Here is a 277,743-nt window from a genome sequence, read left to right as displayed (position 1 = left end):
GTAGTCCATTTCCTCAGATGGATTTGAAAAGGTCTATACAAGTGGAACCCTTGGAGAAACCTGACATGGATCATTCCAGAAATACCAAGGAATCTTTTTTTCTTGATATTGCAACTTTTTTTTTTAACATCTTTATTGGAGTATAATTGCTTTACAATGGTGTATTAGTTTCTGCTTTATAACAAAGCTCTACATATACATATATCCCCATATCTCCTCCCTCTGGCGTCTCCCTCCCACCCTCCCTATCCCACCCCTCTAGGTGGTCACAAAGCACCGAGCTGATCTCCCTGTGCTGTGTGGCTGCTTCCCACTAGCTAGCTATTTTACGTTTGGTAGTGTATATATGTCCATGCCACTCTCTCACTTCATCCCAGCTTACCCTTCCCCCTCCCCGTGTCCTCAAGTCCATTTGAAGAAGCTGATTTTTAAATTCCTCCTCCTTCCTGAATATGTTGTCCTTCATAATTTTGTTCCTACCAACCTCACTAAACCCTCCTCTTCCACTGCCCCAAATGCAAATGTCTCTGAAACACACAAAGCTATTTACTTATGCATCACATTCTCTCAGGTCTCTGCAGAAACTCTTTCTGGAATGTTCTTTGCCACTGCATATCCTTTTAAATTCAGTTCAGTTATCCCTTTTTTCCATGAATCCCACATTGAATCCTCTGGCTAAAGCTAATAATTTCTTTTTCGAGATTCCAATGGAAAGTTTTCCATGGATTTTTGCCATGTACTCTAGTGGTAAGATGTACAGATTTTATAATCAGTAAATCCTGGGTTCTGATCTCGGTTCCAGCTCTAGTTAACTGGGCAACTTACTTTGGAAGCTTCGGTTTCTTCATCTATACCTTGGGAGTAACAATGGTCCCTCCCTCATAGGACTGTTGTGAGGATTTAATGAGATAATACAGGCAAAGTGCTTAGCACCCAGCACAGGCATTAGCAAAGGTTTCAACAAATGTTAGCTATAATCATCATATTATAATACTAATCCACTCCTTAAGAACATAGCCTGTCTTAATTAGCTGTCTGATAAATACAGAGTCTGGCACATAAGTGCTTAAAAAAATTACTGTTGGAAAGCATATTGATTGAAAGACTCTTTCATTTCACATCCCTAAATGGGAGCTAAAAAATTGAGCTAGCCACCCATGTGGGGTCTAGAGATTGCCCTAAAATGTGGCTCTGGGACTCCAGAACAGGAAAACAAACTTCTTCCTCAGCAACCCCCAAATCATACCTCCTACTCTTTACTACTCCATTATTTAGTCGCCACTTAAATATCTAGTTAATTTTCTGCTCTTTAATTTCTCTGTTACTGTAAGTTCAAGCCTTCAGTATCTTCACACAATGTCCCAAATGAGGTATAGAGCATGGTGACTGACCAAGGTGGTCCTTTAGGGTGAGGCAAGGAAATACTAAAGCTTCTATTTATTTACATTTACTTAATTATTATTAAGATGTCAGATATACAAAAAAAAAAAAAAAGCATGTTTTACCCCTTGTAGATCCCATTCCCTTTCTTCTTCTTCCCATGGGTAACCACTAACCTGAATCTAGTGTTCATCATTCCCATGCATGTTGTTTCTTTTTCAACACAGGACTGTTTCTTTTTCATCTTTTTAATCCACTTGATGTGGTACCTAATTCAAACAGTATTTATGGAACAAATTAATAAGTATGATTTCTTGCATGGTCTTAAAAACAACATGGATAAAGAATATTAGACTAATTCCTCACTTTAAAAAAAATCTCCCTATATGACAAACGTAAATTATGGGGCATGAGTAAAAATTAAGGCAGACCACTGACCTGGAAAGATGAACCAACACAATGAACAGATTTGCTAGTAGCAAGTAAAAGGAGGGGTCCGACATCTTTGATTTTTTTTACCCTTTATGTCTGGTAATACTTTTAACCCTTATTTGGACTCAGTAATAGCAGAATAACAGTATAGCAGAAAAAGAAGCTTGTCATTTGTGTTTCCCCAAGCCACACCAACCTACAATAAAACTGTACGCTGACTCAGGTCTAATCCAAAGAACTGTAGGAGTATTTGCCCAAATTACTTCCTCTTAGTTCTCTGGGGGTACCACAGTGGTTCACGTGCATTCAGAAATGTTTACACTGCCGTGTTCCTCTGTCTTTTGACATTGGCCTTTACCACCTCTGCTGCTCTCTATCTCATCAGAACTCTCCCAGTGTTGTAGCTCTGGCATCTTTTCTGATGCTCCCCCATGGGATGTACGGCTCAGTGCTCGTGTCACCTGATTTTCCTCTTCCTATGACTTTAGATGCAGCCATTGCAGGTAGGTGTTGGATGATCCCCAGCCACTGTCCAAGGCTGTGTGCTGGGGTATTCAATTTTCTGCAGTTTTCTCCGGAGAGCTGCTTCCGATGGATAGAGCTGTAGCACACACTGGAAGTGCTCTGACCAGATTCCCTCGGATCACTTTGACTATTTCTGTACTTCAGTGCTTTTTTGCCTCCACTTCACAGAACTTTCAATTATTCTTTGGAGGACTGCTCTTGTGCTACTGTGGCTGCCGTGAAGCAGCTCTTAGCCAACGACTGTCAGATGACCGAGTATGAAAACCCAGCTCCCTAGCCTCAGGTCACAACAACTCTGAGGTGTAATTTACCTTCCAGATTCTCCTTGAGGGAGAAGGCCAACCTCTACTTGCCTCTTCCCCCTTTCCTGGGAGTGACTGAGGTATTATGGAAAGCTTTCCAATTAGGAACAGGAGAACAGCAATAGAATAGAAGTAAGGTTTTACACACGGGGGCACTTTGGGGCTCCAGATTGGGGATGGGAGGCCAATTATCAAACTTAGAGCACCTCATGAGGGTTGGGATACCCTTGAATATGAACCCCAAAATATTGATTTGGAAAGACTTTAATCGATTCTTGCCTCAGTAAGATTAGCCCTAGGAATACAGAATTAATTTTGCAGGTGACTTTAAATGTGGAGAGAAAGCCAGGAACTTACCTGACATGGGTCTGACACTGTGCATAACAGAGAGGTGGAGAAGAGAGAATTTTATACTGCGGGACATAATCCATGTCCTAAAGTAACTTATGTTCTGGTTGTGAAATGCTAGACTTCAATATATAAAAATATGAGTCTACAATGCAATGTGATGAGTTCAAAATAATTGGCATGGATGAGAAATGTTTTCCTATATGTATGAGATTAGATGTAAAACATATTAAAACAGTGGATGAAAGGAGGAAATAGAGACCACTTTTCTACTCTTTGTATTTCTTAATCTGCCACACTGCCTATCTCATGACTGAAGCGTGAATTTAAGGCATATTACAATGTTAAGCTATTAATACTTATTTTTAGTTTAAGTCAATACTTCCAGAAGAAATCTATATTCTAAAGATATATACATGTGGTTGCTTCTATGAGTTCATATACTAATCACTTCTTAGATGAGTTGGCTTATTTTAGAAAAGTTTCCTAATTTCACAATACTTGACATAGTAAGCCAAAGTAAGAGATTAATGTACAGCAGAACATATTAGAATAGACTGTTTTGAGTGGTATTGAAGAAAGGGATGTCTGCTTCTTGGGAGAGTAATTCCTTTTTATAAGAAAGCTTCATATTTTCAGCCTAATATTTCTGTATTTTAACTTATGGGACAAATAGTTGTATGATTTCTGCCAATTAGTGAAATCATTCTAAGCCTCAATTTTGTCATCTGTTAAAAGGGAAACAAAAGTAATACCTATGTCATTGTGTAGATTAAAATATGTGTAAGTGTTGTACACTTTTAAAACATATAAATCACTGCAATTTGTCATTCATAGTCTGATGGAAATTGAATTCTATTCATTCATATTCACTGTGACAAGCATAATGAATATATAAAATATTGCCATGTACATATATACAATGGAATATTACTCAGCCATAAAAAGAAACGAAATTGAGTTATTTGTAGTGAGGTGGATGGACCTAGAGTCTGTCATACAGAGTGAAGTAAGTCAGAAAGAGAAAAACAAATACCGTATGCTAACACATATTATGGAATCTAAAAAAAAAAAAAAGGTTCTTAAGAACCTAGGGGCAGGACAGGAATAAAGACGCAGACGCAGACGCAGACGTAGAGAATGGGCTTGAGGACATGGGGAGGGGGAAGGGTAAGCTGGGATGAAGTGAGAGAGTGGCATGGACTTATAAATGCTACCAAATGTAAAACAGATAGCTAGTGGGAAGCATCCACATAGCACAGGGAGATCAGCTCTGTGCTTTGTGACCACCTAGAGGGGTGGGATAGGAAGTGTGGAAGGGAGATGCAAGAGGGAGGTGATATGGGGATATATGTATATGTATAGCTGATTCACTTTGTTATAAAGCTGAAACTAACACACCATTGTAAAGCAATTATACTCCAATAAAGATGTTAATAAACAAAATATTGCCATGAATGTTTAACTTTTGATTTAAACGAAACATTAAAAAGATATTTCTCCCAGTTTGCTTTGACATTGTCCTACCTTATGTCATGGACAAAAAGGCCTTATGAAATATAAGAAAGAGTATTGGCTTAGAATACCCAGATTTTGGCCCGTTTTTTTTTTTTCACTTAAAAAAGTCACTTATCTTGGACGAGTCTCTTAACATCTTCATTCTATTCAAAGATTCATTGTGAAACTTGCATGAAATAATATATGAAAGGTGCTTTGTAAAATAAAAAGTGCTGGATGAATGTAAAGAATTATCATTAAAGTACATTATATCTTGTGATATCAGTAACCTATCATTCATCTTTCTTCTGGTTTTGTCTCTAGTGTACTCAAGTCCAATAATGCACGAGTCCTTAAAAAAATTTATTGTGCTTCTATTATATATCAGCACTTACTAGTTATTGGAGATGCAGCAAAATAGACATGGTCCCTGACTTCACAGAGCTTATTATTGAGAGGATCACCTCAGCATTCAACCCTCAGATTATAATAGGCATTTTTACCCTCAACATATCCAATTTCTTGAGGCACACTGTGCTCCAATCTGGACATGTGCCTCCCCTTTTCAGGGCCATAGGTAACATCTTGGTGTCTCTCTTTCTCATTCTCCTGGAGACTCCTTTAGTACTATGTGTTGAATCTGTTTGAGATCTCCTATTTTGTGTCAGATCTCCTATTTTCTGTATCCAATGATTTCCTCTTTTTTTCATTTATTGTTGTATTCGTAGAACATATTGTCCAGAAGCTTCCTGAGAAAAGGGATATAGAAGTATAGACTGCACATGAGGTAAAATTTTACAACTGTATATATCTGAAAACATCATTATTTGACCCTCACACTTGATTGATAGTTTGGTTGTGTATAGAATTCTAGATTGGAATTCATTTTCGTTCAAATTTTTTAAAGCATTTTTCCAGGGTCCGTAGATTTTTTTTTCTTTGGTTTATGACATTTTCTTTGTCCTCAGTGTTCTGAAATGTCAAAATAAAGCGACTTTTGTGGCTCTGTTTTCAATTATTTTAGTGGGCTCTGTGGGTCCTTCCAATCTGGAAAGTCATGTCCTTTAGTTCTGAGAAACTTTTAAAATTATTTCATTGATGATTTTCATTTTTCCACTTTCCCTGTACTTTCTTTCTGCAACTCCATTTATTTGTACATCACCTCCTGGATTGGTGCTCTATTTTTGTTTAATCTTTTCTTTTCCTGTATTTACATATCTTTTCTTTTTTGCCCTACTTTTCAAGTAACAGCCCCGACTAACCTGACTACCGAGTTTTTCCTTTCATTTGTTATCTGCTCATGTTAACTAGTTTAGTTTTATTTTAGGAATATCTGATTGGTATGATTTGTGATTCTCATCTTCTTTTGGTCAGAATCCCCAGAACGGACTCTTCTAATCTTCTGCCAGAAGAGGAAAGGCCTGGATAATAGTATTTTAGAAGCCAAGTAGAGGAGAAAGGCTGGGTGTTTCAGCATTCACCATCCAGATGTTCCTTTAATTCCCCTCAACTATGCTTGGTATCCAGCCGTCCAGAATCCCTTTACTTTACCCTCCCCAGAGGATAATTTTCCACACTTCTGCCAGGGTGGGGAAGCAGCACAGACTAGGGGAGGGGACCAAAGGATGTACCTGCTTCTTAAACAGCCTACAGCCGGTCCTTCTGATTTCAGGTCCCACTTCACTCCCATTTTCAGAAGGACTTGGTGCTATCAAGTCATGGACCCTTGAGGATCTTGTGGGTACAAATGAGGCTGATTCTTGGTTTTTGCCACCACCAGGATTTGTCTTTTTGAGGTCCTCAAATCTGCTACAATCCTCCATATACTTTCTAGCCTTAAAATTTCTGGGGCTTTTGTATCTTTTCCTTTTTTCCACATTGTTACATGTTTATTAATTAAAAAACAAATCCTTTTAGTGACGTTTTGTCAGGGAGGAAAAACTAGATAAATGTGTTAACTTTACGTATTAACTTTCCAATCCACTTACTATACTGTAACTGGAAAGAGAATCCTGTTTTGGTTTCAGGGGTGCAATATCTTATCACGTGAGGATATGATCCAGTTTTGCTTTTGTTTTCTTTTTTAGTTTTGCAAAACACTGTATTTTGCAAAATACAAATCTGTTAGAAGCAAGGTTTATACTCTCCATTTTACCATAGGTTCTGCTCCTCCCTCTTGTCATTTCACACATTATCTGTCCAGTCCCTGAGGTAGTAGAGTCCTTTGCCTCTGCCTTGTATGTTTTCGCATCTCTAGCTCACGTCTTACCACACTTCCCTCTTTCTCTCAGCTTCACCACACTGGCTTTCTCTTGGTTCTTTGTAAGCCCCACAATCACTCTTCCACTGGGCCTCTGCATGTGCAGCTCTGCTTGTAACCTCTTCTTTTTCCTCTTTAATGCTACTCTTCTTCAGATCTCTATTCAGTTGTTTCTTCTATCTTCTGACCTTCCCAACTAGGTCAAATCCCCACATCATAGGCTCTCCCAGCACCATGGAGCTGTTTTACGTTTCTTTGGATGCTATTTGGTTGGTGCCCACTTCCCACGACTAAATTATAAACTTCGTGGGATAGGATCTAGGTCTGTTTTGTTTCCTGTGGCATTCACAGTGCCGAGAACAGAACATGGCTCAAAGTAGGTACTTAATAATTATTGATTAAATGACTAAATAGAATTGATACCTTAAGGATAAATAGGACTGATAAGATGAGAACTGAGGAAAGAGTCCTCAGACCAATAAAACATATGATGGATATGTCTGTTGGACTTGAGGAAGTGAAAGACAAGGGCTGTGTCCAGAGCCATGTGAACTAGGGGAAGTGGTGCTGGGTGAAGCTGGAGGGATCAACAAGGGCCAGATCACAGGGGGCCTTTTAAGCAATGAAAAAACTTCTGGACTTTTTCTAAGGGCAATGAAAATTTTAGTAGGGGAGTTACATACTCCAGATACTATGTGGAGAATGGGTTGGAAATAGCAAAAGTGGACAAGGGGAAGCCAGTTAAAAGGTTATTGCCCAAGTCGAGGAAAGACCTGATGGCTTAGACAGGGGGAAAGTTACTAAAGATGGAGAGACATATCAAAGGATATTTTAGAGGGTACAACATTTGATGATGGATTGAATTTGGGGCGTGAAGAAAAGAGAATTGTCAAAAGTGACACTCAGCTTCCTGGTCTGACCAACTAGGTGAACATGGGTACCATTTACTAAGGTGGGAAAGATTGCTTAGCCTCGTGGCCCCCCACCCAGGTGTCTGAAAAAGCAAAAATAAAATAAAAAAATAAGCCAGAGGGGATGTGGTTGGAAGGTAAGTGACACTCACTAGTCTCCACTTCCCTGAGGGGTTTCTGGTTACACAAGGATTTTGCTCCCTCACAATCTCATTGGTTAACTACTCTCTGTGTCTCCAGTTCAAGCTTGCAAGAAGGAGAACCTGATTGGTAGTACCCGTCATCTTTTCTGGGTAAAAGAACTCATTCCATGTGGCCTCACTGTCTAGTCTTAGGAGCCTTATTCTGGCCAGATAGCTGGTGAAACATTATTTCTGGGTGTGCCTATGAAGTGTCTCTGGAAGAGATTAGCATTTGAATCAGTAGACTGAGTAAAGATCTCCCTTGCCAGTGCAGGGGGGCATCATCCAATCCATTGAGGGCCTGAATAGAACAAAAAAGGTGGAGGAAGGGCAAATTCACTCTCTCTGATTGAGCCAAGACATCCATCTTTAATTTTTTTTTTTTTTTTTTTTTTGCGGTACGCGGGCCTCTCACTGTTGTGGCCTCTCCCGTTGCGGAGCACAGGCTCCGAACGCGCAGGCTCAGCGGCCATGGCTCACGGGCCCAGCCGCTCCGCGGCATGTGGGATCTTCCCGGACCCGGGCACGAACCTGCGTCCCCTGCATCGGCAGGCGGACTCTCAACCACTGCGCCACCAGGGAAGCCCAAGACATCCATCTTTTTATGCCTGTGGACATTGGTGCTCCTGATCTTTGGGCATGCAGACTCAGACAGAGCCTTACACCATTGCCCCTCTTCCCCTTCTCAGGCATTTGGGCTGAATTATACCACCAGCTTTCCTGGTTCTCTGGCTTACATTTGGCAGATCAGCAAATCGTGGGACTTCTTGGCCTCCATAACCACAGGAACCAATTGGCATAATAAATAAATAAATAAATACATGTATATAGAATATATATATTCTATTGGTACGGTTTCTCTGGGAACCCTAATAGAGTCATATGTAAAAATTTCCATTCATTGATAAATGATAGCAGTGATTTTCATCTTGGATAATAATCAACTATACAATCCTTTTGTTTGTTTGTTTTTAATCACAGACAAGGCCTATTCTTCAAAGTGTAATAGCAATTCTTCTGGTTCCTAGTACTATTCTGTTAAAGTAATTCATAGGAGGAGTCTCCTGATTAAATCCAGTACTCACCGGAGGTAAAGGTAGCCCAAAGAATGTACAAAACTGCAAGGCACATTTTAATCAAGTTTAATCTTCTCTTGCCCCTAGCCATCCTATCCTAGAGCTAAAGAGAGCTCTTGAGTTTCACTTTTACTTCTCTGGAAGAGATGGTGATGAGTGCAAAAGAAAGAAAAAAGTACTTGAGTGCTTACATAATTTGAGATGTGTAAACCCTGGAATGTTCCAATCTTCTGCTTAAGCAAAATACTAAATTTATTTTTGTTAATTTTAGTGAAGAAACAAGAATATATTAAAAAGTTATGAAACTCATACTGATGCCAAACTAAACATTGTAAATCAAGGCAATAGCTCCACTGAGGTAAAGTGTCTTGCAGTTTGGATGTGCAGTGGGTACGGATCTGTGGACTAAGGTAGTGGTTTGTGCAGACAGGCTCAGATGAATTTACTGCAACTCAATTTTGTATGCAAATCAAGGAGGCAAACTCAGCAGATCTGAGATGGGAACAAAAGATTGTGATTCTACCCTTACAAGTCACAAAGGAGGTTACATTTCATAAAAATTATCCTGCATTTTACTGTGCTTATCTTCATATATAAAATCCTATTGTGAGGTAAACAGAGAATGTTGAGGAAGCTGAGATTCTATGTTCTTAGAACTTTTTTCTATATTTTTTGACTGCAAATTCAGAATTGTTTTTACTAGAGTCCAGAGCCTACTGGGAGATAAGAAAGGTCTTCTAAGGCTTTCTTTGGGTAGGAGGAGGCTGGAGCCTGGGGTGTGAGACACTGAGGGTACAGAGGGGAAAGAATATAGAGCAGAAAGAGGAAAAGGAAGAGTTCCCCGCCCCCCCACCCCCCCCACCCCCCCACCCCCCGTGGCTCATAGAAAAGGGACACTGCAGGGGAACCAGAATCTCCGTGGTTAAAGGAAGTCCAGTGCAGGCAGAAGCACCAGCAGCCTGAAAGATGTTTAACTCTAGCTTGACACAAATCCCGAAGACCGAAGACCTGGGAATCCATGCCCAAGCCTTGGGAGAGGTGTCTGTACACAAATCCAAGATGCAGAGTGAAGGGTGGGGGGGCATTGGCAGCAAGATGATGGCGAAAATGAAGAGTTGGTCGAGCATTGTATTTTAGAGCTTATCTTTAAAAAGTGTTTTCTCTAAGGGTGCTATAAAAGAAAATAAACAGTGGAATAAGATGGTAACTAGGGGAGACCTCTCAGGTGGCCAGGGACAACTTCTCTGAGGAATGGCATTTGAGCTGAGGCCTGATGGGTGAAAATGAGCCGGCCAAGTGCATGGGGATGGGTAGCAGGAAGAGGGAAAGAAACACAAAGGGAAGAAATGGGTCAGTTCTGGTTTATACTCTAATAGTACTAAGTAACTTTCCCTCATAGCTACTGAACAAGAGGAAGTGTGAATAGGTATAAGAGTATTGGAGACATGGGTAGAATTTAGTTTACATGGACCGAAACATGCAATAAATTCACTTGTGACATTTTCCTACTCAACATTCCATGATATTTTCTTATCCCTCATCTTGCTTGCTTTGTGCCAAACACACTTCTGACAAAACTTTGCTTTGTCTTATAAGGAGCCTTAGAAATGATCTAGACCAGGTGTTTCTGTAAGGCCAACTGGCCCGAGGCAGGGGAACACAATCAGATTCACAGGTTGCATCAGACCGAAATTCTCCGGACCACCCAGTTCCAGAAACTGCCCTGGAGACATTCCGGACCACCCAGTTCCAGGAACCGACCTGGGGACTTTGAACCCAGCCCAGCCTTCCCGCCTTTCGAGGGGCGGGACCAACGGTCCCCCAGGATACCCGAAAAGACCGCCAAATAAGGAATACCCTGCGCCCTCCCAGATTCACCACACCCCTTTCCCTTCTTCCCCTATAAAATCTTGCCCAACCCTCGCCCGGGTGCGACTTCTCTGGCCCCTTTCTCTCGGACCAGTGAATCTCGCCCTGGAGCGCTCCCTAATAAAGCTCACTTGAAGCTTTCCTCTGTTTCGTGGTGGTGCCGTTTGTTAAGATACAGTTTCCAAAGCTGACTGCAGTTCAGAATTACCTGGGGAATCCTGCTGAAAAGAGATTCTTCAGGTCCTGGGAGGAGTTCAGGCATCTGCATTTTGAAGCACCTCATGTGATTCTGATGCAGGTTTAGTACCCTAATCTTGACAGTAATTTCCAAATGGTCCAGCAAAACCTTGGTTCCAGGAGATGTTATCAGTGCTCTAAGAATAAAGGATTCTCTTGTCAAATAAGCTTGAAGAAACTTAGATTCTTCTCTTAGCATTTCACAAACCACCCTAGGATAAAGGCTCTGGGACATACTGAAGTGCCTAACAGCTAAACAATAGGATCGTATTAGATATTTCTTAGTTTCACCCAGAATAGTTCTTTGTAAACAAAAGTATGGACACCAACGATCTAGAAAAAGTCTTATTTAATTTCCACAAATATATGTTTATTATTACATTATAAATCTTATTAACTCTAACTGGGAAAATGCTCCTTCAGTTAGGAAAGCAGTCCCAAAGAAGGCATCTAGTCCTAGTTGCAGGTAGAGCTCTGACCAGCCTCACAGCCGGTCCTGAATGCCTTCCTTACACCTCTGCTCTTGTCCTTTTTTCAGGCTCTGTCTAAAACCTCTATGCTGTCTCTCAAATGTACACTTCTACATGTTTATAAAGCATCTCCACCTGGATGTCCTAGGCTTACTGTCTATGATTCTGACAACTAATTCCAAAAAGTGGGTTATTTTCTCCACACTACCAGGCTATTCTTCAGTGGCTGGGTGTCCCACCATTTAACTCTGACACTATCTACCCAGAGACTGCATCAGATGCCACAGGTTAAGGGCTTAGTCTCACAAGACTACTCCGACTTCAGATGCCAATTGCAACTACAAGTTTTCACCTGTGGTTCTGACTGACTGGCTATAAATTAGAGGTTCCCATGACCCTCTCCTCAGGTTCAATTAATTTGCCGAATAACTCAGGAAACCAGTTTACTCATTAGATTACCAATTCATTACAAAGGATATTAAAGGATACAAATATACAGCCACATGAAGAGAGACATAGGCTGAGGTCCCAAACGAAGGAGTTCTGTTCCTGTGGAGTTGGGGGCCGGCACCACAAGCTCCAAATCCTGTTCCTTTGGGCTTTTAATGGAGACTTCAGTACTTGGGCAAGACTGATTAAATCATTGGCCATTGGTGATAGAACTCAATCTCCAGCCCCTGTCCCCTCCTCAGAGGTGGGGCTGAAAGTTCCAAATGCTCCAGTCACAAGGTTGGTTGCCCTGGCAACAGCCTCCATTTGATTACCTAGGGGCTTTCTAATAGCAGCCTCATTAACGTAACAAAAGACACCTTTATCACTCTCCTCACTAAGGAAATTCCTGGGGTTTCAGGAGCTCTGTGCCTTGAACAGGGACAAAGACCAAGTATATATTTCTTACAATATTATAGTATCACAGTCTCCAAAACAGAAAACAAAATTCATGTTCCCTCCTAGTTGCTCAGTATGGTTTCTCTTCTCAAATTCCCCAGTGGTGGCAGAGACTACTACTGTCCTGAAGATGTAAATCTCAAAACCGTTGTAGTAGCCTTTGCTTCCTCACCTGTTGGAAATTCAAATTCTGCTGCCCATCATCCTTCAGTGCCTCAGTGTTATTTCTTCCTTCCCATTTTTACTGTTAATGACTGTGCTTTTTGTTCTCCTTACTTAATGCATAGATGATTTAAATAACCTCCTACTGGAATTTTCACTGCATGTTTTCTCCCCACCAAAATGGTGGTAAAATACCTTGTTCCCCTGCCAGGTTATTTAAAAATCTAGACTGTTCCTAATGACCTGTTGGATGAAGAAAGAACATTTAAAAATAAAATCCCTTAGTAAATAGTCCCACTTGCCAGACAAACTTCTCACGTCCCTTGCAACAAGCTGGACTCTGTTCATGTTCCGCTTGACTTGCTTTGTGACATTGCTATGTTTTCTTCCATTTCTCCAAAAGCCCTTCTTACTCTCAAGTGAAATTAGCTTAGACCAGTGGTTCTCAAATTTTAGTGCCTATCAGACTCACCTGGAGGCCTTGTTAAAACACATGTTCCTAGGCTCTACCTACCCCCAGACTTGCTGATTCAGTAGGAATCAATAATTTGCATTTCTAACAAGTACTCAGGAGATACTCTTGCTGCTGGCCAGGAACCACGCTTTGGGAATCATTGACTTGGACCAACGGCTCTCAGCCTTGGGTTCCACAATAGAATCATCTGGTATAGTGGATGTTGTGATGCTCTCTCTGTCCAGATCTCCCTTCCAGGACTAAGACCCTTGTTTCCCCCAGATACTGGGTGTGTTGGTACTGATGTGCTTCACAACTGAATTCTCCTATGAGAATTGTCCTTGTACATACTGTGTGTAACTGCTACCTAGATCAGGATTGAAAAATAACAAACATCTCTAGCTCCCTAGAGAGCTCTGCTGTGTCTCCTTCCAGTTTAGTCACCAAAAGATGATGTGGATTGCCATAAATTAGTTTTATCTGTTCTTAACATTTTAAATAGAATTATTCAGGATATACTCTTGTTTCTGGCTTCTTCCACTCAGCAAAATGTGAGATTCACCCATTTTGTTCTATGTATCAGTAGTTCATTCTTTTTTATTGTGTGTAGTATTCCACTGTATCAACGTACCCCAATTATTTATTCATTCTCTATTGAGGGACATTTGCACTGTTTCTAGTTATTAGGTATATTCATTGCTAATATCTTCACCCAGTCTGTGGTTTGTCTTTTCACTCTCCTTTCACTCTCTTTTAACAATCAGAAAATCTGAATTTTAATGAAGTCCAAATTATTCTTTCTTTTATGGTAATTTTTCAAGAGATGGTGACTTACTCATCTTTGTTTATACACCCCAGCACCCACTGCCTGACACAGGTGGTGCTCGATAAACACCTGATCATATTTGATGAGTTTAATCCATCTTTCCCAGATCATCTCAATTTCTAATCATCTCAATCATCTCTATTTTCTCTATGAAATCATTCTTCACCATCTTATTCCCAATAGCATTGTCTTTCTCAGAGTATTTTGCCCTGTAAGTGTTTCTCAATTGCTTTGTTTGTATCTTCACCCTAACCAGTTTGCAAAGCTGTTAATATAGAGAATGTTTAAGGGGAAACTTTATTTTCTCTTCTTCCTGTTTCTGTGAGGAGATTAGCCTCCAATCTCTGGAAGGAATAGTTTTGGCGTATTATTTCTGCCTCTTCTCTCCATTCTCTCATTTTCCCTCTCCCCTGTGCCCCTTCCCCTGAGAAGTAACTAATACACTTGGTGAGCTGGAGAGAGTTCAGTGGACATCTCACTCTGTGGACAGTTGGACAGTGAAAACCAGGTTTCCTTAATTTCTTCTCTTCCTCTAGTTGATACACACATTGGTAAGCATGCTAGGGCTCTGCTATGGCCTCTTCCTCTTTGTAGTTAGCCAACTAAACTTCTCCACCTGCAACTGGTTGGGGACGTTATATTCTTACGAACCTCTAGGTTCAGGGTGTCAAAGGCTCTCGTGACCCTTATTCAATAATTGAAATAAAACAATAAACTGAATTGATTGCTAACCATAGTAAAGGAGGCACAGTCTCTCCAAGCAGACTGCTGATAAAACTGCTGATGGCGTTTTATAGGGCAAGTGCAGAGTTCAGGGATTGGAGGCTTTGCAGACGTTTAGGAGTGAAGACATCACCTGCGGAAGCCTGGTTACTTGGATGTGGCTGCTGTTGATTGGCTGTTGCTGTGGTGTATTTATCGGGGGTGAGTCTGTGACTGGCTGACTTTTGAGTAAGGGACTGACACTGACTGGCTGGTTTGTAAAAGCCGTTTACCAAGGTGAGCTGTTGATGGGTTGAACAGGTTTTAAGCGGGTTCTGAGTGCCACCTATTGCCTTGGTATAAGACAAGCAGGGCCTTTCCCAGGGGTGTGGAAATTTGTTTTTATTTTCCCATTCAGCTTCACCAGTAATAAAATTGGTATTCTCCTTTTATCATCTTCAGGCTCCTGTGTACATTTTTTCAACTGGTTAGAAGCTGGAGAAAGGAAGACAGTGACTAGTACTCCCAAACCTCCCCAGACAGAGAGGAGTGGGGTCTGAAACAGGCCGCATTACAGCTGGACGGAACTTGAGAGTTCATTCCCTTTAGAAATCTTTCGAACATTTTAAACAATGCAACCACTTCTTCAAGAAGAAAACTTAGATGAAGCCTAATATAACCTGCGGGCTAGTGTCCACATCCCCTTTGTCTAGGACACAGTGGGAAAGCAGAAGTTTTGGTCTTACATCCCTGTTAAGATGGTTACACGGAAGCTATTCTTTGGTGTCTCTCCATCTTCTGTGTTGATTCTGGCCCTGCCTGCACCACAGCTCCCTTTGCTGCTGGTCACCTCCTGGAAGCTCTGGGCACTGGCCCTGGTGGGATGTGGTGCCCTCGCCTGGGCCCAGGTTGGAGAGGAGAATGTGGTGATGTTAACTGTTGATTCTACTGCGCTGTGCCTTCAGCCTCTGGAACACCATTGTGCCGGGTGGTCAGGTGTTCAGACTTCCAACACGGACAGGAGGAGTTAAAGAGCCTTTTCCGGAGTCCAGTGGGGAAAGCGCCATAAAGGCAAAACCTCTCTAAAGAGTTCCCTTGGGGCTTCCCTGGCGGTGCAGTGGTTGAGAATCTGCCTGCTAATTCAGGGGACACGGGTTCGAGCCCTGGTCTGGGAGGATCCCACATGCCGCGGAGCAACTAAGCCTGTGAGCCACTACCACTGAGCCTGCGTGTCTGGAGCCTGTGCTACTCAACAAGAGAGGCCGCGATAGTGAGAGGCCCGCGCACCGCGATGAAGAGTGGACCCCACTTGCCACAACTGGAGATAGCCCTCGCACAGAAACGAAGACCCAACACAGCAAAAATAAATAAATAAACTCCTACCCCCAACATCTTAAAAAAAAAAAAAAGAGTTCCCTTGAATTCCATTCCCACTTCCTTCCTGGCTCCCCTGCCCTCAGCAGTACCTCTCTACCTGAGCTGCTACCCTCCAACTAAGGAAATCCTCAGTGACTGTCAGGCATTGATCTCGACCCAGGGGAAGACTTTTCTCTGTGCAGCCTCAGCTCAGTATAACTGAATCATCTGGCCTTGTCCTGTGCTTCACATACTTCAATGTGCTTATAACTCACTCAGAATCTTGTGAAAATGCAGATTCTGATTCCTAGGTCTTGGGAGGGGCATGAGAGTTTGCATTTCTAACAAGCCCCGGGCTGATGCTGTTCCTGGTGATTTCCCACTCCAGTTTGAACAGGAAGGATCTCATAACATGCTAGGCAAGGGGTTCATCAGGACAGACAGGCAGGGCTGCCAACAAGACCAAGTTCCATGACACAGTCTCTGGGGATTTGGCCCTCCAAGGGGAATCTGGGCTGGGCTGGGGCTCTGTACATCTTGTCCTCTTTGTGACCTGTTGCTGTGGGCTGTAAGCCTCAGGGCTGCATTACGATATTAATGGGCTGCAGGTGTGATGGCCTTTGTGGATAGCTTCCTTCATAAAAAAATGTTAAAAATTACATTTTATGATTGTGTTGGTGCAAAGATGAATATCATCCAGGCTGAATTTGCTATAGAATGTAAAATGAGTAAACAGAAATCTCAATTAAATAGTGTTGGGAAACCAGAAGGGGGCGCTCTCACACCCTTGACATAGCTGAGTCCCACAGGAAGAAGAAAGACTCCTCTTCTTTCCTGGCAAGGACTCGGCCAATGAGAAGCAGGAGACTCTTTTTTTACTCTAGCCCTCCCAGCTTCCTCCTTCTCTCTATAAAAACACTTTCCTTCCCTTGCTTTGTGGAAACTTGCACGTTGCTTGCCATGGTTGCAGACCCTGAACTGCAATTCTCTGCTGATTCTGAATAAACCCATCTTTGCTGGAGAAATATCTGGCAGTCTGCTTGTGTAAGGTCAACAGTAATAATGAGCATATACTTTTCTTCTGATTTTAAAAGAAATGAAAATGAAAACATTTCGGTGGGGCCCTAAAAGTGTCACGGGCCCTCGGCACTGTGTCTACCGTGTAAGTCATCCCTTGTGGGCCTGCCTACTGGACCAACCACACACATCTGCCATGAGAAAGTACTTCTCAGACATGGAGCTGTCTAGATTCCCAAGAAGGATAAAAATATTTTCTAACTGTCTTAAATTTGTGAAGCATCTCCCTTTCTGTGGCACTACATTAATATCTGGCACAGGAGTTAATTCAGTTTGCTCATTCCCCTCCTTGCTGCTGTCCAAATTGTGCTCATTTGGATTTGTCATGAATTAAAGGAAAGGGTATAATACTTTAACGGCTGCGCTCTTAATTACAAAAAAAGGAGCTTTGAGGCTCTTGCTCTGGGAAGAACTTGATTACATTTTTAGACAAGGGCCTGTGGTTCTACTGGTGTTTTGTTCTTATGGTTACGATAATATATAAAACAGATGCAAGTAGAGCCACTTTGGCTGACATGGGGGCTGGGGTCTCACCTGCACAGCTTCTCCTCCATATACCGCCCCCCCACCCGCACTGCTCTGGGAGGCCTCTGACACCTCTGAGGAATACCACGACTCTGCAGAAGCCAAGTTGGGAGCCACCAGTTCAATCCACAGTCTTCACCACACTTTACCTGTAAGGAACCACAGGGCCAGAGTGTGGGACTGTGTCTTCTGTTTTTTGTTTTTTGTTTTTTTTTTTTGTGGTATGCAGGTCTCTTACTGTTGTGGCCTCCCCCGTTGAGGAACAGGCTCCAGATGCGCAGGCCCAGTGGCCATGGCTCATGGGCCCAGCCTCTCTGCGGCATGTGGGATCTTCCCGGACCGGGGCACGAACCCGTGTCCCCTGCATCAGCAGGCGGACTCTCAACCACTGCGCCACCAGGGAAGCCCATCTTCTGTTTTTTAAATCATAAACTTTGATGTGTTTCCAGGTATTAGAACTAGCCTGATTATTCTAGAATCACAATAGAATTAGCCTGCCTATTAGCTTGGAGACTTGCCTTCCTTCCAGACAGAGGAATGGTTAGTCACTTTGTTACTCTGAATGGTTTTGATCCCAGAACCACACCCTGATTTCCTGGAGAAAAAAAAAAGACCGGAATGGAATTGTCAAGGCAAACAATGCCCTGCTACCCAGGGAGAGATAATAATAGCACATAGGTACTTAGAACAACTCAGGTCAAGTCCAGTTCTAAACACTTGACTCGGGTTAACCCTACAGGCTTTTGATGGTGGTGCTATGAGGTGGGTGCCGTCTTCTTCATGATTAAGGCACAGGGAGTTTCAGTATATTGTCCAGGGTCCCTGGTTACTCAGTTGTGGAGTCAGGCCACGGACCCAGACCCTCTAGGGTCTGGTTCTTAAACCCTCTGTTATAGGGATAGCTCTGAAAGTTCCCATTCCAGTATTGACATTTTCTGCCTCAGAGAACAGATTTTTTTTCCCCTTTCTTTTTCACTCAGCTTCTGCTGCCTTTGCAAGAAATTGAGAAATCTTCAACATCCTTCCTTGTCTACTGATACTATATGTCTTACTCTCTCAAAATCCACCTGCAGACAAGAACTTCAGGTCATGATCCTAATTATTTCTTAGTTTTGTACTCACAGGGAGTGATTGTGATATAGAACAGCCTTGTGGGCTGAGGGTGGAGCTCCTGGGGGCTGCTATGGCCTCAGAGTGAGAGCCAGGGTTTTGCTGTCTCTGGTTCTTATAGTCCTTGCCATCTTGTCACCTCACAGCCTTCAACACCAAGACACACCCTCCATGTCTTGATGCTACATTGGCATCCCAGCACTGAACCCTCCCAACTTGACCAATAAGTCACGCTGCAGTTCTGCCCTGATAGCTGTGCAAGACAGAGGTCTTGTCACCACTGAAATTGATGCTTTCCCATCTCTGGGAGGCAGTTGAGTGTTCAGACGGAAGATAGTCTCTGGGACCAAACTGCTTAAATTCACTGATGGTCCTATTACATGCTTGGAGACACTGAGTAAGTGATTTAATTCACCCATGCCTCAGTCTTCTTATCATTGTAGCACCTACCCATTTAGCTGCTGTGCAGAGTGAGTGATACAACATACATAAAGCACTTAAATAAATGCCTGGTTCATAGTGACAGACTAATAAATAGCATTTATTGTGATGAGATGATTGGCAGTAGAAGACAAAATGATTCCTTGTTATCATATGAGCATTATTTCAAGACAAGAATTCTTTTTGTTTGTTTTGCGGTACGCTGGCCTCTCACTGCTGTGGCCTCTCCCGTTGCGGAGCACAGGCTCCGGACGCGCAGGCTCAGCGGCCATGGCTCACGGGCCCAGCCACTCTGCAGCATGTGGGATCTTCCCGGACCGGGGCACGAACCCGTGTGCCCTGCATCGGCAGGCGGACTCTCAACCACTGCGCCACCAGGGAAGCCCCAAGACAAGAATTCTTGAGCTGTCTTTCACTATCTTATTGGACCCCCTTCTGTTGTATAATCAAAGGAACACAGATCTCTCAGACTCAGAATAAAAGTCCTCATCCACATTTGTCCCTTACAGTTGGTGGGGACAAAGCAGAGGCCCAATTTTCAGCATTAGCTTCCTGGGAGTTGTCAAACTAATTCACCGCCTGACGCTGACTCCACTCTGTCTGTTAATCATGGTAGTTGGGGTAATATTACCCAATCACATCTGATTCACTGGTTTCACCTCTACCAGCAGAAAACCCACATATTACTCTATGGACACTCCTAACTCAGTGTTCAGTTTTCTTTCACATCCTACCTCATCACATTAGGTTCCTGACTTTGTCCTGTCTTGTCTGAGATTCGGTACCACTTCTAAATGATTCCCTTTTACAGCTTGGCCTTCCTGCCTTACCCATTTTTCTTTTCTTTAAGATATTTTTTTATTGTGAAAAATATCACACATAAACCAGTGTTGTGGTGGACACTGTGATGTGCTGCTTGGTCCCTTTCAGGACCTAGTCTGAAAGGACCTAGTCTCAGTTGCTAGAAGCATGGCCAGCAAAATGCCCTCAGTTTTCAGTCCCCCATGTGAATGGCCTCAGCTGAAGAGAGCTGCTTTGCTCAAGGTCAAGACCTTCTTCCAAGGGTGGCTTGCATCCAATGACTACTCAATGACTACTCAATAAAGACCTGTCCCCCACCACCAAATCACGATAACTTTGGAGGGCCATTCCCACTTCAGAACTCCCTAGACGGTTGGCTGAGACCTCCACTAAGACTGCATTGCAGATAACCTCTTTCCCATCCATCCTGCTTCTTTCAATTCCCTTCACCAGTTGTTTGTTCCAAGGACACTGCCAAATAAATCTCTTGCATGATAATCTCCATCTCAGCGGCTGCTTCCCAGGGATTCCAACTCGTGACATGTGTATAATGCTTTATACACATTTATAAAGCATTGTACACATGTTGCTTTCCAAACTGTACTCTTTGGAAGGAAGTCACAATGCTATGACTACACAGAGGGAGTGGGTAGTTATTTTCCACCTCGTTAAGGGAGGAGTAGTTATATAATTATTTGGAATTCTTCTGCATGAGAGATTTGTCTTTTCTCCCCCAGTTTCTTTATTGATTAAATCCATTGTTTATGTTAGTATCAATTTATGGATTAGAAAATACTTTGCCACTGCCAATGCCACTATATTTTATTGCTCAAATTGTTCCAGCTTTGTTCATTGGGAAGTCTTTCAGTTCACTCTCTTGTTCCTCCTTACTGTGTTCTGGTGTGTGTGTGTGTGTGTGTGTGTGTGTGTGTGTGTGTGTGTGTGTGTGTGTGTGTGTGTGTGTTAGCGCTTTCTTGCTTTCTATCACTACAAGATGTTCCAGGCTCATCTTGTGTACTTCCTGCCCCAGTCCTAGACTCAGCCATTTCTCCAAAGAGATCTAGCTCCTCTTTTTTTTTTTTTAATTTTTATTGAAGAATGTGTTGTATTGCATTCTTGTATTAGAAAACAAGACCTGGGAGCTGGGTGTGCAAATAGAGTTTTTTGATTACCACTTTTTCTATTTTATGTGGGCTGAGTCTAGAGTTAAGGGCTAGCTTTTCCTAGGGCAGTTAAGCTAAACCTGCTCATCACACACACAAAAACTGAATCCTGTGAAACAATATACCTACTGGGGTATCATATTGATTAGTTGTGCTTCTATCAGAATATAGGATGGCATGGATAGCAAGTGAAGTTGTAAAGAGTTTTGAATCCTGCAGTTCCTCTTCTTTCCATAGAAATAAATATTCCTATTGACTAGTGGTCTTCAGTGTTGGTTGTACATTACAATAACTTGGGAAGAGATACCTATCTCTGCCCTCAGAAATTCTGCTTTAATTGGCTTTAGGGGGAATAAGTATTTTTTAAATGTTCCCCAAGTGAGTACAATATGCAAATAGAACTGAAAACCACTGTTGTAAATCATGTGCCAATTATTTGGGTCAAAATGATTATGATTTTATTTTGTATAAAGTGTGTTTATTTTTAATGATTATTCTGTATTTATCAAGGTAAACTGAGATCAAGAAAGCATACATAACAGCCATGAAAATAATAAGGCATGTCTTTTCTCAGTTGCTTCTCTTCACTAAGAGGTTGCCTTGCCCAATGATCCTGAAAATGAACCAGTCATTTCCTCAGCGCGTCTATGCGCTCTTCCTTTCTTCAGCCTAATAGGCTTTCAGTTTGCCTCTTTTATTCTACAGTATGTTACTTTTAGCATTCTATGTTCAATTATGATCTCTCTTGTTCGAGATCAAGTGAATTACACATATTCAGACTGTCTGGTTTTTGTTTTTTCACTGAATTAGGAGTATATTTTAGTGATAACAGGGACACTGATCATCTCACATTCATCTGAAAAAAATCCCCAAAAGCCAAAAATCTCCTTCCTAGGCTGACTCCATAGGTGGTAAATGGTAACACTTGTCTCCGCTCTTTAATTTATGGCCTAAAGTTTCATTCACTTAACCCTACTCTCCTACAAATCAAACCACCCAACAAACTCTACAGATTAACTGGATGAATCATTTCCAGGCTGGTGGAGTCCTGTGATGATCCTCAGAATCACTGTGACAGAGGCCAGAAAGGTGACTAATGGTTAATTACTAGGTGAGTAGAGCCTTTCAGGAAGTAATGGACAATTTCATTACAGTGATGTTTCCTTTGACATTTTTGGCTTTAAGTATTTGGCATCAAAAGGAAAAGCATTACTAATTCAAGAAGAGAAACTGTCCTTGATGAAGAGCCTGAAGAACAAGTAACACTTTCAGAGACTTTCTACACCTGGAAAAATGTGTATGATATTTGTCCTAATGCATTCTGTTACATACTATGTCATTCAAATACCTCTAAAACTGTGGGCTTTGAAATCACAATGCCTGGGTGTAGATATTTGGCTCTATCACTTATTTTGGGCAAATTCCTTAATCTCCATGAGCCTCAGTTTACTGATCTGTAAAATGGGGGTAATAATATTAGGCTAAAATATGAAATTGTCATTTTTATAGGTTATAGGCAGTCAAATATCGGCAATTTCCTATGTTAAACTTGATAATTCCTAGTTCATAAGGTTCTTGAGAGGATTACTTGAGATAATGACAGTCAAATACTTGGAACATTCTTGATACTTAGCAGGTGCTCAATATATACCAGTCATGATTAATATACACTATTTTATTCTCTGCAAGTTTTGAACATGTAACATAACAATTTAGAAAAACTACTGTTATCATGATTAGACACATGGATGGTCAGTCCACTTCTTGCTAGTCATATATACCACGAGTTTAACTTAGTCCTTCCTGAAGTCAAGAGAACAATCAAATCAAGGCCTGGAATAGAGGTTAGAACAGCACAATGCTTCATGGCAGGATTTGAGGAGCACCAAAAGATTTCACTCACCAAAAAAGATCTCCCTGACCATCCCAACCATTTAAATATCCTCAACATTTATTCTTTTATACATCCACTAGCATTACATCCACTAGAGCCCACTTAAACAATTCAAATATCTTAATTACATAAACACATATACACACAAGAGATTAGTGAGAAATTCATCAAAAAACAGAGAGGATGAGGTAAAAATGAGAAGTGTGAAGGACCAAAGTCGAACTTTTCACTTGTCAAGATGGCATCAAGCCAGCTCTTGGCAGCGATAGCCTCAAAAGCTCTTCTGTCTTATGACAGTACCTTGAATTCATTGTATAAATAAATTTTTTGGAAAAGAAAGGAAGAAAAGAAGAAAGGACAAATAAAAAGCAAAGCAGGGCTTCCCTGGTGGCGCAGTGGTTGAGAGTCCACCTGCCGATGCAGGGGACACGGGTTCGTGCCCCGGTCCGGGAAGATCCCACATGCCGTGGAGCGGCTGGGCCGGTGAGCCATGGCCGCTGAGCCTGCACGTCTGGAGCCTGTGCTCCGCAACGGGAGAGGCCAGGCCACAACAGTGAGAGGCCCGCGAACCACAAAAAAAAAAAAAAAAGTAAAGCAAAAGATTGCATCTGAAATGAAATTTTTAGTAAGGGTTACAGAGTGGTATTTGATTCCATCCCTCTTGACTTTATGCAGCAAATAGTATTTGTGTACAGTGATTTTGAAAAAGTACAGTGATTTTGAAAAAGAAGCCATATATCAGTAAATGATATAGTTTTTTTCTATTCAAACAGAAAGGAAAAGTAGCCTTACTGACCGAATGAGGGCAGATTGATACACACTTTAAATGACTGATTTACAACAATTATCATCAGAATCTGCTATGTCCTTGATGACAAAAAATCAAACACTAACAAACATTTTCCTCTTCCAAAGAGAATGCAGGGCAGTACATAAATCTTGCAATAGAAAACTGTTTGGTTTACATGTTTGGAATCTACATGTCATTTTTTACTTTCTGAAAATCTGACAAACACAGCCAGCAGAATAATGAGAATAAATTTTTGCATGGGAGAAAATTTCCTAGGTGCTTTTAACAGGAATTTTATAAAGATTTTAAAAAGCTTTATTTGTACCTCTTCCCCTCTCCTTTCCATTTAGAGAAAATGGAAACACTAACATTATTATTTTAAACTTAGTATTCCTATTTTCACTCTTTCCCCACCTTTCTCCTTATTATTAGGCTCACTCATGACATTTTTGGCAAATTAAGTGTCTAAATTATTCCTTACAAATAAAGTGAAGTAAAAACAAATAGGAAACAGCTCATCTAATTGGGCAAAGAGCAAACTGGAGTTGTCTGGAGGAGAAGCATATCCTCAGAGGGCCATCTGTGCTCCCTCGTTTTTCTTCCCCTCTTAACTTGATTTTGCACAGTTTCCCTGCTTAACCAGGAGGTTTTCAACTGCCATATGACCTACAGCCAATACTGCAGTACTTATCTTTTCTTCCTATACATATAACTTGTCTTTATAACACAGCATCTTACCTGCACCCCATCTACCAGCTGCTTGTGGGTGAAGTTAGGTAAGAGCCTCCTGGAGTCTTCTGTGTCTTCAAGCAGCTAGGTTTCCTTGGATGCCATGACATCCTGTGCTCTGCCACTTAGTAGCTGCGTGACCTTGGGTGAGTAACTTAACATCCTTGTACTTCAGTTTTCCTTATCTATAAATAAGGATGATAAAGTACTTGTCTTATAGGGCTTTTGATGAGAAAATACTTGTTAAGCACTTTGTAAATGATGACAGAAATTATTATGATAATGATGACAATGAAGAAAATATTCCTGGACCACTTAAACAGATTTTCAACTATATCTCTTAATTTGTCTGGGTCCCAGGAGTGTCAGTGGAGAGAACCTGGCTCATGGCCATATTTGGTGTTTAGTCATATACAGAAATGTTTGATGTACTCATGGGAGGATGGGTTTAGGGAAACCAGATTAAAGGGAGGGCAATGGGATCTCTGAAATAAAAATCTTTATAAGGGAGTAGGGAGTTTGTCATGCTTAGGTCACTTGGGTCAAAGTCCGAGTTAGAAGGTAAAAGAAGGTTCCAAATACAATGTGTGGCTGCATGTGAACCTACCCTGGCCTAGCGTCAACCCGTCAGACTGCTATGTATGAAAGAATTATATCTTTAGGGGTCCAAAGAACTCTGCTGTAGAAATCCCTCCAAAGAGCTTAACAGGAAAGAGGGAAGAAATCATTAATTGGTCACTGCCTTCTGGGAGCTCACAATCAAGAATAGACATACATGTAAGGGAACTATAGATGGAGCAAAAGAAACATGAATGTATAAAGTATTGATCTATTTACATGATACGTAAATTAAAGGTAAAGGTACTTTAGAAATGGAGCCCATATGATGAGTGCCATAAGATTACCAAATGAATATTAGTTATGGTGAAAGACAGATGTCAGCTCTCATTTGGAAGCAATGAGCTTGAAACAAATTTATTTTAGAGCTTGGGACAATTTTATTTTAGGGCTTAACCTATTTTAGCTTATCAGTGGAGGCTGGATCAAGGGAAAGGATCCCAGGTCTTATGGGTTGAATTGTGTCCCTCAAAAAGATGTGTGGAACAGTGTTCACTGGAGCACTATTTACAATAGCCAGGACATGGAAGCAACCTAAGTGTCCAGTGACAGATGAATGGATAAAGAAGATGTAGCACATATATACAATGGAATATTACTCAGCCATAAAAAGAAATGAAATTGAGTTATTTGTAGTGAGGTGGATGGACCTAGAGTCTGTCATACAGAGCGTCAGAAAGAGAAAAACAAATACCGTATGCTAACAGATATATATGGAATCTAAAAAAAAAAAGGTTCTGATGAACCTAGGGGCAGGACAGGAATAAAGACACAGATGTAGAGAATGGACTTGAGGACACGGGGAGGGGGAGGGGTAAGCTGGGACGAAGTGAGAGAGTAGCACTGAAATATATGAACTACCAAATGTAAAACAGATAGCTAGTGGGAAGCAGCTGCATAGCACAGGGATGTCAGCTTGGTGCTTTGTGTCCCCCTAGAGGGGTGGGATAGGGAGGGTGGGAGGGAGGCATAAGAGAGAGGGGAAAAGGGGCTATATGTATACGTACAGCTGATTCACTTTGTTATACAACAGAAACTATCACAGCATTGTAAGCAATTATACTCCAATAAAAATGTTAAAAAGAAAAGTTAAAAAAAGAAAAGATATGTGGAAGTCCTAACCCCTAGCACCTATAAATGTGATTTGTCTGGAAATAAGGTCTTTGTAGATGTAATTAACTTAAGATAAAGTAATTAGGATGGGTACTAATCCAGTATGATTACTGTCTTGGAAGAAAAGGAAAACATCACATGAAGAGAGACACACAGGGTGAATGCCGTGTGATGATAGAGGCAGAGATTGGAGTGATGCAGCTATAAACCAAGGAACACCAGGGATTAACGGCCACCAGAAAGAGGCAAGAAAGGCTTCTACTCAGAGCCCTGGAGCACAGCCCTGCCGACACCTTGATTTTTGTACTTCTAGCATCCAGACTGTGGGAGAATAAATTTCTGTGGTTTTAAGCCACCCAGTTTATGGTACTTTGTCATGGTAGCCCTAGAAATGAATATACTCAGGTATGCTGTCGGCAGTAAGTACTGTCACCATCAATTTACCACTAAAGAGTGTTCTTTTTAGGCAGCTTAGTCATAGCTTTTTTAAAAGTCATTTTTAAAACCTTGAATGTGCCCTCATAAATAAATTTTCAGTTAATAGTTGCTCTTGATAACCATGTCAAAATCTATTCTGTGTATTTAGGTCTTCTGCCCATTTTTTAACTGGATTGTTTGTTTTTTTGATATTGCGCTCCATGAGCTGTTTGTATATTTTGGAGATTAATCCTTTGTCTGTTGTTTCATTTGCAAATGTTTTCTCCCATTCTGAGGGTTGTCTTTTTGTCTTGTTTGTGGTTTCCTTTGCTGTGCAAAAGCTTTTAAGTTTAATTAAGTCCCATTTGTTTATTTTTGTTTTTATTTCTGTTACTGTAGGAGGTGGGTCAAAAAAGATCTTGCTGTGATTTATGTCAAAGAGTGTTTTTCCTATGTTTTCCTTTAAGAGTTTTATAGTGTCTTGTCTTACATTTAGGTCTTTAATCCATTTGGAGTTTATTTTTGTGTATGGTGTTAGGTAGTGTTCTAATTTCATTCTTTTACATGTAGCTGTTCAGTTTTCCCAGCACCACTTATTGAAGAGGCTGTCTTTTCTCCATTGCATGTTCTTGCCTCCTTTGTCATAAATTAGGTGACTATATGTGCATCGGTTTATCTGTGGGAATTCTATCCTGTACTATTGATCTATATTTCTGTTTTTGTGACAGTACCATACTGTCTTGATTACTGTAGCTTTATGGTATAGTTTGAAGTCAGGGAGCCTGATTCCTCCAACTCTGTTTTTCTTTCTCAAGATTGCTTTGGCTATTCAGGGTCTTTTGTGTTTCCGTATGAATTGTAAAATTTTTTGTTCTAATTCTGTGAAGAATGCCATTGGTAGTTTGATAGGCATTGCATTGACTCTGTAGATTGCTTTGGGTTGTATAGTCATTTTCACAATATTGATTCTTCCAATCTAAGAATATGGTATATTTACCCATCTATTTATGTCATCTTTGATTTCTTTCATCAGTGTTTTATAGTTTTCTGAGTACAAATGGAAGACCTAAATAGACATTTCACCAAGGAAGACATACAGATGGCCAAGAGGCACATGAAAAGATGCTCAACCTCACTAATTATTAGAGAAATACAAATCAAAACTACAATGAGGTATCACCTCACGCCAGTCAGAATGGCCATTATCAAAAAATCTAGAAACAATAAATGCTGGAAAGGGTGGGGTGAAAAGGGCACCCTCCTGCACTGTTGGTGGGAATGTAAATTGATACAACCACTATGGAAAACAGTATGGAACCTCCTTAAAAAACTAATAATAGAACTATCATATGACCCAGCAATCCCACTACTGGGCATATACCCTGAGAAAACCATAATTCAAAAAGAGACATGTACCACTGTGTTCATTGCAGCACTATTTACAATAGCCAGGACATGGAACCAACCTAAATGTCCACTGACAGATGAATGGATAAAGAAGATGTGGCACATATACACAATGGAATATTACTCGGCCATAAAAAGAAAGAAAATTGAGTTATTTGTAGTGCGGTGAATGGACCTAGAGTCTGTCATACAGAGTGAAGTAAGTCAGAAACAGAAAAACAAATACCGTATGCTAACGCATATTATGGAATCTTAAAAAAAAAAAAAAAAAAGAGGTACTGATGAACCTAGTTGCAGGGCAAGAATAAAAACGTAGACATAGAGAATGGACTTGAGGATGCAGGGTGGAAGGGGGAAGCTGGGGCAAAGTGAGATTAGCATGGACATACACACACTACCGAATGTAAAATAGTTAGCTAGTGGGAAGCAGCAGCATAGCACAGGGAGATTAGCTCGGTGCTTTGCAATGACCTAGAGGGGTGGTATAGGGAGGGTGGGAGGGAGGCTCAAGAGGGAGGGGATATGGGGACATATATATGCATACGGCTGACTCACTTTTGTGTACAACAGAAACTAACACAGTATTGTGAAGCAACTGTACTCCAATAAAGATCTATTAAAATAAAATAAAATAAAAATAAAAACCATGGCAACAGCAAAAAATCTATTCTGTGTCTGGCAAAGAGACTCTATTTAAAAATTTTTTGCTGGTCAGCCTTTAGTCTCTCCGTTTACACTGCCATTTATTTCTACCTCAAGTGTGTTTGGTCTTCAGTTGCCCATTCTAATGTACCTGCCATTTTAATCTTCAGTCCGCTGCATGTTGGGTCTATTCCATCCTGGTGTAGTAAGTACAGGCAGTTCTGTGTTCATGTTGTTTCTTATGTTTCCATAAGCAAAACATTTCATTACTGTGGGTCTCCCTTCTAGTTCTGACATTTTAGAAGGAGTTCTTGATTTTTTAAGGTTTTCTCACACTTTTAATGAAAAAGCAAATGTAGGGTGGTCTCATTCAGTCAGGTCCCATGTAAGGCATTATAAATGAAACCTACTCCAAGCTAGGAACCCTATATTTGCTTTTAACCTTTGATGCTTTTGCAGGTCATTAACTTACGAGTTCTCACTTTGTCACTGCAAGATAAGCATAAAACAAAGACTGCTTTTCTTTGGAGACTGAGAATCATCTTGAGCCCCAGAGACTCTTAAGGCTTAATCTGTAAAAATTAATCAACAGAAACCTCAATTAAATACAGTTGGGAGACCAGAGGGGGTGCTCCCGTGCCCTGCAATGATAGTAAAGCCCTGCTGGTAGAAGAAAGACTCTTCTTCCCTGGAAAGACTCAGCCAATGAAACAGCACAGACTCTTGGTTTACTATAGTCCTCCCAGCTTCCTTTTCCCCTCTATAAAAGACTTCTTCCCTTACCCTGCAGGAACCTGCCTGTGGCTTGCCATGCCTGCAGACCCCAAATTGGGATTCTCTACTGATCCCAAATAAACTCCTCTTTGCTGAGAAATATCTGGCACTCTGTTTCAGGTCAACAAACCGTAACTCTTATCAGGGTGTCCTTTAGGAAGCCATTGCTCTGGTTCTTTCACATGCAAGTTTTCATCACATCTGCTATGTAAAAATTGAGGCCTGCTTTAGTCAAAAGTAGACTGAATTTTGCCTCCAGTTGTTCTTCCCTTTTCAGCCTTCCTTTTCTACCAGCAACTTCTTACCCCTTTTACCTCTTGAGAGCTGGTTTCTCTTTGAAAATCTGACAAACTAACACAGCCAACAGAGTAATCAGAATTAATTTTCACATGGGATAAATCTTCCTAGGTGATTTTTAACAAGGATTTTAATAAATATAATATGCTAACTTTAATGGTAGGAAGAACAGGCCTTAAGAGGTAGGGAAGATTATTTTCTGTTTTGTTTTGAGCAGGAGAGACCTCATGGTACAGTTTAGATGTACATCTTATATTAGGTTTTCAGATATTTTTAGAGGATAAAAGTAGAAAAAAGAGGCTTGTATTTATAGTGTGCTTTTCCAGTTAACACTGACTGTCCAGTGCAATGGTTCTAGCATTTTCAGGCTCCACCAAAAGAACATCAAGCATCTCCCTTCCTTTTGGTGTCTGCTCCGTTGCTCTGTATTTCCAAGGAATGTTAGAAGAATAGTCTAATAGTCGGTTCAGGAATTCCAAAACAACCCAGAGCTCGGTGTACTCGGTTCAGGAATTCCAAAACAACCCAGAGCTCTCATAATAAGCAGAGTGCTGGCTATTTTTTCAATCAAAGCAAGAATAAGATGCGTGCAAAATAAAAGATTTTGTTAGCTGGCCATTTTCAAAGTGGCAAACGGAGGGGAGAGGCACTGTGCTGACAAACAGTTCTCAAAACTGTGTGATTTCCAAGTCTTGGAGCTTCGATCAAAATTATTAAGCAGGTTTTCAGAATATATAATTTCTATTTTTCCATCATTCCTTTCTGGTAAATACTGAAGAGTAATAGTGTATGACATCTTTTATTGATGCTTTTTAAATGATGATTTGGAAACACAACTTATTTTTTATAATGCATGTTTGTTGGGTTGTTGAATGCATTTATTTTTAGCTTCTTCGCTTTTCTCTATCAGCAAATGTTTATTAGTGACATTTGATAGCATTCCAGGACGAGTGCTAGAGGTGCAAAGATAAAACATAGTTTCAGACCTCAAGGATTTCACAATACTGTATCAAGATAATAAATAATTATCATATTGCTTGAAAAGTAAAATAACAAAAGTATGTGTACGTTAAAGAGGCCACACAGGACAAAAGGACCAATGTGGATTTGGTAGACTGGAGAAGATTTTGCAGAAGAGGAGATCCTTGAGTTGGGTATTAAAGGCAGATCATGAGTTTAACATACAGATGAGAAGTGTATAGGCCGGTGGAAGGCATTTCCAGAAGGAGGAATAGTCTGTACCAGAGCAAAAAGGCGGAATTTGGAAGCCATTTGAAAGTCATTTTGGAATGGTTGGAGCACAGAAGCATCTGTGAACTGTGATGCACACAGAAGGCAGGGGCCCAATCGCAGAGGACCTTACTAAGGAATCTAAGAAAACGTGGAAATTCTGAAGGCTGTTATCTGAAATGTGTGTATTAGAAAAATTGGATATTGGATTTAAGAATGATGAAACTGGAGGAAGATAGAACAATTAGGAGACTATAATGTTAAGGTAAATAATGATGAGATCCTGAGGTTAGGCAGTAGACATGTGTGGGAGAAGACAAGATAGAAATAAGAGATGTTTAAGAGACAGAATTTAACAACTAGTTGGGCCTTGGGAAAGAGAAGAAAAGGCATTTAGGTAAAGCAGAAGGAATGGGTTAAGTAGCAAAAACTGAATCAAGAGAGGATGATATTCCATAATACCTGAATCTCAGCTTTGTTCATGGGTAGAGCAATAACAACTACTGTTCACTCATTCATTCACTCATTTGACGTATTTTTGGGAGTCTGTTGTATGTCAGCCTCTGTCTAGGTTCTAAGGGTATAGAGATGAATAAGGGAGATCTATCATTGCTTTCCTGGAGTCTATAATCTAGTGGAGGGGAGACAGATATAATACAGAAGGAAACATATAGATAAACAAGATAATTTCAAATGGCTATAAATAATAAAAGAAAATAAAGCAGGGTCATGTGATAGCGCATGACTGATGGGGTGAGTGCTATTTTGGACTGGGTGATCACGGAAGGTCTCTCTGAGAATGATGAGAAAGGACCAGACATGAAAAAATCTGAGGCAGAGAGTTCTAGGCAGAGAAAAAAACTAGGGCAAGACGCTGATGGGGAAACAAGCTTCGAGGAAAGAAGGAAGGCTGGTGAGGCGGGAGAGTAGTGTGCTACAGGGGGTGAGTGGAATGAGAGGGGTTGGAGAGGAAGCTGAGGCTCAATCATGTAAGCCTTCATGAACCATGGTAAACAACTCAGGCTTCATTTTAAGTGCAACAGAAATCCATTGAAAGATTTTAGACATGAAAGTGATGTGACATGATTTATTTATTTATAAAAATAAATTTATTTTATTTATTTGTTTTTGGCTGTGTTGGGTCTTTGTTGCTGCACGTGGGCTTTCTCTAGCTGTGGCAAGCAGGGGCTACTCTTCGTTGCGGTGCGCGGGCTTCTCACTGCCATGGCTTCTCTTGTTGCAGAGCATGGGCTCTAGGCGAGTGGGCTTCAGTAGTTGTGGCACGTGGGCTCAGTAGTTGTGGCCCGTGGGCTTAGTTGCTCTGTGGCATGTGGGATCTTCCCAGACCAGGGCTCAAACCCATGTCCCCTGCATTGGCAGGCAGATTCTTAACCACTGCGCCGCCAGGGAAGTCCCATGACATGATTTATGTTTTCAAAAGTTCATTCTGGATGCCATGGAAGAATGGATTGTAGTGGAATCTTGGAGACCATTTGAGCAGTAGTCCAGTAAAGCAGTGATGGGGTCTTGGGGTTTGGCAGCACAGATGAAACAGTTTGTGGATATATTTTGGAAATAGAGTTGATAGTGTGTGCTGGAAGGTAGGACTTTGGTAGAGTACCATTGGGTGGATGATAACACCATTTTACTAAGATGGCAGAAGACTTGAGGAGTGGGGGAGGTCAAGAGTTCTACTTTTTATCTGTTAAACTTGAGGTGCTTATCACATGAAGATGTCAAGGAGGTGCTGAATGTATTACTTTGGAGTTCAGGGGAAGATGGAAATTTGGGAGTGTATAGATGTATTTAAAACAATAGGAGTGGATAACATTACTTTGGAGAGAGTGAGGCCACAAAAGAAAAACGTTTCTAGGACTGAACCTGAGATATTGAGTTTGAGCTGGGAAAAGGATCCAGCAAAGAAGACTGAGAAGGAGCTTTCCATGATATATATAGGCAGGAAACCAGAATGGTATGGTGTCACTGAAGCCAAGAGAAGACAGTTAATCAATGAGGGAGAAGTGATCACCTGGGTCAAATGCTGCAGAGAAGGGGTGCAAAACTGAGGACAGATTTAACACCACTGATGATTTGACAAGAGGAGATCCAGTGGAATTGTAGGGATGGGAAACTTGATTGGAGTCAAGGAGAGAAACGAGGTATGAAAGTAGAGGTGGTGTCTTTCAAGACATTTTACGGTGCAGTGAAGGTAAAGGAATTTAATGTTGCCACTATTCGCTGAGCACCATCCTGTGCTAGGCATGTTTTGCATATATTATCCATAATTTTCACAACAACTCTACCAGGTAGGTATTTTAATTTTCATTGTTTAGATAATCAAGCAGAAGATGAAAAGAACAAGAAACCTTCTTAAAGCCACATAACTTGGTGATGAGAGAGGAGGAGTTCAAGCCCAGGTCCGTCTTGGTCCAAGTTCTATCTCATTCCAGTTCGTCATATCCCCACCAGAGTAGCAGATCACTCCATAGGCATAACTTTCCAGAACCTAAGAAATCCCTCCCAATTTCTGGCCCAAAATATTCTTCCTGAAAATTACAATGCTCCTGAAATTTCACTAATAGGGATTTTAAAAATCCATTCTTGATAGTTTTCAGACTTGTTATTGATTAAAATGTCAACAACCAAAGGAAAACTAATATGCAACAGCTTAATGTGGATTCCTATGGTTTTAAGTACTGTCAAGACATCCCAACTTTTTTTTCTTCAACCTAGAACTTTCCTTTGTGCTCTGGGTTCACACTTCCAACTTGACATTTGATTGCCTTACAGGCATTTAAAAATCAACGTATCCCAAATGGTAGTCTTGACTTCCAGAACCCCTCTTCCAATTCCCCACAACAGAGCAAGTAAATAGTGAGATAGTCCTTTCAGTTGTTTATTGCAGAAACCTCGTAGTCATCTTCTAATTCTCTTTCCTTATCCCTCTCATCAGATCCATCAGGTTATGCCGGTTCTGCCTTTAAGGGAGACCTTAAATCTGTCTTCCCTTGTCCATCTTCAGGATCCCACCTTTACTTCTACTACACCATCCAAGATGGGTCTCTCCTACTCTACCTTCTCAGTTATTGCTATTAATTTCCTTCTAGCACTTATGCTGTGCTCTTATCATTTGGTTTAATTTTTGTTTACTGGTTTATCTTTTGTTTATATCTCTCCTCTAGAATGTAAATTCCATAAGGACAGGGACTTCATTTCAATTACATTGTATTCCCATTGTTTATCATGATTAGCACAATGCTAGGCACATGGTAGATGCTCAACAAATATATTAGTACTTGAATGAAAAGATGGATGAATAAATAATTTCCATGTGGTTGGCAGGGACTCAAGGTTAGGAAATAGCCCCAGCCAACTGTGGTTGGAAAAAAAATGTGGCAAAACCCACGGCCATCAAATTCAGGCTCTCCAGTGGTTTTGAGGCACAGAAGCAAATGGGGTTGGCTCCCTGCCAGTGGCACACTTTCCTTCTCCCTCTCCTGAGTGAGCTGTGCATTACTCTTCTCTGACATGGCAGTAATACAAACAACAGCTTATTGTTTGGTAGTTCACAAAGCACATGCAGGTATGTTACTTTCATAACCTGCGAGATGGGGACTAGATTTTACAGATGCGAAGTTTGAAGAATAAGAGAATATGTCATAGAGTTGCTAAGAGCTGAAACCAGTGTTGGGCCTGCATCTCTGATTCTGGGTCTCCTATGCATTCCACATGCTACACTTATATTTTCTATCTACAGGACATCATCCCCACCTTCAAAGTACAGCAATCTTGCAAGGTCAATGCCAGGTGATCTTGCCTAACTATAAACCCTTCTGTTGAAAAGGGACACCTACTTTAGAATTTTACCTAGGATGCATCTTGCTCATTTCTAAAAACTAGGAAAGAAACCGAAAACTGTAATGATTTATAACTTACTGAGATTTTTACATACAATGATCTCAGTCCTCAAAATGACCTAGGGAAATAGGTAGAATAGGTTTATTATCCTCATGTTCCAGATAAGTTATCTGAATCTTAGGAAGGAAAGGGCTCAGGGTTACCCATTTACAGAACACTGATTAAAAGCATGGATTCTTGGAGGAACCCTGCCTGTTTGATTCCTAGTTCAACTATTTATTAGCTATGCAATCTTGGGCAGGTTCCATAACTCTCTGTGCCCAAGTTTCCTCATCTATAAAACAGGGATAATAATAGTATGTACCTCATCAGGTTATTGTGAGGATTATATCTGTTAATCCATGCAAAGCATTTTGTGTAGTGTCTGGCACATAGTAAGCTCTCAATAAACACTGGCTATTAAAAAGTAACTGAGCCAGGCCTTGGCCCTATTTGTCTGGCTCCAATTCTAGTGGTCTTCCTATCATTCAAGTTAGTCCGCATCTTAGAAAAACAAGTCGAAATAGATTTCTTTTGAAATGCTCTTTTCAGGAGCATCTGAGCCAAAGATGTCTTGTTTAGATTTTTACTTAACTCGTGACTGGATTGCGGAGTAGTGATAAGAACTTAATGTTGTTACATCTTATGAAATCACTGCATAGAATGTAATTTGGCAGAGGGTATGCTGAGGATCCTAATATAAACATAAAGAGTTGTTCTTTTTCATTTTAATTTTCTTCTCCAGATTTTCAGATCTGGAGCAAATGTGCCATGTCTTTTTGTAATGAAACATGCTCGGATTTACTGGGTGTCAAAAGAGAAAACTTCTCTTTCAACTTCAAATATTTAACACAATATTACAGGATGCCCCAACTATTTATTACTTTTCTGTGTGTTTAGGGCTGTATCCTAGAAGAATAAAAGGCTGGCACATTAGATTATACATTACATATGAGAATATTTTTTGCAGCATTGTTTCTAATACTAAACAAAACAAAACAAAAAACCTGGAAACAACCTGAATGCCCAGGAGGAAGGATATGATTAAGTGAATTTAGAAACACCCATTCTAAAGAATATTAGGCAATAAAAAAGACTGAGCTATGTACTAGAGGAATACCTGTGATATATTGCTAAGTGAAAATAAATCATGTTGCAGATTATGTACATAGAATGATCCTATTTTTGTTTAAAACCTCTAAAGTCAACATATATGTATATTTTTCAGTAAGTATGAGAAGCATGAAGATATGAAAGTGACAGTATCTATTGGAACAGGGTAGTACTGGAGAGGATTGCTAGAATCTGCAAGAATGCTACTTTTTAAAAAACTACATCTGACATTATTTTACACACAGGAAGCATACATTACTTATGTAATAAAAAGTCTAACAAGAACAAATTAAAAAAATGGTTTTCTTTAGCAGTGGCCAACTTACACATTCACTCTCCTGAAGCCCACTGAGGAAACATTGATTAGATGCCCAGAGGCACCCAGCGGTGAAGCTGTCTATCCTGTTCAGAAATCAAACCTCTGACCTTGGTCTCAATAGTACGAAGCTCCAAATGAATTAATACCCCCTGTTTATACATAATCATAGCAAATTGTAAAAATATACACTGCTACAGGATCACATCTGTCCTTAATTAAGCATGAGTTAATTATTTAATTGTTAGCCTCCCAATTCATAAAAGTTATGATACTTGAATTTCAGTATATTGTGAAGCTAGAACTATAAAATCTCAACCTCAGGTATAATAAATGTAATTGCCTTTTTTCCGCTGATTTACCGGTGTTCTTTAAAATTTGTGTTTGATGTCATTTAAGCCATATCTGCTATTGTCACAACCGACTATAGGTTTCAAATTAGTAAAGTCTTTGAAATATGACTCTGCTCAGTAGAAAGGAATCTGCAGCACTTGGCATAAAGATTATAATCTTTGGCCTTTCTGTGGCAAGATTTACAACTGTGACCTTAGGCTCTACACTCTTTTGGAGTGTAGTCACTTTAAGTTACCAGTGATGATTGCTTTGAGTTACTAGGTCAGTGTGAATTGCCTAATATAATGTCAGATTCGTGCTTGCCAAGGGCTGGGCAGTATTAGGGACATGAAACAAAGTGAATTTTAATGTCTGTAGAAGGCAGTGCTCTGATATACGAGCGGCATCAGTAACAGTGAATTTCCACGGCAGGAGACTTTTAACACCAGTTCTTAACCTCTTCCATGCTACTCATTCTTTAATTCATGAAATATTATGAGTTCACTTTTAATTAGGTGAAAAAGTCTGAAACTACCCAGTTAAAGAGATAAAAAGAAAGAGTTAAAAGCTAGCTCTATCTTAGAGCCAACCTTTTCCCAGTACGATAAAAAGAGAGAGTTGTATGAGGGATGATGCAAAGCTGCAAACAGTGCCCTCCAATTCCGTTAACGCACCACTACCTAGAAGTTGAACTTAAGCCTTGGTTCCGCCGCAGTTCTAAAATGAGTACTTTGTTTAAAATTCAGAACTATATCTGGATGACAAGCAATACAGGCGGTGGAAGAATTTGCTTTTTAGTAGTCAGAAGTTGCCTAGTTTTTAACGGGAAGTCGCGCACAGTATCTGAAACCAGACCTTTCTTTGATACACTGCACTTAAATATGTTACAAACACTAGATGGCACTCTAGGGTCACTTTTCTAGTGTCTTCCTCCAGTACCAAGTTCCTTCAACCTTAATTCCCTCCTTTAAAAAGAGCAAACATGCTATTTAAACAAAGGTCCCTGTAGTTCCTCTGTAGTTCTGTTTTTATATTTATAGTCATGTAATCAATATGTTGGAAGAGTAATTAATTTTTAACCTCAGTCCACGGGGAGATCAAATGTTAGTGGAGTTAATGGATGGAACAGACTTCATTATTCTAAAGTAACACTAATGATAAGGCAGGGAAGAAAGTGGAGGGTTGTAAACAATTGTGTCATCAAACACCATCATAAAGCAACAGTGCAATGTGAGCACTGGGTGCTGACCTATTGTCACTCTCCATCAGTGCAGCTGCAGTTTCCACTTTAGTTAACTAGACAAAATTGAAATCGTCTCCTAATAGAGCTTTTAAAATATTTCCTTTTCCAATCAATGCTGTTGGAGTTATTATTCCAAATAACAGTTCTGATTTTGTTGCCCCTCTGTTTTGAAAGCATTTTGTCATTCCCCATTCCCTAACACCTTAAGGTGATATGAAAGGCCTCTGATGATTTGAGTCCTCTGTGCTCCTGGAGCATACACCCTAGCTCCAGGAGAGCCATGTGAGCCTTCAGCCACAATATTTTTCCAGTGCTATGTGCCTGACTGCGTATTATGTTCTTCCAAGAGAGGTAACAACCCAGTGCCGCTTCTGTACTGCATCATATCTGTGGGCACAGAGGGTTCTGGATGGGCTCGTTCACAGGACAGGAGTGGGGTGGCACGGCCAGAGATGAGAGGCTGGAAGCCAAAAAGGACAACACCCACACTCTTTTATCCTGATTGTATCCTCCCATCACCCAAGCCCACCTTGGAATTTCCAAACACTTCCCAGAATCATGAGAGAATAAGAAAGATTGTTATGTTGCAGGCAGTGGAGGCTTTCAGTCAACCAGGCACCAAGGCCTATTATCAATAGACATATTATTATGTCTTTCCCAAATATTATTATGGTCAAATGAATCTCTCTTGTTCCTTAACCATTCTTGTACTTTGCTGACTTCTTTGCTGATATGACTCTCTCCATTTGGAATATCCTTTTCAGGTCTATCCATCTGGGCCTAATTCACATGCATCTTCTTTTACAAAATCTTCTTTAGCCCCTACACTGTTTCTTCTACACTGTTTAACCAAGTGCCTCATACAATGCTGACAGTCCACAATGTTGAATTTACTGAAATTAGATAGAATTAGATAGAATAAAACTGGATCAAAGGACCCAGGGTGGATGGCTGTGTCTTTTTCTTGGATTAATCATTAAAAGAGGATGATTAAATGGTTTATTCCATAAAAAACACTGGTTGATACTGGTCTTGTAGACACACTGTGTAAGAAACTATTAGTTGCCTATCAACATCCATTCTCCCCTTATTCCTTAACAGAATTCTGGTTTTTAGCTGGGCCATTGCTGTGAAAAAATAAAGGGCGACATTTCCCAGCCACCCCTTGCATCTAGCTGTAGCTCTAAGGCTACATTCTGGCTGAATTTAGCAGTAGAACAGTTTTGCAGGCCTTTCAGGGATGTTCTTAAAGAATGCTGATTCACATGGACATAGAGAACAGACTGGTGGTTGCCAAGGGGTAGGGGGTGGGGGAAGGATGGAGTGAAAGACTGGGGTTAGCAGATGTAAGCTTTTATATATAGAATGGATAAACAACAAGGTCCTACTGTATAGCACACAGAACTATATTCAATATCCTATGATAAACCATAATGGAAAAGAATATAAAAAAAGAATGTGTATATATATACGTGTGTATAACTGAATCACTTTGCTGTACAGCAGTAATTAACACAACATTGTATATCAACTATATTTCAATTAAAAAAAAGAATGCTGATTCTGAAACTCAGGAAGCCATTTGCACCACAAAGGAGACCTTGAGGATAGAAGCCATGCATGGGGATGGCAGAGCAGAAAGACTAGAGCCTGGGTCCCTGACAACATCTTGCAGCCTCCATCCCAGTCCTCCACTACCTGTCTCCCAACCTGTTTTGTGTAAAAGAAGGAAACTCTTTTCTCATTTAAGCCACATTGTTTTGGGATTTTCTGAACCTAATCCTGATGCACAGAATCTAGATTAATTGTGGACCATTACTTTTTTTGTTTTCGGGGATTTTCTCTAAGTATGATAATGATCGTATAAATTTATCATCTAAGTATGAGCAGGAGTTGAGGTGCTCAAAGTGAACAGGTAGAGGCAGGATGCACAATTTTCCGTTTCAAAATGAAAGAAGACAAGCTTGAATATAATTTGTTAATTATATCTGGATGGTGGGAGTGGGTGTGCAGGGAGAGGGTTAAACAAAATGGAAGAAATTAACAATTGTTGAGGGTCTTTACCAGCTAGTAGCAAAACATACATACTTTTATTTAATCTTTCCAGATGATAACTTTGCATTTTATGATGAGGTAACTCCTTCTCAAAGTCCCTGACCTCTAAACACTGTAGTGCCCTGAGGTTCCATCCTTGGCCCTCTCTAGCTTCCATCCCTAGATGATCTCATCTGGTTCCATAGCTTTATACCACCAAATGTTGATGTTTTTGCCTCTCCAGGCTTTAGACCTACATATTCAAATGTCTACTTGGCATTTCCACTTTTTTGTCTAAAAGGCATCTGAAACTGACTTTTCTGAAGTAGAACTCTTGATCTGACCTGTGACTCTCCCCGCTTTCTCTCTCAGTAAGAGGGGACACCATCCTTCCAGTTGCCTCAGCCAAAAATACAGGAATCATCTTTGATCATTCCCTTTCCCTCCTTACCCACATATAATTCATGAACACGGTGCATTCATTTTATCTTTAAAATGCATCTCGGACTTCCCTGGTGGAGCAGTGGTTAAGAATCCGCCTGCCAATGCAGGGGAAATGGGTTCGAGCCCTGGTCCAGGAAGATCCCACATGCCACGGAGCAACTAACCCCGTGCGCCACAACTACTGAGCCTGTGCTCTAGAGCCCACGAGCCACAACTACTGAAGCCCATGCACCTACAGCCCGTGCTCCGCAACAAGAGAAACCACTGCAATGAGAAGCCCGCGCACTGCAACGAAGAGTAGCCCCTGCTCACCGCAACTAGAGAAAGCCTGCGCAGCAACAAAGTCCCAACGCAGCCAAAAATAAATAATTTTATATTTAAAAAAATGCTTCTCAAATCTATCCGCTTAGCTCTACTTCCAATCCCTCTATCCAACTTCAAGCCTGCCCTTATCTCATGCCTGGCGTTATTCAATGGGCTTCTGCTTCTCTTGCATTGCTACAATCTATTTTCACTCTGCAGCCAGACTAATCTATTAAAAATAAATCATGTCCTCTCTTGCTTAACACCCCTCAGTAACTTCCCATTGCTGTTAGGATAGAAATCTAAGTGGTTCTTGCTTACATTTCTAACTCTGCCTCATACCATGCTTCCCCTTCAACATATTACTGCCGTGCAGGTTGGTTTCCGGGGCCTTCAACAGGCAAAGCCCTCTTCTTCTCCAGAAGCGGACTCTGTACAGGTGTCCTCCCTGCCTTGACTGCTCTGCACCAGCTGTTCACACTGTGGGCTCCTCTTCATCTTCAGGTCTTAGCTCATGTTTTGATTTCTTAGAGAGGCCTTTCCTGATCCCCCTGTGCCAAATAGTCATTTTAATCTTAATTTTATTATCCTATTTGTTCCTTTTGTAGCACTTATAACAATTTGAAATTAACTTTTGTATATCTATCTCTGTGCATTTATCTATCTATCTATCTATCCATCCATCACCTATCTATCTACCTATCTCTATCATCTTTCTTTCTCTCTACTTTGGGATAAAGGCCCTATGGGGGCCACAGTCTGTCTAGTATACCCTCTGCTGCATCTTTCCTTCTTAGGACAGTGTGTGTTACGTAGAAGGCTCTCAATAACATGTTAAAATGGAATAAGTGGACAACCATATTTGTTTACAGGCAAATGGTGAGTAGATGGCAGAGCTGGGATGGGAACCTGGTTCTTTCTTGCTTTCAACCCTTATTTATTCATTACAAGATCTTCCTATCAGCCAACCAGGACTCAAGAGTTCTTCTCTCTGGGCTTCCTTGGTGGCACAGTGGTTAAGAATCCACCTGCCAATGCAGAAGACATGAGTTCGAGCCCTGGCCCTGGAAGATCCCACGTGCTGCGGAGCAGCTGGGCTCATGTGCCACAACTACTGAGCCCATGTGCCACAACTACTGAAGCCTGCACGCCTAGAGCCCATGCTCCGCAACAAGAGAAGCTGCAACGGTGAGAAGCCCACACACCACAACGAAGAGTAGCCCCCACTCACTGCAACTAGAGAAAGCCCGTGCACAGCAACGAAGACCCAACACAGCCAAAAATAAATAAATAAATAAATTTATTAAAAAAAGAGTTCTTCTCTGAGCAAGACTATTTTATTAAAGCAAGGACTATTTTAGCTAAATATACTGAAGAACTGCAGTAATAATTTGGTTCACTGTGTTTACTCTATATGATTTTACCTAAATATCACAGGTGCTTTACTTTTATATTTTATTTGAATTATTTAAATAACTGCCTCAACTCTCATTTTTCTTTGCTATCATTTATTATTCTTTCTATGTATGAAGAACCATTTCCTTTTAAAAATAATGTTGTCCATACCCTTATGAACTGGTTAATTTTCTTTCCAACATTTTCTTTTGGGCTGTGTAGATATGACCTAACAGTCACCACAATAATGCTGTTATTTCAAAGGGTAAAGACCTTTTTTTCTTATAAAAAATTGAATGCAAAAAAAAAAAAACCCACCTCATATAGTGTGAGAATGCCTGTTTTTCTTGGTCATATTTCATTTCCTTAGCAAGACTATTTTCTTCTGCTTTCCATTGTCAGCAGACAAAAAAGATACAATTAAATCAAGGAAACCTGGCAGAGCCGATTTTGGAAAATAAAGTGAATTCATTTTCTGATTTGAACAAAGAGCAATTTATTATGTTGGAAAAACACTGCCGTGATGAGATTCAAACTCAATGTGTCTCATGTTAGCTCAGGACACCACTTCAGATCTGCATTTGTGTTTATCTTTGAGAAGGGGCAGTGATTTCACCCCAAACTTTAAACTCTGAAGAGGACGTAGAGTTGTTTAAGGGTCAGCAAGCAATTAGCACCCAGAACCTTTGAGCGGAGGCTGGGGCCAGATTTGCAGCCTTCTCCAGTCCTGAGCCGTTTGATTCTAGGTACAGATTTCTGTAAACAACTCCAGCCATTCTGTTGGAGCAAATGAAGCACTAGGGTTGGTTAGAGGGAATTTTATGAATCAGATGAGTTCTAAAATATATTTAAAATTAAAAATATATTTTAATGAATCTAATAACCATAATAATACCATGTATTTGTATAAAACATTATATCATTTAATATTAACAACCAGCATTGTGAGGTATAATTATCTTCATTCTTTATAGACAGGAAAAGTGCAACTTGAAAAATTAAGGGACGTTGAGAGTCACACAGATAGTAAAGTCAGCTGGGACTAGACTAGGACCCTGTTCCTAGTGTCACGCTGGTATTACTAAAAAGGATGAAGAAAACTAGCGTCTGTTTTCATAACTTTTTCCTTCACATATTTCTAGATTGTGCCAAACTTTGGACCTGTTTGATGGTAATTTTATTCTAGCACCTTCCACGTAGAATCTTTTTGTGGAGAAAGGCAGGTAATTAATAATAATAATGAAGATGATAGTAAAAATCAAGGTCCCTATAAATATTACTGCCACTTCATTAAACTTTTGAATGTATCATTTCATTTAATCCTCACACAATCTTATGAGGAAGCCACTGTTTGTATTTTCATTTTACAGATGTGGAACTGAGGCTTAGGGGGGTTAAACAACTAGTCCAAAATCACGTCACTAGTAAGTGGTGGAAATGATGAAAACTTAGAGTGTCTGATTCCAAAGTGTGTCCACCTAAGCTCTACGCTATAGCACTTCTATCCAGAATAAGGGGGTGGGGGTGGGGGCTTGCCAGGTCACTGGGCCCTGAATTATGACTGGATTAAGTCAGTAATATGATGTCAGCCGATTCAGGTTTCCACATGTGGCCCCTTATGAAACAGACGAAATTAGGCTGGGCATGCTCCTGCCAAAAGGACAGTTGGAGTGAAGCAAAGTAACCTGCTACAGTAAACAGCCCATCTCTGTGCTGTATGTTTACCACGTGTAAATACAGTTCCACTCAGTTAAAAGTTGTCAGCTGAAATTCTGAAATAACCCTCACAGAATGCTGCTTATCAGGAATGGGTGTTTTATTTTTATTACGTAAGCTGAAACCTTTATAACTTCCAAGGAGTCTAGTTTTGAATATTGCAAAAGAGAACTAGAATTTTAGAAAAATGTAATGTTTTGTTGATTTTTTTTTAGTATGTTGATTCTGCTTTGTTAAATGGAAATAAATAAGTAAATCTGTTCTTTAATTATTTTTATTAAGAGAAAAATCATTGAAATCTATTTAAATAAAGATTGAGAAAATATTTAGAGAACATCAGTTTGAAGGGACACCAAATTGTCAGCCAGCTAGGGAGTGGGGGGAGCATGGTCCAAATAGCTCAGTCTAGCCCTCTTTACTAAAATCAAAAGGGGGATTTCAGTGGAATTTCAAAGTCACAGAGGTTGAGAGACAGTTTCCTTGACTGGGGAGATTATGCTGAGTAGTAGTTTGGTCAGTAAAATGGAGGCTTGTGAAGGATGTTCTGAAGTGTCTGGCTTAGTTTTAGAACTAATGCAGGGTGTAAATTTCTGCAAGAATATACATGAAAGTGTTAACATCAGTTACACTTAGGGAGTGAGAATGGAGAGTGTGGGAGAGTGGTCAGAGGATATTTCCTGTCCATTTTGTATGTTTTTGTCCAACTAAAATTTTTTTTCCATGAGGATATATTTTGTAATAAAAATAAACAAAACAAAACGAGACATAGCAACATAAAGACTTGATGCAGGGAATGTCTAGGAATGGGCATAGGTTTTCAAGCAGGAAAATGACATAGTCAGATATATAATTTTGGCAGCTGGTTTTAGATTATAAGAGTCAGTATGGAGAGGGCAGAATAAGGAGGTCAGTTGTTAGAATAACCTTGGAATAAGATGTTGAGTAATGACTTCTAAGCCAACTATAATTTGGAGGCAATATTCTAAAGCCCACATGTGGAGGATCCACATTTTCTTCACATCAGAGTAGTTAAAATAAAATGATTCAAAGTAATCATAATTTAAAATTTGATATGCTTGCACTAGAGGGAGTTACATTTTTATTAAGAGCTTAAATCTCTGTCAGTATAACAATCCTTAAGCAAACATATCCTCAGAGTAAAAGTAGGAGAGAGATGTATGAAAAAAAAATATAAAGGATATATTACAACTGAATAGAAAAAATGAATAAGAGCAGCACATGACTCATTAACTTTTTTTTTCCCTGTGAATCAGGCAGGCTCGATGGTGGCAGCTCTGTTTTTTTACTTTGTCATTATAAGCATTCGTTTACTAAACTAACAGCATTTTATCAAGCAAGACTAATTCCTGAGAGCATTACCTTAGCCCATTAGCTTCCAGACAGTCATTAATTCCTATGACATGTCTTGGGATGAGATCATTATTATTATCATTATTGTTTTATCAATTAAGTTCATTTTCAGAAAAAGTACCTATGTAGTTTTAACAGTGGGTATTTTGTTTCTGAAACATGTTTTTATAGTATCTTTGTGATAGTGATTTCTTGCTTTACCCATGTGTTTCCATAGATCTTTTGGCTACCACTGAAGCTAGTTTAAATTCCTTACATTTAATTCTCATAATCTAACAAAAAATCAGAAACAGGTTTGCAAAAGTATCCTGATAGGATATTTGGGTTTCTCTGTATTTTTCTTTATTGGTACTTCTGAAGTAATCTCTAAAGGTGATCATGTGCCTAACTTCAGAAGTGTGGGACAGGATTTCACAAAGGCTCTGAATTTGGCATTTCTTGTTTACAAGAATTGTTGCCACTGATGAATATGGTGGTTGTTTAGTCACAGTTCTGTGGAAGGGAAGGCCCTGCTTGACTATAATGGAAAGAGCAGATGTCACCGTAACAGTGGCAAACATCAAAGTGATGGCTTGGGTTGGCAGACAGCAGTCTGTCCATTACCACTTTCCAACACTTCTAGAATTAGAGACAGAAAGAAAACTCATAAAACAACTGTGAAAAGTATAAACAACCAAGAAAGGTAAAGGAAAATGAGATGAAATATGGTGCTTAAAAATTCCAGGCTGCCCAATAAAAGCAGGAACTGATGTTACAGACTCCATGGACCATGATGGGGAACACAAATGGTTTGGGGAGTCAGTGAAAAACGGTTCTGACGTGTTTGGATGCCAAAGATTTTTAAAGTTGATCTCTTTTGGCTTGGTAAGATTTTATGCATTTTTGCCGTTCCAGCCCAGAGGTCTAAGGATTAGTGGACGTTTCTGCCAGCCTGGAACTCGAGTGGTGGAAAAATATGTACCCACGTGACAGTGAAAGAGTGAACACATAAAGACAAAAGGCTTCTTTTCAAGAAAAGGATAAAAATTAATTATCATTGTAATCTGGGACCAGTGCTTCAAAATAATGTTAAATTAGTAGTTTACTTAAATTAAAAATTTCCGTTTGTGTATCCTAAATATGGCCATTTTCATCTCAGAGTTGCTTCCTTAATGCTAACTAGTTTTTGTGGAATGCTTAACCAGGTAGGATTTAACTGCCCAGGAGAGTGGGACTTGAGCCCTATTCTAAATTGAGTTATATGGAGAACTAGCTCTTTGTTAAAAAAATAATAAAGGATTAGGAGCTATTTGGATGATTGATGCTACTTTTATATGGAAATAATGAACTAATTAATTCCTATCAGTTTTTTAAAAAAACCTATACCTTTAGTGATAAGAGGGAAAACACACTCATCAGAGTAGCTCAGAAGCATGCAATGGAAAAAAGGGTGAAGACAGAAGTACCTTCTGTTTCTAGCATTAGTTAAATATTTGCCTTGATGCCAACACAGTACTAGTTGGATGACAGGATAGTACGTTCTATTAATGATGGGCTTTTCATTATCGTAGATATGCTTTTGCAATTTTCCTAGATTTCTGCTCCAGGGTCACATGGTAAGTCAATAGTAGTTATAAACCTCTCAGCATTGTGATCAATACCTTTGGCTGACGTAATCTAGACCTCTGGTGTAATTTACAACAAAGGACAGTTTGGGCGAGCCTCTATTTTATTACTTTCAATTCACCAACTGAAATATTTCACTGGTTTATGACTGGAGTTATTTCCAAGTTTTGATAGATAGGGAATTGAGATAGTCCTGAAGAAAAATGTCAGGTATGAAGAAGAAAAACACTTTATGGAATTAAAAGCAATAAGCATTTCTTCCTTTGGGGCATAATGTCTGCATACCTTTCTCCTGAAATTGTCTAAAGCACCACAAGAGTGCATCCTACGTGTCTGCATAGTCAGCTATGTATGTCTAGTCATCCAGATGGATCATAATATTAACGAAGTATTCCTTATCTCCCAAACACTACTTTTCCTGAGTTTGAATAATCATTAACCACCCATTTGAGCAAAGCAAGGAACAGTAATACTCTCAGTGATACTCAGTAATTCTCAGTAATACTGAGAATTGGGATTCCTGTCCTTGTGCCTTCCCGCAACTTTCCTATAATTTAGACAGGTTGTTCTTTTCCATGTCTGTTGTGAATTCTAGGTCTGAAGGCTAAACAAGAAACAAGGAAACTAGTCATTGGAGAAGTGATTAAAGGACTAATAGAGAGTTTGGAGAAACAAGAAGGGATAGAGGTAGTCTTTGGGTGATCGGCACTAAGAGGAAAGGTGCCACCATCTTGTCATTGTTTTGTCATGCTTCTCAGCCCCCACCTGTACTGTCGTATCAATATTCAAGGACGAGGTAGAATCACAGCTTTATTTCCACTGTATAAAGCTGGTATGACGTGAGGGATGGGGTAAGAATTTGTATTTAAACATCTGTAAGGTTCCTTTCAGGCTTCATTTCCCTTTCATCAACTGCAGGCTACATTTACATGGGCTTTTACTGAAGATAATAATAATATCACAATTACTGAGCAACTATGGTATCCAGGTGACTATATAGACTATTTTTTAGTCCTCGTACAACTTTGTGCAGTAAGTAGGACTAACCTACATGACAGACAAAGAAACTTAGGTTGAGAGAGGTTCAGTATTTTGCTCAAGATAAGTCAGAGCTTGATCTATTTGCTTTACTAAGAAGCTTCACTTGGTATGTTTAAACTGTGATACCCGCCTTGATTTCAAACTATTTTACAAAGCTATAGTAATCAAAACAGTATGGTATTGGCATAAACCTGTCACATAGATCAATGGAACAGAACAGAAATCCCAGAAGTAAACCCACGCGTATATGGTTGGTTAATTTTCAACAGAGGCACCAAGGATATACATGGAGAAAGGATAGTCTTTTCAATCAGTGGTGCTGGGAAAACTGGACAGGCACATACAAAAGAATGAAACTGAACCACTATGTTACGCCATTCACAAAAATCAACCCAAAATGGATTAAAGACTTGAATGTAAGACCTGAAAACGTAGAACTCCTAGAAGAAAACATAGGTAGTAAGCTCCTTGACATAAGTCTTGGTAATAATTTTTTGAGTCTGGCACCAAAAGCAAAGGCACCAAAAGCAAAAATAAAAAGTGGGACTATATAAAACTTAAAAGCTTCTGCACAGCAAAGGAAACCACCAACAAAAGGGAAAGTCAAACTACTGAATAGGAGAAAATACCTGCAAATCATACATCTGATAATGAGTTATATCCAAAATATACAAAGAACTCATACAACTCAGTATCAAAATAACAATCCAGTTAAAAAGTAGGCAGATCTGAATATACATTTTTCCAAAGAAGACATATAGATGGTCAACAGGTACATGAAAAGATGCTCAACATCACCAATCATTAGAGAAATGCAAATCAAAACCACAATGACGTGTCAGCTCACACCTGTTAGGATGGCTATTATCAAAAAGACAAGGGGAAAAAAAAGGCAAGAGGTAACAAATAATGGTGAGGATGTGGAGAAAAAGGAACCCTTGTTCCCTACTGGGAATGTAAATTGGTGCAAACACTATGGAAAACAGTATGGGGGTTCCTCAAAAAGTAAAAAATTAGAACTACCATACAATCCAGCTATTCCACTTTCGGACATTTATGCGGAGAAAATGAAAATTCTAACTCAAAAAGATATATGCACTCCCATCTTAGCATTATTTACAACAGCCAAGACATGGAAACAATCTAAGTGTCCATTGGTGGATGAATGGATAAAGAAAATTATATGTATATATATAATTCAGCCATAAAAAAGAAGGAAATCTTGCCATTTGCCACAACATGGATGGACCTCAATGACATTATGCTAAGTAAAATAAGTCAGACAGAAAAAGACATATGATCTCACTTATATGTGGACTCTAAAAAAAAACCTCTAAATCCCAAAACCAAACCACAAATAAAACCCCAGAAAAAGAGCTCATAGATACGGAAAACAGATTGGTGGTAGCCAAAGGGGATGAGGGGGTGAGAGAAATAGGTCAAGGGGTCAAAAACTACAAACTTCCAATTATAAACTGTGAAGCCTCTTCTAGATGGTTTACAGATCTAAGAAAATGCACAGTTCTAATATTCACTAACTGTGTAATACTGTTTGTCTCTTCAATTAAATTCCTTGGAGGGGGAGAGACTGTTTATTTGTAAATCTCCATTACCTAGTACAATGCCTGACATACGCAGATGCTCACTACGTATTAGTGGAATTAAATTAAATACTAATTAATTTCTTTTACATAATGTTAACTTGTTTCCTGAACTAAACTGGGTAAATTAACAATGCAAGACGTCAGCAATTAAACAGTTAATGTGCTTGTACAGGTTTTGTATCCTTTCACCATATTTCTTTAAGGATGCAATCTCCTGTGTAGGTCAGAGAGAGCAAAAATATAATTGATGCCTACACTGTGGAGTGAAAAATCCTGTGGTAATTAAAAATACAGAGCATCAAGCAAAACTTTGTAAAGGGATATCTTTTTATCCCTCTCTCCCTAGAAAGATTCCCTTCCACCCCCCATGTCAGTGATTCACCAAACATCACGGGAGCTACCTGGGTAACTCTGTATCTGTGGTGGCTTAAAGTGATTGACTGAAGACAAGAAAATCCTGTTTCAGTAGAGCACTGTTTGACGACATGCTAAAAAAGTGACAGACACTTGGGATATAAAGATGACAAGTTCTTGTCCTTCTGGGCATGGGGTCTGATTGAACTTCCTATGGAAATGCATCTCTTGGAGGGGAAGGAGTTTGACTGGGTACAGGCGTTAAATTCTCTTTCACTAAAGAATCAGCCCCCACAAAGTAGTGCCTACTTTGTAGGCACTAGTTTAAACTCAGACCTTTTTTTAAAAAAAAATTTCAGACTGCCCCAAAGCTTAGATGACTGAAATTTCACCTTTGAATCCCTTTACCATTACAAGAATATTCATGGATATAACCTGAAGGTAGTTGCTCTAGTCCTTGGGGGCACCTGAAGAGTGGGAACCTGTGTAGATGAAAAGAGTAGTTTTAAGGGGGTAAGAAGGTCTCTCTCCTCCAACACCCAACTAGCTATCTCTGTGCCAACTGTGGGGTTGCAGCTCCATTGTCATGTCTTCTGGTCCAAGGATGCATCTTGCTGGAGAAGAGGATCAAGCTGAAGTAGGGGCCAGGTGCTCCAGCAGTTGAAAGGTTGTCAGGGAAATGTTAGGTAATTCAGCAGCGCAGGGGAAACCACCCTTAGAGAGACAGACTTCCTGAGAATCAAGGATGAAAATTCTTTTAGATGTCTATGCATTAACTTGACTAACACTCTCATAAATGGATGAGTTGGTATAGTCAGGTGAAATCAATCTTAGGCTTCCTCTGTCATTATGTAAATGGAGTAGGCAATCAGGCATGACTAGCAAAAACCAACTCAGTATACAAGATGATACATCACTTTAATTGTACGATTTATCAGAACAACAACTATTAACATACAAAGTACCATTCAGCTCAACTGCAGGTATAGGCAGTGACAAGTATCTAATTCTTCGAAGAATCACTTAACTCCCACAATCTGTCCAGACACATTAACCTAAGGACACGTTTATAAATAGCAAACATGATTTTCACATTGTAGCTTTCTCAAGCATATATACAGGTGTGCAGTCTTGTTGATGGGTTGATTACATAAGCGCTATTCTCGATGTATTCATTCTCTTACATCGGTGGAGACAGTTATTTCTTTCTGCAGAGTGGATTTTTTCTTCCTCACCATCATTTACAATATTCTGTGAATCAGTATTACTCTTTACACTTCTGAAATAGTAATATTTGAATTGAAGTATCACTGCAGTACAATTCCTTGTGTCTTCTGATAAGTTCCACCATTGTCAAAGAGCTTTTGGTTGTAATCACTCTCTCTCGCAACAAGAGCTCAACTCTACTATTGGGTTTTAGCATAACACAACCCTCTTTATAGCTTGCTGTGTTAACCCTTGGCTTCAAGTCCTGATGATGTAATGAGGGTGGGGTGTACTGGCAGTCAGTACATTTCCTTATCACTATTTACAGCCATTTAAAACCATGCTGTTATTAATCCAAGTCCGACATACCTTTTCTGAAATGTTCACAGTGCAGTATTTTTGTGGCCTAACAAAAGTTTTTTTACATCATTAAAAATAAACCTTTTTATAAAAATATAATACTTTAAATGTTTACATCGACAAAACCAGTTAGAGTATACTGTGCCACATGCATTATACAGTAGTAAGCACAAAATCTCACAGAACAAAACATCACAAAAGTCCCGACCAGAGTAACTGTTCATCCAGGTGAAATGGCCAGAACTTTCAATTGCCTTTTTTTTTCCCCTAAAATATGTTTTGCTTAACACAAAACATGTCCTAATGCAAAACTGGACTCCTCCTGATTTTATTGTCTCCAATTGTTTGTGGGGTGGAAGGCTGCCACCTGAGAAAGAGGCTAATATTCCCAGTCCATCGATTCTTTCTCGGCTCTACTTATGAGCCATGATTGGAACCAATAAAGTTTTAGTCAGACGTATTTTGCTTTAAAAACATGCTGAGTTACCTTTAAAAACATTTATCATCACAAATTACTTGTTTCATTTTCAGAGTCATCATTAAAAAAAAAAAAAAAAAACAGACAAAACTTCTAAATGTCCACATCCAGATCAGAAAGGCATCATTCTCAAACAGTTGATTTTTAAATGACAAATATTTCACTGTGACTAAGCTATTTTATGAAAGCCTTAACATTGTCTATGTACATATGTAAATATTCCTACTAATTTATAAACACATTTCATGTCCTGCTGTTTTGAAATGTTGACCGTGTTGTCTATGGATAGTTCTCCAATAAAAGGAATGTGTAGACAAAAATTTAAAAGGGAATGTTTACCTAATGGGCAAATGACAACACCAGTAATAAAAAAATGTGTTGTTCATACAACACATAAAAGTTATTTGAAACGCTTTAAGTCTAAATGAGTGGCCTGGTCGCAGGGCTGCCATGTCTTTCCTGGACATGACCACTTCTTTTGAATTTTCTGTGATCAAGAAGCCCTCAAAATGCATTGCTTCAGTTCCCCATATGAAATCAGGTGGGATCCCGATTTTTAAAAATTTCAACCCAGCATTCAGGTTTTGGCCTGAATGTGACAGGAGCGTCATCACAGTTGCAGGATTGCTGTTGGTCACTGGCCTGTGGGACCAAGCTTCTGGCTCCGATGCTTTGTCAGATGAGAAATTCCGTAGAATCCAGTCATTTTAAATAACAATATAAGGTCCTATAATAGTGCAATTTTGGCAAAAGCAAATAATACCTGGTGGCCTTTCAGTGGCCAGGCAGTGAAAAAAATATTGGACAAACTGTGGACTGTTGTTTGGACAGTTCAGTAATGCTTCTCAGAAGGGGGCTGGTGGTACAGGTGCCTCCATCCATCACGTATCCCCCTCGCCATCAACATTATCTTGTGATGACAACAGAGAAGGATATGGAGCGACACATTTGACATTCACGTATGTAGCGTTCACATGGACATAGTGTTCCCCAATGAAAGCAGAGAATATCGTTGATATCCTGGAGACCAGTTCAGAAAAGGATGGGCGCAGTTCAGCTTTAGGGTGCCAGCATTTCAGCATCACTTCATACCTGTTTCAGAAAGGAAACAATGCTGTAAGGACTCTGAAGGCAAGTATTTCTGTAAAAGAAAAGAACGTAAGAGCTACAGAAGATCCTGTTGGAATTCTTACTTACAAGGGATCTGGGCAGTACTCAGGTTGTAGGAGCCTTCTGCCTTGCAACAAATATACTGTTATATCAAAGGTGTTGACATCAGGATAAGGTGGTGCTCCTCTTGTCATCAGTTCCCAGAGGAGCACGCCAAAGGACCACTGGTCAAACAAGGGAAGGGAGAATCCAGGTGAGGGAAGGGTGACCACACAAATATGAAAGGTGATCAGCAGGTCTTCATAACTAAACTTGGTTTAGTGTATTTAATACTATTGCTGTTTTGGGCAAAATCTTCCTTAAAGGCAATCAGTAAGCTACATAATTATGACTCGTTTAAACCAGAATTGGATAAAGTTTAGATTACAAGTAAATGTAAAGTTTTCAAAGTCCACATGATGACTAACATTTCATCAGTAGTTTGTAGAGTGCATTTTCCAAGTTCTCTCTTACAGGGTCAAAGCATTAAAACATTTCTATCCTCCTTTTTTATAATAGCTTCACTACAATTTTAGATTATTAGTAAAAAAGAAAAGACAAGGCTTCCAAAATTTAAATGTGTGGGATTTCCAAATGAATGTAAGTACTCCTTAAGAAATGTAACCATATCTAAAAGTTAATGCTAAAAGAGAAGGTCTAAGTCAGTAAAAGTAAAAATCCATATTAAAAATCAGAAGTAATAAAACTGTTAGGCATCAAGGCTCTCAACTGAAAATGAATTTCAATAAAATATATTTTGAAAATGTTAAAGGAGGAAATTAATATAAAACAGCTGTAACAGTACTTTACAGGATGATCACAAGGCCACAGAGAGGTTGACTGATTTGCTAAAAATTCCCCAATAAATCTGAATTCACACAGGGATGAACATTTAAGAGTTCTTGACTCTTGGGTCTTGCTTGGTCTACTAAACTTCACTAAGTATGCAATTTCTTGATTTAGAGCACTCTCCTTGGAATAGATCAGGTCATACATATTATCTCGCCCTGGACGTGTGCCAAGGTGAGAATGACACAATGAGAGTAAGAGAGCACGTGTGGGTCACCGAGGACCAAGGAAATCAGTTCTCCCCTAGCAACACTTCCAGGACACTCACAGACCAAGAAGCACATGGCGGCAGGAATGAGGCACTGAGAAAAAAGAAGCTAGGAGGGCAAAGAGAATACAGATCAGACATGCAGGGCAGGAAAACATAACACTGAGAAGCAAGTGTAGCTTGTAACACTCAGCAAGAAGGAGAATAAAGCTTGTGTTTCTGAAAGAAAGAAACCAGGTAGACACTGTGGTTGCCGATACAAATCTCCATTAATGACTTTTTCCCTTTGCCCGAGTGTAAGAACCCTTTAAGGTCACTGACTTCCTTGATCCAAATAGAGAAAACAAACTCCTTCCCAGGTGGGCACTAGATAACTTTGCCCTTCAAAGTCAAAGTTTTCAACGCCTAAAAATCTTATGAGGCACTTCTGACAACTTCATTGTGTTAACCTTCAAGTTCCAGAATTTGCATTAGAATTTAAATCAATTTAACAAGTATCTACTGATCCTTGATGATGCACAAGTAGGTCACTGTTCAAGTTACTGGATAGGCCCCAAGGCTGATTTAACAGGGTTAAGAGTATTATGCAATTAACTGTCACATAGAACAATAAGATCTAATAACTGTGATACAGAGCAATTATAGAAAAGAGGTACAAATGTTGTGAAAAGGCAAAGGGATAATAGTGGGGTACTGAGAAAGGCTTTAGGAAGAAAGTGACAGTATAGCGGGTCTTGAGGAACAGGGAGAATATGTTAAATAGATACGTGTATTGTAAGGGCAGAAAGAGTGTTCTGGATGGAGGGAGTGGGCCCAGGGGTAAGAGTACTTGTGTGTTTTTTTGAACCATAAGGACAACAGGTCACTCTTGATGTGTGGAGTAGATGAAGGGACGACGGATAGATAAGGTTGAAAGGGGACCATGTTTTTGAATGTTGAATGTGGGTTAAACTGAAATAGATGGGATGTGACTGGGGTCGAGCTCCAGGAGATTGCATCTGTAAACACTCTGCTTTAGACAAATAGGGGAAGCCGATCCACAACATGGAGACCAGTTAGGAGCTTTCTGAACAGGAGTAGGTGAGGGCTGCTACTGTTTACTGGCAACACAGAACCTTATGAGACTGAACTCCTGAATTAGAGTGGTGGGAAAGAGTACGTGTCATCGAATGAGCCTGGCATGGGTGGGTGTCATGCCCTTTAAAAAAAAGATTGTCTTATTTAATCTTTATCAACAACCCTGTAATGTAATCAGTTTTGTAGATGTTTTAAGGATGAAGAAACCAAAGTTCTGAGAGGCTGATAACTGGTGTGTGATCAGGTTTCCCTAACCAACAGCCTAAGCTATAGGACGCCTGGAGGCAAATTTGCAAAAAAGGGGAAAGAGTTGGATAAGTTTATAAGGAATGATAGGGCTTGGACAATAACTGGGTATCAGAGGAGTGTTGGAGGAATCATGGGACAGAAGAGGTGAGAGGGAGGCAGTTTCCATGAACAGTCTGCATTCCAAACTCCCCATAACGGCTTGGACCGCCAGGCTCGTAGCGGGGAGGGGCAGTGAAGGAGGAGAATGATGCTGACCAAGAAGACAGAGGCTGATGGGGGCCAGGAGAGGGAAGGGGAGAGAGAGACAAAGGGAGGGGGTGGTGTACAATACCTGTGCGTTGAGAAAGATGGATACAACATTGTAAAGCAACTATACGCCAATAAAAATTAATCGAAAAAGAGGAAAAAAAAAGAATGATGGAAACAAGTCAGTTTAAGCTTCAAGACAGGAGAGCGCTGCCATTCTTGCTTATTGTGTGAATGGTCAAGTCTTTCTGAATATCTGAGCACCAGCAGTGAGCTCACCTGAAGAATCTCTGCCTCACTTTATCAAAGGTGATGCTCAAAGCAGTTATTAGAGGTGAGAGATTGTTATAAGCTATAAAAAGTGATAGAAAGGCACACTGCCAAGGCAATCAAGGAATAGACACAGCCAAATTTGAGCATTTGAGAATAGGTAAATTGAGATACAACACAATTTATAAAAAAGCACAACTGATTAAAAAAATGGATAAATTGATAATATTTAACAACTGGTAAACTGATAACATTTTCAATAAAATTTAAAACTTCTGCTCTTTGAAAGATACCATTAAAAAAATGAAAAGGCAAGCCAAAGACTAGAAAAATATATTGGTAAAAACACATATCTGATAACATGTACCTGTATCCAGAATATATAAAGAACTCTCAACTCAACAGTAAAATAACAAACAACCCAATTTAAAAAACACCAGAAAATAAATTCTGAAACTTAAAAAATGGGGAAAAGACTTGAGTAGACGTTTCACAAAAGGTGGAATAAGGATGGCAAATAAGCACATGAAGAGACGTTTAACATCATTAGTTATTTGGGAAATACAGATTAAAAAGAAAATTAGACGCCACTACAATCTATTAGAATGGCTAAAATCCCACATACTGAAAATGGTAAATGCTGGTGAGGATGCTGAACAACTAGAACTCTTATATATTATTGTTAGGGATATAAAATGATACTGGCACTGTGGAACAGTTGGCAGCTTCTCATAAAGTTAAACATACACTTAACTTACAACCCAGTAATCTTACTTCTAGATATCTACTCAAAAGAAGTAAAAATTATGTTCACACGAAAACTTTTAAGCAAATGTTACAGCAGTTATACTTATGTATAAGCAATTGCCTAAAACAGGAAAGAACGCAAATGTCCTTCAAGCAGTGAATGGATAAACACAATGTGGGACATCTGCACAATGGAATACTACTTAGGAATAAAAAGGAGTGAATTATTCTGCTATGGAAAAGAGTATTCAAAAAATTAAAAATAAAATTACCATATGATCCAGCAAGCCTACTTCTGGGTATATATATTCAGAGGAAATTAAATCAGTATCTAGAAAAGATATTTGCACACCCATGTTCACAGCAACATTATTCATAGTAGCCAAGAGACAGAAGCAATCTAAATGTCCATTGACAGATAAACGGATGAAGAAAATGTGGTATATACATACAATGGAGTATTATTTAGCCTTAAAAAAGGAAATCCTGTCATATGCTACAACATGGATGAAACTTGAGGACATTATACTAAGTGAAATAAACCAGTTACAAAAATACAAATACTGTATGATTTCACTTATAATGAGGTATCTAAAGTAGTCAAACTGTTAGAAACAGAAAGTAGAATGGTGGTTGCCAGAGAGGCTGGGGGGAGGGGGAAATATGGAGTTGTTCAGTGGATACAGCGTTTCAGTTTTGCAAGATGAAGTTCTAGAGATCAGTTGCACAGCAATATGCATATAGTTAACACTACTGTACTGTACCTTAAAAATGGTTAAGATGGTCAATTTTATGTTTTTGCCACAATGAAAAAAGGAATAACTACTGATACATTGATACTACTGATACCTCTCAAACACATTATGCTACGTGAAGGAGACAGACTCATATTTACTGTATGATTCCATTTATATGACATTCTAGAAAAGTTAAAACTATAGAGACAGAAAACAGACCAGTGGTTTCCAGGTCTTAGCATTAGGGCAGGGGTTGAATACAAAGAGGCACAGGAAATTTTCCGGGATGATGAAACTGTTTCATATCCTGGTCGTTGTGGTGGTGAATATACAACTGTATGCAATCTTTAAAACTTAAAGAACTGCACAATAAAAAGGGTGAAGAATTGGTATGTTGCACAATGGTGATACCATTAATAGAAATAAAGAAGTGAGGCACTGACAGTTGGCAGGAAAGAATTTGACTTTGAACATGGTAAATTTGTGTTGCTAATGAAAATATCTAGGAAGAGAGATTCAAAGGGGACCCTTGATGGGAATGGTTGAAATCGTTGAGAGAGGCTGACACCTGGGGACCAAAATCCTGGGGGAGAGTTGTGTGTAAGGCTGTGAGAGAAGAAAGAGAAGCTGTCAAGGTAAAGAAAACACAGCCTAAAAGCAGGAGGAAAACAAGATGGTACAGTGTCCCCCGAAACCAAAGAAGGAGGAAATTTCAAGAAGCGAGGAGTAGTTGACGATATTAAACACTGCAGAATGGTGAAGCAGGATGAAAAAGCCAGTTGGTTGAACAACTGAGAAGTCAGTATTGACTTTAATGGAAGCATTTGTACTAAGTGTGAGACACTGTGTAATACTGGGTATGAATAACTGCACATATAGAGACATTCCAATTTTGTCGGAAAGGGCTTCAAGAGTATTCAGACTTTAGCTGAACTCCATCTGGCATTTGCAAGACAGTACACCTTTCTACAAACAGGCAAGTTTTTGCTTGTAGGTCTCAACATACATAAGGTTTATTACATGCTTTTGGAAATGTTCCATGTCAACATTCAAAAGATTGTGCTGTCCTGGAAATGAAACTTTATGCAAATTTATCCATGCAATCAATAACCATTTTCCAAAGCAGCACTGTATGGATTACTCAGGTTCACCCTTTATGTAGTACAGTATAGTGGCTTTGAATAAGAGGGAGAAAGACATAGCACTTCGTATCTATAGAAGCCTGTGTAAATTTCTAGTCAAGTATCTGAGTGACAGCTGTTTTATAAGAAGTGCTAAACCTCCCTGCAGTGTGCGTGTATTTTTGTGGAGATAGTAGTGTGTGTACAGGGTTGTCAAAAAGCTCAGAATCCCAACTCTTGCCTTGAGCATCCAAAATTTCATCAGGCTTCTTTTGTTTTAATAACTTTGCTGAGGTATAATTTATATATCATAAAATGTGCCAATTGTAAGTGTACAGTCGAGGATGTTTAGCAAATTATATATAGTTGTGCAGCTATCATCACAATTCAGTTTTAGATCAATTACAACACCCCAGAAACTTCCCTCATGCCTGCTGGTAGTCAATCTTCGCTCCCACCTTCAGCCCCAGGCAACCGCTGATCTGTTTTCTGTCTCAATCTTTTGCCTCTTTCTAGAAATTTCACATAAATGGAATCATTCAACGTGTAATATTTTGGGTCTGCCTTCTTTAACTTGATACAATGTTTCTGAGGTTTATCCATGATGTAGCATGCATCAGTGGTTCCTCTATGTTACTGAATAGTATTATTCTGTTGTATAGATATACCATGTTTTATATACCCATTCGCCAGTTGATGGACATTAAAATCGCTCCTGGTTTTTGGACATTATGAATAACACTACTGTGAGCATTCATGTGCAAGTCTTTGTGTGGGCATATTTTTTCAAGTGCTTATTAGCTAGCTCTTCATACATCTCCGTGGTAAATATCTATGTAATCTTTTGCCTATTTTTAAAAAATGGGTTATTTTGTCTTCTTATTGAGTTGTAAGAGCTGGTTCTGGCTCTTACCAGTAGTCAAGTCTGGATGAAATGTATGTTCTTTGAGGATGAGTTAATTCTCCCTACCTTATGCCTTCACTTGCCACCATCATTAATGTGTCCTCAAGCCTACCTCTCTAGCACCTGCTTTTTTCATCTTTTTCAGAGTCTTTTAGGATCAGAATCCCAGGCATTAAGCTCTAGCATGGGCTATCACATCCTCTTACCAATCTTATCCACCCTGAAGTCCCATTCCTCCACCTTGTCCTGTGATACACCTGCTCATTGAAAAGACTCCCAGTCACCCTCAACTTATTCTCTAATGACTCCCCCACTTCCTCAGGAACTGAAACTCTGCTTTCACTTAAAGACCACAACATCTTTGAAACTCTTACCAATAGAGGCCACACCTCTCTTTCTTGCTGATTCACAGGGAGGAGGCAGATGACTTCCCGCCTCCTAACACTGCACTCAGATCCCGGTCCCCTATTATACCTTAAGAGCTGCCAACCCTTTCTCTTTTGCAATCTATGTCCTCCATTAACGTTATTTTCTCCCAATCTTGTTTGCTGATGTCACCAGTTAACACTTTTCCTGTTTTCAGTTGTTATCCTCAAGGACTGAGACATTAACATTTTTCTAACTCCACATATCATAGTCCTCTTGACTTATTAAAGGCAAATAGAATATTCCATCCACCACCCAGGCTCCTCAGCACACTCTGGACCAAATCACTTAGGTCACTCAGCTTCCAAGACCTTTCTTGTGCACTGAGTAGCAGTGGACTCTGCTGACCATATCCCATTACTTCTTGAAACTTTCTCTTCCTCTGAGTCTCCCACCTCTCTCCTTTTCTCCCTTACTTCATGTATGTAGGTTCCTCTGAATAATTGTATTTGGACTTTCAAAAGCCTATTTCCAGCCTTGTCCTCTGCTATGGATTGAACTGTGTCCCCCCTTTCCAAATTCATATGTTAAAACTCCAACTCCCATTGTGATGGTATTTGGAGGTGGAGCCTTTGGGAGATAATTAGGTTTAGATGAGGTCATGAGGATGGGCTTAGTGCCCTTACAAGAACAGACACCAGAGAGCTTACTCTTGCTCTCTCCCTAGCATGAGGCACAGTGAAAAGGTGGCCATGTGTTTTCCTCACCGGAAGCTGACCACACTGGCACCCTGATTTCCCACTTTTACCCTCTAGAACTGCGAAAAATAAATGTCCATTGTTTAAGCCACCCAGTCTGTAATACTTTGTTATGGCAGCCCTAGTTGACTAAGACAACTAAAGAGTTTGTACAAGCTGCAGATCCACATTTCCAACTGCCTGACAGACACTTCGCCTGTTTGTCCTACTCCCAAGTCAAACTCAATATGTTCAAGGTTCAATTGGTATTTTTCCTCCTAAACCGGCTTTTGCTCCTCTGTTTCACATACTTGTAATTGCACCAGTATATAACTTTGCTCAGCTTTGACTTTCATCAATTTCTTGCTAAATATTGTTGATTCTACCTCTGAGATGCCTTTCCTTCCAACTCTTTTCTGTTCTTACAATTTCTATATTATTTCAAATTCTACCTCTCACTTTGTCTTCCTGCATCTACTCCTCTCAAAACATCTTACAGAATGAAGAAAGGCTGTAGTGTAATCTGATTCACTTTAATGTTTCCACATGGCCAGAGAATAAATTCCAGACTCCCTAGTTTGCTTTCCAAGGATCTCTATGAACTACTATGAAAATATTTTTCTCAATTTAGTCTCACAAGTTCCCTTTGCGCCTTCTATTTTTGCTGAATCACTGCTGCTTACTGTTTCCTTAGAACTTTACAGATCTGTATACTTTCCTGCCCCTTTGCCTCACCTGGATTGGCATTTTTTCATTGTCCATCATTTCCATCCTCCTTTAAGGCCCATTTCAAGCACCACCTCCTCCACCAGGTGAAAGGGCAGTGTGGTAGATTTGGCTGCCCAGGTGAGTCTGCCCATGGTCTTGCCTACCCTCATAGCTCAGGTGCACGCCTTTAGCAGCTTGTTCTGTGACAGGAGGATGACCATTGCAGATAAAGGAGGGCACTTTTCTAGCTAGGCCCACACTGCTAGACGTGCCTCAGTTACAGCTTCTTCTGCCCTTGAGCTATGAGTGGCTGGACTAATCCCAGTCTACTTTGTGTGAGTTAGTGACGGACATGCCTTCCCATTCCTGCTGAGCAAAAGCTCCTGGAGGACAGGGTTCATATCTGGTTCAGCTCTGGGCTTCCCAAGGACTTAACATGCTATTCTTCTGGACAAATGTTTCCGAATAAATGAATGAATTTATGGAAACATACTATGGGTACCTGTTAGACAGTCAAGCCCGTTTTTACTTCTGAAGAAAACTGAAATTAGTGGTGCTGAAGGTATCTTTTTTTTTTTTAATTAACTTCCTGGGACTTCCCTGGTGGTGCGGTGGTTAAGAATCCCACTGCCAATGCAGGGGACACATGTTCGAGCCCTGGCCCGGGAAGATCCCACATGCCGCGGAGCAACTAAGCCTGTGCGCCACAACTACTGAGCCCACATGCCACAACTACTGAAGTCCGCGTGCCTAGAGCCCATGCTCCGCAACAAGAGAAGCCACCGCAATGAGAGGCCCATGCACCACACCGAAGAGAGGCCCCTGCTCACAGCAACTAGAGAAAGCCTGCGTGCAACAACGAAGACCCAACGCAGCCAAAAATAGAAATAAATAAATTAATTAATAAAAAATTAAGTTCCCATAAAACTACTAAAAAAGTTAGGTATGAAAGTAAAAGAGGAGGTTGGGGTGATCAATACATTACCACATCTGACTTGGTGGTAAATTTCTGAGTTTGCAGGCTCTCTAAAGCCATCCACTTCACCGGCAGTTTTGCACCTGTTTTGTTGTGTACGCTATAGTATTCCTTATCATACACGTCTCTGGCAAGGCCAAAATCAGCAACTTTGACAGTGAATTTTTCATCCAGCCTACAGAAAGAACAAAAATTATTACTGGTGGCTGAAATAGAATAATTTACAGTGATGCTGAACCTCTAAAGATTAGAATAAGGGACTTCAGTATTTGAAATCCATAACTTCTGAAGGGAGGGCTTCATCTGGCCTGTTTTGACTAACACTAAATTACAATGGAATTCTTGACATTTCCATTTTAAATTCAACAGACCAAGGAAAGAGATTATAAATGATGCGGCATAAGAAAATCTTTTTTGCTTTCATGTAGATCTGGAGAAGTAGTAAAATTGGCCACCCTCCCAGCTTTCCTTGGTTGCTAAATCGAGTATGCCAACTGACTACCCAAAGCAATCACTAATTTTCACTTGCCAGCTTATTAGCAATACTTAGTTTTATGGGGGAGATATGAGAGGGGACTGTTATTTTCCTTTTTCATTGTCAGTGGGCTAGGCTAGTACGTACAACTCTTATGTTCCGCCAGTGAGGTAACAGAGAAAAACGATACACAGTAAAGCATCTAGGAAAACAGCAAGGTTCAACAAAAATCAATTTCTTCTATCTGAGGCTATGTACCTTTTGTTTAAGCTGGCTTTTATGTTGTTACATTGACCAAAACCAAGGTAGGAAATTAATAGCACAGTTCTTTCATTCACACGTACCATGAGCCATGAATCAGTGCCATGTAAGGGAAAGCACAAATCAACTACAAACTGTTGACTGTTGTATTATACAGCCCAGGCAGACAGACACAAATAAAGTTCTTTGTATATTCATTCCCAAATACCATTTTTGGTAGGGTTTCTGCAGGCTGACTTCAAATCCACTCTTGGGAAGTTACAATACGTTGGTATTTGTGTTACCAGCCCTCTCCTTTTCACTGCAAAATGCTGAAGATCAAATTCTCCCTCCCAAAAACTAATGCAGTGTGAAACCACAACACTGGGGGCCATGGGTGGGAAGGAAAAAGAAAAGCAAGAGCACACAACAGCTGTTTAAGACCCCCTCTGGAGAATTCCTTTTAAATTCTGTTTGATAAAGCCTGAAAGCCCCACCTACATCCCCAGTGCTTACATATCGATTTAAAACTGTAACGGAACTAACGGACTTTTGCATGAGAAGAGAAAACATCCTCTCTAGCCTTGAACAGTGGAAAACAGATTCCTCCTTGTCACTTAATTTGGACTGCAGGCACAGAGATTCTTCTACTTACATACAGTTTCTTGCAGCCAAGTCTCTGTGGACAAACTTTTTGCTTGCAAGGTATTTCATGCCTTTGGCTACTTGAAGACCAAAGCCAATAAGATCTTTCACAGTGGGGTTCTGTAATCAAAGAGAATTGGAAACGCATAAACTAAGCATTTACTGTTCTAGCTATGAGCTCAGAATTATGAAATGTTTATAAGAATGACCTTGTTTCAAATAATAACTTGTGCCCTGTTGATAACAGCAATAATTTATTAAGTATCTGTTATTTGCAAAGTACCAGGCTAGATGTCTTTATAAACTCTGGCTAATCCTTATATACTCACGTCTGTGATATGGGCTCCATTTTCCAGATGGGGAACTGGAGGTGTTTTAAAATGTAGGTTTTATTATTATTTAGGTGTGGTAAGGCCAGCAGATGGGAACAACTGCCATCGAAAAGGCTGTTACTCACAACTCCCAAGAGAAGGAGGCATGCCATGTCATACAAGGCCACTCAGGGAAGCACCAGGGTTGGTTAATAAGGAGGCAGAGGGAGCAAGGGGAAAACACAAGCAAGAGTCTGTATTGTGGTTTCTGTGGGAAGGAATGGGTGAAGCAGGCTTAGAATTGGCTGGTTTGAATAATTTCAGTGGGCTCTGGGGTATAGGGACTGTCCCTAGTAGTCTGGTACCTGGTCTTGAAGTGATCAGGGCAGGTGGATAATGTCCCAGAGTGTGAGAGCACTTTAAAGGAGGTGGCTGGGGTATGGGCTCTGGAGTGGTTGGTTTGGTGATGAAAGGCATGCTCTTTGAAGGTGAGTTGTTTAATACCTCTGGGAATTTGCTAGTCCTGGGAGGGGCAGTCTCTCCAGGGTCAGCATGTCCCCACAAGTCAGAGCATCAGAAATACACGGTTAATACAAGGATGTTCCCAGAAAAATACATCACCCCAAACCACTCAGATGCTAAGTTGTGGAGTTAGGGTTTTAACCTAAATCTGTTAGACTCCAAAGCCCACACTGTAGTGAAATCAATCACATCAGAAGCCCTCCTACTGGTACTGAAGCACCAGTGGCCTGGACCCAACAGAGAACAGGAAATCTCATTCTCCATAAGCTCAACACACAAAATTGGATGGACAGAGTAATGCCTTTAGTACCTATGAGAACTGTACCTGAAATCACATAGATGTCACTGTGGCTGATAGCCCTACTGGTGCCTGGCCATCAGGAACAGGATATCTCTTCTTCAGCAGCCACTGTGGAGTTTGTGAACTTAAGAGGCAGACAGTGGGGACTCTGAAAGGAGGGCTACAGCCCTCCTTAATGCATACAGCATGTGGAGAGGCCATTTCCTGTGTTTTAGGCTTCTCTAAGACATATCTGTTAGTGGTTGTAATAAGTATAGACTCCTTGGACTATAAAAGGCCATGATACTGTATAATAGGAAATCTCTATCATGCTTTAACCCCGGGGGAATAATACCTAGAGAAGATGGCATATCCAACCAGATGAACTCATCAGGGTAATGGCAAGAGTTAGAGTGGAAAAGTGGGTATGGTAAGGCCAAAGCTCTGTGCTTTGTAAGGTAAATTCATCTTATTTGCAAAAATTCACTGCCAGGGAATATTTTATTCTTTTGACTGAATGCAAAATATTTCTTTACTGTCCTAGAGCTTATTTCCTCCGAGAACCTGACCTCATGTTTATGAAGCTGTTGATCAAGAGTAAAGTTACTCCGTAACTCCCAAAGAGGCCTGATCACAGGAGCCAAGATGCAGCCAGGGGCCATCTGTGACTTCAGTTCTGGAGACTCCTTCTTCCCTCCCTGGTCCTGGCCTGGCCATTGTTTGCTCAGCCTTTAGGAACCAGCATAAATGTCACTTAGAAAACCCTCATTTGCAAGCATCTAAGAACCTCTTTTGTAACCCTGAGCTCATTCATTCAACAAATATCTCCTGAGAGTCTATGTGCCAAACACTATTTTAGGTGTTACTGCTACAGCAGTGAACAAAATTAGCTACCCTCATGTGCTTGAATTCTAATGGGATGTGTGTGTATGTGTGTGTGTGTGTGTGTGTGTGTGTGTGTGTGTGTGTGTGTACATATATTATTTATTTATTGCCTAGTAGAGCACTGTTCAATAGAAATATAATACAAGCCACATATGTAATTAAAATTTTTCTAATAGTCACATTAAAAAATTAAAAAGAAACAAGCAAAATTAATTTTCACAATATATTTTCAACCCAGCACATCCCAAATATCATTTCAACATGTAATCAGTATAAACAGTTATTGATGAGATATTTTACTTTCTTTTTTTATACTAAATATTCAAAACCTGGGATGTATTCTATACTTACAGCACATCTCAGTTTGGACTAGCCACATTCACGTGTGGCTTGTGGCCACAGTATTGGATAACTCAGGCCTAGTGTATGATATGAGGGTAAGTGTGATGAAGAAAAACAAAGCAGCGGAGAGGAGCAAGAAAGAGGGCATGAGGGTGTGGTGGTCAGCTGCAACTTCAGACAGGTCAGGGAAGCTTCATTTTGAAGATGACATTACAGCAAAAAGCTGAAGTTGATGACTGAGATATGTGGATATTTTGGGGAAGAGTAGTCCAGGCAGAGAGAATAGCAAGTGCAAAGGTCCTGAGGTAGAAGAGTGGGTGGCAAGCTTGAAAAATAGTAAGAGACCCATTTATAATTAATTTTCGATGTATTTCTTCCTTCTAGGGTTAAAACTCCTTGAAAGCTGAGGCTCATTCTGGCTCTACGTCTCCTGTGTGGTACTTTTTCTGGCATATAGTAGGTACTCAAAGATGAGTACCTATCCAGCAGATGGTACAGCAAGGACGTTGCAGTGCAGGTAAGAATCACTGCCCCCAGGAGACCCTTCTAAATATCACTATCTTCCTACTAGGATAGAGGATTTTGAGGAACCAGCGAATTGAATTGGCCTCTGTCCATTTGAATGGTGCAAACATTTTATATGTGCTTCTTTGGCTAAAAGTTTTTAAAAAGGTTCAGAACAGGCACATTTTGGAAGACTCGCTGGCTTACAGCTAGTTCATGAATTAGTAAGTTTGGTAATATACTTACGTGAGTCTCATTTCTAATGAAATTTCGAAGATCCCCATGTTTCATGTATGGTAGGACCACCAGTGGAGACCCCTCACTTCGAAGGCAGATTCCCAAGAGCGAGAGAACATTGGGATGACTAAAATCTTTCATGATGATTCCCTCGGTCAGAAATTGGGAAACTTCTCCTATGTCAGTGATTCCTGAGAAAGCCAGCAGTGGAGACATTAACCTCATTACAGGGACAACGATTACTTTGTCAAGTTCAGAGAGGGAGAGCAATGGAATGTAAAACCATTGGGCTACATCTTGCCCTGATGCCTTATCATCAGAGTGTTTCTTTACAATACTTCTGAGTGAATGATGTCACCTGTGCTGCACTTTTTTTTTTTTTTAAATTTTATTTTTGGCTGCGTTGGGTCTTCATTGATGCGCGCGGGCTTTCTCTAGTTTTGGCGAGGAGGGGCTGCTCTTCATTGCGGTGCACAGCCTTCTCATTGCAATGACTTTTCTTGTTGCGGAGAATGGGCTCTAGGTGTGCGGGCTTCAGTAGTTGTGGCATGTGGGCTCAGTAGTTGTGGTGCACGGGCTTAGTTGCTCCACAGCATGTGGGATCTTCCCGGACCAGGGCTCGAACCTGTGTCCCCTGCATTGGCAGGTGGATTCTTAACCACTGCACCACCAGGGAAGTCCCTGTGCTACACCTTTAAGTCACCACCTGTACCTGTTTTTGTAAGAGTCTAGCAATCTGTTTGTCTCATGCAGAACCATAGTTTGTCTCTTACAGAAAAAGGAGACAGAAGCAGGCCAGTCCATTTCTGTAGTGATTGTCTAGGGCAGGGGTTGGCAAACTTTTCTGTAAAGGGCCAGATAGTAAATATTTTTGGCTTTGTAAGCCTTATGGTCTCTGTTGCAAATACTCAACTCTTGCCATTGCAGCGCAAAAGCAGCCACAGACAATAGTGGCTGAGTCTCAATAAACTTTATTTATGAAAACAGGCAGCAGGCCATAGTTTTCCAATCCCTGGAGTAGGAGGATTTGAAGACCAAACGTTGTCTATGGTATCTAAGTAGACTATTTTGTTATAATAGTTTCTAATCATTTCCAGATAGAGATCCCGAGGGCCTGACAATAGTCAGCACTAATAAAGAGTTAACAACCTTTAATTTATTAATCTGATTAGTATCAGTGTCAGTGATGATATTCTTCTACAAATGCAATGCATTCCAAGACCTGGAAGTCCATCTGGACCAAACAGAGATCAGCACACACCAGGGACAGAGAAAGATTTGTTGGCATTAGGACTGTTCTGAGTACAACTGGCAGGGGTACTCTTTAGTGAGGCAAACTTATTGACAATTATACTTAATCCATCACAGTTTGTAGTTAGATTTCATATAAACTGTCCCTTTAATTACCTTGTGGTTAGCCTTTCAAAAAAATGAACCATACAGAACACTGCTCAGCATGGAGATTTATGTTTAAAAAAGCTGAAATATTTCTGGCAATAATGTATCTTGTAAGAAAACCTTTCACGTGCGCATTGAATGCTTATTAATTCCAATATAAATCTGTAATATATCTTGTTAACATTTTTTCAGGCTGCCTCAAACTATGAGCAGAAATTTAGAAATGGGGGTAGAAAAGGCAAGCACACTGACCTGACATGTGAGACCTGTCAGCAAAGGTGGAGCCAGGAAAGCTCTAGTATGAGGAGTATATTGGGTTGTATAAGACAGTAATTTATGCCATAATTATGGCTCTGGGTCATTAATAAAGTCTTAGTTTATGTTTGGAAGCATTCCATGTTTCTTTTCTCTTTTTTTTTAAGCAAAGTTTAATAACATGCATACATGGGAGAGACCCAGGAAAACTGAGTAACTCCAGCATTCCCTGCTTCTTAAAAAGAGTATGCATTCCATTTTAAAAAGATTTTCTCAATAGCAGATAATATTAAAAAATATATGTCTAGCACTAAAAGAGGGTAAGTATCACTTGTTAAGGAAGTACATTTATGTGGAATACCTCATTCACCAAAAATGTGGATAAATGAGATATTACCACATTTACAATTTTTCAATTTTCTGCTGGCATATTTTTTTCCTGTTTTCTTATTTCATCTTTTATCTTTTTGATGGAAGTCATGGTTAAAAAATAATTATAGTAATGTCTCTGGGTAAAATGAGTCATTATTACTGTATGTGCCAACATGCTTCCCATAGTTTCCATAAATATCACTTGTAAAACAAATATTATAAGCCAAACATACTTAAATGATACTTAGGCTCATCCAAGAACCTCATTTCTCCTTCATTCTTACTTATGAGGGCTCTGAGGGATAATTTCTGAGGAAACATTTCAATAAGAATTTTTTAAAATAAATTTTTATATATATATATATATATATATATATATATATTTATTTTAAATTTTTGGCTGCGTTGGGTCTTCGTTGCTGCATGCGGGCTTTCTCTAGTTGTGGCCAGTGAGGACTGCTCTTCATTGCAGTGCGCGGGCTTCTCATTGCGGTGGCTTCTCTTGTTGCGGAGCATGGGCTCTAGGCGCACGGGCTTCAGTAATTGTGGCTGCAGGCTCTAGAGCACAGTCTCAGTAGTTGTGGCACACGGGCTTAGTTGCTCCGCGGCATGTGGGATCTTCCCGGACCAGGGCTTGAACCCGTGTCCCCTGCATTGGCAGGCAGATTCTTAGCCACTGCGCCACCAGGGAAGTCCCATCAATAAGAATTTAGATCAAACGAATTTTCAGGATTAGATCCATAATTCCAGCAGCTGCTGATTTTTCCACAAGGGAAAGTGTAAATCAACGTTTTATTATGAACTATTTATTAGTTTGCAAACCACGAAAGTGTACTCCACTGTTAAATAAAATATAACTTACTATTCAAGGATTTCACAGCACAGTGAATTTTCTTATCATCGTTGTCCAACAAAGTCCCATGATATACACACCCGAAATGTCCTACATGAAAGAGGGAACTTGGTTAGTGCCACATTACTTTTAATTGTACGATATTATTTATTAAGCTCTTCATGATCTTCATTTCTCTTTTTTTCCTACATGGAAAAAAAGTGCATTGTTTCTTATGCTTTTGATTAACAATACCACTATTTGTGTGTGTTTGTGAAATATGTATACGTAATTAATTTCACCCAAAGATACAAGCAATATGATTATTTAATACATGGCAAATATTTAGGTGATGTAACTGTTACTAAAGGTTAACATAATAAAATATTCAACCACAGTGGAACCACTGAAAACAGGAGTAACATCTGCCTCGTAAAAGAAACATTAGTTTTAAGGATCAAATAACATCTTTTAAATATGAAAAATGAAGTTTTACCCACATAAAGAAATACAATAAAATAAGCTCCCTATATTCCAATAAACTGAAATGAAATAAAAATGTCACCATTAGAAATAAGATTAGCATTACAGAATAAGGATTTCCCCCTTTAGTCACCAGTTAGTTTGTAATCCAGGTTGGCAGAAACTGAAAGGCAATCGCCCAAATGAAGCAAATTCACTCTGAGTCATTTCATCTAGTTCTCTGGTTTTAGCCACATCACTTTCCCAATGGTAGCCTTTCATCCAGTGGCAGTAATTTTCCCCAGAGGTGCCAAATGTCTGATAGCTGTGTAAGTCATTAAGTTGTCCAGCTGGCCAAGACCCCCTGAGTGCCTAGCATGTGAGTGTTGGGCATTAGTCTACTCTCTTGTAATGCAAAGATGACTAAATAAATGCTCTTGAGGGCTCACGTTCTACTGGGGAAAGCACATAAATAAATAATAGTTAATACTTATAGAATCATTCATGATTTTTACTTTATAAGAGAGATAATTGCCATTTTTAGCACCTTTCATGATAAAATACTAATTTTACAATATGTAGAATTAGAACATAATTAGTGAAGCCACACACTCTAAAACTGGTACAATTACTAGGATTTACAGGCTGGTAAAAGAACTATATATTACTCTGATGTGAAACACGTTTGTTAACAGCGAAGCTGCTACTTGGGAAGGGGAGCATGCTAAGGATTAAAATCTGGAGTATGCGATAGAGGAATGTGTTGATGCTTTCACAGGAAAATGGGAAGGCCTCGTGAACACAAAAGGCAAATTGTCCCATCAGCTTCTTCTGCATCATGCTGGCTGATGTCTCTGCTACCTCTTGCAGCGCACGCTGAATAAAGAGGGATCAGAGGCCATTCAGTATTAAAGGTAAAAGCTTTTTAGAAAAAAAGGGAAGAGTGGAGTTCATTTCCTGGCTTCCGGTTGGTTTCTTTTCCTGCTCAATATTTCCTCAAATACTGTACACGCTAGCTGTTATTTCTGCTCTGGCTGGCTTATTACAAATATTCATTCCTCTTTGTATAAAGAAATTGGAGTGCATTGTAGTGATGACGTATGTTGCTTCAGATCAAGGGAAGGCTATAAATTCCCTGTCTCCTGATGCTGTCCAGCAGTATACAAATTGCTATAAACCAGGACTTCATAGAGTTAGTCACTATTCTCAGGGTAGAGAAAGACTGGAAGGAGAGAGGAGTAAAAATATTGGAACTTAACAGAATGATTTTTAGAAGGAAGTAAAAGGCACGTTTCAAGAAATTATAGTTGTCATTATGAAAAAGGTGAGGGAGGAATGTGATTTATTTCTAATACGTTTGGGAGATTATCAAGTTGTCTCCATGCACAGGGACAAATCCCCATGGATGTGATTTGCAGGGCTGTATGTCTGCAGAACAGAAATCAAGTGCACTTGTTATCACTGTTCTGTCAGTTGCTTTCACCATTGTCTAATTCCTAATCTGCAAAGGCAGAAGATAAAATGCTTACTGGAAAATCGTGTTTAACAAAAAGTTGAGTGGAAATACTTACCTCTTCCTATGACTTCATTGAAATGCACAATCAGGCTGCTTGGCCCAATCACTACGTGCTGAACTGCCTGGACCAGCTCTGGATTTAGAGCACTGAGGTCAATGTGGACAGTATTTTGCAGTAATGGACTGGATATATCAGAGTCCCCACTAGTTAGGATGGGGGATAGGTCTGTCAGAGGATACTGCACTTGTCTGCATGACCCATTCTGAGATGAGTTAGGAAACTGGTCTGCAAGATAAAGCAAAATTATTAGAAACAATAGTGAAACCTCACTTAGTGGGGACTGTAACAGGGGCAGCAAACTGAATTAATAACAAAACCAAAGTTTAAATTTAAATTTAAAGAAATGATGGTTGTATCATTGAATGAGGCTAGGAAAAACCCTTACAAAGGAATTGGTTTAATAAAATTGGGAAAAGATACAGGTATGCGTGTGTGTGTTTAAAAAAAAAATTATTGATTCTCTTGTAAGAATATCAAGCAGTAACTTTGAAAGCTTGTTTTCCCTCTTCATTTCCTTAGACATTTCTCTTTTTAGGTATAGCAAAAACCCAAGCTTGAGATTTGTTTTTTAATATACTATATTCGTAAGAATGCAAAGCAGCAAAAATAGTAAGCAACTGCCTGGCCCCCACAAAAATCCAACTCAACTATAAGAAAATGAAAAAAGATGCCTTTTGAGAGACTAGTGTTTATTAATGGAATGAATTAGTATTGCTCAAAACCTATGTGGATTCCTGGTCAATGAAAAATATGTAAAGTGAAATATTATATATCTATATCTCTCTATATAAATATACACCCATACACACAAACGACTAGAAATATGCAATGGCTAAAATTTCAGAACTGAAAGTTTTTCACATTTGTGGTAAGTTCTCCATACTGTGGTGATGGCAGCAGATCTAGTGTTATCACTCTTTAGAGAAAGCAGATTAGAATTGGGTTAGTGTGCCATTCTCACTGCTTACTTGAGGACACTTGGAAAGGGATCAGATCAGCATTCCTTGTAAATTGATCTTTATAACCAAAACGGTAAGAGCCTCAAGCAAGGTTCCCTTTTTCTAGGTGAAACTTTTCCATTTCAGGGGTAGGGAATTATGGGGCTGAGAATACATTTCTTAATGCCAGATAAGGCAAAAAAGCCACCAGTTGCTTCGCCCTTTCCAAAGGGAATGCATACATGTCAAGGAGAGGGCATTATACTGGCAGCAACTGACTTGAAGACTAACTGGGTATTGAAATGTATTAGTATATAACACAGGGAGAGGGGAGAGGCTTATGAGGGGGTCCGCATTAGCACAAAAAGCTCCTTTGCAAAGGAGCAGGAAAATCAGAACTTAAGAGAGGATCATTAAAAAGAAAGTTGATGGTACCCTAAGTATTCCTAAGCCCACTTAAACATGTTTAGTATCTGCCACGTTGGAAGTTTGGTTAATACATCAATTTGGCCAGAGCAGTAAATTTCAACAGTGGTTCCAGAAAAGCTTTGGGACCACCTGTAGTTATAGTAATCACTAGCTGGAAATGAGACAGATGCAACCTTAAAAGAAGGATGTAGAACACCAGGGGAGTGCTTGAGATGTTGGATGGGTAAGGGAAGGAAGGCGCCTAGCTGGGTGTCTGTTCCTTTAATTCCAGAGTCAGGGTTTCCAAACCTTTCCTAGGGGATGGAAATGTGGATGAACCTCTCTAAACTCAGTTCCTTTGTCTTCACTTCTCAAACCTTTGCACCTAGAGATCAGGGTTCTAAATTTTCAGAGGTGCAGAGATTAAGGGAAACCCTTGATGAGGCACAGGAAAAAAATCCTCTGGCATAGAAATTGTACTGACCTTTGGGCTAAGTTCAAACATGCACACAAACCAATTTAAACCATCAGTGTGTGATTCTGGTCTGACACACAGAGAATTCTAGGTCTGCATGAAAGACTGATAAGGATGCTGTCCCCACCGCACACAGAGAGAGAAGCTCTGTAGGTGCCTCTTTATTAGGTGCTGGCTGTGCATTTCCTCATTATTCTATCTGGATAACTTTCTTTTGCCTATTTTATTTTTCCATATCTCCAAGGAGTAGGTTCAATGTAGGAAAGAGGATGAAACTCAAGTTTCTTAGCAATGATGACAGAGGTCTGGTGAGTAATGAGGTTGAAGGAAGATTAAATGTGCTTCTTTAAAAAAAATTACTTGCGAATTTTAAAGATCTCAAATTAGAGCCATTAAATGTGAATATAAAATAATAAACAGATCTAAATTTCAAAACTATAAACTGGATTTGATTTGTCCATGTTGTTAAGGGCTTGAATTCTTAAAGGTAAAGGGAGTCATGTGGGAAAAGACAATATTAACAGTGTCTATAGAACATCTCTATAGAACTAACATAAACTTGAAAAAGTAAGCGTCAGTAAGTGTTGAAAAAGTTAAAATGTTAAGTGACTCATTGCTCTTGTACTTGTTTTGATGAGCAACTTCTAAGTTCTGCAGTATCCTCAACTGTCTGTGACTCATTTTATTTATCCACTGGTAAATATTCAACCAGGAAAATGCTTGTACTTGACTCACGTCCTGTAACTTCTAAAGATAATGGAGCAGATACAATACAGACATTTTGCTTTTACCAGGAGATTTTAAATAAAACAATGTGAAATGCTCTGGCTAATCTGACAATTATTAGGTCTAATGTTTTGCAAAACAGATGATGTTAACCCTCCCTTTTAAATAGCATAATTGAAGGTTTTTATTGGATAAGACTCAAAATATATTCAAGTCCTGGGATGCTGTGGGTAAAAAGCTGAGTACTAACAGTTCATTGAGAATCCTTCAAAGGAGGGCTAAAAGTATAATTTAAATGTTTGAGGATCAACGGGTAAAAAAATGTAGCTGTACCAACTTCTATTTCAATAAATATACGTTTCCTATCTTAACTCTTCCTGGGTTGTTAAAGAGAGCTTCACAATTTTTTAGCATTGCACTCAGATGATAAACACCTTATCTTTGCTCAAATGATTTTAAAATGAACCTTTTTGTGAGAACAGAGCTTAAAGACTCTAAAAATCTCATATAACATGTAAATGAGTTCATTTTAAAATAAGAGCCGTGTAACTCTGTGTCAAATTAAATACTTCTTTGGCCAAAGAAGAGGTGAATACTTCTTTTATATTTTTATGAAAATATAAAGGCAAAACCAAAAATAAACAACAATGCCACACAACCCACTGAGGTATATGTATAGGTATTTCTCAGAACAATAAACTGAAGTATACCTTCTGGAAAAGTAGCTCGGTAGTCTACAGATTCATTTGAAACCATTTCTGTAGTTGGGCTTACACTTCGGGCACTTACAAGCCTATCCAAATGAGGAGTGTGTACTCTTGCATCATAGCGAACTAATTCACTGCCCAGATCTTAAAACAGAAAGAGAGAAAGAGCTCGTTAAAGACTTGGCTATCATGGATCCCAGTAGTCTTTGACCCAGTGACCAGAACTCATGGGTTTTATGGATTGCATAAGACCGCACACATGAATCTATGACAATTTTAAACTGTAACGACTGTATTCTTAAGGCAACTCCTTTAAAACAAACAATAACCAAAAAATGTACCTTTAATTTGCTTTCTCTTTTTCAGCCACAGGAAAAGCCCAAGTAATAATAAGAGTATTATTGATATTGAGACAACACCAACAATCAGTCCTGTGAAATTCTGATCTGGTTGAACTATCACTTTTCCAAGGACGGTTGAAGAAATTGCTTGCTTCCACTAAAAATGACAAATAAAAGTCAGAATTTAGTCATGATAGATACAAAATACACTACACAGTTGAATCACAGTCTCCCTGGGCTCAAAATACTACCTGGTTATTACCGTTCTAGAAGTAGCATAACTGCCTTCAGAGTATTAAGACATTCCTCAATTCTGTTTCAGTGTTCAAATAATTAGGGGCTACTAATCACTTAAGTACTTACATTATGCATAGCTGCTTGTACTTATAACTAGGTATTAGGGGGTAAAAAGATAAAAATCAGTCTCTGACCTTGAGGAACTGAAGTATGAAAGGGAGACAAACACAAAAATAAATGATTATAGTACGCTATGGTATGTACTGTAGAAGTATGAATATATAGTAAGAAAAAGAGACAACAGGACATTAATTCTGTCCTGGAGGGTAGGGTAGAGGACACAGGAGACTCCCCATAAGTAGTAATCATATTATTATTATGATGGGATAATAAAGTCTCAGAATATTTTTATTTCAGTTTTGATACATAGAAGTCTTTGACGTTCCTTCCAGCTCTAACATGGTATGATTTTTAGGATTTCTGGTCCTTTTAATTCCAAACTCTGATCTCATGATTCAGCCTTCTTTTTTTTTTTTTTTTAAATTAATTAATTAATTAATTTTAGTTTTTTTTGGCTGTGTTGGGTCTTAATTTCTGTGTGAGGGCTTTCTCTTGTTGCGGCCAGCAGGGGCTACTCTTCATCGCGGTGTGCGGGCCTCTCACTGTTGCGGCCTCTCTTGTTGCTGAGTATAGGCTCCTGACGCGCAGGCTCAGTAGTTGTGGCTCACGGGGCCAGTTGCTCCGCGGCATGTGGGATCTTCCCGGACCAGGGCTCGAACCCGTGTCCCCTGCATTGGCAGGCAGATTCTCAACCACTGCACCACCAGAGAAGCCCCAGCCTTCTTTGATTTTTAAATTTTTTCATACATTCCCATTTCATAACTTTTTGGAAAACTTCAGGAACCCTTTAAAAATCACACATTCTTGGGCTTCCCTGGTGGCGCAGTGGTTGAGAGTCCGCCTGCCGACGCAGGGGACGCAGGTTCATGCCCCGGTCCGGGAAGATCCCACGTGCCGCGGAGCGGCTGGGCCCGTGAGCCATGGCCGCTGAGCCTGCGCGTCCGGAGCCTGTGCTCCACAACGGGAGAGGCCACAACAGTGAGAGGCCCGCGTACCGCAAAAAAAAAAAAAAAAAAAAAAAAAAAAATCACACATTCTTGGATAAACAAAATGTGGTATATCTATACAGTGGAATATTATTCAGCCTTATGTGGTGTATCTATACAGTGGAATATTATTCAGCCTTAAAAAGAAATGAAGATCTGACACGTGCTACAACATGGATCAACCTTGAAAACTTGCTAAGTAGAATAAGCCAGACACAAAAGGACAAATATTATATGATTTCACTTATACGAAATGTCTAGAGTAGGCAAATTCATAAAGACAGAAAGTAGATTAGAGGTGACCAGGGGCTGGGGAAGAGGAGGGATTGTGACAGTACTATTGAATGGTTCCAGAGGTTCTGTTTAGGGTGATGAAAAAGTTTTGGAATTCGACAGTGGTGATGGTTGCACAACACTGTGAATGTAATTAATGCCACTGAGTTGTACACTAAAAAATGATTGAAACGGCAAATTTTATATGTATTTTACCATAATTTAAAAAATAATGTTATATACCTAAAACCATTGAACTGTATACTTTAAATGTATAAATTGTATGGTATGTGAATTAATCTCAATAAAGCTGTTAAAAAAAAAAGAATGAAAAAAAAATCACTCACTCCGGTTCCCAGTTATATGATTTAGCTGTTTACATGAAAGAAGTTACTATAAAATAGTTTAATTCTTATTTTACTTCATCCAGTGCATACATATTCTTTTACTTATGGGTCTCTGCATTTGAGATCACCGTAGCGGGCAGTAGTTTGTTGGCTCTGGCCTCTTGGAGTGGTGAGAGGTGGGGAAAGGGCCCTATTGAATGTGTCCTTATCCCTCCTGAGAATTACAGAAAATTTCGGCAAGAACGTGGCATGATGGAGAGGAGCGTGTCCAGTAAGGACTTTTGAGGTCTACCCTTTGAAGCTTGGGAAGGAGACAGTGCAACAAAAACCTCACTATTTCTAAAATAACAACTAAGAAGCAAGGCTGAGATGATGAGCTAAAGCCAACAGACAAATGAGCTTTAATGATTTATGTCAAGCCTGCAAGTGACATAATTATGCTGGCATCTTTATTTACATCATGAGAGGAAAGCAGGAATCCCACCTCTATATTTAGTTCGCTGTTCAATTTCAGCAGGTCATTGGGGACCGTACATAAAACGGCTTCAGAAAGTGACTGTATATTCTCACAGCTCTTATTTCCAACTTTTAACACTTCACCTTTAACTGCTTCAGGGTCAATATCGTTTCCCTGGAAGAGAAAAAGAAAAAGGAGCTTGTTAACACTTCACAGTTTTGCAGGAATGCAAACAATTGTGAAGGAATATAAATATACTGCAAACACAGGCCATGTTGTTTACCAAGGCACATGATTTTCTGACACTCATTTTTTTTTTTTTTTTTTTTGAGGTACGCGGGCCTCTCACTGTTGTGGCCTCTACCGTTGCGGAGCACAGGCTCCGAACTCGCAGGCTCAGCGGCCATGGCTCACGGGCCCAGCCGCTCCGCGGAATGCGGCATCTTCCCGGACCGGGGCACGAACCCGCGTCTCCTGCATCGGCAGGCGGACTCTCAACCACTGCGCCACCAGGGAAGCCCATGATTACATTATTTTGAACAATTATATAGTTACATGAAGGCGTTAAAAACATTGTTCAATTTGACATATTTAGTTAATTGAAGTCACCATTAGGTATTTAAAATATCACTGTTTTGCTGAAGAAACCAATAATTAGCCTTGGTAAAGAAGTGGCACAATTTCTCATATGAAGACTTAATGAGTATGGCTATTTATTTATTATTTTAAAAATTTATTTATTTTATTTTTATTATTTATTTTTTGGCATTGGGTCTTCGTTGCTGCACGTGGGCTTTCTCTAGTTGCGGCGAGGGGGGCTCTTCTTTGTTGCGGTGGGCGGGCTTCTCACTGCGGTGGCTTCTCTTGTTGCAGAGCACGGGCTCTAGGTGAACGGTTTTCAGTAGTTGTGGCTCGCGGGTTCTAGAGCGCAGGCTCCGTACTTGTGGCGCACGGGCTTAGTTGCTCCACGGCATGTGGGATCTTCCCGAACCAGGGCTTGAACCTGCGTCCCCTGCATTGGCAGGCAGATTCTTAGCCACTGCACCACCAGGGAAGTCCAAGTATGGTTATTTATTAAAAAGTCATTATTTTGAGGGGAGAGAGATATCAAAACTTATTAGCATTTTTCTTAGGGACAAAGAGCAGCCAGTAACAAATACAGTACTGCTCCTTTGTTTCCCACTTTGTTTTACATGACCTTTAACACTTGGCAAACTAGTTTTACATACATTGTCTCATATGGATCTCGATACATTGCTAGGTCAAATATTATTCTCGGAAAAGAAGCTGGAAGAAAATACTTCTTTCTAACATGAATTTGGAGTTAAAAAAAAATGGATATAGACAAACTCTAGCCTTACGATATTTCTAGAGGCAGTATGTGTACTCCATTGAACCAGGTCAGCCCCACAGGGCAAGTCAACGTAGAAGCACATAAATCTAATAAGTCACCTTGGGGCTTCAAATGACAACTTGTTGGTTAGGACTGAGGAGGGCTAAGGCATTGGCTCACATACTGGAGGAAATTCAGGGAATGACAAAGGAAAGAGATTAAAGAGCTGGAGGGCTTGATTTATGAGGGAATGACTAAAATGTATCTTGCTTGCTTAGATAATGATGAAGGCTGGGGGAAGGGATGAACATACTGCGTTTACATTTCCAATACTCCTTCTTTTAGGCTCAGGGCTCTCTAGGATGTTGCATAAAAGCTTATCTAAAACAAAAACAGGTCACAAAGCTGAACAACGAAACCCCTTTTCATTTGTGCCTACTAAGAAAGGCATAATAATTAGTGACTTACATAAGAAATTAATATCAGCTTTATATGTATAGTGATTATTTTATTTTTTTAAAATTTATCTTATTTATTTATTTTTGGCTGCGTCGGGTCTTTGTTGCTGCGCGAGGGCTTTCTCTAGTTGCAACGAGCGGGGGATACTCTTAGTTGCAGTGCACGTGCTTCTCATTGCGGTGGCTCCTCTTGTTGTGGAGCACGGGCTCTAGGCACGCAGGCTTCGGTAGTTGTGGCGCACAGGCTTTGTTGCTCCGCGGCATGTGGGATCTTCCCGGTCCAGGGCTCGAACCCGTGTCCCCTGCCTTGGCAGGCGGATTCTTAACCACTGCACCACCAGGGAAGCCCTGAATAGTGATTATTTACAAAATTTACAATCCAAGATATCAAAAAACTGATACTGGAAGCCCACTACTATATAACAGAGGGGACCAAATCAGGAAAAAAAAAAAGGTATAGGCTGGTTTTTGTCATTTAAAATAAACATAGCTTTATCGAGCTGTGGAAAAAAATGTTTATGTTTAGAAATTTTATTATTTACTTTTTATTATTTAATATTAGCTATTATTAAATAGTAGAACATATTTGCAAAATTGGATTAGTTCTTCAGTCATTAAAACAGTAATACATAGGTTTTTAAATAAAGCAAAATAAAAGGAGCTTTCTGGTCTTTAATCCCCTACACCCATAGAGCAATTTAGAGTTATAATTATCTCATTTTATCCTGCAAAGACACTTCCCTGAGGTAGGTATTATGGTCATTCCTGCTTTACACATTGAGAACTAAGGTTCAAGAAGGGACTTGGTCGTGAAGCAAATCAATTCCATTTAATACAAATCTACTTACCATCTACTACTGTGTGTTAGACAAAACTCTATAATATAAAGATGAGTAAGAGTTTCTTCCCCTCACTGTAATGTTTAAATGAATATATTTCTAAAGTGAAAAACTGTTACTCCTCTGTCATATCAGGATGTCCCTTGTCCATTTCCTCTGAACTCTGGCCAGGTATGACATGTTTCTATCTAGGACTCAGGCCTGGGAACCCATGTCTGAGCTGGTTACAGAGCAGAGCAGATAGGAGTGGAAGTGGGTAGGATTTGAAAAATAGCATTATAACAGGCAGGGTCTTGCAAGTTTTCATGACTCCAGGGGGCCACAATGTTGAGTCTGGGCAAGTCAGTTAAGGCCATGGAGGGGATGGTAGCAGGACTCAGCCAGGCCACGGTCCAGGGAGGCTGGCAATAGAAAGTCAGTGAGGTGGGGTGGTGGTGGAGGGACATTTCCACTTTATCCAGAGGATATGAGCCCCCTCAGCTTGGGAACTAGGCCAAAGAACCATCACAGAAAGCTTTAAAACTAACTCCACAAGACATTAACAGGCATTTGGGGAAAAAAGTTCCCAGGTCTTTTGAGGAAAGCTGGATGAACCAAAATTAAATTGGTTTCTTCATTGGCTACTTGGGGCACTGGGAAACCACAGGTGCTGTCTATGTGCCCTGGAATATGGGTTTTTTTTCCCCCACAGAATGCATATTAAAGTGTGTAGCACAGGGAAATACAGTTGACCCCTGAATAACGTGGGGGGTTAGGGGCACTGACCCCCGTGTAGTTGAAATTCCACGTATAACTTCACAGTCAGCCCTCTGTATCTGAGGTTCTGTAACCACAGATTCAACCAACCATGGATCACATAGGACTATAGTATGTATTTATTGAAAAAAATCTGCGTATAGTGGACCTGCACAGTTCAAACCTGTGTTGTTCAAGGGTCAACTGTACTAGTTTATGAGCACCATCAATAAGAATAGGTCTTGACACTGGACCAAATGACCTCTAAGAAAACAGCCCTTCATTTCTACCCTGTCTGGAGACAGAACTGGCCTCACGGTGGTTGTGAATGGGTTTGGGCCTACAATTGCAGGTATCTTAGTCAGAAGTGGGAGGAAGACAAAACTCTAGCTGGCTCTGGGCAGCAGGTAGACTGAGTTAGCTCAGAACTACTCTCCCTTCTAGATCCTTCTGATGCCCAGAAACTGACACAGGCCTCTAGCTGAGCTCTCAACCTTCGATCTTATGCTCCTAGTATCGTAGCCTGAGCCCCTGTTCCCTGACTTAGATGATCTTCCTGCTGCTTTTCCTGTTTTAACCAACTTCTCCAAACTGGACTTCTGAAGCATCTTTATTACCATGTATATCTATATGCTCCAGAATAAGATGAAGCCCCAGGGCAGTGTCAGGCAGTCCTAGTTCCAGCATTAAATACTGTGCTTCTCTAGTTTCCATAAAATATGATCATGAACAAAGAGTCATATAAGATAATTAGGAAAAAATTCAGGGTTTCTTTCAACAGAATTGACTTTTAGATATTTTTAGAGTTTAGAGCTATTTCACTTAAAGGATTGTACAGCTATCCATATACCGTATGATAGAAAATTTCTCTATTATGAAAGGTATTTTGGTATTCATGAAATGAAAGTTAATATGAAAGCCTTTGTAATGTAGTGGAAAGAAGACCAAATTTGGAATCAAGAAATTTGAGTGTGAGCCCTAGTTATGCTGTTTGCTCCCTAGATGACCCAAAACAAATTACCTAATCTTTCTAAACATCTGTTTACTTATCTACAAATGGGGATGATTATCACTGACCTCCCAACCTCTCAAGTCCACATGAGTCTCAAATGAAACAATATATGTCAAAGTACTGTGTTAACTAAAATTCCACACAAATGTGAGCTGTTGTTGACATGAACACCGTACCTTAATGTGTACTCCTAAAGAGATGTCTACTTCTTTTTTTTCCCATAGATTTGTTTATTTTTTACTTTTGGTGGCATTGGGTCTTCGTTGCTGTGCACAGGCTTTTCTCTAGTTGCGGTGAGGGGGGCTACTCTTTGTGGGGTGCGTGGGCTTCTCATTGCGGTGGCTTCTCTTGTTGTGGAGCATGGGCTCTAGGCGCAGGGGCTTCAGTAGTTGTGGCTCGCGGGCTCTAGGCGCAGGGGCTTCAGTAGTTGTGGCTCGCGGGCTCTAGAGCGCAGCCTCAGTAGTTGTGGTGCACAGGCTTAATTGCTCTGTGGAATGTGGGATCTTCCCGGACCAGGGCTCGAACCCGTGTCCTCTGCATTGGCAGGCAGGTTCTTAACCACTGCGCCACCAGGGAAGTCCCGAGATGTCTACTTCTGATGGCCACTGTCCACAGCTGGTGCCTAAGCCTTGGATATAAACTACCTCCCACATTAATGGGGTTTCTGATTCGTCCTGAGGAATGACTGATCCCCGATCTCTATTATGTTCTCTTGATCCAAACTTGGCTGACCCTCTTGGCCATGGTGTAATCATTACACCAACTATTGACTAAGCCAATTCTCACAACTAGGGCTGGAAACTATCGCAGTCTCTTTTTAGCCAAGGAATTCTTGTATGCATGGCTGCTTGAGGAGCACGAACTCTTCCTGGCAACAAGAAGTAAATCTCACTCTAAACACAATTCTCTCCATAGTGTTTTCACTGACGGAACGCAAACATACTTCACATTCATGTTTTGAATGGTAATTGAACAAGCACAACATGAAATAAAATGACACCCTTTCTTTTGATGAAAAACAGTTCACTGCTTGTCCAGAAGAGGCTTTTTCTTTTCTTTTCTCTTGCTTTATGTTTCTTTGTTTCTGCCCTCAGAGAGGCAGAGGTTTTAATGTGATCAACTTTAGAAACTGATAAAGGGTTAAATTGTTATCACACAAAGATTCTCTTATACTAGATTTCCTCTTACACATATGTAAAATGGAATATGGGAGAAGACTGAATCATGACACCAAAATAGTCCCCCAAAACTGTTCCTTTTTTCCCCAGATTGCCACTCTGTGACATGACAGGTGCTAGACCCTTGTTAGAGAAAAGAATCATTCTGTATATAGGCAAGAAAAGAAAGTCTCTTGTGTCTGTTTCCAGAGGCCTCTTGGGCCAGGTTGGGAACAGCATTGAAAGGCTGAGGATTATGTCAAATCATACTTTTCTTGGTCCAACAATTTTGTAGGACATTGAATAATGGGTATGTAATTTACAGAAAAAGGAGTTTTCTCCTCCATATAAGACTGCTTGAAAGGGTAGATAAAGAACCATTCTTCTCTAATCCTTCCATCATAGATACAGGAACAGAAAAATAGAGTTTATCTGGGTGTAAAAATATTTGCAAATAAACCTTTGTTTTCATCAAGAAAAATCAAATGGAATCTTTCAAATGGCAAACACAGTAATTGTTGAAAGCAAAAGGTCACACTAGATTAATTTTATTGGAAAAAAAAAGAAGTGATAAAAGCTCCTTCTCCCTTTCTAAAACTAATTAAAGAAGCAGATGAAAGAACTCTGCTATGGTAAACATGCTGTTCGTTGAAGCAGGCTTCCATTTAATTTCACGCTGGGCTTGCTTAATTATTGTACAAAACACAGTTGCGAGGTTAGTAAACTTGTATGAGTACGAATGTGTGCATGGGTTTGGCTGTAGATAAAATCTTGTTGAAAAAGCAGAAAAATTTTAGTAGAAACATATTCTTACTTAGATGGAGATGGTCTTTGGGAATTTATATTACATCTAAACAAGGACTATCGTATTACTTTGTGTTTGTTCATATTTGCATTCAGGCTATCTTTCAGGGGGAAAATTCTGCATGCCTAAAACATCATGTTGAAGCATAAATATTTTGTTGTTTCTAGAGACTGGGGCTACAGATAATTAAAGTTTTGATCATTTTGCCTCTTTTAGTACTATTTGAAGTAAAAGTGACTGAAGCAACATAAAAGAGTTGTATTCTAGTCTTCGTTTTGCCACGATTTGATCACTTGTCAAACCACTTAACCTCTCTGGGTTTTAGTATTCTTTGTTTGCAACAGGCTGGGTTAGAAAACATGATTTGCTATTGTCCAATCAAATTATATTTAGAAGCTAATATATTTCTGAGGTAGAGGAAATCCAGCTCCATTTATAAATCAGCTTAGAGATAACCACACCCAGATACAAAATTCCAAATTAGAAGGAAGTACAGAACTACAATTGATGCATTTACTTTCATGACTCTTACCTTTTATCTTATAATGAGCACATTTAGGTGTCCAGGGAAATATATAACGTTGGCAGAATAATACATCATAGGCAACTTTAATGGATTTGTGTCTCACATTTACTACTTTTTAATATATACACAAGAAAGAGTTTTTAAATGCTTCATTAAAAAGCAGTTCGTGATTATACATACCTTTTAGTCTTATGTCAAAAAGATTTGTTTCTCAGGGCTTAGATATTTGCCGATGTAGTAGAAGATAATGACCAAGTACAATTTTATTCACATAGCTATGAAGTCAATTAGGTGCAAGTTGATGATTTGAGAGATGATTTTAAGCATTTCTTACCTTAATTTCCAGTACATTTTTACTGCCTATTGAGATCATCACTGGCTTTTCAAAAGGCTTAAACACAGGATTATGTACATAAATGAGATCAAAGTATTTGGAATGGATCCCATCTAACATGAAAAAGGCTTTGGTTTTCAGGGGGAGTTGTAGGTTCAGCTGTTGTAGTGAAGGAGTTGTACAGCAGATTATCTCCGAATTAGAGCGATGCTGACATGCCTATAGTAAAACACAATTATCCACTGTAAACAGAACATAGCTTGACAACATCAATAGCAACTTTCACATTTCACTGTTTCAGACAATCAATTGAAAATGTACAATTTTGAAAAAAATCTACATTTAACTTCCTAATGTTGAAGAACACATTTCTGGAAACATGACAGATGTGATTCTCTAAACAACACTGTCTTTTTTTTTTTTTTTAACATCTTTATTGGAGTATAATTGCTCTACAATGGTGAGTTAGTTTCTGCTTTATAACAAAGTGAATCAGCTATATGTATACATATATCCCCATATCCCCTCCCTTTTGAGCCTCCCTCCTACCCTCCCTATCCCATCCCTCTAGGTGATCACAAAGCATCGAGCTGATCTCTCTGTGCTATGCAGCAGCTTCCCACGAGCTATCTATTTTACATTTGGTAGTGTATACAGGTCACCTTATTAGTGTGTTTTAAGCTATCAATTACTGAGTGCCAGGTCCTGTGCAAAACACTTTAGTACAAGGTTGGTCTCATTTGATTCTCACAATAATCCTATGAGGTAGGTGCTACGATTACACACATAATTACAGATGAAGAAACTGAGCTTTGCAAGCTGATGTCATCAGACCAGGTCACACAGCTCTGAGTGGCAAAGCAGGGAACATAAATCCTAGGCCACTGACCCTAAAATTCACATAACTCCCACACTGGATGGCTTCTGGCTCACTTTGTATTCTCTACTGATAAATCTTTTCCTATGCTATTTTACAAAGGCTCTGTTATTATTATTTCATGCCCTTTCATCTCTCATTTCAAATCTTCCTCTTTGTAATTCTGATTTATAGAAGTTTGGAAAATGTGGTTTCCTCTTGATTGTGCTTAGACCAAACCACCAACACAAAGTGGCACATTTAAGGTTAAATGTTTGCATTTTTTCCCCCAAGGAAAAGACAAACAAGCAACAACATCCCTCATATTTCCTTTTCTTTGACAAGTAGAGTTGGAGATAAAACAATTACTTATGCCCACAATAGAAAAAGGACTCAGGATATACATAAAAAGCACAAACAAAATTGGATATTTGATATTTTCTTTTAAAAATAATTTAAAAAATTATCCTACATTAAAAAATGTGTTCTATAAGCAGATAAAGAAAACTGATAAATAGATATAATATGAATAAAATATTACTTAGTTTTGTATCAAATCCATATTATAATGCTAAAAGCTATTCTATCATCTTGAAAGAAAGGAAATGAACAATTTTACTGCTATTACGGTAATTCTCTACGTAACAAGAAATTTGAAAACTATACAATAAACTGCTGGCTTCTGGGACATAATGCATATTAACAAATTAATATGCATTTTGTTAAGAAGGTGATTAGTATTTTTATTTTAAAATATTTGAGTTCGTTAGGCTTAAAAATTATTGTGGCTGGATTGGTATATCTAAGTCAAACCTGACTAAGAGTTTTTCTCTGTTAAATAATGAATGGGTTCAATTCATCATGGTCAGCTTCAAATTCTATAAGAAGCAGGGAACATGGAAGGAACACACGTCTCTTTAAGAGGTTTTTCACAAACAATAGTCAAACAGACCCACTGAATTTTTCATTTCTGTCCAATTTGAATGCATTGTTCTATTGTACTAATATGTTTGTGGCTAAAATAAGAGAAGTTTACATTTCCAGATATGTAAACAGATAAGATTTAAATCTTCTACCATTGTTTGAATCTTCCTTGGCACATCTAGGAGGTTTTAATAACTATTTGATTACAAATGAATGAATGATGCCATATGTCATCATAATGCTGGTGAGGAAGAAGGAAGAAAACTTAGCCATTATTTCAGTAACGCAGGCTCGGTGTGAATTAGATAAACTAATAAGTTCTCAGATTTCTACTTTAAAAAGTCACATGCCAACACCAAAGAGGGTTACTGTTATTTTTATAGGTTAATGAAAAATTGCTATGCCTGGCTGTGGAGAACCGATGTCCTTTAAATTAATAGCGGCGGTATTCTAACTTTGTTTGTGGCCATGTGCAGGGATTGGTTTCAAAGCTCTCTACTTCATACGGTGACTCCCTGGAGTACAATCTCTCAGAAATATTATAAAAATCTAATAATACTCTTTAGAGGTGATGCAATGTGGCTGATTGAGAAGGTCAAGAAAAATCTCATTTGAGATGACCTTATTGTTTGGTGATTTGGCTTGACATTTTTAGCCCCAAATTGGTTTTTGTAATTAAAGCACACTGTGGTCTTAGCCTTCACAAAATATTGGATGGGAATCTAAAAGGAAGTGCTGTAATTCAATCTATTGCCTCCCCAGTTAAGCCCCTGCTTGAGAGGGGGCACTTAGAACTTTCATTCTAAGTTGCGTGTACAAGTCCAACTAGATTATGGATATTTTATATCAAAGAAAAACAACAAAAATATGAAATCTTTGTAAATAACTCCAACCTTCCTAAGGTCTGAAGTAAAACTACCATTTTCATGTGATGTCCCAAAATTGTTAGAGCACAAAATAGGTCAATCACTTTTAAGGAGGAATTCAGTTAAATTCTGATTGACCTTGCAAATAAAAGAAAAAAGGTGGAGAAATACCAAACAACATACACAATCTAGGACATAAATATTCTAACGGTCTTTCTCATTATTTGATAACATGCTAACCAAGGCACAAGAGGAATGGTAAGAAGCAGGGATGTGTAAGAAAACACTGTACCACGTAGGAAGACAAGGATGCTGTGGCAAGATTAGAGGCTTTACCCAAGGGTTTTATTAGAGCAAAAGGGTTGATGTTCTATGGGATATTAAAAAAGGGGGGATAGGGAAATGCAATGGCCTGAATGATTGCATCCTCCCCAAATTCATATGTTGGAAGCCTAATCCCCAGTGTGACTGTATTTGGAGATGGGGCCTTTGGGAGGTAAGTAGGTCATGAGAGTGAAGTTCTCATGATGGAGTTAGTGCCCTCATAAGAAGAGACACAAGAGATCTTGCTGCCTCTTTCTTTCACCTCCATGTGGGGATACAATGAGAAGATAATCATCTGCAAACCAGGAAGCAGGCCCTCCCCAGACAGCCAGATCTGCTGGCACCCTGGTCTTGGACTTACCAGCCTTCAGAACTGTGAGAAATAAATGTTTGTTGTGTAAGCCACCCAGTCTATGGTATTTTTGTTATAGCAGCCTGAACTGACTAAGACAGGGAATGACGTGGTTTGCCCTTGTACTGACTGTCTTTAAAAAACACTGCCTCAAGTTGATAATCATTATTTGTGTCTAAATATTATGTGTGTGTGTGTGTGTGTGTGTGTGTGTTTTATAATGTTAGCCTGAGACTAGATAATTTTAGTTGTTGTATAAAAAATACTATTTGACCCATGCTGCAAGGAAGATAACTAGCAAACATTAAAGGCAAAACTGAAATGTCTCTGCTACCCTGAAAGCTGGTGGCAGAAGCAGAGATGCTGAGCTCTAAGCACAACTATCACTCAGAGGACTTACCACTGTAAAGTTCCTTCCTGCTTCGTGCACATTTATTACCATCCTCAGGATACTAACTGAATTCAGGTTTTTTCCAACACCTGTTATTGTGCTCCCACCACTGGCAAAATAAAATAGGAAAATAGCAATATTGAGAGGTTCTTTCTCTATCAAGTATTTTAAGAGAGAAATTAAATTAAATCACATGTACTGACTGCAAGTTATAGCCACAGCCAAAGTCAAATGAAAGTTCAGTGGTAGTTTTTCTTTGGCAATAACTTATTTAACTTGAAAATGTTTTAAAAGTTCATATTTCATAAGCTGAAGAAATGTATTTGTCTTTTTATTCACAAAATATGCAAAAGAAATATTTTTTCCTGTCTGAAAAAAATACAAAGGAAAAATGAACTTAACTGTTGTTGCTAGACTGATAGAATTAACAGAAACAAGGCAGACTGAATTGGGTCCAATGAGATATTGATTCAGAGGGAGTCTGGTATAGGGAAAAGCTGTGTGTAAAGTAGGCAGGGCAAAAATACACTGAAGAATGAAGAGAAAAAGGTGATTCCACTTTTAGGCACTAAGGTTAGTATAGAATTAAAATGTACATAATATAAGTGCATAAATATCAAAACTATGATGTCCAGCTAAACTGTTTTAATGAAATCTATTTAGAATAGGATAAAATGGCATGAACTAGCACTGATAAGGTCAAATTGTACTCAGAGCCTGAATGTAGTTTTCACTCCCGAATTGGAAAGGTAGCCTTCAAAAAAAATGCAACAGTATCAAATCCAGAGACAAAACTGTCTTCCTTTTGACTATTTGACAGCCAGTCATACTCATGTTCATTATTTTCTTATACCCATCAGAAGCTTTTACTTACCTAACAAAAGATTTGGTGGGATGTATTTCATAGACAATGGGGTCTTCCCGGTAAATGAAGCTGTTCATCTCTCGGTTGGCTAAGTCAATTTTCAATTTAATAGGAAACTCAGTTGGAGTGCTTTGGGCTGGGGTATAACATTCGAGAATACTATCTGAAACACTGAACAAAAAAATTAAGAAAATGGACCTTTGCTATTAGAGACACACATATATTAGAATTATATACATAAATCAAAAGGGTATCAGTCAGTGGCTCCTAAGTGGGAATTTTCTGATGTGGTCTAGAAAAAAACTCTTTCTAATCTAGAAATTGTAGTCAATTTACAATTGACTGGATCCCAAACTTAGGTCATCCTTGACTTAGAAATATTTGGGATTTTAAGCAATTTTAAAGTATCCTTTTGGCACTTGATTAAACTGAGCTCTCCCAAATCTAAGAAGCAGAAACATAACTTCCTAATCCAATCTCCCTCATGCTTCTCACTCCCCAAAGTGATCGGACCTAACTGTAAATCTTGATGGAAATGTTTATCTTAATTTATTGTCAATTACCAGAATCTCACAGTTTATAGCATAGGTGGGATACTAAGCATAACAATAAAGAAGGTGTATGGGAAGACAAAACTTAAAAGTGGAATTAATAAATCATAAGGGAAGGGTAGAAAAATCAGCAAAAAGGAGTAGATGGATTTGGGAAGAGAAAGTTTTGTAAGATGGAGAGTAAATAATAAACATCTTGATTTTTCGTCACAAAAGAAGAACAATCTTTTCTTGATTTGTTAGGTATACATATTAATCCGTCTTGACTGATGCAACAAAAAATAAACTACAACACCTTTTTAAAGTACATGTTTTTCCACCAATTGAAATGTGTCTAGAATTTCCACTGTTTAGGTGCTTTCCAGTTAATGTAAGTAAAGTGCCACCAGTTTTAGGACCATAACTTGGAGAAATACTTGTTATTATAGGATCCTGAATGAGAGATAGAAACAAAACAAAATAACTTGTTAATTTTATAACTCTAAGTAGATTAAGTAATAATTAAATATCCTAGTTCATGAGAAAATTAATGCCTAGACTTACCACATAGGAAAATGTACTATAATGTACGGTCCCTCGACTGTTTGAAATAACTATGGACATATTGAAATGTTCATTCATTGCAGGACCAACTGTGCATTTCAACCTGAAAAAACAAAGTTTTATATGTTATAAATCCAAAGGCATTTTCTGGGTTGGCTGTTTTATATTATGGGCCATTATCTCTAAACAGTGAGCTGACTACTCTAAATAGCAAGCAGAGTTTACAGGTAAGCATTAGAATTGAAAATTGCATAATTCTGTTTCTGTACTATTATGCTAAACTTTATACTGACTGTCTCGTATTATTCATACAGACAAAACAGGAAATGTTAAACCTCATCAATGCAGACCTCACCAATTGAAAAGTTCATTATAATATAATAATATACAATTATAGGCATAATGTTTGGCATACTTAAGATGGAGAGATGGTGCTTCAACAGCATATGAAACAATGGGCTGATTACAACTAAGCAGAATCTCTTCTTTAAATTATGTCAAAAGATAACATTTCGGGCTTCCCTGGTGGTGCAGTGGTTGAGAGTCCGCCTGCCGATGAAGGGGACACGGGTTCGTGCCCCGGTCTGGGAAGATCCCACATGCTGCGGAGCGGCTGGGCCCGTAGGCCGTGGCTGCTGAGCCTGCGTGTCTGGGGCCTGTGCTCCGCAACGGGAGAGGACACAACAGTGAGAGGCCCGCGTACCGCAAAAAAAAAAAAAAAAAAGATACATTTCTGGGTTACACGTGTTTATTTAAGTTACTTAAAAAATGATGAAATTGTGATAGGCTTTCCACAGAATTATTTTTGAATTAGTAATCTTATTATAATCCTAAAAAGTATAAATATAATTTGTTTTATTAAATAACTTTTTTAAAAAAAATTATTTTTTTATATAGCAGGTTCTTATTCGTTATCCATTTTATACATATTAGTGTATACATGTCAATCCCAATCTCCCAATTCATCCCACCACCACCACCTCCCCTGCCACTTTCCCCCGCTTGGTGTCCATACATTTGTTCTCTACATCTGTGTCTCTATTTCTGCCCTGCAAACAAAAGAGGATGAATTATGTTTCACTTTTACAGGCTCTAATTTACAATGCAATGAGCAAGAACTTACAAGGGGGATTTCTAGAATGAATTTGTTTTGCCATTAAGCTAAACAAGTGTGACATTATTTGATGTTTTGGCCTCTGTAAAATGAGTAGATTTAGATCTTTGTATAACCCTGAAAGGAATTCTACTAGGTATAAAATAACCACTTGAAAGAATAGGTTCAACTATAAAACTTTAAATGTTTGGTTGTTGTTACTACATAACTAAAAATTTCTGGGTTCTCTGTTCATTATGGGATTCAGATCTTATAGCAGTTACATGTAGAATACAGTAGAACAGGAACAGGTCTTGAATCATGAGAGCTGAGTTTGAAGGCCTGTTCAGCTCTTACCCTCTGGATTACCTCTGCTAATCTACACTCCACCTTTCTGAACATCTTTGTAAAATAGGGATAACATTGCTATTTCCCAAGATTTGGGAATTGTTATATGAGATACACTCCCTCCATTACAGTGCCAATAAATATCAGGTAAATATAAATTTAAACTTATCATAAACAACAAGTCTCAAAAGTGTGATTCAGCTGCTTCATTACATTTCTGAGGTTTAGAAAGTGAATTTAGAAGAGAGGGTCCATATTGAGTGGTTTCTGATTTTTATAGAAAAAGCTGTTTGAGACTCTCTTTATTTGAAGACTTTAAAGATGGAACGACCCCAAACAGTGCTATTCTTTCAAATCTACTCAATTTCTCAAGAGTTGTTACAAAAATACTTGAAAAACTCCCAGATGCTAGATTCTTCTTTTCTTCACCTGAGTAATGTCACCTTTCTTCTTCCGTAATCCTGGTGAGTAAACAGTTTTAAAAACAAAACAAATCCTCAAGGGGAGTGATGGGCCAAGACCCTTTTTAACTCAAGAGATAGACATTTGGGGAGAGTTTTACAAGATTCATTCAAAGACAAAACCCGTTTTCCAAGCACACCCTGGCTAAGCGATTTCATGTCCTTACATGTTTATCGTGCTCTCACTTAAGGTCAAGGTGCAGCTCTCATTTCCAAGGAGAACTTTGGTTTTCTTCAAGTCAAATTTATTATTCCTCTTGAATCCAAAGTCCCAGCCACATATGGTCAGCGTTGTCCCTCCTTCAAGGGGGGCACTAGTTGGGAAAACCTATGAGGACAATATAGAACTTAAAAAAACCCAGTATATTATTATCTTTCATAGGTGTGGAAAACAAAGAAACAAACAAACAAAATATGTATACTCAAAGAGTTTGAAATCCTTCCCTTCCCCCATTATCTAAAAAAAAATGAATTTTCACTATAGGAAAAAGGGTCACAAATTTCAGAGAATCTGGAACAAACATTAAAACTATCTGACAGGCTGATGAAGCAAGCTGTTTTCAGGAGATCCAGAGATGGGAAGGAGAGCAGATTCAGCCTGGGTGGGGATGAAGGGCCCTCTTGGGCATAGACACACTTTGGGCCTAGACTTTTACATGCTTATAACCCCTCCATGGGCCTTCAGATTGAACTCTGATCAAAACTCCTTTACAGGCCCTAGAAGCCAAGCCCTAATATATGCCTTGGTCTGTATGCCAGGTGGGTGTGTGCTACATTCATGTTGCTATGGTATTCCCCACCCAGAGGAGAAAGTCACACAGTAAAAATACCTCTTTCTGCACCCAGTGTTTTCATAGCTGCATTTATCAGCTATCGTAATATCAACCACATATATGATATTCAATACATATCTGCCATTCATTCATTCACTCACTATAAATCATCTACTGCAGGCCAGGTATCAACAAATGAATAAGTGAACCCATTCCTTTATACTTAATTCACATTTATTACTAATCTGTCACTTTTATTTTTTCTTTAAATATGGTCACTATTTGATATATACCAGCTGGTTAGTTGACAAACTAAATGATGTAATATTTAATATATTCAATATATTATTTCTATTAGAAGTACATAAAAACAGAATTGGAGAGCCCCACATGAGATCTGTATTGTAGCAATGTTTCTAATTATCTCCCTTGGCATCACCGTACATCTCATTTCTAGGACTGACTTTTTTTCCTCAGGCTCAGTATTAAATAAGTAATAGCTTCCTTTTATTATTGCAGGCTCATCTTTGGTGTATTAAAAGTAAAACCTGGGCCTCCTTGGTGGCGCAGTGGTTAAAGAATCCGCCTGCCAATGCAGGGGACACGGGTTCGAGCCCTGGTCCGGGAAGATCCCACATGCCGCAGAGCAACTAAGCCCGTGCTGCACAACTGCTGAGCCTGCGCTCTAGAGCCCGTGAGCCACAACTACTGAGCCCATGTGCCACAATTACTGAAGCCCACGCGCCTAGAGCCCGTGCTCCGCAACAAGAGAAGCCACTGCAGTGAGAAGTCCGCGCACCCCAACAAAGAGTAGCCCTGCTCGCGGCAACTACAGAAAGCCCGCACACAGCAACGAAGACCCAACACAGCCCAAAAAAAAAAAAGTAAAACTTGAATTCATTAATGAAAATTTGGCAACTGTGATATAAGATAGCATTAGGCTCTTATGAAGTCTATACAACAACTATTCTTAGGCTAAAACTATTAAAACAAAACAAGTTTCTATGTTGAAAATAAGCTTCTCCTCAGCAGCAGCTTTGTGACAATTGAGAAAGGAAATGCTCTTTTGGGGGGACATATTGTAAATTGTGCTGTAAAGTACAATGGTGGGAAAACACAGCACCGCTACAGAGGCAACTCAAAAGCCAGTAAAGGTATCTGCTAAAGACAAGTTAGTGAAAGTGTAAAAGTGATTCTTTTACAATTTAGAAGAGCTTTTAGCAAAATACAAATTTGCAAACATTCCCTTCCCTCCCAAGTAAATGACCACAAACCAAAGTCACACCCTTGTTGCCAAACCCCTTCAAAAGTCTTAGCTTAATGCCCTTACAATAGCTATTTTACCCATGAAATCCATTACACAGTTGTGCCTTTCATGAAAACTTACTTCGCCCCTGTCTAGCCAAATGAGAACTGCTAGAAAAAAAAATATCTGTTTATTATTATGTTAGAAATCCAGGAGGAGGAAAAAAAGACATCTAACCCTCCAGGACTCTCTTCAGCCTGAGGCAGTCACACAGCTGCTGTTTCCTCTTTTAATGAGGAGTCTTGCCCACTGAAAAGAGCCCAAGGCTGATGTTGGCCTGATCCCCCTGTCTGGATTCCCCCCTTTCTATGTAAAAATTGAAGTCTGTCACTCCACATTCATCATCACTTTCTACATATAAGGCAAAGCGATTGGGTGATGATTTCAGAAAGACACGGAGAGTTGTTTGGTTGGTGTGCTGGCAACAGAAAGAGATACTATAAAACCTCTGCTAGATCATCAGGATTTGAAAAGCCAGCTCTACTTAGCTTTCCTCTCCTGGCTGAAATATTAGAGGGGGGCATCTGAGCTTTTCTGCCTTAGCTTATGGGGTAACGTTCACTCTTCCAGGGGAAAAGGAAGGATGCAGTCTTGGACTACACACCCTTGGACAGAACCAACAATGCGCTGGCAAACTCTGAGTTATCCTGAGGGTAGAGAAACTCTGTGAGAAGGAAATGAGTGTCCGGCATAAAGCCACAGAGGCTGTGTCTGGATATGGTAGAGCTAGCCACAAAAGTAGCTACTGTCCTTTCACAGGTGAAAATGATTTAAATGATCATATTTTCAAAACCCATTAGGATATACATGAGAAAGTTAAAACAACACCACTACCACCAAAAACTTTGGAAAATTAAAATTTGTCTCTTCAGTAAATGTCACAAATATATTGGTGGCAGTATATTGCAGGCGTGAGATAAGATATCTCAGGTCCCTCATTAGATATCACTGTTGCTTCTTATCTGAGTCTTCTGAGCAATTAATAAACTGTTTTATTGTCTCACTGGGACTGAACTCTAATCCTACAAGAATGACAGTTTTATCCTAATAAATTCAGAATATATTGGAAAGTGCTCTTCCTTTTCTGAAGCATTTTTCATTGCTCTCTAAGTACAAGATCAGATAACATGTTTGAAACAAAATAATGGGCTTGCAATCCTGAAATATTTCATATGTGGAACTGCAAAGAATTTCAGCCACTGAACATCATGTACCTTGAAAAGCAGATTGACTTAACATTTATTGGAAAGTGAAACTCTACACATTAGCTGGGTTTTGTGCCTGCAGCGTTTAAGACAGATAAGAAAAAGATGAATAATCTGTCTTATTTTTTGCAGTAAGAATGCTAAATGTCATGCTCTAGTGCAGCATGAAATCTTCCTAACAACTATGAACCGAAAGGGATTTATGGACTCAGCTGCATTACGTTTTTTCTAACTGTAGTACCCAAGCCTCAGTGAATCGCGCAGGATGCAGTCCAACCTTTTAAAAATTTCCAGCTAGAGTGCTGGAGTTAGGGAAGGTGTGGGGTTGGGGTGGGATTCAAATATTATGGGAGATTCTCTGGTTCTAGAAAATTCTAAAATATTTACTGTTTTTAACCATTTTAATATAGCTTTCATTACTAATAAAAGGAAGTACATGGGTCAAAATTAAATGTTTCATTTGTACAAGTTCTTAACATGCTCTTTATTTAAAACATCAGCTTGGCTGTTTTTGAAATGAAATTGTGATTTAGTTGCACACACACACACACACACACACACACACACACACACTCCCCATATCTCTTTCATGGAATAGCTGGATTCAGAGGTCTGGTGTCTCAAATTGCCACGGCTACGTGTTTTAAAACGTATAAAACTGCATGTGGTTTTTAAAAGCATATTAAACACACAAAAAGTGCATAAATAATACAGTATAGATTTAAATTTGTTTTCTTAATATCTCCTAGTTTATTCTCGAGCTGATCAAGCTAAGTCTTAATAACTGTGTAACACCTAACATACAATGATTTGGTTTAAAACCCAGTCACCCGGTACAAATCTTTCCCCAAACCGTAGCTAAATGAAAACAGCCATGCTCTTGGGGGTGGTTCCTGTTCTGACTCGTACACTTTGTTTACTTGGGCTTGAACCAAGCGACCGACCAAGACCTTTAACTTGAATCTTTCACAGGAACCACTTAGTACTAAGTCCAACTGTTCCACATGCAGGCAGAGAAAATATACACTGGGTCCTCACCAGGGAAGTAGCTTCAAGCAAAATGTGTCTGGATCAAGAAAAAAATTTAAAAAAATTGCCATGAAGATTTTCATAGTGCCAAACACATGCTTAAGTAAATAAGGCAACAGAGAGTTAGAGAGTGTGGCTACAACGTCATGGCTGAAGTCCACTTCTAGAAGCTCAGTTCTCTAAGAGCAGGAGGCACTTCTGTCTTGTCTGGGACTGTATCTCCCCATTGTCTAGAAGAGTGTCAGCTGTGTGGTATGCACTCAATAAATGTTTTTGGAATGGATTAAATAATGAATTGGCTTACAGAGTATAGAGGTTACTGTAGTCATCAGCTGTGCTTTTACTTCTCTTCCAGGAACTTTGAGAGAAGGCACACAGTCACCCATTTGTCCACCATCCACTTGCTTCCCACCTTGCCCTGAGAGGTAACCTCTAGACTCATCAGTGATGAGACAGCCATCATCTATGTGTCAGACAGAACGAAACCTCCTGTTTTGCCTGCTCCAGCATGGCTGGGATCTCTAGCTTGCACGGTCCAGGTTAGGGTTCTGGATTATGCCATGAGTGGATCCCCGTGTGTGATGAAGGCTCATGCATGGGCACCTGGTAGATAAAGCAGCTGGTGAGGAATCAGAGAATGGGCAGGCCAGAAGGGAACAGCTCCCAGTGTGAGGAAATGGAGAGCAGTATTGCTCTCTAGCCACCACTCTTTTATTCACATAGCACTAAGGGAGAGCAACTGCCCAAGGAGAGTGTGAAGCAAGCACTTCAAGTGCAGGGCCTAGGGGCATGTGCCCAAACACCACTCTAAAGGAAAAACCTGGGGGGTAGGATTTCCCTGGTGGTCCAGTGGTTAAGACTCTGTGCTTCCAATGCAGGGGGCGTGGGTTTGCTCCGTGGTCAGGGAACTAATATCCCACGTGCCACGTGTTGCGGCGAAAAAGAAAAAGAAAAACGTGGAGGGAGATGGTGCTTGGGCTGATGGCTCACAGTTAAATGAATACATTAATTTTTGAATTTTTCCACCAATGGGATTTATGATTTCCAAAAAACACACATGACAGCTGACAGAGACTTCTACCTTGTAGATTGTAGGCAGACAGGTCTCTTGAGTCCATGTTCCACCAGGGCATTCCTCCAATCGCACACATTTATCATGGCACCAGCCACACTGCACAAAGGAAGGGGCGGAGAGGCACTGACTGCAGGACTGGAAATGTTCACAGCCCAAGCCATTCAGTGGGATCTTGGTGATCTGTGAAGACAAGTGATGGAAAGAGCTTCCAGAGGGTTTTTTTGTTTGCTTAATAAAAACTAAATACATCGAAGACACATATAAATATAATTTTACAGAGTCTGACAGGGATAGCACCTATGTGTGCTAATCGTAATAATGCTTACGTGATTAAAATAAAAAAAACAAATTTCTTCCTTCCTTCCACTGTTGGTGCATATGTGATAAAAGTTACCATTACTGTCCAGTGAACACAAGCATTACCATGCAATATTAGAGGTCCTATTTATTGGGACATTTTGCTCTGTCTGAGATGATTTTATTTTTATTATTTTATTAAAAAATTTTTATTGGCGTATAGTTGACTTACAATGTTGTGTTAGTTTCTGCTGTACAGCAAAGTGAATCAGTTATACATACACATATATCCACCCTTTGTTTGATTCTTTTCCCATATAGGTCATTACAGAGTATTGAGTAGAGTTCCCATGCTATATAGGTCTTTATTTTCTATTTTATATATAGTAGTGTGTATATGTAAATCCCAATCTCCCAATTTATCCCTCAAGAGTATAAATTAAGCTGCTGGAAAACACACTTGAAGCCCGGGGAAATTCTAAGTAGGTTTACATATCATTCTGGCATCAAAATGTACCTCCTCTCAGAGAAAAGGGATTACTGGCCAGTGTCAGATTCCAAGGTACACTTCAGGGTTTATCTGCCCGCACTAGAGTTCTGCCCTTAGGGCTGTAATTCTCATTCTGCGTGTTTGTTCTTCTCATTGAGAAATAGAGGACAAAAGGAGAAGTTCACATCATGAAGAGGACCTAACATAGGTCCAATCTTCCCCGAGTAAAAATTTAATTTGATTTCAGAAGATCTCTGGAATACTCAGGAAAGAACTTGATAGAAGAGAGGCGAATTCAGACGAAGAGAGAAGTTAAAAAGGACCAGATGACACTGGCTGTAAATATCCACTGAGGAGGAACCACATTCATGGAACCTCCCTGGGGAACAGGGCTTACCTTCTTCCCAGTGACAACGAGTGTATAGCCATTTTGGTTTAGCGGGTTCTCCACAATTGCTTCAGGAGACACAGGGTGGGAATCCAGGAGAAAATTCACGTGTGGGGTTAATGATCCTGATCGAGAAACCACAACCTGAGGAACAAACCAGAAAGCACCCTTAGTCCAATAAGCTCAGTTTAAATATACTGTCAGGGGAAAATGTGGACGATAATGGTAATACCAGATTAGACGAGCTCATGGGTGTTTGAACTATAGGCCCAACAGTTCATCTCACTGTAAATCAATATGACATCTTCTAATCTCCTGCCTTGAAGACAATTCATCTGCACCCCCAAGACAGAGTTTTGCCTATTATCTTTTAATGATTTCTAGGGAAGGAGATCTTCCAGTCAATCAGCCAGCACATGCAGACAAATCCTCATGATTGTATTGGGAACTGGAAGAGCCAAGCACAGAAGACCTCCTTTATGCTACAAGGATACTGGATTATTTTTTTAATGTAGTCTCCTGACTCACCCCACTGAGCAGCTTCCCTTGATGTAATGGAAAGGGTAGTGAATGGGAAGTCTGGAGACCTGGATTTGGTTCCAGCTTTGCTATTCTTAAGCCATATGTATAGATCTTTTGAGGTCAAAATAGGCCCTCAGCTAACTTAGAAATGGTGTGCTGTCATTTCTTACAGACCATTGTCCCATCATACTTTTTTACTTTGATTATAACTAAAGTTCTGCTTCTTGGCCTGGTGTTACAATAAGGCCTGATGGTTTTAACAATGCCTTGGAAATGAGGTTTGATGACTGGTGTGATTCTTGCTGTTAGGTATTTCTAATTTGGGATGGTTCTCAGTTATATAATTTCCATCTGCCCAGCTGCTAGAACCCAGTAATAATGAAGTCCAGGTATAAAATCAGATGACTATCTGAGATGAACACTCAGACTATAGGAGAGTTTAGGAGCACTCAGAGGGACTCTCATTCTTAAATAGGGCATAAGGTTGTATCTACAGGAGGGTACAGGAGGCTGAGCATAGCTCTGGGCTTGGAATTGACTTTGTGAAATTGCCTGACATCCAAATACCCTTTTACATTTCACTGAAAGTGCGTTTATTTGCCATGTGTTTGAAATCATGGGACAAACGTGGGCAGCTGTGAGATTCGGATTAAATAATAAATAACTACTCCTTCTACCTCAGCTTTCTTATCCATAAAACGGGAATGAACTGCGTAGTACTCTAACAAACACACAACATACAAATGTTTTGGGGAACCAGTAGTAAATTTTTTCTTCAGTATAATAAAGGAGTCAAGTTGCCTGAAACAATTTGGGAAGATTCCCAAAGTCCCTAATTTGCTCCCAGAGAGTGGACTGTTGATAGAGAAACCAACCACGCTCACACAGAACTATAAAAATTAAACACCATGACATTTTTTTTCTAACATTTGTTCTATCCCAAACACTCAACACTTTCAAAACAACTCCATTAAGCAGGGTGGCTATATTTGCACAGAAGTTAAGTGACGGATCGAAGGTCATTTGGTCAGAATGGGAAAGGATGGAAACTACTGTTATTCCTAAATTTAGGGCCAAATAGTTATTTGTGACTTTTGTAAGGAAGTAAAAAGAAGTTCAATTACCAGTCCTACCTCCCTTTGGGTGCTGGTTACAAGCAGACTATCAGAACACCATACTTCTGTCCCAAGTTATCCAGATTTCAGTTAACCAATTTTTCTATCTTGACGTACTTCTGGTGCTCACCACCTTTTGTTTTTCCTACCCCTCACTCCTCCCTGCCCCCCAGTTTTTTCATATTTCCCTGATTGTTGTCAATCACTTCAAACTGAAAAGGTGAAAAAAATTTTCATTTTCTCACACACAAGTAAAAACCAAAACAATACACCAGCCTCTCTTAATAACCTGACTCTGTTCTCTGCCTCATTCTGTGCTTTCTACTTCACTGGAGATCATTCATCCCTCTGAACCTGCCTATAGGTATTTGCATTTTGTTTCTGTCTCTCTTATACCTTCCATTCTATTCAGACCTGCTACATAACAGTCACCTCCTCCTACTGTTTTGTCTCCTATCTTCTTGCTCTCTTTAATATCATTTCCCCTATCTATAATAAGAAATCCCTTCTTAATTAATAGGTCATCATCTTTGACTTTATCAACTATCTTAAGCCCATCCAAATATTCATTTCCCAGAAAGGATTAACATTACTCTTTTCATAAAGGAGCTCTTTGCACCTCTGGAACTTGGATAGATTGATTTGGTGCATTACCAGTTAAGACTTTTTGTCTGAAGAACACCATATATGATGGTAACTGAGCCTTTAAATGGGTATTTTATTTACTCCTCACAATAATCCTACAGGGTAGGTACTATTGTTTTCCATAAAGAAAAGATGACAGAGAATCTCAGCTAGAAAGTACAAGAGTCAGGTTTCCAAGGAGCTTTATCTCATGCCAGAATCTGTTTGCTTGACCTCTTTTTAAACACTCAACTGATCTACTCTTGGAGCACCAGAGTAAATACCAATAAAAAACTTCAACTCTGAGCTCCCAAGAGCCACTTATGAGTCAAAGCATTAAAACAAATTTCACAATATATTTGCCTTGCCAAATACTCCTTGTTTCAGTAATCTTGGCTGCACAAGTTAAGTGTGCCTAAGGAGAAAGACTCCACATCTAACTAGTTTTTGACGGCACAGAGGAAATGTTATTAGTACAGCTGGCAAGCTCAACTTTTGATCATGAGCTAGGATAAGTGTGGCTTGTTATAGAAAAAGGAATGAACCAGAGAAGACAGGAAGGCTGTGTGGAAAAGTGAGACGACTGCTTGGAGTTTCAAGCAGAGGTCATATCACAGATGCAGATACATTTTTAGTTGATCATTAGCCCTTTCTCTGGAGGGATACCTATTGCTATTGTTTCTATCATTAATTCCTCACTTTCTCTTATTGCCAGAATTCTAAATGAGTGGGTAACCACTTTAACTCTCAAAATACTCCCGAAGCAATGTTTGCAAGAAGTTAGGAGTTCCTTTTGGTTGTCATGGAGATATTTCTAAGGACAGAACAGAATCCAGCATTTAAATTTAATTCTTATGATAAATCACCTGGCAGTCTTAGGACAATGAGCAAGAAATAGAAGACTGGCAACTATCTTTTGAGTTTCTACTGTGACAACTAATCTTTAGTGTTTAGTTCTCAAAACCATTTTCTTTAATGTTCTTGAAAATACAAGACTAGGGTGAGGGAGTAGGGAGGAATCTGAATTTACTTGACTGTGGTGGCTATGATCTCAAATTACTTGGGGGAGGACAGGGGAAGAAATATATGTAAAAATAAAATAAAACCTTGTGGCTAGGGCCCTAAATTCATGACCCTGAACAAAGTAATTCTATGTAATATATCTATAAATACATAAAGGCCAGACCTCTTCACCTCACAGACAGAGTTCTATTTTTTATTTTTATTTTTTGCATTACACGGGCCTCTCACTGTTGTAGCCTCTCCCGTTGCGGAGCACAGGCTCCGGATGCACAGGCTCCGCGGCCCTGGCTCACGGGCCCAGCCACTCCGTGGCATGTGGGATCTTCCCAGACCGGGGCACCAACCCGTGTCCCCTGCATTGGCAGGTGGACACTCAACCACTGCGCCACCAGGGAAGCCCCAGAGTTCTACTTTTGATTAAACTGTTATAGAATTTAATTTTCTTTAGGAAGGATGAATACAATTTAACATGAGATATTGTTTCTCACATAACGTGAGATACGTGGTTTTTCTCCTCATTTTTTTTAAAGTAGACAATTCAGTGGTTTTTAGCATATTCACAGATTTGTGCAACCATCTTCACAACTAATTTTGGAATATTTTCATTACCTCAGAAACCCCACACCCCTTAGCCATCATCCACCCTAGCCCGTCATACCCTCCAGTTCCTGGCAACCACTAATCTACTTTCTATCTCCCCAGATTTTCCTATTCTGGACATTTCATGTAAATGGAACCCTACAATATGTGGTCTTTTGTAACTGGCTTCTTTCACTTAATGTTTTCAAGGTTCATCCATGTTAGAGTATGTATCAGTACGTCATTCCTTTTTATTGCCAAATAATATTCCTTTGTATGAATATACTATATTTTATTTATCCATTTATCAGTTGATGGACATTGGGTTGTTTCTACTTTTTGGCTACTGTGAATAATGCTGCTAGGAACATCCAAGTCTAACTTTTGGTGAGAATATATATTTTCACTTCTGTTGGATATATACCTAGGAGTGGAATTGTTGGGTCTTAACGGTAACTCTATGTTTAACCTTTTGAGGAACCGCCAGACCATTTTCCATATGGGATGCATAATTCTACATTCCCATCAGCAATGTATGAGTGTTCCAATTTCTTCACATCCTTACTGACATTTGTTATTTTCTGTTTTCTTGATTATAGCCATCCTAGTAGGTGTGAAGTGGTACTTCATTGTGGTTTTGGTTTGTATTTATCTGCAAAATGTTTCCTTAAATTAAGTAAAAGACAAGTTTACTTCTGAAGGTTCACAGCCTTCCATCCATTCCTCCTGCCTGAGACTGACACTTGGGCATCACCTGCTCAGCCTCCCAACCAGTTCTCTGAAGAACATACCTCATGGTCAGACTGGACTTTTGTAAAACAGAGATCTAGAGAGGCTGGAGGTGGGGGAGGGGTAGAAGAAACAAAAATGGATTCTCACTAGGAGAAGCAGAGTGGGAGATGCAGCACATTCCCCAGTGAATTGAGAGAGGGAAAAAAAAAATGTAAGTGTAGGAGATGACACCATTAATAAACAAACTGGGTTATAACTAGATGTGAACTTACAGATCCAGGAAATGAGTCTGATTTCTCTCTAGTTTCTAGTACAGATCTGGCACATAGTAGGTCCAAAAGGCATATCTATTGCTTAAACATATGAATAGACTGAAATAATAAGCCTACGTAAGCCTTGATGAAGGGATGGTTTTTTTTTTAATGCTTCAGACATTTAGATAACCTTCAAGAGTTTGGTTTGCATTTTCAAGGTATGGTTTCTGATGCCTTTTGCAATGTACTGAATATTTGTGTCCCCCCCCCCCCAAGTTCCTATGTTGAAATCCTAATCCTCAGTGTGATGGTGTGAAGAGATGAGGCCTTTGGATGCTGCTTAGGTCGTGAGGGTGAAGCTCTCATGAATGAGGTAAGTGCCCTAAAAATGGGACCCCAGAGAGTTCTCGTGCCCTCTTTCCACCACGTGAGGACACAGTGAGAAGATGGCAATCTGTGGACCCGGAAGCAGGCCCTCATTAGACTCCAGATCTGCTGGCACCTTGATCTTGGAATTCTCAGCCTCCAGAACTGTGAGAAATAAATGTTTGTTTTTTTAAGCCACCTAGTCTATGGTAATTTGCTACAACAGCCCGAACTGACTAAAACACCAGCTATAGGTGTATATCTTAAGTATGTGAGAGAAATCGGTATTTGTTTAGAAAGAAATCAGATATAAAGAGTTTTGTTTCAACCAAGGTAAACATCTAATTTTCTGGAATTAAAAAAATGAAACATAAGAAGTGGAAATTGATGATTGGTGCTGACAACTCAAAATTAGAAGTAGTAAAACAAAGTACCAGGTGGCAAAAGTTGAATTAAATGAAACTTTGCTCTGTTCTTTCACTCTTTTTTTGGTAAGTGGGCACAAGAGCTTCTATACCAACCTGACACTATAAAGGCCAGGGTATGTACAAAAAGTAAAACAATTTTTTTAATGATTATAATACCGATGTGTATGTATGTTTCAACTTTTTGAAATGAGTCAGAGTGAGTCAAAATGAGTCAATACCAAACTGAGAACTTTGTAAAAAATTTCAAGCATCTAAAAACCAAATAAGCTAGTAAATTTGTAAAAATTAAAAAAAATCCAATACTTTCAAATCAGTATTCCAAATACAATGATTGTGGGATTCGCCAATCTATATATAGAGTATATCTGTCTGAATTTTGAAAAAACTACTGATAAATATATTTTCTGTTTTAAAATGTCTCTCCATTTTTTCAAATAAGCACCCAAACAAGAAATTCCAGTTATTCCCTGCTACCAAAAAACCCAAAACAAACAAAAGGTTAGCACTTTCCCATGGTTTCAAATATGTATGGTGTTTTAAGTTTCTATGCTATAAGAGTTTATAAGATATATATATTTCAAGACCATGCATTAATTCATTTTAGGAGACTATATACGAGCTGGGCTTAATTTTTTGTTATGGACATAACTCTGAAATTATTATTTACAACAGGTACTTTTTCTCCCAAAAGAAATTTCAGAACCCATGAAGTATATTTTCCTCTAAAGAAATATAGCAAAACTACCATTCTTTAGAGATGTAACTAAATCAATGATGTGCACCTTAAAAACAGGCAGATGATATTTTTATCTGAGCATTTTATAAAGGAGACGGGTAAGTTAGCAATCGCTGAAAAGGAATGTTCAAGTTCAAGCTTTGTTTGGCTGTGTCTCTGCAGGCTGCTCACAGCACTGATGAGTTGATGATCTGTGTCTACATAGTCTAAAATAGCAGTAATCCCAAATGAAATGTATGCTGCAGGCTTCGAGCACAAAGCACTGACATGCCATGATGGCAGCACAGGAACTGAAGAAATTTAGAGACAGGAGGTCAATAGATGAATCGATTCTTCTTACTAGAAGTGAGTAATTATTGTCAAGTTCACTGATTACTAACATAATCCTTTAAGTGATGGTCATAAGTAATGATCATGAGCTAACGATGTCTTTTTAGGTGGTCCCTACCTCTTGAAGTTTCTTGCTTAAGACCAACTAGTCCAGTTAAGAGGCACAAGAGAAAAGGGGTTATGGGTGGTAACAGCATCAAGGAATTGGGGAGAGGGGAAAGGGTGATGGGAGAAGAGCAAGGATAATGCCAAAGAACCTAATGAAATCTGTGACAGTGCTCAGGCAGTGGCCACTGTATATAGACAAGGCAGCTGCCCAGTGAATGTGGAGCTGAACTTGCAACAAGTCTTGAAAGTGCCTCCCCACTCCCACCCCACCCCCATCCACTTGCTCTCCCTGGCCTGACAGTCATGCACAAATATTTTAATAACGATGCTTGCATCTAGAGATTAAAGGCCTTATATAAGTGCTGTAAAAAAAAAATCAAGCAAGCATTGTTTTTGGATGTAGATTAGATGAGGAGCTCAGAAGGGGAGATGTGGGCAATCCCTGTGATTAGTCCTGTGATCTTCATGAGTATCCTGCTTCCCTCTCCCATGTAGCCCTGCACACTGTGCTCATGTTCCCCAGCCTTGTTCTTTTCTACATCCGCTCTGCCTCCAAAATTCATAAGAAGGCGTGTTCTTACTGTTTACTTATACTATCTCAAACATTGCTTATCATATTATTTTACTTCAGAGCATCCCAGAGCGATCACACAAATAAAAACTGTTTTTGAAATCTATATCTACACTGACATAGCTCTACAGATAGACTTGAATGTATGTACACATTAGTATATTTAGACATAGCTGCACCTGTGTAAGTTACACGTTTAAATGTTAAAAACATGTCAAAAATGTCTTCTCTTCCATACGTATAATATTGTTAGCTAAACAATATAATTCTTTCTAATCAAATAACCACTGTGAAATACCTGATTCACTTTGCACCCGACAGCTGGGGCTGAAGCTTGTATTCCCAGTCAGAGTTGAACATAAGCACAATAGGAAAGGCAGAAACAGCTGCAAACTCTTGGGAGAAAACATTTGCAAAGCAACTTTGCCTTTAGGCTTCAGGGTAGGAAGGAAGTAAAATCATTTTTCTATTCCTTTTCATGTATGGCAGCTGTCTTTGGGAAAATTATGTCCCTTCTATATTGTAACAGAAACTTCATAGTATTATTAAAACATGGGTTGTAGAAACTTAGGCTTGGCCACAGATTCAGCACTTCAGTGCAGTCAAAACATTTACAGAACTTGGCAGGTTACCGCTTGGATAGATTAAGCTGGATGGTCCCCAAATTTCTGCTGCACTCCTGACTCCGCCTCCACTTTATTTGCTGTAAACAAACTGGGTTTCAGTGATGTTGACTCTTTTATCCTTTAAATGGTTGAGGTTTATTTACATAAAATTTTACTAAGGAATTCTTCTGGGCAAGTGTCAGAGAAAGAGATCCTCTCTTTGTGGGTTTCAGTAGCCCTGTGTTTTTTATGTCTTTGTTTTCTCTACTCTTCGTGTCAGATACATGTTTTTATTTCCCCTACTGAAATTTCAGTTCCTCAGAGGCAGGTTCTGTGTCACTGCTTCCTTTGCTGCACTTACTTGCCTAGTAAAGCAAAGTTAGTACCTTCTTGATACATATTTGATGAATTAAGAGCCACCTGGTTTAAAAAAAAAATCAAGGATATCAGTGCTTTTCATAAAATAAATATCTACTCATATACTTATTTTCATCTTTGGTGTTATGGATGCAAAGGTGTACTATGGCTTCTTTTATGAAAATGCTGGGAGACAAGAATAAAACATTTGTTACATTTTTAATAGAAGTGTTAAAGCATTTCTAGTATAATGAGACTGATGTATATAACATATCACTTGGGTTGTGAAATCTGTCACACAGTAGAATTTACTTAGCTATTAAAGCAATCTATCTAAAAATGGAATTCTTTAGAATCTGGAAATAGGCCAGGAACCTTATGATGTGAAAAAGTGTCAGACCTAAAGTGGCTGTAGAAAGTTTATTAATATGGAACTGGATTGGTGAGGTATTAGACAATTAAGAAAAAAAGAAAAGCAGAAAAAAGATAAAGGGAAGCAAATCAACATAGTGAACACAATAGGAATTCAGTAGAGGAATTCAGTCATTCTCCTTTAGATTTTTCTTGGAATTCTACAGAATAACATCAACGTGAACTAAAAACACATATAAACATCACATAACAAACACATTTTACAAGGATAATAGGTACGATCATATTTCAAATATGTTAGAGTGCTTGTCTGTGTGGGAGGAGACTGGGCATCTCTCCTTCACATTTTGAGGAGTTAAGGACAGCATTGAATGTTCTGAAGTGGGTGAATAAGAACACTGGGCTGGGGGAGTGGGAGCAAAAGTGTAGTTAATTGTGAAGCAATAGGAGGAGGGGAGACCAAGTGTGGGATTATTTAGATAACAGGATCTACAATATATGATTCATTTTGAGGTGGGAAAGTTGTATTTACACGTTTCATGATTTTGAAAAAATTCCACCATGCCCACTAGTAGAAGAAAAACATTTGATCAGTACCCAGACTGCTATAAGACAGTGTATATTTGTTAAAGAATACAGATAGAGAATGTACAGATGGGCAAGTCATAGGAAAACATCATCGTCCTCAATTCGTTTACTAAAAGTCATTGCCGGACTGGGCTGTTAATTATGTCAGATGATTATGAAATAAACATCCTTCTTTAAAAGAAATTTCTAGTCTTTGTGGAAAGTCAACATTTCCAATAGATACCATCGTCACTGTGCCTTAACCAAGAATCTACTAATGAACTCATGTTGAAAGCACTACCAATAACTATTAAAGCAGCAAAACAGACCCAACACGAGAGCATTTTAATTTCTGCAAAGTGCTAGGCTTCTTGTATCTAGGGGACACGATAACTGCAAGTCTGAAATGTGAACTTTTACTGTATGGAAATACTGTTGCTATCCATTAAAGGTATTTCTTAACAAAATCCGGATCTTTTTTTCCCAGTGTTTGCACTTTTTTGTGTCTGACCCCATCATTTTGCAGAATCAGGAGAACTGGAGTTACAATGGGATTTTGATGATAACGTCCCTTCCTAACTCTTGCCAATATTTCTCAATGATGTGAATGTTTCTTCTCATGGAGACGCACGGTTCACACAATAGCTCTCTTTTGATCCGTAGCTTCCCTTGAAATAGGAAAACATCGCCTGGAAGCGCTTTAATTGTTTCATTTTATTTTCCAATCATGTGATAGAAATCATGAATGGAAAAAAAAAACCCAAACCATTCCAGGCAAGAAAATTAAAGCAACCACATTTAAACTGAAAGCTTTAAGAATTTAACAACGGAAAATAGGCCTTACACTTCATAAAAAGTGGACCAAGCTTCATTGTTTTGCTTTCAGTCTATGCCTCTAGCTTCCACTGTGATTCTCACTTACAGTATTTGCAAACACCTTACTGTAAAAAGAGAAGGAAATTAACTGCATAACGCCGGATAAAACAGACACAGACACTCTCAGAAAGTATGTACCTGCATGAATCGACCCTCTGACGTTCCAAGATTAGCGATGGTGAGGTCTCCTTTAATAAAGGTGGATATAGATGTTAAGAGGACTTGGTTGAACTGGCCCATGAATAAGTCAACGCGCTGCAAAGCTGTGGTAAACTCTGTTCGGTATTCATCACTGCGCACTTCGCAGCCCGATGAATTTCTCAAAAGTGTCTGGAATAAAATATGGTCATAGAATTAATGTGAGTCCAGATGTGAGCAAGCTATTAAGAAACCTTTTTGGTGTGTCTTTTTAGAGCTTGGAGGGAATGGCAAGGATAATAGACAGTTTGCAAATAGACAAATAGTCCCAGAGAGGCAGAAACAATTCTAGTGACCTAAATGACTCTAGTACCAGTAGGTGCTGCTGTGAATATACAGACTCTAAAACCAGGGGCAAATCTTTCCCTCACAGTTTGTATCATGGTTTGATATGTACGTACATAAAAATGGAACTTAGCTGGTGCTAGTAAAAGAAAAACAAAACTATGAATGTTTCAGGCCTGGACATGAAGGTAATGCTTCTAGCAGGCAAGTCCAATGAGATGAATATCAACTCGAATAATCATAAATGTCAGAATCACACTAGGACATTGTATTTTAAAACGTGTTCCTTTGTGCATTTGTGCGCAGTGGGGTGGTGGGGATAATTCATGGGGAGGCGGCAGAGCACAGACTCCAGACCTAGGTGCCTGCATTGAACCCTGGTCCTTAATGGTTACTCGTTGTATGTAATTTCTATAACCTCCCTGTGTTTGTGAAATTCATGTTATGTCTGTTATAGTTCCTCCATTTGTAAAATTGAGAGAATTACAGAAATGTACTTACCTTACAGAGCTGTTGTAAAGATTAAATGAGCTAGTTTACAGAAATCTCTTATAATAGAACCCAGCACAGAGAACACAGAGTATTTGTCCTCATTATGGTGAAAGGCTCCAAAAATGTAAAAGTTGTGCATCCAATGCTTTGTTAACCAGCTAACTAAAAGGCAATTACCACTAAATCAGGTATTTATCTTTTAGCTTTAACTTGAAGTGAAAGGCTTTAAAGAACATTGTTCGCTAATACATGACAATTTAAGTACTATGGATCCCTCCCTTCACCTTGACACTTCAGTCTGCTGGTCTTCCTTCTACTACTTCTCAGATTGTAACATTTGTCTCCTTTGCAGGACCATCCATGCTTGCCTGTCAATGTTAGAGTTTCTCAAGACTCCATCCTAGGGCTGCTCCTCTGCTCACTCACTCTTCATACTCCCCACCCGGGATATCTCAGTTTTACTCTATTTAGTTGACACTCACATTTGTACCTCCAGGCTAACTTGCTCCTCTGAGCTGACTGTGCATTTATCAAACTGCCTATGAAATCTGAACTCAGATGTCTCAAAGACCTCAGGCTCAACATGACCAAAGTAGAAAACACATCTTTCCCCATGCCTGACCTTGTGATATAATGCACCCCAGCAAATGGCTGCACCATTTCTCCAGGTGCACAAGTCAGAAATCTAAGTATCATCCATCATTCCTCCCCATACACAGTCCATCACCAATTCCCATCAATTGCACTTTCTAAATATCTCCTGGGTCTCTACAGTTTTCTCTATCTCTACCACGGCAACCTTCATCGAAGGCACCTCCATCCTTTCCTGAACCATGACAATGGCTTCTTAACTGGACCTGCCCCATCCAATCTCATCTAATCTCTTTCTAGGTCCATTCTCCACACTGCAGCCAAATTTTCTTTTTAAACCACAAATCTCATCATGTCACTCTGCTTAAAACACTGAACATTTCCCCGCTGCTCTTCGGATCAAGGACAAAACTTTTAACATGCCCCATTGGATCCTGCATCATCTGGTTCCTGCTCAAATTCTCCAGACTCACCCTGCGCTGTGTTCTTCCTTGCTCTCTATGCTCCAGTGAGCTGGCCTTCTCTTAGTTCTCTAAATAGCTATGTGTCCTCCATGACAGGGCCTCTGCACATGCTGTTCCCTCTGCCTGGAATGCTCCTTCCACCTCCAATGCCTCCTTCAGATCTCAGCTTGTCATCAGTTCCTCAGAAGGCCTGCCCTGACCCCAATATCTAGGTCAAATGCTTCTATTATAGACTGTCATAATACCATTTACTATGTGAAATAGCACTCATTATAGCTGCAACTACTATTCGCTTGTGTGATATAAGAGTGATGTGAGACTTCTCCCAAGTGGCTCCCTGTCTTTAGGGACCCTGCTTGTTTACCACTATATTGCTAGTAGTAGATGAAATATCACACATAGTAGATGTTTAATAAATACTAATTGAATAAATGAACAAGTAAGTAAATCAATTATGGGTAGATGGGGAATGAGTGTGAAGATATGAACCAATATTACTAAAGCTATTTTTTTTTTCAGGAATAGGGATAGTTTATGAGTTTATAAGGGACAAATGGAGTGACTGCCCCCGACTGTCCTGACAAGATAATTGCAAATTGGTAACTTTGGGGAAGATAATGGGGGGCAAGAAGGTGTATAAAGAAGACAAAGTCTAACTTGAAGAAAGAGAGAAACAGCTCAGTTTTACACATCTTTGTATGTAGCTACAAGTCCAGGAAAATGATTTGAAGATTAGAGATTTTCTATTATTGTCCTATTATATTTGTAATAATCAGAAAGTTGTTAGAGCATATTTCAAACCAACTTAGTGCTTAAGAACAAACTGAAATAAAAAATTTAGTTACCCTTATGTAAAATAACCTTACTCCTTAATGTCAAACTTCTGTCACATAGAATGCAAAGTTCTTACATGTATTAACTTTTATGGTTAAATATCACCTAACATCCTGTTTTATACAGCAACAGCTACTTTTTTATTTTAAATGGTGATACGTTAGCAAACAGAGAGTCTCAGAGATACTAAACCTATGACTTTTAATAAGATGTTCTAGTTCTAGACATTTTTTGATATATTTATGAGTGCTATTTTACTATTTAATTGGAGACTTTTCTTTACTAAAGTGCTATAGATTGCTCTGAGGAGCAGCAGATAACTGAGATGTACTGTCAGTTCAATAGTTACCAATTAATTGGTAATTAAGTTTCCATTGGTGATCAATCATCCATTTTGCAGAGGGTGCTAGAACCAGGGAAGCTTCTTAAAGGAGCAGAGGACATTTTTAAATCAAAGCCCTTCTGAAGTATTCCGTTATAGAGGTGGCTGCTCTTCAGAGTCAGCTTCTGTGATTTTGTTCATTTCTTGTTCTCCCTTTTTTCCAATGTCTAGGTGGCATTCTGGGAACTTTAAAGCCTCAGACTTGACTTGGGGTTCAGTGCTGGGTGGAGATAGGATGGATTCATCAGCATATAAAACAATTGGCAAATTGCGGAGTAGAGTCTTAGGTTGTAAACTAGTAGCAGCCTACTATCAACAAGAGTCCAGGAACTGTCTCATTTATCTTTTATCCCCACTGTGTACACTGCCTAGCACACTGTAGGTATTTAACAACTGCCTGCTGAAAAATTAATGCAATTATACTCCAATTTGCAAAGTAACCAGGCATAAAGCTCATTTGCCTACCCAGCTTGCTTTGTGGTCTGCCTTGCTGAATAGGGCAAGCTGGAGAACAGAGGTTTAGATGCATCTGAGTGTCTGCAAACCTGCAGGACCTCACTGATCTTTTCTAAATGAAGGGAGAGAAACAGGACCAGAACTTTAGCTTCTATGTGTCTGTTTTCTCACATGTAGGGCTTAATAAGTGTAGAACTCTGCATCAGAGTTAATGCAATATTTATATTCCACACTTCAAGGCTTCTCCTTCAGGAAACAGTAAGGTCTCTAAATGGTACTTCCTCAAGGACTGAGAGGGATTCCTGTCCCCCACCCCCCCACAAACAAATTCCAAAGTATAGAACACTGAACAATGTTGGAATAGGATGTACAGAGCTCCTTGATCTTAAAAAATTGTGCAATGGAGCCGAAAACCAAACATCATGTCAGGGTCAAGTGGCATTCAAATTTCAGAAGCCAGGGGACCCCAACCTTTTTCTTTTTCATTTTCTCCTCAGCTGAGATCTGCAGGAGAGGGGCACTAACTTCGAGGAAAACGTAACATTCCAGTGTTCACTGCAGGAGAGGGGGACTACTCCTTGTCTCTTCCTGCTGAGAATCCTGATAAACTCGACGCCTGGGGTCAGGGTGGCAGGAACTGGCTTACAGAGCTGCGGGCTGTCGTTATGCTTGAATAGTTAGACCTTTAACTATTAGAGGGAGCCTTGGTTTAAACTCTCAGCATTGCAAAGGTATCTTGTAAATACTCCATCTGATTCACCATGTCCCTTACAGGTAATGAGTGAATGTGTTTGTTGCTCATTTGTGCAGGAAAGATGGGGTGACTTCTCACCACTTTACACACAGTTCCTGGTGTGATGTTGGAGTGGGACTGCGTCCAGCTGGAAGAACAACTACAGACCCACTGCCAGGGGTCTCCTTGCCACTCGTGCTTCTCTTAAAGCCAAAGGTCTCATGTTTTGGGGTAAAAGTGAACGTATCTGGTGAAAAGCAGTTCTCTGGTACAACAGCTGCTTTGGGGCATTGCAGAAGAGCCTACAGAGAAAGTTTCCCCCCAGCACCAGTTGAGGAGCCAGACTAATGCTCTCTCTTTGGTAACAAAGGGAGGAAGAAGGAAGGAAGGAAGGAAGGGAGGGAGGAAATCAATCTTTACCCTGCACCTACACTGTGCCAGGCACTGAGTTGGGCATTTTCACGTACAAGCAGACTCACAGCAGCCCTGTGAGGTTTTATCACACTGAGTTTCAGGAGGAGACGCAGGGCAGCCAAAGGTGGTGGCCACAGGTTCACACTGGAACAGGCATTCGAATTTAACTCTCTCTGACTCTCAAGCTCATGAATTGCTTTTGCTACTGTTTACTATTCTGGGCAAAGTTCCGAGAGTTGTACAATTAGAAAAATGGAAAGGGCCTTAGAGACCATCTTACTCCAGTCCCTCACTTTATGTATGAGAAACTGAAAGTTAGGGAAGTTGTAACTCTAAGAGAGTTGGAATCACTTAACGAAAGTTATCATTTAACACGTAAACCCACAACGCTTCAAAGAAGGAAATGTATTGATAGATTTGCCCACCCCTGATTCCTCTTCTGAGAGAAAGGCTGGAATTAATCATTATTTTCTGGACCATGGCACAGAAATGACCACTAGCATTTTGGGTTGCTCTAGTTAGCATGGCTCTCAAATTTACCTCTTTGTCACCTATTTTGGTTAATGAACATTATTCCATCCCGGTCACTCGAAATTTCAGCCATCACCAACTCCTCTTTCTCCAGCATCTCTCACATCCAAGCAGTTGCTAGGTCTCGCTCAACTCTGTCTGCAGTGTCTCTCCTGTGCAGCTCTCCAGCCACCCCTGCACGCCTGCCCCAGGATAGGTGTTCCTCACTGGTCCTCCTGTCTCCCATCTCATCTGCCTTGAAGCAGTTACTTCCTTCTTCAAAATTTTAATTGCTTCCCAAAGGCCTGCAGGAAAAGTCCAGTCTCCTTAGTATGACATCCTAACCTGCCTTGATTAACATGCTCAGTCTTTTTTCCACTAAGGCATTAAGATTTTCCATTAAGATGGTCAGGTGACCATCTAGGACACCATGGGAATCTCAGAGTGACTATCCTGACACAAGAACCTTCCCATTTTTGGATTCTTGCATTTACTTTGGCAGCTGATGGCCCCCTCCCGCTGGCCACTGACACCCACTCCCTGCTCACGTAAACCTGAAGGCTGGCTCTCTCCTAAAGTCTCTCTTTACGATGTCTTTTGAATGACAGAAGTAATGTGTTTTGGGACTTCCCTGGTGGCGCGGGGGTTAAGAATCCGCCTGCCAATGAAAGGAACACGGTTCGATCCCTGGTCCGGGAAAATCCCACATATCGCGAAGCAACAAAGCCGGTGCACCACAAATACTGAGCCTGTGCTCTAGAGCCCGCGAGCCACAACTACTGAGCCTGTGTGCCACAACCACTGAAGCCTGTGCTCTGCAACAAGAGAAGCCACCGCAATGAGAAGTCTGCGCACCTTAACAAAGAGTAGCCCCCGCTTGCTGCAACTAGAGAAAGCCCGTGAGGCAACTAAGACCCCACTCAGCTAAAAAAAAAAAAAAAAAGTAATGTGTTTTATTGGATGGGGGAGGGGAAACAGTGACAAAGAATAAGAATAGTGGATAGTTCAAGGGCACAGGAAGATACCATAGAGCTCTAGATACTTGAGTCAAGAGGGAAAAAGAAATAAAATCATCCAGTACAATACGTTGTTTAGGTTATACACATGTGTAGCACAAGTAAAGGCAAGGGAAAGATGAACAAACAATTCACAATTGCCGTTTACCCACTTTTCTGGGGCAGGAAGGTAGGAATAAGACTGGGTGCGACACATGAGGCCTTCAAAGGCATTGGTAATATTCTCTTTTTTCAGCTTCGTGGTAGAGAATCAGTATCTGTTTTATTTTGCATACACACTCACAATACATACATGTATATAGTACATTATTCTTTTGTATATATTACTATATCATTATAAAAATAAATTTTAAAGAAAACAGTGAATAAATGGGAGGGAAGAAAGTGAAGAGAGCCGATTAACTACTCTCTCCACCCCAACTTTTTTTTTCTTTAACATCTTTATTGGAGTATAATTGCTTTAAAATCGTGTATTAGTTTCTGCTTTATAACAAAGTGAATCAGTTATACATATGCATATGTCCCCATATCTCTTCCCTCTTGCGTCTCCCTCCCTCCCACCCCTCTAGGTGGTCACAAAGCACCGAGCTGATCTCCCGGTGCTATGCGGCTGCTTCCCACTAGCTATTTTACGTTTGGTAGTGTATATATGTCCATGCCACTCTCTCACTTTGTCCCAGCTTACCCTTCCCCCTCCCCGTATCCTCAAGTCCATTCTCTAGTAGGTCTGTGTCTTTATTCCCTAGGTTCCTCATGACAATTTTTTTTTTTTTAGATTCCATATATATGTGTTAACATACGGTATTTGTTTTTCTCTTTCTGACTTACTTCACTCTGTATGACAGACTCCAGATCCATCCACCTCACTACAAATAACTCAATTTCGTTTCTTTTTATGGCTGAGTAATATTCCATTGTATATATGTGCCACGTTTTCTTTATCCGTTCATCTGTTGATGGACACTTAGGTTGCTTCCATGTCCTGGCTATTGTAAACAGAGCTGCAATGAACATGTTGGTACATGACTCTTTTTGAATTATGGTTTTCTCAGGGTATATGCCCAGTAGTGGGATTGCTGGGTCATATGGTAGTTCTATTTGTAGTTTTTTTTTTTTTTTTTTTTTTTTGAATTTTTGAATTTTATTTTATTTATATTTTTATACAGCAGTTTCTTATTAGTTCACACTTGTAATTTTTTTTTTTTTTAACATCTTTACTGGAGTATAATTGCTTTACAATGGTATGTTAGTTTCAGCTTCACAACAAAATGAATCAGTTATATATATACATATATTCCTATATCTCTTCCCGCTTGCGTCTCCCTCCCTCCCACCCTCTCTATCCCACCCCTCCAGGCGGTCACAAAGCACCGAGCTGATCTCCCTGTGCTATGCGGCTGCTTCCCACTAGCTATCTACCTTACGTTTGGTAGTGTATATATGTCCATGCCTCTTTATCGCTTTGTCACCGTTTACACTTCCCCCTCCCCATAGCCTCAAGTCCATTCTCTAGTAAGTCTGTGTCTTTATTCCTGTTTCACCCCTAGGTTTTTCATGACATTTTTTTTTTAAATTCCATATATATGTGTTAGCATACGGTATTTGTCTCTCTCTTTCTGACTTACTTCACTCTGTATGACAGACTCTAGGTCTATCCACCTCATTACAAATAGCTCAATTTCGTCTCTTTTTATGGCTGAGTAATATTCCATTGTATATATGTGCCACATCTTCTTTATCCATTCATCCGATGATGGACACTTAGGTTGTTTCCATCTCTGGGCTATTGTAAATAGAGCTGCAATGAACATTTTGGTACATGACTCTTTTTGAATTATGGTTTTCTCAGGGTATATGCCCAGTAGTGGGATTGCTGGGTCATATGGTAGTTCTATTTGTAGTTTTTTAAGGAATCTCCAAACTGTTCTCCATAGTGGCTGTATCAATTTGCATAACCATCAACAGTGCAAGAGGGTTCCCTTTTCTCCACACCCTCTCCAGCATTTATTGTTTGTAGATTTTTTGATGATGGCCATTCTGACCGGTGAGAGTAGATACCTCGTTGAAGTTTTGATTTGCATTTCTCTAATGATTAATGATGTTGAGCATTCTTTCATGTGTTTGTTGGCAATTTGTATATCTTCTTTGGAGAAATGTCTATTTAAGTCTTCTGCCCATTTTTGGATTGGGTTGTTTGCTGTTTTGATATTGAGCTGCATGAGCTGCTTGTACATTTTGGAGATTAATCCTTTGTCAGTTGCTTCATTTGCAAATATTTTCTCCCATTCTGAGGGTTGTCTTTTCGCCTTGTTTATGGTTTCCTTTGCTGTGCAAAAGCTTTAAGTTTCATTAGGTCCCATTTGTTTATTTTTGTTTTTATTTCCATTTCTCTAGGAGGTGGGGCAAAAAGGATCTTGCTGTGATTTATGTCACAGAGTGTTCTGCCTATGTTTTCCTCTAAGAGTTTTATAGTGTCTGGCCTTACATTTAGGTCTTTAATCCATTTTGAGTTTATTTTTGTGTGTGGTGTTAGGAAGTGTTCTAATTTCATTCTTTTATATGTAGCTGTCCAGTTTTCCCAGCACCACTTATTGAAGAGGCTGTCTTTTCTCCACTCTACATTCTTGCCTCCTTTATCAAAGATAAGGTGACCATATGTGCATGGGTTTACCTCTGGGCTTTCTATCCTGTTCCATTGATCTATATTTCTGTTTCTGTGCCAGTACCATATTGTCTTGATTACTGTAGCTTTGTAGTATAGTCTGAAGTCAGGAAGCCTTATTCCGCCAGCTCCGTTTTTCTTTCTCAAGATTGCTTTGGCTATTAAGGGTCTTTTGTGTTTCCATAAAAATTGTGAATTTTTTTGTTCTAGTTCTGTGAAAAATGCCAGTGGTAGTTTGATAGGGATTGCATTGACTCTGTAGTTTGCTTTGGGTAGTATAGTCATTTTCACAATGTTGATTCTTCCAGTCCAAGAACATGGTATGTCTCTCCATCTATTTGTATCATCTTTAATTTCTTTCAACAGTGTCTTATAATTTTCTGCATATAGGTCTTTTGTCTCCTTAGGTAGGTTTATTCCTAGTTATTTTATTCTTTTTGTTGCAATGGTAAATGGGAGTGTTTTCTTAATTTCACTTTCAGATTTTTCATCATTAGTGTATAGGAATGCCAGAGATTTCTGTGCCTTAACGTTGTATCCTGCTACTTTACCAAATTCATTGATTAGCTCTGGTAGTTTTCTGGTAGCATCTTTAGGATTCCGTATGTATAGTATCATGTCATCTGCAAACAGTGACAGCTTTACTTCTTCTTTTCTGATTTGGATTCCTTTTATTTCTTTTTCTTCTGTGGTTGCTGTGGCTAAAACCTCCAAAACTATGTTGAATAACAGTGGTGAGAGTGGGCAACCTTGTCTTGTTCCTGATCTTAGTGGAAATGGTTTCAGTTTTTCACTATTGAGGATGATGTTGGCTGTGGGTTTGTCATACATGGCCTTTATTATGTTGAGGAAAGTTCCCTCTATGCCTACTTTCTGCAGGGTTTTTATCATAAATGGGTGTTGAATTTTGTCCAAAGCTTTCTCTGCATCTATTGAGATGATCATATGGTTTTTCTCCTTCAAATTGTTAATATGGTGTATCACATTGATTGATTTGCGTATAATGAAGAATCCTTGCATTCCTGGGATAAACCCCACTTGATCATGGTGTATGATCCTTTTAATGTGCTGTTGGATTCTGTTTGCTAGTATTTTGTTGAGGATTTTTGCATCTATGTTCATCAGTGATATTGGCCTGTAGTTTTCTTTCTTTGTGACATCTTTGTCTGGTTTGGTATAGGGTGATGGTGGCCTCATAGAATGAGTTTGGGAGTGTTTCTCCCTCTGCTATATTTTGGAAGAGTTTGAGAAGGATAGGCGTTAGCTCTTCCCTAAATGTTTGATAGAATTCCCCTGTGAAGCCATCTGGTCCTGGGCTTTTGTTTGTTGGAAGATTTTTAATCACAGTTTCAATTTCAGTGCTTTTGATTGGTCTGTTCATATTTTCTATTTCTTCCTGGTTCAGTCTCAGAAGGTTGTGCATTTCTAAGAATTCACCCATTTCTTCCAGATTGTCCATTTTACTGGCATATAGTTGCTTGTAGTAATCTCTCATGATCCTTTGTATTTCGGCAGTGTCAGTTGTTACTTCTTTTTCATTTCTAATTCTATTGATTTGTCTTCTCCCTTTATTTCTTGATGAATATGGCTAACGGTTTATCAATTTTGTTTATCTTGTCAAAGAACCAGCTTTTAGTTTTATTGATGTTTGCTATCGTTTCCTTCATTTATTTTTCATTTATTTCTGATATTTATGATTTCTTTCCTTCTGCTAACTTTGGGGTTCTTCTTTCTCTAATTGCTTTAGGTGTAAGGTTAGGTTGTTTATTTGAGATGTTTCTTAAGGTAGGATTGTATTGCTATAAACTTCCCCCTTAGAACTGCTTTTGCTGCATCCCACAGGTTTTGGGTATCATGTTTTCATTGTCATTTGTTTCTAGGTATTTTTTTGACTTCCTCTTTGATTTCTTCAGTGATCTCTTGGTTATTAAATAGTGTATTGTTTAGCCTCCACGTGTTTATATTTTTTACAGATTTTTTCCTGTAATTGATATGTAGTCTCATAGCGTTGTGGTCGGAAAAGATACTTGATACGATTTCAATTTTCTTAAATTTACCAGGGCTTGATTTGTGACCCAAGGTATGATCTATCCTGGAGAATGTTCCATGAGCACTTGAGAAGAATGTGTATTCTGTTGTTTTTGGATGGAATGTGCTATAAATATCAATTAAGTCCATCTTGTTTAATGTATCATTTAAAGCTTGTGTTTCCTTATTTATTTTCAGCTTGGATGATCTGTCCATTGGTGAAAGTGGGGTTTAAAGTCCCCTACTATGATTGTGTTACTGTCGATTTCCCATTTTATGGCTGTTAGTATTTGCCTTATGTATTGAAGTGCTCCTATGTTGGGTGCTTAAATATTTACAATTGTTATATCTTCCTCTTGGATTGATCCCTTGATTATTATGTAGTGTCCTTCTTTGTCTCTTGTAATAGTCTCTGTTTTAAAGTCTATTTTGTCTGACATAAGAATTGCTACTCCAGCTTTCTTCTGATTTCCATTTGCATGGAATATGTTTTTCCATCCTCTTACTTTCAGTCTGTATGTATCCCTAGGTCTGAAGTGGGTCTCTTGTAGACAGCATATATATGGGTCTTGTTTTTGTATCCATTCAGCCAGTCTATGTCTTTTGGTAGGAGAATTTAATCCATTTACACTTAAGGTAATTATCGATATGTATGTTCCTATTACCATCTTCTTAATTGTTTTAGGTTTGTTATTGTAGGTCTTTCCCTTCTCTTGTGTTTCCTGCCTAGAGAAGTTCCTTTAGCATTTGTTGTAAAGCTGGTTTGGTGGTGCTGAATTCTCTTAGCTTTTGCTTGTCTCTTAGCTTTTGCTTGTCTGTAAAGGTTTTAATTTCTCTTCCTAATCTGAATGAGATCCTTGCTGGGTAGAGTAATCTTGGTTGTAGGTTTTTCTCCTTCATCAATTTAAATATATCCTGCCACTCCCTTCTGGCTTGCAGAATTTCTGCTGAAAGATCAGCTGTTAACCTTATGGGGATTCCCTTGTGCATTATCTGTCATTTTTCCCTTGCTACTTTTAATATTTTTTCTTTGTATTTAATTTTTGATAGTTTGGTTAATATGTGTCTTGGCATGTTTCTCCTTGGATGTATCCTGTATGGGACTCTCTGTGCTCCCTGGACTTGATTAACTATTTCCTTTCCCATTATAGGGAAGTTTTTAACTATAATCTCTTCAAATATTTTCTCATCCTTTTCTTTTTCTCTTCTTCTTCTGGGACCCTTATAATTTGAATGTTGTTGCGTTTAATGTTGTCCCAGAGATCTCTGAGACTGTCCTCAATTCTTTTCATTCTTTGTTCTTTATTCTGCTCTGCAGTAGTTATTTCCACTATTTTATCTTCCAGGTCACTTATCCGTTCTTCTGCCTCAGTTTTTCTGCTATGGATCCCTCTAGAGAATTTTTAATTTCATTTATTGTGTTGTTCATCACTGTTTGTTTGCTCTTTAGTTCTTCTAGGTCCTTGTTAAATGTTTCTTGTATTTTCTTCATTCTATTTCCAGGATTTTGGATCATGTTTACTATCATTATTCTGAATTCTTTTACAGGTAGACTGCCTAGTTCCTCTTCATTTGTTAGGCCTGGTGTGTTTTTGCCTTGCTCCTTCATCTGCTGTGTGTTTCTCTGTCTTCTCATTTTGCTTAACTTACTGTGTTTGGGGTCTCCTTTTTGTAGCCTGCAGGTTCGTATTTCATGTTGTTTTTGGTGTCTGTCCCCAGTGGCTAAGCTTGGTTCAATGGGTTGTGTAGGCTTCCTGGTGGAGTGGACTAGTGCCTCTGTTCTGGTGGATGAGGCTGGATCTTGTCTTTCTGGTGGGCAGGTCCACATCTGCTGGTGTTTTTTGGGGTGTCTGTGGCCTTATTATGATTTTAGGCAGCCTCTCTGCTAATGCATAGGGTTGTGTTCCTGTCTTGCTAGTTGTTTGGCACAGGGTGTCCAGCACTGTAGCTTGCTGGTCATTGAGTAGAGCTGGGTCTTAGCATTGAGATGGAGATATCTGAGAAAGCTTTCGCTGTTTGATTTTACTTGGATCTGGGAGGTCTCGTGTGGACCAGTGTCCTGAACTTGGCTCTCCCACCTCAGAGGCACAGCTCTGATGCCTGGCTGGAGTAGCAAGAGTCTGTCATCCACACGGCTCAGAATAAAAGGGGAAAAAAAGAGAAAGAAACAAAGTAGAAGATAAAATAAAATAAAATAGTTATTAAAATAAAAAATAACTATTAAAAATTTTTTTAAGTAAAAAAAAAAAAAAAAAGAAAGAAGAGAGCAGCCAAACCGACAAACAAGTCCACCAATGGTCACAAGTGCTAAAAAGTATACTAAGAAAACAAAACTAAACTAAAAAAAAACAAAAACAGACTGACAGAACCATAGGACAAATGGTAAAAGAAAGCTATATAGAGAAAATCACACACAGAAGCATATACATACACACTCACAAAAAGAGAAAAAGGGAAAAAAAAAAAAAAGTCGTTGCTCCCAAAGTCCACCTCCTCAATTTGGGATGATTCATTTTCTATTCAGGTATTCCACAGATGCAGGGTACATCAATTTGATCGTGGAGAATTAATCCGCTGCTCCTGAGGATGCTGGGAGAGACTTCCCTTTCTCTTCTTTGTTTGCACAGCTCCCGGGGTTCAGCTTTGGATTTGGCCCCGCCTCTGCGTGTAGGTCACCTGAGGGCGTCTGTTCCCGCTCAGACAGGACGGGGTTAAAGGAGCAGCTGATTCAGGGGCTCTGGCTCACTCAGGCCGGGGGGAAGGAGGGGTACGGATGTGGGGCGAGCCTGCAGCAGCAGAGACCAGCATTACATTGCACCAGCCTGAGGCCGCCGTGTGTTCTCCTGGGGAAGTTGTCCCTGGATCTCAGGACCCTGGCAGTGGCGGGCTGCAAGGCTCCCAAGAGGGGAGGTGTGTATAGTGACCTGTGCTTGCACACAGGCTTCTTGGTGGCGGCAGCAGCAGCCTTTGAGTCTCACGCTTGTCTCTGGGGTCCGTGCTGATAGGCGCGGCTCACGCCTGTCTCTGGAGCTCCTTAACGCGGTGCTCTGAATCCCCTCTCCTCGCGCACCATGAAACAGAAAGGCAAGACAAAGTCTCTTGCCTCTTTGGCAGCTCCAGACTTTTTCCCAGACTCCCTCCCAGCTAGTTGTGGCACACTAGACCCCCCTCAGGCTGTGTTCAGGCAGCCAACCCCAGTCTTCTCCCTGGGATCCGACCAAAGCCTGAGCCTCAGCTCCCAGGCCCCACCCGTCCCGGCGGGTGAGCAGACAAGCCTCTCGGACTGGTGAGTGCTGGTCGGCACTGATCCTCTGTGCGGGAATCTCTCTGCTTTGCCCTCCGCACCCTTGTTGCTGCGCTCTCCTCGGTGGCCCCGAAGCTTCCCCACTCTGCCATTTGCAGTCTCTGCCCGCCAAGGGGCCTCCTAGTGTGTGGAAACCTCTCCTCCTTCACAGTTACCTCCCACTGGTGCAGGTCCCGTCGCTATTCTTTTGTCTCTGTTTTTTCTTTTACCCTACCCAGTTATGTGGGGAGTTTCTTGCCTTTAGGGAGGTCTGAGGTCTTCTGCCAGCGTTCAGTAGGTGTTCTGTAGGAGTTGTTCCACATGTAGATGTATTTTTGATGTATTTGTGGGGAGGAAGGTGATCTCCACATCTTACTCTTCTGCCATCTTGAAGCTGGAGTCCACCCCAACTTCTTGATGTCCTAAGCAGGCTTTTCTCAGCTCACAGGAGCTCACAATAATGGTGTTAAATAGCATCTGCATGGTGGATCATGGTTTTCAAAGTACATTATCTCATCTGATCCTCTCAACAAGTCTGTGAGTTGGGTTTGTTATGATTATCATATTTCTACAGGTGAGGAAATTGAGGTTCAGAGAGTTGAGAGTAACTATCAGAGCTTGAATCCAAGGTGTTGATTTCAAACCGTGTCTTCCTTATACTGCATCGTGCTACTTACTTACAGGCTCCTAAAGTATTTCTGAGGCAAATGCACACTCTAGGGATAGTCTAAGGACCAGGGAGGGAAGAAAAACTAGCATGCCTACTCGATAGGACTGGTTCTACCCCAGCTAGGATTTGATGAGTCCCATGAACTCAGGCAAATCACGTGATCTCTCTCGGTCTGAGTTTTACTTTACTTATTTAACGAACATTTGTTCATAGTGTGTACAATGTGTCAGACATGGTTCTAAGCACTTTCCAAATATTCACTCACTGAATCCTCTTGACAATCCTAGGAGGAAACTGAGGCACTGAAAGGTCACACGACCAGCAGTGGCAGGACAAGACTGCTGAGTTGATGACCTAGGTCATCTGGCCCTAGGGTCTTCACTACTACATTAGGCTACCTACTTCTTGTCTGTAAAGGGAGAGGTTGAGAGAACTGATTTCAAAGTTCTCTTCCAGCTCTACCATGCTGTGGCTCCATGGGTGACTTTCCAAAGTCCCCCTGGGCTTGGAATCACCAGACTGCCACCAGCCCACTGTTGGAACAAATGATTGCTCACGATGTTTAAGATGCCATGAATGATCACTGTTCCCCAGCCACCAGAGGCTGCTTCAAAACACAGATTCCAGATACATCTGCCTATTCTATAAGAAGTTTTGAAAAGCATTTAGTTTTGCAAGGTTTATCCTCTTCTAAAATAATTATGTGACATCAACTCTGAGAACCAATGGTAAACATTCTGTTCTGTTTTTCTTTAAACTTGTTAAAGACTTGCTTCCTTAACCTAAAAGCTTATATACTGTCATAGGGCTAAATAATAGGAATTACTCTACAATTCATAAGCCTTGAAACAATAGTCTAGTTTTTCTTCACCTTTTCCCGAGCACTGGACATATTTTTTTAACCTGACTCAGATGTATACTTTTTTTTTTAATGAAAAGAAAACCGAAGTGCTATATACCTCAATGTATTTGATTCAAAATGTTTCCCCTAATTAAAATTATGATGCATGCAGTGAATATGCAATTACATTTAATTCAGTATAATTAAGGATGTGATATATATAAAATAGTGATTCTTCTAATTGATCTACAGGACAAATTTAGCTCACCTATAGATAATTTAAACCAGTCTTGCAGATAGACTTTTTAAAATGTACTATCTTGTGAGATCTTTGACAGTTCACTCATACCAGCTCTTCCCTACTTGCCCATGACTAAATTAACAGAAGCAATTTAATATTACCTTTATTCATAATTATACTTTGTACAAATTCTTTGGACATGTAATAATGGTTTTCAGGGGGATACATATTTCAAAATAGAAAGTCCCTCTTTGCCTAAGGCTTGACATATAGTTGGCTAAAAATTCAACTGCTTTAATTTCAGGAACTCCACTTTGCTTATTTCCCTAAATTTCATTCATGTGCTCTCTTCTCTTTGTTATATGGGACTTGGAGGCAGGTGGTGTGGAACTGACCGCAGGCAGAGACACAAAGCTTTGAACTTAGGGGTCTGCTTATGCTTCGTTCAACTTCTCTCAGTCTGTACTCAGATGTCTAAGATATTAACACTGAAGCCTGGATTCTTTGTAAAATGCAGAATCTCTCTGGCAGAGCAGGCCCTTCCCTTTGGGGTCTTTAATGCAAGGCCAGACTATTAGGATGCTATGGTCAAACCCTAAGAATGTGACTACATTGTTTTGTGCTATGAAGAGGATGCCTGATGTTGGCCTTAGTCATGATTTAAAAGAAAGATGCTTCCTCAGTATTTTTGCTGCCATGAATTCCCCTTGATGAAGTGATCTCGCCTCATGGCTTCAACAACCTGAAACCTCAGTTGGAGTTCTAGCAGAGGAGCAAAACGGGGGATCAGTTAAAGAAAGGTTGATTGTCTCTAGGAAGGAAAAAAGGGCATCCTCTCGGGCTGTGTGTAGAGCCTCAGACAGTCATGAACGTAGCATAACCAGGCATCTGGCTAGCCAGCTGCTGGCTCAACACTGGTGATTCACGAGGTGATGTATGCTGCCTCGTGATGACCTAACTTCACACACCCAAGCGCATTCTCTGTTCTGAGGACCAGCCCAGTCTCTGCAATTGCCTTCAGGCCAAGTTTGAATGTACCATTGATGACATTGAAACTCATCATTTTTCTTTCCAAACTGACTCCCTTTCTAGCTTCCTCTTTTTTTTTTTTTTTTTAATGGGAGTATAGCTGCTTTACACTGCTGTGTCAGTTTCTACTGTCCAGCATCTTGCTTCCTATTTCTATATGGCATCAATAGCCACCCTCTCCCTAAGCCTCAGGTATCAGCCATCTTTAACTCTTCTTCTTTTCCTTTATTGTTTATATCCACTTACCAACTCAAAAATTTTTCTACTGAATTAAAGGAAATCTCATACTTAGCCTCCGACAGTCTGATTTCCTTGATTCCATAATCTCCTTCCTCAAGTCCACTTCTTAGTCATGTCCATTGGTAATCTCACAAGCCTAGTGGACAAGAGCATGCGTTCAGGGATGACCCTGCCCTTATTGTCTGTGTGAACTTAGAGTGGATACTTAGATCTCCAAGCCTCAGTTCTTCACTTGTAAAACAGAAAAACACACACCTATCTAATAGAATTGTTTCCAGGTTCAAATGAAATGAATCCAGTGCCAGCAGTATATTAAATGGTCACTTCCTTCCTTCATTTAGTCATTCGAAAATATTTACTAACCCTGTAGTAGGGTGAATATAGAGTTCCCCCGCAAAGTCATATATACACCTGGAACCTCAAAATGTGACCTTATTTGGAAAGAGGATCTTTCCAAGTAATTAGTTAAGAATCTTGAGATGAAATTGTCCTGGATTTAGTGTGAGCCCTAAGTCCAATGTCTGGTGTCTTCCCAAGAAAAGGAGAGGACACAGAGAAATACACAGGGAAGATGGCCACGTGAAGATGAAGGCAGAGATTGCAGTTATGCTGCTACAACCTAAGGAATGCCTCGAACAACCAGAACTGTAAGAGGCAAGGAAGGATTCTTCTCTAGAACTTTTAGAGGGAGCACGACCTTGACGGACATCTTGATTTTGGACTTTTGGCCTCCAGGACTACGTGAGAAGAAATTTCTGTTGTTTTAAGCCACCAAGTTTGTGGTCATTTGTTGTGGCAGCTCTAGGAAAGTAATACAATGCCATACCACAGTACTGTTCTGGATAACTGGAAGAATACAGAAGCAAACAGAAAAGGCCTAAGTCTATGCCCTTGTGCTTAATAACTTAAATAGTTATTGTCATTATTTTTTGTTGGTTGGTCCAATGGGTCTTCATAATACCTAGAAGGACAAAGTCCAAAATTCTTATTATTTAGATTAGGAAAATAATCTAAAATGGAAACACTCACACCCATTTAATAGAATTATTTATAGATAGTAAGGTCAGACTTATTATCTGTCCACTATTATTTTTCATTATTCTCTAAAGCAGGGATTGGCACCCTTTTTTTGTAAATGGTTAGGGAGCAAAAATCCTAGCTTTTGAGTGCCATTGGGTCCCTGTAGCATATTTTAGTTTAGTCTGTGTGTGTGTGTTTTTTAAACCTTTTAAAAATGTAGGGGCTTCCCTGGTGGTGCAGTGGTTGAGAGTCCGCCTGCCGATGCAGGGGACGCGGGTTCGTGCCTCGGTCCGGGAGGATCCCACATGCCGCAGAGTGGCTGGGCCCGTGAGCCATGGCCGCTGAGCCTGCGCGTCCGGAGCCTGTGCTCCGCAGCGGGAGAGGCCACAGCAGCGAGAGGCCTGCGTACCGCAAAAAAAAAAAAAAAAAAAAAAAAAGTAAAAACCATTCTTAACTTGCTGGGTGTACAAAAATAGGTCATAATTTGCCAACCCTAGCAAATGCTTCTACCTATAGTCCAGCCTGTTCCCTCAATATCCCTTGAAGGCACTGTGCACATAGGGAGACAAGAGGTAGACACACGAAATAGCTAATAATGCAAAGTACAGTATAAAGAACACTGTTGATAGATAAGTTCTGAAAACACAGGTAGTATAGGCTATAAGATTAGATAAGGATGAGATCAGAGTGGGCTTAAACAGCTGGGGAAGGCTCATGGCAGAGGCTAAAGTTGAGCCTGGTCTTGATACACGGTAAGAGAGAAAAACTTGGAGCACAATATATTTTATGTGTATGTGTGTATGGACTTACATACACATGTGTACAAATGCATGTATAAATAAGTGAAATATATATATCCATTCTCCTCATGAGATATCCTTAGGATTCAAATTCTCAGAATTCTACAATGATAGGGGCTTTGGAATTCCGAATGTTAAAACGTTTGCTTCTTTATCATCATTTCCTAAGGTGAATCAGATCTAAAACAGACCAAGTCCATGTGGTTTTGGTTAGCAGCCTTCACATTGCCCTTCAATCACAATCAGGAGTGACGGAGTGATTCATAGAGAAAGTTGTTCTCAGTGAGGCAGATTTGAATGCTGAGTGTACAGAGGTTTTCTGCTTTTCTTTATTCAGTTAACAGAAAAAATTTAATATACTTACTCATAGAAATGTAAGAGATACTCAAAAGACAGAACACCAGGTACCCTGCACTAATCAATAAAACAGAAGCAGTTCCTCCTGTAGAGTGTAAGAGCCATGGTCTATTTGTGTGTCTAACAGTGTCACACTCAGCAGAAACAGGCTGATGAATGTCTTAGTGGAAGGCCAGGAGAGGTGAAAGATGGATGAAACCAGAGTCCTTCAATTGTGCCCCAATATGTTGTTTAAACCCATGAATGTATTCTAGCCTGCCATCGCTGTCATCACCTCTTATCCCTTCTTTCCATCTTATCATTGTGCAGTGAGACTCTTCACTCCTCTTCTCCACTTGTTCTTGCCCAGAACTGTTTATCAGGAACCTCAATCCGTGGGCCACCCTTCTCACTGGCCAAGGTCCCTGAGGCCCTTACCAAACTCTCTTCTAATTTTACTACAGCTACATCAAGTCCAAGCTCAAGAAAGTTTCTCTCTGTACCAAGCATGTACTTAGTGCCCATGAAGTGGTGCCACTGTGGAGTCTAATTCTGTGGCCACAGTAAGGGTGGTATTGAAAAAGACGTTCAGGCTCAACTTCCTTTCCTTAGCCCATACATTTCTACTTGAAATCATAGACTGGTGGTCAGTAGTGAAAATCTATGGATTCCAAAAGCAAACTTCATGGGAGGGCACTTCTACTGGTACCACTGCTTGAGCAATGACCACCAGAAGGCATTGCCTAAGTCCCTCTTACAGACCGTATCACCCACTCAAAGGGGAAGCTCTGTTGAAAGGCTTGAGAAAGCCTTAAGGAGCACAGAGGTTACTCTGTCTTTCTCTTTTTAATGGCTTTAATTGTGTTTTCCCAATTTTGACTAAGTACGAAGCTCTGGAATTTCTGTCTATTCACTGTCCTTATCTTCATCTTTTCTTCTCCTTTCATTTTTCTCCTTTTTGTTCTTTGATTCCTCTTCCTCCCAAACTGGTGGATGGAGGAGAGTGCGTGTAAGTATGAACGTGTGTGTGTGTGTGTGTGTGCGTGTGTGTGTGTAAGGAAGGGGGCATAGGTTATGGTGAATAGAACTTTCCAGAATTTCTTCAGTGCTCTTTAACTCTTGGAAAGTCCCCAATTCTATAAATTAGTTTTCAGGGATCTGGGAGAGAGAAAGAAAAACTGTTTTATCTAAGATTATTTTTGCTAATCAGCATTTTATTATATTATTTGAAATATGAGGATTTGTCATAACTAATTGCTCTTTTGATAAATATATATTTTGTTCAAGCTATTTTGTTAGGTACCAGAGGTATGGAGATAAAAGCTATAGGCCACATCTTCAAGGGGCTAATGAAGGACCAGTGAACATATTATCAATACTATGAAGTATGGTAAAAATATGATAGAAATAAACAAAGGGTGCTAACTGGAGTACACAGGAAAGGCAGCTTATTCAGAATGAGGAGTTAGGGGAAAGCTAGAGAGGAGTTTCTGGGGAAGAAAATGCCTTAATGGGTTGCAAAAAAATAGGGAGAAAATGTTAACCTGACAAAATGAGTGTTAAAGGGAATTTGAGGTAGGTGAAATAATATGTGTTAAGGCAGGGCTGTGAGAGAGACTGATGGATTCTGGGAACTGCAAGTATGATAGGTTGACACATATCAAATAAGGGGTTAACGTCCAAAATATACAAGGAGCTCATACAACTCAATAGCAAAACAAAACACAATTAAAAGATGGGCAAGGAACCTGAATAGACATTTTTCAAAAAAAGACACAAATGGCCAACAGGAACATGAAAAATTAATCATCAGGGAAATGCAAATTAAAACCACAATGAGATATCACCTCATACACATTAGGATGGCTATTATCAAAAAGACAAGAGATAGCAAATACTTGTTAGAACGTGAAGAAAAGGGAACCCTTGTACACCTTTGGTGGGAATGGAAACTGGTACTGCCAGTAAACACTATGAAGGTTCCTCAAGAAATTAAAAATAGAACTACCATATGAGCCAGCAATCCGACTTCTGAGTATCTATCCAAAGGAAACAATACCATTATCTGTAAGAGATACTTGTACTTCCGTGTTCATTGCATAACTATTCACAAAAGCCAAGACACGGAAAAAACCTAAATGTCCATCAATGGATGAACAGATCAAGAAGATGTGGTATATATGCATATATATACAATGGAATATTATTCAGTCTTAACAAAAGAAGGAAATCCTGTCATTTGTGACAATGTGGATGAACCTGGAGGGTACTATGCTAAGTGGAATAAGTCAAAGAAAAACAAATGCTGTGTGATATCACTTATACGTGGAATAAAAAAAAAAGTTGGATTCACAGAAACAGAGAGTAGAAAAGTGGTTGCCAGGGGCTGGGGTGGTTGGGGGAATAGGGAAAGACTGGTAAAAGGGTACAAACTTTTTTTTTTAATAGATCTTTATCGGAGTACAATTGCTTCACAATACTGTGTTAGTTTCTGTTGTACACCAAAGTGAATCAGTCATATGCATACATATGTCCCCATATTCCCTCCCTCTTGAGCCTCCCTCCCGCCCTCCCTATCCCACCCCTCTAGGTGGTCACAAAGCACCGAGCTGATCTCCCTGTGCTATGCTGTTGCTTCCCACTAGCTATCTGTTTTACATCTGGTAATGTATATATGTCGATGCTACTCTCACTTCGCCCCAGCTTCCCCCTCCCACCCCGTGTCCTCAAGTCCATTCTCTATGTCTATGTCTTTATTCCTGCTCTGCAACTAGGTTCATCAGTACCATTTTTTTTTTTTAGATTCCATATATATGTGTTAACATACGGTATTTGTTTTTCTCTTTCTGACTTATTTCACTTTGTATGACAGACTCTAGGACGATCCATCTCACTACAAATAACTCAATTTTGTTTCTTTTCATGGCTGAGTAATATTCCATTGTATATATGTGCCACATCTTCTTTATCCATTCATTGCTACAAACTTTCAATTAAAAGATAAATAAGGTCTGAGGATCTAATATATAACATGGTAACTATAGTTGATAACACTGTATTGTAAAATTGAAATTTGCTAAGAGAGTAGAAAAAAAGAAAAAAAAGAAAGAGTAAGAATGAGACAAAAAAAGAAAGTTGAGAGTAGGGTAGGGTGGCAGTGGTGTGCTTGATCCATCTTGTACCACCTTACAGAGCCAACTGTGAACATTTCTTCTTAACTCTTATTCAGTGACTTTACCTTCTTTGCTTGAAATTGGCTTGGGGGGGTATTCACACCACCTAAACCGGTAAACATTACAAATCAGGGGCTTCTACTCCCCCTGACCCCAGAGTTAAACATTTGCCAGAACACCACTGAGTGTGGGGAGCACCAGGCAATAGCCAGGGCCAAGCTAAGAAACCCTTTGAATATCATACTAGAGGGTGTGGATTTTACTCAAACCATTGGGGAACCCTCAAATTATTTTAAGGGATGCAGTTACATACACGGGTTGGCTTTCAAGAAATATTACTCCAGCAGCAGTCTGGAAACAAACAGATTGCTTGGGGACGAGGATGGAGTCAGGGAGATCTAGCTTTATCTTATTGGTATTGTTTTCAACACACTAATAAAACAAAAAACCTGTAAAGGATGATAATATACAATTTTCTGTTTTCTGCTTTGTGTATATGCAGAAGGCGAGAAGAAGTAAAGATTTTTAAAGTTCGTATTTACTATGAATGAGATCAGGTTTTCTTCTGGAGAAGTCATAGAAGAAGCAGACTTAATAAGATTGTGTTAATGAAGAATGTTGAGATAGGTAAAATGATTTCTTTGGAAATATTATTTCTGGATTAAATAGGTGTTGTTAGGTGCACCCAAAGACCAGCAGCTGGTATGGTACTTAAGAAGGTCTTAAATAAGGCTAGTGCACAGACTGAGAATGTCCACATGGGTTAATGAATGGGAGAGGTTGTGAAAACTATTACTTAATCCCAATTGAGAGTTTCCTGAGCCACTGGGGAACTGAGTTGACGTTGATAGACAAGAATAAGGTTAGAAGGAAACAGAGCATTAAACAAACAAAACAAACAATAGTTCAGTTTAACTTGTGATTTACCTGGAATTTAGAAAGCCTTGCTAGTAGCAAAAAATGTAAAATGAAGCTATGTCAACATTTTTGTTAAAATAATTGTCCAGCCATTCACTGGAACAGAGACTTTATTATATACTGGCAGAGAAAACAGAAAATTTGACTGTTTCTTAACTAGTTCTTGAATACCCAGAATACAGAGTATTAAATAATGCATTGGGAGCATAACAGCTGGTTCTGAGAGCCCAGAGACTGCAGAGAAAGCTTTAATAGCTAAAGCTCACACAAAGACTAAATTAATACTTACTTATGAAAATTTAGGTGTTTACTTTTCAAATCTTTAATAATCCTTTTTTCATGAGTTGATCTTCATTCAATTGGATTGTTATCTTATCACCAGGGTCAAAAGATACTCAATATCATATAGTTTACACCATGGTTACCCTAGATCCTGTAATAATTTGGATTTTTTTTTGAAAATAAAGAACTTTTTGTTAGGTGTGGTAAAGTCCTGGTGTATACTTTTCTAGGATCTATAACTGTGCACAAAAGGTGAACTTCAAATTTTCAACACTGAGGTGAATATGTTTTCCTGTGCAGAATCCACTAAAAACAAAAGGAGATAGGAGAGGAGGCATGGGGGCAATTATTGCACCATCATATCACATACCCAGGATCATAAAAAGTACTGTTTGCCTAAAAGTCTGAAATTGCTGCTTATGTTTTCATAAGCATTTGATTCTAAAAAAGTATCTAGATAGAAAATACCATAATCGTCAAAATTTGCTCTATCATTTTTTTTTTTTTTTTTTTTTTGCGGTACGTGGGCCCCTCACTGTTGTGGCCTTTCCCGTTGCGGAGCACAGGCTCCGGACGCACAGGCTCAACGTCCATGGCTCATGGGCCCAGCCGCTCCGCGGCATGTGGGATCTTCCCAGACCGGGACACGAACCTGTGTCTCCTGCATCGGTAGGCGGACTCTCAACCACTGCGCCACCAGGGAAGCCCTGCTCTATCATTTTTTAAAGCAGGCACATATTTTAGTCCTCTTTGTACATGTCAAAAGACTGTACTTTGACCTTTCAATGTTTTTTGCTTTTTTTTCTTTTTTTTTTGAGATGCTGCTTGGTCAAGCACAGTGGTTTTTTTTATTTTTTGAATTTTATTTTATTTTTTTATATAACAGGTTCTTATTAGTTATCTATTTTATACATGTTAGTGTATATATGTCAATCCCAATCTCCCAATTCATCCCCCCACCCCCCGCCGCTTTCCCTGTTAATTACAAGTAATACCTACTATTGTTAAAACACCACTTACATATTACTCATCATTTTGCAAACACTGACTAGGATCCCTACTACTGGACCAGTAACAGAACTGATCTTGTGCTTTGTCTGCCCAATTCTACTTGGAATCAATAGTTTTCCTATGACTCTTCTGAAATGAGAATGAGTTTAGTTGAGAGTATGAAACACTGACCGTTTTTTTTCCACATCAGCTCTAGATAAACACAATGTAACTGGTGTTTTTCAAATTAGAAATACTTCTCAATTACTCTTACTAATATATTGACTGATTCTTGTTTACCATGATGTTGAAGTTACAAATAAGTTTATATTTAGTGAATCATCAGGAATATTATATTTTATTATAAATTCCTCTTCTTTATTAATTTAATTCAGTTCCTTAAGGATCACTTAACTTCCAGGATCACCTAACTTGACCTCATACTTGCCTCTGTTATTGCACTGTAGAACATTTCCAGAGTCTTGGACCTTCTCATATTAGTGACTATGAAGAAAAATAATTTCACCTTCCTATTATTTCTGAGGTTTTGTATAACTCCTGCTCACGCTGTACTCTTATAAACAATCTCTTATATTCAAGATTCTGGTCACTTTACTGGAAAATAAACAGTCCTCTGCCTGTAATTACAGCCTTCAGGAAGGGGCAAGCCAGTGACCTCTGTGACTTTAGGCACAGGAATAAGCCCTGAAGATTAAATGCCTCCTATTCCCTCATCTTTTCCCTTGGCAAACTCTACTTCATTCTGGGCCAAACAAATGTGAACAAAGTGAAGAGAGAAAAAGGTGAGAATTTCTTTCTACTCTTCATACATATTTTTTGCACCTGCATTTCAAATAAATCTTTGTGGCTTGTGGAGATGACAAAAACAATGCTTTCTGTGATCCAGTCACAAAAATATATTTGCAGATTTTATCAAGGACTTTTATCCAAACACTGCAGCAAATCAGACGGTCTCTGTTTACTGTGTAAATATATATACATATTTTTTGGAAAACAAAACTTTTTGTCAAAATCAACACTAATGTCTATGATCTGCAAAGCACATGCTTAGGTACAAAAAAGCATGACGAAGTGCCTAAGACCTTAAACCTATTTAGATATTTGCAGGATTAAATATATATAGATAAACATGAGTGTAACAAAAGAGAAAGGCAAAATGTGTCTGCAGCTAGAGATGCATTAAATCAGCATAAAGGCGGTACTAACCAGAGCGCATGCCCCTGTACATTCAGTAGGTGCTCATGACATCCTCGTGAGTCCTGGGAGCACTTGCCTCTCACTTGGCCCTCTAGGCCACATGATTCTCATGAGAAGGAAATGGTCTAAAATGGATGTAGTTGTGTAGAGGACAGTCCACAGATGTTGAAAGACAATGAGACTCAGCATCACATTCCTTTGAATTCTATCAACTTTTATAACTTTGACAGTTTCAAAAGACCTCATTTTGTGTGTTTTCATAATTATATGACTCTTTTTTTTTGGTCATAGGACTTACTGGTAACAGGACAATCCCTTCCATCCCTAAGAAACACAGGTTTTTCTGATGAGTAGGGTCCCAAGTGTTGGCCACAGAAGACTGAAGCGGGGGAGAAGAAAGAAACAACTTTGATTGATATAAGAAATTTCTGCTTTCAAAGAAGGTGATTAAAGTGATAGGCTATGACAGGCAGTGAAAGTGAGAGCTACCTAAATTATGTCCTTAGCTTCTAGAAATTCACACATTATCTTCTTCACACTAAGAATTACTTAACAAAAAGTGACTATTTAGAAATCAAAGAAAAGACAAAGTTCGGAAACATTGACAACTTTTCTAAAAAAGATAAAGTGTTTAAAAAAGTTAAATTCTCCAGCACAGTTTTACCTCCTGTGATACATTTCTCTAAGTTTAAAGTAATATGCATTCACGGTCAGAACCCACTTTAAAAAGCTGCTTAAATGCCACAGCAAATAGTTAAGACCTCGAGCTTATGATATAGATAAAAATTAGTTTGTTAAATACTGGCTATGTACTTGACCATGTAGTGAAGACATAACTGCTTTTTTTTTTTTTTTTTTTGCAGTACGCGGGCCTCTCAACGCTGTGGCCTCTCCCGTTGCGGAGCACAGGCTCTGGACACGCAGGCTCAGCGGCCATGGCTCACGGGCCTAGCCGCTCCGAGGCATGTGGGATCTTCCCGGACCGGGGCATGAACCCGTGTCCCCTGCATCGGCAGGCGGACTCTCAACCACTGCGCCACCAGGGAAGCCCCATAATTGATTTTTTGAGCTTTATGTAAGTTAACTTTTAGCTTCATGAAAAAGTTAACTTTCACCTCCTCAGGGTGGCCTTTTGTGACTATACTACCAAATTTAGATCTTCCTCCTCATTTGCATTCACAGATGTTTATTTCCCTCGCATTATATTTCATGAATTATTATGATGTATTTGTTTGCTGGTATGACTGATTGTCATCTCCTCCCCAGTAGGTTTGCTTCAAAAAGACAAGAACCAGGCCTATCTTACTCACCATTGTAATACCAGTAGGTTAGACATTCAGTAAATTCCTGTTGAATTTCTTGTTGAATCTTAGTTGTCTGAATAAATCCTTTCCTCTGTCTCTTGCTGAAAATGATGATTACAAGTTTCTGGCCATTTTATGCACTAAATAAAATGGTTAGGATTCTAGCACTTGGCTTAAACTAATAAGATGAAAGAACAAGCATGTAATGTAATTAGCTTAAATTAAATGGAAACTATTGCACGTTTTATTGTCAAGATAATTTTTAGAGATATTCGTTTTTGCTATTGACTGCTACTGCATTAGTGCTTGTAATCTGCTTAGTGCATTAGCACTAAATACTATTGATTCACTCAGAGCTAACAGACCAATTTAATCTTTGCATTTTTCCCATTTCCTGAGTAGTACTTCACCTATAGTTTAGTTAGCAGACTGGTTGCTAGATGCAAGTGTTAATCAGATTTTAAATTTAAAATGTCATCAGAAAATTTAGTATCCTACAGATTTATATTTTCTGGTACATGGATTCAAATTCTAGCAAATCATGAATAAGCCATAGATTTTTAGAAGACAACTAAGCAAGTTTAATTTTCATAAAATCAGCTCTAGAAAAGAATGCTTCACAAATCAAAACTGACCTTAATTCATGCCTTTTACTTACAGCACCATTGGAAATATCACCATTTTAATGTCCTTCGGTTGATGAACATTTTGGTGATTTACCCAAATCAAACAACTGAAGTCAGACTTTAGCCTGAATTCAGAATTGTTATTTTTTGTTTTATAGTTATATACTGTTCATAAAACACCTTCCCCTATGAGTGAACATCAGGAATAGTTAAAAGAAGCCTTTGCCCTATATTAGCATGCATTTTTAAGATATTTTTCTGTCCTCTTGTTGAAAAACTAGAGAATATTTTTGAAGTATAGAAGGTAGACACACTTCATCTGCCCCACCTTAGCCTAGGTCTAGGGTAAAGTGCAGGAAACGTCTTTTCCAAGGACTTTACTCAGCAAGTCATTCATATGCAAATGAACCTGCCCGGACCATTTTAGTTAGAAAAAATATATAATTATCAGACTGGAATGTAACCAGGATCCTAGAATCACTTACCACATTCACTATTATATTAAAAAAAAATAAAAGAGTTTTAATGACTTCAAGAGTAGCTGAGCCATCGGTTTCATTTCCCTGATAAATGAGCCCTTTACAGTCCTCCCTGGATGCTGGAGATATGACTTACAGCACATATCTGGGCACTGAGTCATCCTGGATGCTGGGTGCCCACTGATTCAGTATCTGTGCCAATCTATGAATAAGCAACGGCAGAAATTCCTGGTGGATTTTCTATCCAAATTCTGGCAGCTCCTCATTTTTCTTATTAGAGTGAGGAGATAATAATGCAGGGCGGGATGCCATCAATGAGATAGAAGTCTGAAGTAAGGGTGTAACACCCAAAATTTGATACATTATTTGGAATAAAAACTCCATTATTACTCAAGGAGCTTAATATTCTTATCAAAATGCAAGATCCCGGGCTTCCCTGGTGGTGCAGTGGTTGAGAGTCCGCCTACCGATGCAGGGGACACGGGTTCGTGCCCCGGTCCGGGAAGATCCCACATGCCGCGGCGCGGCTGGGCCCGTGAGCCATGGCTGCTGAGCCTGTGCGTCCGGAGCCTGTGCTCCGCAACAGGAGAGGCCACAACAGTGAGAGGCCCACGTACCGCAAAAAAAAAAAAAAAGCAAGATCCCATATGCTTTCAGAAGTCTCTAATCATGTAGTAGTACGGCAATGAAAGTATGTATTAGAGCTGTGGCTTCAAAGTTTTATTAACACTTCAGCTTTTCAAAGACCCACTTTAAGATTTATTTTTTTGCCCGAACTCCTTATTGTTTGTTCCACTAACTTTACCAAATGAGTCTCCATGTAGAAATCAACTACTTAAATAAAACACAGATCACACCACTTGCTTCAAAGGATATTAAGAAAAATGAATTAATTTACATATTAGCATGTCTTATCATATATGATAATATAATCCACACGTTAAACTTATTTACATTTTTGGCGACAGTTTCAGCATTAACTGTGTTTCTTTGCTTAGTTTATTAAAACGTCATGTCTTTGCTTTTTCATTCTTTCCTGGGCTGTACCTGTGAATAAACTATAAAATGGTTTAAAGAAGGGTTAGCAGGAGGACGAGAAAAAAGCAAACGGCTTTAATGGCTCGCTCTGTAACATGTTTTCTAATACCCCCAGGGTGTGCCCTGTGATCTCAGAAAGTGTTATAAATTCTGGAAAGAAAATAATTCAAAATTCCTCTTAATAAACTAATGCAATATGGCACTTTTCATGGGATGGATAGCATGAAGAATTCAAGTAAATAAGTTAGGGAGCAGCGACTCCCTGAGCCTGGGAGACAATAAAGAAGAGTTTACAGAAGGAAAGGAATCAAGTGTAAAATTAATGAATTTCTACTTAATTTTTTTTAAGTATATTGAATCCTTAGACCTCAAGGATTTTCTTTCTTGAAAGATTTTGCTTTGGTAGCTATTACATTTGGCATATGGCCAAGATATTTGGTGTTTAGAATGAAGAATCCTCAACATTTTTCATATAGGATAACATTCTCTCATTTCGAAGCACAGGAAGTAAAAAACCCTGAAATCTGACTTCACATTTTTCATCCCTAATACAAAATACGTTCTCTTGAGAGTGCTAGACTGTTTAAATAAGACATGCCAAACCAGTATAATTACATGGATGTTATTTGTAACGTTGACTCCACATTCCCAGTTCAAATGGTGTGGTGTGGGAGATTATAGATATATGGCCTATAAAGAGTTATAAATCTTTGTTTATTTTATTAAATATTATGAGACATGCCCTGAGGATGACAGATCAATAATGGTCCTTGTGGTTTCCTGATGGAAGGCTGCAATTATTTTCTTCCATTACAACTTGAATGTAACCCAATTTTACTCATCTATCATCTTTATAATAGTAATAAAGAAACATCACTGTATGTTTATTTTTATGCCTATTCCTATTATCCCTTGTTTGCATCTTGTTTTGATTTTGTTTTCATTCAAAATTGTTCTAATCATTTTACTTTCTTCCTTTGATGGTTCTGAGTGGTGACCCTTTAACTTTGGCACTCTTTAAAACGGAGATGGAAAATTACTACTTTAAGTTTCCTTTATTTTGGGAAGCAGTTGGCTACTCTTTGAATTAGAGTATAAATGATGTTTAAAAACAAGGAAGCTTAGTACAAACAACCTGTGAGGTTAACTTTTTCTAAAACTGCATTATCTGCAAATTCTTGAATGCATAAGATAAATTACATTAGCATAGTATCTTATAGTGCCATAGGTAGTTAGAATTGAAAGTCAGGTAAAGGAGCACCTTACACCTTTTAGCTTGACTATATAGCACAATTCTGATTTAGCTGACTTTCTCTTCACCCTCCAAACCACCACCACTCCGATATCTCCCTTTTTTTTTTCTTTTGGAACTACTAAGTGTTAAGGAGGACTTACACAAATTAAGCATTATGGAGGCAGGTCCCTCATAAGTTAGTGGGGGAAGTAAAAGACCCTCATGAGCAATAGAACCAGAATGTGTCTCTTCCAGGAAACAATCCAATAATTTGAGTTTGACTTTCTTTACACAAACAACAATACAATAATAGCTGTTAATTATTACGTGCCAAGGACAAAGTTACAGCCTTTTAAACATTATTGTACTTGTCCACACCATAGTCCTGCATGGAGGAAAACGGGTTCAGTGAGTTTAAATAATGCCCTCATGGTCAGGCAGATAGAAAATCATGGGGTACAAGTCTGAACCCAGATCTCTTTAATTTCAGTCTTGTTCCATTAGGCTATGCTGCCTCCCAAAGAGATAAATTTATGGTCATCTTATTGTGCCAGGTACTTTATATTTATTATCCCACATTTTTACAAAAAGGCTGAGAAGTAGGTATTGTTATCTGCATGTTACGAATGAGATTGAGGCTCTAAGAATTAAGTAACGTGGCAGAAGTTACACAGCTGGTACGCAGGAGACCATGAGTTCCAACCTGGTGAGTCTGGCACCAAATTACATGCTTTTCCCCTACAACTGATCAATCACTGGTCATAAGATGACCAAGATATTGGTAAAAATATTTGCTACCAGTCTATTTCTATTCTTTCAAATGCTTATATGTAGAAAAAATTTTGGTAATGGGATTGCAAGAAAAAGTATAATGTCGTAACTATATTTCCTGGGTAGATGAGAGGTATTTCAAGGACCCTTTTATATTTCAACTTTGATTAAAAATCTTTCCAAAATGTATAACTCCACTTCTCTTAGTAAATATAATTTAGGGAACAGGATCTTTGTTGATTTGAGGACAAAAAATTCCCTTATTCAATATTCATTCTTATTTGGAAGAAACTGGGCTAATGTGTACTGATTCTAGTTTTTTCCTGGAATAATTGTCATGTTACTAAATCCCGTATATGATACTATTGGAGATTCAGTTAATGTGCTTAAAATAAATTTTTAATAGTTTATCCCCAAGTAGAAGGTGAGGTTTTCTTATGCTCAAATTTGGGGATTTACAAAGTCTCCAGATTATGTGGCATTTTTTCAGTTACTCTATTTTGAATAATGTGCTGTTTAGGGAACATACATTAGCCTAAAACAACTTCAATCACGATTAATTTAGGATGCTTATAGAGGTTAAATGATGAATGGGTACAAAAAGGCGGTAAAGATATTTAAGACTGAAGATTTAATTATTTGTGGGTGTAGAATCTCATAATCCTAAATGTTGGAAATCACCGTGAACAAACCCTTTAGGAATCACTTTCAAAAGCAACATAGAAAATGGTTACACTGCAAAGATCAAGAAGAACAACTAATAATCAACACTGTATTACATGAATGGATATCTGTGGCTTGGGATAAGTTTCCGAAAACAGCATCATATGTGGAATTAATGAGTTCTGAAGCACAAATAACTAAGAGGTGAAGATGATCTGCTTTGGAAACTATCAGATGACTCAAAAGACGGTTTTAGTGATGTCATCAATATAAGAAGTTGTACATGAAGAGTTTGCACAGATACTTTCATAAAATGTGAGAGTGGAAAAAGCAACATAATATGTGATCTAATATGTGATCTAAGCAAGTCAGGTCTGATACACCTGTTGGACCCACAGAATCTAAAAGACCCTTTCTTGGTCCTCTGTCTGATCCTGTGATAGAGACACATTTTGCGTAGGGTGGAAGCTCACGGAAGGCCAGAAAACCCCTGCTGCTGCGAATGTGCTCTCTAAGTCCTCGGAAGGTTACTGTTGCAGTTTTCTTAACTTTGTCCACAGAGCACACAATGGTCCCTCCATAAAGATCTGACTGATTAGTTTTGTTAATAACGAAACTACAATATATGTATCTATTCACTAAACGTTATGCCAAAATAAAAACTTAGTTCCAAGAAATTGTCAGAAGGGTCACCTGATATCTTTGCCAAGACAAAATGGAGTTGTATTGCTTAGAGTATTTCCAAACTTTTTTTTTTTTTTTTTGTGGTGCGCGGGCCTCTCACTGCTGTGGCCTCTCCTGTTGCGGAGCACAGGCTCCGGACGCACAGGCTCAGCGGCCATGGCTCACGGGCCTAGCTGTCCCACGGCATGTGGGACCTTCCCGGATGAGGGCACGAACCCGTGTCCCCTGCATCGGCAGGCGGACTCGCAACCACTGCGCCACCAGGGAAGCCCCTCCAAACTTTTTTGATCTTGTAAATCATTTTGTTTTTGTGTGAGTAACAGCTCTAGGTGCCTTCATTTTAAGATGAAGCTGGGAAATGACTGTATGCTGACTATTGGAACAATCTGAGGTCTTTCTGTGGCGGGTATATGAAAACTGATAACATGGGTAGTTTCATTCTTGGAAGAATTCTGACCTTTAGTAACCAGAGAAGATAAACAGGCAAATAAATAGAAGAGATTGGAAGGTATCTGTCTCTGTGGAATTTGGCTAGTGTAAAAGTTGCCTTCCCTTGTAAGAAGACTATGTTGGCCAGTTCCACCTTGTTTCCCACAAGAATTTTTGTGATGGGAGTGATAACAGTTTCAGGTGTGGTTGGTGCATTTTGGGCATTTTTCCTGGGTGATAAACCTGCCCTGAATTTCATTGGGTAACCCTGCCTTCTTGTTCCCTTTGGAACACTAAAAAAGTCAAAGGGGTAGGATAAAGTTCAGCTGTGTTTTGAGAATTTCTAGAATTGATAAATACTTTTACATCTGGGGGCTGAAATGTACAAAATAAAACAATGAGATAAGATATCAGTATACCCTTGTAAGGTAAAGTCTCTTTAATTTTTAACAGAACAAGATTTAAATAGCAAAGTCGTGTGCTTTAGAGGCTCTGAAGGAATTCCCAGTAGACTCTTTTTTAAACTTGTTTCTGAAGCAATTCATTGGATGCAGGAAAAATGTTTTCTCTGAAATGCTATTAATATTACACTTTTATGTCCTAATTCCCAGGTTTCTGAAAGTCTCTTTGTTTCCTTTCATTCTTTGTCTTTTCCAGTGAGGAAAAGGGACAGCCTCATGAGCAATCCCATTGCTTCTTACAGATTTTGCAACATATATTAAATGTATCCAGGGAGAAATAAGTCTTAGTTGGGATATATATGTATGTATATTATGTATATTCATAGACTTTTGAGAGAGAAGAAAGTTATGTCTTTAGTTCACTATAAGATGGATTCATTTTCTCAGAAGCACTTTTCTAACTTTATAAATAAATTACTTAAGAGTTTCCATCTGGAGAAGTATCCTAGACATTTCAGCAAAAGTGAAACAAACGTTTCTGAATTATTATGCCCTTGTTATCCATCTGCAAATTATATACTTTCTTTTATCAAGGACATGTTTAATGTTCTTCCTGCTTGCAATTATAACCTTTACCACTTAGACTGAAAACTGCTAGAGTAAGTGAGATGTACATTTTCAAAGTCAAATTGTCTTTAGAAAAGCTATAGAATTTGTTCATCCAGTTATGATCACTAGTGGTCATTATGTTAGGAGGCATAACCAGGTCTGTATGTTCAAATCTGGGTCCCCACCAAGAAAGCCCAAGGCCACAGTGGACTCCCAGTTTGATGCTCTTCCTCTAGCACCAAATGATCTGAGGACTAGCAGGATAAATCCTCTGGGTATAGCTGGTAGCCTTTACTATATCTAAATCGAAGCAATAAAGAATTTCCCTAACGATCACAGGGAAAATATCATTTCATGTAAGTACAAACAATCATCAATCGAGAATATTTACATCTATAAATATCAAATGCCAACCAGGTAAAAAGCAACAAATTAGAACTTGGTAGACACCTGCCCATTCAAGCACGAAGTTTATGTATTAAAGTCAAGATCCAAAGTATGGATTTGAGAGCAAAAATTTCCTCTGTAGTTTTCTAATTTATTCAGAGAGTATATTAGTGCATTTAAAAATGTTTAATTTATCAACATTTTAGAAGCGTTTTTTTGTTTGTTTTTAGTGAAGTTTCTTTAAGTAATGCCAAGAATAGAGACTGTTCACTCATATATCAGTGAGCGAATGGGATCTCATTAAAAAAAAAAAAAAAGTCTTCAAAACCTAAAAATTAAGCATCTTATTCTAAATGTTGTAAAGACTGCATGGCATCTCAATAATTGTGCTTTACAGGAATTGCTGTTGTGTTAAACTTTATGTACATCTGACCAGAACTACTAAAGCTGATATGAGAAACAAGGTTAAAAATCTGAAAAATACTGGCAAACCTGTAAACCCAAATTGTAAAAGTATTTTATATTTTCTTTTAGTTATCACATTAACTTTTTCTCAAGCTATGATTCTACCTTTAAATGAAGATTCAATTTCTAAATTTTCTTGGAGAGAATTGGCAAATATTTGGATAAAGACCATTTACCAAACACCAGAAAGCCCTTTATATTCTCTTCTAGACTGATACCTATTATGACTTGTACCTCATAATTTGTAAGTAGGGAACCTGTATGACTTACCCTATTGAAGCAGTGGTCGTGGTTGGGGCCATAAAAATGCTGGAGACATCTCACATTGTTTTTGTTGACGATCTTGTTGAAGAACTCATTGACATATTTGACAGGGAACGCACAGACAGCAGAGCGATTCATTGGTTCGACAGAATCTGGTTTGCTTTGTGCAAACACCCCGTAGAGAATATCATCATTCAGGTTGGCACCTATTTGCTTAGCGAGCTGGGTCCCAGGCTTACTGACATACGCAGCTTGGAGAATATTAAACACTTCCTCCCTTGTGGATCTCTTTCTTCTCTTTTCTGTGAGAATACACTCCAGAGGCATTTCCATGTACGAATGCAAACCAGAGTCTACGGAACAGAACCTGATTATTCTTGTGTGAAAAGTCTGAGCATCTAGAGTTTCCCGTTGGACCGTCAAAAAGTAAATAAAATGGTTGCTTTCAAAGGCGTGGACATACTTAATGGGGTAGGAATCTCGGAACTCAGGTAGAACATCAATATAGGATTGGTCTGTCAAAAACTTAAAACCATCTTGCGTTTCCTTTAGTCTTCTCACAGATATCGAATGCAATGAATGATCTGGAAGGTAAGAAGAATTTATGGTATTGCCCACGAAGAAGTTGATGAATCGATCCTTTTCAGACAGCAGGACTTTGGTTCCCAGGGCACTCACCACACAGTCAGGACATTGGCTGGGCTCTTCATCTGCCTGTGGAGAGTACATGCAATGAACCTCCGACTGTATGTTAGCAGTATTGTCAGGTGGAAGGACGTGTCGCTGGCAGGTCCCTCTGTGGACACTGCCGCAGCTAATGAGTTGGTCATCATAGTACGTGTCAACAAGCAGAGCCATGTTGATGTTATCTTTCCAAACACCACCTGATAAATTGGCTTTGTGGCTGCAATTCTGACATGGGAAACAATCTGGGTGTTCTAGCACAGGCCCAGTCTTGTACTCAGCAACCTTCTGAAGGTCTTTGTCATTTAAAACGTAAAGGTAGTTAATGGCACCGAGGTAAATGTGATGCTTGTGGGAAACGACATTCTGAATGGGTGTTTCTGCTGTGAAGTTAGGAAGCTGATACTGCATGTTCACATTCATCTTGGACTTTACTAGTGCCTCTTTACACTCCCCATTGCTCTTCTGCACCAAGGTAAACAGAAGCACAAGGATGCCAGGTGCAAGCACAGCAGGGGCCTTCATGGTGAGAAGTTTATCTGCCAAAACATGTTTAAGGCAAGAGCAGTTTAGTTGTCATTAGAAACAAAGAAGAAACTGAAAGAACTATACCAGTTAAACTATTAGAAACAAATCTTCCTAACTGGAATTTTTACATTGAGTGAAAACAAAAAACTCTAGCTGGTTTCACATAAAGATGCATTGTGCAGTTGGACATGACTCTACATAGTCTAATTTTAGAACTCAAGCCATGAACAAGTAATTTTAGAGAACCATTATGAGATGCAAACAATGTTCTGTTCTGTAACAGCAACTAGGTTAGACTCATTCAGCAGCGAAGTAAGAAAAATAGCAAACTTCTTTCTTAACCTTTTGCTGGTTGTTTAATGTGGTTTAATATCTGTGGTTAATGACTAGGTTGATATTTAAACTTTCTCAGTTAGTCAAGTAAAGGAATTGTGGTTCAGATTCATTTATTCTACAAGTCACAGCAGGCATTGTTTCCTTGGGAGCATGTAGAATTACTAGGCTAAATTTAGCTTCCTTTTGGTGGAAAACAATCATAAATTCTAGAAGCAATATGATCACATGCTGTTTATAGGATTTTGTGTGCAGAGGAAAGGTATGGTTATAATTTGGCTATAACTGGCCTATTGTTTTGGATAGACAAATGCTTAACTTAATGTAAGATCACTGGGAATGTAAAAACAGAAAGCTAAAAATGTATAAAATAAAATATAATCTTTAGGGCTAAAGTCCTAGAATGATTTCTCAGGGAAAAACAACATATTGTTCGTTACCAAGTCAAAAGTTATTTAGTTAAAAGAACATTATTTTAACATTCCATTGTATGCACACGGACAGTATTTCTACTAGGAAGCATAAGTGGATTTGTTAGTCAGGTTTTAAAAAGTTAAGGTGCACAAGTTATAAACATTGTGAGTTCTACTTATAACAGCTATAGGCAGGGTTAGAAAATAAAGGCCTTAGAGAAATAGAAACCAAATAGTTATTACTTCTTTCCCCCTTTTGAAAAAATACATAATTCTGACAGGACAAAGGGAGCCTCTAAAAACATACTGGGCATTTTAACTATGCCAAAGACTAACTCTAGGTCCACAAAAACACAACAGAATTCACTGTGCACGGCTCTGTGCTTACACTGTGGGAAATGGGACATGGCACTTACCCTTCAGTGAACTTACAGTGGGGTTGAGAGATAATACATATATGCAAATTACTATAATACATGGTATTATAATTTCCTGCATAGCAAAAACCAAATGTTAAAAGCATCAAGAGAGGAAGGCATGGCCTGTACTTAGGATTACTATGATCATGAGAAATATGGACAAGTCCAATACATTTCAGGTCCAGAAGACAAAGACAATGTCTGTTTGGTTCATCACTCTATCTCAAGGACTTGATATAGAACCTAGAACAGAGTAGGTGTTCAATAAATATATGTTGAATAAATGAGTGAATAAAAATTAAACAATAAGTTCAAAGTCGCAGAACAGATAAGAGTAGTAGCCAGAGATTAAAACCAAATTTACTGACTCCAAAATCAAAGATAATTTTACCCTACCAAACTGATAGGAATTATAGGCATTATTTAAGAGGTAATAGAAAGTCACTGAAGGGTTTTGAGCTGGAGAGTCATATGAGCAAGGTTTTACTCTAGGAAGATTGATCTGGAGGAAAAGTGGCTTAGAGCAGGGAGAACCTGGCAATGAGAAGACCAGATGACAGGCATTATAGCCCATAACCAGGTAGTAAGGGCCAGAAGCAAGATGGTGGCCCCAAGAATAGAAAGGAAGGGATGAATGAGAGACATATTTGAATAAATAAGATTGGACACCTAAACTGGTGGAACACAAAAGAGAAGGTAAAGATAAGCAGCATCATCTGGGAAAAAGTGGAACAAGTCACAAACTAGGGTGGTCAGTAGGAGGAAGTTAGGCTAAAGATCAAGGAATATGATAAGCTGGTTTTGAACATGTTGAGTTTGATGTGTTATTGAAATGAGTGAAAACGTTCTACTACAGGAATGACTAGTAGGTTTTACATTGTTTCCAGCAAGCAGGTTATCTGAAGTGAAGAATGAAGATTCCAAGCAGACAGCATATGTGCCAAGCAACAGAGGAGAATAATGAGAAGGATTTTGAAGAGAAGCCTGCTCTTACTGGGAAAGTGGCACAATTGGTCTTGGGTGAGGTAATATCCATCTTAGATGAGACAGAGGGAAGTATAAGCATAAGTGCCAAGTATCTGCCATCTGTGCATTAGAAAGAATGAAACTTCAGGACTTGATCTTAGTGGGGCAATTGGGATTCTAGTTGGAATAGAAATAAACTTTGCATGTTATCTGCACAGAGGGCATGGTTAAAACCAAGAAAGAGTATGTTCATGGAGGGAAAAGGTGAAGGAAGAGAAGACAAATGAACCAGATCTCGGAGAATATGCACATTGGAGAAACTAGTGAAAGAAGCAAAGAAGGTAAGTTAGTTCAGGGAGGCGTCATGAGAGCCAAAATTGCACTGCGTCACAGAAGGCAGGCGAGGGCCTCAGGAAGGTGGATGTAATCCACACAAAAGCTCCTTGTTGACCTTTACAAGAGTAGGTTCAGCAGATTCAACAGTGGTATCAGACCACTAAATTGCAAGGGTACATGTGATGAGGAAGTAGAATGTTTGTCAAAGGAAGGACAAGCAGAAGGCAATATCAGGGTTGAGAGGACTTTAAGTTGCAGGAAAGACGTACACTTATTTGTAGGTCTCTTTTTCTTCTACTAACGTTTGTTGGGTATCTACTAAAGGCCAGGCACTGTGGTAGGTCTTGGAACCCAGAAACACGGTACCTTTCCCAGGAAGCTCACAGTCACTTGGTGGAGGCAACGGGTTGACAGAAATTATGGGAAGGTGTAGTAAGGGCAGCCAACCAGACTGGAAATGAGGCTAGAGCTGAGTCTTGAAGGAGGATGAGGAATGGAAATTCCTAGTGGAAGAGCAGTTTGTGCAAAGATATAGTGGCAGGAGAGAGCATATGATACAATCAGGAAAAATGCAAGTAGATGGGCCTAAAGAAGCGGGGAAAACAAAAAGAGAAAATGAGGGAGATAAAAATTGTTCAATCAACATTCCAAGGGATCAAAAAGAGGCATTTCCAAGAGCCCTGAAACATAAGAGAAGTCACTCTTTCTGAGACAGCAGGAGAAGATGAGAAGTCACATAAAGATATAGGGACATTTAAGGAGGGAATATGATCTCAATGTTCGAAAAAATAAATTAGGGTATATGACCATCTGCTGAAATTGATGGTTACAGAGGAGTGACCAGGGACTTCAGGGTAAATGAGGAGGTTTAGAATATCTACAGCAGGGTATGCAAACTGAGGTCAGCAAGAAAGAAAGGATTGTATAGTAGCTCTGAGGGCTTCCTGAAGACACAATGTATATGACTTCCTCTTCACATTCATGAGATATGGAAGAAACCCAAGAAAGAAGGCCAAGGACACAATGATTTTAAGGATCCAAATGAAGACATCTGATTGAGGATATAGGCTCTAAAGGCTACAAAATTATAGTTGGACCAGAGGGCAAAGCAGAGCTTCAGCAAGGTATAAACCATATAATAATAAAAATAACAATAACTTGTATTGAGTGTTTACCACGTGCCAGGCATTCTGCTAGACCCTCTGATATACTCTCTGTAAACATCCTGTGAAGTAGGAAGTATTATTATTCTCCATTTCTAGATGAGCAAACTTGCCAAAAGTCACACAGAACCAGATTCAATCCCACGTCTGACTGACAGGAATCTGTCCGGGATGTTGAATGCTTCACTAACACTGGAGCAGCTTCCTGAGCTAAGAGGGAGAGTGCACTGGAGCAGAAGTTAGACAGAGCTCTGGTTCTGGCCCTTTCCCTCTCTAGCTGTATGACTTTAGGCAATTCATTCACCTCTGATTCCCAGGGTCCAATAGCCTCACATGACTGCTTTAAGTATCAAAAAGAGATCTTATCCTTGAAAGCACTTTGTTTGTTACATAGTGTATACATATGTGTGTGTGTATATACACACTTAAACATGTCTAACTATATGATTGTTACATATGTGCATATATATGTATATATATGCATAAACTTGCTGTTTTTGAATGTAAGTCTCACTATTTTAAAGTATACTAGAAAAGTTTTGGCACTGGTAGGGGGAATAACAAGGAGTAGAAGAAAAGGATTTGGGACAAGTTGTTCTATTACAAGACAAATACAAACTACAAACTACAAATATGTGTCTAAACCTTCTAGAATACATTATGCAGAAAAATTAAATGCACTTCTCAAAATGCTATCAGTGTATCTTCTGAAATTGGGAACATTAGCCTAGTACATAATTTATCACTGTATTTTCTCTAGGAAAAATAATACCGGAAGAAAATAAACAAACTCCCATTGTCAAAAGAAAAAAAAGCATTGCAACCAATTTGCATCTTAGTTGATGCCCATTAATGCAGTGTGGAGTGAGAATGACTTTTTTCTTCTAGGCTTTTTGAGGGAACCTTCAACATGATCTTAAAAAAAAAAAATCTGAGGTATTATGTTTAAAAAATAAGTTTCCTATCTGAAGGTTCGTACATGTATTTCATGGTACTAATCCTCAATCAACTAGAATCCAAGAAAATGTACAAACTGTTATCTCATTTGATGAGATGGCAAATCATAAGAAAACCAGTAGGGAAGGAGAAAAATTTTTTCTATTTAAGGAAAAAACCCTGCAGAATAACCCTGGAGTTAGTAACCCAGTCTCCTATGCTTTCTTCATATTCTCTTGATAGCAAGCGGTGACGCCATTTTTCAGGTTGAGAAATCAAAAAAATGTTAATTAAAAAAATTTTTTTTATTAAAGCAAAAATATAGGACTAGGGCCCATTGTCAACAATAGAATTTTTAATTAAAATATGGGTTCTGTTTAACCCTCAGCTAACGAGAAAACTTAAACATCCTGTTTTATTAATCATTCCAATTAATTGAGGCCCTTCCCTGTTAACAATGGTGTGTGTTGGTCAGATTAGATCTTCTCCAGGAAATGTTTGTGTCCCTCACAAGGAATGGAGGAATACTTTGGGAAATATCTGTTGCTGAGCTATGCACACTGATGACACTGCCAGTTAACTGAGTGACAGCTGAGTGATCAAGTGCACAGGCTCTGGAGACAGACTGCAGGGTTTGAACCCATTCACTGTCTGTGTGACCTTCGGTAAATTTTTCTGAGCATCTATTTTCTCATTTGAAATATCGGAGTGATTATAGTACCTGTCTCACTTATGATGGTTACTCTGAGAATTCAATGAGTTAATGAACATAAACCACTAGGAGCAGTGCTTGGCACAATAAATATTCTCTATTATTGCTTGTTCATGCCCTCAACAAATAGTTTTTGAGCATGTACTGTGTTCCAGATACTGTGCAGAAGATATGAAAATAAATAAAGCATTTTCTAATTGTGAGATGAAGAGGCAGACAAACAGACTACAGTTTAAACTCAACGTGGAAATGTCTATGGGAGCCCCTCAAGGGGAACTTACCCAGGCTAAGGGAGTCAGGCAAGTTTACTAATCAATCAGACGTAGTCCTTTCCTCACAATGCATTCCCAATACTGAAGCTCAGCATGGCGGGCGAGTGGGGTGGAAACCTGAGTTTTGGTTGTGGCAGTGCAGCTGAATGGTTGTATGACCCAAAGCCAGTCACCCAACTCCTTTGGCCTTAGCTGCTTTCTTATTTGTAAAATTACAGTGTTGAACAAGTTGTGTGCTGGAGGCCCCTGGAACAAGCTAATGACGGCTTAGCGTACGCATCTCTTCCCAACCCGTGTTCAGTGACCTCATCTTGGTTGCTTGAAATCAGCCTTGGTGGGAGTATTTACCCCATAGAAGTTGGCAAACACTAAAAATCAGGGCTTATTTCCCCCTTGGAGGGATGGTTGTTAAATACTTACAAGCATACCCCTGGGTTGAACCAATGAACGCTGAAGTATTTTCCAACTCCAATAATTTTCAACTCTGAGATTGTTTTTCTACGTTTTACTCCAATGCCATTGAACTGGCATATATTGCCCTCTCTTCTCTATCTATATCATCTGCCAGATCAGGCTGTGTGAGCAATTTTCATATTTATATTGGGAGTGACTCCAGAACTACTTTCATCTTTATGTATTTTTGCCTTGATACATTTATTCCTGTGATGTGCTTGGATCAGGCTTTCAATATAAAATGTCTTTTTACTGTTTGTTTTTTCTTTCTTTCTTTCTGAAACAGCACTGGCCATTTAACCAACTTTGAGTTCCTTACTAAAAGGAACATGTAAAGATGATTCAAACAGACTGACTAATTCATTCTCTTAAAACGTCATGCACGTAGCAGGTGAAACTGAATCACTCATAAAACATTTCCGTATTTCTTTTCAGTTGATAGTTAAGATAAACTCACTGGCAAAACATTTCCTGGGAGTGATTATCTCAGTGGCACCTTGGTCATTAAACTATTGGTATTTAGGGGTATTTCCTTTAAAGAGGGCTGCTCTATTAGCTACAAATACCAGCTTAACCTAATGGTAAGACCACATACTCAACTCTGTCTGCCATCTATCTACCTCTAGTTTTCTCATTTAACTAGCTTACATTGGGCTTTTCATGCCCTAGAAATCTAGAAATACAGTTAATTCTCTAAGAGTTATTGAGTAACTACCTGTGCCTAACACCACTACTACTGTCACCATCATTGCCCTCATCAACAAAAACCTGTCTCAAAGCATATACCTGTGTTGTAAGCAAGTACTGATGGCTCATGAAAAAACACAACAGGTGTCATGGAATAGCTTTTTAAAAGAGAGGGACTTTCAAAACTTTGACACAGGTAACTCTGCTCTCCTTAGGAACTGATTTTTCTTAGAAATCATAATATTTTATAACTATATATATAGGTAGTACTTTATAGTTTACAAGATGCTATCAACTACATCACCTCTTCTAATCTGAACGTTTTCTTAGAAGGTAAGCATTACTCCCATGTTTTCAGGGTAAACTGTTTCAGGGGAAACTCCCATGTTTTCATGACAAAACTGAGATTCAAAGAGGATAAAATATTATCTAAAATATGATAAACATGCAAGCTAGTTCTTATAAGTGTATTTCTAATTTTTTTAAGTATGATGCTTATTTGAGCTGTTTCAAATTATTTGAATTTCCTGGAAAAGATTTTTGTTCTAAAGGCACAATATTTTGAAAACTTTTTCTGCATTTACCTGCCCAGCCCCTGCTCTACTACTGGCAACTCTTTTGAAAACTCTCCCCTATCTAATGGGGCTGTCAGCCACCTGGCTTATCTCTTCCCCACAAGATGAGCTTGCAAACCAGGCTGGCCTTTTAGTGAATTCTATTCCTTTGACCCAGAGCTTGGACAGGGGTGAGCATGTGACTAAAGCAAGGCGAACCAGGGTCTTTTGGGGTTTAATATAGATACTGGGAGGGGACCTCTCTCCCTCAAAAATCACTAGCACTAAGAATGATATTAACTTGTACTGTCTGATGACCATCTTTGTCACTGTGTGGAGAAAGCCTGCCTGAGCATGAAAGTGACCCAAGAGGCAGGGGATCCTAGACATGAAGAAAGGCAGGCCACTAATGCTATTGTGTAAGCATCTGCATCCACCATGTCTTCAGCTAATGAGAACCAGTAAATTTTTCCTTTCCTCCTTTCTTTCTCTTTCTTTTTTCCATCAGCAGTTTCATTGTGATTTTTTAAAAGATTTTAATTAATTAATTTTTAAAATTAATTAATTTATTTTTGGCTGCTTTGGGTCTTCGTTGCTGCACGCGGGCTTTCTCTAGTTGTGGCGAGCGGGGGGGCTACTCTTTGTTGTGGTGCGCGGGCCTCTCATTGCGGTGGCTTCTCTTTGTTGTGGAGCACGGGCTCTAGGACTGAGGGCTTCAGTAGTTGCAGCACGTGGGCTCAGTAGTTGTGGCTCACGGGGTCTAGAGCGCAGGCTCAGTAGTTGTGGTGCACAGGCTTAGCTGCTCCGCAGCATGTGGGATCTTCCTGGGCCAGGGCTCGAACCTGTGTCCCCTGCATTGGCAGGTGGATTCTTAACCACTGCTCCACTAGGGAAGCCCCTCATTGTGATTCTTTTATTCCTTGTGCCTGAAAGTCCTGACTAAACAATGTCCACTCGAAGATTCTACAAACTTGTGAATTCAAACACAAAGTCAAGTGCATAAAAGCAACTTTATAGAAAACATTCAAGTAATTGGCAAAGACAGTTTCTTTATTTACTTGAATAATTTCTTTAAATATTTCACTTTGCATTTGGAGATATATCTACTAGTTAAAATTTCTGAGGTACTACACCAGCTTTTTTCTGCTCTATAGTTTCAAATTCTTCTACAATATTTACTTAACATAATCTCAAGATAGAAATAATGTATCTAAGTGAAGAGTCAAAATATAAAAACTAGAAAACATTTCAATCCTGCTTATAAGTGTATAAAGGATTTATGATGATGGAAAATGGCCGAGGCCCCGTATTAAGGAAACTGCAGTCATAAAAACAGTCATGGCTAAATTCTCCAGGAGGACTTGCCAGAGTGAAATCCTAAGGAAAATTCTTAGCCCTTTCTACATTTATATTATTTCCATTAATTTGAAAAGTAGGCCCATAAAAACAAAGCTAAGGAGAGAAGATTCCAATAGGAGATTCCTGATGACATTTAAAATACTGTATTTATAAACACTCACTGCTTATGAAGAGTCATATTATATCACATAATATTAATCAAATATTTGTGAGCTCCCATTGCATACCATGCCCTTGTCTAAATACTGAGAGTTTCTACCCTCAAAAAGTATACAATCTGTGGATTTGAACATAGCAAGATAAATGCTAAAAATCTAAATATGTAACCTAAATTGAAAAGTGACAGATCTACTGGGCTGTCGAGAAAGCAAATTTTAAAACATGCCTTGTTCAACATTTGATTCCTAGGCCTAAAGCTTTAACACTTAGTGTTATCATCATCAAAAAACCTAAGCTGGGCTTCCCTGGTGGCGCAGTCGTTGAGAGTCCGCCTGCCGATGCAGGGGACACGGGTTCGTGCCCCGGTCCGGGAAGATCCCACATGCTGTGGAGTGGCTGCGCCCGTGAGCCATGGCCTCTGAGCCTGCACGTCTGGAGGCCGTGCTCCGCAACAGGAGAGGCCACAACAGTGAGAGGCCCGCGTACCGTAAAAAACACAAAAAATGAAAGAAAACCTAAGCTGACTTTAGAAAGATAAAACAATACATGTCCAAAATCCCTTCTAATGTAGACAGACACTACCTTGACAATGATTTCTAACAGTAAGTCAAAAGGACAGAAGTCTTCAGGGTTTTTCAGCCCACACAACTGCTCATTTATATGACCACATTTAAATGATTCAAAATACCCATGAGTTAATCTTATGCCTAATATTTACAGATTAGTTTGCTTAACAACATTGTTCCCAATAACTCATAAGCCTTCTGGAGAACAGGTGGGTGTAGTGGAGAGAGCATGGGCCTTGGTGTCATCACACTCTGATGTGATGTGAATCTAGGCTTTACCATTTACCTACCTTCTGACTCTGAGTGTCAGTTTCTTCATCTAAAACATGGGGATAATAATGGTACACATCTGTGGGTTGGCCAGGAGTGTTAGAGATGAATTATGAGACACTGGCATTCAATTATGCAGCATACACTGGCATCCAATAAATGTAGCTATTATGCTTACCCTCCTAAGTTGTGTCTTAGCCAGTTTCTGCGTACCTTCATCAAAAATGAGGAACTTGGCACAGTCTACTATGTGAGCCCACTCCAAATACTTGCTATTTCATCACCTTGGCCCTCTCATCTACAGTTTAAATAGTGTTATTTCTTATTTTCCCACCCTTTGGCCATCTTGTGGTTTTCCTCTAAAGCTGTTTCAAGTTCCTGAAGTCCTTCTTAAATTATCCTCCAAGAGATATGGGGATATATGTGTATGTATAGCTGATTCACTTTGTTATAAAGCAGAAACTAATACATCATTGTAAAGCAATTATACTCCAATAAAGATGTTAAAAAAATAAATGAAATTAAAAAAAAAATTGTCCTCCAAGACATGGTAAGGGCCTTCCATACTAACGAAGAACAACAGATAAGGAACCATTACTTTACCTCTTTAAAGAAGAGCAAACCCATGCCCCCACTGAGGTTTAGGAAATGAATATATAGGATGCTCAGTTAAATTTGAATTTCAGATAAACAATGAGTAATTTTTTTAGTATAAATATGTCTCATGAATGTATATTATATGACATTATGAGTTGTAAGCAAATGGAGAAAAATAAGGGAATAATCACCCTTTTTACTAACAGAACTTAGATTGAAAATATTTTGGCCAAACCTATTTATCTGTTGGAATAGAACTGTATTTTTAAGGTTTTTGTAGCACATGTATGTTGCAAAACTGCATACGTTTTTTTTGTCGTTGTTGTTGCTGTTTTGATGCTGTGTGTCTAAAACATGCTGTTTTCAAAGTGGTTATCAGGGTAACCTGTTCCTAACAGGTGGTTTTAAATATCATGTGAAGGTACAACTATGTAAAAGGAAGATTTTTTTTTTCTACTAAAAATCAAGGAAAAGATTTGTGTGCTTGTAGAGAAAAGTTATAGTGTATATGGCAACCTGTCACTGACATTAATTTCTGAAACAGAAAAAGTATTCCTATATTAATATGTATACTTTATTTATAATAAAAAGCTTATTAAAATTCATATATAGGTCACTATAGGAGAAAACAAGTTAAACATGGTACAAAAATAATTTTCATGTGTTATAAATATTGTTTTAGCAGCTCCTTTAAACATTTACTCTTGATTATTATACAAATGTTGCTTCTTTGAGAGAAACCTAAATAGTGCTCTTATTCAGATTCTTATCTAATATTGTATCCCTTCTTCCAATAAACATTTTAAAAGTTGAAAATGACTGAATCATAGCACAAGAAAAAGCCAACATGCATTTTCTAGTTGTCAAACATGATCAAGATAATTGTCCAACTCTGATATGGTAACAGTAAAGATAAAAACAACAGAATTCCATTATATTCTCAAGATTATCCCTCACACAGTCATAATCTGTTAGTAAATATCTTTGTCCTTTTAAGAATGGCTGAAAGTATTCAACTTCTGGGAAATAAGAATAAATGGACATTTGTTTTATCATTGTGCATATTGTAAGAAGTCCTGTTCAGAAAATACATTGAACTGTCAGTCTTGATTGATGGACAGGGTTTTGTCCCATTAATAAGCCGTAGGTCAGATAAGAATGTTTCACTGCCCTTGAAAATGTGAAGATTGAACTTTCAATGTTAAGAAAGTGCTAAGATTCTTGAAATCCTATAAAACTATTCAAAAATATTTTTCAGCCTAATGGATAGATGTAATTTTATAATTCAGATCGTGTAGAAGTGCTACCAGATTTTATTCAATTAATCCAGGAACCCTGAATAACATGAATCCACAAATCACATTTGAGAAACATTTTTCTAACTACACAAATTAAAATAAAAATGAAAAAAAGCCTAGCAACCTCTTCCAGTTGCATTCAAATACAGGGTTTGAACAGGATAAACCTGACTGAATGGTCAGAATGTGAACCACAAAAGGGAGACACAGAGAGGAAGCCGGTACATCACTCATTAATAAATCCGACATTTCCCTCCCTCAGTGTTTGAAAATGTCCTCGGCATAAGGCACGGTGAATTTCAAATGGGAAGAACTGTGCTCAGGATTGAGTTTATATAACTGATCAATCTCCTCTGGTGTTACCCAAAGCAGAAATCAAATGGCTGCAGAGAAATGCTGGTGGTTAGTGGACCCCATTCGTGTCATGGCCGCTGTCACGTAAAGAAAGAGAAATCAGCATCCAGGGAAAGAGAGAAAAAGAGGAGACACATGAGGATGCCAAAGGGCAGGCTGTGACCCTGAAATATGGAGTGGTCAAGCAAGGGGGGCATTCTCCTCTAACACTATTTGCACCTAGCTCTTAGGGTGTGGCTGAATTTTATTTTGCTCACATCTGAGAACTTTTCTTCGAAATCAAAGTTAACTAGTAGACTCTCTGTCAGTGAAGTGAACTAGGGACCCTTTTCAAGGTGAATTTTGTCAGTATATGATGTTTTCTTTTCAAGCAAAGTAGAAAAAAAAAACTTTTAGAAATCATGAAAATAGTATGAATGGAAGAAATAACAAAACTGGCCATATTTTGTATAGATGTGGATTCCTTGGGTGAACATAATGCAATTCTAACAGTGTTGAGAGAAAAATTAAAAGCACATAAATATCACGACGTTGAGATCAATATGTAATCAGAGAATAAAAGAACCAAATAAAACTTTCTACAAAAATCTTAAATACTTTAAAATGAATAAAGAACGCCAAGCAAAGCTATCCTCATAAAAACAGAGCAGTACAGAAAAATAAGTACAGAATCCAATATCTAAAACTCTGGATCCTTGAAAAATTGATAAACTAAAAGGTTAGGACAACTTAAAAAGAACTGTGCTCAGGACTGCATTTATCCAAGGAAAAATAATCCAGGGTGTGTGTGTGTGTGTGTGTGTGTGTGTGTGTGTGTGTGTGTGTGTGTGTGTGTGTGTGTGTGTGTGTGTGTGTGTGTGTGTGTGTGTGTGTGTTTTAGGGAGAGAGAGAAAGAGAGAAAAGAGAGCAAGGCATTAAAAAACTTTTTAACCATATAGGTGCTGCCCACTGGTTGGCAGTCCCAGCCTCCTGGCACATTGTCCTCTAGTTGTGAACTCCAGATGGGTGCACATCTCTGGAGGAATACAGGGAAGGAGAGAGTTAACTACAGCAGACAGAGGCAGGGCCAAGTAGTATCCCAAAGTGAAGATATTACTTGCAGGATAAGCTGGAGTTGCTCAGGCACAGTGGAGACGGGACAGACACTCTGGACTGAGAGACCATACATGCAGGCACGTTGGGGAGAATGTGCAGGGCTGGTCAGGAAGATGTAACTGGCACAGAGGCTATGTGGGCTGGGCTGGGTGTGGATGAAGCCAGAAGGTTAGGCTGGGGCATATCACAGAAAGTCTTATGCATCCTATTGAGGGTCCTGTACTCTTTCAGTAGTGGAGAGTCCCTGGGAGGTTTTAATCAGGACACGGAAACCAGAATACTTATAACTATATATTAGACAACTTTGGTGACAGTGTGGTGAGTGGACTGGAGGGGAAAGGAGCTACAGGCCAGAAGACATAACGGAAGGTCACTGAATCTTCCAGGCACTAGAGGATGAAGACTTACAATAGAGTGAAGACTCCCAGATCTGCATCCTCATCTCTTTAGCTCCAGAGAGTCCAGAAATCCATCTCTCAAGCATCAATTTTGTATGTTCAACAGCTATTCAAGACTAAATTTGACAAATATTTATTGAGGAGCTAATATGTGCAAGGTGCTTGGGGGTACACCAGTAAACAAAACAAACATTCCTGCTGTTGTGGAACTTACTCTGTAGCAGGTGCTCCAGACAACAAATACATAAAACAATTAAGTCAATCTTGCACTATATTAGAAGTTGATAAGTAAATGTTGGAAAAAATGCAGGGCTCCATGTGAAAAGTATTTATTCTATTTGTTAACTGTCCTCAACAAATAAAGAAGTTTCAGAATGTGAAAAAAAAGAAGTTGATGAGTGTTATAGGCAAAAAAAAAAAAAAAAAAAGCAGCATTGGGGGATCAAGAGTGCCTGGAGGGGAGGTGGTGAAAGAGGTCTGTAACTTTGAAAAACTGGGAAGGGGGAGGAGCTTCAAGATGGTGGAAGAGAAAGACATGGAGATCACCTTCCTCCCCACAAATACATCAGAAATACATCTACATGTGGAACAACTCCTACAGAACACCTACTGAACGCTGGCAGAAGACCTCAGACCTCCCAAAAGGCAAGAAACTCCCCACGTACCTGGGTAGGGCAAAAGAAAAAGAATAAACAGAGACAAAAGAATAGGAATGGAACCTGAACCTCTGGGAGGGAGCTGGGAAGGAGGAAAGGTTTCCACACACTAGGAAGCCCCTTCGAGGGCGGGCAGAGACTGCGGGTGGCAGAGGCGGGAAGCTTCGAAGCCACAGAGGAGAGCGCAGCAACAGGAGTGCGGAGGGCAAAGCGGAGAGATTCCCGCACAGAGGATCAGTGCCGACCAGCACTCACCGGCCCGAGAGGCTTGTCTGCTCACCCGCCGGGGCAGGCGGGGGCTGGGAGCTGAGGCTCGGGCTTCGGAGGTCAGATCTCAAGGAGAGGACTGGGGGTGGCTGCATGAACACAGCCTGAAGGGGGCTAGTGCGCCACGGCTAGCCGGGAGGGAGTCCGGGATAAAGTCTGGACCTGCCGAGGAGGCAAGAGACTTTTTCTTGCCTCTTTGTTTCCTGGTGCACTAGGAGAGGGGATTAAGAGCACCGCGTTAAGGAGCTCCAGAGAAGGGCGCGCGCCACGGCTATCAGCGCAGACCCCAGAGATGGGCATGAGACACTAAGGCTGCTGCTGCCACCACCAAGAAACCTGTGTGCAAGCACAGATCACACCTCCCCTCCCGGGAGTCGGTGCAGCCCGCCACTGCCAGGGTCCCATGATCCAGGGACAACTTCCCCGGGAGAACGCACGACACGCCTCAGGCTGGTGCAATGTCACGCCTGCCTCTGCCGCAGCAGGCTCGCCCCGCATCCGTACCCCTCCCTCCCCCGCGGCTTGAGTGAGCCAGAGTCCCCGAATCAGCTGCTCCTTTAACCCCGTCCTGTCTGAGGGAAGAACAGACACCCTCAGGTGACCTACATGCAGAGGGCGGGTCCAAATCCAAAGCTGAACCCCAGGTGCTGTGCGAACAAAGAAGAGAAAGGGAAATTTCTCCCAGTAGCCTCAGGAGCAGCGGATTAAATCTCCACAAACAAATTGATGTACCCTGCATCTGTGGAATACCTGAATAGACAACGAGTCATCCCAAATTGAGGTGGTGGACTTTGGGAGCAATGATATACATATATTTTTTTTTCCCCCTTTTCCTCTTTGTGAGTATGTGTATGCTTCTGTGTGTGATATTGTCTGTATAGCTTTGCTTTGAACATTTGTCCTAGGGTTCTGTCTGTCCGCTTTTTTTTTTGTTTGTTTTTAGTATAGTTTTTAGCACTTGTTATCATTGGTGGATTTCTTTGTTGGTTTGGTTGCTCTCCACTTTCTTTTTATTATTACTTAAAACATTTTTTAATAATTACTTTTTATTTTAATAACGTTATTTTATTTTACTTTATATTCTAGTTTGTTTCTTTCTTTTTTTTCCTCCCTTTTATTCTGAGCCGTGTGGATGACAGGCTCTTGGCGCTCCAGCCAGGCGTCAGGGCTGTGCCTCTGAGGTGGGAGAGCCAAGTTCAGGACACTGGTCCACAAGAGACCTCCCAGCTCCAAGTAATATCAAACAGCAAAAGCTCTCCCAGAGATCTCCATCTCAACACAAAGACCCAGCTTCACTCAACAACGCTACAGTGCTGGACACCCTATGCCAAACAACTAGCAAGACAGGAACACAACCCCATCCATTAGCAAAGAGGCGGTATAAAATCATAAGGCCACAGACACCTCAAAACACACCAGCAGATGTGGACCTGCCCACCAGAAAGACAAGATCCAGCCTCATCCACCAGAAAACAGGCACTAGTCCCCTCCACCAGGAAGCCTACACAACCCACTGAACCAAGCTTAGCTACTGGGGACAGAAACCAAAAACAACGTGAACTACGAACCTGCAGCCTGCGAAAAGGAGACCCCAAACAGAGTAAGTTAAGCAAAATGAGAAGACAGAAAAACACACAGCAGATGAAGGAGTAAGATAAAAACCCACCAGACCTAACAAATGAAGAGGAACTAGGCAGTCTACCTGTAAAAGAATTCAGAATAATGATAGTAAAGATGATCCAAAATCTTGGAAATAGAATGGAGAAAATACAAGAAACGTTTAACAAGGACCTAGAAGAACTAAATAGCAAACAAACAGTGATGAACAACACAATAAATGAAATTAAAAATTCTCTAGAAGGGATCAATAGCAGAATAACTGAGGCAGAAGAATGGATAAGTGACCTGGAGGATAAAATAATGGAAATAACTACTGCAGAGCAGAATAAACAAAAAAGAATAGAAAGAATTCAGGACAGTCTCAGAGACCTTTGGGACAACATTAAATGCACCAACATTCGAATTATAGGGGTCCCAGAAGAAAAAGAGAAAAAGAAAGGGACTGAGAAAATATTTGAAGAGATTATAGTTGAAAACATCCCTAATATGGGAAAGGAAATAGTTAATCAAGTCCAGGAAGCACAGAGAGTCCCATACAGGATACATCCAAGGAGAAACATGCCAAGACACATATTAATCAAACTATCAAAAATTAAATACAAAGAAAAAATATTAAAAGCAGCAAGGCAAAAACAAATAACACACAAGGGAATCCCCATAAGGTTAACAGCTGATATTTCAGCAGAAATTCTGCAAGCCAGAAGGGAGTGGCAGTACATATTTAAAGTGATGAAGGAGAAAAACCTACAGCCAAGATTACTCTACCCAGAAAGGATCTCATTCAGATTTGATGGAGAAATTAAAACCTTTACAGACAAGCAAAAGCTAAGAGAATTTCCGCACCACCAAACCAGCTTTACAACAAATGCTAAAGGAACCTCTCTAGGCAGAAAACACAAGAGAAGGAAAAGACTTACAATAACAAACCCAAAGCAATTAATAAAATGGTAATAAGAATATACATATCGGGCTTCCCTGGTGGCACAGTGGTTGAGAGTCCGCCTGCCGATGCAGGGGACACGGGTTCGTGCCCCGGTCCGGGAAGATCCCACATGCCGTGGAGCGGCTGGGCCCGTGAGCCATGGCCACTGAGCCTGCCATCCGGAGCCTGTGCTCCGCAATGGGAGAGGCCACAACAGTGAGAGGCCCGCATACTGCAAAAAAAAAAAAAAAAAAAAAAAAAAAAAAAAAATATACATATCAATAATTACCTTAAATGTAAATGGATTAAATGGTCTAACCAAAAGACATAGACTGGCTGAATGGATACATAAACAAGACCCGTATATATGCTGTCTACAAGAGACCCACTTCAGACCTAGGGACACATACAGACTGAAAGTGAAGGGATGGAAAAAGATATTCCGTGCAAATGGAAATCAAAAGAAAGTTGGAGTAGCAATTCTCATATTAGACAAAACAGACTTTAAAATAAAGACTATTACAAGAGACAAAGATGGACATTACATAATGATCAAGGGACCAATCCAAGAAGAAGATATAACAATTGTACATATTTATGCACCCAACATAGGAGCACCTCAATACGTAAGGCAAATACTAACAGCCATAAAAGGGGAAATCAACAGTAACACAAGTATAGTAGGGGACTTTAACACCCTACTTTCACCAATGGACAGATCATCCAAAATGAAAATAAATAAGGAAACACAAGCTTTAAATGATACATTAAACAAGATGGACTTAATTGATATTTATAGCACATTCCATCCAAAAACAACAGAATACACATTCTTCTCCAGGATAGATCATATCTTGGGTCACAAATCAAGCCCTGGTAAATTTAAGAAAATTGAAATTGTATCAAGTATCTTTTCCGACCACAACGCTATGAGACTAGATATCAATTACAGGAAAGAATCTGTAAAAAATACAAACACATGGAGGCTAAACAACACACTACTTAATAACGAAGAGATCACTAAAGAAATAAAAAAATACCTAGAAAAAATGACAAGGAAAACAGGATGACCCAAAACCTATGGGATGCAGCAAAAGCAGTTCTAAGAGGGAAGTTTATAGCAATACAATCCTACCTTAAGAAACAAGAAACATCTCAAATAAACAACCTAACCTTACACCAAAAGCAATTATAGAAAGCAGAACAAAAAAACTCCACAGTTAACGGAAGGAAAAAAATCATTAAGATCAGGTCAGAAAGAAATGAAGAAAACGATAGCAAAGATCAATAAAACTAAAAGCTGGTTCTTTGAGAAGATAAACAAAATTGATAAACCATTAGCCAGACTCATCAGAAAAAAAAGGGAGAAGACTCAAATCAACAGAATTAGAAATGATAAAGGATAAGTAACAACTGACACTGCAGAAATACAAAGGATCATGAGAGATTACTACAAGCAACTATACGCCAATAAAATGAACAATCTAGAAGAAATGGACAAATTCTTAGAAATGCACAACCATCTGAGACTGAACCAGGAAGAAATAGAAAATATGAACAGACCAATCAAAAGCACTGAAATTGAAACTGTGATTAAAATTCTTCCAACAAACAAAAAAGCCCAGGACCAGATGGCTTCACAGCCAAATCCTATCAAACATTTAGAGAAGAGCTAACACCTATCTTCTCAAACTCTTACAAGATATAGCAGAGGGAGAAACACTCCCAAACTCATTCTACGAGGCCACCATCACCCTGATACCAAAACCAGACAAAGATGTCACAAAGAAAGAAAACTACAGGCCAGTACCACTGATGAACATAGATGCAAAAATCCTCAACAAAACACTAGCAAACAGAATCCAACAGCACATTAAAAGGATCATACACCATGATCAAGTGGGGTTTATCCCAGGAATGCAAGGATTCTTCAATGTAGGCAAATCAATCAATGTGATACACCATATTAACAAATTGAAGGAGAAAAAACATATGATCATCTCAATAGATGCAGAGAAAGCTTTGGACAAAATTCAACATCCATTTATGATAAAAACCCTGCAGAAAGTAGGCATAGAAGGAACTTTCCTCAACATAATAAAGGTCATATATGGCAAACCCACAGCCAACGTTGTCCTCAATGGTGAAAAACTGAAACCATTTCCACTAAGATCAGGAACAAGACAACGTTGCCCACTCTCTCCACTATTATTCACCATAATTTTGGAAGTTTTAGCCACAGCAATCAGAGAAGAAAAAGAAATAAAAGGAATCCAAATAGGAAAAGAAGAAGTAAACCTGTCACTGTTTGCAGATGACATGATACTATACATAGAGAATCCTAAAGGTGCTACCAGAAAACTACTAGAGCTAATCAATGCATTTGGTAAAGTAGCAGGATACAACATTAATGCACAGAAATCTCTTGCATTCCTATACACTAATGATGAAAAATCTGAAAGAGCAATTAAGAAAACACTACCATTTACCACTGCAACAAAAAGAATAAAATATCTAGGAATAAACATACCTAAGGAGACAAGAGACCTATATGCTGAAAATTATAAGACATTGATGAAAGAAATTAAAGATGATACAAATAGATAGAGAGATATTCCATGTTCTTGGATTAGAAGAATCAACATTGTGAAAATGACTATACTACCCAAAGCAATCTATAGATTCAATGCAATCCCTATCAAACTACCACTGGCATTTTTCACAGAACTAGAACAAAACATTTCACAATTGGTATGGAAACACAAAAGACCCCGAATAGCCAAAGCAATCTTGAGAAAGAAAAATGGAGCTGGAGGAATCAGGCTCCCTGACTTCTGACTATACTACAAAGCTACAGTAATCAAGAGAGTATGGTACTGGCACAAAAACAGAAATACAGATCAAGGGAACAGTATAAAAAGCCTAGAGATAAACACATGCACATATGGTCATCTCATCCTTGACAAAGGAGGCAAGAATTTGCAGTGGAGAAAAGACAGCCTCTTCAATAAGTGGTTCTGGGAAAACTGGACAGCTACATGTAAAAGAATGAAATTAGAACACTCCCTAACACCATACACAAAAATAAACTCAAAATGGATTAGAGACCTAAATGTAAGGGCAGACACTATCAAACTCTTAGAGGAAAACATAGGCAGAACACTCTATGACATAAATCACAGCAAGATCCTTTTTGCTCCACCTCTTAGAGAAATGGAAATACAAAGCAAAGTAAACAAATGGGACCTAATGAAATATAAAAGCTTTTGCATAGCAAAGGAAACCATAAACAAGACGAAAAGACAAGCCTCAGAATGGGAGAAAATATTTGCAAATAAAGCAACTGACAAAGGATTAATCTCCAAAATTTACAAGCAGCTCATGCAGCTCAATATCAAAACAAGAAACAACCCAGTCCAAAAATGGGCAGAAGACCTAAATAGACATTTCTCCAAAGATATACAGATTGGCAACAAACACAGGAAAGAATGCTCAACATCATTAATCATTAGAGAAATGCAAATCAAAACTACAATTAGATATCATCTCACACCGGTTCGAATGGCCATCATCAAAAAATCTACAAACAATAAATGCTGGAGAGGGTGTGGAGAAAAGGGAACCCTCTTGCACTGTTGGTGGGAATGTAAATTGATACAGCCATATGGAGAACAGTATGGAGGTTTCTTAAAAAACTAAAAATAGAACTACCATACGACCAGCAATCCCACTACTGGGTATATACCCTGAGAAAACCATAATTCAAAAAGAGTCATGTACCAAAATGTTCATTGCAGCTCTATTTACAATAGCCAGGACATGGAAGCAACATAAGTGTCCATCAACAGAGGAATGGATAAAGAAGATGTGGCAGATATATACAATGAAATATTACTTAGTCATAAAAAGAAACGAAATTGAGTTATTTATAGTGAGGTGGGTGGACCTAGAGTCTGTCATACAGAGTGAAGTAGGTCAGAAAGAGAAAAACAAATACCGTATGCTAACACATATATATGGAATCTAAAAAAAAAGGTCATAAAGAACCTAGGGGCAAGACGGGCATAAAGACACAGACCTACTAGAGAATGGACTTGAGGATACAGGGAGGGGAAGGGTAGGCTGAGACAAAGTGAGAGAGTGGCATGGACTTATATATAGTACCAAATGTAAAATAGATAGCTAGTGGGAAGCAGCCGCATATCACAGGGAGATCAGCTCGGTGCTTTGTGACCACCTAGAGGGGTGGGACATGAAGGGTGGGATGGAGGGAGACGCAAGAAGGAACAGACATGGGGACATATGTATATGTAAAACTGATTCACTTTGTTATAAAGCAGAAACCAACACAACCTTGCAAAGCAATTATACTCCAATAAAGAAGTTAAAAAAAAAAACAAAACTGGGAAGTTGCCTTTTAAGTGAAGAGTTGGAGGAAGAGAGGACTTAGCCATCTAAATACAGCTCTGCCTGGTGTGTCTGAAGCACAGCAATGGGGCCAGTAAGCCTGGACCTTGGTGATTAGAAGATGAGATCAGAGAAGACAAAGAATCGGATCAGGCAGGGCCTTGTAGGCCACTGTGAGACCTTGGCCTTTATCGGAGTGAAATATGAAGACACTGCAGAGTGTTGAGCAACGGATTGATTATATTTGAATGGAATCACCTTGAGTGGGTGTGGGAGATTGCTGGTGGCAGGGGGCTGGGATAGGGCTAAAATGGAGAAGTGAGGCTGTTTGGGAGTTGGGAGGCTGCTGTTAATAGTGTAGGTAAATGATGGCAGTGGCCTAGGCCAAGAGGAAGGAATAAGTGATGAGAGGTGGCTGAATTCTGGTTATATTTTGAACGCAGCTAAAAGGATTTGCAGATGGATTTGGAGATGAGGTGTGTGAGGAAAAAAAGGAGTCAAGAATATGCCAAGGATTTTGGCTTTTGTAACAGGGAGAATGGTTCTGCCAGTTACAAAGGAGCTGGAGGGTGGAGCAAGTTTGGCAGAGATGTGTGAAGATCAGTAGTTTTGTTCATGTTTGACATACTTTTTAGACATCTAAATGGAGATGTTTACTTTGCAGTTGGATATTTGAGTCCTGAAGTTTAAATTAGGAAGTTGTCTGCATATCAATGGTATGAAAGCCATGAGACTGGATGAAACCACCAAGGAAAGGAGTGTAGGGAATGAAGAGAGGAGAACTGCGTGCTAGGGCTCACTGACGCCAACAGGCTGGGGAGAGCAGGGTGACCAAGAAGGAGCAGTTGGGTATACCGTCTGGCACCTCCGTCTACTCCCATGAAACTTGTTCTCCCATTCCATATCCTATCTCGGTGCCGAACATTTCCCACATTTCCAAGACATCATGCTTGACTCCCACCTACAGGTCTTTTAAATATGTCCACCTGCATCCATCCCCAGGGCAGCATCACTTCTTACCTGGATTATTACAACAGCTTCCTACCTGGTCTTCCCTCTCCATTCTTGTCCCTGATCATCCATTCCCCAACGTAACAGAGATATCTTTTTAAAAAGACAATCTGATTATGTTATTTTTATGTTTAAAAACAGTTCAACTCCTTAGCACAGCTTAAAAGCCATGCATGATTTGGCTTCTGCCTAATTCTCCAGCCTTGCCACTTGCCATCTCCTCCCTAGAAATCTAGGCTCCAGCCACCCTGTCCTTCTTTGAGTTGTTGAAGCAAGCCATGTGTTCTTCCACTCTGGGTTTCAACACATAGATCCCTCTTCATGGAACACGTCTGCCCTCACCTTCACCTGGTTAACTCTTACTCTCTCTTCAAGTCTCATCTTAGGGAACATTTCTTCTAGGAAGCCTTCTCCAATGCTTCTCTTGCCCTCTAGGAAGGGTTTATGTATGTGCTCATACATCAAACCTGCCTCTGCCTTATCTAGACTTTATAATGTTATGTTGTAATTTGCTTATTCATACTTCCCACTAGACTATAAGCTCCATCTTTAGCCCCTGGCATACTGCCATTACATGGCACTTGGTAAGAATTTGTTGAAGAATAGATAATGGAATGAATTAATACATGAAAGAATGATCCTGAATAAAAACTCTGGCAGTATGGATATAACAGAAAGAAAGGACTAGATTAGAAATTTATGTGACAATGATGCAACATCAATACTGGCCATTGAGGAGACTGAGAAATCAAAGATGGCTAAAAAATGTCTACCTTGGGTGTAATAAACAAAAGTAAGGAAAGCAGGCAGAGAAGAGTTTTGGGCAAAAATAATAGTTCAGTTAATAACTGAGTGTCTGTTGGTCATTCAAGTGGCAGTGTCTTTAAGGTGACTAACAACATGGGCACAGTGGTTTAGAGAGAAGAGGGGGTTAGAGATAGCAATTGGTGAACCATTGGTCCATTAGTGTATTTGAAGTCATGGAGGTAAATGAGATCACCCATGGGCATGTTCAGTAAGAGAAAGGAGGGATTCAGATGGAACCCTAAAGACCAGAATCTAAACTTTATATCTAAAGGCTGAAGGAAAGGTTTGAGTGGTATTTCAGAAGCTTGAGAAATTTTAAGAAAGGAAAAGCAAGATGTATAGTGTCAAATCTCATAGAGGGGTCAAGTGGGATAACAGAAGTGTCTGTCAGATTTGGCAATGAGGTTTCCAGTGATTAGAGTGAGGATATTTTCTTGGGAGTGGGGAAAAGACTGCTTGAGTTGAATAAGTTAAAGAATGAATGATAGTAGAAAAAATGAGATAGTGATCTTCAAGAATTCTTTATTTAAAGGATAAGGCAGAAATAGGAGTGAATACTTAAGGTAACTGTATATTAAGGATCTTCTCAGGGTGTGTGTTTCTTTCTAGAAGCAGCAAGTTGAGTAAGGGCTGAATGAAAAAAGGCGATGGAGATTTTAAAGATGAGAGGGATTGGCAGGGAAGGTGGGATAGATGGAGCAAGGTGTTGGAAGATGTGGGGAAGAATGGGATCAAAACCATAGGCTGAAAAGACCATTTCATCATTTGACAGAGAAGCAAGGAAGTAATAACGGGTGACACAGAAACTATTCAGGCTTCTGTTTGCTCTCTAAACTATGAGGGAAGATACTACACTGAGAAGAAGGGGAGCCAATGAGATTCAAGAGCTTGAGGGAATAGTGGAAGTTTGTAATCATTGTGGTGGGAAAGGGTAAAAATGAGACTAGAGACAAGTAAACAGATTTGCTGGTAAGAGAAGCAGGTGCTATGAATTGGCCAAAATGGGCAATGACCAAAACAAGAATAAAGTTCTCTTGAGATAATACTTATCCTAATGCACAATGCTCATTTTCATTGAGTATCTAAACAGTCAGCATGGCAGATTTGGGGATTAAATGGTCCCATAATCATAACCTCTGTAGTGAATCCTTTGTAATGTTTATTAATTCATCAGATCTATGAACGTTTATTAAGAGGAAACGCCAGCATTTGATTATTTTTATTTAAAAACCATTATTATTGAAATCTGTAAGGAATAACTTCAGGGAAAAGAAAAACATATTGAAACAGATACTCTGTTCTCTTTTCAATAAGACCAACAGTCTAAAGATGTTAAAGAAATGAATCAGATATAATAATTATCTAAGTCTGAAAATGAAAACCCATTTAGGAATTGTGAGGGAGCCTTGATCCTAAATACAAGTCTTGTTATTCATTTAGAATCTTTAATAACATTTGGAAAGCAATTAATCAAGTTATGACACAGATTCAAGAGCTGTCGCCTTTCATTGTCATTAATGAAACTGGGGATCTATCTGCACTTTTCTGGTGATTTAAAGAACAACTTTTTGGTAAGCTATTTGAAGACTATAAGAATGTTTAAAGTCATTGGACCTTGATGTACAAATTTCAATGAACAATCCAAATGTGTGTTAGTGAGACTGAAATAAAATTTAGAAGTATCTTAATTTTGACATGACAGAAAGTGAATTTTAAGAAGTCCAAAATGCATATTCATTTCTGTTAGGAGAAAGCTTTCTTCTGTCAACAACCTTTGCTTTGATTGCTTCTTTATATAATTCAATAGAACTTAAAATATTTTACTGTACACTTATACTCTCAGTTAAAAAAAAAACAGCTAGGGTAATATTTTAGGTCCAAAGTTTCACACAGGCCCTGAATGATTCTATTTGTCTGCTGTCTTTATCTTAACTAGAGAGTGGTCAGGCCACGAGCTCAGTTTGGACAGTGTGCCCTTCAGCAGGAGCTGGAGGGATTCTGCCTGAATGTGAGGCCAGAATCAGATGACAGCTGCTCACCTAAGACTCTCAGAGTAGCAAAAAGACAGGAAGTGAAGGCAGGCCCTGATATAAGCTTTCCTTAACTCTTTAGACTACTGTATAAGTTTAGAACATGAGAAGTACAATTCTTACGCACACTAAAGCATGAACTCTGTACAATCAAGACCCAAAGAAATGGTCTCAAGATAATATCCCCAAGAAAAGCTAATATACATACACTGCAGATGATATCCCAATGGAAAATAATTATTGATATAGTTTTAAGGGCCATAACTTTTGATCCCAACAGTAGCAAATGGATTATAATGCCCTGATATGCTAGAAAATTTTAGTCATGAAAATGGTATAAAACATTTGTAACCTGGGTTTTTCTTTTTTTGCGGTACGCGGGCCTCTCACTGCCGTGGCCTCTCCCGTTGCGGAGCCCAGGCTCCGGACGCGCAAGCCCAGCGGCCACGGCCCACGGGCCCAGCCGCTCCGCGGCATGTGGGATCCTCCCGGACAGAGGCACGAACCCACGTCCCCTGCATCGGCAGGCGGACTCTCAACCACTGCGCCACCAGGGAAGCCCTGGGTTTTTCTTTTAATACTGTGATTCCTTCTGAGAACACGGAATTTCATTTACAGTGTTTTTGAGTAGCTAAAAGAGTGCATAGGACACGCCTCTGACACTCAGAATAGAAGTCCCTCTTTTTCTGCTACATATTCCTGCTATTCTTACTGGTAGCTAAGGGTAGGATAGACTAAGAGGGCTGATTTAGAAATGGGTAGATGATAGCCTAGTTTCTCCCAGAATCAAACCACCTGTGACAGAGTTGGAGGAGGCTTCGACTTTGCTTATCATGTGCCTACCATTTTCCTGTGAGCTTTCCCTTGATTCCCCACTCAGTTTTGACCAGCCTTTTTCCTATTTGGAAGGTGGCAGCCTGATTCCTAATGGGACACTCTCTTCATGACTTGCAATGCACCCAAATCCATGACCCTTAAGCGTATCCACCCACCTCTCCATTCCTTTAACCTTGCTGACCCATTACCCTGGCAAAACCTGCAGGTCTTCTCCTTCATTATCTACTTCCTATATTTGTAGCATGAGAGTTATCAGAAAAATGTCTTAAATTGAATTACATTTTGCCAAATGTACAAATACATTGGAATACTCTGTACATTTTCCAAATGTACAGAGGCATTTGACTGCTCATTTATCAAGTTGTGAGACCTTTTAATTAGAGTTTAAAAAATTCTCTAAATGTAAATGTGTACAAACACATGGATATATAATTATTACTGATGGTTTGGTCAACCACTGAAATTGAAATTAAGCATGTGAAAACTACATAAATAAGTTACTCCTTATACAGTGCTATCTACAATTAAATTTCAAAACAAGTTTTAATAATAATATATGTATTCAGCAGCAAACTTTCAGATTCACCTAAGAAAACCTCCATTTCAAGACCATAATAGCACACTTTTCCTTTTTGTTCCCACCAACATATAAAAAATTGAAAAATTCTGGCACCTCAGTGTCATAAAGAAACAACACACTTTTGATCAGGAAAGGTTTTCTGGGGACAAAATGTGATGAGTTGTTAGAAATTCACAACATGATATCAAGGAAAATGTCAATGACCATGCCTTCTATGCCTTCTAAATACTACTTTCTTTTAGAGAGGAGTTGCTGTCTCCATAGCCTTCAGTACTCTAATCATGTGGATTTCAATTGCACTTAAAGCTACATATTTATTTCAAGTCTATATGGGAAGTCTAGTTACCACAAAATACACACTCACAAACAGGAAATCTAACTACAGTAAGAAGGTGTTTTTTTTCCCCCCACACAATAGAGTTCAAAGATGTGTCATCTATGCAATTTGGAGCAAAACCCAACACCACTATTATTGTTGAGTACCTCTCTCTCCCCTCCTATATTATGGCAACTTATGATTATATCATTATGTTTTCCAAGCCTGTTTGAACTTGCTGCTCTTGCTTATAGATACAAATGACCTGCCCTTTTCTGTGCAAAGCTTTCAATCAGTAAGCATGTCAAGGTGGGAGGAAGGATGGCAGGAACAGTAAAAGGGGAAAAAAAATCAATTTTTAGAAAGCATATGGTAACAACTGAATATTTAATCAAATTAGTCTAGAAATTCCTTCCTATTTTCAGCACTGTTTGCAAGGCTGTTGTGTCATGGTACAGAATGAATTTCAATAAATGTCATATATTTAGTTAGATGGCTTATTTTTAAAATTTGTTGAACCAGGTCACTGACTCAGAATAGATCTCATTCCAAGACATGACAGATGGATACTGATACTGAATAAAAAGATTGACATTAGCTGGAAGGTTCTGGGCAGAAGAAGAAGTCATTCATTTAACATTTAACAAAATATTTACTGAGTACCTACTGTGTGCCAGGATAAAATGATAAACATTTGGACTTTATATTATAATAGAAAGAGGAGTTGTTCCAAAATAATTTCCTTGGGGTTAATAAGGATTACAATGGAATACCAATAGTGAGCAAGGTCCTTAAAAGTACTTACATTTTTCACATTGCATCAGAAAAATGCATTAGTACTCATTCAAACATCCATTTTGTTATGGTTGCAGGATTTTAGACCTAACTCAGATTTTTGAAGATGCTGTTTACTAACCCTTAACAAAAACCAACTTCCTATTTTTCTGGAACAAAAGGGGCCTTACATGGTTTCAAAGATTTCTTAGACATCAAAGAGCTTAGAGAGACATACAGTTTATGGGTAATGATTTAGGATTTAGTGAATCAAAAACACATGGATTAAATTTCCTTTAAAAGACCCCTAGGTTTAAATTTTAAGAGGTAAAATGTTGGTCTAAACACACATTAGTCCCCAAAAAGCCAAAATTTATTTTTAAAGATAGTTTGAGCTGTCTTATGGACCTAAAACTTGGCTGGGTTTTACTTTCCCACATGATTAGGCCTCAAAGGAGACAACCTGCCTTCTGCTCAACAAATTTACTCCACCTCTCTCATTTGTGAAGACTACATTACTTCAAAGGTCTCTAGCTCTGAATGCTCTTCTTGATATTTTCAATAAAATATTAAAAACCAGAAACAACCCATGGTCTTATCAAACAACTGGAGTACATTTTAATTCCTCCAAGTCAATTATGTTTTTTTTTAACATACAACTTTAAAATTGGACCTGAGATTCTAGGTGCTAGGTTCAGATTTCCAGCTATCAGAGAACAAGAGATAATTTGAAAACAGGAAAAGGCCACTGATCTTAATATGTGCACTGTTTCATGACATATTATTATATTTGCATTTAAAATAGTAGGAAGAAATACAGTACATGATCTTCCGTTCTAACACAATGGCTTTCCGGAAGGCCGCTAGCCTGGGTATTTCACCGAGTTTTTAGGATTAAAGGAAACAAGTTAGTGCACAACCTGTGAGCTTTTATTCCTTTGGAAAAATAGACTGCAACACTGATCTAATGGCTTTTAAAGGGTACTCAAAACCAACACAGTGCACGTTTTGAATTTCAGTGGTGGAGGAATAACAACTGGTGAAGTCCAGGCAGCTCTTAGAAATCAAAACAAAACAGAGAAAGCACCAGCATTCTAAACGGAGAGTTTATTCTGAATGAGAACCTGGAAATGAAACAGGAAATCTACATATAAAGTTATGATGAATTTAGATTTCAGGAAATTATTGCTGCAGTTTAAGAATGAAATGACTACATTACTCTTATAGTTTAGAAATATACAGAGTTTGATAGAACGTATGTGGGTTGATGGGTTTAGGAAAATAAGTATGTGCCGATAGATGATGAATTTTCCAGTGAGGAAAAAAGGCTGAGAACTCTACAAGATAAAATACTTTTCAGAAGCAGTCCTGGGGCTTTTGGGCTGTGCCTGATGCTGAATTAAACAGCACCTGCGGGTGAAACAGGGGACCACTTGGCAGGTATAGTTGTGGCCAAGACTGTAAATCTGGCCTGCAAATATTTTGTCTCTCTAGCTCAAACAATTTTAAAGATGCTGAGTCAACATGTTAAAATTGAGAGATTTCTAGCTTCTGAAAAGCTGAAAGACACCACCACATGGGCCCGTGCCACTCACTGAGCCTCACGGCAACTCTGATGATGCCAAGCAGTGGCTGCTCCCCCTTAGGCAGGACTTTTTCTGAGCAGGTTTTTGGTCCCAGTTTTTGGTTAGTTTTACTCATTTAGGTTACCTGTTTGCAAATCTTCATACAGGATATAGACAAGGCATAGGGGGAAGAAAGAAAAGAAGAAGAAAATCCAACACAGTGGTTTAACACTGGAAAGGGAAAAGGAAGGAGAGAGAGAGAGAAGGCAAAGAAGTACACAGCAGACAGAAACTGTAAACCATCAGCAATTGTCTCCTTTGCCGTCTCCAGATTTATACTATGAAAGCGATCTGTGACAAAGCCATGGGTATTAGTCTCAACAAATTCCACTGGGTCAGGGTCATTGTGTAGAAAATAAGAAGGAAAATTGTATGAATGGAGCAATTTCCCTGATCAAGGATGGGGTGTGGGGATGGGACCAGGTAAATGCAAGAAAATTCCATGGTTCTTTTCTTTCATTGCCCTCAAACCAAGGGATGTGGGCCTCGCCTTCATCTTCACCTTAGAGACTGTAATGAAGTATGGCAGGCACTGTCCAGGTACTTCCCATAAAAGACCAGGGACTCCACGTACAGTTGTGCAGGCTGTGCATTGCACAATTCCAGAGATAAAATATGAGAATGACACTCCCAAGGAATGCGAAGGAGAAGCTCTGCCTTATTCTTTCATCTCCTTCAGGTTCTAGCTCAAAGGCCACCTTTGAATTAAGGCCTTCTCTGACCCCACTACTGAATTTTTCAGTCACCAGCCCATTATTCCCTCTTAGCCTTGACAGTCCGTACTCCTCTTTCCACTTTATGCTTCCTGATAGCTCTCATTACTTCACATACATCTTATTTACGTGCTTTTATTTACTGTTTGCCTTCCTCATTATAGAACAGAGCATCATAAGGCCAGAGACTTTTGTCTGTTTTATTCTCTGCTGCATTGCCAGAGTCTAGAATCACGCCTAGTAGGTGCATAACAAATTACCCTGAATGCCTAAATCCTTAGTCACATTCTTAGAGTACAGGAACCTGGCTTTCACTAGAACCTGTGATTCTCTGACCATTTTTCATAATTGCTTGGGCCAGATTTCCTAATAATCCTTTGTTATATTAGAATAAATACATTTCAAATCCTATGGACCATTATATAATCTATATGGCTCATAAACTTTTATATAATTTCTATTTGCCCTATAGCTACATAATTTATCATAGAAATTTAAAACAACAGGAGTAACCTGTATACTTGTACAAATTTATACAATCACAGGAGAAACATGTATACTTGGGTATGCAATTAGCCAGTTCATTTTTTTTTTTTAATTTCACTGTACTCACACCTCCTGTTACAAATGCCACACGAGTGATTTTTCTCTCAATTATATTTTACAGCTTATAAAAACACATTCTTCATTTTGTCCCTTGAAAAGCAAAGTAGTCAGATTTTACTGGATGTTTTTATTGAAACAAATCCCAAGGGGAATATACTAAACTGTTAAACACAGCTGAAGAGATATCTGAGAATGCGCTTTCTGATAGAAGGGTAGATTACAAAATTACTCACAGCTCTTAATCTGATAATAGGAGAATGCCCCACACATATGAATGGAGCTTTTTCTTGGTATGCTTTACTACAAAAAGAGAAAGGGAGAAAAAAAGAACTGGAGAAACAGAAGGTGAGAAAAACTCCGGAGACTAGAAATGTTACAGTCATCATTTATCACTAACCTAAGGATCCCAATGTACGCCTCAGTGCAAAATGCTTCAAAGAGTTAAACTTCCTTGATGGCTGGGCAGAGGCTGTGGTGCTGTTGAGACAGCATGGGGGCTAGGCTCATGCACAGGTTCCCTGTCTATAACATGGGGAGGTTAAGATAGTGAAACCAGCCTTGCCTATTCTGTAAGGTTGTTGCAGTATCAGAAAGATGATATACTCAGAAGCAGCTTCAAAATTTTAAGAGTTAAGTTCCAATCTTTTGATTTAAAAAAAATTTCTATTATTTAATAGCAAGTGGGATGGTGTCCAAGGCTGTCACTCTTTTGTAACAATTACGGACCTTGATTCCATTTTGCACGAGATTTATTTATCTGAATATCTAATTCTTCAAAGGCAGATATTTCGCTTCTTCCTTTCTAAAAATGTTCCTCTAGTACCAGACACATATGATGTTTAACCTACAGTTCTTAGCTATTTTTGCTGAAGCAAATGTGGGCCTGGCAGCAACTCTGTTAAGAACAGGGAATCAAAGTGATCCTGAATTGACATTAGTTAGTATATCTATCATTTATTACTAAGAGGTGACTATTTGTTTTGCACTGAGCAAAGCCCATGAAGAAACTCTGCCCTGAGGGCTCAGAGTCAAAGACACCAGTTTCAACATACACCAGTGAGGTAAACTCCCTGGCACTTGAGTTTCTGCATATTTTCTCCCCTTAAGGTAGCACAATTAGGAAATTCAGTATCCCATGAACAAACATAGCAGCTCAAGAAAAATATTGGGGATGATGGGAAAGGAAAGCGTAGATGATTCTGGTGAGACTAATGACAGTGAAGAAAACATGAAATTAGAGGGAAGAAATGGGGGCACAGAAAGCTTGGAAGCAGCTCTGACCAAACCAAGGGGAAGAGATGAGGGGGAAGGGGGCAGAGAGATGGGAGGTGCTCTGAATTTGTAGGGAACTGTTACTCAACATGGGTGTGTCACTATAGGCACTAGTGCAGCCACTTAGAGAAAGGTGTGTGTCCTGAGAGAATGTTAGCCCTTTTGAATTATTCACTTTGTTTTGAGATGACCACATTTGAGAAAAAGTTTATTTGAGGCTATCATATAGACGTGCAAAAGGAAAATCAGACTAATGCTATTTTGGACTATTTATTTTCTTTTTTAACCAACAGCTAAGGAAATTGATTTCTGAAATGTATTTCTTAGTCTAATTCTCCTTGGAACAAATTTTAAAGAATTTCAAGATTATAGTGGGTCATAGTCTTAAAAGGGATTTATAAGATAAGGGTTTTTCTGCTGCTTAGAAAAGTGTCATTTTTCTTTTATCATAGGTTTAAAAGTCATGAAAATATTAGTTACAAACTTTCATACTAACTGGCTATGGTTAATCTTATACATCTTTATCATTCAGATAAACCTCAACCACTAATTCTGAAGTCATGGAAAGTACATCTAATGTAAACCTCTACTGTGATGTATTAAGAGTAAAGCAATCTTTGAAAAACCAGTAGTCAGCAGATCATCTTCTAAATGCCATAAATTCCATTATGTTAAAATCAAAATATATTTAGGTTAATAACTATAGGTTTATGCACTGTTAAGTTTGAAACCTGAACAGAATTTTTAAAACACCAGTAAATTTTATAGGCAATCAGCCACATTTTTGGTACTACAAAAATTTCTTATGAGTGACGTAAATTTTACTTGTATTATTCAGCAACTCAAAAAGAATGAACACTGAATACACCACAGACTTGCAGTCTACAATTGGAACCAAAGCACCTCACTTTCTGTTCCATTATGGAAGTTTACATGTTAAAACAAAGCCCAATAAGCTTGGAGCTAGAAAGAAAAACTATGTACCTGTAAATAATCCAAGCACCACTTACAGTTTACATAAAAGCACAATTTATGTCCTAGAGGCACAGAGAAACGTGATGTACATCATTTTCAGATCATCTTCATGCAGAAAAAATTCATTAGTCAGCTATAATAGTTTAGCTGTAAAGGAAAATGTTTTTCTGAATCCATTTGCATGGCAATGTGCATGTGTCTGCCTGATGGAAATGACAAAATAAACCTCCACCCAACTCTACAAAATGTGAACAGTGTTCTTAAAATTCAGGAGAGGGTCCAGATAGTCTATATTCTCTCCAACGTCAGTTTTTACAATCCTCTCATATTCACCGACCGTCTTAACTTGGCAATTAAAGTATCCTGATTATTTTGCCTAAGAGAGTTGACAATATTTCATTCTGCCCCAGGACTCCTTTACACATAAAACTGTGATAAGGTAAAACACACTGGGCAGAACTATTCATGCATGAGCCACAGGAACTCTCTCCAACTGCCAAATTAGTAAATGGCTCTTTTAAAACATAAAAGGTATGAAATGAGAAACAGTACTTTGGAGTAAATTCTGCATTGTAGATAGTCTGTGAAAATTCTTTCGTTCGTGCTTTAATTATTGGGTCAGTAACAGTCGTAGCCAGATTGCCCGACCTCTGGTTCTAATCTATTTCACCTAATAAGACAGATGTCCTCCACAGAGCCCCAGCAGAGAGATAAGGTAAGATTGAAAACGATAGGTCACAACAAGCCCTGTGTATTTGCCAGAAATTAAGAATTCAGACCCTCACAGAAACACCTGCCCCTTGGAAGGGGCCCCACGTAATACAGATATAAAGCAAGGATGGGAACAAGGAAACTGCTGGCTCGAAGCTTGCTGGCCACATCACCCTCCGTCAGGGTGACCGGATCACTTTTGAGTCAGATCACAGCCTTGAAACTTGCTGGGCCATAACAGTCATACACCATCGCCCACCCCTGCGCCCCTCTCCTGAGTCACACAGGTGGCTGTCAGAAGCAACCCCCTAAAACGAAAAGCCCCATTCTAGTTTCGACCTCGCCCCTGGGGCCACAGCTCTTTAGTTTCTTAAGCCCCTAAACTCTCGCCCACCTCCCGGGTCTTGCCCTCTGGAACAGCAGTCAGGTCTCTTAGGGGAACAAAGAGCAGAAGGGCAGGGGCGAAAGACGGGGTGCAGGATACGAAAGGGGCTGTAGTTTTTACCTTGCGGCGCCCAGGAGCCGGCGGAGGAGACGTCAACCGGGCAGGGATCAACCGCGTAGGGATCAACCGCGTAAGGACCACCCGCGCGCTCCGCGCCTCCCTGCCTCTTCTCAGCAAGTCAGCTGTCGCCCCGCATCTGGCTCGCGCCCTCCGCTGGGCTTCGCATCTGGTCACAAAGCGCTGTGGGCGCCGGGGGCGGCGAGAGCCTCCGGGTCACCTGTGGCCGGGCCCAGCCGAACGCCCCGTCCTCCCGCCGGCCGTGCTCCCTCCGCCCCTTCCCACCCGCGTTCCCTCCGCCCCTTCCCACCCGCGCGCTGCCCGGGCCGTGACTCAGCCGGGCATCGGCGCGCGCGGCCCGCGGCGGCCCGGGCGCGTCCAGCCGGGAGGAACGGCCAGGAGACCCGACTCGTGCTCTCGTCCGCCCGCCCCTGCACGTGTCCGTCTGTCTCGTGCGCTGTCCGTCCACCTCGTCCACGGGTCCAAGGACCGCTGAGGTGGGGACTGGCAACAACACCCTGAGGGGGAAATCGGCCCCCGCCCTTCCTGCCGCCCGCGCGCCGCGCCGGGCCCCGCGGGGGTCTCGTTTCCTCCGCCCCTCCCCCGCCCACAAGGTGAAACTTTCTAGGTGGAGTAGAAGTTTTCTCGCCCTGGCCGCGCGCACTCTCCTCCCCACCAGCTCGGGCAGTTTGAACTTAGCACAGCGGGAGATAAGCGGGACCGAGTCTCCCCCTCCTGGTGCCCGTGCAGCCAGCGGCCCTGGCGCACCGAGAGTACTAGGCGCGCACACGGCGCCCCTCCTCCCCCCGGCGCGCTGCCGGCGCGAAAAGCGCGAGGCTCTGCTGTGAGGACCCTCTCCCGCGTCTCGTCTCGGCTAGCAGCCGGGCGCTGACGCGGGGACGCGGAGATTTGGCCGCCACACAAACAAGGAATTCATTGTCAGGGATGGAGGTAGGAGTGGATGGACGAATTGTCCCAATGATTTAATTATGCAGCGATTATCCCCGACTGTAATAACTGAGATTTCTGGAAGGAGAAACAACACAGGAGTTTAACCCTGAGGAAACTTGCTGTTTTAACTTTCTCCCCCCCCTCCCCCGTTCATAGCAGGAAACAGGCTGATTAAATAACAAACAGCAGTGAGGAAGCACAGCTGCGCAAAAGTTTAATTCTTGAATGTTGAAATCTTATGATATTAAAAAAGGTTGGGGGTTTGGTGGATTGATGTGCGTTAGGGTAGCTTTTAATATCTCACGTGTCTGAATATAAAAATTGGCATTAACCTTCAAGAGGAAATAAAACGCAGGTAACAAGCTCAGAGGAACAGCTTCTCCTGTGAGGACTTAGCAGCTCTCCTTTCCTACTCTCTCAAGGGCTGGTCAGATAATGGCGGCTGTTAGTGAGAGTCAAGGGGCGAAACAACATTTACTATGTGGATTCGGGAATGACCACAGAATGAAAAACAGAAAGTATAGTTAGGATAGTTACCGTTTTCCTGAGAGCTTCTTATCTGCCATGAACTACACAGAGCACTATCAACCCTCAAAAGTGATTACCTCATAAGTCCCCAGTTTTGTGGAAAAAGAAAGTTCTCGTTACATAATACTAGAGCCCTGCATGGATCCATTTCTAGATGAGGAAACTGAGTGCCTAAGAGTTCCTAAGAGGGTCACACAACTGGTTAGTAAAAGAGGAGTGATTAGAACCCAGCTATCAAATCCCAGCCAGGTGTTCTTCACACTGTGCCAAGAGGCTACAGGCTAGCAAGTTTGCATAAACAACCCAGTCCTACTGAAGACTTCCTCATATCACCTGACACAATTTAACAAGGACTACTTCACATTAAAATGCAAATTTACTGGTTGAAGGGCACTGGTCCTATTTTATGGACAGATCCGTTATATATTTGGGTTCAGGACCAACTTTAAATAAAAGGTGAATAAACTAATGAATTTAGACACACACACACACACACACACAAACACACACACACACACACACACCTAGCCATAGCTGTCCAAATGAATTAGAGTGTTGTTTCTATTTTTTCTGTTTCCTGGTTTCCATAGCAATATGTTAACTGGATTTTTAGATTGCATTATGTAGTTGCTGTAACAGGTTTTCTGAGTTTGTGTGCTAAGATAAAAATATAAAAGAAAAAAATTACAATTAAAGTGGTAGACCCAGCAAAGCCAATGCAAACTGGAAAATAAAATAGCTTATAAATCCACATAACCTATTCTGTATTTTCAGCCCTGAAGTTTCCTACTTTCTAGTTACTGACAAATTTCAATTCAGTTTTGAAACTGGATTAAAAATTGTCTTTTTGATTTATTAACCATAAATAAGGAGAAAACATTTAATAAAAATAACGTAACTAAGAATAACGTAACTAAAAAGTATCTGAGTGTGTGAAAATCAAATAGTTTTTACACACTACTAGATAGGTTTCCCTTTCAGGGAAAGGGTTAGAAGTATAATTTCACATGTTTGGTTTTGGATAGAAGCAGATACTTTAAAAAAGCAATAGGAATTCTACAATCCCATCTCGGTTTTGTGGCAAACTCTAATTGTTGCTGTTTAACTTTCCTTGGGTCCATGGCATGGGTGACATGCTGTATGATGAAGTTCTGTTGGTATTTTCTGAAAGAAACCAAACCCTTGTGGCTGACGCTCTTGGCTAGCTAGGCCAGCACCTGTTCCTAACTAGATATTCCCTTGCTTCCCTCCACTCTTAGGGCTGGAAAGGAGAAATACTTGCTTTCCCAGACTCCTTTGCAGTCAAACATGGCCATGTAATGGCACTCTGGCAGTGAGATTAAACTGAAGTCTGTTTTCTGATTAAAGGGATGTAATAAACTTGTGCCACTCCTTCCCACTTCTTGCTTTCTTGATTTTATGTATAATATCCGGCAGAGAGCTAGCTAGCTTGTGACCATGAGGAGAGAAGTTGGCTCTGACACTGCTGAGCTGTAGCACCAATGCCAGTAGACACCTGCTTCCAGATTTCTTGTTTTGTGGAAAAAATACTCATTCCAGACACTGTTAGGCAGGGTTTCTGTCACCTGGGGCCAGCAGCCTTCAAACCTGATGTACCTCTCAAATGGGAAGCAAGACATCTCCAAGACTAAGTCTAGCACAGTAGTTAAGAGTGTGGGTTTTAGAACGAGACAGCCTGGATTTCAATCCCAGTTCTGCTGCTTGCTAGCTATGTAACTGTAGGTCAGTGGCTTAAAGTCTCTGTGCCATATCTGCAAAATGGGGAAAATAATAGTGTTATTGTGAGGATGAAATGAGAAGCTATAAGTGAAGCGCATGAAATAGTGTCTGGTAAAATATAAGTGCTCAAAGGCATGAGTTATTATTTTCCATGTATTTGTGAATAACACATAGTGCTAAACTATAAAGAGGATCCCATCTCTTAACCCTGAGGTAGGCCTAATGGTAGCCATGGTCAAGAGGGAGAGGAACAGCTGCTCTAAATCTGCTCTAAACATGCCACATCCTTTCTGCTCTTCCTTCAACAGATACCAATTCGGATCTTTGATGGCACTCTTTAAGTTCATTCACATGGCACTGTTTTTGAAACAAAAATGAAAGCAACCTTCTTAGAACAGCGGCTTCTTGCTGGCAACCTGTGGAAGGCAGGGCCCACAGACATGCACAGGCCCATAGAATGCTTTTTAAAAGTTTGAGTTGTGTAGACAGAGGATATGTTCTGCAGTTTGCTGTTGTCTTCCCAGTGGTTTGCCATTGTTCTCCCATCTTCTCTTGTAATGCATCCAGCCTACCTCTGATCTTGAGGTCACTTTCTTAGGCATTAGGATTTGTGTCCCCTCTCTTATTTATTCTTGGATTCTCTTTGCTCTCCTCCCTTCCCCGGCCCCAATGCCCCTATTACTGTGCTTATGGAAAATGTGTCTCCAAAATGACAAGAAGAGTTCAGGTGATAGTTCCTCAGGTCACCTCTGTTGGCAAATACAGTTTGGGGATATAGGACTCCTCTTACCTTTTTAGAGATACATCATGCAAGTTAGAATATTGAAGATTCTGGAAATTCACATGGAAAAACAACAACAGAACAAAAAAAACCCCAAAACATGCTTTTTTTCCTCTTAACATCTTCAGTAGCAATTTTCTATAAAATTAGTTCAATAGGTAACGTATTTTGGGAAACCTTGCCTTAAAGAATGGATATACCAGCTACAAAGGGTTAGAAGAGGGCACTTTCAGTATGAACTGCTTTTATGTTGATTTATATTGGTCATTTGTTTGTGGCTGGGCTCTCTAAAAATAAAACATGCAATGTTAAGTTATCTAAAAATATAAGTAAGCATATTCAATATTGAGGACAAGTACAAGACTGCTAGGCTCTTGAAGTTACAAGTATCACGATTTTAATCGGAAGGTCTAGGAGACTGGAGGCAGAGAAATTGAAAATAATTTACCATCTCCAACAGGGTGCTGCAATTTTGTTAGTGATTTGGTTCATTTTCACATCTGGCTTATTGCCTCTTTCCCCAAATCAGGCAAAGGTATAACATACTTCGCTCTCATTTATTAAATGTCTTCTATGTATCAGTCATGTCTTTGAGTTCTACTTAGGTCCTCATAACAAAAAACTCCAGCATGGGTGTTATCCTTCCCAGTTTATGTCCAGGGAAATGAAGCTCAGAGAGATCATGTAACTTATCCAGGGTCACACAACAGGCCTAAGTCTGTCTCTTTCTAGAACTCTGCACTTCCCCTTGCAGCCATTATAAACTGTCCATGGTCCTATGGTGAATGATGCAGTTCTTAACGTGGGGCAGGATAACTTAAGGCTTCCTTTAATTTTCCCTTCTTTTCCATCCACAAAGTCAGCCACAACCTAAGACACGGCCACCCCTCTTCTTGACCCTTGGGGACTGGATGTTGCCATGCAGAATAAAGGTGCTGACACCACCTGCATTGTTGGTCTATAAAACACTACACAGGTTGGATCATGGGTCCTAGGCAGTCTGGATGGCCTACGTGGTGGACTATGGGTGCATAGGGCCAAGACCTCCCACTGTGAAAAGGAACAGGAATACCCTCTCTCCAATGTCTCTGTTTTCACAACTCCTGAGCTCTCCTTTGGGGACCTGGGGAATGTGAGAGAGAAAGGGAAGCACCAGATGACAGAGAGCCAGGAGTCCTAAGAGAGGGTCTTTGGAGAGTCTCTTGTCTTTTCAGAAGATGAGAAATAAAGACCAAAACTTGCAGAAAGTCCCAGAAGTCTGCCCTCATAATTCTTTCTATCAATACTTTCCTCCCTGAAACTGTATTAATTTTTTTTTTTCTTTCTCTTTTTCTCTCCTCACCTTTCTTCTCCTCTCCTCTCCTCTTCTTTTCTGTTTTTTACCTTGTGGTAAATTGGTAAAAGCATTTTGGGAAAGAAAACAGGAAAAAAATCTTTTATTTTTATACAGCGTAGTACAGCATTATTTCCCAACTATCTTATCCATTTCATCTGTTAATCTAAATGGTTTGGCACTAATACAAATGGATTAACCCATCTTGTGAAATAATGCACTAAAAAAAGTGTTTCCTTCATTGATCAACTTTTCTTTATGAATAGCCCTTTACAAATGTGTATGTGTGTTTGTGTAATTACTGCAATTCTAGGCTTTACCATTAACTTGATGAGGGCTTTGGCGCTTAACCCTTGTGGATCAGTTTCTTCAGCTATAAAAACAGTTCCAAAGTCTGATGAAAATGACTTAAAAAAATTAAGTATCAACTAAAATTTTACTGAAACCAGTAAGTTTGGAGCAAATATAGCAAACAATTTACTAATTGTATTATATATAAGGGGACATTATATTAGAAAGAAAGTACTCCAGTGTGTGGTTCTTATTAACTACTGCCTTGTTCAAATATGATAAAATTCTTTTTTCTATTCCAATGACTGACTGATTTAATGACTCAAGGATAATATATTTAGTGAATCCAAAAGTAACTTTGGTGATTTAGAAAAGGCTACAATATTTAACAGTTTAAGCAGGAATATCTAGGTTTTAGTGACATTGAAAAATGATAGAATGTTTGAAAGGTTTAATTAGAGTCACTGTAACTATTACACATAACTAATGTATTCTGATTTATAACAAAGATGGTTCCAACACTTTTGCACTGGCCAGATTTTTACCTTTTGTTTAACAACCTCAGAGTCTAAGCATAATTACTATTAGTGTATGTACGTGGAAGGAAAGGCACTAACTCTGGATTAACCTTGGTTTGCCAACAAAGAATTAAAAAAATGAGAGCACAGACAAATGGTGACCAGTCAGAGGTCATGTTCAGAAAGTCAGTGGTGATGCAAACTGCTTCAACCTTGCAGTTTTTTGGTCTATTATAAACATTCATGCCTTTACTTACTTTGAAAAACAAAATCCAACCAAACTGTCCCCAAAAGGCAATTGCAAGCTAACCTCTAGACAGAACAGTCAGAACTAATAAAATCATCTGCAAACATTCTGCTTGTGTTGAAGGAACTTTCAAGGAGTGTGTAACCTGAATTAGAAAAGACATCTTTTAAAGCTTTCCCTGAAGTGTCTGGGCCATCTGTTTTGGCCCAAGCTCCCCATGTTAGAGCTGTTATCAAGTACTGTTGGCTCTCCCATTGCTACTGTTAACAAATGGATTTGTCACCCCAAAGTTAAGAAAACCCAGATGTTTCCTTTGTTGTTCTATATTCCGATGGCAGGTCAAGAGGCTGTTTAAACAGCACCAGTGAAATTGAGATTTAGAAATTGAGATCTTATTAATCTGGTCAGTGAGGTCATATGATTTAGGGCTGTTTCAAGATTTAGACTGAATTTCAATATTTCGCCATCCACATATACTGGATTACTTCCAAATTAATTAGTTCTTTATAAATATAAACCTGTATTTTATGGGAATCAAAATTTGTATGCAAGAAGTTATAAATATGGAATAAAATATTTAAACATGTCAGGTTTTGTAATCCATCAACTAAATTTCTAACCAAATGTTTATTGAGCCCCTGCCATGTGCCAGGGAAGTGCTAGTGTCTGGGGCTACAAAGATGAATGAGATGTGGTCGTTAACACTGAGGGGCTCATAGTCTAGCACAGAAAACCGGCATGTAAATTAGCAGACCTGATACAATGTGGCAAGTGCTAAATACTGTTAGGAGAGTGTTATGGACTAACTGTGGAGATCAGGGGGAGGTGAGGAAACATGGAAGACGCTGCAAGGGAGGCCACATTTGAGCCACATGTGAAAGGATGAGCAGGAGTTTGCCAGGTGACTGTATTTACAGGGTGATGGAGGTGAGGAAGTGAATCCTTAGCAGAGGGAGCAGGCACACAGGCTTAAAATAATTATATATTCAGCATTCTGCAAGTAGTTCAGAATAGTTGGGAGCACAGTGTGTTTGGGACAAGGGCAGGAAACGAGGCTAAATAAATAGGTGAGGATCAGAATATGAGGCATCTTATATACCACACCAAGAAAGAAAATCTGTGTGGTAGGTGATAAGGAGCCACTAAAATATTTTAAGTAAAATAATTAGAATTTTACATTTTAGACAGGCCACTCTGGCTTAATTTAGGGTTTGGAGCAGGGTGAGTTGAAGGCAGGGTGGCAAGAGGGAAAACTATTTCTTTAATGCAGGGGAGCAATGATGTAAGTTTGATGTAAGGCAGAGACTCTTGGGTGCAGGACAGAGAGGAAGGTTTGATAGATGCCTTGGGTGTGGGACACACAGGACCACGTAGAAATAATAGAAATTGAGCGATATTCAGAAAGGTTGCTTTTTATTTGTTTACTTTTTGTTATTTAATGAAAATCTGGGACACGATGACACTTTCATTTTGGACTTGTTGAGTTTGAGTGTTTGTATGTCCCTGCACAATGAGTTGTTGGAGGTCTGGTAGTTAAGTCAAAATACCAATGTGCCAGATTGTTCTATTGTCTACTTGGTTATTCTGGTAACTACGTTTCTCAGACTCTCCTTCTCCATGTAATTCCAGATTGGAGTTGGCCTAAAGGTAAAAACTGTGTGAGTTCTGGGACGTGGAAGAGAAGCAGCGGTCATTATATTCTGAAGGTTATCGTCAGACCCAGGGGTGCTGCTGGGTGCCAGTTTGTTCTTGCTCTTCCCGCCTTCCTGATGCTGGCCTTGCCCATCAAAAGTGACCTCAGGCCTCCACCGGACGCTTGGCTGACAACTCAGAGAGGTGGCAGCTATGAAGGGCCAGCAACCTTCCATAGCCTTCGTGGTCTCGTCCCAAGAGCAGGACGTACTGGCTCCCTGCAAGCTCTGACACGTTCGTGACATTTTTTCTGCTCCTTCAACTACATTTTTTGGATCTTTATCTTCCCAGCTCTTCCCACAATCGTGTAAGTACTAATTCCTATTATAAATTCCTTCCTCCGTATCACTCATAGTGGTTCTGCTTCCCAGACTGAATCTTTTTAAAGCTGCAACCAAAGTGTATTTTGCAACAGAACTCCTTGTAAAAAGCACTACATTTAATACCTGAAACTTATCGTTTGAAGTTGTTTTGATTTTGAGAGTTTGTTTTTTTCCTGACTTCTCGATAGTGATCACTGGTGCAGAATGATGATCTTACTGTGTCTAAATAGGAGAAATTGTCAGGATAACTAAGAGGAATTTCAAGAAAATTCAGCATTTCGTTCTTTTGCTTTTAAAAGAAATCATCATCATTATTATTTGTATGTGAACATTTTAATACAATCTAGTGCTCTAGAACTGTCTGGACCAAAGAGAGCCAGGCATGAAGATCTCAGGTGCCTTGGAGACAGGGAGGGAGGACCAAGGCAGATTGTGGCAGGAAAAGAGGTTTTCTTCCTGCTGGCAAGTGGAGCCATTGTTGGGGTGAAGTGTGTGGCGTGTAAGTTCTTGTTGGAAGAACAGCTGTGGAACAGAGGTCCTGATGCTATTGGCTCAATGAGGATCCCATCATGAGCAGCTCAAGAACGGGAATGAGAGGAAGGGGCTGTCCAAAACTCTGGAATAAGCATTTGGGTTGCTCTTCTTAGACCACTCCTGCCCTGGGAAGAGGGTGGAGTTTAACTCCAAGGATGAAAACGAAGAGGTATTGACTTTGTTGTCAGTTATGGGAAATGAGAATTGATCTAGAAAGGTGTGTGCCCTGGTGAGTACTTTTTTTTCCCCCCTGCTTTTTTTGCCTTTCTCCAAAGCCAGCAAAGGAGAACATGGGTATCTTCTATTGCAAGAAGAGACTGGCAAAGGAGGCAGTGTCAACAGCCTTGTCAGCAAAGGCAGTGGTATTGGCATTATTTATTCCTCTGGTGGGAATGACCTTCCTTCTTTTATTTGCACGGCAAACTTTGACTCATCCTTCAAGGTCCAAACCTAATGTTGGAAGGCTTCCTTGACTGGCCCTCTCCCACTCCACCTTGTCCCACACCCTGGGCAGGCTGACAGGTTGCTTCATCTGTTTTCCAGGGGCACTTCATACTCCTAATTTAGCATATCTCACACTGTATTACAACTCATCTTTTTTGTTAACAGCATAACCACATGATATATTAATTTATGTGATTTTTTTCTATCTTCTCCTTTATGGATCAGAAAGCAGTAATGCAAAGAAAATGAGAAAAGCTGTCAGTGGGGCCAGGGGGAGGTAGGAGGTTTTACATCTCTTAGACTGCTGTACATTCAGAAGGGGCTGCCTTGCTGCAAATACAACATAACCTGGCTTTGCATTTGCTTGGTTAGGCAAGACACCAGAAATAACACCCTTTTAATCCATTTGCCTAAAATCCTTGGTATCTCTGTATTTACAAAGTTTTAAAACTGCATAAGCAATTCTGGAAATTGGACTATGTCCTCTGCATGCTACTGTGCAGGCATGGCAGGCATTGGAGACTGTGCTCTGGGGGCAGAGCCTTCATATGCAACCTGCTTTATGGGTCTCATGACCCTTGACCCATGCCTTTCCCTTCTCTTGGGAAACGAATAGGATTTGTTAATTAATAATCTTTCCCTTCTCTTGGGAAACAAATGGGATTAGCAAATGGTGCCAATGTTGATTATTCTTAAGGAAGTCACACTGAGATGGGTGTCTCCTCCCCAAAGGGCGTAGTTAGTATACGTACTGCACGAAGGGGGAGTCATACAATATGTGCAAATTCTTGGACAATTTTTGTCCAGATAACATGCTTGCTAGCTGTTTTCTATCAGATACTCGCAAGGTATCCACTACTTAGTGCTGAGGAGGCAAAAATGTTGGGAATTGGATGTGTCCATTAAACTTATCACAAATGAGGTAAAGTGTGTGACTAGAGGGTACAGTCTTGTGGGCCTGGGGAAGGAGAGTTGTGCCTGGATGTCACCCAGGACTCAGAGTACACCTGTCCCTTTGATGTACTTGTGATCATGCCCATGACCCCTGGCTGTGGGGTGGGGAGAAGCCCTCTTGCCACCTGAAGGCTAAGTGAGCCATGACTGCTAGGGTTCCTGTACTGCTCAGGCAGGTAAGACTCCATCAATCTGTGTTTGTCTCTTGCGGTCCTGAAATTACTTTCTCATTATAATGAAAAGAAGTGAAATGAAACCTGACCTAGGAAGAATCCCTAATTTTGGCAACATTCAAAAACATGTAGCGAGGGCTTGGCTTTTGAAGGACAGCACAATCCTTCTGAAAAGGTGCTAATACACAATTTGCTGAAAAGTCTTTCATGGTTATATGATTCAAGTCCCATGGGGCTTGTCTGGGACTTGGTCACTGGAGTGAAGTAACTTAAACAGAAGTCCTCATGAGGAATTGGGCACAGCATAAGGTGCTGCAGGTCAGATAGCTCAAATAAAAGATTTACTTATTTACCTGTGATGGCCATGGTAATGTAGCCAGAGTATCTGAATTAAAGTTGAAAGGGGAAAGACAAAGGTAAAAATTAAGAGGCAGTTCTTTGTGTCAGGACTAAGGGATGAAGCAAGGGCACATCCTAGGCATGAGCCAAGAGGGCAGCAGTGGGATGACTGGCATTTCCATTACCTCTCACCTGTTTCCTAGGTCCTCTGTTTTCCTCTTTCTTGGTTTACTCTTTCATTTTTGGTGCAACACTTCCTCCTGTACCCTCCTGAAAAAGGGTGCATGTGATTGGTGCATGTGGTATGGTGACATGTGATTGGTAACCCCAGATTGGTGGTTACCAGAGGGACAGAGGGTTGAGGGGTGGGTGAAATGGGTGAAGCAAGTCAATTATATGGTGATGTATGGTAACTAGACCTTTGGTGGTGATCACTTTGTAGTGTATATAGATGTTGAGTTATAATGTTGTGCTCTTGAAACTTATGTTAATACCAATTTTACCTCAATTAAAAAAAATTAAAGGGGAAGAAAGAGGATGCATGTGACGAGAATTTTTTGAGACCTTGCAAGTCTAGATATGTTTTTATTTTACCCTATTGCTTGATTGATAGCTTGTCTGGATATAGAAGTCTAGGTTGAAAGACAAGTGTCCATTATCTTCTAGCTTCATTCTTGTTCTTGAAAGTTTGATAATTTTTTACCTGATTTTTTTCTCCTCCTATTCATTTTCTCTGCTCTCTCTTCTGGGACTCCAGAATTGAGATGTTAAACCTGTGGGATTTATCATATAATTTTTTTCATATGTATACAAAATATATATGTATATATGAAATAGATACCATGCCCCACATCTTGGCATCTTTGAGAATTAACAAAGAGGTCAGTGTGGACAAAGAAAAGTAAGTGAGGAAAACAGTCTCAAACATATTTATCTTAATTATTTTAAATAAGTCGAGGTCTTAATTTAGTAAATGATCTTTGACAAGAGAAGTAGAAAGAAAAAAATTTTTTGGTAAATATATTAAATTTTCTCTCTTGTACTGAATATTATCTGTTTCATCTTTAACTCTGAAAATTTGCTAGGGTAACTTGCTGGGTCACTTTGGATGAGTCACAACCTGTGCGTTTTCATTTCCCAGATAAAACAAGCAATTGGGTATGTGTAATCTTCTATATCACATTTGGCTTTAAAAGCTGAACTTGCATTGGGTTATCTCAATACTAATTAATAATTCTATTGAAAGAAGGGGCACAGAGAGGAAGTTAAACTTAAGTTGTTTAATACTGGTGCTCATTCAGCATCTCAGGAGAAGGGTTGGTTAGAAGAGACTCACACCTCTAAGGTTCATTTTTATTTTTTTAATTTATTATTTATTTATTTATTTATTTATTTATTTATTTATTTAACATCTTTATTGGAGTATAATTGCTTTACAATGGTGTGTTAGTTTCTGCTTTATAACAAAGTGAATCAGTTATACATATACATATGTTCCCATACCTCTTCCCTCTTGCGTCTCCCTCCCTCCCACCCTCCCTATCCCACCCCTCTAGGTGGTCACAAAGCACCAAGCTGATCTCCCTGTGCTATGTGGCTGCTTCCTACTAGCTATCTATTTTATGTTTGGTAGTGTATATATGTCCATGCCGCTCTCTCACTTTGTCACATTTTTAGATTCTAAAGTTCTTCTATATTCATTACATTCAAAGAGAAAAAGATCACAGATGCTACTCAGCCAATGTAGTTCTCATTTGAAGAATATAAATGAGGTTTTAATTTAGCTATGATCATTTTAAGTGCACAATTAATAAAACATTTGGAGCATTTAATGTACAATTATATGGCATAGCTCACTATCACAAGCATTGAATGAGTACTCTTTGTAATAAAAAGTGTATGGAAGAAGTTCTTAAAATCAAATCCAGTCTCAGGAGTTCGTACCCACACTTTTTTTTCTGGCTGTGCCATGAGACATGTGGGATCTTAGTTCCCTGGCCAGGGATCTAACTCTTGCCCCCTGCACTGGAAGCATGGAGTCTTAACCACTGGACCGCCAGGAAAGTCCCTGTACCAAACACTTTTAATGTACATATTGCAAGCTGAAAAGAAGAACAGTATTTACTCTGACCTCTCTTTCCAAATTTATATTCTATTACTTGGCTCTCTGCATTCTACTTTATACTACTCAGTATGTTTTAGACTTTCATATGTCCTGGCTTTGTTTTTGTTACCTGGAATCCTTCCATCACTACTGTCCACCCTAAGACTCCAAGCACCAATATCTTACCCATCCATCAAGGCCCATATAAAGTATTTTCTTGCTTAAGCAACCTTTCCTGATTCTTCCAAGAAACTCAATTTTTTTCTCCTTTAAAGTTCATAGCAGACTTTTTTTCTTTTTTTTTTTGCGGTACGCGGGGGCCTCTCACTGTTGTGGCCTCTCCCGTTGCGGAGCATAGGCTCCGGACGCGCAGGCTCAGCGGCCATGGCTCGCGGGACCAGCCGCTCCGCGGCATGTGGGATCTTCCCGGACCAGGGCACGAACCCATGTCCCCTGCATCAGCAGGCGGACTCTCAACCACTGCGCCACCAGGGAAGCCCCTAAAGTTCATAGCACATTGACTGTACTTTTCTAACGATACTTATGTTATTCTCCCTGGAAATATACCTCCTTATCTTCCTTTTTCATTGTAAGCTTCTTGAGTGCAGAACCCATGTCTTGCTCTTCTCCATATCTTCTACTATACTCAGTAGAAGACTCTCAATAACTGTTGTTAAAATGAATTTCATATTACTCATATGTAGACAAAAGTCTATAGTTTTATTAAAAAACAAACCAACAAAAACTTTCTAATCTGTATTGGAAAACATGTATATGTATCCTTAAAAAGTGTTATATCCCTGGATAAAGCTATTTCCCATTCTATCATAAATTACTATCATCTTTTCTATTCCACCTTTATTATTAGCAGAGACTTTCCATGTTTATCAGGTTTTGATGATGAGAATTCTTTTCCTTGGGTAAGTCATTAAAGTTAAATTTGATATTCCTTTGGAAAAGTACCCCCCACACCCCTGCAACCAAATAAAATAACCCATAAGTTTAAACTATTAGCTTTGAGATGGCTTTCGTTAGTTAGCTGGCTTAAAACTCTATGTTTTTTTTTTTTTTTTTTTTTTTTTTTTTGCCAGTATTTTTTTTTTTTTTTTTTTAACATCTTTAATGGGGTATAATTACTTTACAATGGTGTGTTAGTTTCTGCTTTATAACAAAGTGAATCAGTTATACATATACATATGTTCCCATATCTCTTCCCTCTTGCGTCTCCCTCCCTCCCACCCTCCCTATCCCACCCCTCCAGGCTGTCACAGAGCACCGAGCCAATATCCCTGTGCCATGCGGCTGCTTCCCACTAGCTATCTACCTTACTACGTTTGTTAGTGTGTATATGTCCATGACTCTCTCTCGCCCCGTCACAGCTCACCCTTCCCCCTCCCCATAACCTCAAGTCCGTTAACTCTAATGTTTTGAGCGCGTCAGTCCACAGGAAAGGGTGAGCCAGGTGGAATGGAATCCCAGTTCCCTCTAGCCTAGCCAGGATAAATGTCCTAGGAGAAATTTTCCAAAAATTTGTTTTAAGTTTCTTGTGATTTGGAAAATGAGCAGCTTCAAAAGATCTTTCGGGATATTGTCCTATATCTAAACTTTGGATTGCCTTTATTCTAAGGGTTTAAAAAAATCTATTTAAGGAGCATTTTGGAAAGATCACTGACGAAAGTCTGAGCTAAAAGCCATTGGTTCATATATCATTAGTCTTCATGCTGTTTGTCATCAGTAAATCTTGTATTGGATACTTGTCCAGTCCTATAAAAATAAATAACACGCTTGCCTTTATTTCTATATTTTAACTTCCATTAAAGTGAGGCTTAGACCTCATTTTTTTTCGGACATAGATCAGATTACAAGAAGTAAGTGTAATGTTAAAGCTTTTATTTAGTGACTGAACTAACCTTATCTGCCTCTTTAAAGGACCACGGTTGTATTTCCTTATGTATTTGGAAAATTAGTTCAAACATACAAAATGCATATAATTAATTTCTCCAATGAATAACAGTTTTGGGATTTTAAGTATTGTCAAGATGTTTCATGTCATACTGAGAAGTTAGCTCTTTGGATAGTGTATTCACAGTATTTTACCATATTTTTATTATTTATTCATCACTATAACTCTAAGATAGGTCGAGGAAGTACACATAACATACATTCATATATAATTTGGTTATTTTATTCAGAGAAATCTGATATGTGCTCTCCCTTCCTGACACGTGAAATGAATAACTTTTTTTAACAGCTGTTCTTTTCAAATTTAATCTAGAAACAAATGGCATCAAGCTTGGTGCTAAAAGTCTATCTGATGAGACTCTTTCCAATTTTATTTTTATATTTAGATTTATAGATAGAAAATTAGATATCAGTCATTTAAATTGAAGGAGCATTTTCAAAATAAAGTGTTTCTTTTTGTGTTTGTTTTAGTAATGTGACTCTGCTTGAATTGAATATAGGGTAATAATCACTTGCCAGCCTAGAAGTAGCTAAATACTCAATTTTCAGATTAACATTAAGTTTATAGTACTGCCCATTTGATGTCATTACGAGGCTGAAACCACGTAAGCTCCATATTGCTTGATCGTAATGTTCATCTGGCTTCCTGCCATGTAAATGGATGTATTAATTCTCAGTTCTCAAGAGTGTTGTGAAGTTCAGTTAATTAATGTTTATAAAAGCTTCTTGAGATTGTCTGCTGAAAGATATTATGTGCATTAAAATTATATAAAAAGCAAACATGTAGAGCACTCTAGAAACTGTTGCTTACAGATGTAGAGAACAAATGTATGGACACCAAAGGGGGAAAGTGGCAGGGGGCAGGTGGAGGTGGTGGTGGTGGGATGAATTGGGAGATTGGAATTGATATATATACACTAATATATATAAAATAGATAACTATTAAGAACCTGCTGTATAAAAAATAAATAAAATTTAAATGATAAACAAATAAAATAGAAACTGTTGCTTAGCCAAGATGAAAGTGCCCTGAATATCTATTAGCCATGTCTGAATCAATGACTTCTGGTTTCTTTATTATAGTATTTCATGACTGGTACATAAAGATGACTTAAAGATGCATCATCTCATTTCATAATTAAGAATTCTTTATGAAATTTTGGTCAGAGAGGTTTAGGTAAAGCATTTGTCTGGAGTTCATTCAGGCAGAAAATTCAAATCACTGATCTCATATATAGTAAAATGTTAGCTGGAAGATTCATTCTTGCTCCCAAGTGAGTGCTCCTGTGGTAAGCATACTAGTTGTTCCCCAACTTGTAATCTCCATTTCTCTCTCATAACAATAGAATACCGAATTTTTTTTCTGGGCACGTGGACATCCCGAATGAAGTCTACATATTGTCCACCTTTCTTATAGCTGGATGTGGCCTGTAATAACTAAGTTCCAGCCAATAGAAAGTGAGCAGAAGTGATCTGTGAAACTTTAGGTTGCATCCTGAAAGGGAGGGCATGCCCTTCTTTCATCCTATTGCTTGGAATGTAGATGTGGTGACAAGCCACCTTGGACATGGGGGTGAAGAAAACAGCCTAAAGATGGAGGAATAACAAGACAAAAGGAACTTGGGTCCCTGAGCAACTTGCAGAAGAGAGCTGCCAAAGCAGCCGTATAATGCCTATTTGTGAACGTGTTTAAGACATTATTAGCTTGAGTCTTGGTTATAAACCACCTATTATGTCCTAACTTATGCCTATCTTTACAGAAAGCAAGAGAACAAAAAAGTGATTCAATTTTCAGATCTCACACCAAATTGCCCACTCATGGATCAGGTCTCATTGAAAAATCAACTGTAATTTTTATTTGTGTGCTGGGTACATTAAAAAGTTTTAATTTGGGGGTGTGACTCCTCATCCTGAAATGGATAAAGAAAAATGTCTTTAGTTGTGCCTCCAAACAGGCTAGGGAGCTCTACTTTGAAATGACTTCATCCTCTGAAAGCCCTGAACATTATACACGTAGTAAAACTGAAAGAAAATATTTAAACTAAAATTATACAATTCTGATACATTAGACAGATAAACCATCCTGACTGACCATTGCACTCTATCCTGCTCTGTCTTATTCTTTTGTTTATCAGCTGGGTGGTTTAGTGGCAGTAACTGATTCCTCTAAATGGTAAAACCCAACAGAGCTAGCTGTACATTGTTAGAAAAAATAGGTGATCTTTATTCTAAATTCCTTCAGAGTTCAAAAGTTATTCAGAGTTCAGGAAGGAGATACTATTGTATCAAATGCTTTTCAGGTATAGTTTTCATTTGCTTCTTAAATACTTTTTGCTTTCATGTGAATGAGGAATATATATACCCTTCTAGATATTTTTTACCAAATATTTGTGTCACTGGCTCTGTGCATATAGCATGATAAACTACAAAGTCAAGTACTAGTAATAAATACAGTTTGGCTTATTGTACTAAATAAAGATAGGCGGCATGTTCATGATATTTATATTCACAATATTTGACTACTAAAAATTCATTTGTATTTACATTTCATTAAGTCATCATTAATTTCTTTCACTGAATGTAACCTATTGCTGTGTAACAAACCACCCAAAACTAAATGGCTTAAAAATGTAACAGTTATTTTGCTCACAAATCTGAAATTTGGGCAGTGTTCAGAGGGGACAGCTCATTTCTGCTCCATGAAGCATCAGTTAGGACAGCTCAACTGAAGGTAAAGGATCTACTTATGAAATGGCTCCACTGAAATGCCTGGCAAGTTGGTGCCAGCTCTGAGCTGGAGGTCAGCAGGGCTATACACTAGTGGCCTTGATTCATTTCTCTGTTGGCCTCTCCACAGTGCTGTTTGAACTTCCTCCTAACATGGTGACTAATTTCCAAGAGTATGTATTTGAAAAGACAGGAAGAGGAAGATACCAGCCTCTTAAGGCTTGGGCCTGAAAACTGGCACAGCAGTGTTTCTGCCATGTTCTATTGGTCAAGCAGTCACAGAGCCCACTCAGATTCAAGAAAAGTGGCACAAACCTCATGAAATTGAACTGATGATTGTCAAAAAAAATTGTGAACATCTTTGATCTACTCTAGTATTAAACATTTTAAATTAATAATGAAGACACAACAACAGAAAGAAAAGTAATTAAGATAACAAGCAGTTGCATTCACTCTTCCTATAAAAAAGTGACAAAACACTGTGAAAAGAAGTAATAGAATGGATTGGTGAGTGTTCAGAAATGTTTGGAATCTTGTATTCCAGTGGTTCTAATCTTTTTGAGCACATGATATCCAGAGAATAGCAGAAATTTTAGTGACGGTATGTGGCAGACACAGATGGTTGCCTACCCTGTGCCTACTCTCTGCTTCTTCCTTACTAAGAGAAAGTAGACCCTACAGTCTACTCTAGATTTCTTTAAACATGATGTAAATAATCTTGTATGTGGGTAGGCCACAGCAGTTGAGTTTCTGTTGCATAAAGTCAAATCCAGTTTCTAGTGGAATTATTAATCTAAAAAAGTCAGCAGTAATTATAATATAATGACTGCTAGTGAATAATCGTATACCACAGGATCTGTAAAAGCATTCACAGACTTGCCTCTGTTCACTGTGTTTCTTTATGAATGGAGCTGTTACTGCTTTGGCTGCCTTCTTGCTTATACTTATGAGGGAGAGTTTTGGCATGTTTAATAAGCGTGGGCTCTTTGTGCCAGCATTACATTATGACATGCTTCTTACTTCTTATTTGCAGCATATTTAATCCTCCTTTATTATGGGCAACATAGTCTACTCAGCAGAACATTCCATCTACTAGTAATATAGTTGTTTATAGCAAAAATAAATTTGATGAAGTGCTTGCAGTATGTCAACGATGGAACCATTTTTATAACTGATGAGGTACAATTTTGGCTAAGTTTGAAGATATTTTATACTACATTAATTTTAAGAGCTATACCCAAAGAGTAGAGTAGTATCAATAAATGAACATATGTTCGAAGTATTTGACTACTAGAAATTCATTTATGTTTACATTTGGATATGGATTTGGCTGCTTAAACAGAGACCAAATAACAGCAGCTTGAACATGATAGTTAATTTTTCTCTCATGTAAAAGTCTGAGAGGTAGGTGGTCGGGGGAGGGAGGATAGGCAGCTCTAGTTCACCAGGAAATTCAGGTTCCTTCTATGTCACTGCTAGGCCATCTCTAGGCTAGAGTGTTGTCATTATCCACATGGTAAAAGATGGCTCACTACCACCATGTCCATATTATAGACTTCAGGAATGGGAGAAGTTAGATGCAATGGGCAAGTAGCCTCCCTAAAGAATCTGATCTAGAAATTGTCCACATCCTTTCCAGTTACATCTTACTGGCCATTTTTTTAACAAGTTGCAACCAGCTGAATGGTCTGTTAGAAATGGCTCTAGGTGGGACCCCATTTGTCCAGCTAAAATGAGGAAGTCCTACAACTTAAAAGAAGAGGGGAAATGGATGCTGGATGACAATTACCTGCCACTTTTACAATGAATATGTCATCTGCATTCAGAGGAGGGATGGCCTATCATGCTGGCCCTGTTAGGCTTTTGGCTTTTATAAGGAGATGTTAAAGTGAACACTTGTAGATCTGGTATTGAAATCCAGTGAACCTGGCCTCAATCCGCATTGTTTTTTGCTCTTCAGTTCTCATTAATACCAGTTAGCTTACAATTGCCTGATTTCCTTTTATTCTTGGCTTCTGGATTCTTCACATTCTGTCACTGTCTTGCCCCACTGCCATCTTGACTGAAACTTAACACTCTTTGCTTTCAATGTGTATTGAAATACCCAAAGTAATTATGAGTTTAGCAACTCTACTGAGGACTGGGGGTGGTGGTAGGTGACGAGGGATCATTTGTTCACAGAACCTTCCACCTGTTCAGTAGCTTTTGCTCTCCCTTATTTCCTTTCCCACCTCAGCTCTGAGGTGAGTTCACCCACTCATTTCCAAGTTGTCCTAAAGACCTCCAAATTCCTTTTCTTCTATTAGACAGAACTATTTTCCTATTCCTCTGAGGCCTTCACAGCCCACACTGAACCCTTCTACCCCAACCGTTATTCTCAGCAAAAGTTGTTTTCTCCCTTAAAGGAATTATAGTGCCATTTGTTGAAATAATAAGTCTCCCTACCTCATTATAAAATGAAGCCAACTTCTGCATTTGCAATAAAAATGTTGCTGAGGGCATTGTCCATTGCATCATGCAATTTCCCCTCTATAAAGCACCACAGCAGAAAATTCTTTTAGATTTCAGTGCCAGAAAAAAATCTGCTTCTCCTAAAGCATGCTTCTTCCTTTCTGATAACAAGAGCTATATAACTTATCATGCTTTCTGAACCATACAACTCCAGGCCAAATTCGCAGCTCTATCATTGCAATAATGTTAAGCATAGGATTAGCATATTTGTATTTCCCTCATTTGCTTGGGCCATTATATGTCTATCACATTGGTCTTCCTTTTCTTATAAGCCATTTCAAATCCTTTAAAAAAATAAAGATAAAAAGTAAGTTGATTGTTAATAACTAAATAAGCAGCTTAAAGGTCATTTAAGGCAATAGTGTGCAGTATTTTTGACACGCTCCCCCACCCCCTGCCACTACTTAAGGCAAAAGGGTCTGTGGACCACTTACCTTCCTCACTTCTACTTTCTGAGGGAAAAATAACTCAGTGAACACGCTCCCTTTAGATTTAAGAATGAAAAATTTAAAAATTTAACATTGGCTAACTCACGTGGTAGTCTGTACCAGACACTTCTGTACTGTTTTAGATCCCTTTGACGTCAGTTGTCTCCAAGAGTCTTTGGTCTCTCATTCCACTCACTGCATCTTGGTAAGGGTTTCAGCTGATTTCAAGAGAGTACCGCTCTCCTTAAAACACCTCTCCTTACACCTTCCCATGCACTACTCATCTTCTGCTCTGGGGCTTCCTTGCTGATGGTGAGGAAGAAGACACTATGGGGTCTGCTTGGTGCCCACATATGTGTGACCTAGAAATGAGGGGGAGCTAACACCCTGTAGTTAGTTCTGGGCCACTCACTAGGCAAGAATTCCAGACCATCCAAAGCTGGCCAAGAATGAGTGAATCTAGAGTGGATGGTGAAGGGGGGAAGATAAGATGATGAATACCAATTATGGCCTTATGAGACCAGCAATCGATGTAGGAACTGAAGCTGGTTTCACTAATTTTCTTGCCGTAAGTCTCCTGCTTTGCTGAACTGCACTCTGTAATAAAGTAGTTGCACGTGTGCTTTAACTTCTGTCTCTGCTTTCCAAGGAACCTGGCTAAGACTATGGTCTTTGGAAATTGGTCCTTGGTCCTATATACAAATGAAAACCTATAGAGGTGCGTATCATTCCCCTGTAAGAGACTAGGAAAAATTTTTGTCCTTTCTTGGCTCATGAGGAGAATCCTCATTGCTCACTCACCAGTGGACCATACACCATTCTCTGAGAACCACTGACCCATAGAATTTTATCAAGGATTGTCCCATAGTGCTTTCAAAGTTCTAGAGTTGGAATTCTTTGGAGAATTTGTATAACTTAGTTTTCTAACAACTTTGGTTGATGAATTGTATTGGAAAAGTATTGCTGAAATATCTAAAATTCTCAATAGAAATTCCAAGAAGGAAGGTAGCTCTGGGGCAGCATTATTATTGTTGTTTTTGTTGAGGACAAGTTATCACATTGGAGCTGGGAATGAGCATAGATTGGTAAGGCAGGGTTGGAAGTCTGGATTGGGTTAGTTAAGACAACATTATGAGTGAAGTTTATGGGAATGATCAGAATTAAGAAATCATAGAAACTTGGGTGAGACTATAACAGATGCTCTGACATGAGATCAGTAGTCAAGGTCCAGGAAGCAGTCCAGGATTAGAATTCAGGAATAAACAAAGCCACAGGCTGAGGTGATGCACCTGATAAAAGTCAGGGTAGCAATAAAGGCACCCCATTAGGACACTTGGAAATTGAGACAAGATCTTTAGACAGGCCAACCTTTTATAGAGTTTTTCTAGAGTTCCAGAGAATTAGTGACCCAGGGTCTGAGGCTTGAAATCTTACGAAGTACAGCAATTCCCTACACAAGGAATTGTGAGAATTTTAAAGAAAAAGTTTCTTTACCTTCTGGAAAAATTTCAGTAACTTAGAGTAGATCCTGTCAAAGGGAGGGCAATGCAGAGTATGCACAGACCATGCTTTGTCTTAGCCTTCCTTTCGTCTTTTCTGGAGCCCTTGGCTTTTTATTTCCGGCTTGTTCTTTGAGGTGCAGACACCTCTCTGGGGACACAACATGGTAATTGCTCAGCATTTAGTTCTGACATGAACTAATTTAAGGTAAGACTGATAATGATCTGCTTTCTTCTTGGTTTATATTATAAACTGTCCTCCATCTGCTCCTGGCGACTCCTGCTAATAGGAAGTAACTTGCCAGAATAAATGGGAAGCATGCTACTGTTTTAGAAGACAGACTGATCATCTATAGTATGAATTATTATTTCTTGTCAGAAGCAAAAAGCATGGAATCCTTAGATTCTAAGGGAGAGAAGAACTTTCCTTGTATATTCTTATCTTGTCTCCTTTAATTGTAAGCGTTGCTAATTATTCTACCCATGTGACAGATGAGAAAAGTGATGCTCTGAGAGCTATACACATTGTAGAGTTAGTAAGTACAGATTTGACACCAGGTCTGTCAGTCTCCAAAGCCTGAGCTGTGTCACTATGTCAAAGGCCCTCTGATTATTTTTATAAGTTGTCTATGCACAAATGACAAGAGAATCTTTATGGAGTTTTCTTTTTGAAAAACTCACTCTTTTATCACTACTCCAAAATTAATGTGCATTTGATTTGGAAGTTCAGAAAACACTGAAAAATTTAAGTGAGGCAATATCAGTGAAATTGTTAAAATTATTTAGTACTGTCTATTCAAATATTGATCATATTTAGACAAGAAAAAGGACAAAGCCCCTTAAAAACTAATTTGGTTTTAACAGAAAGTCATGTTGTAAAGTGTAAGGTCTAGCTAAAGAAAAGTCTTTTTGTATAGTGGGAGCATTCATTAGAATAGGAAAAATAATGAGGATATATATGTTCCGTTTAAGGGAAGAATCATGAAGTCTTGGTTAACAGAGGCCTGAAACGTCTGAGGGACCCTACTACTGCTGCAAGCAACTTAAACTCTTGGAAATTTAATCACAAACAAGCCCTACATATTATTAATAGAAGCTACCACAATAAACTGACCTCTAGGGCTTTATCAGCAAATCCAATCCTATGTTGGTATTAGAAATGTCCCAGTTAAAAACAAACCGTATCTAATACCTTTTGTAGCATTCTTTCTGATCCATAAATATCAGCGGTCTGCAAATATAGTTTGGTCTATTCTACAGTAAGAATGAGTTATATCAGATGCTTTCTAATCCAGAGAGACTGAACATGAAAATGAAGTTAGGGATATTATAACAGATGCCTCATTCTTTACCTGTATTAAGAGAATATTTTCTTTTCCATATCTTTAAGAGTAACATAGACCCCTATTTTTAACATAGAGCTCATTTCATGGTTCAGTTATATCATGTAGCAAATCATATCATCAGCTACCTTAAAGTGTATATAGAAATATTTAATATTACACAGATCAGCTGTAAGAAATGGATGGTTTACATTTACTACTGAAAGTCTTTTGGTTCTAATCATGGAAATTTTTTCCCCAGAAAATGTTGCTAAACATTTTGTGGTATAACTTTTTAAAAATAATCCAATAAAAAACATGGCATAGCATACATAAGGGGCTTCTTTATTAGAAAGTTATTTAGGGAGTTTTCTTTAAAAAAAATTCCCAGAAGGGAGACAACTGAAATGACCTGAAGAACACATGAATAAGCAAATGTTTTTAAGGAATTCTAGGGAAAAAAGCTAACGGATAGGTTATTCAAGTGTGTTAATTATTCTGTAGTGAAGATTTCTTTTTGAAAAATGATAACATTCAAGAAGAATATTAGGATTTATTTATATTCTTTTTTCTTTTTTACAATTTCCAAAGATTTTTCTATAGTACTTATCCTGATGTAGGTCAAAATATTCTTAAAAAGTCAACTTCGAATGGCATTATTGATTTTTTTTTTAACCATGTCAAAAACCAGTATTTTCTGCAGGTTTTCACAGGGTGAATGAAATCTATAATCTAATTTAAAAACATCTATAGGAAACAATTTCAGGAAACTAAAAAATTTCATTAAATGATACTGTACCTTAGCAGAAATGTTGTACAAAAGTGCCTCAATTGATGAAAATATTTGGGTATATGCTATTTTGTTTAATTACTTTTTTAATTTTTAATTTAAGATGAAGTGTTTCACTTTTAATTCTTACTGAAAATCTTTTAGAAATGTATTCACAATCTTTACTGTCATGGGAAGTACAAAAAGTGTATTAATCTCCTTGGCCACTGTGAATTTCCAGTGTCTGATATTGATCTTTCTGAATGTCAGTAATCATTGTCTGGTCAGAGATTGGGATGAATATATATATAATTTCAGCACATAACCAGGGAATTTATTATTTGACTAAATCCTTCATATAAACTTCCTTTCTTAAGATGTACTTCTTTTTCCTTTTCATCAAAATAGAGTTCTAGTAATGGTTTGGGACTGGAATTGTTTAATCAGGGGCTTAAAAGCCCTGATAGTTGATGGATAGATAGATAGATAGATGTTTGTTCAAATAGGATTTTACTGTATTCTTGATGGGATTTTGGTGAGTACAGGACTAGACTGCAGAGGCCTAGTCCATACACTGGCAGTGATTCACTCAACAGGGTGTAACTCCCAGTTGGGGAATGGATAGGAGGAAATGACCTGGATGTAGAGATGGGCCTTGAGTGAGGGTAGTCTGTTTAGCATGCAAGCACTGTTGTAAACTCTGGCTTTACTTTGGAAATAGGAGTTCAAATATGGTGGGATTGCTACCACTAGGAAAGTTAACCAGGTGGACAGTGGTTGATTGGTTCTGAAAGACTTGTATAGTGGTACTTGTGAGTGGAAGATACAACATGGGGAAGGAAAGCTAGGAGACATTAGGGCCCATACATATGAGCTGGATTTAGAAAAGGGTCCCAGTGCTAAAGGGGGACTGGGAAAGTAAATAGGATCACCAGATGTGACTGTACATCACATCTGTTACACCAGATGTAACTGTAAGTAGTGAAAGGAGATGACAGTGAACATCTTTTCCTCCTGCTCCTAGTTATGGAAATACTGGAAAAAATGTATATTTTAAATGTAAACCAAGCTTGAAAGAAAGAAAATAAAAATCCCTGGTGCCAGAAATGAGGAAGGAACATAAAGTCAGATTTGCTAGGAGAAGAATAAAGCCATAGAGGCTCACAGGGATTTCCCAACCAGACAGATTTGAAAGTTGGGACTAGAGTCCAGTTCAGAGACAGGAGATGGGGGCCCAGTGAGACAGACACTGGGTCAGTCTCCTGCATCAATGGAGTCTTAAAGGGCTGCTCTTTGTATGAAATGGACTACAGAAACTCCACCCTCTGGGACATGCCTGAGATGGGTTGGGTAAAAAAATCTGCAAGGAATTGGAAACTTAAGTCGGCACAAACAGGTGTGAGTCCTGAATTTATAATACTCTCAGGGTGCAGGAATTCCAAATAGGGAAATTAACATCAGTATTGGCACTAGAACTCATGAACCTCCCAGGTCTCTGGAAGAAACAGGAGTGGAACAGCTCTTAAAGGATCATCCTACAAAGCAGAGCACATGGGAATTAAAAAATATATTAGAAAACAAAACGCCATGAGGGAGAGAGAACAGCTGCAATAACCAGGAGAATTTGCACTCCAAGAACTAGAGATTATAGAATGATCTGAAACATAATAGGCACACTAAAAAAGCTAAAAGAGATTAAAAAAGAAAGAATAAAAAAATAAACAAAGTGCTATAGAAAAATAAAAGGCATGGGTATAAAACACACATAATAAGTGAAATGAAAACTCAAATGTTAAGCAGCAGATTAGGCCCAGCCAAAGAGAGGATAAGTGATTTAGGAGCTATTCTGAAAAAATCAATTAGAATATAGCACAGGAAGATAAAGAGATATAAAAAAAATGATGAAGAGAGATGGGGGAGGCCCCGCATAGGGATTTCAGAAGCATAATATTGAGATAATAAGAATGAAGTTGTATGATTGAAAATTTTCTAGACCTCAAGCAAGACAGGAGTCCTCAGTTTGATAGAATACTAACATCTGAATGAGATAAATGAAAAAAAATCCAAATCTAGTCTCCTCAAGAACAAACAAACTCTTAGAAGCCATCAGGGAGAAATAGAAAAAAAAAAAAAAAAACTTAAAAGAAATGACATTTAGACTGAAAGCAGTTTTCTCACTGAAAAACTAGATTCAAGAAACAATGAAATGCATTTTTAAATGTTGAAGTAAAAAAGGGGTGGAGTGTATTTCTTTACTGCTTGATTCTGAGCTCAGCTGTGCAACTTGCTGTAGCCAGTAGAATAAAGTGAAAACGACAGTGTACCAGTTTCAAACCTAGGCCTCAATTGTGAGTTTTTTCTGTGGTAATGCTATCGCCCTGGAGAAGGACATGCCTGAGCCACCCACTGGTCCCAGGAGGAGGATGAGAGCAGAGCCACCCCAAACTGACCGTGGAGGAGATAAGCTGACCCACAGATTCATGAAGATAAATCACTGCTTTTTACGTTCTTGAGTTTGGGGATGGATTATTGTGTTATTGTCCTATTACTGATGTAACAAATTAACACAAACCTAGTGGCTTAAAACAATACAGATGTATTCTCTTACAGTTTTGGATGTCCAAAGTGTGTCATATAGGGCTAAAACCAAAGGGTTGGCAGGGTTGCTTTTTCTGGATGCTCTAGGGCGGAATTTGTTTCCTTGACTTTCTAGCTTCTGGAGGCAGACTGCATTCCTTGGCTCATCCTTTCTTGTGTCACTCCACTCTTGTTCTGTTGTCACATCTACTTCTGTTGTCAAATCTCTTTCTACCTTCCTCTTATAGGAGTACTTGTGATCACATTTAGAGTGCACCTGAGCAATCCAGGACACTCTTCCCATCTCAAGAACCTTAACTTACATCTGCAAAGTCCCTTTTTCCATAAAAGGTAACATTCACAGGTTCTGGGTATTAGGGTGTGGACACTTTGGGGTGTAGGCATGATTTAGCAGACCACAGTTGTTATATAGGGTTTTATTTTAATTTTTATTTATTTTTTTCAGAGAATCAAAGTTTAAGAGACTTACTGGGCAGAGATCAATACGGAAAGAACAATTAAAGGATGTAGTTAATAGATAGCATTAGTATAGTGATTAAGCACAGGGATTTTTTAGACAGACTGCTTTGGTTCAAATACGAGTTTTGCCACTTTCTATACGTGCAAACTTAAGCAAGTTACTTACCTCCCTGTGAGCCCTGTGATTCAGTTTCCTCATGTGTAAAAATGGGAATAATGATGGTAGTACCTACCTCATGGGCTTCTTATGAGGATTAAATGAATTAATATTAGTAAAGTGCTTCAAACATTTATAAGGCTTTTTGTAAGTGCTATCTAAATGTTTGTTAAATAACAAAATAAAAAGGAAATAACCCAGAATAAGGGAGTGGGATAGATGAATCATTTCACTACCAACCTGGTAGCAAAATTTAAAATACCTGACATCAGCAAGTGCTGGAGATACTGTGGGGGAAATGGGAACTCTCAGATGTAGGAGTAGTTGTATAAATTGATCTTACTTTCTAAAGCAATTTGGGGACATCTAATTGAATTGAAGTTAAGCCTATCCTACTAGGCAGCAATTTTGGTATATACCCAAACAACCCCCTAACACATCTGCACGTGGAGACCCACGAGGACTGCCACAGAATTTTATAATAGTGTTTGTGATAGGGACCCTGTCTGAGATCAGGTTCCTCAGGAGCAGAGTCTGAGACAGCCCTGAAGATATATGCCATTTTTTGTGGGTGTGCTCACTATGAGGGAGTGAGGAAAGCAGGGGCAGTGTGGAGAAATGCCAGCCAGATTGTGGTCTTAGGTGAAAAAGTCTAGTTTTGGTCAGATCCATGAAGGGCTCTGGGACATAAATCATATCAAAGAGTACCTCCCTTGAGGTAAGGGGGTTGTTTTGTACACCATGCCTGGCGTGTGTGTATGGGGTGAGGTGTTGTCATCTCCAGGGCAAGGTAGCTCCTGTCAGCCAAGAGGGATTTCTGGATAAAGGGGTAGCTGTGAGCTGTCAGCAGTCAACCCTTAGAGTAAGCAGCTGGGGTAAATGCACTGTCTGGAAGAAAAGGGTGGGACACTACAACTCCCCTAAAAAATGTAATTCAACAAAACCTAATGTTTATCAATAGGAGAATGAGTAAAAAATTAAGGCATACGCATGCAGTGGAATTCTATATAGAAGTTAAAATGAATGAATGAAATTTACATGTTTAAATTTACGTTGTTAAATCTTGAAAGCACAATGTTGAATGAAAAAAGCAAGTTGAAAAATGGTACATGTAAGTTGTATCATTTATGTATATTAATAACACACAGAAGAATATTTATGTGTTACTATGGTTGCACAATATGTAGTAAAGACATTAAACTGAATTCACATTGACTTTGTTAGGATAGTAGTCACCTTTCAGAATGGAAGAATAGGAATGAGATTAAGAGGGATACAGATGAGCCTTCAGCTATATCTGTAATGTTTTATTCAATATGACACAATGTTAATATTTTGTTAAGCCTTGAATTGGGTACTTTTAAAAAATATTGTTCTCTTCAATTTTCTTTATATTTGAAATATTTTATGAAAAAGAAATAAGAGAAAACAATCAAAGGAAGAGGACCAGATCTGTGGGCTGTGCCAGTCTAGAAGGGGATTGAGAGGGTATAACTGAAGCCCTTCTTTCACATAATTCGGGCTCCTGGCACCCAGCTTATCCATCAAGGAGATTGTGGGTGCCCAGAAGCTATGTTTGGGCTTCTAATCATATCTTGGCTCTAGAAACACTGAATCAGGAACTAGAAAGGCCAAGACTTAAATGGTCAATCAGTGTATCAACTTCAGGGAGCTGAACTGGAAAAAAAAGGGAAAAGCATAATAAGATAGCAGTGTAATGACAATATGTTGAGTAGAAATGTTTAACAAGTATCCTTAATATGTAGCAAACAATGTGCTAGGCTGGGGACTCAATGATGGATGACACTGCTGCCACCTTAAGGGAGATGAGGGTCAAGTGGGAATCTTATAAGAAAGGAGAGCCTGGAATCAGGAACATCTTTCCACTGGAGGCTAACAAATATATTTGTGGCAAGTGTCCTTTGTTTCTGAATTAAAAATCCCCAAATGATTTCTGTGTAACTTGAGTCCTCTGAGACGTTCTGTGAAAAAAGGGGCTTTAGAGTCAAACATTTGAGCTCTATGCCATATTCCCTTCTTAGAGATTCACAAGGCAGTTAACACAGGAAAATTATCAAGATGAGTTATGGAGAAGAAACCTGTAAAGAAACTTTGCATCGCCCCAAATTATTTGACACCAAAATGAATTTTTCGGAGGGGGAGGGTAATGCATATGACTCTAAAGTAATGCCTATGACACTAAAGGACTCTTTAGTGTTTGGTAGAATTCACTTTGGTCCTATGTATTTACATTATTATTTTCCTAACTTCCTTGAAATGTTTCTAAAAGGTTTATTTAAAAAATTTAAACTTTCATTCCATTATTTCTATTTAAGTGTTTAATATTGTGCTTAGGTTTAGTATAGTTATTTTGTTTGATTTTGTAGAAAGAATTAAAGCCATGAAGTTTTCTCCAAGTTATTTTAGGTCTTCAAAATAACAGCAAGGCAGGGGCTTCCCTGGTGGCGCAGTGGCTGAGAGTCCGCCTGCCGATGCAGGGGACGCAGGTTCGTGCCCTGGTCCGGGAAGATCCCACATGCCATGGAGCTGCTGGGCCTGTAAGCCATGGCGGCTGAGCCTGCGCTCTGCAACGGGAAAGGCCACAACAGTGAGAGGCCCGCGTACTGCAAAAAAGAAAAAAAAAAAACAAAAAACAAAACCCAGCAAGGCAGAGCATTTATGATAGGCATATAGACCATTGTACTTTCTGAAATTTGATTTTATTGTACCTTATTAAATGTCTAGTATAACACTCAGGCTTTAGTCTTTTGAACAAACATATCAATAGCCTTAAATTGGACTACCATGCTGAAATATATCACTGTGTCACACCCATTTGCAGCTATCCACTTAATTGCATCCTATAAAATGAACCAGGAGGTATAAGTTTACAAACATAACATCTGAGGTGGTGGTAAGATTAGAGTTAAATAACATGTGTAGTTTAAATTATCAATATAAAGCCATGAAGGGCTGTAATTTTAATATACTGCTGACATGGGGCACTTGAGAATTAATGTGCATTCCCAATAAATATTTTCAGTATTAGTATTATATAATACAGCTTCAGTTTTATATATAATGCTCACATACACATATTTTTTTGCATCTTTTGCTGGAGCATGGGAATATTCAGCTTACATATTGTCTAAGTTTAAGGAAATAATAAAAACATTTCACTCCATAGGATTATTCTTGGCACAAAATGGTTGCTTCATGACTATTTTCTATGTGGTTAAAGGTTTTTTCTTGTTTGATTAATCTAAACCCACTCCTCCCAGAAATTTCACTGAATTAATTAAATATGGGATATGAAACCAATTTTTGTTTAATGAAATGTACTGTTATTTATTTTTTACTTATTTTTATTTATTTATTAATTTGCACAATTATCTGTTTTCAGTCTCTCAAGTTTCTCAAGTTAGTGAAAATTTTTCTTGTATGTGTGTGACCTTGGGTTTGCTACTTATGAGCTGGGTGACTTTGGACAAGTTATTTAACCTTTCAATGTCTCTGTTTCTTTGTCTTTAAAACAGGGATTGTTGTTGTGACTATTAAGTTAATGTAATACATGGAAAGTGTTTAGAATACATGAAAGTGTATGGCACATAGAAGTATACCATAGGTGTTAGCTGTTATTACTATTATTCTGAGTGTACACTGGGAGACTGTAAATTATTAGCAATACACTGTTACTTCCACCAAAATCTACAATCACAGTTGATCATGATTAGATGTATTAGCCTAACTCACAGAAACAGCCTAGGTTAGATGTTATGCATAATTGCTTATTTGTTTATTCATTTTTGAAGGAAAATTTATATTAAGAAATTGGGTAGGTGTTTAAGTTTGGACAGGAAGGGAAGGCTATTGTTGGTTAGGGAACACAGATACTAAAAATTCTCCTACTTCTTGGTCTGCTTAAAGTCTGTACATTAGTTTCTAGTTAGTATCAAGAGTTCAAGAGCCCCATAGCTTACACCTGTACTTTCCTCATCTATCTCCTTTTATGTTTAGCCTTGTTTCTATCTCTCCTTAATAGCTGATCCCTGATTCTCTTCTATCCCCTGCTGGCAAATATACCAGTAGGCAGAATCAACAAGCATTGGGAGGCAGCTGGGGGTGGTGATATAGGTGAGGGCTGTGTAAATGGTATATTGTAGGCGAGAGTAGAGCTGGGAGAAATAGGTTGCCTTCTTTTCATCCTCCCATTTAAACCTCTGAACTTAGCAAAATGTTTCTTCATATATTTTATAGTCATCCTAAGTATACATAATTTTGTTTGTATTTTCAAGGCTATACTCTTAAAGAAAAGGCAGACAAGTTATACAGAAACTGCTCACTGAACTTTAAAAGAAATTAATAAAGTGAGACTATCACTTAAAAAAATAGAACAATGAGTAGAAATAGTGATAGCTATTTTTAAAAAATATACTGTATTAGGAAATGAGTTGCAATGTACACAAATATAAAAAGGAACCATAAAAATATTTCTTAACATATAATAGGGAACATATTCCTTAACTACATATAAAAGGGAACATATTCCTTAACTAAGTGGAAAAGAAGAAAAACTACAATTGGATTCCTAAAATAGTATGTATTTGGATATACTATGCATCGATTGTGTCATAAATATATACTAAAATATACTAATATATTAACTTCAGGCCTTTGTTCAAGACACCATAAGAGTGTAGAACAGAGCTTGGGACAAGAGTTAAAAGGGGTGAAAAGTTAAAATGTTCCAATCCTTATACTTTCTTTCCAACTTCCATTCTAAACATATTGAGACTAGCGTAAGGCAGGAAGTATACATATTAGAAGTGGAAAGTCACGCTAGGATTTGGAGGACTTGGCCCTAACCTGTAAAATAAAATATATTAAGATATTTATGTTCTTTAGCATTTTAATAATAAACTAAGTAACTGTAGTGATATAAGTTACCAGTCTTGAGGACAGAGGATGGAGAGGTTACTGAATGTGTGTGTGTGTATGTGTGCACACACACAATAATAGAGGTATTTTGCAGCTAAGGGGGAAAATATACATTAGCAAGAATGTAAGTCATGGAGAAATTCACATGACAACAGTTTAAAAACTGTAATTCTGTCAGCACAAGCAATACTGACCTAGATTCATATTTTATTCTTTATAACCAAACAGCTGACCTGGGTACAAAGTCCTATTCAAGGTCATTGGAAACTTTGAACGTGGATTGGCTCCAGGGGGACATTGGATAACATAATGATTGTCCTCCTGAGTGCCAGAAGTTTAGTAAGATTCAAAGCTGGTAAATATATTTTTTTTACAGAAACTCAACTCACTGTTTCTTACCATTGGGCTATTCCAAAATTTACATTTTACAGATTAAAACAGTGACTACGAAAAAGACATAGTACAGAGGCCATAAGTATGAGCTTGCTCTTTAAAACCCTTGAGAAGCTAATTTCCATGTCCAAGATAATGTTTCAAAGAGATTTCAACATGTTTTCTTAGGAGGACAAGATTTCAAAGAGGAAAATTAGCAAAGCAAGGTAACTGTGATACTGCCATCTGGAGTTTTCAATTAGCATTTCTGACTAATACTTTGGCAAAATTACTGACAAATATTTCCAGAGTTGAGAAATAATCTTGTGGCACTTTCTGTTCTTATTTTAAGGACACTAAGGCAACTAATAATAATAATACAGAGGGGTTTGCAAATGTCAGCTTTCTGGAGTGTTCTGTTTTTATTATCATGTTTAGTTATCCCATATTGCTTGTATGTAAAACAACATAACAGTATTTAGAACCGGTAAGGGAAATTATTGGCCCAAAACTTTTAATTCAATGACTAAAGTTTGATTAACATATACAATTGTGTAAAAATAGACATATTAGACCAATGGATGATTTAAAACATTATTATTGGATTTTAATTTTTAAAAGTGAGTATTAGCAAAATGAAATGAGCTAAATGGGCAAAATGAAAAACCTTAGAAGCACAGATTGAAGAACTGGAAAGTGCCTTAGGGATCAACGTTTCCATTCGCCTCATTTTACAAGAGAGAAATCTGAGGACTAGGGAAATGAAGTGACTTTCCTGGGGTCACATCAAAAGTCAACAGCAGAGCTGTGATGGTACTCAGATCTCCTAACCTCCTGGCTATGCTCATTCACCAAGAGTGCTTCAAAGAATGTTTGCAACATTTAGTCACAGTTTATCTTTTGGTTAATTCCACACTTACTCCTATTTTTGTGGCTGTAAAAATAGTCCAGAGTAATATGATTTGCTCCAGTTCAAACAGATATTAAGAAAAACGGTAAAGCTTTCGGTAGTCGTACTTCTCATGTGTAGTTCTTTATGTGTGTACATATATATTTGTGTGTGTGCATATGTGAGTGTGTATGCGCAACCTCTTATTCACCATTCCCAAATCCAAAAAGCTCTGAAAATTAAAAGTTTTTTCATAAATTTGTGACAAACTTCACGGGTGGTGAAACCTGGTGTGAACTAATGTGAGATTACTTATAGACTTCATATATACCAGAGAGTGTGACTCCTCATGCATTTCATTTCAGAAATAGTCATATGTTTGATTATAGTGCACTGCCCCAGACTCTGGATATGATGTATAACACAGCCTCCATATAATTTATTACATTTTCAAATCCTGAATAATTCTGAATTCTGGCCCCAATGGTTTTGGATAAGTGATGGTGGATCTTCAATTTATCTATAATGTATTTTCCTTATATTAGCTTAGACAGTTTTGGCTTATAGTCAGGCAACTCAGAAATCCCTTTCAATATATGATTCCTTTTGGTTCAAAGTATATGAACCAAAGAGAATTATATGAGATAATCAGAGTGCTGTCTATGTGGGAGTAGGATATAAAAATAAGGAGCTTAGTTTCACCAATATTATTTTGGTCAGGATGCCCAGGATAAATTTGGTGTTCAAGTGAGGCAACTGCCTCATCCTGGGTTTCTGATAAAATTATCTGTGTCTTTTTCCTTTTCCTCCACCTTTTTGTAACCTGTATTTTACGGTCTCTTTTTATATATGTTTCTTTATTCTAAGCTGCATCTAATGTTAGTGTATATGTGGGGAATGAATTAAAGATTTTCTACCCCAAGTCTCATAGTAACTTTGTGTGCTATCATCTACTCAGTAGTGAAATTGAAGACTAATCAGTCAAATAATGTCTATAGATTAGAGTTTAGAACGTGTATGCTGAGTTTAAATGGATTAGAGTTTAAATGGATTTGACCATATCCCACATGATGTATTCTTCCTTTATATTAAACCCTTATATTTAACCAAAGTCTAGATAAGCTCAGTGTCCCGATGAATCTGTGCTCATCCGGAACAACATTGACTGCAGAGTCCTTGGTACTGGATCTCATCCCAGTTGGAGTTCCAGCTTGACCAATGGCAGATGGAAAGGAAGGGGCAGTCATTAGGGCAAACTCACAACAGGGCCAGCCCTTTCCTTGTTTGCAGGAAACTTCACCAATTGAAAATTGTGACCTGTCAGATCACAATTTTGTGACCTGTCAGATCACAAAAAGCCTGTAGACACACACACACACACACACACACACACACACACACACACACACACACACACACACCCCAGGTGGATAAGAGTTGACAGTATCTTAGATTTTTCCATGCCCTTATTCAAGATCCTAAAAGTAAATTTTATACATAAAAGTCATGCTTTTGGTGAGCATTGCTCCCATCATAATTTTGGACGTATTCATAGAGACGTAGATTCACTTTCTAGGCAGTCAACTTAAATGTAAGACATTTGCTGATTTCACCATATGCATATCTCAAAGAGGAGGGTATTCCCTCTTTTTGTGAATGGTCCCTATAGTATGGTAGTTGCTTAGATTGTATTATTTAAAGGGACATGTGTGACATAATCCAACACTCTCTCTTTGTCCCTGGATCAAAACGGAAGAGAATAGTAGGATCAAATGGAAAAATCCTGGACCAGGCAGGAATCAGGTCCCTCCCAGATGCACCATGACCTAGCTGTGTGACCAAGCCATCAGCCTCTATGGGACCCAGATTCCTCTTGTATAAAATGAGAGGACTGTACCCTGTTTAGCTCTAAAGTGTTACGATTAGAGGTGAACATCAGTAGGGTCATAGTCTCTTTTGGATCTTTACTGAGAGGAGCCCCCTCAGGTAGCAAGTTTCTTCCAAGTATGGGACAACTTTTCTTTGCCTGAGGAGAAATTTTTAAGCATGGAGTTCTGAAATGGCTGGAGGGGAAGGAAGAGGCTTGCTGATAAGCCCAGTTCAAGAGTTCCTAAGTGCACGCATTGTAGTCTTGTGGCTACTGAATGACTCAGGGGAGGAACACGTCATAGCAGTCAAGCCTGTGACTCTGCTTGGTTAACCGACCTACTGGATGACTGGATTCTGCATCTTGGAAGAGTTCGTGAAAGTGGCCATGCTGAGCCTGAGGGCTGGAGAGGAGCAGTCAGAGTGGGCACTCTGGGCAACTGCTTTGTGGCAGAGCCAGCTCTGTCTAAGAGAGGTGGGAGTGGGGAGCTGCTAAGTGAGGAATCATATAAAAGAGGAATTTATGAAAAAAACAGGATAGTAAGCTTTGTATAAGGGATGGGTAGAAAACTCAACTACAAACAATTATAAAAGAGAGTAAATCCCTTTAAGGAAGAACCCATTTTATAGATTTCTTCAGATGTGATTCATATCCATTGGCTAATGAGTAGCAATGGACTGATTAATTTATTTCCTAAAATAATAATAAAGGGTTTACCAAGTACTATTGACAGCCACTCTGGAAAATGCTTTATATCCACTAGGTCTTCTAATCATCATTATAACCATGTGAAGTAGGAACTATTGTTTTCATTATACAGATAAAAGAGACTGAGGTTTAGCGGACTCAAATAATGCCCAATGTCACACAGCTAATAAAATAGGGGGATCTGAGATTTGAACCTAGGTAATGTACTTCTGCTATACTGCCTTCCTCTTCCTTGTTTTCAGAATATTAGAGGTAGGCTATGGAGTCTATTCCTTTCTCCTCTTCTCTTCTCTTTTTCTCATTTTAATTCTCTCTTTCACTCTCACTTTCTTTCTCCTTCTCCTTGTTCCCTAATAGCATCATCATAAAGTGGGTTGACTGTGTTGTTGCAGGTTGTTGTTGTTCTCACATTTATTGGAAAGATAATTGTAGGAAGTCTTTTTTCCTGTACATTCTTAAAGATTATTTCCAGTTATTCCACTGGAAAATGTAAAATTGAGATGCCAAAAAAATTGCTGAAGTCAATTAATAGAAAGTTAATTTTCCATAAACTAACCTCAACCGCACCCTGTTTTTCATCATTACTATCCAAAAGATTTTAAGGGCTACAGACCAAGGTTAGCTGTTATCACAATAATTAAAATATTGTTAACTCATGCTCCTCAGAAACAAAATTGAGATTTATGCTGTCATTTATATAAACAAGAAGATGTGATGAGTTATTTTTTCTATTCATCAGAGGAGAAAGAGAATAACAAAGCCATAAAGCCTTCTTCTTTTCCTCCAGTTGCAGAGGCCCTACTCTCTGTTGGCTTTCAAGATAAGGTAGTTCTACTTTGAGTTCCCAACTTGCATAGAGAGAGAATATCCTCCTGATATAAACCCTAGAAACTCCCTGGCTTCATAATTGTGTTTGGGTTAGTTCCAGGCATCACCGTTTGTGATGAAGGATGCTGTTCCCTCTCTAGGATCAGGCTGTAAAGCAGGGGCAACTAAACCACTAGGCCAGACAGTTGGGGTCATAGCTAATGAGATGAGATCCACAGCCACAATCTTGTCTGTGGCGATAGACTGCAGTGATACCTCTTGTAGGTTTCATTGCTATTGTTACCAGTTCCGATCTTGCCTAGGGCATTGTGATTCTCCAACTTGCTGAGGGAAAATTCCCACCTTCCCCTGCTTTCTCTCCCTGTCCCCAGCCCCTTCAGTTCATTCACAGAGCCACTTCTTTGGTCCACAAGCCTGATCCAGGAGGGCAGGGCTGGGCAGTCTGCCCTTAGTTCCATCATAAACCCATAACCATCATTCCCATCTGACTCCCATCAGCCAGAATATTGGACTGAGCTTTACTCTGCCTCCCAAGTAACTTTATTTTAGTTATCTGTTGCCTTTTCCTGTCTTTGGGTCTTGATTGAAACCATGTTGGTCTGTCACAGCCTATTTCAATAATTTTTAATCTTAGGGAAGGAGATTGAACACTAAACATTTCTTCCCAGAGTGCCCTGCTCTTGAACCTTTATTCCTCTAGTGTCCCTCTCAGTATCCCAACTTCTTTCACAGGGATGGAAGAAGCTTCTGGATCCCAGATCATGCACAGGCAGAAACCAAGACCCATACCTCGTGCAAATCTCCCTATATACCTTCCTTCACCAACACTTCTAAGCCAGGTTGGATGTTGCTCTAGGTCAATGCCAGGCCTCTTTTCCAGGCTTGTAGGCCCCCCTGTAGGCTGCACCCAGGTAAGTGGCATACTTGCCACAGTGTTCCCATGTTCTTTCATTCCTTTCTGGGCTTTGTTACAGCAAACCCCTTTCTACCAAGATTTTAGGATAGAGAAGTTATGGTGTAGATTATGGATTAGTTCCCTTGGCCTCCAATTCCAACCTCCTTTTGTCTTGCCTTCCTGGGCTACGAGTGTTGGAAAACTAAATACTCAGTTTTCCTAGTTATCTGGTCAGAGGTGGCCATGGGACACAGTTCTGGCAAAAAAGATGAAGCAGAAGCTGGAAGGATTTCCTTTCCTTAAAAAAAAAAACAAGGCCACAAGAGGAGTAGGTTTTTTACTTCTTCACCTTTAACCCTGTGTGGAATATGGGCATACTGAAGTTTCTTAAGATCATTAGAGAGAGAGAGAGAGAGAGAGAGAGGCAGACACAACAGACAGGAAGGGAAGATGAGAGAGAGAAGAGAAAAAAGAGAGAGAGAGAAAGCTACAGAATAAGGATGTGAAAGCAGAAAGATAAAAGGATTCTAGATACTTGCTGACCTAGGCAGCTACATCAGCCCTCAGCTTCCCACTTCAAGGATTCTTGTTACAAGAAAAATAAACCATTTAAACCACCATGATAGAATTTTCTGATACATGCAGCCAAATGCTTTCCTGATCAATATAATGGGGATGTCAGGTCAAATGTGTATGCTTACTTGTTTCCATTCACTTTCTCCTTCATCTTTGCACACATCATAGGACTCTTAGCTCAGGGTTTTTCTTCTCTCCTGTGGTGATAGTTTGAATTATTGTGCAGCAAATTTCACTCTCTTCCTTTCCCAATGGGGGCAGAGTATACTTCCCTTAACTTTGGAATATTAGTAGACATGACATGGGCAGAAGCTTTAAATATGCTGTGCAATGTGGCTGGCCTCTTGCATTCTGCTGATCCACTATGAGAAGAACATGGCATGGCTAGCTGCTGCCTCATTAGCCTGAGCCCTAGAATGAGTAGACATGAGCAAACTTGAATGGACTTACAACCTGGAGCACAGCCCAGCTGGACCTCAGCCTGAAGTACAGTCACCCAGCTAAGCCCAGGCTAGATCAGCTGAATCATAGTTGCCTTCTAGGCATCAAGAAGATGAGAGTGAGTTCTTATAGTTGGAAACCACTGAGACTTGAGGTGGTTTGTTATTCAGCACTAAGGTAGCCATAGCTAAGATGTCATGTAGGAAATACTTCCCTTAAGATATATCCTGAACTTTCTTCTTTTGGCTTAGTGAAACTAAAGGTATCAGTCAGTCAAACCAGTCTCTTGGTATGTAAGGAGGAATAAGTAATTTTTTAAAAGTTTCACTGTCTCAGCTATGCTTGGCTTTAATGTTCTGATCTTACTAAGAACTGAAAATGTTTATTTTGGGAGTCAGTATCTAAGCGTAGATTCTTTCTTCTCTTTTCATTTCTGCTAAATAGTTCTAATCTACCCCCAAGGCAAATAGATGCCTTTGGCCAATCAAGGAGAAGTTCAAGTAAAATGAAATATAAATTGAAGAAGCACATTACAATTTTTATTGTTACTGGTTTTTGCTTTCTTCTGCTTTTTAACTCTTTGGTGGCACTAGTAGAAGTCTTTTAGTCAGCAAGCTATGGTGTGCAGGCCAAATCTGGCCATCTGATTTTGTACAACTATAAGGTAAGAATGGTTTTTACAAATGAATATTTGTAATTGATTTGACGATAGGGGACTCTAACTTTGAACCTCAATCCAATGAATTGTTATTCCCCCCAAAATAATTTCATTTTTCTCATTAATAGATCTGTATTTGAAAAAAATGTACTTAATTATTATCACTATATTTTGAATTTTGCCAATAAAAAATATGTGGAATGTGTTTTCTCTCTTGTTGTTTAAGTATCCACATATTATCCTTGATTTTGCTTCTTGTCTCACAAAGGCTAAACTATTTACTACCTGGCCCTTTCCAGGAAAAGTTTGCTGACCCCTGTCCTAAGGTCTTAGGCTTATAATTGCTATCCTAAGAGAGATCTCTGTTCTGCATGTCCGAAAGAGACAAACTCTAAGGTGAGCAGAGGCTAACTCCCCTTCTCTTTCTGTCATTGACAAAGGACAGTCTTTGTTTCTAGAGAAATTTTAGAGAAAAATCAGTGCCAAACAGTTTTCATAAATTTTTGTGTGCTTTTTTACTATTCTTATAAAAGCTTTCTTCTGGAAAACCTAAACAGGATTGCATAGATACTCATCGGGCTGATGCTCACACTGTTCTGCTAAGGAAGTTAATGTGTACCCAGCTAAATCATGTTTAGAAATAAACTCCAACTGGTTTATTTAGAAATAAACTCCAGGCCTGGTTCAGATCACTTAAGTAGAAATAGTTGAAAGAGCACCTGAACTAATTCACACTTGGAATTAACCTCTTTTACTTGTATTTTTCATCATCACAACATATAACTTCAGGTAATCTCTTTTGTAGCTGTGACTCTTTTCCTAATCACTGTTCATACTTTATCACTCCAGTTAGTTGTAGTAATTACGAGGTGTGCTCTACTTTAATTTTTCCTTAATTACTCATATTTCCTTTTAGTACTCCAAACAGTGAAATGTGTTTTGTTTCCACTTTTCACATCATACATAGATCCATTTGAATGTACCTTGGCCTTTATTGTGATGAAAGTAAACATTTTTTGTTTATCCTTTTAAAATTATTGTTACAGTTATTTCACAGTTGATATTATATAGGTTGGTTGTACTGATTTGGTGCGCGCATAATCATAGAATTTCTTCACATTCGAGTTTTTAAGTTTTTTACTGAATAAATATTTTTTAGAGCTGTGTTTATTTTCCTGTTGGGATCTTCAAAAATCACTTGTGATTTACATTTCATTTTTATTATTTCACTTTGTTAGCATCTGTTTGATAATAATCATAGTACTTCCTATAATAACATTTCAGTCATTCCAGATTTGCCCACTACTCCAAAGCAGGCTGGGAAGTCTACCAACCATGCCAAGAAGTCTCTGTTAGAGGAGAGAGTTGGGGGTGAAGTTAATAAGCCTGCCCTGACATTTCCCAAGAGCTTCTCAAGGGTTCTGTGCTCTCAGTCTACAGAGACTGCAGTTTTGATCCGAAGGGAAAAATTGATTTAACTCCTGCATTTACATTTTTATGATGGTATCTTTAAAGCCTATTACCTTAATAATACCTCCCATATGCCCACTATTTTTCAGAGCCAGCACTCCATGCTTGTATTTTGTAATCAAATTTTCTTTTTGATTCCTGTCATTGTTCATGGACTTCTGAAGTTTTCTGCATTAGGGAAAGCTTATGCATGTAAGGAGCTGAGCACAGAGCTTGACACCTACCTAGTGCTCAATAAATGGTAGCTGTTGTTATAATTTGATTTTATTTGGCTTAAAATCCCTATGCATTTTTACAAAAATTCATTGAGATTATTTTTACAGTGAAATTCAAAAGTCTGTGGTTGGTAAAGTTCTGTATTTCTCAAGACCTCTAACTGGGGAATGCACTAATATCACTCTAAGCATGAAAGAGAATCGTTCTGATCACTGTTAAATAAATCCTTGCACAGATTTATTCTTGCCTGGATCTGTTCTATAATAAAAATAGGTTATTTTCAAAAAGCTGCTTGTTTAGAATACCAATTTCTTGGGCCCAGTGGGTAGCTGAAGTGTTACTCTGTATTTACGCATTGTGGGTAAGAATTTATTTTAGGGGATCTCTGTGGTGGTGCTGAAGACTACATAGAAAGGCCCAGAAGGAGGCTCATGCTTTTTCTGGATGAGAGAAACTTTTCCCAAATATTTACCTACTTTTGTGAAGTTAGCACTGGAATCCCAGGAATCCTGGATCTCAATTTACTTCTGTAATCACAAGTTTACATGTCCTTTTATCAATGTCCTGGACTGTAATTACAACTTGAAAAAAATCACACAAATTAAATTGCAATTGAAAAAAATATCCTAATTAATGAAAATATTCTGCTAATGAACTACAAAGTCAAATAATAAATTAGTCTCAAGGAGTGTAAGGAGTTTGGTGATATTATTAACTTTTTACTTCCCCTTTGTGGTATCAAAACAGCTCAGCAGATCAAACCCAAAGAATACTTGCTAAATTCATCTATTTTGGTAAATAGTTGACGCTCCTGCTTGTCTTTTTGTTGTTGTTGTTGAAGTATAATTGGTTTACAATATTATATTAGTTTCAGGTGTAAGTGTAGTAGTTGAATATTTTTATAGATTATACTCCATTTAAAGTTATTACAAAATAATGGCCATATTTCCCTGTTCTGTACAGTATATTCTTGTAGCTTATTTATTTTATACGTAGCAGTTTGTATCTCTTGATCCCCTACCCCCATCTTGCCCCAACCCCCTTCCTTCTCTTCACTGGTAACCACTAGTTTGTTCTCTATATCTGTGAGTCTGTTTCTGTTTTGTTATATTCATTTGTTTGTTACATTTTTTAGAGTCCACATATAAGTGATAACATAGAGTATTTGTCTTTCTCAGTTTGACTTATTTCACTAAGCATAATACCCTCTAGGTCTATCCACATTGTTGCAAATGGCAAAATTTTATTCTTTTTTATGGCTGAATAATATTCCATTGTGTGTGTGTGTGTGTGTGTGTGTGTGTGTGTGTGTGTGTGTGTGTGTATGTGTGTATATATATATACACACCACTTCTTCTTTATCCATTCATCTGTTGATGGGCCCTAAGTTTGGTTCCATATCTTGGATGTTGTGAATAATGCTGCTATGAACATGCATATATCTTTTCAAATTAGTGTTTTCATTTTCTTTGGATATATACCCAGGAGTGGAATTGCTAGATCATGTGGTAGTTCTATTTTCAGTGTTTTGAGGACCCTTCATACTGTTTTTCATAGTGGCTACACCAATTTCCATTCCTACTAACAGTGTTCTCTTTTCTCCACATCCTAGTCAACATTTCTTATTTATAGACTTTTTGATGATGATAGCCATTTTGACTGGTGTGAGATGATATCTCATTGTGGTTTTGATTTGAATTTCTCTGATGATTTGCAATGTTGAGTATCTTTTCATGTGCCTGTTGGCCATCTCACAAGTGAGGTATGGTTAGGTTTGAGTCCAGGGGATACCTAGCATGCAGCCCAGTGGTCTTCAGCAAGATCATTTTCAGCAAGATTAGTCTTGTCTTAGTCTACAAGAAAGCAATTTATTTAGCAATCAGAATAATTTACATGAAGATAAAAAAAATAACAAATGGCCATAAACATCACCAGGAAAGCTTTATTGGAAACTCCCTTGGAGATAAAATACTCACTAGCCCAGCAAATGGTCCTCTGGTTACTAGCTGTTGCGAAAACAGCTAATATGTATATGGGTGGCTTGGCACCCACTTCTGCCACATTACTGAATGAAAATTAGCTCAAGTCCCATGAATTTCTTAAACTATGTTGCATGTGAGAAACCATTTTTGTCCACTGGAGCAAACACAGGTCATTGTTTATTCATTTAACAAGTATTTATTTGAAATATACTCTGTGTCAGGCACTGTGATAGAGGTTAGGAAGTTAGCAGTAAATAAGTCAGATAAAAATCCTTGCCCTCACAAAGCTTACAATCTAATTGGTCAATAGTGTAGTAAGTGCTGTGTTTGGGGAAGTTCAGATTATCATATGACCACATTTGTAATTTAAAAAGATGGATCTGCTCTGGCTGATGACTGGATCCAAGTGTTGGGTGGTTGAATTGCTGGCCAGGGGGCTCTTATGGGCATTGATTTTTCCCAAAATTTTGATTCCAAGTGTGGATGGAGACAGGACGTCCAAGATTTTGGTGAAAAGGGAAAGTGACTGCAAGCTGGTAGATAATAGTAACCAGGATAGGTAGCAAAATGCCGTGAGCCTCAAAGAAGTTAGAAGGTTCCCAAGGATACTGACCCCACCTACCAACTCAGCTTGAGAGGGTATAGGGAAAGCACTGTTCTCTCTGGCAGGCCAGGAGGTGGAAGGAATGTTTAGTGAGGAGGCTGGTGGACTTTGTTAACCACTGAAAAGAGTTCTAGGGGTAAATGAGGTTTAGGGGACCCATGGAAGATGTGGGAGGAGAAGAGCAGCAGAATGTCGGGTCAGTGGAGAGGAAGAAAAGAGTATGTTGGGGGTTGTGTCCTGGGGCAGACAAATGATTGGAGAAGCTTTTTTCTTGGAGGGTGACTATGGTTTGCAGGAATGTGAGGCACAGGGACCCTCAGATCCCTCTGGAATCACTGTGGGGGAGGGTGTCAGTTGAATTGCACTTTTGAGGGACATCTAGTCTTACTTGGGAGACTTCCCACTTCTTTAAGCTGTCAACCAAGGTCTGGATGGATTGTGTAGGCATAGTGAGTGGTTAGCAGCCATGTTCGTCTGGCCTCATGTGATAAGGAGCTTGGAAGCAGTAAGAGTCCTCCATGATAGTGTGCAGGGTGGGGATGAGAACCCAGTAAATTTTGTCTAAATCTTGCTGATGTGGTAAAGTTCAATCTGAAAAGATCACCATTGCTTATGCTTTTCTTATTGGTGCCTGTCTTCAAAAAGGGATTAGAAGAATCTAATAATTTTCTCCAAAATTATGAACTATTAAATAATTAAGGGTGTAGGGGGGAATCTGTAAGCAAGCACTGGGGAGGAGGAAGAGATGGATAAAAGCTGTGAAGGGAAGGAGAATATTGGGAAAAGCAGCATAAAGCTAAGACAGAGGAGCAAGCAAATTGCAGGCTACCTGTATCAGTCATTCTCTGTGAAAAGGTACTCTACGTGAAGTCCAGATTGGTACAAAGCTGTGGAGGAAATGGAGGATTAGGGCAGGTTTATTCCCAAAGCTTCCACACCCCTCCTAACGCTGCCTTTCAGGTTCACATACCATGTGTTGCAACTTCTTTAGAATGTCCCCAGAAGTGCTGTTGGCAAAAGTAGAATCACTCAGGATTGGGTCAGTCTCTGTGGCCTGAGTTGAGTTTTTCATGTTTTTATCCTTTCTTTTCTAGGCTTTTGTGCAGGGGAAAAATACATAGCATGATACTCAATTGCTAGTGCTAATATTAAGCATCTTGAAGTAGATGAAACTCTGCCCTCTCCCTCCTTTCCCCTTCCCTTCAACTCAGGAAATGGGTTGGCTGGGCAATGTTTTGCAACCTTCATCCAGAAGCCTTGGGTGTGACAGGCTACAGAGACGTGACTTGAGATCCTGGACAATTGCTTAAGGACTATGTTTACTTACCAGTGAACCCATACTTACTTTCTGGTCACATACTGTGACTTTCTGGTCACAGTATTAATAGTACTACTACTAATAATAACTAATAATAATAATAGTGATAACTCTCTCTACATGCTTCATGTGGAAGGCACTGTTCTAAGCCTTGTGAATTTTAGCTACAATATAAGCTCTATGAAGACTTAGATTTTTGCCTCTTTTATTCACTGTGAATGGCACCTGGTTCATAGAAGGCAATCAGTAAATATTTTTTGAGTGCAATTATTTATTACATTATCACCACAATCATTTGAGGTAGATAATATTATTGTCTCCATTTTACAGATGAGAAAACTGAGGGACAGAGTGGTTAAGACTGCATAGCTAGAAAATAGCAGAGGCAAGTTTTGAACCAGGCAGAAATGTGAAAGCACATTTTGCAAAAATGTGAAAACTGTTTACATAATAATCACAAAAGTAAGTTGGGTTGTATGCAAAATGGAATGCACTTGGATAACCTCACTTTTGGATAACCAAGCATTCAACAAATTATATTGAATCCTTTACCATATTTTTGCCACATAAAGACTATTAATTTAATAGTCTTTAGTTGTTGCTTTTTGAAGTAACTTACATTTTCCACACTACCATTTTGAATTGTGAGCTATTTTTCAGCCCTTAAGAATATACCTCATTTTGTTAATCCAGATGGCATTTCTTGAGACTGCCAAAATACACAAACAGCATAAAAATATTAACATTAAATTAAGATATTTTTAAGGGAAAAATATCTTCCCCCTTCTGAAATCTCAATAATTCAAATTCTGGAAACCTAAGAATGCAAATCATCAGCAAGTTCACCTATTGGTCATCAGAAGGACATACTCTTTTAAAGTATCATATTCCATAACACACACCTGATTTCCAAAAGTGTGGAGAATGAGAAGTTCTAGCTTTTCCATATTTAGAAGTTTCCAAAGACTACATCATAGCAGATGTTATAAGTAGCATTGAAAAGATGAAGTAATTAAATGGCCCTTCTTTATAGCTGAAATTAAAGATGAGTTTAGTGTGTTCTTAGATAGATGAACGAATACCTGACAACTCAGTTCTGATACCTCATGGAACAGTGCATCTTTCAGGGCACGCTTGTCATCAGATTTCTTTGAAGCAACACAAAACAGTTTGTAAAATGATTTAAACAAACATGGAAACATTCAAGAACAATCTTTGTTCTTAGCTCTAGGATACAGAGATGAGAGGTACTGTGTCTGTCCTTCAAGTAACTCATATCTAGACGGGAAGCAGAAAGGAAAAGTGAACAGAAACGTAAAAAAACCCACATCATAATAAAAACAGTGCAGGTACTGATTTAGTGGGGGAAATGCCTACAGGTTTCTTGGTGGAGATGTCACCTGAACTGAGTTTTGAAAGGCAAATCCAGGCATTTCTAAGATGGAACACTTAGTAAAAGTACAAGGTAAGAAGGAGGAAAGCGCTGGCAGGAAACTGCCATTACCTAGGTATTCTGGAGAAGTCATCAAGAGCCACATTGGGAAGGACCTTGCCCAAATGCAGGAAGACTGAATTTTGTCCTAGGGATAATTGAGAAATAATGAAGGGTGATCAGCTGGGGAGGATAAGTTAGTTAAATTTGCATTTTTAGAAGGATAGTTTATTGAATATTTGTTGGGATAATATGAGAGACTAGCTGATATTTTATTTTGTCCCTGCATTTTCCCCTTTCTCTACTGTTTGCCTGCCTCAACCTGCCAAATTCAGACTGCTGTTCCTGTCCTCATTGCCTTAGAGTTGTAGCGAGAAATAAAGTACCAAAAGTCTAAGAAACTCTGTCTCTGAAACCTAAACCTTTTATTGAAAGTTTCAGAGGATTTGTGGAAAAGGTAAAAGGAGTTTAAGAGGATACAGCATATACTCAGGATGTCTTGGCCAGAAACATGAAGGGCTGAAGATTTTTTCTAAAAAGATTCTAACTCTCTGTGAGATACTAAGTTATGTTTTGTTCTCCATGTATTTCTTTCTCCTTTTCTATTTCTAGAAGGTGGCCAGGATTTTGTATTTCTTGTCCTTAGGGAGTTTTGGGTCTTAGCATCCTAAAATAGGGCTGCCAGAAGAAATAAATCTTACTGGGATGACACCTCACCTTGTTAAGGGGGTGGGCGGAGTAGGGAGGCAAGTGGTCCACCAACCTGGGAAGGGATAGAGGTCTTTAGCGCCCATTTATACCTGTGCTCCTTTCTTTTATAATGACCTAGGAAGCTGTACAGTTTAGGAGGGGAATAGGGTGGGGTGCCCTTAGAAAGTTGAACTCATGGTAATGGGTCTACCAGCTTCAGCAAAGATTCCTATGCTTTGGGAGAACTAGCTGTGCCACCTGTCATCAAGGGATCATATTTTAATCTACATAAAACTCTTGGGATCATCACACAGTCCTGGAGTGAAGGGTTGGGGAGACTAGGAGAAACTCAGTAGCAACTACAATTAAGATTTTCTGCTCAGAGTTAGATTTAATCAGGTTTTAGGGAAAATAATTTGATATTTTATCTGCACTTAAATTGGGGTCAAAATTCACACCCACTGCACATTATAGAATGATTTCTCTGGTGTCAGAAGAAGTACTCAAAAACATCTGAACTGGAAGGAGGGGACTTGTGCCAAAAGGTAAACTAAGAATGACAGGGGTCTAAATGCAGACAGGGACTCTGGGACTGGCGAGAAGTCAAGATCTGAGAGAGGCTCAGGAGGTGGAATTGAGATGGGGAGGTGTGTTAATCAGGCTCCAGTCAGGAGACAGAAACTACACAATGATTTGAACAGGGAAAGTTTAATATAAAGAATTATTAACTTATAACAAGGGATTAACTACTAAGGGGTATAGAAAACTCTAAAGAATACAGGAATAGCAGATATAAGGAGTAGCCACTGCCCTTGGGGATGAGGCAGAGCACCCGAGGAAGGAACAAATTTGGAAACACTTCCATTCCTCAAGGCTGAGATTCAGGTCTCAGCAGAGAGGGGTTCTGTAGCCCACTGATGATGAAGAAGTCTGCTTCAGTACAGCAGCCTGAGGCTGGCAAGCAGAAGAACATTTGCTCTGATAAAGCTTGCCATAAAGCTGGCTTCGGTGCTGGAGGAACTTGTTGGGAAGCTGTCTGGAGGAGTGTTGCTGGGGAGCCACTTCATGACTGACTTCGCTGGGATGCTGGTTATGGCACCAGTGGAAATCACTAGAAAACTGTCCACATTGAGGCTGCTGAAACTCTCTGAGGGTGAGCACCACTGTGTGTCCCTCACACTCGACAGGTAGCAAAGGAGCAAAAAGAGAAAAGAAAATGAGCCAGGAAGAGAAACCCCTTCCTTCTGCAGTGTCCCTCCATTTCCCTCCACTGACAAAGCTTACCTTTGGGCCAGCTTGCAAAGAAGAAGTGTTCACAGGATCCAGCTTCAATATCACAAACAGGGAAATGAAGGATGGATTTAGAACTTGAAGGCAAGAGATTGGTATCTGGCATGAGGTTGGGGGAACCTCTAAGACGATGTATAGGTTTTTGGTTTGAGTGATTGAGTTTATGTTGAAGCTTTTCAGTAAGGAAGGAATAGGAGTTTGGGGGGAAGAATTGGATGGATTCAGGTCAAATTTTGCATAACAGTAAGATTGCATGTTGAATGTAAAAGAAATACGACTGATCACTGAAACATGAGAATACCAATATTTTAGGGGTAGGTGAGGGAGAGACCCCTATGAAAGAAACTGGAAGAAGGAAGTTTATAGGGAGTACAATTAGGAGGGAGTGGGGTTATGGAAGCCAGCAGAAGAGAGATTTAAAGAAAGAAAGGAGGGGTGAATAGTGCCAAATCCTGCCAGTTAAAAAAAAGTAAAAATAAGAACTGAAATGTGTCCTAAGATTTAGGAGCTAAGAGATCTTGTGTAGAACCTTATCATTTACAGCGTTAGTGCTAAAAATAGATAAAGGAGTAAGGGTCATGCATGTTGAACTAGTCCATACTCTAGAATTTTGTGAGATGGAGAGATGTATAAGATGCTATGACTGTTTTCAGAGAACTTACTTTAGAAATGGAGGAAAATACGCAAAATATACAAATAACTCCAATACAAGGTGTACTTCAGTGAATGCTGTATGAAACTACAAATGAAGTGTAATTCGACTATGCGGGAGGGGGAGCTTGTTGCATGCTGAGAGTATCATGAGAGGCTTGATTTCGAGGATGTATTTAAATTGGGCTTTGCAGGATAGGCAGAGTTTCAGGAGGCAGGGAATGGTACAAGTGAAGGTACTGAGGTGGAGAGGTGCAGGATGGGCGGGGGGAGGTTGTGAAGTTTGACCTCTGTGTGATATGTCTAATGGCAAATATTGAGGGTACTACAGGAAAGGAGGCAGAAAAAGAGGGATATTTATATGGCTGTTGACCATTTAATGTATACTCAGTAGGCATTGGAAAGCCAATGAAAGTTAAATCAGGACTTGACCAGCACTGTGCTTAGTAAGATTGCTGGGGACAGATGCATGGAGGACTGATTGGATGAATGACAAAACGGAAAGAAATATACCATATCAGGAGGCTGCCAAAGTAGGCAAGGGACTACCCCAGCCCAGGAACCAAGAGCTTTAATTGGGGAGTAGCTGAGGAGGTGGCTCAGAGGAGAACTAAAGGGGTTCTGCAAGTGACAAGAAGTAGTATTGAGATGCTGGAATCTGGTCGAGGGGGATGTGGAAAAGACACAAGAGTTTACAGAGATTGGTCCAAGGAACGGTAATACTATTAGTCACCATAAGAAATGGAGAAGAAAAATATGGGTAGTTTGGGTTGGGAGGAGCTTTAGTTCTGGACAAATTGAGTAATTTTAGGAGATTAGAAAATTTTGGTTCTCATCTTTCTAGTCTTTAACATAGTAGCTACAATCCATTGGGTGTTTATATGCTATCAACTGTGTGGAGGGCTTTGAGAATGGGCTCTCACCTAGTTCTCAGGACTACCTGTGATAATATTTTTTCTGTTTCACATGTAGGGATGTAGAGACTTAGAGAATCTGTTATGTGACAGATGTCCTACAGGGCTAGGTTTCAAGGTCATGTTTCTCTGTCTCCACACCCAGGCTCTGAACTATTACATAAGACTCTACTTGTGCATATGTCTCCTTCCCTTAATCTACTAACTTAATTCCTGGTGACCAGGAATCATGTCTTGCACTGCTTGATAGCTCTCAGACTGCTAAGGACAAATTGCTCAGTTTAAGTATTCAGTTAGTATCTGTTGAATGAGTGAATGCTGAAGTCCACTTAATGGTCCCCAAAGGGCTCGAAGAAGTGTGAACTCCCATATTTACCAAATAAATATGTGCTTGGACTTAAGAAAATACAGCTGGTTAACTCGGTTGATTTGAGCATGATACTAATGAGGCCAAGGTCATAGGTTTAATTCCCTCGTGGGCTAGTTCACTTTGCAGTATTTTCATGCTCTCAATCTTAGACTTTCTAGCAAATACGAGTACATACACATGGTTCTAAGGGAACCAGCAAAAGAAAGGAGAAAGAATGAATCAGTGCAAATCCATCACTACTTTTGGAAAAACACCTTGAATAATATTACCTATTTATGGCTGGTCACCAGTGTCATTTATGTTTACATATGAAGAATTGCTCATAATTATTATGTGCTCTGCTTGAATTCGTTATACTGAAGTCCAAATTAGTACATGTGCCTTAAATATAAGAGAATTTAATAATTTAAACAAAACACTATTAAAATTATTTGCCAAAGAATTTATAGCAGAAAGAAACCGCTCTCGGGTCACTTAAAAATTAATTTGGTTTATACGTAAGAACACCTTTACTAAGTTAAGTGATATATTCCTGAATAGTTTCCTAGTCATTGTGATACAAGAAATTTGCTTTTGGAATAAAAGAGGAAAGAAAGAGAACTTTGGGGACTGATGTATTACGGTGGAAAGGTTATGACGGCTGTTCAGGGCAGATATTCCTTGAATATGTGACTTACTGTCTGTGTGATTTTGGTCAACTTACTTTGTCTCTCTGAGTCTCAATTTTTTGCCTGTCAGATAATCCTATGGACCCTACATGGTTTTTCTGTTTGTATCTAAATGTGTCTGAAATGATATATGTAAAGCATGTTGCATACAGGTGATCTTAAAAAATATTGTTCCCTCTTCTCTTTCTCAGAACTCCTCAGAGTTTCTCTGAATTGTAAGTGGTATGAATAATTATATTGTTGTAAATAAAATGGTAGCATTTAAAAAATCTGCATTATCATATTAGCATCAAGTATATCTTTTAAGAAGTTGATAAATTTTTTCGAGAAATTTTTATTTTAGTTGGTTTGTGTTCTCTGTGTGAAGTATTTGTTTTAGAAATAAGGAAGTACAACTTCATGTAATCGTTTTGCCTTTTGTTTGGCAAAGGTGTGTTTTATTTTTTTCTGAAGTAGTATAAATGGAATTGCAATTAAATTGGTAGATCCTTTGAGGAACAATAACTCTTCTCAAAAGGGACTGTGAAATACAGAAGTTTTCATGCCATTATCTGCTGAAGAAGATCATATCGTAACCCATGATACAGTGGAGAGTTTAGTTTATTCCCTATCTGTAAAGAACAGACTGAAGGATCAGGCATTATGTTTTCTGGGGTCAACTACCCTATTTATAGCACCAGTATCATTCTCCCCAAGAAACAGGCAAAGGGGCATCTTTGTAAAATTAGATTGGTCTCAAACACTGAAGGAAAACATAGTGATTAATGTAAGACTCAATTCTTCCTAAATAAGGTATTTGGAAACATTCATAGAAAGGAAGGAATCGGCCCACATCTACCTTTGGGTACCAGTCTCTCTAAGGTTTCTAATATGCTTCCATTCTGTAGCACAGAACACTCACTGTACTGAGCCCTTAGGCTCTAAGTGGTATCTATTAATCTCTGTTACTCATATTCTCGTTTTTCTGACTGATGTTGTACTTGTCTAAGGAAATTTACCAGAAGAAAGAATAAAAATGTAGTATGTGGGGGGGGGGGAGGGATGGGGACAAATATATGAAATAGATGGAAGAATCAGAAAAAAAATCAAAGTGGAAGCATTAAGATGAAGAATTTATGGAGTACAATTTGTCATGAGTTGTATTGACCAATAAAGAAAATGAGAAGTTTGTGGATTAATATTTTAAACTCATAGCCTGAATTAGAATCCAGCAAATCAATGCCAGGAACCAGCAAATGTACTTAGCAATTAGCAGGAGGGGGAAAAAGTGAGCTAGTTAATCAGCTTTGGAACCTACCATGGTTCAATTTTGCATTCTGATTAAACAGTTTCAATCTTGTTGTCATTTACTTTTAAAGTGCTGGTACGAGGAGTTTGCTGTAAATAGCAGTACTAATTGCACAAACTTGAGCCAAACACAGATACTGCACGCTGTGTGTATTTGTCTTTCGTTGTGTAGTTCTGCCAATGGACACGCTGCTGCTGCTCCTACCCTTTCCTTTCTTGGGCACAGCACACCCAAGAAACGTTCTCTGGTGTGTACGTAGGTGTGAATGTGTGAGTGAGTGTGTGTGCGTGTGTGTGTGTATAGTATGTGTGCATGTACTCTTATAAGTGAATAATAGTACAGACATTGAAAACAATTCCCTTTCATTTATTTCTAGGTCTTCAACTCTTTTTTCCTAGATGTGAAAATCTACTGTGCTAGCCTAATGAGCCACTACATCCTGGTATTACTTTCATTCTTTTATAGATGGCTTTCGTTTCTCTTCAGTTTCATTATTTTCACTAAAAGGGTTAGCCATTGCATTGCTGTGCACTCCCACCTCTCTCAAGCTTCTGCTTGTCACTGAATCACTGAGTTATAACTGAGAGAACCCTTTATGCTAACTCGATGGAATTGCTGATAATTGGGGACTGGTATGTCAGTCTCAGGTTGGGGCAAGACCGAAACCTGGGCTGAAACTGAAAAAGGCATAATCATCTAAATCTAACTGCATGTATACTTCCAGGAAATTCTTGGAATGTGAATTTGGTAAGTTATGAAAAGAATTGTAAAGAAATGGTTTACACACATCACATACCAACTGGCAAGAGATGAAGTAGCATTCTTTTCCTTTTTTAAATTGAGCTTACTAAAAGTATTTTCATAATGTGGACTAATTGCAGCCCACTGAAGATGAACATACACATGGGTGAATTAACACCAAACCTCGTTTTGACTATTGACAAGGAAGGTGCCCCTTTTCCTGCTCCATCAGGGTAAAGGTTAAATTTACAAAACAAATGCATTAATTACCATTTATTTCAAAAGTACTTTATTTTATTATGGTGTGCAGCATTCATCACCTAGACAACCAGCTCCTTGGGAAGGCCATGCCAATAAAAGAAAGTCTAGATAAAGCTCAGAAGTCAATATCGAGAGTACAGCATCCAAATCAAATTAAAGAAACACTGCTGAGGTTGCCAAACATTTGACTTGTCTATTGCGTAGGTCTCAGACACCAGGGAACATGACATCGCAGAGATTTCTTTTTGATATACATATGTATCTGCCTTAAATGAACTGTCTGTGTAGTGTTTACTGGGTCCAGAATAGAGTTCTCTCTGATTGTTAATAAGTTCAAATCTTTGACACTACCTTCATCATTTAATTGTTTTATTTCCCCTTAGTGTACCCTGGGATCATAGAGGAGACTCCTAACAAACACGTCTGGGCACAAAAGAAACACTGGGCTCATGAAGAATAGCTCTTGCTATTCTGCTCCCTGGTTGCCCTTCCTGAGCAGCCTGCACACCTGCAACCTCAGCTGGGAGAAAGGAACATAGCTTTTCCCAGTTCATTTGTTACTAACTAGCAGTGAAGCCGAAGCCTGGGCAGTGTGATAATCTAAGGCACATGTTTAGGCAAATGAAATATAGTCTTACACGGTTTTCTTATTTAACTGGGACGGTTAGGTAATCCTTTTTCATATTCCCGTCCTCACTCTAAATAAAGATTATCTGAGAGAATCACAAGTAGTGGGAAGGGAAATCAGGGCTGAAAATTTAATTCTCCCATCCCAACCTCACATATAATTTGAACATGAGTCATTGGACATGGAAGGGACGGTGGCATCTGTTACGTCAGACACATCATCATTTATCAGGGGTCTTCTGGCTTATGTTTTTAGTTGCATTTGAGATGCTATTATTTTGAAAAAATTAGAGCTGCCAATGAGAAGGGCAGGTTTTTTTGAAAAACAGTTATTTTGGGGAAGGCTGTGTTTTGTGACTCTGAAATCAGTAATTCAAAAATAAGAAAGTTTTTTCCCCCTAGCCATTCCTATATGTGATCAATATGTGCAGTTTTATCAGGAATATCAGGTCTTCACATGAAAGATCTCCACAAAGACAAACATTCAGGAGAGCATCTCGGTTTCTCTTCATTTTATAGAGCTAGTTTCATGTTGGTGTTCTTAAATGTGCAAGCCCAGACTGTGTATAATTGAATGAATTAATAACTTATACTTTTAAAAAGTCAAAGCACTTAATTTTACTCCTTTTTATTCTTTCTTTTAAAGATTATCAATAATATTTTCTAAATTACCTACTACATTTAAATAATCCTCATTCAGAAGCAGTTCTTTCATTGCTATCCATTAGCTTTTTATATATATCTTTTAGTCATCAAAACATACGATATACAGAAAGTAGTTAAAGTCTTTTCTCCATGCTCAGGTCCTACTGCCTCAGTAGTATTTTCCACAGAGGGACACCCACCCTCTGCTCATTTATCCATTAATTTCTCTGTCCTATGGCTCTTTCCTTATTCTTCCTTTGTAAAATTATTTTGGCCATCTGCAGTAGTTCCTTACTTGACCAAGAAGTCCAGAGTGAAGGTAAGTAGTGGGTGGAGGGCACTGGATAGTCATGGAGCCTTACTAAATCTTTACCATGGTGGAGTGACCATTGCCCAGAGTCTTGTGGGATGAGAACTCTGGTTTCAGCTTCCAAAATTGACTTAGCAAACCTTACCCCCATAGAAAATGTCACCAGAAAGTGATGCTTATTAACTTGATTAAGTCAAACTGCAGTGAGATATGGAAGAACATGGGGTGCTGGATACTCTTTTCTTCTGGTCAATGTGTTCTCTCTTTAAGGCAAAGTGTGAGGAAGCCAAGCTACCATCAACAGGTTGCATAGTGAGCCTGGGGCAGGAAAATGAGATGCAGGTTTTGTTATTGATCTTCACAATGGGCATGTATATTCTTGGTCTGGGGAAAGCATGTGTTCATGGGCCAGTGTTCCTTCTTCCTATGGGTAGTGCTTGGAGCTTGGATGAGTACAGCCACTATATGTCTCTGTGGCTCTTTTTCATCTCTGCTTCATTAGCTGATTCCCATCATAATATGTCCCACTTTATGCCCCCCTTACACCTTGTACATATCCCTACACTTTAACTGTTTCTTATGAATGGTCTTTCAGTACAGTCATATCTTCACATATATGGGAATCGTTCTATCTTCTGAGTTATTAGAAGCAGATTCTATAAAGGGTAACTAATTTAACTTATAGAAGTCTCATTTGTGATCTTATTTCCATGATTTCCAAGAGAAATAATGATTGTCATAGGTTCCTCCTTCCCTTATTTGTGCTATCCCTCATGTGATGTCATATAGTCAGAGGAGCATAGATTTTGCAGTCACAAATTTTCAGAGACAAATTTCCTTTCTGCCTCAGGCTAACTATGAGATCTCGGGTAAATTATTTATACTCCTGAGCTTCAGTTTTTTCATTAGTAAAATGGATTATAATAATAACTACCTTTTAATGACTTTAGCAATGTGGCTAATTTCCACGTTCTTCTGTCTAGTCCCTATCGTTCTTCTGAGGTCCAGGACTCTGTTACCAATTGCTTACTAGGAAACCCTACCTGGATGTCTTACTAGAAACACTACATATCTCACTGGATGTCTTCAGAATATTCTGAAGGTGAATCTTCTCTCTCTTCAACTTGCTTCTTTTTCTGTATAATGGGATGGTAATAGGTGCTGAGTGGAACTTATTTCAAAATTGTGATTAAAGTTCAAAGCTGGAAAGAGAAGATTCTAAGTAGTCCTCATTCTAAATGCAAAGAGCATACTATTGTAGGAGTCAGGCGCTTTCCCTCAGGGCTTGACGAATGGTTTCACTGAATCTGTTGTGTGCCCAGCCCTCTCCAACTCCCCAGCCTTTCACCTGCCTACATCTCTCTCCAACCTCTTTCTCCATCTTTGTCCTAGAAGCAAAAGAATAGTGTAAAATTTGGTCTGGAGCCATAAAGTAAGGAGACTTCTGCCTCCACTGTCCCTCCTCCCCACCCTAAGACCAGAGGAGAAGCACAGGAGATGAGGGGTGGGAGACGTGTGTGAAACAGACGTTGAAACAAACACCCTAACCTCCACCCCAAGCTTCTGGAGCTGCAGGTCTAAGATGACATGGAGAGAAAGGGGTATTCAAAAGAGCTCTAAATCCATCTGATATTGAGGTGTCTAAATTACCAGGACTGAATTTAAAGAAGTAGAATAGAAAGTGTTGGGGAAAAAAATCAGATACCGAGTATTGGAGAGAATATGAAGCAGCAGTCTTTCTAATATCTTGCTAGAGGGAAGTGAATTGATAAACTGATTTGGAATTATCTCATGATGTTGAAGATATGCACACCCTATGACCCAGTAATTCTATTCCTATATATTTATCCAAGATAAACTCAGGAATATGTGCACCAGGACACAGGTACAAAAATGTTTGTAGCAGCACTGTTTGTAGTAGCAAAAACAAACAAACAAAACTCTGGATTACAAAAATGTTTATGGCAAAAAAAAGGGTAAATGAATGGCAGTTGTTCACACAAGAGAATATTATACGGCAGTGAAAATGAATTAATTATAGCTATATCCAAAAATGGTCATGAATAGTAATAATATAATGTTGAGTTAAAAAAAAAAAAGCCAGACCTAGAAGATCGTGTATAGCTTGATTACTAAACTAGCATTTGCAATACATTATTTTTTTAATCAATGGAATGATAGACATAATTTGGGATAATAGTCATATCAGATAAGAGGAGGCAAGAGGTAGAATGGGGAGGTGAACATAGATGTAAGTTTTGTCACTTTTAATTCTCCAATTGGGTGGTTGATTTACGGGTATTGATTACATGATTAATAAATGCATAACAGGGACTTCCCTGGTGGCACAGTGGTTGGGAGTCTTCCTGCCAATGCAGGGGACATGGGTTCGGGCCCTGGTCCAGGAGGATCCCACGTGCCGCGGAGCAGCTGGGCCTGTGTGCCACAACTACTGAGCCTGTGCTCTAGAGCCTGCGCACCACAACTGCTGGGGCCGCTGCGTCTGGAGCCTGTGCTCCACAGCAGGAGCAGCCACTGCAGTGAGGGGCCCGCACACGTGGCGAGGAGTGGCCCCCGCTCTCTGCAGCTGGAGAAAGCCCTCGCACCGCAACGGGGACCCAGCGCAACCAGGAATGAATAAATACATTTATTTAAAAAATGCATAACAAATAAATAGAGGGCCATGAATCATGATAATATTTAATGAAACAAGTATTATGCTTTTTCCAATGTTGTACTCCTGAAGTCCATTAAAAAATAAATAATAAGAAAAATTATGAAGTGGGGTGGGGATAAATTCAGTGAGAATGAAAGGTGAGTGACAGACCATAGCTGAAGGCAGTTATTGGAAAAAATTAAGTTGTTGTAAGTTTATTCCCCAACAAATTGAGACTTCTCAATAAAATATTTTCAAATGCATGAAACCACCATTCTTCCAATTGCCTGGGTTTTAATCTGAGTCATCTTCTTTGTTACCATTATCCAGTCTAGTGAAACCACAGGTCATGACCCAACAGATTATGAAATCAGTTTAGTGGTTTATTCTCAGCTTTTAAATAAAGAAAAGAAAGAGAATAAAAAATAGAAAATATTAGTGTGCATTAAACGTAGTAAGGGATGTGTTTCTGTGAAAACTTTGTCTCATTTATGCATGTGTATATGTGTTGAATTACGATATAATTAGAGGGTGCATTATTAGTGGTGGCCAAGTTCTATAGGTCCATTTGTAACAAATGTGTTCTCTCCTTCATTCTCACTGTCTCCACCTTTGGGCAGGTCCTCCACTACCTCACCTGGATATAATGGCCTTCTAACTGATATCTTAATTCTAAGCTATCCTCTCTTCAGTATGCCAAAACCTCTGGAAGAATCTAGCTAAAACGCAGTTCTGATCATCACTTCCTTGCTCAAAATCTTTCAGTTATTTCCTTTCAGTATTTGCTGAAGTCAATACAGAGCACTCCACCCTGTTAAAAACCCTCTGAAGTGTAGTCCAAACACACTCTGTAGACTTACCCACTGATACTCTTCTTACTGAAGCCTCTCTAGATAACTTCAATTTCACAATATTCTTGTAGTATTTTTACGCTTTAACAGTAATAATTTAAATACATGTTTTATTCTACTATTGTATTCGAGTTCCTTGACATCAGTACCTAGAACAGTGCTTTGTACACAGTAGTTGTCCAATAAATATTTGTTCATGTGAGAAATAGAACTTGTAATACAGTCTTGGATTTCTATTTATTTATTTATCTAATTTATTTTTAATACAAGAATGTCCATAGCAACTTTATTTATAATAACCAAAAACAAACCAGATATCTACCAATAGGAGAATGTACAAACATACTGTGGTATATCCATACAGTGATTGCTTCTCAATGGCAAAACAGAATAAACAACTGATATGCGCAATCACATGGATATATCTCAAAAACATTACGGTGAATGAAAGAAGCCAGACACAAAGAGAGTGCCTTCTCTGATGATTCTGCTTTTATGAATTTTTTGAACAAGCGAAACTAATCTCTGGAGGAAAAGAAATCATATCGGTGGTTGCTTATAGTGAGGTGAGACAAGGGTTTACTGGGAAGGAACATAGGGGAAATCTAGGGTCATATAAATGCCTTATTGATAAAGTTCAGGTCACATAGTTGGATACATATGTCAAAACTCATTGAAAGGATGGCAAAACTATGTAAATAGTAAAAAGATCAGTGGTTGCCAGGGGTTGGGGAGGGAGGAGGGCTAAATAGGTGGACCACACAGGATTTTTAGGGCAATGAAAATACTCTGTGTAATACCATAATGATAGATACACGTGATTATACATTTGTCTAAACCTACAGAATATAGAACACCAAGAATAAATCCTAATGTAAACTGTGGACTTTGGGTGATTATGTGTCAATGTAGGCTCAGTTGTGATGAATGTACCACTCTGGTGGGGAAGGTTGATAATGGTGGAGGCTATGCATGTGTGGGGGTAGCGGTTGTGGTAGATGAGAACTCCCTGCACCTACCTCTCCATTTTGCTGTGAACCTAAACCTGCTCTAAAAAAATAAAATCTTTAACAACAACAACAAATAGCCTCATTGAATGGTACATTTAAGATTTGGACATTTGGTTTATATTAAATTTTCTTTAAAAACGTTATAAACAAATATTCAATTATAATTGATGGTGTACATGCTGAAACACTTAGGGAAAAGAGTATTCATGTCTGTCACTTACTTTGAAAGGCATCAGAAAATAAGATGGATTGATGGGTGAGTAGAGGGATACATGGATGGATAGATAACAGATGAAGTAAGTATAATAAAATGTTAATGGTAGAATCTAGTTGGTATAGGTGGCTACCATAAACATTTTCAAATATTCTGTAGTTTGAAACTTTTTATAATGAAATCTCTAGTGGGGGAGGAAACAGGTAGAAGAATTTAAAATGCCTCTGGTTTATTTCCTTATTAGTAGTGGATTTCTCTCTTTCTATGATGTGCCTGCCTTTATGGTGCCAGGAAAGATGGGAGGATGGGATATAAGAAGTATATTCAGAAAAGTGGAGGTGGGGATAAGGTGGGGAATGTTGAATGGGGAGGGCTGGGGAGTCAGATGGCAAGAGTGTTGGGGAGTGTATCAGTCGGGGTTCAAGCAGAGAAGCAGAACCAGTAGAAAATTATATAAGGAGGTTTATTGCAAGGTATTGATCTAATGAAATTTTAGGGGCTGATTAGGCAAATCCTAAATCAGTAGGGCTGGCTGTCAGGAAAGGCAGGCTGGAAATTCTCAGGCAGGAGCTGATGCTGCAGTTCCTGGGCAGAATTTCTATTTCTGTCTCAGAGTTCTTAATGGTCTAAAATTTGAGTTATTTAATTAATGAGAACAGTGGGAAATCTTTAAATGAATTTACCCAGTTATAAATTCTCAAATTTGCTCTTTATACAATTATATTAAATGACTTGAATGCAATTGTCATCTAACTTTCCCAATTATTGATAATTTACAGTGCACATAGCAAAAGTTATTAAAAATGAGAAAAACTTTAAAAAAAGTTATAGTGGATGTTGTGTTTACATAGGTAAAATAAAGTACAGAACTGGCCAGGCTATAGAGAGGAGTTTTGTAATAGCTGGAATCAGAATGAAGAAACTAGAAAATTCCTCACTCTTGTGGAGACAAGTTTTCTGAATATGCTTAGCTATTTGGTTATGTAAAGTCCCAGTAAAATATCCTGCCTAATATATGTGAAAGGCAAATATACATGAGTTTTAAAGTAAAAAACCTCTTTGTACCATGCTTCTTTTGTACTCTATTAGAGATATTCTAGATTTGGATATTCTAGAAATGGAATCAGCATCTCTCCAAGCTAAAGAAATAGAAGCGTGCTCATAAATTTAAAGGATCAGGCAGATGTTCAATGAATATTCTGTTCTCTAAATACCTCTTTTTTAAAGTTTCATTTATATTATTTTCCTCTCCACAGTTTGACTAAGAAAAATCTTTAAATGATAAACTTCATTAAACATAGGGTTCTGAGATGCCCCAAGTTTACTTACCACTTATACTGTCTAGTTTCATTGCTAGAGTTTGTTTTCCCCTTTCCTTAACAAGACAAAGGATGCAGAATATTTCCCATATGAGACTGTGTCAATAGTCCAGGACGTGAAAAATAACTTAGAATTTTACTTGCCACACCCAAAGATTGTTTACTAATTTTTCCATCCATTTCAGGATGAACTTTTAAGGTGTATGTAACAGAACTGGGTGCTCTGAACCTGACCTCTTGCATTTCCTCCAGGGGAGAGCTGTAAAAGAATGACATGATCTACTAGATCTCAGATATTTATGTTCTAACACATATATAATTTTAACTTGTGGCACATAATGGCTCTGTAAGAATGTTTATCTTTTGGACCTTTGATGATGCGAACTTTATTGTGATATTTCATAAAGTCGCTGCTTTCTCAAGTTTCAAGGGATAGCTCCTCATTCTCATGTGCCAGAATTTGATGAAAGTTAATAATTTCTGTGTATTCATCAGGTTCACATAATTATACAACTTCAATAAATAATTAACAAAAAATAAGGTACAGAACTAAGACAAAATTACAGAAAAATGCAAGTACTAAAATATTTTAGGTGAACTAGCATTTGCATTGATGCACTTGTTTCTTTTTAACTTACCCTGATTGACTATTTATTTGAACATCACTTTTTTTCATTTTGCCTAAGTAGGAAAATATCTAAGATTTTTCATTGTAAAGTTATTACTAATAACCCCAACATTCTTTTCTTAACAAACAGTAACAGATGAATAGTGAAATAATATAAAATAAAGACAGAGAATCTGGAAACCCATGTTAGTCCATGGTTTGGACTTTTCCAATCAAGTTACTAAGTGATTAAATAAATACTGAGTAGGAAATTTGAGCTAGATCTTGCACTCCTTATTCAAACTCAGTGGTTGTGACTAAAAGCAGTAAAATGCCCAAAATTCAGCCAAGGAAAGAAGATTCTGGAAAAACAAGGTCCTTTAAAAAAATCTCTGATTTGATTTATCAATTACAAAATCACCAAGAATTGGCTGTATTTAAATCCTATCAATCGTGAGCTTAAAAAGAATTAACTATGTAGTCTACTTGTTTTTATAAATAATTTTCAGTTCTGTTAAGTAAGATTTTGCAGTTTATGTGGTAGCATTTCAAGGGTTTTTTATTTTGGTTTATATGAAAATTTTCCAAATGGTTTCTAGGCACCAGGGTTTTCAATTAGATAAGAAATTATTTAGCTACCCAGTCTTCCTTTTGTCTTTTGAAGAAAAATAAACATTATCGAAAGGCCTTTGGTAGGTATTTTTATACAGACATTAAAATTTTTTCCAATTCTGTGTTATAGGCCAGCTATAAGTCAAGCTATTTCAGCTAATGAAATTTGCTTTGATCAGAGGAGGCCAATCATCCTTCAAAGCATAGTATTTTGAAATGCAAGCAAGTGCCTAATAAATTGAGGGTGCTGCAGTAAGCAGCAGATCAAAATAGAGGTTGATGTTTCATTAGATCACATTAATACCTGACAAAAGGGATGACTACAAATCAATGGGGAAGCCTGCTCCTATGTGGGTCTGTGTAAGGGGAAGGCAGACTTTCTCCTCCCTCTCCTTCCCCACCTCTCTCCCACCTTTCCTCTGTCTCTTTCTTTTTTTCTCCATTCCTTCATCTGTTTCCCACTTTTGCCAAAGTATTTTAGACTACAGAAGTAGTGACTTAAGGCAAAGTATTCTTTATTTTTTATAGATATTTAGAGTGCTACATATTTCAGTGGGTGATAGGACAATAGTTGGTAGAGAGAACACTTTAAAAATAAATATTGGGACTTCCCTGGTAGCACAGTGGTTAAGAATCCACCTGCCAATTCAGGGGACACAGGTTCAATCCCTGGTCTGGGAAGATCCCACATGCCGCGGAGCAACTAAGCCCATGCACCACAGCTACTGAGCCCGCGTGCCACAACTACTGAGGCCTGCGCGCCTAGAGCCCATGCTTGGCAACAAGAGAAGCCACCACAATGAGAAGCCTGCGCGCTGCAATGAAGAGTAGTCCCCCTTCGCCACAACTAGAGAAAGCCTGTGCACAGCCAAAAAAAAAAAAAAGAAATATTATAATAGTTTTCATAACTACGTAAAATCTTTTATACCCCCCCGAAATAAATATGTATCTATTCTCTCCTGAGGAAAGAGGCTTTAAATAAATGTTTTCGGAAGATGCAGATTCCTTGTGGAAAATTTCAAATATGACTTTAATAACAAATGACATATCTTCTCATTCAAAGAAGGATCAGATGACCTCGGCAAGCAAGATTGGAGAAATTCTTATACTTCTTTGACACCAGCTGGGTGTCCCAGAATTCAATTCAATTCTGACACTAACTACAAGGAGTTAATAGCACAGTCCAACGAGAGTGCCCTCACTTCAGACACCAGCTATAAATGGAGTCCCCAGGCTACCTACACTTCTGCCTGGTCAACTACAAATTCAGAGGTTCCTATGACTGCTCCTCAGGTTCAGTAATATGCTAGAACTACTCATAGGATTCAGGAAAGTTCTATACTTACAATTACAGTTTTATTTTCAAAGATACAACTCAGGAACAGTCAAATGGAAGAGATATACAGAGCTAGGTATTGAGATGGGTGGTCCAGAACTTCTGCACCCCTCTGGGCATGTCACCCTCCCAGTACCTCAATGTGTTCGTCAGCCAGGAAGCATCTCAAATCTCATTGTTCAAGAGTTTTTATTAAAGGTTCATTGTGTAAATGTGATTGATTAAATCATTGACCATGGTGATTGAACTCAATCTCCAGCCATTGTCTCTTTCCCAGGGGTTGAGGGGTGGGGCTGAAAGTTCCAACCCTCTAATCATGTACATGGACTTTCTGGTGAGCAGCTCTCATTCTGAAGCTATCTAAGGGCCCACTATGAGTCACCTCCTTACCAGCTCAGGTATAGTAGAAAGGGGTTGGCTATGAAAAACAAGACACTCCTATCACTCAGGAAATTCCAAGGGTTTTAGGAGTTCTGTGCTAGAAACCAGGGGCAAAGACCAAATTATGTGTTTTTTATTATACCACAGACATACATCCTGTTTGTAGAGTCCTGGTGCTGTTTCCTCTCTTAGATTTTAAGGCCTAATCCCTTAGCTGGCGCCACTTGAGATCAGCTTCATGTATTTATAAGAGGTGAGGTTAAGTTGGCCTGAGACTTAAGGCCACGGTGGGAGGGGGTGATGGGGAGGTGCTGGGGTGAGTGGTGGTAGTGGGAGGGCTGTTGATACCAGTACCTGCCTCACAGAGTTGTTCTGAGTGTTGAGTTATACATGTGAATTGCTCAGAACAGTGCCTGGCAGATGATGGCTATATAAGTGTTGGATATTATTATTATCTTTTTTGTTATTATTATCACTACTCTCTTTATTTTGCACATGAGAACACTGAAGCTCAAGAGGTAAAGTGAGTTGTGCAAAGCCCCAGTGGCTCTTACATACCTGAAGCCCAGGTATAAGCCACACTTCCTGGATAAGAATTGGAAGTGACACTTATAAGAGCTGGATTTCATTTGAGGGTCTCATTTAGCCCATGGTTTAAGAGGTTACAGAAACTCACATTGTATAACACTTATATACCACACCACATGCAGAGAGCTATTCATGATGGGGTTTTATGGCTGCTCTTGGCGTGTACGAGGCATTGAAGTAGTGTAATCACCACGTTTGGAGCTCTGTAGTGGAACAAGAATTTTCCTGTATTGACTATTAGAATCTCATACTAAAAGCCAGTAACTTGGACTGTGGTGTAAATGAGTCTGTGATGATAGTAATTTAATGGGAAAGTTATACTGGAAGCTAAGTTCCCTTTCAGCTGCCTTAAATTTTACCTTTATTGTCTCATTGCCTTTTGCATCTGAGCTTGGCAGTTAATGGTCTCTGTAATAAATTCAAAGAGGAGAGTTTAAAACAGTGGGGGCTGAATTTTCCTTTTTTGGTGGCTACATAAAACCTTCATAACCATTATTACTTAGGTTCTGCCCTAGCAGTTTTTATCAACTGGATCCTTTGATCTTTCTGGCCATATAATTAATAATTTACTAATTAAAATTTGGATTGGGTGCCAGTAGCAGATCGCAGTTTATGCTTAAGAATTTGAAGTCTCTTAGATGTTTCCTCTTTTGTTCCTACTTCCCCTTACCAACTTCTAAAGCTACAAAAAATACAAACTCCAGTAAGAGTAGGACTTATATCTGCAACCTCTTATTTTGTGATTCTTGAACTTAACTTCAAGCTCATAAAAAAACACTGAAAAGTGGGAGCTGCCTTGGAAAACATTTTTGCCTGAATAAGAATGCTTTAAAACTATAGCTCTACTTAAGAGGAATTGATAAAGAGGTCTTCATTATTAGTGTGCTAAATACCGCAGCTGTGTTCAGCCCATAAACCTTTACCACTTGCCTCAATCCTTTGCCTGATTTCTTTAATGCACAGCAATACGTGAAGTTGGAGCGAGAGAGATGATGCAGCCAGTCTCCTTTTGGCTGCTTTGATTCTGTCTCCTGACCTTCCGAATGGATATGAATAGCTCTAATGCCCCTCCCACTTTCTGTTCTCTTTCCCCTCTCTTTATCCTTTCCCTGTCAGTAAGGGATATGTGGGCAGATATCCTGGTTTCTTTTTTATCTTCACCTCAAATATTGACAAAATGTAGTCTCAATTAAAGAAAAAAGCTATAGATCAATCACACAGACTAGCAATCTTAAAAACACGGCTTACTGAAAATAAGGACCATTGTAGCCTTTTTCTCAGATTACCTTTAGCTAACTGACTCTGTCCCTGGAAAAATCACCACAGTGTTTTGTCTTTATTGGATGTCTATTTGTAAATAATTTGCCAAAAAGTTATCTTGCATGCATGAAATAATGTGCTCAAATGTTTGGAATTCATTGGGACAAAGATGCACTCTAAATCAAATTAATCACTGCTACCACAGGTAACATAATTTTCAAACTGAAAGCTGGTCTTTCATTCAGGCATTACACTTCCACCACCTCGAGAGACCATTGCTGAGCAGCCATAACAGGCAAGATCCTGAAGGGTTGCTGTGGGTGGAATGAGGGAATATAAAGCATGATCTCTGCTCTGAAAAGACCTAGCTGGGAAGACTAGGAAACCTTTAATCATAACACAGAATTAATGTGAGGATGCCAAAAATGTTCTGAGTAGGGATGTGATTTACCGGTATGAGGAGACTTTTTCAGGGGAGAAAAGGCAAAAGATGTTAAGCAGAAGGTATTGCAGAGACCACAAGTTTCAAAAGCTGCAATTTTCCTGTATCAGCCAAGGTGCATGGTTGCAGGCTCCTCTGTCCATCATGAGGAGGAGGAAGTTCACTGGACTGATGTATATGTTGAAATGGCTAGATATAAAATTTAAGTTGTGTTTTTGTGATGCTACTCTGTGTGATTGATCCATGGCTTTTTTTTTCTTTAATTAGGACTATTATTTTATCAAAATTTGAGGGGCACACATGCCAACACAGGAATAAAGGGCCAGGCTTGGAAGAGGAAGAAGCATGGGAATTTGGAGGTCTGGGTTGGAAAGACCATGGTGTATTAATCAGGATTTTCCAGAGAATTTTATATATCTATCTATATCTATATCTATATAGATATAGATATAGATAGATATAAAATAAATCGAGAGATTTAGGGGATTGACTCACATAACTATGGAGGCTGGCAAGTCCAAAATCTGCAGGGTAGGCCAACAGGCTTAGGAAAATACTGATGTTGCAACTTGAGTCCAAAGGCGGTCTCCTGGCAGAATTCCCTTTTTCTCAATGGGAGGTCAGTAGGCCTTCCACTGATTAGGTGAGGCCCACCCACATTATGGAGAAGTGTGCTTTATTCAGAGTCTTTTAATTTAAATATTAATCTCATCTAAAAAATACCTTCACAGAAACAAATAGAATAATGTTTGACCCAGTATCTGCCTACCATAGCCTAGCTAAGTTGACATATAAAATTAACCATCACAAATGGCAAAATCCTCTGCAGATGTGGCCTGGTTAGCCTGCCATGGGTGAGATCTGTGAGGAATCTGTCAGTCAAGGATCAAAGTCCTGACTGGCCACATATCAGTCATATGTCCACCTTCCCGCTACAGCAGGGTGAGGAGAGGGAGGCTCTTGACCACTGGTTTCCATTGTGGGAGCTGGCTGTTCCTTCATCAAGAGGTTTCACTTAAACGGAGACCAAGTTGCTCAGGGGAAGGGAGGTGATATTCTGGACAGCTGAAGAACAAACACCTACTCTGTTTCTTTGCTGTGTGACCTAGTGTTCCAAAAGTTTTTGTATGTAATCTATTTTTTCCTTGAATCCTCAAAAGCCATGTATCTTGTTATTTATTCACTTGTTTATCATTTAACTCTCTTCTCCAGAATGCAAGCTTAATGAGGGGAGGGATCTTGTCTCTTTTCTTCACCACTGTTATCTCCAGTACTGCCTGACACATAGTTGGTGTTCAATATATATTTTCTCAATAAATAAATACATGGATAAATGTTTGACTATGGATAGTAGACAGTCTATGCTGTAGACTGAATGTTTGTGTACCCCCCAAATTCATGTGAAGAAACCTTATCCCCCATATGAGGGTATTTGAAGGTGGGGCCATTGGGGAGTCTGATAGGACACTAATCCCCTCAGGAATGGGCTTAGTGCACTGATAAAAGAGACACCAGAGAGCTCCCTCTCTCCTTCCACCATGAGTACAGAATAAAAAGATGGCCATATATGAACGAGGAAGTGGATTCTCACCAGATATCAAATCTGCCAGTGCCTTGATCTTGGACTCCCAGCCTTCAGAACTGTCAGAAACAAATTTCCATTCTAAACTACCCAGTCAATGGTATTGTTACAGCATCCTGAATGAACTAAGACAGTCTGTAAATAAATGTATATGGTTACAAGTCTATAAATACATATATAAAGTTATATGTCCTGCTTGACTTTAACTGCTTGCTACTGTGATAGAGAAATGATGAAAATAGGGCTATCAAAAATTTTATCCTTATGTTTTAGTTGCACAGAACCAAGAGATTTAATAGTAGAAGTTCGTTTTGTTTGTTTTGTTTCATACCCATAAATTCATACACATATACAACACATATGATATATGACACTCCATATATGTTAAGAGAACAAGAAATACGAAAGTCAATTCCATATTTATGGGTCTTTGTCTTACACTTCATAGATTTTTCTAATCTTTTCCACAGTTTGGACAGTTTCTCATCTCTTGTTCAGTGATATCTGTACAAAGGAGGCTCTTTAGTAAAAGTCATGAATGTAACCTAGACCTAGGAGAAAATTGTTTTTGCCTCAAAAGAAAGTGAGAAACATCAGTAAGATACTGATAAAGCTTCTTCCAGATGATCAGTGTTTTTCACTAAAGAATGGTTTTTATGTTTTCCATGGCAGAGAATTCCACATCCAAATGTTCCACCGTTGCCAGTAAAGGTTTTCCCAGCCCAGCATGAGCAATACTCAGTTAACAATACCTAGCAATGTGTATATTGAGTCCCTCAGCCAATATTTATAATGGAGAGACTTACACTTGGATGACTTATGCGACAGAATACACTTTTCAGCATTTTGTTGCTGTTTGTCTAGGATGATCCAAAACCTTACTTTTTTAGAGCCTTTGATCTCTTAGCCCTCCTGATTAATTTCCCGTTATCTTTTGCTGCATAACAAATCACACCAAGCTTCTGGGGGTGAAGGGGGGTGAAGCAGCAACCATCTTATTGTGGTCACTGATTCTCTGGTCAGGAATTGAGAACACAAGCAGGGATGGAGTCTTTGTCCTTTGATGTCTGGGACCTCAGCTGGGAAGACTCAAACAGCTGAGAGTGACTGGAATGGCTGGGGGCTGGAAGACCCCTGTAATCCAAGGTCCAAGAGGCTAGTACAGTACCTACCAGTGGCCTCTCCATTGGCTTGAGCTTCTCACAGCATGGTGGCTGCATTCCCAGGGGAAGAACCACAAGAATGAATGGTCCACATTTTGAATCTCAGAAAATTGTTTTGAGGCACGTGTTATTGTGGAATCAGACATGGGTTTGCATCTCTATTTCACTGTCTAGCTGAAAGAACTTGGGTATGTTTTCTCCTTTCTCCTTCCCCTCTTCTTTGTTATAACTTCAATTTTTTCATCCGTGTTGGGAGAGTCTGGCAACATGGGAGGCAAACATTTTTCTTTCTCTGTGAGATGAATAATAACTATTTTGGAATAGAGTAGGTAATTTTGTAATTTTGCATAAGGAGCCCAGAAGACTCCAGGGAGAGAAAGGGCCAAGATTACTTACTGTCCACACCCCTCCCCGCAAATTCCAATTTTTCTATGATTCAAATTAGCAAATCTATCACAGTGGACCAGGGTTTCCTAGAGCAAGGCCAGGGATGGGGATAGGTGATATGACTCCCAAAATAAAATAATGATGAGTATAGAAAGAGAGAACCACTGGGCAGGTCATGATCACTTGTTCAGGGAATCGAAGGGGAGCTTGCTTTAGTAAGATTTCTCTGTGAACCACTTGAAAGGGCTGCAAGGTTGAGCCTGAGCTGCTTTGGCTTGGAGTCTCAGTGACTGTACTTTGTACTAGGAGAGAGGAGGACAGATACCTTCTGCTCTTCCTTGACAGAGCTCAGGGATGTGGAGCATGGTGGTGGTAGAAGTACAACCATGGACAAAACAGGAACAATGCCCTCTAGCGGTGGAGGAGAAGCCCTTGGTCTGCCCACTCTGTTCAATGGCCTCTCATTTTTGAGGCAGCACCAGGAGCACTGGTTTACTCTGGAGCAATGTGCTTCTGGTGTCAATTATGAGATTCCCCAGCCTTAATATGGCTCTTCTGAGTTGTAGCTCCAGAGATATCAATAGGTCTGGACCTTTGAATATTTTAGATACTGACCAGAAACCTTGAGCGTATCAGAGAAGAGAGTGTGAGGGTGGGTGAAAAGGGACAGGAGGGGATTAATGTGCTGTCACACTTGTGTAAAATTTACACAGGAAACCACAGTTACAAATGTAAAACATAACAAAAATACCAACTGAGGGGCTTCCCTGGTGGTGCAGCGGTTAAGAATCCGCCTGCCAGTGCAGGGGACACGGGTTCCAGCCCTTGTCCTGGAAGATCCCACATGCCATGGAGCAACTAAGCCCATGCGCCACAACTACTGCAGCTCGCGTGCCTAGAGCCTGTGTTCCACAACAAAGAGAAGCCACCGCAATGAGAAGCCCGCGCACGATAACAAAGAGTAGCCCCCACGCGCCACAACTAGAGAAAGCCGGCACACAGAAACGAAGACCCAACGTAGCCAATAAATAAATAAATTTATTTTTTTAAAAAAACAAAAAAACAACTGAATCTGTTGTTGTGAAGACTACATAATAAAAATAAATATATATGTAAGGTGCCTAGCACAGTAGCTGATCTCCATTAGGAACTCAACATTGTTTCCTTCCCATTCTCCTCTCATCTCTCTCTTCTGTCTTATGGGAGGAAAGCATTGGTTTGGGGGTCAGACAAATCTGATTTTTGAATTCTGACTTTTTATTTGTTAGCTGTGATCTTGGGCCCGTCTTTTACCTTTCTGAGGCTTGGTTTTGTCATTAGAAAAATGATTCAAAAATAATTATTTTACAAGTTTAGTAAAATTAAAGTAAAATTATAAAAACTGAATAAAATGATACTTCCACCCCTTTTCTAAATCTTTCTCGTATCTCCCCTTTACTACACACTCAACAAAAATCCATGGCCATTTTATAGTTCCAACTTCCAGGGGAATTTCAAATGCATTCCTCTCTACTTTTCCTGAGTGGCACTATCCTTGACAAGGATTTCTTTGGGACTGTCCACGTTTCCTAGACTGAATTTCCCCAAATCTCCCTGACTGAACATAACGGGTCATACTCACTTCCTTCCTTTATCCAGGAACAAGGTCACCTCCTGTAAATTTTGGAATGTGTCCATTTGAGGCCTACTCTGCCTTTTTTTTTTTTTTTTTTTAATTTTTGCGGTACACGGGCCTCTCACTGTTGTGGCCTCTCCCATTGAGGAGCACAGGCTCTGGACGCACAGGCTCAGCGGCCACGGCTCATGGGCCCAGCCGCTCCGCGGCATGTGGGATCTTCCCGGACCGGGGCACGAACCTGTGTCCCCTGCATCGGCAGGCGGACACTCAACCACTGCGCCACCAAGGAAGCCCCCTACTCTACCTTTATGTTTATCACTCAACTTCCACCTTAGAGGAACTAGAGAGACCACAGGATTAAGCTTGAGGGTTTTGTTTTTGTTTTCACTTGGATGGCACAATGTATTATTATCTTCAGGGATGCTAAAACAATTAGGTATCCCACAAGGAGCATGCAAGTTCTCGGCATATGCCACAGTCAGTATTTATTGGGTGACCAGGAGCTGAAGGGCTCCCTATGATCATAGTACTTAAACCTAAGGGCTCAGATTAGCCTCAGAGTTTACCTGGCCCCAACCCCTGCACTCAAGGGTTTCCTTGAACTGAGAGCAACTCCACTCCAGATTCTAGTGTCTCATAATGATATAAAATTCACTCAGACTTTTGAGTTCTCTATTTGAAACCCTTGAGTAGTTTTAGAGCTTTCCATAGCTATCCTACCATTGGACTAGATTTGTTATGTAGCATGTTATTGATACTAATGGGCATTCATCTTCTGCATTTTTTCTAGCTCCTGTACAAATGCAACTACCCTGAGATAGTACAGATTGCTGACTTATCCAGGCAGTTACTCGGTCTTTTATTTTGGTATTGATCTCAATGAAGAGTCTTCTAAGTATTCAAATGAAAGGTTGTGGTGAATGAAAGGTGTGAGAATGACATTAGCATGACATACACTGCCTTGCATTGTGAATAGATGATTTCATTATTTAGGCCTGTTATCTCGGTACTTATTCAGAGCTCAAGTTCTGAAAAGAACAACACACACACACACACACACACACACACACACACACAGAGAGAGAGAGAGAGAGAGAGAGAGAGAGAGAGGGAGAGAGAGAGAGACCAGGCAGCAGGAAACCTGTCCACTCTCCCCAGTCTTCTTTTTCTGACACTATGACTGAAAGAAGAGTGTCCTGTTGATACAAGGGACACAGGCTTTGAGGTCAGTCCCATTTTCGGGATGTTCTGGATCTCTTATGTGTTAGTAATAGTGATCAGCTGAAGGTTATTTAGGACCCCCCCCCCCCCACAATGAGGACTTAATTAATCTGTAGATTTTAACTCTCCAAAGGGGAATTGGAATAATAATACCCAAATGACATTGATTAATAGATTGTTATCACCTGGAAGAGAAGTTCCAGGTGGTACCATGCGCTTTTGTCCTTTGCCTGGATCTCAGGAAAATAAATAGGGACACATTGGATAAGAGAATCAGGAACCAAAAAGGTACTGAGAGGAGTGATGAGCCAAGTTTCACAGGATTAAAGGAGATGGTGATAAATGTAAAAATCTGTGCTTGGGTTCAAGAACCTGATTATAAGGGGATTCAGACAGGCATGTCTTAGCAATGTCATGTGTGGGAAAGTCTTTTGTGTCAAAGGATGACAATGCGGCAGCCACGTAGAAAGTAGGTAAACAGAGGGTTTGGTCCTGATTTGCTCGGAATTGGTCACAGGATGACCGTGACACACATTACAAACCTGGAGAAGCAGAGAGACAAGCACGTTGAAGCATGCTCAGAAGGATTAAGGTGGCGATAGGGCTTGAAATAAAGGAAACCAGGGGTTCTTGGTCTGGGAAGAGAAGACTCATGGGCATATTAGTGTTCCAGACACCAGTCTGTTAATGTGAATGTTTAATTTGACTTGTTCTGCTTGGCTCCACGTGGTTGATGATGAAAAATGGATAGAGTGTCAAGGTGATAAATATTTAGTTTACTTTAAGAAAAGGTGTTTCATAACTAAAGAGCTAATGGGTGATCTGAGAGTTGGTAAATTTTCTGTTATCGGGGGGATTTACTCAGAAGCTGAAAAAATCAATTACAGTAGGGATTTAGGCATAGGAAGCATGATTGGACTAATAATCTCTAAACTCCTATTGAAGTTGGAAATCCTGAATATATGATTCTAACACTTACTTGCCTAACTGAACATTTGTTTACTTGTGAAACATTTGAATCACCGTGACGAAGAAGGTCCAAACCCGAAGTTTTGTATATGAGATTTAAACATTGATCTGGGTAATTTTAGCCAAAGATTATTGGTAGTTTGGAACGTGTAATGGGATTGTATTTTACTGTGATGGTTCTGAGTTCCAATTCTGGTCCAGTCATTAGTGAACTCTGTAGAAGTGTGCTGGAACTGGCTCGTACCAGCTTGTGAGAGTTGACTGTGTGCATTTCCTCCCAAGTTTGTGTTCAAAGACTTCATGTTGGCAGCTTGTAATTGGCCATACTGGGAGTACTTACAGCATGGGAAGTGGAAAACACTACAAATCAGGGTTTTTTCTACTCTCTAGAAAGCTGGTTGTTAAACATTTACCAGTAGAACCATTAAAAATATATTTTTATGTGAACTCCAGTGTATGAAACAGATATACAACGAATGAAGCTAGCGGAATGGGGCCATAAGCCATACCCACTTAGCTTTCCCTCTTGCCAGGGCATGTCCTTCCCCAATAAAAGGCTCTAAGGCTCCCCTGTGGCACCCTATAACTCCATGGAATTTAAAAACTTCCAGAAAAATGATCCTTTTTACTCACTCTATGACTGTATTCTTTTAACCGTTATTTTAATTTTCCTAGATCTAGGAATACAGACATAAAACAGCAGGGTTTCCTTCAGTTTTATAAGACTGTCTTTAAAATGCAGAGCCAAAGGTATCAGTTTGAGAACATTGGAAATCTGATTCCTATAAATACAAGAAGAAATGCACATAGGAAATAGTGAGTTTCCTAACTTTGTAAGTGTTCTTAATGTAATTGTGGGTTTTCTCTTGTAGTGCAGGGCTAGCCCAATGTGTAGTCATAAGTTTATGTGACTACTTAACATTTCCTTTAGCATATTACCTTTTTCTTTCTTCGTTAGCTAGAAACTTGATGCCTTGAGGGAATAAGATTTGGTGGAATATTGTAATGTGTGGAGGAGGGGATATGGAAAGGCAGTTTTAAATGATCCACAGACTTTTGCATGGGCTCCTAAAAAACAGTGAGAGGGCATTAAAAGGATAACTCCCCAAGGGCAAACTTTGTCCACTTTTTTTTTTTTTCTTTTAAAGAAGGTGTTGGGGGTAGGAGTTTATTAATTAATTAATTTATTTTTTGCTGTGTTGGGTCTTCGTTTCTGTGCGAGGGCTTTCTCTAGTTGTGGCAAGTGGGGGCCACTCTTCATCACGGTGCACGGGCCTCTCACTATCGCGGCCTCTCTTGTTGCGGAGCACAGGCTCCAGACGCACAGGCTCAGTAGTTGTGGCTCACGGGCCTAGTTGCTCCGTGGCATGTGGGATCTTTCCAGACCAGGGTTCGAACCGGTATCCCCTGCATCGGCAGGCGGACTCTCTACCACTGCGGCACCAGGGAAGCCCCTGTCCACTTTTTTTTTCTAACTGCATGGCTTGCTTCCTACAGTACCTGAAAATGTCCCTAGGAGGATCATTATGATCATAGGATCATAGGCTGTTAGGCAACTGGAACATAAGTCTAGGCATCTAGAGTGATATGCTTGAGGTGACCCTGATGTTTCCAGAGTGTCCATACATCAGAAAATAGTAGCACGCATGGCATGATCTGCTGCAAAACTTATCAAGTCTCAAATCAACTTTATCGCTGATTGTGGAATTCCTGTTCTCAAATGCTAAAGTGATATCATCTGCCCATATTTTGGTTTGAATATTTTCATCTGAATTTCTCTGGTGCTCTGAACTCTGATTTCTTTAATCTCACCCTTCCCATTTTCCCCAGAATTAACAGTGGGTTCATGGGTTCATTTTCCTTTCAAGGTCTTCTAATTCTATTGCCTCTTTCCTTGACTTTGTACCCTGATTTCCCTTATACCAAGTTCTCATCTTCAGAGGGAGGAGCAGAGTCGTGGCTGGCTAGATTGTAGCCCTTATCTCTACCTACACTCCTTCCTGTTTCCTTCTCTTGCCAAGCTTCCCTCTTCTCTCTGCCCTTCAGTCCCTGAGCTGGCTTTGAACTCACAACCTTTTCTGCCACATGCTCCTCATGTTAAGCCCCTGTCCTAATCTGCTTTGCCATGGACTGTCTCCTTCCTCTGCCTAAATCCTTCCCTAGTGTCCTTGGTCTTCAACCTGCTATATTGTCTTCTGCCAGCTGGGGCTAGATCTCTATTTCTTGACTTACATTTGTGTCTTTTTCCATAAATTATCTAAAGGAGAGACTTTCTATATTTGCACTGGAGCTATGCCACCTTTCAGATATTCAGCACACAACATAAGGTGAAGTAAGATGCCACCTTAAGTCTCTTTACAGTGAAGAAGCATTGAATATTTTGGTTTCTTCTCAAATGCAGAGAAGAACAATTAAAGATTTTCCCAAATAATTAACAAAAATCAATTTAGTAAATATTATTCTCTTCTTAGAACACAGAAGTAGGGACCAACTGATTATATTGCTCTAATCCGCAGGGACAACCAAGTCAAACAAAGCTACTTTACCATACAATATAATTTTGAATGAGCTTTGGAAGACAGATAATTTTTTATCAAACCTGTAATAACTCTGTGTTTATCAGGTTTAACTTTTCAAATCTAATGATGTGACACCTAGTGTTAGTTTTGAGTACTGCTAAGTATTTCACATAAAGTGTATTAAGAGTTTCCATTTTAAAAATTTCATTTAATTTCTTTATATACCTTGTGAGATTTATTCAGGTTATGATATAGTCTCAGGACAGATATAGCTTACTCTTTGGTATTCAAATTGCAGAATAGGATTTGAAGTCAGAAGGCTGGGCTCTAGATGTGGAGCTGGCTAGCTCCTGTGTTCTTGTGCAAACTATTTTCCTCTTCAAGTCTGTCTGAATGCCCTCATTGGTAAAATGAGAATGATGAAATATCTTATTTATCTATAGGCCCTTTCAAACTCTAGTACCCTGTGAGATATCTTTTTAAAGCATTGGATATGTATGCCAACTCCATTTTGAAGCTTGGTATATGTTCACCCAATAAACTGGCAAATAAAACAGTTGTTAGTTGGAGGAGTATTGTTATTCTTTTGCTTAAAAAAACCTGATGTTACAAGTTTTAACAAAGAAGTAAAATAGGATTTTAATGATTTATATTAACACTGTCTAATAGAGCTTCTGTGATGATGAGAATGTTCTATATCTGCTTTGCTCAATACTTGGCACTTGAAATGTAGCTAGTGAGACTGAAGAACTAAATTTTAATTTTATTTACTGTAACTTAAATTTAAATAGTCACATATGGCTAGTGACTGACATCTTTGACAATACAGATTTATGGAGTGTAGGAAATATGGGAACTTCTTGATGAATTTGGGGTGGTATTCACCAATATACTTACTCTTGTTACTATATTTCACATTCACCATCCTCCCCCTTTTTTTTCTTGCCAGAATTAACCATACAAGTGCTTTAGGATTGATTCCATAATTGTATCTTCCCTCATGGTTTCAGTTATGTAGGTCTGGTTTAATTGAATTAAGGTAAAGCAAAGATTTTTTTTTTTTGGTTCACAAACAAGGATTAAAAGATGCAAAAATAGAGAACACTTTGTAACACTTAGTAAGTGTGAATTTCAATGCCTAACCCCTACAGTTATTTTTCTAAAGTAATTTTCTGCATTTGAGAGTTCAGGTTAAAAAAAAAAAGCTTAGGAGTCCCATGAGCTATCGAAATATATGCTTTTCTTCTTATTATGGTGTCTACAAAGAAATAAATACTTGACAATTTTTAAAAATGTTATTTAACTTAAATTTTAGCTTTCTTAAAATCTACTCTGAAAACACTCAAGTATTTTGAATAGAAACTTCATCCCATTTTATTCATTCCAAATTATTTATCATTAGGTATACTTCCTTTTGTGCTCTTGCAGTTAAAATTAAGCCCACTCAACTAACTCTTTCATTAGTGTATAATGTCTTGATTTCTATTATTGGCATCATAGAAGATACTTTAATTTAACCCCTATTGCCAGATAAACAACTCCAGCAACACACACACACATACCCATACACATAGACATATACATTACACATACATATTCACAAACACATATACGTATACATTCATACACACACACACACACACACACACACATTTTTCTAAGATTTAAGATGACTGGGAGCAACTTAATATATTGTCATTGAAAAGACCTCTCTAACAAGGACATATGCATAGGAGGATCTGGTCCAAAATAAGTAGAAAAATGACATGTGACTTATAAAAGTTGGTTGTAATACCTATGTGTTTTATCTTTTCCATACCTAAGCCTGCTATACCCCAAATTTCTGCCTTACTATAAAGTTACTTTGCAAAAAATTCCACCTTGCCTCTCCCATATGTATGTACTTTGAACATTTAAAAATGCAAAACTCTTCTATTTTTCTGCCATCCAATCAAAGGATAGCACTTATCTATCCTGAGTAACAACAGGTCAAAGCTCAACTAAGTGTATTTTTTACAATATTATGAAAAATAATGTTTTCAATACTGATTACAAGGCAGTACAAAACCCTGGACTGCCTTCTGAAATGAAGGTTGAACTTTACTTATGAAAAATTCAGCATTCTGCATGTGATTTGAGTTCAATTTCTTTGAAAATGATAAGCTTCTGTAAATTTATTAAGTGTGTACACACTTATAATGTATGTTTTCAGAATGTGTGATTAGACAGAATGTCCTATTCTGTGATCATTTTAGAAAAAAAGAAAAGCTCCACATATCTACTTTTACTTTGCCACAGGAAGCACGATATGAGTTATCTCTTGTCTCTGCCATATCAAGTAACCACATTTTGAAAATCATTTTATTAGCTTGAACACAGCTATTCTATATTCATCAAAGTGGCAGATGAAAACTCCTTAGTAACAAGTATTTCCAGATGGAATATTGCTGTGACTGAATATTCTACTAATTTATTCCATTCAGTCATTTAGATACTTATCTTTATTATAAAAGTTAATAATATTTGTGACATATTTTTCTTTTACAGATCCTGCTTAAGTTATTAAATTCCCTGGTCCTAGAGCAGTTTAGCTAGCTTTCTATCATAAATGCACAGTAGATGGCAGTCTATGCACTAGAATTCACAGAACATCATCTTAAACCCTTAACTGCAGCTTTTTAAAAATCTGCATTTTGGAAATTCTGTTGAAGTTTCACACAATGAGGTTGAAAGTCAACTTTAAGCTACCTCCTGATTCATTTTTGGCCTTCGAGAACCATTATAAATGGAACATATATTTGCTTTTTTGTTTCATTTTGCTTGAAAACAATTTTGGCACAAAAAAACAGGAGAAATTATTAAATTAAAGTGTCCACAGACACTGAAATGATAAAGTCAATAAGCCAATTTTCTGTGAGTTTTCTTGATTTTTTAGAAAGGAGCAGACTAGAGGATGAGATTCCAGACCAAGATCTGTCCTTCTAAATGTGACCAGCAACATACAGTATGATACTTTGTTCTTCTAGAAAGTTTCCCCTATGTGTTGAAGACACAATTCACGGGTAATTGTAGGAAGAGTTATTAATGTTCAGTACTGAAAATTGGCTAATATAGGGTTCCAATATGATTTATCAAAAGGGAAATTTGAAAAGAGAGAGAGAAAATTATAATGGAATGTTTTCTCCCAAGGGACAGGAGTTTCCAAGAGGGCCTTTGCCTTGGGGGCTGTTCTTGTCTACCTCAAAAGACTTGGGCAAGGTAAAGAACCTATCCCAGTCCTCTGGAGAGCAGAGAGGAAGAATCACTGTTTCCAGGAGTCAGTGCATTCAGAGCATCTATTGTGAGTTTGTCAGAAATAAGCAAGTATGAGGCTGCTGGAGGTGATGAGACGGCTGCTGCTGGTGTGTCAGAAGAAGGGTCAGAGGAGGGTCAAGGAGAAACCTTTCCTGGACAGAGGATTTGGGAAGTACCGGGTGGCATCACTGACTCTGTGTGAAGCCAAGGGCTGAGTGGACTGATGTAGAAGAGCATGTAGCAGAAAATAAGGAAAGGTGAGAGGAGGTGAAATCAAGTGTAAGTCTTCACACATGACATCTACTTGACTTTGAATGCTCTTCTACCCTCCACTTTGCACTGGCCGTCATCTTCTCAGTCTTCATGTGTCAGCGTCACAGTCAATATTTCTTCAATAAATGAATGAATGGATGATCATGCAGAAAAAATTAACATTCTAATCCCAAGAGTTTGAAGGTACAGCAGAGACTGCAACTACAGCTTTGGTAGTGGTAGCAGGGGAGAGCTCTTCCATGGGAAGGGTAGCAAGCTCTCATCACCCTGAGAAAAGCCACAGAGATTCTATAAGGAGGCATGGAGGTCAGGTTGAGAGCTTAAGAAGAGATCAAGGCAATTCTATGTCTGAGTATTTATCCAAAAGAATTGAAAGCAGGGTTTCGAAGAGATATTTGTATACCCGTGTTCATAGTAGCATTATTCACAATAGCCAAAATGGAAGTGATTCAAATGTCCGTTGACACATGAATGGATAAACAACATCTGGTGTGTACACACCATAGACTATTATTCAGCCTTAAAAAGGAAGGAAATTCTGACACATGCTACAACATGGATGAACCTTGAGGACGTTATACTAAGTGAAATAAGCCAGTCACAAAAAGACAAATACTGTATGATTCCACTTAAATGAGATACGTAGAGTAGTCAAACTCATAGAAACAGAAAGTAGCACGGTGCTTGACAGGGGCTGGGGGAGGGGGAAATGAGGAGTTGTTGCTTAATGGGTACATAATTCCAGTTTTCAAGATGAAAGTTTCTAGAGATTGGTAGCATGGCAATGTGAATATGCTTAACATTACTGAACTGTACACTTAAAACTGGTGAAGAAAGTAATTTTTATATTATGTGTATTTTACCATAATTTTAAGAATATTAAAAATAAAAAAAAAAAGAGGATGGTGCAAGGCAGAGTGCTTCAGCCAGCATCTGTATCTACCTTTTCCTTGGGGCTGAGATAGTTCAGCCTTGTTGAAATCTTAGGGATTTAAGAATTTTAGCACAATACTCATGCCACCTATTCTCTAGTTGGGTCTTGACCTTATAATATTACCTTCTTGAATTCCAGTTTTGTTAACGGGTTCTTGCTTTCCTTAAAAAGCACTGGCTTAATGTCTCTAGGGCTGCGGTCTGCCTTGTTCTTACAGTCCCTTCTCTTGTCAAACTTCATCCTTGTCCAGGAGTGGAGCCTAACCTTGAGACCCTGACTTCCTGCTAATTGATTTCCTTAAAGATAACTCTTGCCTGCATTGATTTCCCAGATGCTCCAAATAGGCTGACCAACCATCCAGGGTAGCCCCGGACTGTCTCGGTTTTAGCAATGCAATTCCCATAACCTGGGAAACTCCTCAGTCCTGAGCAAGCTGGGACAGTTGAGCATCCTACGTGTAACTGTCCTCAGTCTGTCTGTGTGTTCTTCACTGTTGGACCCTCCAATGCCTGTCCAATAGCCCTTAGTGGAGGCAGGGGTGAGCCTGGCCAGAGTGCCAGCTGCACAGCCTAGAGTTAGAGGCAGTGCCCAGAGCCATACCTAAAGCAACTTGATACGGAAGGACACAGAGGATGAGGAAAAGCTTAAGTATTTGGAAGGTACTGAAGTTCAAAACTGGGAAGCCAATAAGAAGATATTTGGTGCTAAGAGCTAACATTTAAGAACTATGCTGAGGTTTAGACGTGAATTAACTAATTTAATCCTGACAGCCTTATAATACACATACAGTATATCTATAGATACTGTGATTATCACATTTTATAGATGAGAAAACTGAGACTTAGAATAGGTAATTGGTTTTGCTGGACTTTTAACTCAGGGCATCTGATTTTTAACCAGTCTCCCAGGGAGCTTTAAAACAGACTGATACCCGGTTTCACACCTAGAAGTCCTCATTTAATTGGTCTGGGATGAGAACTCAGTATTGGGATTTTTACAAACTCCCCAGGTAGCTTTAATACGATTCCAGAGTTTAGAACCACTGCACTAAAGCCTGATTTTTAAATAGCTACTTGATTCCACCTTCCTCAAGTCAATGTTCAGAAGGTGGGCAGAGCTGGGGAAGTTGGATTGAGAGCAAGGATGGAGTCATGAGAAAAGGTTCTCAGCTGATTACCATGAACACAGTCACATGCTATTGCTTCCTTCTGTTGGCTACTGGTGATAGGTGAATCAAACAGGCTTAGACATCGGTGATCAGGACAAATGCCACTGGGGTATTTATTGCCTCTTGACCTCTTCCCCTGATGTCATATTTACTTATACACAGGCTGGATGCCCCCGACTCTGTACCTGACCTTCACAACTGGGCTGGATCAAAATCAGGCCCTGGTCTCTTTCATAATTCCTGTCTTATAAAAGTTAGACTGACTTAAAGAGAAAAAAGACACTCCTCTTTTCTCATCCAACTCCATGCTTTTTGCCCTATGAAAAGAGACAGAACAAAGACGTAGATTTTGAGATTTTACTTGGGATGGTAAGAATTTACCATTTCCTTGGGAAAAATGTATTAGTTATACATGCCTAAATGAGTTATTTATAAGCCTGCATTCTGTTATCAGGTAGGTAATTCCTTTTGTTATTTTCCTAAAGAACTTCAGCCAGGTACTATGAAAACAGAAATGGCCACACTTTGGGTAGACCACTCAACCATCCATTAATATTTTTTTAGGCAAGAACTAATTGAATCTACCATGCTTCCCGTTCCACAAATACTGCTCACACACCTCTGGGTGTGAGTGCTTCCTGGAAACCAAATCTTGTATAATGGCCCCAGAACATGGTCCATCTATAATCACAAAAGCCGGGTCTTACAAAGGCCCAACTTCATAGAAGTTGGCTAAGAGTCCAGTTCCTGTTGGTGGATGCAGGAGTTGCCAGAAACTTCATTCTGTCTTCAGATTCAAACTTAAAAAATAGCGGTTATTTCAGATTTCCAGTAACTTTCTGTTTCCTAAAAAGTTAACATTTGAAGTGATATACTGTGGTGCTGGTAGAAACACAGGGATAGGTTCACTTTCTCTTGCTTGGCTTTCTTGGACAGGACAGGGATTTTGAAACAGCCTGCTGGAGTGCGGGTGGGGGGAACATCCCTGGCCATAGGACAGGGTGAAGCCCTGGGTAGTATTTGTGAGTGTGGCCTCAACAACACTGGCTCTGACCACTAAGTCAGGGATCAGCAAACTGTGGCCACAGGCCAAATTCAGCCTGCCGCCTATTTTGTCCCCATTAAAATAGAGTTTTATTGGAACACAGCCAATGTGTGGAATGGCAAAGTTGACTAGTTGTGACAAAGACCATATGTCCTGCAAAGCCTAAAAATATTTACTATCTGGCCCAGAAAAGGTTTGCCAACCCCTGCACTAAGTTATTCACAGATGTAGAAGAGATTGGGTTGAAAAATATTCAGTTTGTCTCTGACCTCTTTTGGGGGTCAAGACCAAACCAAAACAGGCCACCACTTGGCTTGAATGTGGCACCTCTGCAATTTGTAGTCAGCCTCTCAAAGGCTATTGGCAGTGAGACATAATGCTGGTCTGTGGTCAGTACTAACAGTTTTTTGTTTTGCAAATACTCATTATTAAAGTAGGCTTATGTTTTCCAGAAATCATTGGAAATTATAAACTAGTGTTTGGTGCAATTTGGGTTTATGCTCTAGTGAAAAAAGAGCTTATTAGAGGCCTCCTGGAAAACTTCTAGGACTGTCACTTTTTTATTCAGCCTATAAAGGAATGCTCAACTGTTTCTTTTATTATTATTATTTTTTTGGAATTCTCTTGTCCCCTTGGGTCTTATTGTTCTCATATATTTTTTAAAACTAGTGAGTCAGAGCCTTGCTACAATGAGAAAAACGTTCGGTCTCACAGGCCTTTGCTAGCGTGAGAGATGGCGTTGAGGTGCAAAGATGTCACTGGACAAACTAAATATAGGCCAAGCAAAGCACTCCCAGGCCCATCGTTTCTCTGTAAACGGAGGCCTGCTATGTGTCATGAGCCTCCTCCCCCTTTCTTTGCCCTGTGCCTTTTGCACTGCTCTGAGGAATTTTTCTCCTCAGGGTGAGGCTGATGAAATGTTCCTAAATTCCCTGAGGACACACAAAACTGCGCGAGCTGCATGAATTCTTTTTTGGAGGAAACAAGCTGGTTCTGGTGACCAGGCACAGAGTCCGGAGCCTCAAGACACCCTGCTAGCACAAGTTTTCTTCCCAGTTCTTAAACTAATTTGCTGTTGCATTTGGATGGCAGCACTTAGCAGCTAAGTGTGGTGACACCATAGGGTGGAACTTTTCAATTTGCTTCTTTGTATAAGTGAGTCCGGACTATGTAATTTACAGCTTAAACAATGAGAATATGCATTTCTAAAAACATGCAGATACTAATGGGGTAAAGTCACTTGGGAGAGGGAGTGAACAGTGCTATATTTAGACCAAAAAGGGATTGTACAGCTGATTTTAAACTTCCTCACTTGTCTGAGGCTGGTGGGCTTAAAGTCTGCTTGGTGGTCTACGCTGGAAGGTAGAATCCTAATTTCATGACCCTTCTTGTGATTGATTCCCCAAATCTCTCAGCACAGAGCCTAGACCCCATCCTGGAGGAAGGGAGATGCCCTAGCAGAGGGAGAATACAAATCCTTGCTTTGCCTCTGACTCACCGCATGACTATGGAAAATTCTGGTTACAAAACATGGAAAAGTGCAAGTTTTTTCCCTTGTGAAACAACTCCTTGACAGTGTCTCGCAGCCATCTTACACACCCCATATGTCTAAAACTACCTCCTTTGGCAGTCAAGAAAGCTGGGACCTCCACAACTGCGAGGAAGAGGGGAGCAGGCTGCAGACAGCTGGGGTAACCAACTTGGCTGTGAGCCTAGCCTCTCTCATGGGGGGGCTGTGTTGTTTAATGTAGGTGCAGCTGCTGTAACAGATAAACCCTGAAATTTTAGTAGCTCAGCTTTAATTCCTGTAAAAGCCCATTAGTGCTGGAGAGTGGGGTAGGGTAGGGTATGGCGCTTTCCTCCCCACAGTCTTTGGAGCACCCAAGCTGAGAGATGCTCTGTCGTTTCAACACGTGGTTTTCATAGATGCCCTTAGTCTAGACATCCAGCCAAAAGATGGAGGAACATATGGGAGTTTTTTATGGCTCAGACCTGGAAAGAGAGCACATAATTTCTTCCTAGATTTCAGTGCCAGATCTGAGTCACATGGCCACTGCAAGAAAGGCTGGGAAATTTGGTCTAGCTGTGGGTCCAGGAGGAAAGGGAAGAAAGTTTCTTGCACAAACTAGCCAGTCTCATGCACAAACTACGCCACCTGATGGAGAGGAGTCTCTAATGCTTTATGCTTTATCAGAGTCCATGGAATTAACCCTGGAGCTTACTAGGGCAAAGGTGCTGAATTTCTTCAGTTGGTTGGAGTTGAGGAATACAGAATTACATACTCCCTTTTTCTCTTTCTTTGAATCTAGTTGACATTGTGGTTGAGTCTCCAAGGTTTATTTCACTACGGATCTAAACCCATCTTGGTAATTATTTATTTATTTATCTGGCCAGACAACTTGACAGAGCCAGGAACTACCTTGTGAATCTGCAGCTGAATGAGTGATGAGAAAGTATGGAATTACCAGTCCACTTGGTAGTCCTGTGGAATTGTTCCACACCTATGAGTAACACCTCTCACAGGTGAGACATTCCCTGCCTAGGATATGGAGATGCCTTGGATCTGTCCATCTTAGCTCAGTGAATCCAAGTGACCATGGAACTTCAGCAAATCCCCCTCCCTTCATGGTGGCAGGGTCCCAGTATCTGCATTTCAAGGTACAAGGGTTTTTTTTTTTTTTTGTGGGAGGAGTGGAAACTTCTCTGCCTCACTCTGCCCAGCAGCAGGGCAGGCTAGAAGTGCCAAGGAATTAACACCTGCCACTTCCACCCCCCAGCCCCAGCAGCAGGCTTCAGCTGAATTGGAAATTGGATATAAATGCCTGCTGTCTTGCTCCTTGGGTGGGATAATTCTCTGGTGTGTACTGTACCATTTACCTGAGTTTCCCATGTACATAAGCTGACCATGGTAACTGACTCATAGCTGTCTTCATTTCTCTGTATCACTTTCCTAACTCCCAACTGATGTTCCCTGCTCTTCTCAAACAAACCATTTGCAAGTGAATTCTTGTCTCAGTGTCTGCTTCTGGGAGAAAGCAAACTAAAACGCTACTATTCCAGAAAATAGCCTGGGCTTAATGAGGGGGTTATTCTGACGCTTTAAAAATAATGTTTTCCCAGGCAGATATTTTGGGATCATGGTGGTATTTGCTCCCAACTTTCTTCTCTAGCTAATTTTAGTAGGTACTTGGCAGTTTCCCATTAGAACTATCTTTTATTTTATTTGGGACCCAAAGAAAATTTATCTCCATATAAATTATGATAGTGGCTTAAAAGATTTTTTTGGTATTATCCTCAGTAAGAAATACGCTTTATATTGCAACTCACTACACACACATACCCACACTCATAAAAGTGAAACAAGTCTTACTGAAGTCATTCTATTACCCTTGCTATGTGTGATCTACTCTGTTATTTCTATTCTACCCTATCTTATCCCATCCCATGCCGTCCCATTCCATCTCATGCCTTCCTATGTCATCCCATCCCATCCCATCCTGTCCCATTCTATTCTGTTCTGTTCTATTTTCATTTAAGAATGAAAGCCATTAACCATTAAATCAGTTTTACAATTCTGTGATAGATCAGCACTCACAGTTTGAGAAACACTAGCTGAAGGAGACACCTTTCAAAACAGATACTGGCATAACAGGATTCTTAAAGAAAGAAAGTTCAAGAAGAGGATTTGCAAAACTGTTATTCATTGTCCCTCAGGATAGCTGTGCAGTGACCTTTGTTGATAGAATCCACCATTTATTAACATCCTCTGTTCCTGGAAGAAAGAAAAAAAATCAATATATTGCAGCTACCAGGATTCTCCATGTGGGGATTTTTGCAGGTATCCCCATTCCAGCGAGAACAAGCACTGTGAGGTTAAATGGAACAAATAGATAACTGGAAACTGCGAGGCTCTTGAAAGTTCGGAACAGTACGACGGGGCTTGCACTTGCTTTTAAGAATGGGTCCAGTGTTTTGGCTGGGAAAACCAGGAGCAGGGCATACACAAGCTGTGTACTCATCATCATCTCACATATATGTGGTTATCAATAGCCAGCCCTGTGATTCACCAGAGACTTATTTGTATAGGAGACTTAGAGGAAAGACAGTGAAGGGGAGCTCTGAACTCTAAGGTTAAGCCCTATGACTGGGAAGAAGCAAGAGTTCAAACCTCTTAGCCATCCAGGAGAGAACTCTTCAGAAGGGAGAGCAGTACTATTGTAGTCTCCGAGTTACTTTATAATTCTTTAGCACTAACAGAGGGATATGTGTGTGTATGTTTAGAGTGGATAGTGGTGGATAGTTAACTTCTGAAATACTGGACTAAGGAATTTATACTCCGGGGGTAGTCAACTAGCATTGAAAAACCATAACCTGCAATCCTATTAAAACTTTATCTCCAATAAATACAAGAAGGTTTGCTAGTTTGTGTAAGGGATACTAGAATGGTTTTTCATTGGTGAAAGAGTGGTGATCGAGTTATGTGGATTAGCTGGAAATGTTGTACATGCATTGCTGCCTTTGTATGAACATCAGGGAGTAAGAATCTAGAGAGAGCCTCATAGGGGCCTTCTTGGACAGGTCTTCATTCAGGTTTTGTTCAACAGCTTAACACAGGATCCTGTGGCTTGACTTCTGACCAGAAATTTAGCTGAATTCTTCACTAGGACACTGATGCGTCTGCCTTGAGTGACCATTTTATACATAGATAGTGTTTCCTGGGACTTCATTGCTCATGTCAGGTTATCTAGTTGTTTGGGGGCCTTATTGTAATGAGTATTTGAACAGGTGGCTTCTTTGATCTGGTATGTGTTTTCAGTATAATATATCACTTGGTAATGGATTGTGGGGGAGGATAATTACAATTCTCACCCATAGCTACTGGAGGTGACCGATATCTGCCAGAATAACCTAAAACTCATGAGCAACCAAATTTGCTTGTCAATTCCTTAGGTACACGCTCTTGATCTAAGAAAATTGTTTGAGGGTTGAAGAGAAACAGTGGTTTTTGAACACAGCCTAGTGAGTGTAACTGGGCTTGTTTCCAGTTCAGCCCTCACAGTTCTATGGAAATAGAGGCTTTGACGAAGGGTGGGTCAAAAAGCCACCTCACTATGGCCTCTATAAAAAATGTGGAGTAGAAGGAAGCCCTGCTTTGAGACACAGTAATAAAGTTGATAGCAGCATGATTTTTCTTCAAAACACAGGATATGAGTAATATTACATTTCTTTCCTTTTCCTAAATAAATTTAAAATGCTCCAAGCTCCCGTTTAGCCTGACTGGTAGAAACGTCAAACCTTGTCATGATAAGGTCTTTTTTGTTGCCATGCGAATGTCCTGAGGGTCTCTTGTACTTGGTCTCCAAAGATCACAGCTGACGTAGTAGTCAGTGTTCAGATTTGTACCATTCCATATCCTTCTCAAACTCTTCCAAAAAAAAAAAGATAAATAAAAATAAAAAAAATAAAAGACTCAGATTTGTACCATTCCTCACGGCTGGGGGTTCTCCTGGGGGACTGAGGTCATTGCCAAGGCCAGGAGCTAGGTGCCCAGGGTCCTGCCTCTTTAGGAACTTTAAGATCCCTTCTGAGGTCCTGTCACATATCGAGGCACTGCAAGACATCGGTAGAGGGACTCCCAGTGCTTGTGGAGTCTACACACAGCTGCTGTCTCCCTAATCTTGAAGGATACTGTCCAAATTGCCTTCCAGTCTTGCTTTTTCCATTCCTTTCACTTCTGAGAGGAGCCCATATAATCATTCTTCAGGGGGACCTTTAGAAACACAATGTGAAATCTCCTTCTTGGGGGAGTGGCTGGGAAAATAATTTGCCAATACATTTTTTTTTCTACAAACACAGATCCTGTAACATAACCCTGTTGTGCCAACAGCCACATCCAACAATGTTGAGAGATGGGTGAGAGGAATAGCTTCAGAATTGTCACTTGAAGCCACCCAGTAAGCAGGGTGTGACCTTATGAGATAGGAAATGGCGGAGAAAAAACGGAATTCAATTTAAAGTGGAAGAAAGTAATTTGACCTTTTTGGAGGGCACATATATGTTTTTCCTGTGTTTTTCCTGTGCAAGAAAGTACATATCCAATCATTTGCTAATAGCACAAGCACCATTACTATGATAATCATTATTCTTAGATATTACTTAAAAATAAGTAACTTTTAAACCTTTGTTTAGCATTATATATTGTCACATTATAGCATTGTATATATAGCATTATATATTGTCACACATGTGATCTTATTTGCTGTTCACCACATCCTGGGAAGTGGGCAAGGCAGATAAGATTCCCTCATTTTGCAGATAAAAAAAGTCAAGTGTTTTTTATGCTAACTGAGCTCCAAAGTATATCAGGCAGTAGGCAATTCAGTGGGATTAGAACCCAAGTAGATTGTTTTTCTACTTGACCACTCTGCCCTAAGCTATAACACTGGGATTGAAAATATGGTTTGTAGATGACTTATTCTTAAGCAAATCAGTTACTTTTAAGTGTATCTTTCAAATTAGCCACAAAAGGCTTTCCTCACAATATCCAGAGAATGATCAAATTCACTCTTCCTTTAGATCACATATTTAATCCCAACTCAGCCAAGTTAATGATTAGGTATTGAATGCTTCCAGTACTCTGCAGCTGACAGCTGTTTGGAGGGATGTGGTTTTAGGAAGGATTAGGTAGTCATTCATTCATTCAGAAACATTTGAATAGTAACTACTATGTGCCATGCATCACTTTAGACTCCAGTGCTGCTCTGTCCAACATAGTAACCATGAACCACAAGTGGTGACTTAAATTTAAATTAAATACAATTTAAAAATTCAGTTCCTAGTCACACTACCACATTTCAAATGCTCAGTAGCTACATATGGCTGGTGGTTTCTATTGGACAGTGCAGATACAGATTTTTAGAGGAAGAAAGTTCCTTCAAGTGCTTTCCATTTATTATACTGGAAATAGAGCATTTCTATACTTGAAGAAAGTTCTATTGTATAGCACTGTTCCATAGTGACAGAGATGTAAAGGGATCAGACTGGGCCCCTCCATTTTAAAAACATAATTATTGTATGCCTGTAGCACAACAGAACATATCATGGTAAGTTCTATAACAGAGGGTCAGTTCAGTTTAGCAGATATTTATTGTCAGTCCTTATGCTGACCTCTGTGGCCATACTGATGGCTAAAAATTGGTCTCTGCCCCCCAGTAGCTTACAGTTCAGTGGAGATATGAATAAAATGTCTCAAGGCCTCGAGGGCAGAGCAACTGTCTCTGCCTGGGTAAGTTACAAGAGGAAAACACAATTATGCCCATTTTTTTCATATTCTCTATCGATGAACATGCCTTGTTTCCTGAACAACACAGAAAACACTTTAATAACTATATTATGTAATAAGCAATTATTATAATTTTGCATTGACATTCTCAAAGCACTGGACTCCCTTTGCTCTATTTTACAAATGAGCCTGGACCATAGGGTGGGAACCATGACAACTCCCAAATTCGCTTGGCGACATTATTCATAAGGCAGGCTATTAGACCTCATCCCAATGATGCTTCTCTTTGCACTCTGCTGCTTAAAGCTGGGAGAACCTTCCTCCCATCTCCTCCTCTACCCACCATGGGTCAGGTGCAGAAGACATTTATGTTTAACATGGTCCCAATGTACTAAGAGTGGCCAGCAGTGATCTTTTATTGAAATTTCTGACAGCGGCTGTTTTGTGTCTCTTCTCCTTTTATCATGTGTCATTTAAATTTGTACAAATAATGAAATAGTTGTCCTTTAGAGTAAGATAAATCCTCATTTAATTTGAGGGTAGTGGCTGAATATTAACTGTGTTTTCTGAGACTTTTATGAAAGAGACTCCTATTCACTGGCTGAATTATGGGGGGAAAAGTTCTCCATTGCCCTCTAGGGTTAGTGCCAAGGATTTAACCCTTAGGTTCTTTCCTGACTGGCATTAATATAACTCTACGGAAGGAAGTTGCCCAGGAGTGAAAGCACAGCATTGTTGAGACACAAGTCCATTTCAAGCTGATTTATTCCATTTAATGAGCTGGGGTAGTTCCTTCTTCTAGTTGTGCCTGTGTTTCTGTCTTTACAATTGATACTGATTCAGCATTTGTTGCCCTTGCTGTATTTAGAAATCTTTGCAATCTTAATTGTTAAAGAGAGACCAGGCTGCCTAAGCTCTCAGAAAATCTGGATTTATTTCTTGCTCCACCAGTCACTCATTAAGTGACCCTAGGTAAGTCTTTTGTCCATGTTGTTTTATTCTTTCCGTATGTAGGTTACGGGACACCTCCATTCCTATCTCATGGGACTATGGAGGACACAGATGTGGAAGAGTTTGGAAGATTAGAGTTTTATGGATATTTAGATTGTAAGAGACATGTTTGCTGGTTTGCTGGCCATATCCCTATTTCTAATTAGCTTCCCTTCCTTCCATAACCCCTTGAATGGATAACCTTTCAAACCAGGTGACTCTGCTGCCATAGCTGTCACTGATAGGATTAGAATGGACAACAAATGTAGGAGAAGCCAGTCTATGATCTAGGCTGAGCCAGTCAGATGTCCCTCCTCTAGTATGAATATAGAGACAAGAAATGGAAGTCGGACAATGATAGGTCCTTGAAATAAAACATCGGGTAGATTTTGGACATTTTGACTCAGTCCATATTGATAAGCACAAGAAGAAATATGGTTTATGAAGACAGGCAAGAGAATGGCTAGGATGTGTGTTTATATATATATATATATATATATCTTTATTGGGATATAATTGATTTACAATGTTGTGTTAGTTTTTGCTGTACAACAAAGTGAATCAGCTATATGTATACATATATCCCCATATCTCCTCCCTCTTGAGCCTCCCTCCCACCCTCCCTATCCCACCCCTCCAGGTCATCATAAAGCATCGGGTGCTATGCAGCAGCTTCCCACTAGCAGCAGCTAGCTAGCTTCCCACTAGCTATCTATTTTACATTTGGTAGTGTATATATGTCAATGCTACTCTCTTACTTCGTCCCAGCTTCCTCTTCCCCCACCACGTCCTCAAGTCTGTTCTCTACGTCTGCGTCTTTATTCCTGCCCTGCCACTAGGATCATCAGTACCGTTTTTTTAGATTCCATATATGTATGTTAGCATACGGTACTTGTTTTTCTCTTTCTAACTTACTTCACTCTATATGACAGACTCCAGGTCCATCCACCTCATTACAAATAACTCAATTTTGTTCCTTTTTATGGCTGAGTAATACTCCATTGTATATATGTGCCACATCTTCTTTATCCATTCATCTGTTGATGGACATTTAGGTTGCTTCTATGTCCCGGCTATTGTAAATAGTGCTGCAATGAACATTGTGGTACATGTCTCTTTTAGAATTATGGTTTTCTCAAGGTATATGCCCAGTAGTGGGATTGCTGGGTCATATGGTAGTTGTACTTTTAGTTTTTTAAGGAACCTCCATACTGTTCTCCATAGTGGCTGTATCAATTTTTATTCCCACCAGCAGTGCAGGAGGGTTCCCTTTTCTCCACATCCTCTCCAGCATTTATTGTTTCTAGATTTTTGATGATGGCCATTCTGACCAGTGTGAGGTGAAACCTCATTGTGGTTTAGATTTGCATTTCTCTAATGATTAGTGATGTTGAGCATCTTTTCATGTGTTTGTTGGCAATCTGTATGTCTACTTTGGAGAAATGTCTGTTTAGGTCTTCTGCCCATCTTTGGATTGGGTTGTTTGTTTTTTCGATATTGAGCTGCATGAGCTGCTTGTAAATTTTGGAGATTAATCCTTTGTCCGTTGCTTCATTTGCAAATATTTTCTCCCATTCTGAGGGTTGTCTTTTTGTCTTGTTTATGGTTTCCTTTGCTGTGTAAAAGCTTTAAGTTTCATTAGGTCCCATTTGTTTATTCTTTATTGTATTTCCATTTCTCTAGGAGGTGGGTCCAAAAGGATCTTGCTGGGATTTATGTCATAGAATGTTCTGCCTATGTTTTCCTCTAAGAGTTTGATAGTGTCTGGCCTTACATTTAGGTCTCTAATCCATTTTGGGTTTATTTATTTATTTATTTAATTTATTATTGTTTTTGCGGTACGCGGGCCTCTCACTGTTGTGGCCTCTCCCGTTGCAGAGCACAGGCTCCGGACGCGCAGGCTCAGCGGCCATGGCTCACGGGCCCAGCCGCTCCGCGGCATGTGGGATCTTCCCGGACCGGGGCACGAACCTGTGTCCCCTGCATTGGCAGGCGGACTCTCAACCACTGCGCCACCAGGGAAGCCCTTGAGTTTATTTTTGTGTATGGTGTTAAGAAGTGTTCTAATTACATTCTTTTACATGTAGCTGTCTGTTTTTCCCAACACCACTTATTGAAGAGGCTGTCTTTTCTCCATTGTATATTCTTGCCGCCTTTGTCAAAGATAAGGTGAACATCTGTGTGTGAGTTTATCTCTAGGCTTTCTATCCTATTCCATTGATCTATATTTCTGTTTTTGTGCCTGTACCATACTGTCTTGATTACTGCAGCTTTGTAGTATAGACTGAAGTCAGGGAGCCTGATTCCTCCAGCTCCATTTTTCTTTCTCAAGACTGCTTTGACTATTCGGGGTCTTTTGTGCTTCCATACAAATTGTAAAATTTTTTGTTCCAGTTCTGTGAAAAATGCCATTGATAATTTGACAGGAATTGCATTGAATCTGTAGATTGCTTTGGGTAGTATAGTCGTTTTCACAATGTTGATTCTTCCAATTGGATGTGTTAAGAAAAGCAGGTAAGGTACCCTGAGACACTGGAAAGAATGAGATAGGGTGATGGAGTGAAGGGTTGTTTAAAACTTTCTATTTCCCATGAGGTCTGGCTCTGTTTTAGGCATTTTTACTTTTTAATTTGAACCACAGTCTCATGAGATAGGAGGCATTATGACTGCTGATTTAGGAGAACATAGTTATGTGACTTATCCAAGGTCACATAGTTGGTTTTGAAGTTGGTTGAGGATTTTTTTTTTTTTTTTGTGGTACGCGGGCCTCCCACTGCCACGGCCTCTCCCACCCTGGAGCACAGGGTCCGGAGGCGCAGGCCCAGTGGCCATGGCCCACGGGCCCAGCCGCTCCGTGGCATGTGGGATCCTCCCGGACCAGGACACGAACCCGCGTCCCCTGCATCAGCAGGCGGACTCTCAACCACTGTGCCACCAGGGAAGCCCTGGTTGAGGATTTGATTACAGTTCCCTGCTTCTAACTTCAAAGTTTTTTCTGCTACAGTATTTCTTATTATTTACATTCATTGTTGTTTAAGGTTGAAGGTGAAATAAGAACTAAAGAAGTTGTTTTAGTCCAATGTAGATACTGAAGGCTGATATTTTATTTGTAAGTTACCTGAGCAATATTTGATGTCATCCCAGATATTTGTCCTAATGCCAAAACCTCACTGTTAAATTTGTTTCCTCCTCAGGAATATAAATGACGCTCCTAGTTTTTTCCTATTCATCCCACTCAAATTATTACTCATTTCTGTTAGATCTGGAGTATGAGAGTTTACAAGGCTATTGTATATTTTTTCATGGTTTTGATAGATATTTTCTGAGCTTGGTCATCTCAGTTTAGCTTGGATTTTCAAAAAAATATTATTAGGACATATTTGAGTAATAATCACAAAAGCAAGCACTAGTCTTTCATTTAAGATCTAAGTTGCTATAAAAGATGTATTTATTTCATCAAGGCAGTGGTTTCCAAATTTTCTTAGTGATGGAACTATTTAATCAAATAAAATATTATGCTGAAAATTAATATGAAAAGAAATTTAAATGGACCTTGTTTGTTTGAGGGAAAGTGGTAGATACTGTTCCTCTCATCTCTACCCCTAGCCCACCTCTTTTCTCTTAGGGGATCTATCAGTACTTCTGACTTCTATAGTTCTATATTCCACAGTTTTAAGGCCACTATACTAAACCATAAAATTTATTGTCAGTAATTTTTATTTTACAAAAAGCTATTTTCTCAGAGAAAAATAACAAAATATTAATTCTAAGAGTCGCTTGCATTGGTGCTTCACTGAGCTTCCTTGAAGACAAAGGCCTTTGTCCTACCCATTTTGTCTTGCTTGTTTTTCTATTTTCTACTGTACCAAATAGTTGCTTCCTGCGAAAGGAAGAAAACGAACAACTATGTGAACAGAACCTTGGATTAGGGAATATATTATCTACATGGCTTTTAACCATTTACTGTCTTTTTTCCCCCTTGATGACACTATTTTAATACTGCCAAATAGTATTTCCCTTTTGCAATTTCTCCCAAGAACATAGTGAGTTTCTCCGTAAAGAAGAGCTTTGGAGCTAGTAGTCATGGGTGTTAAATTTTCTGGGAAACCTTGAGTAATCTATTTAACCCCTCTGAGCTTCTGTTTTCTGATCTCGAAAACAGAGCAGTGGCATCCAGTTGACTTAGATAAGGTCACATAAGCCATAGGGTTGTTGTTAGGAATATTTGTAAAATGCTTAGCATACTGCTCTGCCTTATGTGCTCAGTAAATGAAACCTATTTTTATTTTGAGGGCAATAGGAAAGGCAATGAAGAAAAGGACAAAAATCACAGTGAAAATGCAAAGTCAGCGTCAAGCCAAATTATATCCATCAATGTGAACATTGTGCTGTGTATTTCACAGAGTGCTTACTTGTGTTATACAGTTGATAGAAATTTGTTTTAGAGTTGGCGGGTAACTAAATCTCACCTTTTCCAAGTGTTCGTGCAATGTGATGAAGAGCTTAAAAAATATCCTCTCAAAAAGGACTTTGACTAATGCCTGAGATAGTTATGATCTCATTAATAGTTAGCATGATATTAATACAAATGCAGTAGAGGAGTAGGTTTCTTCGTTGCCCATTCATAGAGTGGCTCAGACTGGCAGCTGTTACCTTTTTTTAATGACTGCCTTCTTCCTGCTGCAAGTACCCCACCCTTTATGCCAGTTTCCACATGTTTTTCACTTGTTCTGTTAAAATACTAGGTAGATTATAGTTTTTTCCCTTTGACATATAAATTACTCAACTTTCTATAGCGTCAAATCTGTCACTCCAGTTGATTTTATTCATTTTCCCCTATCTAACTCTTCCCACTCCTCTCTCATTACAATAATAAAATTTCTCTTCCTTACTTGTAACTTTCTAGCTCTGTAGAAGTTTGAGTGACTCATCACATAGTGGAGTTGATGAAGTCAACAGCTGCTGGAAAATCATCTTTTTCCTTAATAACTGTATCAACATGTGTTTGCCATTATTCAAGTAAGAAAAACTGTATATATCAAATATCCATGGTAGTCCTTGCTAAAATTTTCATTCTCATGTTTTAACATATCAGAGTGTTCAAATGGGTACAATAGAGAAAGTTTCAATGGGGGAACAAAATCATGGAGAAAAGAATGAAGTTGGGGAAGAAAAACAAATGGCAAGTATGTTGTTGGTAATGCTATAATTTATTTCACAACAGATTAGGTGACCTTCTTCATGACACTATTAGCAGTAAAGCAGAAACTTGGCACTTCATGCCTTCATATTTTCCATCCATCTATCCATCTAACAAATACTAATTGAATGTCTATTATGGTAAAAATCTCTGCTTCATGCAGTTTGTATCCTAAGGGAGGTAAAGACAAAAAATTATAAACCGAAAAATAAAATAATTTCTCAATATTATGTGCAGTGAAGGAAATAGGCAAGAGGCTAAGATAGAGACTAACAAGGGAGGACTTGCTTCAGATAGGGAAGACATGGAAGACCTCTCTGAGGAGTGATATTGAGGCTGAGACTTAAAGGATGAGAAGGAGGTAGGAAAGTAGAGAGGAAGGTATAAGAGCAGTCCAGTCTGATTGAACAGCTGTGCAAAGTCCTGTGACGAGATGGGACTTAAAATGTTCTTGGGAATGAAAGATCAGTGTGTCTGGAGGACAGGTAGTAAGGTGGTGGTGCTATGAGCTAAGATGGAAGAGACAGGTAGGGTCTGGGTCATGTAAGACTCTGTGGGCCTTGGTAAAGGGATTGGATTTTATAATGAATACAATAAGAAGCTACTGGAGGGTTTTAAGCTGTGTTATGTTTCTACGTATGTGTGACAGTTTGTGTTGCTGTGTAGCAAAATGACCAAGTGAGTTAGATTAGGGGGCAAGAGTGGAAACAGAAAAACTAGCTAGGATAGTTCAGGATTTAAATGATGGTTGCTTACACGGAGGTAGTGACAGGGGAGATGAGGCAAGAGTTTAAAAGCACTGGAGGTGGAACTGACCGAATCCTATGAGTTAATGATAAAAGAGAAACCGTCCTAAGAAAAAATTGCTCAATGACATATAAGTGATATCATATGATATTTGTCTTTCTCTGTCTGACTTCACTTAGTCTGATAATCTTTAGGTCCATCCATGTTGCTGCAAATGGCATTATTTCATTCTTTTTTTTGGACACAGCAGTGAATTTATTTATTTAAAAATTTTTTATTTTATATTGGAGTATAGTTGATTAACAATGTGTTAGTTTCAGGTGTACAGCAAAGTGATTCAGTTATACATAGACAAGTATCTATTCTTTATCAAATTATTTTCCCATTTAAGTTGCTACAGAATATTGAGCAGAGTTCCCTGTGCCATACAGTAGGTCCTTGTTGGTTGTCTATGTATTTTAAATAGAGCAATGTGTACATGTCAATATGGCTGACTAATATTCCATTGTATATATATACCACATCTTCTTTATCCATTTATCTTTTGGTGGACATTTAGGTTGCTTCCATATCTTGGTAATTGGAAATAATGCTGCTATGAAGATTGGGGTTTGTGTTTCTTTTCAAGTTAGTGTTTTTGGTTTTTTAGGATATATACCCAGGAGCGGAATTGCTGGATCATATGGTAGTTCTATTTTTAGTTTTTTGAGAAAGCTCCATACTGTTTTCTACAGTGGTTGTACCAATTTACATTCCCACCAACAGTGTAGGAGGGTTCCCTTTTCTCCATATCCTCTCCAACATTTGTTATTTGTGTTCTTTTTGATGATAGCCATTCTGACAGATGTGATGTAATATCTCGTTATGGTTTTGATTTGCATTACCTAATGATTGGTGATATTGAGCACCTTTTCATGAGCATGTTGGCATCGGCATTTCCTCTTTGGAAAAATGTCTATTCAGATCTTCTGCCCATTTTTCAATCAAGCTGTTTATTTTTTTTATGTTGTGTTTTGTAAGCTGTTTATATATTTTGGATATTAACCCCTTATCAGTCATATCATTTGCAAATATTTTCTCCCATTCAGTATGCTGTCTTTTTGTTTTGTCAATGGTTTCCTTTGCTGTACAAAAGCTTTTCTTTAAAGTCACTACACTGATTCTTCTTGAATAACTTTGGCATAACTTTGGCCAAGATCTGACATGCTGCCACGGTCAAAAGCATGTCTCCACACTGCATACGAGAAATGGATTTACTGGGTAAACACAAATGCCAGCCTGGGTTACTAAATAATCAGCCTCAGTGCTTGCTTGAGAGCCCAGCAAAGGGAGGGACTCTGTTAACAACATGAAAGGAGTTTCAGGGGGAGAGAAATTAGGAGAAGATCCCTTTGCAAAAAATGTTTTTGGAAGCTGTGATGGTTAATTTTATGTGTCAGCTTGACTGGAGTACCCAGATATTTGGTCAAACATTATTCTGGGTG

General features: G+C 39.2%; 1 protein-coding gene across 4 annotated transcripts; it reads right to left on the bottom strand.

The window, feature by feature from the left end:
• Positions 1-50,573: 50,573 nt before the first annotated feature.
• On the bottom strand, positions 50,574-179,779 carry MET (MET proto-oncogene, receptor tyrosine kinase). Of its 4 annotated transcripts, none has more exons than XM_019925013.3 (21): positions 179,562-179,779; positions 144,382-145,598; positions 109,054-109,245; positions 98,760-98,894; positions 97,582-97,671; positions 92,355-92,515; positions 90,286-90,388; positions 90,038-90,174; positions 89,201-89,362; positions 88,336-88,435; positions 84,614-84,832; positions 77,442-77,588; positions 74,995-75,151; positions 74,657-74,797; positions 71,394-71,624; positions 69,391-69,471; positions 66,513-66,694; positions 63,433-63,542; positions 62,072-62,237; positions 52,916-53,052; positions 50,574-52,810 (listed from the first exon to the last, which is right to left on the bottom strand). In XM_019925013.3, exons 2-21 carry the CDS (start codon positions 145,582-145,584, stop codon positions 52,600-52,602), a joined length of 4,065 nt encoding a protein of 1,354 aa, XP_019780572.2. In that variant the 5' UTR covers positions 145,585-145,598; positions 179,562-179,779; the 3' UTR covers positions 50,574-52,599. The 4 variants fall into 4 exon arrangements, with proteins under 4 accessions (XP_019780572.2, XP_019780559.2, XP_033719064.1 ...); XM_019925000.3 differs by having other exon boundaries at positions 97,582-97,755; positions 179,562-179,778; XM_033863173.2 differs by lacking the exon at positions 97,582-97,671.
• Between the last annotated feature and the right edge of the window lie 97,964 nt (positions 179,780-277,743).

Source organism: Tursiops truncatus, chromosome 9 (assembly GCF_011762595.2).
Source record: "Tursiops truncatus isolate mTurTru1 chromosome 9, mTurTru1.mat.Y, whole genome shotgun sequence".
NCBI classification, from domain to species: Eukaryota; Metazoa; Chordata; class Mammalia; order Artiodactyla; family Delphinidae; genus Tursiops; species Tursiops truncatus.
The sequence above is the reverse complement of the archived record's forward strand: the minus strand, read 5'-3'. Positions and strand labels throughout refer to the sequence as shown.

What these genes read in the sequence shown, in the direction of transcription:
- MET (XM_019925000.3), bottom strand. Translation starts at nt 145,584, where the DNA reads ATGAAGGCCCCTGCTGTGCTTGCACCTGGCATCCTTGTGCTTCTGTTT. An exon ending in CCCACCAAATCTTTTGTTAG is followed by an intron (nt 88,436 to 89,200) that starts GTAAGTAAAAGC and finishes TTATTTTGCCAG; the next exon opens with TGGTGGGAGCACAATAACAG. An exon ending in TTGGCTGCAAGAAACTGTAT is followed by an intron (nt 62,238 to 63,432) that starts GTAAGTAGAAGA and finishes TTCTTTCTGTAG; the next exon opens with GCTGGATGAAAAATTCACTG.